General features: G+C 43.7%; 2 protein-coding genes and 1 long non-coding RNA gene across 7 annotated transcripts in view; 2 read left to right on the forward strand and 1 right to left on the reverse strand.

The window, feature by feature from the left end:
- HMBOX1 (homeobox containing 1) overlaps positions 1 to 116 on the forward strand; it is a 78,052-nt gene extending 77,936 nt beyond the window's left edge. For all 3 annotated transcript variants that reach the window (XM_075201192.1, XM_075201193.1, XM_075201194.1), the window contains exon 10: positions 1 to 116. This exon is cut by the window's left edge and continues 1,588 nt beyond it. The gene's annotated coding sequence lies outside the window, so the exon portion shown is untranslated.
- A 28,388-nt stretch (positions 117 to 28,504) lies between these two features.
- Positions 28,505 to 159,477, reverse strand: KIF13B (kinesin family member 13B). 3 transcript variants are annotated; one of them, XM_075201196.1, is made up of 40 exons: positions 159,354 to 159,477; positions 132,869 to 132,962; positions 109,185 to 109,197; positions 108,191 to 108,251; positions 106,877 to 106,969; positions 106,117 to 106,297; positions 104,994 to 105,081; positions 104,572 to 104,706; positions 99,506 to 99,618; positions 98,469 to 98,580; positions 97,905 to 98,117; positions 96,480 to 96,590; positions 95,674 to 95,808; positions 92,262 to 92,392; positions 90,855 to 90,941; positions 87,380 to 87,567; positions 83,709 to 83,922; positions 82,874 to 83,036; positions 81,589 to 81,735; positions 80,417 to 80,566; positions 79,047 to 79,172; positions 76,310 to 76,483; positions 74,342 to 74,499; positions 74,073 to 74,205; positions 71,300 to 71,446; positions 71,146 to 71,175; positions 68,718 to 68,817; positions 66,803 to 66,929; positions 64,662 to 64,717; positions 64,386 to 64,510; positions 61,581 to 61,757; positions 60,328 to 60,420; positions 57,848 to 58,000; positions 52,668 to 52,745; positions 50,701 to 50,754; positions 47,871 to 47,988; positions 47,242 to 47,375; positions 40,035 to 40,097; positions 30,132 to 31,146; positions 28,505 to 29,598 (listed from the first exon to the last, which is right to left on the reverse strand). In XM_075201196.1, the coding sequence occupies exons 1-40, from the start codon at positions 159,406 to 159,408 to the stop codon at positions 29,309 to 29,311; spliced, it is 5,835 nt and encodes a 1,944-aa protein (XP_075057297.1). In that variant the 5' UTR covers positions 159,409 to 159,477; the 3' UTR covers positions 28,505 to 29,308. The 3 variants fall into 3 exon arrangements, with proteins under 3 accessions (XP_075057297.1, XP_075057298.1, XP_075057299.1); XM_075201197.1 differs by lacking the exons at positions 28,505 to 29,598; positions 30,132 to 31,146; positions 40,035 to 40,097; ... (2 more) ...; positions 50,701 to 50,754; positions 52,668 to 52,745 and adding an exon at positions 54,665 to 56,810; XM_075201198.1 differs by lacking the exons at positions 28,505 to 29,598; positions 30,132 to 31,146; positions 40,035 to 40,097; ... (2 more) ...; positions 50,701 to 50,754; positions 52,668 to 52,745 and adding an exon at positions 56,525 to 56,794.
- Positions 159,478 to 159,529: 52 nt separating this feature from the next.
- LOC142142603 (uncharacterized) lies at positions 159,530 to 238,814 on the forward strand. The gene is made up of 5 exons (XR_012689236.1): positions 159,530 to 159,606; positions 199,228 to 199,280; positions 210,949 to 211,024; positions 237,352 to 237,511; positions 238,758 to 238,814. It is a non-coding gene; the product is annotated as an uncharacterized LOC142142603 (long non-coding RNA).
- Positions 238,815 to 248,126: the final 9,312 nt, after the last annotated feature.

The raw sequence follows: 248,126 nt of genomic DNA on the forward strand, positions 1-248,126 counted from the left end.
TCTCCCAATGTGTCTTTCTATGTGTCATTACTTTATAAAGGTTTGTCATGTGAACTTGTAAAACGTTATATATTACAGAGCGTTTTAGGGCATAAAACTGTGATTACTTACTCTGACACGGACTCTCTTTATTAGGAATGTGAACTCTAGCCTTGATAACACCTGCGGAGTAATGTGTGTGTGTAGTCGGGCCCTTTATATTAGGGCCACATTGTTCATGATCACATATAAGGGCAAAATGTCACGATTCCATATTTGAATTTATTTTGCCCAGACTGGTGGCATATAGAAAGGGTTTTACTGAAGTCTTCCTCTTAGCTGCCCACCTAGGACCAAATAACGCCAAGCAATATGATTTCCCTGTCTCTGGGAAGCTGACGGGTCTCTGCGACGCAACAAGATTCTCTTACACTTCCACCAAGTGCCCCCTAAGCTGGATCATTTCAGGGGTGGTTTTGTACGTTATACGTAAAGTCCAGTCCATAGCTGCATATTGACGCGTCTACCTGATCTATACTAATGATAATAAGGATAAGGAGAGCGTCATCACACCGACAATTCACCGTGTCAGAATTCGGCGTTACATATACACAAGTCCTGATCTCCAGTTCTGTTCGCTTAGTTCCTTGGTTCTAAGGAATCCTTGGCTTGTCAAAGGACTGTAATTTCTGGATGTATAATCGTACAGCCCGCGAGGAGTTTTCTAGAACTCTTTCTAGATAACAGTTGTCTGTGTTTGGTAAGTCAAATGGAAAATATAGTGTTTTTCTGCCAAATGTTTCAGCCAGGCGATACTTTCTATGACTATGTAATGAAACCAGCATCCAAGGGTACACTGATAGAGGGCCGTGGTTGGCCATGTTTCTGGAGATTGTTGCTTACTAAGCGTGAAAAGATTAAAAGATAAAAACGACTTACCACTTTTGCCAATCAGATGGCATCATCCAGTCATATACTTATTAGGTGATCTCTCAACCAATATTCTGGTTCCAGATATTCATTGGCAGTCATGGGAGTGTCTCTTAAGATGTTTGCATCTTTATATTTAGATCAGGTTTTGTTTTTACCACCTCAGAGAGCATTTGCTGTTGGCGACCAAATTACAAATGTCCAATTTCTAACAGGAAGCCGCGGTAAAGAGTAGAGATAGCCAGAGACACCAAGTTACCACAATTATTACTGTAACCTTTGGTGTGAATAAAGGATTTTCATGCACTTTTTGACCTGTGCAAAAAAAATAATAATGACATTTTAATGTCTAAAGGAAAGCCCTATTCAGGTCACGTTGGCTGAGGTGTGCCCGGCCAAAGAGGGCTGCGTAGGGTGGGTTATGAACAGATGGCATGACTCGTATCTAATCCTGGGCATATCTCTTGAGCCAGGTATGCTGCCCGATCCTCTGGCCAATCAAAGGCTGAGCACGGTCTTTAAACCCCCCTCTCCCCAATAGGTAAACCATCTGATCCAACCTATTGATTAACACATTCATATTTTGAAATGTCAAACCCATATTTTATTTTGTGGTGCCCCCCTCGCCCCCCCCCCCCCCCCCAATCTGTTATGTTTTTCGTAAGAGAATATAATTAGATTTTTAAGTGTAATACACAATTTACAAAGCTCATGCCTGAATTATATTACCTGTATTACGTTCTAGCCGAATATTTCTATGCATATGACTTCAGAAAGCAAAATCTGTCTTTTCACTTTTATTATTTTTATTTTTTTATTTTTATTTTTTTTTGTGTTTAGTAAGAACTATCCATTCATTTTTTAGCAATATTAAAATATAAAATCCATTTTAATAATTAAAAAAAACAAAACCATGCGCTCTTAAATATTATTGCAACGGAAGATCACACCTGATTGTGACAATAAGAAATTGTTATTAACAGCCACATGTTATTTACTGTTTAATGAAATGTCTAATTATGTAGCAGCATTAAGGACGATCGATTACAGATACTGTGTTCTCTTTATTCAGTATCACTGCAAAACCATTGGGACAATTTTCAAACCAAGTTAAGAAATATTTATTTAAATTTCCTCCTTTTTAAAGCTAAAAAAAATATAATTGTGTACAGTAAATAGACTTTTATTATTTGTTGCTGTAAATATATGTACACCTGCCGTGGCTTTTGCAAATATATTTTCAATAGCGAACAGATATTTAATTTTATATATTTAAATATATACATGTGTATATAGATCTTGTTTTTGTTTTCTTTGTGTTGTGCTTTTTTGTGGACGTTTATACCAAGTTGGACTGGTAAATTTGGTTTGTAGTATATAGAGTTTTCATCACAAGTCTTTGTTTGTTTTTTTTGTTTGTTTGTTTGTTTTATGCCATAATGTTTTAAACAATATTAAAATACAAGTAGTTGCATGAAATTGCGATCTACGTATCGTCTACTCAGTTTGAAATCTTTGTGACAAATCACGGGTCAAACAATGACTTAAGATTTTTATTTTCTAAGATTATCTACAAAAATATATAGTATTTCCTTGATATGTGTTATAGAAACATTACAGCAATATACTATAAAACCAGGAAAGGTATTCTATATCTAAAGCTGATTTAAATGTAGTTTCATATTAGAAATGTTCAGAAGTTTGTGATTGCAGAAATTGTTTTGTAACTTTTCATGTCCAACTTTGACCTCTGCAATTGTGTCCCACGTCAACTGATCTCTAATATGTAACGTGTCACTGATCAGAAGCAGCCAATAGGATCTCGTTAGAATACATTCTGATTAATATTGGTGTAAACTGCAAGTTCTAAATGAACATATTTTTTTTTTCTAGTGAAATAATAGAATATGTTGATATTTAATTGTCCAACACATAAAAATTAATCTTGCCGATGTATTTTAACACATTTATTTGTAGAACATTGCTGCAATATCGTCCATTACACTTTGCACAGAGATATGGTACCTGCCACATTACATAGAGTAGACTGTTTAAACTCTACGGACCTGATTCACCAAGGTACGTATCTGTTCAGAACCGGGCCATACGCCAGTAATCGCTGCCCTGTCTGTCTCATGTTCTTGCAACAAGGACACTTACTACAGCCTACGATTTCGGGGAGTGAACTGGGCGGGAAGGGGCATTTTCCCGTAGTCAATGTACAGTAAGGGGTGAGCCAAACTCGGCACACGCAGCCAATTCAGATTCAAGCTCTGAGCCCCTCAAAGTTATTTGTTTTTCTGCCATATCTCCTGCTCCAGCTACAGGGCTAGTCGAAGTCCTTATCAGTAGTGAAGACAGCCTCGTATGCATGCTATAACATGTGTTTGCCAACAGGAGCAACTGTAAAAATGTATTTTATGTTCAGTAGACATAAAGATCATCCTTATAAATGTATTTCATGGGGGGGGGGGGAGACTTCTTCTTTTTTTCTTTTTCTTTTTTCTTCTTTCTTATTTTTTTTTACTTTAATCATTATTGCCTATATTATTAACTGGTGACATTGTAAAAAATTTTTCCTGCTCGTTCATTTGTGAATTTACAATTCACATTGAACTGAGCAGACCTAGCCTCGGATACATCAGCGCACGTATCTTCAGATCCATTCCTTGTTGAATTCAGGAGTGCGCAGAGCCAATGTACGTGCGCTGTAAAACAAACGCAGGTTGCGTTCAGTGTCCGTGTCTTGGTGAATCGGGCCCCTCAAGTGATCAGCTAATACAGTGACTGAATAGGCTTACCAGCTGGATTAGTAAACACACCAAACTTCTGCTCATCCTTTAAGTCAAACCTGACTTCCTGACCTCTCCCGCTGCAGTGTAGTATTAATGGTTCTTGATCGTTTGCTTTCTCCAATTTAAAACAAAAGTGAAGGGGGAGTGTCAGAACTATTTCACAGGTAACGATCAATCGGATGTTCTCTTTCATGTTCTATATTGATGGCTCTCGGCAATGGTCAGAAATGCCCCCGATGCATTGTTGCATATTTTAGTATTTTGTAGTTCAGTCTCTTCCATCCTAGGGGTCGCTCCTTCAGTTTATTGCTGCATTGCTTGCGCAGGTAGATAACCTGCATAGCGGTAGGTCAGGTAAGATTGGTTTTTTGTATTTACGTATTATGGAAAAATTTCAGCAGTAACTGTCCATTATTGCATGCAATGAATTATGAATGAATCCTACTGGGCAAATACCACTAAATTCCAATCAGATTTTTATTTCATTTTTTTACATGACAGTTTGGTATTTTGGGAAAAATATACTAAATCCACCTAGTCCTAGATCTTATTTTTGTTATTTTCCTTAGAAGTCCCTGGTACAAGCAGAATGGGACTATACTGTAGGCAATGATTACACTTCTATATCTACAGTCTGGCCCTGTGGGCTGTTTGCAGGGAGTTTACCAGTCTTCATGTGCTGGGTAATAAGCTTGGACATTCCTGTAGTATTCTGGGAGTATGTGTGGGCTCTGTAAGACCTCTGACAGAACAGGGATTAGTTACAGTATGAAACGGTCTGTCTTTTTTTACGTTTATTGCACTGTTAACCAAGGTGTATTACTTCTCTCCTTCTACAGAAGGCGCTGATATATCCCAGTCCCCCTGTTGTCATAGTAGCTTTGATGCAGTGTTGTAGGTGATTGGGAAGGGAAAGTTTGGTTTGGGCTGTGAGAGATAATTGTATCTCTACTAAAGATCATCACAAATTAGCAAAGGTGTGACTGTGGCATGCTCTGTTTACATGCAGGTGCAGATGTTTTGGGAGTAATCACAGTCCTCTTGCAAATAATTAGGAGAAACGTTCCCTTTAAACAGCAGCAGTGTGTGGATCACCTTTGCTACAGAGAGTCCGGGGGGGGGGGGTGGAAGCACCCATACACACAGGGGAGAATTCAATTCTATGTGAAGTTCTGGTGTAGCCTCCTGCCGTGAGACTCTGCAATGTCGCGCCTGAAAGCTGAAACTTGAGGTGCGAGCAACAGTAAACGGAGATGCCTCTACCGTAATAACCGGAAGTGTGCACAGGAACCCTTGGCACAAGGTTCTGCCAGAACATCTTGGTTAATTGAATTCCCCACCTCCCTTCCATAGAAAATGAGAAATTAACCTGCAGGTCTGTCTGATCCTATATGTTTGTCCATTTTTATTTTCTTGGTTTTTTTAGAGTTGGGATTTGGAAATTTTGGTGTTTTGGAATTTAACTAGATACTCTGTAAATGGCAGTTTAAATGGTTGAACGTGAAAGGGTCCTTACTGTACTATTAATGGGGCGGAACGTGTGTTTTCAGATGTGCATTTGTAGAGGGGCAATAGAAGATAAGTGGCAGAGATTTTATGCAGCTATAGAAACAATCTATGTGTTATTTGCTCGCGGACTGATTCATGGACAGAACTTTGAGCCTCTCCCTTTTATTTCTGATAAATGATGGAATATATTCCCCCGAACAATCAATGTGGTGAGACACAGACATTTCTTTATCAGGTTTATGATGATTAATGTCAATGTGATTTAAGCTCCTATTAACCAGCTCTCAGACTGCTTTGATTGATGTTATATTGTGAATGTTTTTACCTTGGGCAGTAAATTACTGATCCGATCTGTGGCTCTCGTGCACAATGATTTGGGGATCTTCAAGCTTCTATCTTCCGTCGTTAACTGACACTTAAGCCCATTTTAAATTCTGCTTTTATATGTGTGAAGGTCTTGTGTATACAGCATAGATACATTTCCACAGAGGAAGTGTTTCCTCTTTTACCTGGCAACAGGTAATGAACTTTATCTTGTATCTTGCAGTGCTCACTTTATGTAATCATTTGCATCAACTTTGATGAAAATGCCCCCTCACACTGAGACCAAGACCCCATAAAGATGATTGGGTCTTGGGGATATATTTACTAAACTGCGGGTTTGAAAAAGTGGAGATGTTGCCTATAGCAGCCAATCGGATTCTAGATTTACTACATGCTACAAAATAACAGCTAGAATCTGATTGGTTGTATAGGCAACATCTCCACTTTTTCAAACCCGCTTTTTAGTAAATATACTCCTTGGTGTGTTTATTGGGAGTCAAGAAACTAGTTTTCAAAAGGATAAGGCTGCAAATGGTTTTCTGATAAATTCTGACACAGTTCTCCTTTGTAAGAGGGGCTGGGAAAGGCTAGTCCTTACCAGGTGGGTTTGGTTTTTTTCTCCCCCATATTCGGGTGTCCTGATTGGACAGTATCACTGAGGTGGCAGTGAGACCTCGTCATAGATTCAGTGGAAGGAAGGTTTCTTTTAAAATAAATAAAACTAAGGGGTGGGCAAGCCACATAAATGTTATTTCTGTTGCACCCAAAGAAACAGTAATAATACAGTGACTGTTTCTTTTCTGCATATTTATCTCCCCAACACACAATGTTCTTGTTCTGTCCTCTAGATATCATGTTATATAATTGACGCAAATGAAACGGAGTTCATCCATTGTTCTCCCCTTCATCCATTGTTCTCCCCTTCATCCATTGTTCTCCCCTTCATCCATTGTTCTCCCCTTCATCCATTGTTCTCCCCTTCATCCATTGTTCTCCCCTCCTAGGGATCAGACCTGTGCAATCGTTCTGTTACGGTAACTTCAGTGTTACATTGGATCGGAGGCGCATTTCAGCAGTTTTTCGGCCATAATACACTTCTCTATTTATTGGCCAACGCCGTTTTCTGCAGATTCTTTCCCTCACATCATTGTTCGTATAGTATCAGCGCTAGAGTTGGTTGTAGTGAAACTTGGTCTGACGTAGGCAACCTCTTGCTCTCCACCTTCTTGGGAACTACAAGTCCCAGCACGCCCTGCCAGCCCAGCCTGCTCTCTTCCACAAACTTTCATGTAGATGTTTTAGCTCTTCAAAGCAAGTGCCTATAATTTAGAATATGCTTCCCGCCCAGTCCATGATATTCCTCCGCACCCGTTGTGTTCCATCGCGGCTGCGCCAAATACGTTTTATGTCGGGTCTCGCTGGATGGTATGATGGGCTTGCTGTACATTACATATATTACTTGGCCTTGAGGTTATAGATTTTCTGTTTACATAGGATTGCCACTGGATTGACGGACAATTGCTGATAAATGGACATTGTGGAGCATCTGTCGTCTACGGACACTCTTGGTAGCCATATTGTGGGCGGAACCAAAATTCCTGAGCTTATCAATTCGCTACGAACCAGTGACATGACTGAGCCGCTGACTAACGATCATGGAGGGTTAGTAAACACTGGTTCCTGGTGATTTGATGGGCAGCATTTCATATCGGTATGGGTGCCTCCAACAAAATGGCGTCTGTCCTCTGTGTTGGGGACAGGTACCCTTCAGCAGGGATATGGAGATCAGTATAGGCTTTCCCACATGTTCATAATGCTTGTTGTGGTCATTATTGTCATTAATGGTTCTAGGATCTAATAATGGCCTTATAATTATGCCATCAAAGGATATTCCATTTACACAACTTCCTGTTACAGAAAGCAATATATGACGCATACACTTTTATACGCTCAGTCTTCAGAGTCCACAGAAATGTAGTAAACCGTTACATGTGGATGTAACAGAAGGCATTTCTAAGCAGAGTTTATCATGTACTGTGATCTGTTGTTTTGACTTCTCTCCACCACATGGACAGTCGATATTTGAAATATTATTTTCCTTAAGAATTTTTCTGACCAGTCTTATTTGGCCTCAGTACCATCCTGACTCCTTGTCCAGATACATGAAAATCTGGTTGATGCGAAGGGCCGGTGTAGATGGAGCAGTTTTCTGTGGACCATAAATGCTGACTCTGATCTTACAGAGAAGCTCTGTTGGCTCCAGATTGTTAGGTGAATTGGGGAATGAAGGTTCTGCCAAGAATTGCCCATTATAGCATTGTACAATTGTTTCATCAAAACCTTTCTATTATAGTTTTCCCCGTAGATCATGCAGTCAGCCTTTGTGATTAGTCAACAGGGTATTTATGGAACATCGTGGGCTGTTTGGGACATTTTGGAGACTTGATAGAAATATCATTAGTTTAGATATCCACTGCTGTTGAGAGCCAAGGACTTTGAGAACATAATGTAACCTGTAAATTTTTGAATAGGTTCAATGCCTTTTGGTGTACCTGCTTCATGTTCCGCGTCTCCCCCTTCCCTCCCTCATATACCATAAACATTCAGTAACGTAGATTCCTGATAGTATAGTAACCCTTCCCAGACCCCACCACAAAACCGCTCCTTCTGCAAACTGGATGCTGCTTAACGATGCAAAACACTTGTTTAAAAGCTAAACTACAAAAAGAAAAGAAAACTGAATGAAAAAGCTAAAGCTGAATTTATAAACCTTGTTGCATATGAGCCAAAAGTGCAAAACGCTCTATTACGAACTATCCTGCCACTCATATAAATATATATATAAATATATTAAGATCACAACTGTTCTACGAAATTGTGTATTTGTATTTTTGTGTACGTACAATTTTCTGCTAAGCAGAAGGAGGATGTAGTATAGGATGAGCGTTGGGGGAAATAAAAGGCTTGTATTTTGTGTTTTTTATTTTACTTTTTATTTTTTTTAAATCTTTGTCACTCGTTTTCACTAACCCCATTGGTGCCAAACGGGGCTCTGTAAGACCTCTGACAGCAAAGGGATTAGTTACAATATGAAACTGCCTGTCTTGTCTTACGTGTATTACACTGTTTTTCCAATGTGCAGTACTTCTCTCCTTCTACAGATGGTGCTGATACACCCCCATTCCCCCTGTTGTCATTGTTGAACTTGAGAGTCTTGATTAGTAGAGATACTGTTGTTCGAAATACCTGATTTAGACATGGCGAGGGTTCTTGCATAGTATTGGAGCTCGTTGTGTATCCTAATACAGCACACCTTGAGTCCAAGGTCTTGTTTGAAGACCACATGTGCTGGTCAACACACATCAGTCTCACTGTGCCGTTTAAATCCGGTAGATTAAAATGAATACAGAACTTAATGTGAATACTAGATGGTTCTGGTTATTTGTCTTGCACATTTTATGGGGGTTTCACCACTTTAATTGGAATATGTGCATTTTTTCCATCTGATCAACAAAATTTGGTATCTAGGTCCACATTCTTTACAATCAGTTCAACCCTCCCCTTCCAGATATTATACTAATGCAGTTAAACCCAGTTATGCTGCTGTTGGATTAAATTAGCCTAAAAGGCCTGTCCATATATCCTAATTTACAGAATGAAACTTGCATAAGAAAGGCATGAGAAACTTTTGGTTACCCCTGGTTTAGGGGAGAGGTACTGCACTGCCCTAGGGTAGGGGCTGTTAATTATAACAATGTGTAATTGTAGAAAATAAATCCTTGTTTCTCTACGTGGATGTATAGAAGAAACAAGCGCCTCTTGTATTAAAGAAAAAAATAGTTAAAAAGAGTCCTGTATCATTGTATCTCCTATTCTGGATTAGTGCCTTTTGGACAGTAGACTGTTCTGTAATTAAAATGTAGTATACTGCTTTTTTGTACAGTTTTGTTTCAAGAATTTTTTTTTTTTAAGTTGTGTTTATTTTAGTATTGTACTATTAGGAAATTAAAAACAAAACCTGTAACTGAACCTTCGCTCGTGTTTGTGTGTTCATTTGGTGTGTAACATTAATGGCTCATGCTTGTATTGAATGTGCAGCTATGAGGAATTAGATGAGATGGGGGGGGGGGGGGGGGGAATCTGGGTTAGTTCTGCCTTGGGGAAGTTAGCATGCATCGTTTTAATAAATTCTATCCGACCATTAAAATAGATTAGATACAGGACATATGCAAGTTTTATCAGCCATCTACTTATTATTAACATAGAATTTGGCCTTTGGCTACAATGGTGACTGCTCCAACACCACATGACCAGAAGTCCTGCCGGTTATCACTGGAACACGTGTCTCATTGAGAAGCTCCTTTGTCTTTGTGGCAGATAGACAGGAACAATCTTCTTATAAGGATGTCTCCCATCACTACTCCTTGGTGTATTTGTGAAGATAGATGTCTGCTTAATAAGCTGGAGAGTACTAGTGTGCAGGGCCATCTTAACAACATTATGGGCCCCTGGGCAAAGCAGTGCACCGGGGCCCCTAGATATAGATATATAGATGTATACAGATACAGATATAGATATATAAAGATAGATAGATGTACTTGCTCAGTGACCCTTGTAGGTTTTTTTTGCAGGTTTTTTTTCTTTTGCAGGATTATTTATTCTCATTAAGAGCCGTGCCTATGGGGCCCCCTTGCCCGTGGGGGTCCCTGGGCAGGCTGCCCATCGTGCCCAATGGAAAAGATGGCCCTGCTAGTGTGTTAGAAGTACCATCAGCGATGTCGATGGAGCTAGAAGTCAGTCTCTGCCTATAAATATCTAGAATACTTTATTGTCAGGTGGACCTGGGGAATGAATAATCAAACAGGTTCCCAATGACTAACAAGACAGGTCTATCCCTGCTTTCTTCACTCGGCCACCCGTTACGGGAAGTCACATTGGGGTCTCTGAGATCTTCAGTGGGGAGAGGGCTACAGTGCACCAAGAATACTGATGGTGGTCATGGTTCCACTGACCTGTAATTATAGGACCTGTACTGAGCTGTTTGGTTTTTGAGTAATGATGAATTGTATTGCACTATAATGATCTTCCTGGGGGTCTACATTTTCTGAAAGCTGGAAAGTTTGCTCCTTACATTAGCGACAGACATACACCATATCCGATTCCTGTGTTGTGTAATGCTGGTAAAGAGGTATTCCAAGGCCTGTAATGTTCATCACACCTGGCTGTAGAGCTCAATTCCGCTAATCTTTACCCGTACCACTTTGATCACTATTTCCAGACACGTTGAGCACCACAGGTCCTATAATTGAAAAGCATTTGGTGCATATAAGTGACTTGCAAGGTAACTCGCACTGAATTTCCCCCCTTAGAGGGTATTATATGACTGTAGTAACCGTTCATAAGGATCCTGCAGACCCCAATCTAGGTTACAGGATGGGGACATCGCATAACGATCTAGCCTACCAGCAAACCCTGTTTCACCTTGTGGATGTGTCCACTTGCTCTTCGTCACCTGCGGAGGTGAAACTAATGACCGTGATCAGTGAAGCACTATGAAAACATAAATAATGACCTCAACCAGCAGCAGGAATAGGGGGTTTTAAGTAAACCAAAATGGAACCATTCTGAAAAGTACCCTGGAGCCTGGACATTCGGCACCGGTAGGAAGGTTGCAGGCAGCACCTTTATTGGTCCATTAGAATCTAGAGATGGACAATGGCCTACAATCCAATGGCCATCAACCCTGATTAGCAGAGCTGTCTGTCGGCCATCGGGCTAGGGTTGTGAACCACGGGGCTGTCCACAAGGACTACGTTCGCCTTGTGTCCTTTTATGTTTCCTTCCATGGTCCAAAAACATACTGGTGACCTGATTAGATTCTAAGTAGCCTGTCTGCCCATAATAACAAACATGATTTCTAGCTCCACTGGGGCAATGCTGATCGCTGATTGGAGTGCTGGAATATGTTGTCAATATACAATAATAGAGCAATTTGGAGTGGATAAGTTCCCTTGATAGGCAGGGCTCTCCATCATGATGATTTTGGCCTCTTGGTACTCAGAATTTCCCATTCTATCGTTGTCGATTCATACATACAGGTGAGTCGTTTTACTTTTTTCATTTAGCGCCTTAGAACGTGACCTATACTTGGTCTGTTGCAATACGAAAAATCCTAATGTATTACATGGCTTCTGTTGCCCCAATAGCATTGATTAAGGTTTAAACATTGCTGAGCTCTCTTGTATGGAGCAAAAGGGTTACACAGGCTTTATTAAATATCCTCCATTATTTGAGCGTGGATGCAGGAAAGGTTTTGTTGATCAGACATAGAAGGTATTAGACATCACTCTGAGGCTGACCTTAGTTACATTAGTTATCTGCAATGCAGAGAAAGGCTGATCTGTTATCAGGACTTCCTTCCACGCAGCCTCTCGTCAATACCCATGACATAAGAGTTTATTTTTGAAAGCGGCAGGGAACAAAGGCTGCCCCCCCCCCTTGGCCGTGCTGCCTGGAATATGAAATAGTCTCCTCCAAATATCGGATTTGAAAGTCTTTTATGAATCGTGTCTCTGCTGAGGGCATAAGAGCTTTGTCTAACTCCTGTGTTATTTTAAAGCTTTTTACAAAATTAAATACGATTACTGATCACTGCAGTCATTGTACTAATTCAATGTCGTGCACAACACTCTGCCACAAATTGATTGAAACAGAATTTCACACTAATTAAGAGAGTCATGCCCCCCAAAATTGTTAATGGCAGTTTGCTTTATTTTTTTTCTTTTGTTTTATGGTGGAAATAGATCCTGTATTAAAGCCGTTTCTAACCTATTTACTTGTGAGCTGTGAAGTGAGTTTGAATAGATGATTTCCCTGCGGTCCCACATATATTTCCTATTTACTATAATTGTAAATGTAGCTATATAAGTTTCCTCAGAAAGAAAAAAGTAACTCAGATGTTGGTGTCGCACTCAAACCATTTCATACAAAAACATTTCTATTGAGCATAAATTATTGAAACGGAAGAAATAATTAATTTTTTTTAACAGCATCTTATATGGCAGAAGAATTCCTTGTCGGAAATAATAAAACATAACTACACTGAACTAATAGCTAACGAGCTCTGGCAATAGCTATAATAAGGCCTGTAATGTGCATACAATATTAGCTTCCCCCGAGGGCTGCAAAATTCATCAATGTAGCAGAGTGCAAGTGTGAGATGGAGAAACACGCTTCAGCTCGTACTACATACATGATAACGATGGCTCCCTCAATTACATATGAAGGGTGAGCTCCCCACGTCGGTCACGTTGGCAGGATTTGTACGCTTTTCAAAAATTTAAATTTTTATTTTAAAGTAAAAATGTCGAGACTTGGCAACATGTTTGACGTAGGGGACGCCAAGAGGAAACAGATAAAAAAGTGCCACTGATTCCTCCTGTATCCAACATTCACATATCCTGGTTTAATTGTTGCCATACGGGTGGGCTATCCCACGACGGGTGACCTACAATATGACGCTGCTATTTTCAATCATTCGAAGAAGCTTCTCGTTCACCATCATGTCCAGACTGATCATGTTTTATTGGGGGATGTGGTTTACACCAACTGGGCCTACATGAATGTTCCTTCTGCCAAATATATTTATGCCTCTGACCCTATTGTCTGTCCCCTGACAAAGACCCAATCAGAGTTATACGTATTTTATATAAAACGTGGAGCCAATTGCACACACATCAGGCCTGATACAACTCTGTGCGCAAATTGCAGTAGATGGAAAAGAGCATAAAACACGAGCGTAATTCTGCCCGTAATCAAATCACAGAACACGCAGCGGTATACACACCTGTATATGTGCAAGATAAAGTCCAATCAGAACGCATGTAAAAAAAAAAAAGTTTTATAAAATGAATTAACATCGAATACTATAATCATTAATAAAAGTTTGTTTTGTTTTCTTCCATTGTATACATAAATCAGGGAGGAGTTAATGTGTACTGTATGTACACAATGTGCCTATATAATCATTCTTCGGGGGGCTAACATGATGGTGCGATGATGATGATGGTGAGGACCAGGGTCAGGCCTTCAAGGCCAAGACTTTTTCTGACTGGTCAGTGCAAACAGAGTCTCTCTTTTCTATCCAGTGAGTCAAAAGAAATGCGTCCGTATGTAAATTAAGTAATTAAAGAAAAGACTTGATGAGTGCAGTAGCTGACGCTGAGAACTCATAAAGTAAAGGTTATAAACCTGCTGAGAACAGATCAGAGCATGTTTTAGATATAAGGTTCCTGCTCTGCCCCCTGAGTTTTATCCAACCAAGTTTTATCTGGATTTTGGGACAACCCAAATAGTTGAATCAACCAAAAGCTGTTGTAAAAATTCAGTTCCTGAAATGAGACATTAGTAAATGCTGTGAGACATCTGGGGACAGACTGTGTAACATCTCAAAATCTACAACTGTTTCCAGACCCCATGGCTTCAGCCGTTGCTAAACTGAGGAATTTCAGGCCCCTGACTGGGATTTTGCCAAAGGCAAATATGTAATACAGATGTTTATTCCCTTATGTTTTGTTGTTCAGATACAATAATAAAGATTTTACCATTTACACATTATTACTGGGGCCTAACTGTACTCTCAATCTCAACCCAAAGTCTCCTGATTCAGCGGGTCCTCGGCCAACCCTACAGCGGCCGACCTGCGAATGGACGTTGGAGACCAGCACCGAGAAACATCTACCTTCATCCAATAGGAGAGCAGGTTTGGCCATCCTGAGGCTCTGCAGGTGTTGTGAAACTACAAGCCCCAGCATACTTTGCCAGCAGATTATCAGCCTACAGGTGGCAATGCATGGTGGGAGTTGTAGTTTCACAACATCTGGAGACACAGACTTACAGATGGTGGAACAGGACTGTCCCTGCTTCACCAGAAGGTTATTAGGCTTTGTTCATATGATTTAGTTATTCACAATATACCTAAATGTACAAGACCCCATTTACAGTTGTAATAGTTTTACTTCTCTATTAAACAGAAATTACTCTTGTTCAAATACTGATCATTGATTTGTTCTGTTTATAGTTTTTTGTTTTATCGAATAGCCTTTAAGACAATTTTTCGTCCCACCTCAGATCCTCATACTACTATTAAAAGGGATTTTATTTGTATGGCTGATAGTGTCCTATCAATATAAAATGAGAAGGGTGAAGCGTTCTTATGAGAATTAAAGGAGTGTTTATGGATCATCTGCTACTCTCATCACAAAGGATCTGTAGCCAAGAAAACCACCTTACGAAATCATCAGCTGAAGGTTGTGCGTGGCTTCTAGTCAACCGAAAAGACTTCTGGAATCCCCCCCCCCCCCCCCCCCCCCCCAAAAAAAATGTGGGGTCTTAAGTATTTGACATTTGTGTGGAAAGGGGAAAAACCCAGGACATCCCATAATAATTTGCAAGCTGATAAACCACAGGGTGGGATTATCTATATAAATATACTGAATCTCTCGCATTTGTCGCAGTATAAAATAAAAAAAGGCTACCCAATGTTCCACCATTAAGGTACTTGCTTCTTTTTCTTCAGCTGCTCTTATGCATCTTTCTAAGTGAAGTTTATCCCCTCAAGCTGCCTCTAACAACCTGTTTATGGACATCTATACCACTTATTCTACATATATGTGGCCAAGATCACTGCTACACTAAATCTCCCCCCTTGGCATGCCACAAAATCCTATAGCGCACTTGTGTTGCGATTTTAGTATACGGAAAGTATCCTTTCCGATTCAAAATATCATCTCAACCTTAGTCGTTACCCTTCAGAATTAGATTAACCTTAAGCTCCCATTCCAGGAGGAATTAAAAAGTGAGATAATAAAGGTTATTGAAGAGAGAGAAATAAAGTTCTATAGAAAATATGAATCTTACACCGACTAAGCTTTTACGTGTTTGATGGTTGAAGATATTTGAAATCTCCGACTGTCTTGCTCAGAACCTTGTTAAGTTTATTTAGGTATTGTTTTTAATTATGCATTAATTGTATTAGTTTCAGGGCTTCCATTCATAATCATTAAAACTTTCCTTAAGCCTGACGGCCGCTATCTATACTGAATGGGACTTTGCTTGAATATTCTACATGTGTGGTTTGTGTCTTAGTCCTCGTGGACTCTTCTGTACCGTTTTTTTTGTTAAAATGTGGTCTATGATTGCAGAATTGGACCCAGAATGTGTTCTATAGAAGGGTATCAAGTGACTTTCATTTAGTCTTCAATAAACTTTGGAAAGGTCACATGGAAAGGACACTATGGCCAGACAGTGCCTACAACACTAACATTCTATTTAGAATCTTGGAAAGTGGTTGATACTTTGGACTGATTGCAGCCTCTAGCGCTGTCATGTAGATCGTCCAGACACTCTTATAAGCTTTCTAACATACCTCACCGCTCAAAACTATAATGGAGTTTTTACAATTACAGCCTTGCTATAACTAACTTCAAAAGACTTGAAATCTCATAATTTCTTGGGTCTCAGCAGCCTAAAACATAAGATTTGGAGAATTATTGGCCTCATATTTAAACTGTTTAAGCCTATATTGAAAGCTAGGCCAATTCCACCTAATATGATCCAAATTACTACATATAGATGTCAAGATATTGGCTCCGAGTCTTGCTTCCTGTGGTAATAAGATCCTTTGATTAAATATTATTATTATTATTATCGTTAATTTGTAATGTGCCACAGTGCTCCGCAACGTCACACAATAGGGAAAACAGTACGTACATACATAAAACAAGCTCATACAAACCAGACAACAAACGCAGACATGAAAACAAAGGGTACGGAGGACCCTCCTCATTAGAGAGCTTACATTCTAAGTGGAAGAGGGCACAGCTGAAACAAGAGGAAGGAGTGTGGCTTACAGTGCAGATTGAGACAGTGTGAGGGTGCATTAGTGTGAGTAGTATCATCAGAGATAAGGTAAGCTTTAAAAAAAGATATTGTTTTTTAAAGAATGTCTAAAGATTTGAAGGCTGTGGGAAAGTCTGATTGAGCGTGGTAGGGAATAAGTGGGGAGCAGCAGAAGAGAAGTCTTGTAGGTGGGAGTTAGAGGTGGTTACCAGAGACCAGACAAGGCGCTGGTCAGAGGTAGATCTAAGAGGGTGGGAGGGAGAGTATTTTGATATGAGATTTGAGATGTATGAAGGGGTAGTGTTGTTGAGGGATTTGTAGGTAAGGGTGATTAATTTGAATTTGTTTCTGGGGGACACAGGGAGCCAGTGTAGGGATTTGCAAATTGGTACAGCAGATGTGGAGCGGTGAGAGAGGAAGATCAGGAAGAATTTAGGATGGATGAAAATGTGGATATATCAGTGTCAGCAATACCAGATAGGAGGAGGTTGCAATAGTCGAGACGGGAGTTGATGAGAATGGATGCAATTTGGTAGCATTTTGAGTAAGAGGAGGACGTATTCTGGCAATGTTTTTAAGGTGGCGTCAACAGGAGTGGGAGAAAGTCTGTATGTGAGGAATAAAACAGAAAGTCAGGTATCAACTGTGACACCAAGGCAGCGGGCTTGGGGGACTGAGGAAATTGTGGTGTTAATAACAGTAGGGGAGATTTGCAGGCAGGTGGTGATTTTGGCAGGAGGGAAGATAATAAGCTCTGTTTTGGACATGTTGAGCTTAGGTAGCTTCATCCCTTCCCAGCAACCTTTAGACAACGTTCGCAGACTTGTGAACTTACTTGACGGAAACAGATCTCCCATTCGTACTCGCAATAAACACAGAGGAGGCATCTGATAGCAGGATGCACCGGACTATGTGGTATTTTTGAACCATTTTGGAATATCTGGACCCTTTGTCAACACATCTACTCTGATGCTTCTCTAGTTTACCTTAAATTTCCTATTTCTTGCATGAATCCAATTTCTGTCACGAGAGGCAGAAGGCAAATTTTCTGTTTTGAATCCTAGTTGTCAACACACCTGATAGCAACCCAAAATTACCGGACTCCACCCAGAAGATAATTGGGCCTGCGTGTTCCATGTGGCTTTGTTTTCCCTCATGAATCTGCTTTCTGCTATCCCACGTCTCTACTGACCCAATGTACTTCAGTGCCAGGATTGAAGGTGAACTCAGCAAGACGTTGAGCATATATGTTCCTATATACAGGAAATAATTCAACTCCATTTTAGACTTCAATGAGGTAATTAGGTACCTCATGTGCTGGTTCTGATTAGATTATTGCACCTGTTTAGATAACTATTTATGGGATATAAGGATTATTCCCAGCTTTCAAGCTTGTGTTTGAGAATCTTAAACAATCACAGGCTAAGGCTAGGTACACACCTACAGTGTTTTCAGCCGATTATATGGTAAATTGGATGATAAACAATTGACCCGATGTCACAGTAGTGTGTACCCTGGAACAATGAACGATTATTGTTCTAAAGCAAATGAAATAGTCTACAGAGATTTGAAAATCTTGTTCAGCAATGGAACAAAGTTGTTCCAATTCTGCAGTGTGTATGTTCTCCTAATCAGGATCTCCATAGAGTTTAGAGTCACCATCTTTTCAGCCGATGGTTATGACAGATGAAGAGCACAGATCTGAAATCTTGTAAAACCTGTTTAGTGTACACGGGTGGGTATGCTGATCGGTCAGATGGTGAATGAGCACTCTCCATGCTCGTCTTCAAGTTGGATGACCACAGAATACAGACCTCTATCCCACCTATTCCAGTTTCTCCATACTAGCAGTGGTAACTGAACCAAGCTGGTCTACATTCAATACTTGACCCCCCCCCCCCCAAATCAATTCTACATTAGCAAATAAGATTTGAATTGTTCTATGAGAATGAAACAATGGTCGGAAGGTTCCACTCAAGACTTCTAAACACAGTTATATCTCAGTTGAGGGGACCCTCTCCTAAACAGTTACAATTCATGTACTTAGTCTCTGCTAGACTATACCACCTCTTCCTGTTTAAAAATGGTCACAATGTTTAGAGGCTGGGTACAGCTTGGGAGGGAGGTGGCTCTTTTCCTTTGTTCTGCACATTGTCCATTTATGATTAATTATATACTTAACACACTAGTGTCATTTTACCAACATACTATTAATAAAGTTATTTGAAAATGTAAAAAAAATAAAAATCACCCATTAAGATTATAAGAAAACATATTAAAACAATCTGCAACAGGTCATGTGATGTGTTGTATAAGTTATAGTTATGGCTGGTTTATCATATCAGAGATTTACAACATGTTCAGGCCTGGGAACGTTCTTCTTTTAATGTCCAAATACATAGGTTATATGCAAGGAGGCCAATGATACTTCTATCTCGCTCAGTTAGCGCAGAGTCCACCTTGCAGTGTATATTGCCCAGCTCATATTCTCATATATATATATATATATATATATATATATATATATATATATATAATTGTTCCCCCCTTAGTGTTAATATATTGTACAAACTCTGTTCATAAGACCTTTCAGTCCCCTGATCTTGTGTTTCATGTTATTTGTTTCATGTTTGATAGTTACCATGCTCTATCTTCATACCAATAAAGAATTAAATTTTTCTTTTTTGTCAACAAATAACATACATATCATGCATTATATGCCATTGACAACATTAATTGACAACAAAGAAAACGGATTTTCTGTAAGAAACTACGTAAGTTACTATAGTAAGAGAAAGTATTTTAAGGGAAACACAAGGGTAGAAGAGGTTAGGGGGGGATGGTAGGGAGATGTGGAAGTATTACTATATTCTGAATATTAAAATAATGATGTGGAAGGGAATAAAGTGATAATCACGGTTGCAAAGAGTTTGTGGATAATGTGTATATCTGGGAGGGAGGGGCGTAATTGGGAGTTACAGCAATAAGAAGTCAAACGGTTGTTAACGGAGATTCAGCTCCGTAGTCGTCCAGAGAGACCACGTGTTTTGGAAATTTATTGGAGTATCGTTAAGAATAGCTGAAATAATTTCCATACGGTAAACTGACCAAATTTTGTTGATAGTGGCAGTGTGTGTGGCGGGGGTTGGTGGGGGTCCATCACAACTATTAAACATTTAGCTGCATTTAAGATGTTTGACAAGCTTTGTGTACGTTGGGTGGTGTCTGGGAAGAACAGAATATAGCGGAGAGCCAGGCATTTTCATCTAAGTAATAGATTCAATAAGGGAATGAATTTGTTGCCGATAGGGTTGTATTTTTGGACAACTCCACCAAATGTGCAGTAGGGTACCGCGTCTTTCACATCCTGTCCAACGTTAATCCATAGAAAATATAGTATGTAGAGTGGAGGGGACTAAATATCATCTATAGTAAAGTTTGAAAGAATTTTCCTTTATTCTAACTAAAATTGATGATTTAGCTAAATTAGATCTAATCTTTGACCATTCTTTAGGAGTCGGGGTTTCCCCTGCGTCCCGCTCTCAGTCCATTCAATGGGGATCTTTATCGGATAGATTGCAGTTGTTAATCAGTTGGTACAGAGTAGATATTAGGCTCCTTGTAGTGAGGGAATTACGACACAGTTTCTAGAGGTGAGTATTGGTCCGATGGGAGAGGTGTCTGTAAGGAACGGTAAAAATGTCTGATTTGGAGATATTGATAGAATATTTTGTGTGACAAGTCTAATCGTGCTTGGAGGTCTGAAAAAGTAGGGAAAAATGTTATGGGGGATACATACAAAAAGTATGTGAAGTCCAAGGGTGAAACATTTTCTGGTCCAGACCTGGTGCAAAGTTTTTATTGTTCCACAGCGGAACTAATAACGGTTATTTGGATGGTAATTTATATGTCTGGGTTACTCGATCCCATATAGAAATGGAAAATCGTGCTGTAGGGATTTGAGCTAAGCGTCTGGTCCTGTGCTGGGTTGGGATCCAGAGCAGTGAATACGGAGAGTATAGCTGCAGCATATCTGATGCAATAAGGGTCCAAACTCCGCGATGGAGGGGTGAGTGCCAAAGAATGCGTTGGGACATGTATTACAATACTATCAAGCAACGCACGTTTGGGAGGCCTAGACCTCCGGCAGTTTGATGTTTACAAAGACTTTGCATTCGTAACCTAGGTCCAAGGCCAGCCCAAATAAATTTGGAAAGCGTTTGTTGCAAGTGCTTAAGTACGTGTGAGGAAACTGGGATTGGAAGAGGTTGTCACACGTAAAGTAATCTGGGTAAGATATTTATTTTAACAGAGGCCATGCGGCCAATCCAGGAGATATGAAGCTTACACCATTGCATTAAATCCGATCTGATTGTGCTGATGAGTCTGGGGAAGTTGGCCGAAAAAAAAGGTGGGGATAATTATTTGTTAGGTAAACCCCGAGATACTTATAATTTCTGTTGGCAACAAAAAAAGATTAATTAGATTGTGAGATATTTGACGGTCTGTTAAGGAAAATTAGGGGCTAGTATTTCAGATTAATCTGCGTTTATTTTATAGTTTGATAGATTATTATTATTATCAATTATTTGTTAGGCGCCACAAGGTTTCCGCAGCGCCGCACATAGTACAAACAGTAGACTATACAGGGTATAACAGTACAGAACAATAAACAAAAGTACCAATACTTAAGAAACTCCAGGCAGGCAGATGCAATAGACACGGAGCAGAAGAACAGGTATGGAGACAGGAGGGGAGGGGGGCCCTGCTCAAGCGAGCTTACATCCTAAGGGCGGGTTAAACAGACCAGGCACAAGAGGAGCCAGTTGAGGGAATGGGAGAGAGGGGAGAATGAGTGGAGGAGATGGGGGTTAAGTGGATGGTTGGTAGGCTTTGAGAAAGAGGTGAGTTTTGAGTGCACGTTTGAAGGAGCACAGAGTAGGAGAGAGGCGGATGGAGCGAGGGAGGTCATTCCAGTGAAGGGGGGCTGCACGGGAAAAGTCCTGGATTCTGGAATGGGAAGAGGTGAACAGAGTGGAGGAGAGGCGGTGGTCGTTGGCCGAGCGCAGGGAGCGGGCAGCAGTGTGAATGGAGAGGCGGTTAGAGATATAAGGGGCAGTAGAGTGGGAGAGCCCCTTGTAAGTGGTGGTGAGGAGTTTGAAAAGAATTCTGTAGGGGAAGGGGAGCCAGTGTAGGGCAAGGTAGAGAGGGGAGGCAGAGGAGGAGCGGCGTGAGAGGTAGATGAGTCTTGCGGCCGCATTGAGTATAGGGCGGAGGGGGGAGAGACGAGAGTGGGGGAGGCCGGTGAGGAGGAGGTTGCAGTAATCCAGGCGGGAGATGATGAGTGCGTGTATGATGGTTTTGGTGGCATCCTGAGAGAGATTATGTAGGATTATGATACAGGGGTGAGATCCCTCTACAAAAGGTCCATTCTCACGAGGGTGCACTGCATGTAAGACCAAGCAACTCTATCATATCTATTTTCTTAGGTCTATTTCTTCAGGATATCTGGCAGAGGGACCGATCTGTCATTTCGTCACAATGATAACACAGCAAATATAAAGTTGTTTAAAAATGTTTTATTTAATAATTAGACATTGATGAACATTGTACAGTAGTTTTAGTACAATACAATAAAATATATATATTTTATTTAATTCCTCGAATTTAATAGATGTCTCTTTGGAATTTAGCTCTTTTGTAAAATTGAACAGTTCATTGTCCTGAAAACTCTCCACATACAAGGGACACAACCTCTGCCCCGAACACACATGATCATGTCAATGGCTAAAAATTCCCATTTTTTTTTTTTTTTTTTTGCAAGAATTGGTTAGAGTCTAAAGATCTAGGCCAACTCTACTTAAGCATCCTGTGCTCGAACTACAAATCCCAGCATGCCGGAGGGTTGGCCGAAGACTTGTAGTTGCACACAGGGTGCTTGCTAGTGCTACAAAGAGACTGAACACATAAAGAAAGACACCTAGAAAGTGAGAAAGTAATAAAAAATAATAATCACAGTGCTAATTACTTAATAGTGGTTTTCGTTACTACCTTATTGCTAATCAAAACCAGGGACAGGGGGGGTTGGTATCTCTAGGCGGAGATTTTTCCATGCAGAAGTGATTCCCATTAAGCCAAGAAAGAGGCTATTTCAGAAAGAATTAGACACCATTATTATATCATTACTTTTATGTGGCAGCTGTGATATAAAAAAAACAACAATTTTAATCAAATCCCAGTAAAAATACCAGTTATTTAATTTCCGTAATAATAAATGTACAAGAAAAAAAACAAACAAACAAGCAAAAGGGAGTCCCATTGTTGAAATTTAAAATAATTGAGTAACCGGATCTAGTTTACCAAACCGTGAGCATAAAAGATTTACTAGAACAGCCTAAAAATATTTAGCAAAATGAAGGCACGCTGATTATTACTGCAGAAGAGCCGATGGTTGGATAAAGGCAACTGTGAATGTGTTCAACGTTTGTTTACTTAACTGTAAAACTCTAAAAAAAGGTTTTTCTCCAAATGCAAGAAAATTCAGTTTGTCGCCCCCCAGCCCCTTCTAACTACATGATAACGAATTAGAACTAAATTATATCCTTTATTCAATGCCTGCACTCAACGCTGGTGTCACACGGACATTTTCCTGGCTTCAGAAGCGCTCAGTCCTAATTTTCATAGTGTTTTTACTTACGCATGTAGTGAGCGCAGGAAACACTCTGTGCAAACGGTCTGCCGAAATATATTGTATTTAAACATTAGAGAATTAGTATTGAGCGCTGTGGACATTTGTCCAAAACGCTGCTGTATTTTGAAAACCGCTCGTGTGGCAAAATCTCCATTTTACTTACAGAAATTAATGCTTTTCAACTCGGAGTGTTTACAATCAGCGCATTCAAACGTGGAGTGAAAATCGCCAGTGTGACACCACCCTGCGTCACTCCCTTGAGGCGTGACAGTGGGGCCGCAGGCTCTAACTACAGATAATAAAAAAATATATATGTACAGAATCTCTAAAACTGCAGCAGTGCAAGCAAGACAAATACACAAAGATTTCAAATACGACATGATGAGATGTTTAGGGCTGATTTATTACATATGGCTGATTAATGTCAAGTAAAGTGCATTAAAATATGTACAAAAATTTAAAGGACATTCCCATCCATATAGTACTTGTCTAGTTATCGGCTTCCCTGCCCCCTCCCCCCCCCTAACAATCAGAACTGTGGAAGTCTCATACCAGGGATCCCATAATTCTGGAGTCCTCACCTCAACAGTGCCACTCTCAGATTTCCCTCCATGCCCACAATGTACCAGAAGACTAACAGAGCAGTGTGTTTGTGTTCGTGTCCGTGTAGGAGACTAACAGAGCAGTGTGTTCGTGTCCATATAGGTAGACTAACAGAGCAGTCCATGTCCGTGTAGGAGACTAACAGAGCAGTCCGTGTTCGTGTCCGTGTAGGAGACTAACAGAGCAGTCCGTGCTCGTGTCCGTGTAGGAGACTAACAGAGCAGTCCGTGCTCGTGTCCGTGTAGGAGACTAATAGAGCAGTCCGTGTCCATGTAGGTAGACTAATAGAGCAGTCCGTGTCCATGTAGGTAGACTAATAGAGCAGTCCGTGTCCATGTAGGTAGACTAATAGAGCAGTCCGTGTCCATGTAGGTAGACTAATAGAGCAGTCCGTGTCCATGTAGGTAGACTAATAGAGCAGTCCGTGTCCATGTAGGAGACTAAAAGAGCAGTCCGTGTTTATGTCCGTGTAGGAGACTAACAGAGCAGTCCGTGTAGGAGACTAACAGAGCAGTCCGTGTAGGAGACTAACAGAGCAGTCCGTGTAGGAGACTAACAGAGCAGTCCGTGTAGGAGACTAACAGAGCAGTCCGTGTAGGAGACTAACAGAGCAGTCCGTGTAGGAGACTAACAGAGCAGTCCGTGTAGGAGACTAATAGAGCAGTCCGTGTAGGAGACTAACAGAGCAGTCCGTGTAGGAGACTAACAGAGCAGTCCGTGTAGGAGACTAACAGAGCAGTCCGTGTAGGAGACTAACAGAGCAGTCCGTGTTCGTGTCCGTGTAGGAGACTAACAAAGCAGTCCGTGTAGGGGACTAAAAGAGCAGTCCGTGTTCGTGTCCGTGTAGGAGACTAACAGAGCAGTCCATGTCCGTGTAGGAGACTAAGAGCACAGTCAGCGTCTTTTTTTTTTTCTCCCACAGAAGAAGACACGTTGGGGCAGAGGTTGAGCACTCAACTAAACTGCAGGGTGGCTCAGGCACGGGACCGCCACAGTTCTGGTAGTTGTGCAGGGGGTGTTGGGTTAGTAACTAGACATTTGTGAGTAGAAATATCCTTTACAGAATCAGATTCCCCTCTCAGCCAGGGCTCCTGTACAGGAAGGCAGTTGTGGTCTGCAGACACTTGGCAGAATAACACTGATATAATATATCGCACAGTACACAGGTTGGGCAAGGATCTGTTTTGAAAAAAGATCTCAGGTCCTTGGGTTGGGGGACACTAACTAGTATGAGGGCTGCAGCTGCTAGTTCATATCTCACGTGACGTCCTGGGACAGATTCATCCATGAAGTGAGGATCTCAGGCAAACACAATGATACCTCTGCCACACTTCTCCCCTTGATGAGTGGGAAGAGAGGGGACGAGGGGAGGGAGAGAGGGGAGAGAGGGGAGGGAGAGAGGGGAGAGAGGGGAGAGTGGGGAGGGAGAGAGGGGAGAGTGGGGACGAGAGTGGGGACGAGAGAGGGGAGGGAGAGAGGGGAGAGAGGGGAGAGAGGGAAGAGAGGGGAGAGAGGGAAGAGAGGGGAGAGAGGGGAGAGAGGGGAGAGTGGGGAGGGAGAGAGGGGAGAGAGGGGAGAGTGGGGAGGGAGAGAGGGGAGAGTGGGGACGAGAGAGGGGAGAGAGGGGAGGGAGAGAGGGGAGAGAGGGGAGAGAGGGGAGAGAGGGAAGAGAGGGAAGAGAGGGGAGAGAGGGGAGAGAGGGGAGAGAGGGGAGAGAGGGGAGAGAGGGGAGGGAGAGAAGGGAGAGTGGGGACGAGAGAGGGGAGAGAGGAGAGGGGAGAGAGGGGAGAGAGGGAAGAGAGGGGAGAGAGGGGAGAGAGGGGAGAGAGGGGAGAGAGGGGAGAGAGGGGAGAGAGGGGAGAGAGGGGAGAGAGGGGAGAGAGGGGAGAGAGGGGAGAGAGGGGAGAGAGGGGAGAGAGGGGAGAGAGGGGAGAGAGGGGAGAGAGGGGAGAGAGGGGACGAGAGAGGGGACGAGAGAGGGGAGAGAGGGGAGAGAGGGGACGAGAGAGGGGACGAGAGAGGGGAGTCTGTCTAACTTTACTGCCACTTCTCCACCCACCGTGTCAGTTGCCCTCTGACCCCAATTACGGAGAGGGTGTCTTCACCGTGGGCAACAAGTACAATTCGCAGAAAGAATTTTTAATCCATGGAGCAGATTTTGTCATCATCAAACAGTTAAATAAAGGTTATATAATAATAGTGTACAAAACATTCTCAGTAATTCAGAATTATGAGAACTGTAACATTTTCCTATTAGTTACAAGAGATCTGGTAAAAAGTTTGACTAATAAAATGAACGTCGAATGGCAGAATCCCCATAAATGCAGCCAACCGGCCCCTCAGCCTTAGACCTCTGCCGTGATTTGTATGTATGAAAGTTTAGTGTAGCATGAAGTCACAATGGACCGATCTCTGTACAGATAAAAACCTGCATCCTTATAATACAGCTCTAAGCCCCTCCAGTGTCACCAACCACATCTTACATCCTTATCCCAGCATCAATATTTGTGCTGCATTATCATACAAATGTGTTACATGAAGTAGAGAGAGAGCTAAATAGAAAAGATCACAGCTGGTTAAACCACCTAGAAAGGTCGCTGGTAAAAGCACTTGGCTACTTATCAGGTAATCTGGTTTGTTGCACCTCCCAAAAATATAAAAACTGTATTATTAAAAGCCTTTCCCTATTACAGTTCACCGGTCATCTATCTACACGTAGTGGAGGGAGTCACTTTGTGGCCTAAACCAATATTCGGAAGTATCTATACACTAGGAACTCCTCGTGATCCAACAGGCTGAATAGGACTTTAGTCCACGGAACGGCTGCTAATACTTTGTGTAAGCCATTGGTCCTGTACTAGTCAAGCTGTAAACCGCACCATGCACTATACAACTGATGCGTGGACAGCACCTGTAGCAGGTCAAAGGACATTGCAATGTAATGCCCGAGACACAAAGATCCACACGTGATATATTCCAATACCGGTCAACAATCAACTGCACATGGTGCAATAATATCTAGTGTCATAGGTGTAAGTACCACACATATAGAAAAGAGGCAGCTTTATGCAGGATAAATATATAAACACATGTTACCTGCAGATTTACGTGCTGGCGATATAAGTGCAATATTATGGCAGCGTGATAATCACTGCAGTGTTTGGATGCTAATTACAGTACAAGGTCTGTGAAGTGTTGTACACCTGTCATCTAGTATAACCAACCATCACTGCTTTCAACTATAATTCTTTAATTGTTATTTGATTTAACACTTTTTTTTATTACTTTTAGAAAATCACAGGATATTTTTTTTCCTTAACCCAGCTCAATTTTGTGGGCCCCGTCTTATTTTTTGTGCTAGGGCCCCTTAATTTCTAACCCAGGCCTCGGCCATAGTGTTTGGAAGCCGTAAGCAATCCAGAGTATCTGTGAACCATTGTTTGTGCAAACAAGGAATAAGGAGAGCAGGAAAAATAGGCTGCGACCTTGGCACAGATGCAGCAAGAACATATTTTTGGGGAAAGGGAAGGACTGTACACTAAAGTGCCCCCCGTCACCTATTCATAATGGAAGAAGCGTGTGGATTCACTGACAACCAATACCTCTGGTTTCACTAATGCCTGGTGATTGGCTTAGTTTATATGCACTGGCTGGCACTGTCAGTAAGGCACTGAAGACGGACAAGTACAAGAAACGCAGGTAACATCTACACCACAGGCTGGTCGTACATAGTGCAGAGAAGCAGCCAAGGAACGCATATTGTCTCATTGGAATGTTACCTATAAACAGGTCCTGTGAATTGTCTTGTGCTTTGGTTTAATCCGGAAGACCCCCAAAAATGCACCAAACCGTCAGTGGGTGTACGTTGGGTGTCGTCAGACTAATGTTTGTGTAGTGTGCGGTTGTAGGTCAGCGGACAGATTTTCCTAACTATCAACAGGACAAAGACAACTTTGTATGCAGTCACTGCACCTAGAATTATCATGAGCTGCAGAATTGCAGGTGACCATATTTCCAAATACTTTTCAGATGTTTGTCGTAAGAGCACCAAATGGTAATCTGTTGTATCGATATCGAAGCAGATATATTACTACTAGAAATGTGCCCACTGCTTACCAGTCTTTGTGCGATTGTAAACGATCAAGGAAGGGCTTTCGGCTTAGTATACATGGGTGTTGATATGCAGTAAATGAAATTTATCAATGATAGTCCACCAAAATAAAAGAATACAATGGACCTGTACAGCCACGTACTTTCTAACAAGCGTTCGCTTTGCACTTTGTATCAATGTTTACAAGAGTTCAATGTGAAGATTGTAAATCGCAGTCCCATCCCCAATAAAGATAAAACAATGTTCTTTACCCATTACCGACTCCCAGCACACATAAATAACATAAATACAAAAACCTCCACCATCAATAAGCTGAAACATACAAGTGTCAGGAAATGCAGCTAATTCTTCCATAATGCAGAGACACAGCTGTAAGATTAACTGCTGAAATAATTTTTATCATAAAAAACAGTGTATATTATGTTTTTATTACTCCATACACTGTGTTACAACTAAAAAAAATTTAAAAAAATTGGCAAGTTTTTCAGTCACTTTGGTGTTAGAAGTGGGATGAATTTGCTGCTGCAAAAAATGTAATTGATGCATAAATCTAATTTAAATACCAATTAATAACAGGGATAATAAATTCTGTATTTTTCACAAAAATAAGAGTCTATGCCTATGAACCTATAGATAAACAATAGTGAATATTGACCAGACTAATTACTTATTATTATTGGCAAGACTTAAATGTTTTATGTTTTTTTCCATTACTACTTTCCTTATCATTGCATATTACAGTTTCCAAAATATAGTTGTGTATATAACAGGTTTTGTTTATACATACATATCTACATATATGTTCCTGGTCACGTCTGCTATACAAACACTGGTCCCAGTCCAACTTTTCCCTTTAGCATGACTGCTGGCATATTCTGTCTGATCACTAAGATGTGATAATGACATGAACCGTGAGTAGCAAACCACAATTTTGGTCTAATTGAGAGATCAGGCATTTAGAAAATAGAACAGGATGATCTTTACCCTAAAAACATAGGACATAGGTATAAAACATATTTACACATACACACATATATACATGTAGATACGCGTACGTTTAGTTGTTTGTCAGAAGAACGGTCCCGATTCTTGTTATGTTTCGCTAGTTTGTTAGTAATCACGGATAAGAGTGCATATTGGTTACACATCCACACCTCTTAGAAAGAGCCATGACACCATAATTTAAATATCCACAGCTCTAGCCAGGGACCATCTCTGAATAATCCCAAAACCCTCATGCCTGCTTCACGAGACCCATCATGGGATCACAGCTGAGCCTCTCTACTCAGTGTGGAGATCATAGCTACTCCACCCAGGCCTGACGCATGGTCTACAACCATACCTGAAAGCAACATTATGGAATTAGTTAAATAGAAGACTCTGTCATGAGTGGTCATCAGAGATGACTACCTGGTGGAAACTCTTCTTTAGGCTAAATTGTAGGCTGAAATATTAGTAGGCTCTAGGCTAATTGGCCCAGGATTTCCTGTTCTCTGCCTTTTTCTGGGCTTCCCCCTTTATGCTTGCGGCTCTGTCTGGTTTTACCAGGGCAGTCAAAGCAGCAAGATTTCCGGCAGAACCGGTCAGGCTACCGGTCTTACGATTCTCTGTAGCAGCTCCTCCCTGCAAACGCAAGCCAGTGCTTCTTCTTCGGGCCGTACCGGTGGCTTTCTTGACTCTACTGGGCCTCACCAAGACACCGTAGCCCGGGTTACATTTAAAGTACTGCTTGCCGCCAACCGAGCCATCATTTTTACCTGTGATTAAGAAAGAAAAAGTTAACTGGCTCCGAATTCTAAAACTGTAGGTTTTTTTATGTACAATTTTTACACAACATCTTGAAGATGATGGATATGAACTATTATAGGGTATATTGACATTTTCGGAGGCATCAGTAATAAGTCTACATTAGTGGATTTCAATAATCATTTATCTGAGAAACAAGAGCTAATCAAAGTAAATGCAGAGGTCATTATGCTTGGTTCTCAGGATGGGTATAGTCACTTCCGGACCTGTAATCGTATATGAACTTATTTGCCATCCAGATCTCCAAAGGAATAGTTTAATTTATAAGTGACACCCATTATTCACTTCTCAGACACAAACAAACCAGCATAAGCTCATAATTCAAGGTACTTTTTATGCTCTTATGTTATATTGGGTATTTTCAGGTAACAGGTGATTATTAATGTATCTGGAAGTCATACATCTTACATACATTATTCTAAAACCTTAAGCTGCGTACGTCACATGTAGACGTCTTTTGAATAAAGTATCAATAGTTTCTTACCAGCGGGCAGGTCAAGTTCCACACCAACCCACGTTCCTTCTTGGAAGTCTGCTGGGCCAACATATCTCACAATACCATTCTTATTAGTTCCAACAGTTACATATTCCCCGTCCTTCAACCATTCGGGAACCTCCTGAGATTCTTCTGAGTCAGATGCTTCTTCTGCTCGGTCTTCTCCAATGTCCACTTGGTCATCCAATCCTTCTCTACTTCCTTTTAACTTTACTCCTGTCCCCACCTTCTCCACGCTTGATATATCTCCAAGATCGTCTCCGAGCATGCGTGTGAAGGATTTCAGCTCAGACGTCCTTACCTTACGTATTTTGAAAGGTGAAACTACAACTTTGGTCTGCTGAAGTTGGTCAGTCATAAGCAGTGGTTTGGGACCTAGTGCAGATGAATCCTTGTGGTCCTCCTGGTTTTCGGAAGATGGCAAGCTAGCTGTGGTAAGCTTTACTGGTGAAGGTACACTTTTTAAGAGGGTAGTAGTCAATTGGCCTTCAACATTTGCCAAAACAGAAACGTTCTCAGGCTTTCCAATATGATCTACAGATGACATTTCTAGACTTGGCTTGGTATGATGTTCCTTATGATTTAGATCTTTATCAGGAATCTCTTTTTGCAGCTCATTCATAAAATCAATTTTATTTGTGTGAGGACGCTGGTCAGATAGGGTTTCCAGCTTGACTTTGTGGTCTTTATCTGAGGACTGTTGGGAAGAGGGGACTGTAGTTGGACCGATGTCCGTAGCTGTTGGGCTTGGAGTTTGAACTGTAGGCACCTCATTACCTGTAATTAATACCTCTGACAGTGTGGCTGTGGAGACACTGTGGGAGAAGTATCCACTTGATGCTTCACTGAGTGGACTTGGAGGTCCCTCCTGGGGTTCCTGTGCTGGAGACTCACAGGATTTTGCCTGGGAAGGTACTGCTGGTGATTTCTCAGTTTTCTTCTCTTGGGTAGGCGAACGAGCAATCACTGGTTGCTGGACCACTGTCCCTTCCTTGTGGATAACCTAGGGGTTCATAGAAAAAAAAAAAATATGGTTCATTTCAGCTAGTTGACCATGTCAAATTTAGCCAAACACAATGTGACAAAGTATAAACGTATCGCACAAGGACATTCTACCGACTAGTTGGACAGCACCAATGACCATAACAGGAGTGGCAACCGGTGGCACCACCAAGCTGCCTAAAAAAAAATCTGGCAGTGCAAAGCATGAGGTACTAATGGAAGGCTGGACAGGGACATCAGCAAAATGAAAACGTCCCCAACTCTACTGCTTACTCTGCCCCCGCCAAGGAACAACACTTTCATATCACAGTGGGTTATTTAATTGTAGCAATAAGCCATCATCCCTTGCGAGCAGTAGGTACTACAGCATTTACAGTACATATAGTCGTGGCCAAAAATATTGACACCCTCACACTTTTCTCAAATAACTCACAATTTCCTCTAAACATAAAGTTAACAACAGTGTTTGATTTCCACAATTCTTTCTTAGTTAGTATTATAGAACATTTGTTTTTTTATTCTGAATGTAATACTGTAAATCCTACTAAATCATAAAATGAAACAAGACGGCATTGACAAAATTATCGACACCCCAGATTTAGTATTTGGTAGCATAGCCTTTCGTTAAAATTACTGCAATCACTTCCTTCCTATAGCCATGGATGAGCTCCCTGCACCTCTCTACTGGTAGTTTGGTCCACTCTTCTTGTGCAAACTGCTCCCGTTCTCCCAGGTGTGAAGGTTCCGTCTCCCAACTGTTCTCAGAACTCTCTATAGATATTATATGGAATATAAATCTGGACTCATTGCTTCCACTTCAGTACTGTCCAGTGTCTTGTCTTGAACCATGTCTCTGTGCTCTGAAGTGTGTTTGGAGTCACTGTCCTGCTAGAAGACCCATGACCTTCGACAGAGACCCAGATTTCTGACACTGGGTTCAACACTGCACCCCAAAAACACCTGGAAATCTCCAGATTTCATGATTCCATGAGGGCCAGGTGCAGCCCCAAAACATCACTGAACCCCCTCCATGGTTGATTGTAGGGAAGGTGTTAGTTTCTTTTAAAGCTTCATTTTGTCTTCTGTAAACACAGGGATGATGTGATTTACCATAAATCTCTAACTTGGTCCCAGAAAGAACTTTGAACTGTTTTGGCAGACTCCAGTCAGGCTTTCTTATTCTCTCTTACTGGGGGGGTCCTCCAACCATAAAACCCCCTTTCATAGAGTTGGCGACGGAAGGTATAAGTTGAAACTGTCCTACCTTGCGTCTGAAGGTCGGCTTGAATCTGTTTGGCAGTTGACAGAGGAGCTTTCTCCACCAATCCTGCGCTGCAATCTTCAATCAAGTCCTCTCTTGCAGCTACATCCGGAAATGTCGGGTACAGGGATGTCGGATACACTTCCAGGAGCTTTAAACTTCCTGATAATATTATATCTGGCGGAAACAAGTACATCCAGGTCTCTGGAGACTGATTTGCTCAGTGAGATTGTTCATGTTTGGTTCCAATCATCATCCAGACCTCCTCCAACCATTCTCTGGGATTCTATCTTCTCTCCGTACTCATTGCAACACACACAGTGGCACAACAGGAGAATGAATCCTTTTCTTCATTCATGCTCATTTAATGAGTGATTATATTGCAGGCACCTGGTACTCACCACAGGTGAGTTCCGTGTCAAAGTGAAGGGGAATCAGCTGCTTGAAATCTAATTAGGTCTAACAATGTCTAAAAGGTGCCAATAATTTTGTCGGGCCCATTTAAGGATATCCGTGTGGAATAAGATAACACATGTGGATACAAATTTTTTTTAATTAATTTTATCAATTTTCCAGAAGGAAGAGTGCATTATTAGTACTAAACAGGAACAGAGTGGCAATGTTTGTGGCCACTACCGTATACTTTATTCAGCACTAAACCGAAGGACAGTTTCATATCACCTCTTGGATAAGGACAAACTCTGCACAAGGAATATTTTTTTTTTCTCTCCCAATATTTACTTGAAAGCTGATTTATGTGACAGTTCTGGTCCTTTTGCTGTTCAGACTGTAGGATTTATGGGTGCTAGAGAGCTATAGTGATCTATATGTCTCTAACAGTTCTTTGGCTGCACTTAAGGCATGGATAAATCACACATTTTCAACTGGCTGCCAAAGATTTATTTTTCCCTTCCAAATTTTCTTCCCCCCCCTCCCCCCCCCTCCCCCCCCCCCCCTCCATTTTCCCGGGGCCTGTCAATTTACAGGTGAAGAATTTAAAGACAGCTTCTGAGATTAAACAGACCATTTCTCAGATCTATTTCCCAAAGGCAACATGTACTAAACTTGGGTAATCAATACTGTCTGTCAGCATATAGAATTATGAGGGAAGAATACGAGAAGTTTTTGACACGACCTGGAAATTCAATTGCTAGTAACCTAAAACTTCATTGAAGATCAGGGGCTTCCATCTTATAATACAAATACAACAGTAACTGCAGGTAAAAAACCGAGCAGGGCCACACAAATGTTTCTGGCTACACACTGGTTGAACTACAATTCCCAGGATGCTTTGGTAATACATATTAGGAGTGATAGTACATATAGGACTAACTATAAGACACTTGTCACATACATTACATTGTACTGCACCTAAAGAACTTGCCATCAGCCATTTCTTATAGTTTTAACGGCTGTTCTATTTAATTTTCAGATAAGGTTATATTGTCTCCATTGATGAATATTTATAGAGTGTTAGCTCTATGGTACAGTGTTTGTCCCCCATCTCTCAGAAATACGTTGGAGATAGCTCTTTTGATCCCTTATTTGTACAGTGAGATTTTGGAAATACTCCACCACTAACACAGGTTGTAATGGCTAAGCGGTCAATAAGAAGTGTGAGCTCCAGTGTACAAGGTGACGATGGCATAGGAAGTCAATGTGGTTAGAGGGTGGAACTCACTATAGGACTGGAGAGAACACAGCGGGACATATCAGGGACCGCAGGCTTCTAATACATGGAGCGGTTACATATATTTAATAAGTGATAATTACAGACTGAGATGGAAAACAGACTAGGAGAACCGCTGATAAATATGGTTAGAGATCCGAATATCACTTCTCTAACTATGTGTTATTGTGTTACCACTCAACAGAGAAAACAACATCAACCTTAATCATAGAGTAATATATCCTGCACATACTAAATCATACTCCCGAGAGTAACACAGTAATATATCCTACACATCCTGAATCATACACCTGAGAGTAACACAGTAATATATCCTGCACATCCCAAATCATACCCCCTAAGAGTAACACAGTAATATATCCTGCACATCCCAAATCATACTCCCGAGAGTAACACAGTAATATATCCTACACATTCCAAATCATACCCCCTGAGAGTAACACAGTAATATATCCTGCACATCCCAAATCATACTCCCGAGAGTAACACAGTAATATATCCTGCACATACTAAATCATACTCCCGAGAGTAACACAGTAATATATCCTGCACATTCCAAATCATACTCCCGAGAGTAACACAGTAATATATCCTGCACATCCCGAATCATACCCCTGAGAGTAACACAGTAATATATCCTACACATCCTGAATCATACCCCTGAGAGTAACACAGTAATATATCCTGCACATCCTGAATCATACTCCCGAGAGTAACACAGTAATATATCCTACACATCCTGAATCATACACCTGAGAGTAACACAGTAATATATCCTACACATCCCGAATCATACCCCTAAGAGCAAAACAGTAATATATCCTACACATCCCGAATTATACCCCTAGGAGTAACACACTAATATATCCTACACATCCTGAATCATACCCCTGAGAGTAACACAGTAATATATTCCTACACTTCCAGAATACACCACCTGAGAGTAACACAGTAATATATCCTGCACATCCCAAATCATACACCTGAGAGTAACACAGTAATATATCCCTGCACATTCCAAATCATACTCCCGAGAGTAACACAGTAATATATCCTGCACATCCTAAATCATACTCCCGAGAGTAACACAGTAATATATCCTACACATCCCAAATCATACACCTGGGAGTAACACAGTAATATATCCTACACATCCCGAATCATACACCTGAGAGTAACACAGTAATATATCCTGCACATCCCAAATCATACACCTGGGAGTAACACAGTAATATATCCTGCACATTCCAAATCATAAACCTGAGAGTAACACAGTAGTATATCCTACACATCCTGAATCATACACCTGAGAGTAACACAGTAATATATCCTACACTTACAGAATCATACACCTGAGAGTAACACAGTAATATATCCTACACTTCCCGAATCGAAAACACCTGAGAGTAACACAGTATTATATCCTACACTTCCCGAATCACACACCTGAGAGTAACACAGTATTATATCCTACACTTCCCGAATCATACACCTGAGAGTAACACAGTAATATATCCTGCACATCCCAAATCATACACCCGAGAGCAACACAGTAATATATCCTACACTTCCCGAATCACACACCTGAGAGTAACACAGTAATATATCCTACACATTCCAAATCATACACCTGAGAGTAACACAGTAATATATCCTGCACATCCTAAATCATACTCCCGAGAGTAACACAGTAATATATCCCTGCACATTCCAAATCATACTCCCGAGAGTAACACAGTAATATATCCTACACATCCTGAATCATACCCCTGAGAGTAACACAGTAATATATCCTGCACATCCTGAATCATACTCCCGAGAGTAACACAGTAATATATCCTACACATCCTGAATCATACACCTGAGAGTAACACAGTAATATATCCTACACATCCCGAATCATACCCCTGAGAGTAACACAGTAATATATCCTACACATCCTGAATCATACCCCTGAGAGTAACACAGTAATATATCCCTGCACATACCAAATCATACACCTGAGAGTAACACAGTAATATATCCTGCACATCCCAAATCATACACCTGAGAGTAACACAGTAATATATCCCTGCACATTCCAAATCATACTCCCGAGAGTAACACAGTAATATATCCTGCACATCCTAAATCATACTCCCGAGAGTAACACAGTAATATATCCCTGCACATTCCAAATCATACTCCCGAGAGTAACACAGTAATATATCCTGCACATCCTAAATCATACTCCCGAGAGTAACACAGTAATATATCCCTGCACATTCCAAATCATACTCCCGAGAGTAACACAGTAATATATCCTACACTTCCAGAATCATACCCCTAAGAGCAAAACAGTAATATATCCTACACATCCCGAATTATACCCCTAGGAGTAACACACTAATATATCCTACACATCCTGAATCATACCCGAGAGTAACACAGAAATATATTCCTACACTTCCAGAATACACCACCTGAGAGTAACACAGTAATATATCCTGCACATCCCAAATCATACACCTGAGAGTAACACAGTAATATATCCCTGCACATTCCAAATCATACTCCCGAGAGTAACACAGTAATATATCCTGCACATCCTAAATCATACTCCCGAGAGTAACACAGTAATATATCCCTGCACATTCCAAATCATACTCCCGAGAGTAACACAGTAATATATCCTACACATCCCAAATCATACACCTGGGAGTAACACAGTAATATATCCTACACATCCCGAATCATACACCTGAGAGTAACACAGTAATATATCCTGCACATCCCAAATCATACACCTGGGAGTAACACAGTAATATATCCTGCACATTCCAAATCATAAACCTGAGAGTAACACAGTAGTATATCCTACACATCCTGAATCATACACCTGAGAGTAACACAGTAATTTATCCTACACTTACAGAATCATACACCTGAGAGTAACACAGTAATATATCCTACACTTCCCGAATCACACACCTGAGAGTAACACAGTATTATATCCTACACTTCCCGAATCATACACCTGAGAGTAACACAGTAATATATCCTGCACATCCCAAATCATACACCCGAGAGCAACACAGTAATATATCCTACACTTCCCGAATCACACACCTGAGAGTAACACAGTAATATATCCTGCACATTCCAAATCATACACCTGAGAGTAACACAGTAATATATCCCTGCACATTCCAAATCATACTCCCGAGAGTAACACAGATATATATCCTACACTTCCAGAATCATACCCCTAAGAGCAAAACAGTAATATATCCTACACATCCCGAATTATACCCCTAGGAGTAACACACTAATATATCCTACACATCCTGAATCATACCCCTGAGAGTAACACAGTAATATATTCCTACACTTCCAGAATACACCACCTGAGAGTAACACAGTAATATATCCTACACATCCTGAATCATACACCTGAGAGTTACACAGTAATATATCCTACACTTTCAGAATCATACCCGAGAGTAACACAGTAATATATCCCTACACATCCCAAATCATACCCCTGAAAGTAACGGTAATATATCCTACACATCCTGAATCATACACCTGAGAGTAACACAGTAATATATCCTACACATCCCGAATCATACCCCTGAGAGTAACACAGTAATATATCCTACACATCCTGAATCATACCCCTGAGAGTAACACAGTAATATATCCCTGCACATACCAAATCATACACCTGAGAGTAACACAGTAATATATCCTGCACATCCCAAATCATACACCTGAGAGTAACACAGTAATATATCCCTGCACATTCCAAATCATACTCCCGAGAGTAACACAGTAATATATCCTGCATATCCTAAATCATACTCCCGAGAGTAACACAGTAATATATCCCTGCACATTCCAAATCATACCCCTGAGTGTAACACAATAATATATCCTACACTTCCCGAATCATATCCCCGAGAGTAATACAGTAATATATCCTACACATCCGGAATCATACCCCTGAGAGTAACACAGTAATATATCCTACACATCCTGAATCATACACCTGAGAGTAACACAGTAATATATCCTACACTTCCAGAATCATACACCTGAGAGTAACACAGTAATATATCCTACACATCCTGAATCATACCCCTGAGAGTAACACATTAATATATCCTACACATCCTGAATCATACACCTGAGAGTAACACAGTAATATATCCTACACATCCTGAATCATACCCCTGAGAGTAACACAGTAATATATCCTACACTTCCTGAATCATACACCTGAGAGTAACACAGTAATATATCCTACACATCCGGAATCATACCCCTGAGAGTAACACAGTAATATATCCTACACTTCCTGAATTATACGCCTGAGAGTAACACAGTAATATATCCTGCACTTCCAGAATCATACGCCTGAGAGTAACAAAGTAATATATCCTACACATCCTGAATCATACACCTGAGAGTAACACAGTAATATATCCTGCACATCCCAAATCATACACCTGGGAGTAACACAGTAATATATCCTGCACATTCCAAATCATAAACCTGAGAGTAACACAGTAATATATCCTACACATCCTGAATCATACACCTGAGAGTAACACAGTAATATATCCTACACTTCCCGAATCACACACCTGAGAGTAACACAGTAATATATCCTACACTTCCCGAATCACACACCTGAGAGTAACACAGTAATATATCCTACACATCCTGAATCATACACCTGAGAGTTACACAGTAATATATCCTACACTTCCAGAATCATACACCTGAGAGTTACACAGTAATATATCCTACACATCCGGAATCATACACCTGAGAGTTACACAGTAATATATCCTACACTTCCAGAATCATACACCTGAGAGTTACACAGTAATATATCCTACACATACCAAATCATACTCCCGAGAGTAACACAGTAATATATCCTGCACATCCTAAATCATACACCTGAGAGTAACATAGTAATATATCCTACACTTCCCGAATCACACACCTGAGAGTAACACAGTAATATATCCTACACATCCTGAATCATACACCTGAGAGTTACACAGTAATATATCCTACACATCCTGAGTCATACACCTGAGAGTTACACAGTAATATATCCTACACTTCCAGAATCATACACCCGAGAGTAACACAGTAATATATCCTACACTTCCTGAATCATACACCTGAGAGTTACACAGTAATATATCCTACACTTCCCGAATCATACACCTGAGAGCTACACAGTAATATATCCTACACATCCTGAATCATACACCTGAGAGTAACACAGTAATATATCCTACACTTCCAGAATCATACCAGAGAGTAACACAGTAATATATCCTACACTTCCCGAATCATACACCTGAGAGTTACACAGTAATATATCCTACACTTCCAGAATCATACGCCTGAGAGTAACACAGTAATATATCCTACACATACCAAATCATACTCCTGAGAGTTACACAGTAATATATCCTACACTTCCAGAATCATACGCCTGAGAGTAACACAGTAATATATCCTACACATACCAAATCATACTCCTGAGAGTTACACAGTAATATATCCTACACTTCCAGAATCATACGCCTGAGAGTAACACAGTAATATATCCTACACTTCCAGAATCATACGCCTGAGAGTAACACAGTAATATATCCTACACATCCTGAATCATACACCTGAGAGTTACACAGTAATATATCCTACACTTCCTGAATCATACCCGAGAGTAACACAGTAATATATCCTACACTTCCCGAATCATACACCTGAGTGTAACACAGTAATATATCCTACACATCCTGAATCATATTCCTGAGAGTAACACAGTAATATATCCTACACATCCTGAATCATACCCCTAAGAGTAACACAGTAATATATCCTACACTTCCAGAATCATACGCCCATGTGATAGAAGCTGCTCACTTACCGGTTTAGGCCTGAACGCAGCGTCATCAATACTAGCAGACTGGACTATAATCCGAGGGACAGACTGGGAGACATAATAAAAAGAAGATTATTTTTCATTTTTGTTACATCATCACCATAATAGTAATAATAATAATTATAACATGTATGAAGCTGCAATGTTACAGCTCTTGATTTATCTAAAACTGGCAGAACTCAGAATGAACCTATACTGTGTCATGTGACAGGAAGTCATGGGGGGGGGGGGGGACTACATCTCCCAGCATGCCGTGCCAGTGTGCTTAGCTGCAGCTCAAAGCCATGAGTCCTACATGCCGCCTATTTCTTTCTACTGCGTTATTCTACATAAGTGCTTTCACGCAGCACATACGTGTGATATGAGGTTTATATGATAAAGGACGGAGAATATACATAATCGTTTATCTAAAAGGCACCTTCTAAAATATTGCAGCAAAATTAACACTATACATATAAACTATATAACATGAAATTTAGTCTTCACTTAATTGTGCAACTGAATGAAGACTAATTGCACAATTACTCCTTAATTAACTTAATCCGCTCTGTCTGACGGGGAAGGGAAGGTTAACATGTACAAAGAATGACGTTTATATAAACTAGTATCATATAGAAAGTCAATGCAAGCGATGGATAAATATAGAAGCCAGAAGTAGCAGAATATTTGTGTGTCTATATTAAGTCCCCAGCATGTAAGAGACACAACATACAGGAGGATCAGGGAACGGGAGCATCTGCTCGTATTATACAGGAGCTGTGATCATTACACAGTGGCGGAACAGAACACCGCGGCGCGCTCAGGCCAGACCGCCATCTATCTCACGCCTGTAGACATAATGCTCCGACAAGCAGATCTTTACGGGTCCCTCCTGGATTGCAGCCATCAGAAAGCTGAGAAGACCAAGGTCTATTTCCACCTGATCGCCCCATAAATAAGGTTAAGGACGTCTATTATCGGGGCTGTCATAGGGAACGGAGGGACGGATGAGAGGTGTTATCTTAAAGAGTTTAACCGCTTCTGTGCTGGGAAAGAGGGACGCAGCAAGGACAGGGCTAGTCTGCAGCTGCCATATGGGGGACACGTCAGAGTAATTATTACACTAACCAAATATGCTGCAGGCGTGTAAACAGGAATACAACCTACAATATTCAGACCTCAGGGACGCGGATGTTAACCTATATTTTTTTTCCTCTGTTTTTGTACCAAACTGTGTCAGGTGTCCGGAGAATATTTGGGATATGTGGAGGGAAAAAAAAAAAGCAAAAATGCACAAACAGAATTTGTTTATTTAAAATAAACCATCCAAAAAAGACAAAGAAGCAGCAGAAGCCTCTCTCTAAAAAAGAAACACAAGCACACAAAAAAAAATATTCAGCAAGAAGACCCCCAAAACAATTTCTAAAAATGTCAACATGCCCGAGGCCATAACAAGGTCATTTGTAGTTGACGCTCTTTGAAAAAGGGAACAATTCTATCAATGAAGAATAGAATTCAGTAGGTGCTCCATGCGCGTTACCATATCCAGGAAAAAGTCCATCCCACCAGTCACTGACTTGGATCAATAAATAAACTGCCTTGTTAGAAGTGATATATGCTGCAGTGGATTACTTATTTTAACTTTGTAAGGTTTATGGGATACATATAAAACAAGTGAGAACAAAGGAAATAAGTTTCTTTTAATATATTTTTCACTTTGTTACTAATATAGCAGCAAATATTTACATCCGTATAAAATACCCCTTTATCACATGAATGAATACCAGCTTTTTTTTTTGCATAGTTTTCAGCCGAATCCGGGCGTTTTTCGGAGGACACCAGGCTATAGTCGTGTCACGGAGAGGCGGGAATAGTATCAATCGTTATCACTTGGTTTTGGGGAACTGTGATTGTCCAGGGAAAAATGACGTCACTATAGTCGCAGAAATAGCAGAAAACAGGATGTAAAACTGATGGAAACGCAGAACTTTCAGTGCCGGGAAGAGGTGACATTAGGGGTTAATCCATCACATAACGAAAAACCTGTCAGTTTAATATATGTCAGTGAGGCAGGACACCAGCAGCTCAGGATGGATGACAATAATGTCATTTACTGCCACCCATCATTAGTTACTCAGTGCACAAATCATATCTTTGTCAAAACACGAAATAACCTTAATATGGAAGAAAAGTGCAAAAGACAGCAATCTGCCTGTGCTAACTGCACTAAATCACGGAGCGGAACCAGCCAGGAGCCTCGGAGTCCCCCAGCAAGTGCGACCCCCCCGGATTATTAACCTCTCACTGGCACTGTGTCACACAACATGTACATTAAATGCAGGATGATGGGAGATGTAGTCTTAACCACACAACGAGAACCACCGGCTCCATCCTTCTGACATGACCCCGCTAATGGATCTACTACAGTTTACTGGATAAACCAATACTTTAGCTGCAGGTCTCCCCTGTCCTCGGAGATCTCCCAGTAGACAGCCTGCGGCAGACTCCCGCAAGGTGTGATCCCAGGGAGTAAAGGTTGAGAAGTTCTGCAGCCAATCAGACAAGTTCTACCAACGCTCAGTGGTATCAGTAGAACCTGCGGCTCTCCAGTTGTTGTGAAACTACAAGCCCCAGCATGCTTTGCCAGTAGATATGCTGGGACTTGTAGTTTCACAGCACCTGGTTGACCAATCCTGCAGTAGAACCATCACAGCTCGGGTACCTGATGCTTAATGCAATATATTGTATCATTTAATGTCGACTCTTGTCTTTGCAATGTATAACATTGCTGCCACTCAGTTTTACTTGGACTTTTTGATTTATCTTTTAAAAACATTTAACAAAACGGTAAGACACAAATTAATCTGCAAAGAGAACACATATCTGCATTTCTTTCTACCAATGGGAGCTGCCAGTTTACTTTCCCTAATACGAGGACGGAATGATCATTGGTACTTCCGACAGAATTACATTACATCCCGGGTTGCAGAGTCGTCATAAAAATTCAGACTCGATATAACTTGATGATGGTTTATTGACGGATATATTTCAGAGATGAGAAGTACCTTGGTTTTATTCGGCAAGTGAAAAGAATAATAAAAATAATAACAATTACTTAAGTCTCATCTGGAATGTACACTTATCCGCCTTCAAACCGGAGCCCTATTCCCTGTTTTCTACATGTAAGATCACATAACCCTTAGATCAACAACATCATTTCTTACAGAAACAAGTATTGACGTCATTACCACATACAGTCCTCTAACTCCTGAAGGTCTGGCTATTAAGACCTTTTCCACATATACCACCCTATTATCTTGTGCTCAAACCAACTAATGTTTTAGCATTATTGTTCATAAAAGACACTATAAGAGATTAAACCTCTGAATTCTAAACAATGTCACATTTTCCTTTGCAGGAAACGTTGTCTGTGTGGATTCCGTAATCAGCTCACATCCTGCCTGAGAGATCATCTCTCATGTCTTCATCGTACCTGTCATTTCACAATTAAACACACACACTGATAGATATATATATATATATATATATATATATATATATATATATATATATATATATATATATAAATGAGAGGAGAGCAGGGAGGCAGCAGAGACATAGATCTAGCATCTCACCTTCCAAAGCAATCATCTCTAATTAGGGGCCAGATTTTATTAAAAGCGAACACTTTGGAGCCCGTGACCCCTGACAAGAGCGCACATTACACTTTAAGTAGACACAAGGCCGACATTATGGAAATGTTATAATTACTAAATGTGCTTACACTGCACCGAGCTGCAGCTTGCCCCGGGGGCCAATGACATTAACAGCTAAAGTAATGAAGACAGAAGAGATTTTTTAAGGCCGCCCGGTGTCCTGATCTTTCGCTCCAGATTTGTATTTAAAATTACAAGTAAGGATTTCTCCGAAACCGCTTCCCCTGCTCCATTTAGCAGGCACAAAGGAAAGGAACATCTTAAAAAGGTTTCAGCTCTCTGATCCCAACACGACATGCGGCAGCGAGGTTAGGGATACAGGTCATGTCCCCCCTCCCTCTAAGCCCGTCCAAGTTGTCCCACATCACAAAGACAACCTAGTTTTCTAATAGACGGTAAATGGAACAGTCTATTTCTGGAGGTGACGGATTTATAACAGTTCAGATTTAACACTGACATTATTGTTCTTCTCTAGTTAAACCTCCCAGATAAAGATTTTGGACCCAAAAATATTTACACAAACTAAATATAAATGATTAAAAGCCAAATCAGGTAGACCTCCGGCGTGGAGCATTTACAGTCTGTTCTGTAGCGGACGGTCGTGTCTTGTGCCTCAGTATAACCACTTAAATCTTTAAGTTGCTTAGATCACTGCTCCGCTACTGTGCTGTCAGAAATGGCTTTAATAGCACGAGGAATGGCCGATTTCAGGATCTCTGATCCGGATCCATAAATGTATTGTACAGATCTCTTTAGAGACGAAGAGCTTCCCATGCGAGACCCTAAAACACCATCATGTGGCCTGCCAGCGGTCTACTGCATGCAGTACATAATATATGGGGTAGCACGGTGGCTTATTGGTTAGCACTTCTGCCTCACAGTACTGGGGTCATGAGTTCAATTCCCAACCATGGCCTTATCTGTGTGGAGTTTGTATGTTCTCCCTGTGTTTGCGTGGGTTTCCTCCAGGTGCTCCGGTTTCCTCCCACACTCTAAAAACATACTGGTAGGTTAATTGGCTGCTAACAAAATTTATCCTAGTCTGTCTGTGTGTATGTTAGGAAATTTAGACTGTACGCCCCAATGGGGCAGGGACTGATGTGAGTGAGTTCTCTGTACAGCGCTGCGGAATTAGTGGCGCTAAATAAATAAATGGTGAAGATGACATGTTTCAAAGAAAAAATTGTACATTTGTAAATGTAATACCAGCATTGGTTAATTGTAAGCTTTTGAAGAAGTGCAGAATAGTTTTAAAAAACATGGTCCATTGCTTCACAAATCAGCTGAGTGGCAAATAAATAAATGGTGATGATGATGATGATATGTCGTTTTCTCCAACAGAATACTACGGCTTCTCAATCTTCGGATGGTGCTGGGGTATCTGAGCTTGGGTCAAGCAGGAACTTAATCTACGGATATGAACTGGATGCCTCAAAAAGTGGAAATAGTAGAGAGAGCAGAACGCTGGTGCAATAAGTTTAGCAACAACTAAAAACTTGACAGATAGTCACGTTGGTTAAGCTGGGTGCTCATCTATGCAATTATCCTGCAGAGCACACGATTTACAATGGTTTGGTCAGATATAGGTATAGTGTGCACGCTCCCACAACCATGTTTAATCAAACTAAAAACACACACATATCCAACTGCTAAAAATCACAAATCGACGATGGAACGATGTTGGGGAAAAATGAAAGTGTGTACACACTCACAGCCAGCAGCGTAGGCAGACATCTGTAGTGTGCACACACTCACAGCCAGCAGCGTAGGCAGACATCTGTAGTGTGTACACACTCACAGCCAGCAGCGTAGGCAGACATCTGTAGTGTGTACACACTCACAGCCAGCAGCGTAGGCAGACATCCGTAGTGTGTACACACTCACAGCCAGCAGCGTAGGCAGACATCTGTAGTGTGTACACACTCACAGCCAGCAGCGTAGGCAGACATCTGTAGTGTGCACACACTCACAGCCAGCAGCGTAGGCAGACATCTGTAGTGTGTACACACTCACAGCCAGCAGCGTAGGCAGACATCTGTAGTGTGTACACACTCACAGCCAGCAGCGTAGGCAGACATCTGTAGTGTGTACAGAGTCATGATCTTATCAGCAGATGGTTATGAGAGATGAAGATCACAGATCTGAAGGTATATTGTGTAGGTGTGTACACATGAATCGGCTGCTCATCGGGACTCAATCATTTGTGAACATTTTACAAAAACCGCATCTGTAGTAATTTTTCTATAGTGTGTACCCAGCTTCAGTGATGGTGCTGTGAGGACTACTCTCAAAACCGTCTCACCCCCCCGCCAACAGCCTAACCTAGAGCTACATTCTAATAGGTGGTCCATTAGCGACTGTCGTATCTACAATCCTCTGTACTGCGGTCAGTGTGCGTCACTATTCCCCTGTTCCGGAGCGTTCAGTGCATCGGACGTGAACAGATGGATCGGTCCCCGGCATTTGCACAACGGTCTAATACACCGTAGATCACAGGACAACCTGTACGTCACGTTCCCATCATCTAAGCTGATATTACAGTATACAAACACTTCTTCTACTCCTACAAAAAATATATAGAAAAAAAAAGTGTATTCCCAACTGAAAAGAAAATAGAAATAAAAAAATTGAAAATAACAAAAAAACATACACGTAAATATATTTATATATAAAACACGCCTTAGCAGGAAAAGAAAGGATATAAAAATAGATTTTGTTTTGATTTTTTAAACTGCAGCGTCATTGCATTAAAACGGACGCAACAAATAAATAGGAACAGTTTTAAAAATGCGGAGACCATATATATATATATATATATATATATATATATATATATATATATATATATATATATATATATATTAATGTGGAGACGTTTAATTAACCACATTTCATCTACCAGTTATATTATACCTCGCTGCTGTTACTTCACCCTCCATATCTGACATTATACAGAAAGTGAACGTGAGATTTTCCGCTGTGAACCCCCCCACACAGCCCAGCAGACTGCGCACAACGTCTAGCGGACAGACATCACCATCGCTGTCCGCATGCAGAACATCTCCACTATTTCACTTACAAGAGAACGGAATAAGAGATTGCTATCAGCTCTGGGAAGATGTAACGAGGAGGCCGACCGCTGTACATCCCCCATTTGGCAGGAAACCAGCTGGCTGGAAGTCATGTTCATAAATTCGATTTGCTTTAAAGGATGCAAACATAATTCAGAGAGGAACATTGGCGTCTCTGCTATCAAACAGTGTCAAGAATACAAAGTACAAGGGGCAACTGCCCTCTGCAATACCAGGGGCACGACATTCTCATAGACCAAGCTGTGGTTCTCCAGTTGTTGCAAAACCGATAACCAGCTGGCAAGGCATGCTGGGACTTGTAGTTTCACAACACCTGGAGATCTGCAGGTTGGCCAGGCCTGTTCTAGACACTCGGGGGCTAATACGGAGACAATATTGGCTGGCCCCCACCCCAGGTCCGCTTACCTGCGGTACGAGCGGGCTGCCCGTCTGTCTGCTCTTCTCGTCGCGCTGAGGAAACAGAGATTTAAGGAGTTTGGGCATTTGAGGCACTAAGGATTTCACAGGGCTTATGTAGGACGACACGGAGTTATCGTGACCTGCCAAAATAAACAGCAACACGTGAATGTCATTGTACATGCAGAGTGATACAATTAACTCATCCCTTAATTGCACAAATTAATAAAAGGTCTATAAAAATACAACAACTTTTGTTGGACAATATCTAAAAAAAAAAAAAAGGCGTCACGGACAAATAATACAAACCGTTTAATGCCCAAAATAATTCCCACCGAACGTTCTACAAAAACACGTTTTGTCGCTTGAGATCATCCAGCGCCCGTGTAAGTCTTGGCGCTGTACAGCGTTACTTCCGCTCTTATTACCGTAACACAAATAACAACCGTGCCTCCGAGGCCACAGCTAAATGACAGCCAGCACCTAGCTACAGTAAGCGTCACATTTTAAAGTATAAAGAGGAAGTGTGCGACTTTCTTACCAGGTTACGTTTTTCCACAGTGTGTTTTTGTTTAAGAGTTACCCTAACAAGCTTACATTTGGTAATGTACATTGTACCGGCGTTATCTCGCACTTGCCTGGGTCCTGAGATTGGCTGTACGGTGAACCGGCGGGTACAGCGGGTCGGGGAGAGGTCCCGCTGCGGCTGGAGTGTGGGGAAGATTCCGATACGTCCTGCTGGCTTTCCCATCGGCCCTGTGACAGAGGCAGGTGTTTAATGTTAGGAGATCATTAAGAGATACAGGAGGGTAGATTTATCAAACCTTCCTATAGCAACCAATCAGGTTCTAGCTATCAATTATGTGGTACGTTCTAGAAAATGAGAGCTAGAACTTGATTGGTTGCTATGTCGCAACTGCAAGGCATTGAGGGCAGACTGAAGACCCCTCACCAGTACACCCTGATATAGTGGGGACCACCGTACCACGCAGAAGCTACCCAAAGTAGCTTAATACTGGAATAAAACTCCTGATAACTTGGTATTGCGTGTAAAGGAGTAAAACATATCTACGCCAGATGTAAAGCCCGTCCTATGCTTTGTTTAAATGAATTTCTGGAAGACGTCAGGCAGCAGATGAGGCAATTCTTAACATTCCTTATATCATTCTGTCTCGTTTTAACGGCAGAAGCAGCGAAGTCTTTTTCTACCATTTATTATTCACTTAAAACAGCTCCGATCACCTTGGGGAGAGAACCTGCGACGAGTGCACGGATCAGCTGCGCCAAACACATATAATTGCTCCCGGCGACAGCACAAATTGCCAGTTTTAAAAAAACAAAGAGGATGCGAGTGCCACCGAAAGCCGGTCTCTACCCCTCTTGTTAAAGGACAGAACGGTTCGCTGTCATAATAAAAATTTATGCAGTAAATTCCATTTACAAAAACCCCCCTTGGGATCAGAAATCTGCGTTCTCCTGAGCAGAGTGTTCCTAACACTCGTAGATGAGATGTGCTGGTAATGAGTTGGGGGGAGGAGGGGGGGAGGCAGCGAAATATTGGGACACAGAACATTAATTGTGAAGAAAACAGAGGATGTAACTATATCCTGCCGTGTATTTTTAGGTTCTGTGTCATTACCGCTGATACCCTATTGTGCGGAGCTCGAGTTTATTCCTCGTTTACTCTGGAAAATAAAACTGGGTATTTGTAAGAAAACTGGTGCACAGGACAAAGGTGGTGTAACCATAGCAACTGGCTGGACACTTCCTTTAGTTACACTACTGGAAATTTGACGGAATGAGATTGGTTGCCAGGGGTTACAGCGCAGTTTCTGGGCACTAGTTTTCGCAAACGACTGAAACCCGCAGGAATGAACATTCTAAAGAGCGAATAGATACGGACGGAGTTTATCAGAACTGAAGATGTCTAAATTAATGCTTTGGTCGCAAGGAAGACATTTTTATTCTGCAGCCAGCGGGGCGATTTTTGCACATATAAAAGTCATGTTTAATACACTGTGAGGGGTAAAGTGAAATAGGTGCCCCCCCCCCCCAAGGGGCTGCACAGTGAAAGGAGGGAGAGCGCTGTGTACTGTCGTATGTCACGTAATCTCTCCAAGGACGGGAGCAGCCTGCTGGGGGGGTCGTAGGTGAAGGCTCTGGAGGAGGGGAGGGGGGGGGGGGGGGGGGGGGGGACGCGCCGGAGGCTGGAGGCCACCTGTTGTCCACCGCTAGCCTACTGGATTATAACTGACCACTCTATAGCAACATTTGGAGGGCTCCTGGCAATCCAGGCTGTCCAGGACCCCACTCTTTGAGCGTGTCTAACACCCCTGTTTTGGCTCAACTGCGCACACTGGGATTGGATAGTGTGTACAGGCAGGGGTAGAACTGGTGAAGTTGCAGGGTGCCTACTCCGCCTCACCTCCCGGTCTATTGCCCCAGCCCCCGTGAACATATAAAAAGTTAATATAGATGCAGACAACACAGACAGACCCATGACAAGAGCAGGGACAGAGAAGAAAGAACGGGACTTTTTTGTTATGTTACAGAAATCTTCCAATGGAGCTTTGTGGCTTCATGTGGGATCATTTGGTACCAGATTTGGGGAAAAATAAATAAATAATAATTTTTAAAAATAAAAAAAAATGTAAAGAATATTTAAAAAAAAACCAAAAAAAAACCAGAGACTGGAGATTAAACCATCAAAAGAAAAAAACAAAAACTTACAGATACACCTAAAGGGGGGCTCACTTTAATTCTAGGTCTATTTCTTTTTCATATCATCTGCAACTGGGGACATTTTGCACCAATGATAAGAGGTGATGTAAGGCACTGCGCCATCTAGTGTCTTAAAGGAGGAAAAACAGCTCAACTGGTAACAACACTGAGAGGCAATATTACCGCCATAAGTAAATGAAATAAAAACTCACTGGGCCTTATATACATAATGTTTTAATTACACGTGCAAATGCCGCCATGTTGCCCGAAAACACATGCACTTGTCAGAAACCTAGGTGCAATCTAGACGCCCGTAGTAAGGATGTTACACATTCTGCTCTTTGTAAACGCTTCCTGACGTCACCTCTTCCCGGCACTAACACTTGCGCTATTCAGGCAACACGAGGAGAACAGACCTCTCTGTGGGTGCACAGGCAGCAGCGTTATTGATAGCTTCTGCTCCAGGAGCATTGCTGCAGATATTATTTGAATGATCGACTACCTGTCCCCTGCTCTGAAGTGATAAATTATTTCATACAGAGAGAACTTCCACCTTGGCTGCACCCGTATGAATAATAAACCAGCAGAAAGAGTCTGGAAAGTTTTGAAGCACTTCTTAAATATTGATGCTGAACTCTGCTCCGGTTGTGCAGACAACAGGATAAAGGTATTATTCAGTAGGGGACGTAAGACACAGACACACAGGACAGAGGGAGGACGTACGGATAAAGGTCACTATACCCGTACCCTGTTATTAGCCAGGTTGTGTTGTCCTCCTAGGTCCTGTCGGCTTCCTGACAGCTGTAAATTAAAAAAAAAAAAAAAAAATCTCAATGTCAATCACATTTATTTTAGTGAAATTGCAACCTAGATACATTTCTTACTATGCCCCAAGGCGGAGTGTGATGTCTGACACCAATAATGGATATAAATGGCAGGTGTATTATCATATTAAAATAACAAAAGATTCAAGACTTTTCATATATTTTTCCTGACAAAAGTTGTTTGCATGACGTAGAGTAGGGAAGATACCTATCATCATCATCATTAAATGATATAGCGCCACTGATTCCGCAGCGCTGTACAGAGAACTCATTCACATCAGTCCCTGCATCATTGGAGCTTACAGTATAAATTTCCTAACACACACACACACACACACACACACACTCACACTCACACACACTCACAGACAGACTAGGGTCAGTTTGATAGCAGCCAATTAACCTACTAGTATGTTTTTGGAGTGTGGGGGGAAACCGGAGCACCCGGAGGAAAGCCACGCAAACACGGGGAGAACATACAAACTCCACACAGATAAGGCCATGGTCAGGAATTGAACTCATGACCCCAGCGCTGTGAGGCAGAAGTGCTAACCACTGAGCCACCGTGCTGCCCGTACCTATTATTTTGTTCTTAGGTTCACAGATCGTTGGATTATCAGTCTATCACTAGGCGGTAGCTCACTTCAGCGCAGCGACCTATCAACGTTTATTTCTAATGGGCCAACATTCTCTCATGTACTATCCTGTCAGACTGTGCCCTCCAATAGAAGGACAGAGGGTGAGCAATGCACAATGAAGCAACCAGAAGTTGTGGGATGCTCATTGCAATACAGAAACAGCAACAAGAATGAAAACTGTTTAATTATTTGAAAAGAAAATTAAAAATTCTTCCTTTTTAAAAATCTAGGGATACCGGCGCATATTAAGGTGTACAAAACCTCCAACGCGGGATATTCAAACAAATAGCGCAGACCAAAAAATTCAGATTGCACTGCAGACCAATCAGGTGGGCTTCGGGGGTCTTCCTGTCTGGCCCCCGTCACAGGAAACAGATTGACTGCTTGATACAATACAGCCGTTTCTATGTTCAGGGGAACCCTGTTATTTACCAGCTTGAGGGAGGGGGGACCCCAGGGCTTCCACCCAGCTCGGAATCCCCTCTAATTAGAGAGGATAACTCTACAATGGAGACTACAATGTATGGCGTTATCCGGCTACATGGGCGCCATGTTTTGCCCAATCTAAATACTGCTTTTGAACAGAAGAAGTCACAATTAAGAATGGTGATGGGAGAAGTACAGGTTAGGGCTGTGTTCCTGGCTCAGTGCCCGGGCATCTTGCTCTCCAGGGGAACACCATGAGTTCCTCAATGTTCAGAGGAGAACCCAAGGCCAAAGTGAGCCTAAAACAGGCCAAACAATATCACAATGATTCTAAACACTTTAACAAACCGATAATCACTAAAAAGGAAATAAAAAATAACAGAGTTTGATAATGGTCGACTGAAAGTATTAATTAAAAAAAAAAAGCCAATAGCAACGCCAAGGGGGGGGGGGGACTTGTCCATATATACAGTTCGGAGGTGGAGTGGACCCCAAGTCGTTGTCAGAGACTGATACACAGCTACAAGAGACCCGTCAGCTCCTGGACTCCTTCTCCACAACACGACATTATATTCCTGTTCAGTTTTGCAGAGCGCACATTATTATTACAATAGGACATATTCATCTATTGATTGCATTGAAATGAAGATCAGATTTACATAAAAAAAAAAAACCAGATGTACTTACTTTAATCACTGTACATTGCAATGTGAAAGACCTGAACATATATAACAGAGATTTGGCGTCAGGTAACGCACATTAGACCCAAGTTAGGAAGTCCCAGGGAATGTGCGATAAGATTCTCTGCACTGTGGGTGGTACTTACTCTGTGGACATTGGGGGAACTTAAACTCTTCCTGCTCAGCTTCCCCTTCCCAGATAAGTGTTCCTTCACCGCCACCTCCTGTAAGGGGAAAAACAAGGGTTACCTACCGCTCAATATAGTCCGAGTATATAACTGCTTAAATGTTTCATTCAATTGCTGACGTAAGAATTCAAAATACCCTAATGAAAGAAAAATAATAAGTACTTCTCCAATCCAACAATAAAGTGCTCAGAGTAGTGTTAGAGATTAAATATTCTGATACTCTTATGAAGGTACTGGGGCGTGTGCCCGTGTGGGTGAGGAGCGGAGGGTGGGGACGACCATCAGAGGGGTCCTGCACAATACCCACTTGGAGAGTGCAAGTTGTTTTTTGTGCTTTAAACAGCTGTGGAGTCCACTTTGGGCACAACGATGGTTTTCCTGTCAGAACAAGCCTGGTTCTGGATGTGTATTGTTAGAATTGTATCTATAGATTTCATGTGCATTCTATACTCAATCAACCACAAGACTCATACGCTATTATATAAGTCACTTAGACTATGCTTAGATGTGGAGAGTGGAGAGCGTCCCCACTTATTTGGAGAGTAGTGATCCCATGATCCCCTGTGATCGCACAGGTAAAACACACCTGGATATGAGGATCTCATACAAGCAACTTGCTTAGTAGTTTTTTAATTAAGGAATAATGTATCCAATTACTGTAAGAGACAAACTATATTAGAAGTCACCTTGGTCTTTCGGGAGCTGCATTAAAAGCAATTCTGCTGCATATAGGGTCATGAAACTTCTCATTTGCGTCTTATATACGTCAACTTTATAGCCCTCTTGGCGTTCAAATCTTGTTTGCGGCTGTTTTTACGCAGCGGGAGTGCATCATTTTGTCCCTACGGTTTCCCACATTGGCACTGGTCGTGAGCAGCAGATTCCTTCCCCTGCAGTGGCAGGCGTTTATTTTTAAACTGCTGGTTGTGTTAAAGCCCCATCTGCGGAGATTCGCATTTGGATGAATGAGAAAATCAAAGGGGAGGGGCTTTGACAACTCCAACACTAGTTTTGGTTTGTTTGTTTCTTTTTTAAAAAAGACCACATGAGACTTTAAGACAATTTTCTGCTTGGGGCCATAGTTCAGACCAATCCAAATAGCATAAGTGAGAATTTCTCGCCTAACTTATCACACCTAAGTCCACCCAAAACTAAAGGGTTTCATTTTGGATTCAATAAGGCACATTTAAGGGGGTGGACCTTCTTTAGTAGTGAGCACCAGAGCATTGAAAGGTAAAGCCTCAATTTATACTATCATTGTGTCTCTGTCTGAAGCTTCCAGACGCCCTTTATAACGAAAAAGTGGTCTTTCACCAATTTAATAAAAGATTTTACACGATTTTACACAAGTGGTACATGTAATGATAGATTGTCCAAAATGAAAACATTATCCTTGTGACGTGTAAGGCGGACAAATAAACACAATACTACAAATATAAATATATTGCCTGCATGCACGTGTTTGCAATTCATAAAGACCTTAACTGAATGAGGACACACACGGTATTTCTTGTGTGTGTGTTTCTATGCTCAAATTAAGAGGTTAACTATAAAGATTGTGCAACAGACACTGAATGATAAAGACAAATACATCCGATTACTGAAAATCTTGGGCTATTTAAACTGATCTTCTCTTTACATATCTGATCTTGTTTTGAAGAGTTGATTTACTATTTCACATTGTAGGGTACGTGCACAAGCTCTGTACAGTCCATCCACATAAATGGACCATACATCTGTATTTCCATTAAAATTCAGGTCATACAGTGATTGCCACTTAGTTTCCCGGCCCCCGGGCTGCGTGACAAGAGTCACTGTGACCCCGGCAGACGTCCAGCTCCGAGCCTGGATATATAACGCTACTTCCTGACATAGGTCAAACACGAGGAAATGTTCTCTACGTGGAAATATAAAGTAATACGCTGTATATTCACAGCAGTTCCGGAGATGAAAGCAGGTCCGGAAGTCAGATCGACAAAACCGTATTGTATGTCCCTTTATACCCCACACCATATAAATGTTTAACAACGCTAAATACAATTTACTACAACTTAACAGCGACTTTCTTAGTAGGGGTGAGGAATTCATTTTATTGTGGGTATATTTTCTGAACAATCAATAAAGTCCTGCAGGATACGCTGACACAGGACAAAGGACGCAGAGAAGATTCAAGATATAAAACATTCCGCACATATAACAAATGTAGCAGCAATCAAAGACACGGTACACACACGTGTTTCACACGTGCTGGTTTCATCTTCAAAGTTAACAAGCCTTAAACGCCTGTCATTTATTCACACGTATAGGATAGGAAAAGTCTGGACACAGAACAGGGCGGGATCAATGGATTTGCACCTTTTCTTGAAATTATAGGACGTTCTGCGCAAGATAAGGCACACAGGGCGGCTGGTGGTTAATGAGGAGAAAAGTAATATGTAGTGAAAATAATTTTGATCAACTTAAAATGTGATATGTAATAAATCCAAATATGGCCAAGGTATGTGTATATTTTATATAAAGGTGATTTTTAAAAAATTAAAACTGGAGAAATGCCATTTGCACTTCTATGACGCCCAGTAACAGCTCTGTATGCAGTAATTGTAGCACCTAAGAAAATCAACCATTATGTATGACATGCATGACAGCACCACCAAACAGTACCTGCCATTGCTGGGACACCACCATAAAGAGTTGTATAGCAACATGGCACACATTATACAATGCAATGGTCACGGAACCCAAACTAACCAATCAGAAGAGAGCTTTCAGTCGGTCTAGACCTAGCCTAATGAAAACCATTGTCTGATTGGTTATCAGAGTTAGCAGCATATTTGTGAGGTTACAAAATAAACATAATACTGTGGGATTCATACACCACAAGTGGCTCCAAAATGAGCAGCAAATACAGTAAGATATTGGTGCATATCGAGTATTATAAAACACCATATTCTTCACTATAAGAAAATTCCTTGCATAAGACCTAATCTTTTTTGTTGCAAAGCAGGAAAAAAAAAATAACGTAATCTCCACTTCGTGCCCCGTTTCCATCCTTAATAAAAGCCTGTCCCGGTCCCTATTTAAGTTGCGGAAATCCCTAGTATTTAAGTAATCATCACAGGACCAGATGCTCTCTTATAGCTCACATAAAAGTCAATAGAGCTGGGTGTTAGGCGGCTATACGTGGGTTATTTCACAAGCAGATTAGCGTCAGTGTGCCTGGGTTCATACAAACAGTGGGCAGGGGGAAATGGAGCCAACAGGCGCACCCATTGCCACCCTTGTGAAATGTACATAAACACAATATACAGCTTAAACACAATATAAAGCTTATACAATATACAGCTTATACACATAAACACAATAACACAAGGACAGCCCTGCGTTAAACACTACTGGAATATTTTTTTTTCATGGAAAATACTTTCAATAAAATGTCTACGGAGACTCTACAGTACAACTGCGGAAGACAATCTCTGTGACTCTGCTGGTTGGTGACTGCACGCCTACTAAAACTGACCAACGTCAGCCTCGATGGCTCCATGCGATTCGACAACTCCGGAACTCTGTCCCGTTCTCGAACCTTAAGACTTCACAAACCCTTAATAGATTTTGAAATGAAGGACAATTCATGCTCCGGTTAAGAGCACGTTACTTTAGAAAAGTCCAGTTTTTGTGGATGAATGCTAGTTCCTTCTATCGCTAATCTCCAGGTAGATCGCTTGTTCACGGCTCCTTTTTCCTCTTCGGAAATAATCTCAGGAAGACAGTTTACCGTCATAAATCCAATGTCCACTATATAACTCAGATCTCTTAATTGTTGGCCGAAAAAAGGTCAACTCTTCTAGACCAATATGCGTCATATTCTTCAATGCCGTGAAGAGGACTACTGTATTGTGGCACCTGGAAGGTGCTTTCTGGCAGTATCTTCATATCATCCCAGCTCTCCTGCAACAATACCGATGGGGAGGAGGCTCTTCTCTGTTCCCATTTAGCACTTTGTCTCTGCTTAGGATGATACTGTGTCTTCTCTTCCAAAGACTTGGTCTTGACTTCACCAAAGCGGCATGGATTTCGATATCCTCTGCCTATAGGGCAGAAAGCCTGCATGAGAAGGGGGGGTGATAGACGTTAACGTCTCCTGGTGCCCTGCTTCAGGTTTAGAGCAAATATTAATTCACATAAGACAATGTTCCAACACTAAGCGGAAATAAAAGAACAATTCTCGGACACCACGTTAACACTGAGACTGTGTCTGATATCTGATCTGTTCTCAACACCGTTGCGGGATACTCTCCAGTCCCAGATCATTGCTCCACGGACATTTTGGATATTATAGAAAAATATATGAATTTGCTGTTTCAGGAATCGGATGCGAAATATTGTGTTCCATTAAAATAGACATTTATTCTGTATTCCAACATGATTAGTGTGTGTAGTGCAGGGGTTCTCAACCTATGGGTTGTACGCCAAACAATGATAAAACGCCAGACAGCTTCTTCTACAACTGAACATCTCACGTTGACCCATAGAACCTGGAGATATTTTGATACATTATGCGCTATTGATCACCACTAAGTGGCCGGACCTCAAACTAGAGAACACCGATGTTACGTGACTGCGGAATCAACCAATATAGAAACCCTGTACCACCAGAGTCAATGACAAGGAGCCGCTCGGATTCTCCATATGTACTCTCCATATGTACATCGGATTGTCTATCTCACATGGACACTTCTACCAAACGATACCTAAATAATAAAACAGCTACAGTAACACAAGGACAAGTTGCTGCAATCAAAAAGAATTAGACCACCTAGCGAAACGTAAGACACTTTTACACGGATCTTCTAAGTAATGGCAGACTCCGTAAATGGCAACCTCTTTCATGTAGACGGGTACCAACCCCTGTCCCAGGGGCATGACCAAGGCATGATGTAGGAGTGATTGGGTGGAGAAGGACATTGCTCATGGATTTGGGATGTGGTTTATGGCAAATCGGAGATGCGGCTAAGCGTGCGCAGGTTTTGTTTTTAAATTGGAATGTCAGCAGGTATAAAATTAGATTACAGAAGATTCTTCCAACTCAAACCTCAAGCCAATAAAACAAGTGCTACACCAAGAAAGTGTGTAATACAAACCTGACGCAGACGGTCCAAGGTGAGGATGTTCTCTACAGCTAGGACGCTGCGCAGGTACTTCTCAATGTAAGCTTCCGAATCGGCTGAGCCGGTGTCTTCCAAGTTCGCTGCCATCCGCGCTAGTGCTTCGCGGTCTTCTGCTCCTTGGGAGTCCTGCAAATGGGAAAGAAACAAAGTTACGGAGAAATTTTAGCTAAAGGCTTCAAAACGCACACAATCATATTTTAAATATGATAACGTTGCAAGACTGCAAGTCATTTCCATTTTCAATATTTGTTTTATACAGATAGATAAGGGGGTATATTTACTAAACTGCGGGTTTGAAAAAGTGGAGATGTTGCCTATAGCAACCAATCAGATTCTAGCTGTCATTTTGTAGAATGTACTAAATAAATGATAACTAGAATCTCATTGGTTGCTATAGGCAACATCTCCACTTTTTCAAACATGCAGTTTAGTGAATATACGCCCAGAAATAAATTACACCTTAGACCACCGATTTTCTGGAAATTGACAAGCTACCATGGCAGCATGATGGTGCAGTAATGTTATTCATGGTTGGATGTGATGTGTTCTAGGATTACTAAACCCCACGATTAGTATTATCATATGTGAACCAGAAAGGTAAAAAAAAAAAACCATTGTTTAATGTCAATTTTTTAACTTAGCTGCAGTGGAATATCAGGTTAAGTATGACCTCCTGCACTCCATTACAAGCAGCTGAAACGCCTCCCACAGCTTAAGGAGCGAGTGCCCTGTTGGGATCTGATGTAGGTTAAAAAGCTGAGAATGCAGTCATCTGAGTTACAGTAACATCACTGGCCCAGCCCCTGGGTATGATTCAACTAATCTACACATTAAACAACAAGTCTACAAATCTGTCAGCCACTCTGTGTCTGCTCTGTTCAATAATCACCTCCCTACTGCAGAGGGGTGAAAGAGAGATTATGGTATATACACTGCTGTTATGTCATGTGTATTACTCAGCTCAATTATACAGTATTTCATGCATATTCATTTGATATAGTGGTTTTTACACACTCTTTCACTAGTAGTCAGTGTGTAAATGCCTAATATTGTCACTTGTGGAAAATAATTAGACTACAGGGAGGGCCTTACGTTGCTTTGCCAAGGGACAAAATATTAACCTCCTGAAAATGAAGCTACTGTGATTGCAGACAGAAACAGGTGTGCGGTCCCAAATTTGCAGGCAAGACATCGCTTGGTGCGTTGCCATATAGTACATTTTGTTAGCTGGGGCTGTATCGGAAAGACAAATATTTCCTGCAAAGTTCCAGTCTCCCAAATATTGACAGCTACAGTAACCTGGATTTTAAGATATGATCAAAGATTCACTTTAAATTGAAAGGAGAGAAATTAAACATCTGAAATGAGCCATAAAGCAAAAGATCGCTCAAGAAATACTTCTGAAACTGAACTTTTCAGTACGGTATCTGCATAAATGTGGCGACTCCAGAGCCAGTACATGGAAATTCACAAGAAAGGATCTGCAGGACATATCGATCGAAGGAATCAATGCAAATTTGTATTCTGTACGGTAACTTTCAGGCAGAAATCATCAAAGAGTCTTTGTCGCTGAAATGACAGCATAACCTTTGAGAAGTAACGTTGTCTGAAAGGACGGGAGAGGGACTGACAGCAGAGCCTCAGACGGCGACAGATAAGGATTTGTGCATTATTTTACGGCCGCACCTGGGAAAGATTTCACTCCGAAACAGAGAATTAAGTTTTAATAATTCTTATTGGGGACTCCAAATTCAACCAACAACTGACCCAGGAAATTGATGACTAAACAGTGATTTTAAAAGGATAGGACCCCTTTTACTGGACCCCACCTAAGTCAAACATACCTCCCACATATAACCCCCTCCCCTTTCTGGACCAGAGAGCTGACTATCAGATGCGTACTTTTTTCTATAAAGCCAACAATCAAATCTGTTTATAAACAGCTACGGACGTCCGAGCCACAGTGTATTCTGGTTCCTGACTTCATGTAATGTGGGGTATTCTGGGAGATTTCGTATGCTGGAGGCATATTTGATTAAAGGGGGATCCTCTAAAGTGGGAGTTAACTTTTAAATACTGACTCGACCACAGAAAATGTTTATTCGTAACAGTCTAGTTTTTAGCTTAATGACAATTTATCTTATTTACATTTAATTTGTCTGTTTATTTATTTACCAAATTGATGCAAATCTAGAGTGAAATGTCATTATAGAACACTTTATTACTTGGAAAAAAAAGTATTTAACACCTTTAAAGCCAACCATCTAATGGCTTCCCAATGAAAAAACACTTTTGCTCTTACTGTAAAGAACCCTGACGTTACAAAACTGCCTTTCCTCTAAACACACGGATGTACTTGTGTCACTAGTTAGAGCAGCCAACGACAAGCTCAGAACGGAGCCACTTTTCATATTTACAGTTATATAACAGCATTATCAGAGAAGGTCTCTTACTTCAGGAATATTGGAAACTATCTCCACTGTAACACCACAGCTCGCAATGCTGTTACGGTGAGACATCCGCCGTAGAAAATTCTGAGCAAATCCCTAGAAGGAAAAAGAACAGAAGAAGATTTATAATACTCCCTGACAGAAAAAAACCCTAAAAACACTAAATCAGAGGAACAATATCATTGTTTCAGCCGACACTAATGGAATAAATGTGGGTCGTGTTCATTGCAGAATATAGAAAGCACAAGTGGGTGTAATGGAAATAATTCTAAAAGTTTTATTTTTGCTTTGTTAACAAAAACACTTGGTTTGGAGAGACTGGTAAACACATAGAGACTGTAGCAGGAATATATCAGTATTGTAATGTACTGAAACAGCCATCGCAGCACTGTCACCTGCTTAAATTATAGTCGCATCTGTCGCTGCATTGTCACACACAGTAAGTATTTCACTGAAAGGTGCGTATCACACATATCTGCAACATTTATTATGTATAATGCATGAAACTCAGTCTTCCCTCTAAACTGAACAATTTGGAAAACCGAGAATTAAACAAAGTGGAAGTGTTCCACCCTGGGACTCCCACCGATATATCAGAGGGTCTCATTCCTGAACAGGATTTGGGGTGAAAGGAATTTCAAAGAGCGCAGAGTTCCGTCCTGCAGAACGCAGAACTGACGTGGTTTCAGGATGATGATCCGCTGGTGGACCTCATTTAGAAAGTAGATACCCCCCTTGTGGACTGCTATAATCATGGAGTGGGCATTCACTATAATCCTTTGAAAATTCAGAGAACAACACTGAAGAAACGCTGTTCACAGCAACCCTGCATAATAGATATTCACTAAAACTTTTATTTTTTTTTAAATTTGCATAATGCTCAGTTCAGAAAAAAGAAGAGTTCTGCATTATTAAAATATATATACTCCAAGACATTAAAAAATAAGTTTGCCTTCAGCATGGAAACATGTCCATAGTAACTGTAGCTGAATATTAACAGATTAACCAGCCTGTGTCCTGTGAGATCCAGAAAACATGCAGCGTTAACATGGACCGGAAACCAATGAATACTAAATATATTAACTTAAACATTAAACATGGTTTACCCAGTTTCTCTCAGTAGGAACCAAGTCCATCCCTCACTTAGTGCTGTATAAATGCCACGACACCGCACTATGTAAATAACACAATACCAAGAAAAATGTCCCATAGCGGGGGGCAGCGAGGACCCCCAGAGAGCACCCTCCCATCCTCACCTGGCGGCTGTAGACATTCACACATATCCGCTTGCGGAGAACCAGCTGCATCTCGGCCGGGTGACTGAGCTGTACGGTCACTCTGACGATAAGGAAGACCCGCTCGTCTATGGAAGACCCTTTACTGAGCTGGGGGCAGTTGTGGACTGTACAATCCCATGAGGCCCCAGCTTTCACCTGAAAGAGACAACACCAAGGCTGAGATGACTAATAACTGTATTATAATGTCGTATAAAGGGCCGACTGGAGTCGACGTAATTAACAACCGCCTATCTTTTTATTTCACCCTTGCTTCTGCCTAACAAAAATATTAAGGGATGAACGTATGAAAGTATTCTTGCTATAGGGTCTTAATCTGGTTTCTGTGAGGACGTCTTATTTGCAGAGTACATTCCTTGTAGATGCCACAGCTTTTTACTTACCCGGAATCCTTGTATCTCCCCCAGGAGCCTTCCTGTCAGTCTTATGGACAGTACAGAAGATTTGGGGAGTGGCCTAATAGTTTGGTGACATCACAGTGGGCGTGGTCATGCCAGAAAACAAGCTTCTATCCGGCGTTTACATTCCTCGGTGTTAGGTGCAATTAAAATATAACAAACTGGTTTTTTTGTGGGTTACAGTCCATATAACGTGACCAGGAAACATTGGGTCAAGGAATAAAATCACCAACTCCAACTATGCCGCAGTGTCTGGTAGATTGGTTCACCAATATTAAATTACACCCACATAAAGAAGAATGAAGGAGGTAGAGCGTGATCACATAGGAAGACTTGAGCATTATAATGGATATCTTTGTGTCTGTATTGTTACCAGTGTGTAATAACCAAGGAATGTGTCGCTGCAGGGCTGATAACAGCCACAACACAGGTTAGCAGTATCTGGCACAAGGTCAACCCAATAGCTTCATGAAACGTGGGTTCCAAATGGATTTTTGAAACAGATTGTTTGGTTCTATGGTGGCTACAAGTACTAACCTGCTTATTTCACTTTCTCTAACCTCATACAGCTGAAACACATAAACCAACACTGTGCCACACATGTATAACTACGAAACAAAACACGAACGGCCATAAGAATCCTTCCCACAGCTACGACAGCAGGGTCCGTCCTTCTCTTTACACCGCTAAGATGCTTAGTCTGTCCAGTCTGTCTCACTTGCATACTGCATTCACTGGCATTAGTGGGAGAAATAGTGTCAGGAGAGGATGGAGGTCAGGGTGCTGCAACGTTCTAAAAAGATCCAACTCTCAACCAAGCTCGAATAATCGTAGTAGTTATTATTACTCACATGGTATAAACCGACACGGAGTGAAAATAAGGTTTAGAAGAGGCCTGTCCAACCTGCGGCCCTCCAGGCGTTGTGAAACTACAAGTCCCATGCTTTGCCAGTACACAACCAGTTGATAGCTGGAAGGGCATGCTGGGACTTGTCGTTTCATAAACATCTGGAGGGCCGCAGGTTGGACAGGCCTGGTTTAGAAATGACCCTGTGATTGGGACTCTGTATCTTGGCTCCTGAATCAGGGTCGAGCAATACCCCAGACAAACCATAAGAGGAGATAATGTATCACTGGATGTGTAAGGGCCTGCCCCTTGTGTTTAAGGAGGGACAGATATACGTTTCATATAATGGAAATGTGGATAATAAAAATGGCCATATTACCATAAACTTCATTAATCGATCGTATTGCCCCTCGTCATTTCAATTAAAGACATGAGTGAGGGGGTGGGGCTAACTACAGAATTAGCAAGTGGGTGGGGCTTGGCACTGGTGATTTGAGCGCTGTGTGCAACAGGAGGGAGCGGGTGTGGCACCACAAAGGGGTGGGGCTAAGTGGATAGAGTTCCTGCTTTCCAGAATGAATTGGAGAAGAGAGCAGCAGAGAGTAATTACATGCATGGAGATTGCAGACTGGAGTGCACTTGGGTGAGTAATGGTCATTTAAGTATTTACACTGTAAGTTCAGTGTCTGTGTACACCTCTGTATTAGTGATGTCTGTTTAATAAGGTTGGAGCATTTACTTTGAAGTCAGGAAGTTACTCCTTTGCAGACCAGGTGCTGTCTGGATGGTTAACCCATGAGGCAATATGTCCCATTGTGCCAATATAATACAAGTACAAGTTACTCCTTTGCAGGGCAGGTGCTGTCTGGATGATTAACCAATGAGGCAATATGCCCCATTGTGCCAATATAATACAAGTACAAGTTACTCCTTTGCAGGGCAGGTGCTGTCTAGCTGGATAAACCCATGAGGCAATTTGCCCCACTGTGCTAAAATAATGCAACTGGCTACATTTCAGAAAGATTTATATAGATATAATGGTACAGAACATAAAACAAGGGTATCAGGTCTCTGCAAGGAGTCAGCTTAATTTTACCCCTGTAGCCCTGTCCAGTGACAGAGGTGGACGAGAAAACTCTGAAGAGAATGCTCAAGAATCAGCAGTGATATTTACCGGGAGGAACTGCAGTGTTATTTCTCCACCAATCACCTCCATGGATTCCTCATTACATGAAGGCCAGCCAAGAGCCTCTCCAGCAGTGAGAGAACACTGAATGTAAAGTAACGAGGTTGGAATGTACAGGGGAAAATTGCACAAAAAAAGGCCAGAAGCTCCGTAAAGCTACAGATCATTTCTGAAAGTGGGGAGAGCTGTACTGATCGTAGGGTTAGTGCTGGCACCAGAAAATCAGCCGAACTATGTGTTTAACAGATTTGTATTTACAAATCTATTAACTGTTAGTGCATGAGATGTTTTCAGTTTGGCACACTAGTAAATGTCCTTTAAGGAACAATACAAACCTCTGTCTCGTGATGTTTAACTATCTGCAGATCAAAGAACTCGTCCTCCGCTTCACCGGTAAGCGTAGCGTCCCACCCGGCTGCCTCCGGCTCATCCAGATTATCCTGCGAGCTGAAATCATCCGCTGCAACAAACACCAGCAATTACTGAGTGAGCACCGCCTGCCCACCAACAAGCAGGTCCTAATATGACCTCTGCCCATCCACAACGGACAAGGCCAGTTCTTGTATAATATGCAGGAGATCTAGTTCAAAGAACCTTAAAAAGTCACATACCATTAAGATCCAGGAAAATAACTGGGATATGAGTTTCCATTCCTGGAACGGGGGTCCTGAAACAGTAAGACAAGCTGGTGAGTGCTGGATGTACAGCTGAATGGTGCAGACTAGAAGTATCATCTGATAATATGGTGCAGGATTAATGTAACCATAGAAACCAATCACGCTACATGTGTCAAGTGCATGCTACAATAATAGAAGACAAAATCTGATTGGCTGCTGTGAGTTGTATTAAATGAGCCTTGAAGTGATCTTTTAACTACATGGATCAAGGATTCCTTTATAACCTCTGTACCTATTCTTAGTATATAGGACGTCCACAAAACAATAAATATCAGCTGCTGCATAAAACTTTCCATATTCAAAGTACCCGTCCCATCAAGAAATAGTTTCCAATTTGAAACAACATAAACTAACCAGCACCCCCCAAAAATTACAAATATTAGTGTGTGCCAAGCATGCGCATTTAACGTGACACTTCTTTGCATTTCCAAGTCGGGGAGGGCGCAGGGGTGAGAGTGCACAAGAACGTGGAGGGCACAGGGGTGCGGGCGCGCGAGTTCGTGGAGGGTGCAGGGGTGCGGGCACGCGAGTTCGTGGAGGGTGCAGGGGTGCGGGCGTGGCAGTACATGGAGGTGCGGGCGTGCCAGTACATGGAGGACGCAGGGATAAGGGCGCGCATGTAACTGGAGGGCGCAGGGGAGAGGGCGCTCAAGTCTGGCGAGGGTCGCAGGGGTGCGGGTGCGCGAGTACGTGGGCGCAGGGGTGCTGGCGCACAAGTCTGGCGAGGGCGCAGGGGTGCTGGCGCACAAGTCTGGCGAGGGCGCAGGGGTGCTGGTGCACAAGTCTGGCGAGGGTGCTGGCGCACAAGTCAGGGGAGGGCGCACAAGTTCTTAAAATTGTACAATGCCATTTGGAATCTTTGTTGGGGTAGGCTTGCCCTAAAAAAACACCTTTACAGATCTATCTATAAAACTGTATGTATCCCAAATAATCCATTTCTAACGGCACATTACGTGGACAGAATACAAAGAGTTAACCTACACCGTCCAGGAGAGTACTTTGTGTACATTTAAACCCCATTCTTAGCACCGATACACCCCACAGCGGGTGCGGCAGGATGCACAAGAACGTCCGCTCTGCGCTCCCCCATCTATCATACGCTCCCCTGTCCACGCGCTAAGGGCCGGCTGGCGAGGAGACGCCGATGCTGCTTCAACATCTCTCCCCCTTGTAATTATTATGTGCTGCTAATTGATTTGGGATGTCAGCAACGGACTGGTTTATTACCACTAAATTGTGCGTAACATTACTCACCTCCTCTGTCCTTTCATGTATAATTAATGTGGAGGTTTCGCTGTGGTTTTAATTTGCTGTTTCTTAATGCCTGGAAAATTGCACACAGGCGCTTGCGGACTAGAAGGAAGCGTTTAATGCTAAAGGCACCTCAGCCAGGCAACAATTTTATCACTCGCTTCCTTTCAAGTGAGCGGCCTGGATAATTAACACAGGAGGGCCCTAAGTGCCTGGATACTTAAACCTGATTTATGTCCTGCACAAGGTCAGAATTACTTCGATCAAGAGCAAAATATTTCAGGACAGCCCCTGTAACCCGGTAAGATTAGCGACACAGACTAAGCGGTGATTACATAGCCGCTGTTACTGCTCTGTATCGTACCCAGAATCTCGTGGTCAAAACACATTGTTTGCTTTTATTGTTTTTATGGGGTCTGTTCCACAAACACGTTACAGGCAAAAGAAAAAAGTTAAATTATCAAAAGCGGCCCAACAGTGAAAGGGGGAGACAGCTTGTTATGGCTTTACCAGGAAGTAACTGCTGACAATGTTTCATTCCGAAATAAAGAGATCTACAAAACATATGTTGTTTTAAGAATATTTTGCGTATAATATAATAATAAATATCGCAGGTATTAGAGATATTGCAGTGGAGAAGTGGATATCGGAAGAGATTTTATAATGCTGTTTATACAACCCCTCTCACCACCGTTATCTGCACATGCCTATAACAATGCACCCATTATATGTTATCCTTCCTATAACGAGACCCTGGATAGGACACTAGTTTTGCCCGGTGATATAAGCTGGCACCTCATATAGACTAGTATCAGACAACTCACCAATTAGCCGGAGATCCAGGAATCCCGCTTCCTGCAGAGGGTAAGAGGACGGAGTTCCTCTCTTCCGTTAGCGTCAGTCTCATCTCCAGAAGCTGCGCCTCACGGTCCGTATCGTCCTCCGTCTTATCTGCGGGGCAGAGTCATGTCTATAGTTCCAGCTTTTACTCAGGGTTACATTACGGGGGAGAGTAGGGGGGGCAGGTTATGTGAGATAAAAGTTGGCTACAAGGCAAATGGTTTCAGCTTCAGAATGAAAGTGCAGACTTGTTTATTCAAGGAGCTTTTTACATTACACTACTTGTGACGTAACGACTTGTGGAATATCGTTAAATAAATAATGGTGGTAACATGAGTTTTGTTACACGGACTGGAGCCATAAAGAGATGAATAGAATGGGAAGCCGATGATTGGGGAAGGTTTACACTTTATAACTTACACCAGGCAACAACCAGGTCTTATAATCGTAAAACATGCATTCAGTGGCTAGATAGATTTGTCTAATATGTTTAACCACATGATCATATCTGACAATAGTCCCAATTTTGGGGAAGAATAGAGACATATTAGGCCTCACCCCAAACCTCTTTAAACCTGCCCATTTGGGGAAGATGGCCTATGCTTTTCTGGCAGGAAACTGAAAATTAGTACTGTTGGAAGCTATACATGGAACGGTTTATCTATGCAGATGAGGGATTATCTGGTTACAATGTAACAAACAATGAATGAACATTCCAAAGTAACAGTCACTTCATGCCTCATTCAAACTCCAACTTTGCTGCACCGCAGCTTATTTACTACAGGGGGCGCTCAATTAACATCCAAATTTTAGGATTGTGTGCTATAAAAGTGAAGAAACACTGACCACAGCCTGGTATCTAACACATGGAGACAGCCATTGTGTGGGTGGAACCAATATTAACGAGAAACAGTGACACAACCAAGACACGATCAACTGATGAAAATGCAGCCAAGTGCCTCATGCCTCACAGCTTCTTAGAGAGGTGATGAGCTGCATTTTCATGAATATTGGTTCACGATGGCTGCTCAGCGTGTGCACCATTCTATTTTTTTGTATATTAGTCATTTATAATGTCTACATCAAGCACATGAGATCAATAAGGGCTGCATTTAAACACATGTGAGGACTCGGGGGTGAAGGGGGACAGATGGGGGGTGAAATTCAAATTTGGGTTCAAGCCCCAAAATGGCTTCATACAATACCATGTATAGGCGCTGTGAATACATTAAATGAATCCATATAGAAAGCGACAGTATTAATGTCTACATCTGGGTCATACCGCAGCCCTGTATCAACGTCCCATCTGCTTTTTTAGAACAATAACTACATATTTTTTCACCCCAGATTTGATGACCATCTGCAGAACCCCCCTTTATTTGAGCAGCTGACAATAAAGACATAAATAAAAAAATAAATAAAAGCAATAACTGTCCAACGTACCAATTCTACCATCTGGAGCACAAAGGGAAAAAAGTGACAGGGGAGGGATGATATTAAAGGATGATGAACAGTCACAGGGTTCAGGATCTGTGTAAGAAAGGCGCCCTCTGGTGGCGGAGGGAGCCGTAACTTTCCTCCCCAGTACAGACCCTGCCCACCAAACCAGCGAGATAGGAGGAATTGTACTTGTTACAGCTAACGCTAGATACACTATGTGAGATTGTATCTAACAACTCTATCTGTTGTAATTGGGGGGGGGGGGGGGGGGGGGAAATCGCAATTCCACGGGCCTTCTACATTATACACTGTTACAATAATTATGAAACACAGCGTGCATGTTATCAGTTGCCTCTAATAATGCACTGAATATAAGTAGCAGAATAGTCGTCACAGCCCAGCCGGTCATGTCTGTCACACACAGACAGCTGGTCACAGAACGCTGCGTCACGTCCTCACCTTGCTTGCTGACAAGTTTCTGCAGCTGTTGGTCTAGGTACTCCTGGCGCTTGGTCAGAGCGTTCAGCCACTTCCTTTTCAGTCTGTCCAAATCTCTGTCCTGGGAGACAAGAAGACACACGTCCGACACATTACAAAGACAACACAAGTCCTTTCTTTATCGTTTAAGAATGTTCTGTGTAGATTTAACAGTAATTGTCCCATGATGTGGAGCTAGCGCTGAATTTCCCCGCACACCAATCTGTACTGAAACATGGAACGACCAGTCACGTGCCAGCTAAAAACTACTTTTTCACACGTTGATAAGTTTTTCCAGCACCCCTCAGACTTTCACAGTGAGCGGCTTTATTGCTGGGTGGTTACCAATTATTTTACCCCTCCAGCCCCCTCCAGCTCACATCAGACCTCCCATGAACTGAGACCAGCAGAGATTACGGAGGTCCGTATCCTCAATAATTACCATTCTGGTGAACAGACGAGGAACGCTACTTGCCAACATAAAAGACGGTAATTATCTAAATATTGGGTGCAGGCGGTGCTAAGTGATTGTATTAATATATAGACATTTATAGAACGAAATAAATAGAATTAATAGATTATCTTATTGGCCGAATGATAACCCTGATAAGTCCTCTTTAGAGAAGAGTTGCACTCAAACATTAAACTTCAATTCCAAGAAGAGTTCTCTAAGTTCTGATAAAAGTTCTATCACCTGGGGGGGGCGATGTTCTTCTGATCCAACAGGACCCACTAAAGGCTCGAATGTTCCAGAGCTGCTCTTCTGCCGAAGGCGATGACCCTCACCAGTGAGCTCACCATCAGTGTGAAACGCGTTGGGTTTATTAGCAGACAGAAGAGTAGGGCTGGACTACTGAAGTCCTTCTGAAGGTCCCAATGGATCAGAGGATCACCAGAGAAAGACCTCCAAGTCCGATAATGGTCCAAACAAGTTGGATAGGATCATTACTGGATATGTTCCAACCATAACAGCAGATGGCACCTATCAGTCTATGTGCCGACGGCCAGACCAGTCCATGCGTGGTTGGCTATAGTGATCACCACCCAAGACTGATACTTCTGTGGGCAGCTCGGTGGCTTAGTGGTTAGTACTTGGCTGCTATCAAATTGACCCTAGTCTGTGTGTGTGTGTGTGTGTGTGTGTGTGTGTGTATGTTAGGGAATTTAGACTGTAAGCTCCAATGGGGCAGGGACTGATGTGAGTTCTCTGTACAACGCTGCGGAATTAGTGGCGCTATATAAATAAATGATGATGATGATGATCCTTCGGTTTGAGTGGAATTGTCCTTTAATGATAGTGGCAGACAAAGCAGGTCATCAATAGTAGTTATTTAAGGAAGAGAGACACACACTGTAATCACACATCACAATCTTGTATGACAATACAGAATAACTATACGACAGTCCCAAATATATATATTTAGATTTCTTTAATGAACAGACAAGCCTAATAGACTGTCTTAATAACGGATGCACTCAGCAATCCAAATAAAGAGGAATTTATTAAGAGTGCGCTAAATCTGCAGCATGGAGCGAGCACTCTAAGGACTACTTCTGGCATCATTGTGGCCTCTTAATGCGGAAGTCAGTGGTTATCTTCTGACCGCAAATCATTTTGATTGCGTAATTATCGTCATCGCAACTGATATTAGTGTGTGTGTAACGAGCATTACCCCTGTGACCAGGTGAAGCTCCCGTCACCCGCTCACTAAAGGAAATGCCGGTTTAACCTTTGCTTATACTTCCAGTTTTTAAAATGATGCTGGATTGAAAGGATGGCGCTGCTTCAATGGTTACACCTGACAAATAAACCATTTATCCCCAATGTATTTCTGGCAAGAGAACTACAGGTGGCATAGTACGACCTTCAAGACTCTCCTGTCACGGTAACTAATACCATCATGGCGCTCAATAAATCCAGCACTGTCATTGACGAGCCAGATAAGACGTTATGGTGCATTAACGATATATAAAGCAGAAGTCCTTGGAGGCTGAGACCACATGGGAGACAAGGAGCAATGAACGCCATAAAACATTGGTTCTGTAGGGCAAAGACTCTTGGTGGCATTAGACCAAGCTTGTCAGGGTCTTCGCAAAGTCACTGACAATTACTAAATTACCGCTTCACAAATCTACCACCTGCAAGATCAGCACCTGCGCTACCTGAAATAATATGTGCTGCTCTGACCATTTTGATGATCTGATTGGCTACCGAGTGTTCTATGCCCTCCCCCTTCAAAAACGGGAACGCACAAAAGACCGGACAAGAAGACAAAAAGTTGCCGCTACCCTGGTAAAATTCACCTTCAACAGTTGAATAATATGTCAGAAATGCACTATTCCAGATAGAGGAACGTAAAGACATAAAAATGTAATACAGATACCTAGAAAAATCTTTTTTTTTTGTTACCTGGTAGCTGTCAACATCTTCTCCAATGTCCTGAAATAGAGAGGATACAGGTAAGGGACGTGTGGCCCAAGTTATTAGATATTTAAAATGGAGAGTACAGAACGAATGATGTGTTAGTAGTTTTAGAACATAGAGGTTATGGGGTTGACCTCACCTGATGGCCGTCATGAGCTTTGCCTGATTTTACATGTACTATATTCACACACCCGATAGACACAGACACTATGGAGTCTTCAATAAGAGGCAGCGTCCCGGAATCCTGCACCGACTTCACTTCCACCTGAAGACGCCGAGACTGACCCTACGCACAGAAGAAAACAACAATAAATTATTTTATTTTTTTTAAAAAAATAAATAAATCAGTAAATCTATTTGTTATTTCAATTGGTTAACAAGGGATTGGTCACCAATGGGAACAAATAACTGCTTGCATAAATTTATTTTGATTTTCATGGCAATGAAACATCTGGTCCGAGCCCAAGTATGGGGAAGGCATCACCTTGACAACCGCATTTCCTTGATCGATTGCCCACCAGGAAGACGTGTGTGTGTGTTGGTTCATCATTAGGCACACATAAATATAAACTATATTTAAATGTCAGAATTTTAGATAATCCATTGCTCCTTGTGTCCAAAGTTACCCCCCAAAGCCAGCCATTAATATATATATATGCCGTGTTGGAAGCTAATTCTCTTTGCAAGAGGAGAGGTCTGTCCTCATGACTAACCAGGCGAGACATGAACTGCACATGAGCAGAAAATCCTGACCCATTGGCCCAGTCAAATCTAGTCCTGATTGTTTGGCTCCGTGCAGTCTACCCCTCTCCCAGATTACATCATCTGATTGGATTGGCCCAGTAATTCAAATGCTTATTTTTATCTATGGCAGGGGCAGAACCTGCTTTTGTGTTTATATAAAGAGCACATGTTGCTGTATCTGTGTGTGTATCAACTCTCAGAGATGTTTATTGGTCATTATAAGAGCCGCTATTAAGCAATAAACACTACTCTCCTACAAACAAGAGCTACCACTTTAATCGGCACCCAGGTTGTCCTGCGTTAAACCCTGCTACCTGCTGTCCTAATTCAGATTAAGCCGTCAGGAGGAACCAGCCGTAGTCACCAGCACAAGGAAGCGGTTCCAGGTTTCGATGAAGAATCCTGGTGGTGGCAGCAACTACTCTCCTACAACGGAGTGCCTGGTGGCCAAGGAACACCAATAAGAGTAGTCAGTGACGGCAGGTTACTGACGGTAAGAGGAACACCACTATGAATCAGTGGATCCACTTTCCAAGCAGATAGGGTGGCAGAGTATTTGCATTTCTGTAACTGATATAACTGGTGGCAGCAAGAGAAGAATGTTGTCTAGATTTGCGAGTATTAATAATGAAAGGGTCAGTCTCTGGACTTCCCCAGAGAACCTCCCTGTTATTTGGATCTAGAAGTCAGCTCCAAACGCTGGAGAGAGACTCTGCCCATAGCGCGTTAACACGGCACTGCAGAAGCTGCCAAGAAATGAGCAACACGACTTTCAGATTTCGGTTACGAGGATGGGGATTCACTATTCAGATGCGTAAATAGCCAGGTAGTTTTAAACCAGAAAATGTCATCCCTCCCCCACTCAAGTATCACTTAATGTTGAAGGTTTTCTTTGGGTCTATGCCAGATTTGGTAGATTTACTGACCCAATGGTTACTGAGCAATTATTGATGTGGAAGCCTGTACATGACGGAATTTAAGATACAGAACACTGTATTGTGCAGCTGAGTGCAGTTATTGTTTTCTGTTATCAGCCATCTCAGACAAACAGCTTACAGTGTCCTTCACCAGCATTCCAGACAGGACATCTTCTATGTATCACGGTCAAGAGCGAATGCTTGCACTTGGGTTAAAAGTGCAATTTACACTGGTATCACATTACATTTAGGGCTATAGTTATCATATTGTTGGTTCGATATCTAAGCTGTTACATGACTAGTTTCCTAATTTCCCCGATATATCCTTTATTACCATGCGGATCTGCCAAAGTAGAAGCAAGCTATGTATAAAGATGTACAGAACGCCTTCCCGCAGCGAGGAGGCTAATGTGAATTACTGGGTAATTAGCTGTAAACTTTAGGGAAAAATTAACAAAATAGCAGAGACAGTAATTGCAGCAACGAGGTGAGGGAAATTGGTTATTACGGAGCTTGGGAGCAATTAGACTCAGCGCAGACATTTCCTGGCAAGCCCTGAGAGACCCGTTCGCTGAAGAGTTTTAATCCTCTGCTCAAACAACAAACAAAAGGTAAATGCTTACTTAATTTACCTCAATTAATGCCACTACAAAGCAATTTATTACTCCAGTACCCCAGACAAGGGGGGAGACTGCAGGGTTTTACATGCTAGGGGGGGGTTGCTAGCAAATTGCCACCAGCCCTGCATGAGACACAAACAACCTACAGGATACAAAATGCAGAGATAGAGATACATTTCCACAGTCTAGAAAAGTGGTGCTATGTAAAAGTTCTGGTCTGATATGAGAAGGCAGGGAATACTCTTACACAAATCATTATACTCGGTAAATAATACATTCATTATATATCATATAACTACTATATGTACTTCTGTAGTAAGAAATGTCTATAGCCAAAGAATCTTACTCCCTGCATGGAAAGGGCTGCGGAGAGACCAAAGGGGGCCACCGAGAGATCCCAGGGGGCCACCGAGAGAACCGAGAGGGGTGCAGAAAAAGAAAGAGGGGGGGGGGGGCATGACAGACAGAGACAAAGAAACAATCAAAATCTCCCGAATTGTAGCCAGGACGGTCATAACAATCTCTGCCAATAGTTACTGCCCCGCGTAATATAAGGTAATAAATTACTTGTACAGGAGCGTGTAATGATATCTAGACACGTTTACGGGGGACCTTGCTAATGTGCTCTTACCTGTCTCAGCTGGAAGATTCCTCCTGTTTGAAGGTCTTTTGCGGGAATGACTTCCACAGGGCAATAATCTCCATTTTCATTCAGTTCCAAGATCTGCACCCACAGCTCCACCTTCCGGGTGACCTCGCTCCACCTGAGGGGCACATGAACTGGCTTTACTGCAACATCTCCATTACCGTCACTTACTTATACAGCTGTCTGAACATGGTGACTGCTCTTCAATGAAGGCCCACACACAGGGGCAGGTGTGTGGTCTGTTCCCAGCTCACCTGTCTCGCAGACTGCGTGTCTTTGCTTGTATTATCCCCAGATCCCACAGGGCGGGATTTTTACGGGGGTCGTTTAGCTTGTGCCCGTAAACCTCAATGGCCAACGCCCCTTCAGCCAGATAATCCAGGAAGTCTTCTGTGATGTTCACGGCAAACTCCTAACCAGCAAAACACGCACTGGGTTATTAATGGCGGAACTAAAGAACTCAACTGACGGCGACATTCTGAACATTGAACAAACTAAAACGTATGTGGTGCAAAGTGTCTGTTCTGTAGTCAAACTCCGGAACACAGCAGACTATTGTGAATGTGGAGTAATCCCAGATTTAAAGTGGAAGATCCTAGCATAAATTGCTAATAAGGTGCTAATTCTCTGTATGAGTCCTACAACGTACCATTGATCCCCATCTTCCATTGATGAGAGCTAATCAACTATAAACAACAGGGTACAAGCTGTATATATGTCTCAACATATCAAGTGATTCTGGATGCATAGCTGGCCTACAGGGAATGGTTTGCAGGTCTCTACCCAAAATCCGTAAAACAAGGATTAAATCCCTCCATTTGGGGATTTTTGAGGCAACGCTGTGTTAAGAGATATACAAGCACATTGGGACCGATACACAGCTGTTGGCAAAATGGGATTAAGTTAATACCAAAACAAAGCACAAAAAAACAGCATATTTCCCCATATACAAAGCCGCACACATCTCGAGATGCAAATGTATTTGAAAACCGTTTTAAGCTTTGTGATACAACCGCATTCAACACCAGATCATTTTTAATGTTAATGAAACAACTGCCCCCCCCCCCCCCCCACCAGCACACGCGCCCCCCCAAAATAACTTTATTCACCCTCATCCGATACAAACAAAAGGTAAAACCACAGATTAACAATGCCCGACATTCAAAACAAAAAATGCAAAACTGCCCCTACGTCAGTCAGCACTAACATCAGACCCCACAGAGGGTTTGCAAATCAGCAATAAGCATTGGGTTTTATATATATCTAATAACAAGACTGCAACAGATATGGACAGACTCAGGAACAAAAATGCAACAACTACCTAAAAAAATTCAAAGTTGCTCGCAAGAGGAAAAATGTTGCCATATAAAGGTCACTTTACAGAATACTTAACATAACACAGGATAGTAAGAGAAAGAAATAACACAGGGCAATAATAGGGATTTAAAACAATAATAGAGGGAAATAACAGAGAATAACAACACATAATAGTCGAAAAATAACACTGGGTCATAACAGAAAATAATACAGGGAAATAAAATAAAGTAATAACACAATATAGTAATAGAGAGTAAAGCAATAATGATAGAGGGAAATAACAGATAACACTGGGTAATAACTGAGTAATAACAGACAGTAATACAGCATGATAAACAGAAAGTAGTAACAGATACAAAGGAATGACATTTATGAAATTGTTCCATATGTAACTGTATAAAAGGCGTTGTTACCCACAGCAACTAATCATATTTGCTATTATCTTCAGAACTCTAATGAAGTAAATACACTAGAACCTGGATTGGTTCTTATAGTCAACACCTTCCGCTCCCGTCATAAATGACCCCCATTGTGTTTTGAAGTTTTAAGACCAAACAAAATGGAGATTCCTGACACACAGAGCTTACAAAGTGTAATAAATATTTAAGAGAATTGGATTTATCCCCCAGCTGGGAACAAGTCACCGTTTCCCTCTGTATGGACCAGCTATTCTCATGAATATTGGTTCCACCCATAAAATGGGCACCTACAATGCGTGGAGGCAAACAGGGAGCTCCGAAAGGGCAAGGATCCCAGAGACTTTAGGGGAAATAAAATTGAAGAGTATCAGCAGTCCATAATACAAATATTCTTCCAAACTGAAGGTTACTGCATTAAACCATGGGATCCCCATCTCCTACAGCACGTCCCGTCTACCACCATGACTGGGCTATGGGGGTACTCACTTTACAATGATCGAAGACAACCATACACTGGGGCTCCTTGCTGACCGGGGACGAAGTATTGGGGTCTACTTCGGGAGCCACAGTGACGGGCTCCGGCTCGTCGTAGAAAGTGTAGTGGCAAAAAACGAAATTGGTGAGATGTTGCGGCAAACCTGTGGCCTGAAGGACCTTAACCTGAAAAACAGGGAAATAGGCGAAGATAATATATGGCATATATGATAATGGACTCAATAATGTAAACTATATGTACACAAAAAATAAAAATAGTCACGTAAATGCTTAAAAATGAATGGAGTGGGAACTAATTGCCCGGCCTGGTTCTGGACATTGATAGGTCCTTAAACTCAAGTATACATCATGCTGGCTTCTCCCGCAGTTAGCAGAAGGTTACAATGGGTTGGGGAAAGTTATCCCCATGTTGTGCCACTTGTTATATTGTGCTGTGTATTGGAACTCATTTAAACCTGGGTGTTATTAGGAAAAGTAAGACTGATATTTCCTGACAAAATGTGAGAACTGACTGGCGCTCAATACTGAATTCTGCAACTAGTCACGTAGATAATCGTTCCTTCTTGATGGATTGATAAGAGATAATTGGAAAGTACAGAGTTATTTTTTTTTTTTTTTCTTATCATTTAGATATGTACTTTAATTAGTTGTCATCTACACAGAATTGAGGCCAATTGGTGGGCTAAACCAAAATTCATTATAATGCGGAAGACTCTCAGTGATGTCACTGGTTCCTAAAATGTTGGTAGGTTGCATTCAATGTCATCACTGGCTTTTGTGAATAGAAACGCTGCGTTCTGAAGGATATGGCTGACAGCGTGTAGGCGATGGGCAGCTTTCAGTTTTTATTCCAGTCTATGAAATGCAACCGAACCTCTGAAGCACAGGGTGTGTACGCATGCAAAATATTTTTAAACCTCTAATTACTTAACCCTGGACAAAGATAATTCAAAGTTGCCCTGACAAATGGGTCAGACTTATTTTAGACAAACGATAATGATATTCAACCACAAAAGGGTCGCGAACGCACATAATAGCCAGCTGATTTAAAAGTAATGCTTGTCTATAGGTCTCGCCCAGGTCCTGACCTTACTGGAAGAGAGGAAAGATTCTCAGCATCAGCGAGAATAACATCGTGCTCATCACACAGGGACAGCAATCCCGGATCATACAGGGCGAGGAGTGTCACAGCTTAATGGACGGGCAGATTGATCCTGGCGCCTCCATCGTCAAGTCATTGAGTAACCTTGCACTAATATACGATTATAAATCCTCACTTACTATCTAAACAGAAATTCAGTCTATAGATACCAACTAGCTTTAAAGGATTTGCAACATTAAAAAAAAATAAAAAAACAATTTGTTTCGCCAAGATAATACCGGTTCTATAAAACTATTCTCTTTTTAGCCAATTATGGATTTAAATGTATTATGTTATTTAGCTGATATGAGCAGTTCCTAATTGACCGGAAAGGAAGGAAGTCTCAAACCCCTGAGGCTAGCAGACTAAAGAGACGGGAGTGAGCCATTACAGATCTTCAGCACCTCACTAGCACGATAAATTTGCACAGTGTCAAACGCAAATTGTTCACAAACATTGTGGGAGCCTGTTATCTGCAGACTTTGTGTAGCCAGTGGTGGCAAGGGATCCAAGGATTTAGATTTCCGGGAACCAGGAGAAAGACTCGGTTGAAAGATCACAAAGACTTGAAGACAAGACGGGATAGGGCTCATCGGTCCCGCTAGACTGCTAAACATCAGAAGCCACACAGAAGGAAGAGAAGCAAGTCATAGTCTCCCTTCTTATGGTCTGTTTGATTTGGGTCACAGCACCTTTCTGCAATTAACCTTCAGTTTGCACACGTCAATGTGTCCCCAGTTTTTAAGTGGATGGGGATAGAAAAACCTGCATCCAATCAGATCAGAATGTTCACAGCAACAAAAAGTATTTCAGAAGAGAGTATGTTGATCTTGTGGTGGACAGTGACCTGGTCACTTGTGTGAGGACAGAGCTGCATGTGACAGGGGCAGTGACATGATGTGAGGAAGGGAATGGAGGTAGCAGGAAGCCACAGACTGAGAGTTATATAGTGGAAGGAGCAGGGTCCCCCAGCAGCACAGAGTATATCAGGAGATGAGTGATGTGTTAGTGAGGACAGGGCTGTATGTGACAGGGGCAGTGACATGATGTGAGGAGGGGAATGGAGGCAGCAGGAAGCCACAGACTGAGAGTTATATAGTGGAAGGAGCAGGGTCCCCAGCAGCACAGAGTATATCAGGAGATGAGCGATGTGTTAGTGAGGACAGGGCTACATGTGACAGGGGCAGTGACATGATGTGAGGAGGGGAATGGAGGCAGTAGGAAGTCACAGACTGAGAGTTATATAATGGAAAAAGCAGGGTCTTCCAGCAGCACAGAGTAGTGATGTAAGATTGCTGTCTAACTATTGCATACATCCAACGTGTCTTAAAAATAATGTATTTGGAATGTCTGACAGGGGAGGTTGAATGGGGGTACAGTACAAATGGAGCAATCGGTCAATTAAAGCAGTAACTCAACAACACTCATGACTACGGAAACCAATCCCTGTCCTCATATGCCGTGTGGGAGAATCACCCATGAAACGGGCTTAGTATGAGGGACGCAGAAGTGAGTAGTTACAGCATATAAGCCACAGTTATGGTGAGGCAGCCTCCAGCCTGTGTGACAATCCTGGCACATACTCACCATGCAGACCAGCTTCTGCTCTTGTGTTTTGCTGTCTACAGAGACATCACTGTCCTCCCCTCCAGCGATCCTCTCTCCGATGTCTCCACTCACCCGCACAACCTCTACATGCAGGCGACCTGCAATCTGGTGGGAGGAGAAAGGACAGGACAATAAACATACATGACACTATTTCCCAGCATCCAGCAGAACTTGCTATGGAACCGATAACTACACCCACAGATCATATACAAATACAATGTTACGTGGACGTGAGGCTCCTGCAGTCATCTACATATGACCCGACGTCAGCACACAAAGCTAAATCACGTCACTCACTATAAACCAGCTAACGTTGGGCACATGACGTCTTCAGATCCAGATACCAGTAGACACAGAGAGAGGGTGTATCTAACCAAACCCAAAACATAGTGACGGACTTCCACGGCAGTTTGGGAGTTGGGCTGTGCCATATAGCCTAGCGAAACACGCTCCACGTACATTTTGTTACTTGTATCAGCAGGTACTTGGCAAACTATCGTACCAGTAGTTTTACCGCATCTTGAGAACAGTTTGAGGTGTGTCAACAGCAGGACCAATCAGAAGCCACAATGTCCATTATTGTGGCTTCTCATTGGCCCTCCTGCTCACACCCCCTTCAAAGTGTCACACACACAAGTGGGGCCATCTGTCAACTTCAACAAGACTAATGGCTGCGAGACCAACAATGTAGCCGAGGAAGAAATGGATGGACAGAGCAGTTGGGGCTCCGGGGAGGGAGCTGAACTACATAACGCTTCAGGTGGTATCGCAGCTTTAAATCCTATAACAATACATATCACAAGAACGTTTCATGAAATTGTTAAAATGTCACCTTTGAGAGACGTCAGTGGAAGTCTCTGCTATGCAGTATTGTTAGAGCTCTGATCGGTCCATATGAATATATACATTTTAGTTTACATCTTGGATAATGCCCAGAAAATCCTAATTGACGACCCTCTAGGCAACAAGACCGTTCTATGAATCAGCGTTTCAGTTTTTAGATGGTGGAGGAAATATTTCTCGGATATTAAAATTAAACTGACTCTCAAATCCGTTTGCCCGGAATCTTAAGGTGGTCGAAGGACGTCCACCTCCATACAACCATAGATCCATTTGTCCGGCATTAAAACAAAACTTGGTATGGAAGACAAGCAATTTAATTTTCTGCTGATCAAAAAGTGTAATAAAAATAAAAATATATATATATATATTTATATTACTTGTCACAGATAAGAATGTGCTTTACATGATCTCAACACTTTTTTAAAACTTTCCCTCTATGCCGTCACATGAAGTCGGCAGCTCCTGCTGAATATCCTAAGAATACAGGAGATACACAGTACACAAACCTCTCCCTTCTGATTGATGATGGGCACAGCGTACTGCAGCTTCACATCGTGGAACAGCGACTCCAGGAATACGTTCGCTACCCCAATGAGGGAGTGATTCTCTTGCTCGTCATAAAAAGGATCCGCGCGTCGGAAATACGCCCGACTCGCCTGCGGAGAAAAGGGAGAATGAGCCATTTTACACAGGTTACAATATTACCGTATTATCATCCAGCTGTCATTTTATATATTTATTAGGTCAAATGATTTGTTTTGTGAGTCAAACAGAATTCAGACATAACCCAACATATGTCACTGGATAACGGCAGCAGTCATTACTGGCCTATGTACCAGAACGGTCTTATAATTCTCAGTCACTGACTGTAAAACAGATTAAACACACACATGCAAGGTCATATTACAAAGAAAGAATACCCGATGTATATCACAATGCAATGACCAATCAGAGCAGATTGTCATCATCCATACATACATGGCCTTAACTGTGTGGAGTTTGTATGTTCTCCCCGTGTTTGCGTGGTTTTGCTCCGGTTTCCTCCCACACTTCAAAAACATACTGGTAGGTAAATTCGCTACTATTAAATTGACCCTGGTCTCTGTGTGTGTGTGTGTGTGTGTGTGTGTGTGTGTGTGTGTATTAGGGAATTGACCCTGGTCTCTGTGTGTGTGTGTGTGTGTGTGTGTGTGTGTGTGTGTGTGTGTGTGTGTGTGTGTGTGTGTGTGTGTGTATTAGGGAATTTAGACTGTAAGCTCCAATGGAGCAGGGACTGATGTGAGTGAGTTCTCTGTACAGCGCTGCGGAATTAGTGGCGCTATATAAATAAATGGTGATGATGATGACGATAGAATGCAGATTAATAGGGTTTGCTGTGTGAAACTGTACATCTTTCCCCCTTCTCCCAAGACTACATTCCCTTCCTTTGTGTACTTTACATCAGCACAACACTTTTATAATTTACTTCGGTTTTTATTTCTTGCATATTTCTTTAAGTTATGTTATTATCTTGAAATGCAAAGACCTTGAAGAGGCCTCAGAAACTTGGGCCACCTAGCCCTCTTCTGTGCTGGCCCACATGAGTGTGCGGGAGTGTAATAATTTAATGATGAGGACCATGAGGGAGAACATTATTGCATCCAATATGGATGTATCCAGGGAATAGCCCCGTACGTACAGGATTGTCCTCGTCACACGCTTTCCACTCTTGGTAGAGGTCTCGCATGTCCACCAGTCGGTTCTCCAGCTTCTCCAGCGACCAGATCTGTTTCCCTTTTCCTTTCCTCCTCACCTGGATGGCCGGCTCACTGAGCACCTCGTCACGCTGTGGGGACAAATTATAATGAACAATCAGGGGGTCTGTCAAAGTGAAGGTATAAAACATGGCGTTCACAGAGCAATGCTTACTAAGCAGCCGCCTACAGACCCCGGAGAAACCACTTTATGACGAGAAGCCGCATCCCATCCGGAGGAACTGTGACATCACGGACATATAAAGTCCATTGGTGATGTCACAGGCCCGTGAATAATGGCGGCAGTGAGAAAACGGCTCCCTGCTGTGAGTACGTCCCATTCATTACAAATATCAAACGTAGTGACCACCTCATCACAAAGCACTGACTGACAAATGATTCTGTTACATTCGCTTTCGGTCAAAGCATTAAAGGATTGTAACCTAAATAACAATTTGCATAACAGTAGCTAGTACAGTATGTGCTACGTATGGTATTATGTGTTTCTTCTTTGCAGACACTTTTTATCTGCTCTCTGTCATCTACCTGGTCCTTTCCAGATCTGCTGATGCCACAAAGTCGTTCCACGCCCCCCAGCACGGTTACACGCATACCTTACAGTAGGCCACGCCCCACAGCGCTGTCACACGCATACCTTACAGTAGGCCACGCCCCACAGCGCTGTCACACGCATACTTTACAGTAGGCCACGCCCCACAGCGCTGTCTCACGCATACCTTACAGTAGGCCACGCCCCACAGCGCTGTCACACGCATACCTTACAGTAGGCCACGCCCCCCAGCACGGTTACACGCATACCTTACAGTAGACCACACCCCCCAGCGCGGTTACACGCATACCTTACAGTAGGCCACGCCCCACAGCGCTGTCACACGCATACCTTACAGTAGGCCACGCCCCCAAGCTGCTTTATTGCAAGCAGCACACTGCAATAAAGACTTACAGGAGAGCTCTGGGAGAATATCGAGATGGAAGGGAGGAAAACAATGGCACCTCTACTGAATAATGAGATCTGTAAGCAGACTTACCAGCACCACCATAAAAATCAGGAAATCTATACGAAGAACATTTTTATATATTTATCATTCGATTTTACATTTGACAAGTGTGATATACAGACTTACATGCAGCCGTGTTTATAATTGACCCCAGGGTCTCCGTTACAGTATTGGCCCGGCAGATCCGTGTGGGCCGTACGTGTAGACTCACCTTCCTGTTGGCGTTCAGGCTGGAGGCTGGTATCTGCAAGGTCACTTTGTATTCCGTCTTCTTGTCCATCTCATCCACAATGAAGTTAGCCTCCTGGACGTACAGATTGGCCTTAGCGATCTGCTCCCGGAGCTTAATCAGACTGTGATGCAGCATCTGCTCCCTGGGAGACGGAGGTGACAGAAAGGAGAACAAGGGCGTTAAATAATCACTGATGGGTTTTCTTTTCTGGTTAATGGAGAACGTTGATGTATTTGTGGACAAAAAACAGATAAATGTTTATATTTTTAACTGATTTTTCAAACACTGGATATTGTTTTAAAGGAGAACTCAAGATTGCGACAGAATTTTAACATAACCCTTTCATCCACCGAAAATTAATTTCCTTGGGGTGACCTCCTGGACTCTCAGTCTTTAATATTAAATATAAGCAAGGTCGTGCCGGCTTCATAATGCCTCTCTCTACATTTATTCAACTGTGATCATTTTCTTAATGTATATGACTATAGGTTAATATTAATAACAAAATCAGTAACAAAACAGAGCTGAAGAGGCAACAATACTCCATGAAATTGACGATATTTAGAGCTGTACTAAAACCTAATAAAATAGAGTTGTACAGAAGCCCCTCGTTGGCTCATCAAGCAGAAAACCATATAGGTCCCCCGTTTTCCTCCACGATATGCCGGTTCTGTAATAATAAATACCCTGGCTACACTTCCACCTATCAATTAAGAACAAAAACCTCCTATTTATCTTCCACCTCTTAATTACTAATTAATTTAGCACATAAGCCTAACAGGTGGGGGGGGGGGGGGGGGGGGGGGGGGGTCACCTCTCTTCTGTCCACTGTCTGATGCGCTGCTGGGCATTAGGAGACCCAAAGGAGAACCTGTCCATGCTGCGGTAATGCTGCTGCTTCTCCGGGGACAGCCTCCTGCGCAGCTGCTCCAACTCGTGTTCGTACATCAGCCGCTGGCGCTCAAGCGCTGTGCGCTTCTCCTCCTCGTGCTGCTGCTCCAGGCTCTGCAGGATGGACTGCATAGGGTCTGCGGGGGCCACAGGAGAGGTCAGGTTATACACTCGCCTGGCCGACCAGCTACATGTCATAGTAAACTGAATACAAGGTCAGGACCAAGCAGACAGTAAGGAGTGGCAGTGTCATAGGTAATAAAATGCAAAGTAATGTAATGTCGGCTGTACAAGCAACATGTATATGTAGGAAATATACAAAACAGTTTTTAGCAACAATGCCGTCAGGATGATTTAAATGCAAGGGTTGTAACGTCGTTACAGAGAGTATGGACAGCGGTCACACAACTAGCCCTTTTCAAAATGAAACCATGACAATCACTACAAAGACCGTACGGTGGTCCAAGAGCCTCGATAGCCAGCTGGCACCCCTCCGGTACAGCCTCTGGGGCCTGGTATTGTTACTATAACCAGCAACAGCGGAGAAGTATTTTTGTCAAGAGCGCCAGCAATGTATCCCCTCTTTATGTCCCTCTGCCGAATGAGAGCGATCAGGGTGATCTACGGGGGGGAGGGTGGAGCGGATGTGACGCTGATGGAGACAGTACGGCCCCCAGTGGTGATTAGTGCCCACATCATTTGGCACGGAGTTAATGAGCCTGATTCATTAAGGAAAGGAAAGCAAAAGAAAAAAGGAGTAACTTTGTATCTTGGCAAAACCATGTTGCATTGGAGGGGGAGGTAAATTTAAAACGTGGGACAGAGTTATAGTTGGGGTAGGACGTGTCCTAGATCAACTTTAAATTTCAGTGTAAAAAATAAAGCTATCAAGTATTTTTGTGCTACATGAAAAAACAGACAGTAATTTCCTTACATGCAAAATAATTTTGCACCCGTTGCATGTAACATGGTTTGTCCAGGAGCAAATTTACTCCTTTTTTGCTTTCCTTTCCTTACTGAATCAGGCCCTATACACACAACAGGATTCTAATTGGCCATGAGCAGTCACCACTATAAAGCCAGATGTACAACCCACATGTTGTATCTAATGTCAGGGACCCCTCAACGCCGTTTGGGCAGCGATACCTGTGTAAAAGGACCCGGCCAAATAGGCAACAGAAGGAGCTGGCAACAACAATTTGTGAGTAGTAACCTACCACCGGCATCGTCAGCCCTCACTACTACTACCACCGCCGGCACCATCAGCCCTCACTACTACCACCACCGCTGGTACCATCAGCCCTCACTACTACTACCAACACCACCGGCACCGACAGCCCTCACTACTACTACCACTGCCGGCACCATCAGCCCTCACTACTACTACCAACACCACCGGCACCGACAGCCCTCACTACTACTACCACCGCCGGCACCATCAGCCCTCACTACTACTACCACCACCACCGGCACCGACAGCCCTCACTACTACTACCACCGCCGGCACCGTCAGCCCTCACTACTACTACCACTGCCGGCACAGTCAGCCCTCACTACTACTACCACCGCCGGCATCGTCAGCCCTCACTACTACCACCACCGCCGGCACCGTCAGCCCTCACTACTACCACCACCGCCGGCACCGTCAGCCCTCACTACTACCACCACCGCCGGCACCGTCAGCCCTCACTACTACCACCACCGCTGGCACCGTCAGCCCTCACTACTACCACCACCGCTGGTACCGTCAGCCCTCACTACTACCACCACCACTGGTACCATCAGCCCTCACTACTACCACCACCGCCGGCACAGTCAGCCCTCACTACTACCACCACCGCTGGTACCATCAGCCCTCACTACTACCACCACCGCTGGTACCATCAGCCCTCACTACTACCACCACCGCTGGTACCATCAGCCCTCACTACTACTACCACCACCACTGGTACCATCAGCCCTCACTACTACCACCACCGCCGGCACCATCAGTCCTCACTATTACCACCACCGCTGGCACATTCAGCCCTCACTACTACTACCACTGCCGGCACCGTCAGCCCTCACTACTACTACCACTGCCGGCACCGTCAGCCCTCACTACTACTACCACTGCCGGCACAGTCAGCCCTCACTACTACTACCACCGCCGGCATCGTCAGCCCTTACTACTACCACCACCGCCGGCACCGTCAGCCCTCACTACTACCACCACCGCCGGCACCGTCAGCCCTCACTACTACTACCACCGCCGGCACCATCAGCCCTCACTACTACTACCACCGCCGGCACCATCAGCCCTCACTACTACTACCACCACCACTGGTACCATCAGCCCTCACTACTACCACCACCGCCGGCACCATCAGTCCTCACTATTACCACCACCGCTGGCACATTCAGCCCTCACTACTACCACCACTGCCGGCACCGTCAGCCCTCACTCCTACTACCACTGCCGGCACAGTCAGCCCTCACTACTACTACCACCGCCGGCATCGTCAGCCCTCACTACTACCACCACCGCCGGCACCGTCAGCCCTCACTACTACCACCACCGCCGGCACCGTCAGCCCTCACTACTACTACCACCGCCGGCACCGTCAGCCCTCACTACTACCACCACCGCCGGCACCGTCAGCCCTCACTACTACCACCACCGCTGGTACCATCAGCCCTCACTACTACCACCACCACTGGTACCATCAGCCCTCACTACTACCACCACCGCCGGCACATTCAGCCCTCACTACTACTACCACTGCCGGCACAGTCAGCCCTCACTACTACTACCACCGCCGGCATCGTCAGCCCTCACTACTACCACCACCGCCGGCACAGTCAGCCCTCACTACTACCACCACCGCCGCACCGTCAGCCCTCACTACTACCACCACCGCCGGCACCGTCAGCCCTCACTACTACCACCACCGCCGGCACAGTCAGCCCTCACTACTACCACCACCGCTGGTACCATCAGCCCTCACTACTACCACCACCGCCGGCACCATCAGTCCTCACTATTACCACCACCGCCGGCACAGTCAGCCCTCACTACTACCACCACCGCTGGTACCGTCAGCCCTCACTACTACCACCACCACTGGTACCATCAGCCCTCACTACTACCACCACCGCCGGCACAGTCAGCCCTCACTACTACCACCACCGCTGGTACCATCAGCCCTCACTACTACCACCACCGCTGGTACCATCAGCCCTCACTACTACTACCCACCACCACTGGTACCATCAGCCCTCACTACTACCACCACCGCCGGCACCATCAGTCCTCACTATTACCACCACCGCTGGCACATTCAGCCCTCACTACTACTACCCACCGCCGGCACCGTCAGCCCTCACTACTACTACCACCGCCGGCACCGTCAGCCCTCACTACTACCACCACCGCTGGCGCCATCAGCCACTATGGTACTGCAGTATCAGAAAGGGCATTGCCGACACGGTGCAGGAACAATGCACAGTTATAGCATCAGATACAAATCAGTAAGTCGATGTGGATAAAAGCTACACACAGCAGCAGATCTATGTAAGGACGGTCCGGCCTTACCCTCGTCAGTCACTTCTTACCGTTATTCCCCAGAGCCTTCATCATCACCTCCATCTGAGCGTACTCGTAGTTGAAGTTGATTTCGCTGGACACCTCACTGGACGTATCTCCATCAGCGTCCAGCTGCTCGAAGCTGCTGCTGTTCCTCATTGTGACGCCTCGTTCCTCCTCCTCCCGCTCGCTCTTCTTCCTCTTTGGTAAACTTATCCTGCAGGAGAGAGGGGGAGCGTGGTGTAATAAGTGTGTTATATGTGCTCGCTCTCTCCATACATTTACATAGATTTCCATACGCTGCTCCTATATGGAAAAGTGTCCTTTACACCGCTGTAATATACAGGGTTCTCTGTACAACAGTTACTGTATCAGAGCGTTATAGCGCACACATAGTAGTATCTTATACAATAATGTTATAACATATCTTCAATAACAATCTTACACATCGAACATATAGAAGATACAATATCTGGGTACAGATATATTAATCTCCACTACTGTGTCTCATAAATGTGTAGAAGTACCGTGTTCGTATGTATCCCAGATGCCAACACAATACCTCATCCCACATGGTGCTAATACACCACCTATCACCCCACACCGTGCTACTGCACCCCCGTCACCCAACACCGTGCTACTGCACCCCCGTCACCCCCACACCGTGCTACTGCACCCCCCGTCACCCCACACCGTGCTACTGCACCCCCCGTCACCCCACACCGTGCTACTGCACCCCCCGTCACCCCACACCGTGCTACTGCACCCCCCGTCACCCCACACCGTGCTACTGCCCCCCCCCCCCCCGTCACCCCACACCGTGCTACTGCACCCCCTGTCATCCCAAAGGGTGCTACAGCACCCGCTATCACCCCATACAGTACTACACCCCCTATCATCCCATACAGCACTACACCCCCTATCACCCCATACAGCACTACACCCCCTATCACCCCATACAGCACTACACCCCCTATCACCCCATACAGCACTACACCCCCTATCACCCCATACAGTACTACACCCCCTATCATCCCATACAGTACTACATCCCCTATCACCTAATACAGTACTACACCCCCCATCACCCCACACAGTACTACACCCCCATCACCCCACACAGTACTACACCCCCCATCACCCCACACAGTACTACACCCCCCATCACCCCACACAGTACTACACCCCCCCATCACCCCATACAGTACTACACCCCCCATCACCCCATACAGTACTTCACCCCGTCATCCCACAGGGTGCTACTACACCCCCCGTTATCCCACAGGGTGCTACTGCACCCCCTGTCACCCCACACCGTGCTACTACAAAACCCATCATCCCACACCGTGCTACTGCACCCCCGTCATCTCACACCGTGCTACTGCACCCCCGTCATCCCACACCGTGCTACTGCACACCCTATCATCCCACACCGTGCTACTGCACCCCCGTCATCCCACACCGTGCTGCTGCACCCCCGGTCATCCCACACCGTGCTACTGCACCCCCGTCATCCCACACCGTGCTACTGCACCCCCGTCATCCCACACCGTGCTACTGCACCCCCGTCACCCCACACCGTGCTACTGCACCCCCCGTCACCCCACATCGTGTTATTGCACCCCCTGTCATCCCACACCGTGCTACTGCACCCCCTATCACCTCATACAGTACTACACCCCCTATCATCCCATAGAGTACTAACCCCCCCTATCATCCCATAGAGTGCTACACCCCCTATCACCTCATACAGTACTACACCTCCTATCACCCCATACAGTACTACAGCTCCTATCACCCCACACAGTACTACACCCCCTATCACCCCACACAGTACTACACCCCCTATCACCTCATACAGTACTACACCTCCTATCACCCCATACAGTACTACACACCCTATCACCCCACACAGTACTACACCCCCTATCACCCCATACAGTACTACACCTCCTATCACCCCATACAGTACTACACCCCCTATCACCCCATACAGTACTACACCTCCTATCAACCCATACAGTACTACACCCCCTATAACCCCATACAGTACTACACCCTCTATCACCCCATACAGTACTACACCCCCTATCACCCCATACAGTACTACACCCCCTATCATCCCATATAGTACTACACACCCTATCACCCCATACAGTACTACACCTCCTATCACCCCATACAGTACTACAGCTCCTATCACCCCACACAGTACTACACCCCCTATCACCCCACACAGTACTACACCCCCTATCACCTCATACAGTACTACACCTCCTATCACCCCATACAGTACTACACACCCTATCACCCCACACAGTACTACACCCCCTATCACCCCATACAGTACTACACCTCCTATCACCCCATACAGTACTACACCCCCTATCACCCCATACAGTACTACACCTCCTATCAACCCATACAGTACTACACCCCCTATAACCCCATACAGTACTACACCCTCTATCACCCCATACAGTACTACACCCCCTATCACCCCATACAGTACTACACCCCCTATCATCCCATACAGTACTACACACCCTATCACCCCATACAGTACTACACACCCTATCACCCCATACAGTACTACACACCCTATCACCCCATACAGTACTACACACCCTATCACCCCATACAGTACTACACCTCCTATCACCCCATACAGTACTACACCCCCTATCACCCCATACAGTACTACACCTCCTATCACCCCATACAGTACTACACCCCCTATCACCCCACACAGTACTACACCACCTATCACCCCACACAGTACTACACCCCCTATCACCCCATACAGTACTACACCTGTATAGCTCTCTTGCAATTTTGGAGTTGGACGGAGGACTCGTTGGCTGGCAGAAAATGGGAGCACAAGATCAAGATCCATCCAACTCCAAAATTGCAAGAGAGCCATACACATTGTAAGGTTTATTTGAACACGTTATTTATCCGTATGTACTACAATGTCTGCTCCTAGTATGATTAAGAACAATTTATTCATATTTTTGTTTTTTTCTTCTCCTTTTTCATTTCGGATATGTCACATTGATTCAATGTATTCTGTTTTCCATACTGATATCATCTCATTTATATTTATTTTATTTGATCTCATTTGAATTCTATATCATTTGTTTATATCCACAAACTTTACTACCTATTTATATATAGACTGATTGTCCATTGCGCTTATTTGAAATATCCCCCCGTTATTAGACAATCCACCTGTGCGCTTCTCATCCAACTCGTCTGTTTATCATATCCATATCCGTGTGGATGAAGGAAGCTGCACAGTAACTACACCCAGGGAGCGCTCACTGTTACTTTTATAACAATCACTGTTATTACACTTATTTGTAGACACTTTCTTCAGTGTCTTTATGGTTGGTTGGTTGTGCTCCAAAGACGTCTTCAGTAAAGAGCGTCACGGAGCTTCTCATTGGTTGTACAGGACAGAGCACGATGGGAGCTGTAGTGTCACAGATGGCGAATTAATACCTGAAAAAGTGATTGTTTCCCCAGAGGATCCGGTCCCCGTGCTGAAGCTGCGTAGGACTGGTGAGCGCGGAGCCATTTACTAACGTCCTGCCGGACAAAACACAAGATACAGTTATACAGAGCAGCATAATGTCCTGGAGAGAACGTGGTCTGTGATCAGTGGCAGCACCAAGCACTGAGCCTTGTTTACAAGTATTACTAAAGTGTAGACATCTTCCGGAACACTGGGGATTGTTTACGGAATTCTGAGCACAGTGACTAAAATACGCTAAATTACATTTACAAATGTAATCTACAAACATGACAATAGGATAAGAAAATAAAAAAGGTGAAAAAAATAAATAATTTTTTTTTTTTTTTAAACTTTTAGAACTATATTTTCGATTGTCATTAAGAATGACTGGGAGCGTGAAACGGAGACAGAACATAAATCTGTAATACAAAGAGGAGGTGATAACACATTATAGCCTTATTACAACCTATGTCGGTGTGCTCTATAGAAGGCAGATTAGAAGACAACAGAAGCACACAGAGGAAGGAGAGAACGTACAGTGTACATTACACATCACAGGTGAGGAGACACGCGCGGACTTGTCACGGATCTGCACGCCTGACTATCGCCAGGCATGTAGAGAATGTATCTACGCTGGGAGCTCACAGAACACGCATTATCATGTAACAAGGTCACACGGCACATACATAACTGGGATTTCAGACCTCAGTGTTATTCAATAACCTACTGGCAGCCTCTTGGGAACGACGGACTGATTGAACTGTGAAAGTCAGCAGTCACAGAAGGTATTTACTAAACTGTTATAAAACACAACCATCACAAGGCACTGAAATACAGAACAAACATAAACTGATTTGGCAATTTCGGGTTAGTTTACGGCTACAAACCGTACACTAGGCACAAAGCAAGTTCCCTCCTAACTTTCATGTTCCCCCAAATTAAACAAAAAGTGTCCCTATCACCCAGTTAGTAACGGACATCCTGCTTACCTCCTGACAGAAGACAATGATTCCACCTGTTCACAGCAGTCTGATCACTGCAGCACTAATGACAGCATTTAGCAAACTGCTGGCAGGTAATGAGGGTCAACACAAATTCTCAAATCACTAAATCTCCTGTCTCACCTCTCTGCAAGTGTTCCCTGAGAGCCCCCTAGTGGTCAGAACTGTCATTTCCACACTGCATGCATGCTAGATCACCATCTAGTGGCCGTAGTGCAGAACTACAACTACAGTATAAAAAAATAACTTCAAATAAATAATGCAATACTATGCAGAAACACAATGCAGATTTATGTACATCTGTAATGATTTGCTGTGGTGCAGCGTGATGCTGGAAATAATTAACCAAACTCATTGCTGACAGGACTAATCTATTTAGGTTCGTCTCCATACCTGGTGTTCTTCATTGGTGTCAGTATCACTTGTCCTTCTGCAGAGATATCTACGACGCAGTGCTCGGGGAGGATGCCCATCCCGCAAAGCTGGATGTCCTGCGAGTCGTCGGACCCTATCAGCGTGTGATCCTGTAGGCGAGACAGGGACAGTGCATTATAAAAGCATCTGCTATTTTCATACCAAATACTATTTTCCAGCCTCTGCATTTTTTCCGCCCACTTTTAAAAGTTCTCACACATGAAAAGCAACAATTCTTTTTCAATTTCTGATTGTTAGCACAATGTTTGTCCTTGGGATATTTGAGCCTAGTTGAACTGAGGGGGGAGACTTTATAATCACAGAAAATACAAGACTTTTTATTTAGCAAATAACTCGTTATAAAACAGCTAGGTGGGCTCAGAGAATGACGGTGTTCTTACTGCTTGGCGGTTTTCCGGGAACCCCCCCAATCACCCGCAGTCCTTATATCTGTCAGATAAGACTGGAACAGCTTTTTGAGCCGAGTTGTATCAGACTTTCCCAGGAGGGTTTGATTACTAAGCAGACGTAAAACAAGACCCTCATCCCGTACGTAAAACAAGACCCTCATTCCCGTGTCCCTGACACAGCACAAGGCTGCTGCAGATCAGGAACCAGCACACACAACAAGAACACTTTCCGCTTACGCTACAAGAATACGGCTGCGAGACACGGGTGAGAGAAACGACAACCTTTGCAGATCACAAAGTGACTTTCAGAAAACAAAAACAAAACAAACTGTCTCATCTTGATCTAAACTGCAACTTTCTTCCAGAAAGAGAGATGAAATCAAAGCAATGAAATAACAATTTAAGGAAATGTCAAATTAAATATAAAACTGATTTGACGCAAATTCACAAAACCACAATTATTTTTATGATAAAATTTGTAGCAAAAACTATGCAAGAAAAGATAATTTTCTGTGATTTGGCAGAGGATTTCATATCTTAGGGCTTTGAAAGATCTTTAATCCGGACTGAAACGATCATTCTTGAATTTGGCAGAATAAGTATGTATTATTATTATCCTTTATTTGTTAGGCACCACAAGATTTCCACAGCGACACAAACAATACAAACAGTAGACTATACAGGGAGAAACATTGCTGAACAATAAACATAAAATACCAACACTTCAGAAACTCCAGGAAGGGTAATGCAGTAAATACGGAGCAGAAGAACAGGTATGGAGACAGGAGGAAAAAGGGCCCTGCTCATACGAGCTTACAGCCTAAGGGAGGGTAAACAAAAATTAGGCACAAAGGGAGCCAGTGACCCAAGGGGGAGAGAAAAGAGGGGCCGGGGGGGAGAGAGGAGAGAGGGGGAACGAACGGAGGAGATGAGGGGTTAAGTGGAAGGTTGGTAGGCTTTGAGGAACAGGTGAGTTTTAAGTGCACGTTTGAAGGAGCACAGATTAGGAGAGAGATGGATGGAGCGTGGGGGGTCATTCCAGTGAAGCGGGACAGTACATGAGAAGTCTTGGATTCTGGAGTGGGAAGAGGTGATCAGAGTGGAGGAGAGGCGGCGATCATTGGCTGAGCGCAGGGAGCGGGCAGTAGTGTGAATGGAGAGGAGGTTAGAGATATACGGGGCAGTAGACTGGGAGAGAGCCTTGTAAGTGGTGGTAAAGAGTTTGAAAAGGTTTCTGTAAGGGATAGGGAGCCAGTGCAAAGCAAGGCAGAGAGGGGAGGAGGAGGAGGAGCAACAAGAAAGGAGGAGGAGTCTTGCAGCTGCATTGAGTATAGAGGAGGTTGCAATAATCGAGGCGGGAGATGATGAGTGCGTGGGTGATAGTTTTGGTGGCATCCTGAGAGAGGAAAGGCCGGATGCGGGCAATGTTACGTAGTTGGAAGCGACAGACTTGGGCGAGGGATTGAATGTGGGGGGTAAAAGAGAGCAGAATCGAGGGTGACACCCAGGCATCGGAGTTGGGTGACAGAGGAGATGGTGTTGTTAACAGTGATAGAGAGGTCATGGTAGGAGGGGAGTCTAGGGGGGGGAAAGATAATGAGATCAGCTTTAGAGATGTTAATTTTGAGAAAGCGCAAGGACATCCGGGAGGAGATGGCAGAGAGGAGGTCGGATACCCAAGTGAAGAGGGTGGAGGAAAGATCAGGAGAAGAGATGTAGAGAAAATTATATTAATAATAATAATAATAATAATTATAATAAAAATTATAATAATAATAAACAAAAAAAAAAAAAAAGATTCCTTTTGGCTACTTTTGTGAATATCGCTCCTCGCCCCTACTAGCAGAACAGCCGAAGATAATTACCCAGGAGACACTAGCTTCTCCTTCAGCATAATATTCATATTATATGTATAGATACTCCACTGATACTATATACAATAATCTGCAAATGTCTGTGTCCTGTCCTGGACATATATATCTACAAATCACAATGTCCTGAAAACCCAATTAAATACAGGAAAGGCACTGCAACGGTTTTTCTATTTTAAACCACGTTTCTGGTGTAGAGCAGAGGATTCTGGGAACCTTTAACCCCCCCCCCCCCCCCCTCCCCTCATTCTTGCCTATGATCAGCTGAAGTTCTAATTCATCCTGTAACGGGAGGCAGCGGTCCTGTGCGTAAAGTCTCCTACAGTTCTGCTACCAGAAACATTTAACACTAATCTATATACTGAAAAACGTGTGTTCAGATTAGGAGCCTGCAATATTCTGGTAGAGATAGTAATGAGACGGATCACTCTGCAGAACCAATCTCCATGCGATCACCTACAAAGCCCTCAGCCTCTCCTCCTCCCTCCTACATCTCTGACATCAACTCACTTCACTCTCCCTCCCACGATCTCAGCTCTGCCAGTATCCAGCACCTCAGCCCCCACTGATAACCACATCCCACTCCTGTTTCTGAGACTTCTCCTGCGTGTCCCCTCACACCCCCATGTTCAGACTCTCCTCCAGCCTCCAAACATTTAAAACGCTCAATACCCACCGGTTCATCAAAGTGTCTCACCTAACTCCTCTCTCGCAGCCCAACCCCCGGTCATCCCCTCTCGTATAAGCCACTCCTCACTAGATTGTTAGCTCTCTGATCCATATAATGCCTTTTGTTCTGTACACTTGTTTGTTACATACTTTACCAATTTTACCCTGTGTACATTATTATGTGTCGGTTCATGCGAATCTTGCATTACCGTAATTATTCTTAGACTTTCTGTATCTCTGCCTATTGGTCCCCTGCAGTTACACTACGCTGTATTTCCCACTGTACCACGATGCAGTTATATACATAAACACTATAAGTAAATAACAACAGAACTAGGACACAGATGAAGTGTTATATTTGTTTTATATAACACAGAGCAGGCAGGACGAGGGTGCAGTCGGAGTCACACACTTAAGCCGTGATTTCCGCCACTGTCTCACCTTAAGATAGTAAACCAGGAGCTCATTCAGGGCGGGGTCGGCATTTAAATTGACTAAAAAGCACTTATTGTCTCCGACTTTAATCCCAGAAGACTGGAGTGAAATCCCCAGACTCTCCAGCTGCTTCTGCCGCTCCTGGAAGGGGAAAAGAAATACAATATAAGTATACTCCTACATGGAACATGGTAAATGGACACGTGTGTGTGTGTGTGTGTGTGTGTGTGTGTGTGTGTATTTAGACTGTAAGCTCTATGGGGCAGGGACTGATGTGAGCGAGTTCTCTGTACAGCGCTGCGGAAATAGTGGCGCTATTCAAATAAATAAATAAATGATGATGATGAAATATAGAAACTGCTACTATGATAGGCCGATTTGCGGCATAGGAGTCATCACATGTCATAACCAGTAGGTGGCGCTGTGGGACCACTGTGGAATTCAGTGTACAGTCATGGGTGTAGGAACGGGTCATCAGGTTCCAGATTGGATTTTAGGATAGGTCAGTTTATAGAAGTAAATGGTTTAGGGCCTGCTGCCAGGATCTATTTGTCCATTAAGAAAAATTTTGAAAATGAGTCACATGACAAGTGAGAGAGACGACTTACTGGATGGGGACAAACGGACGACTGGGTGAGAATAATAGATGCTTCTGCAAGTAAGCATTATACAATGATATTTCCTACGGAATTCTATTGTGAAACGCTGTGTTCTAGAACCACAGGGATAACCCAGCTGTAAGACGAGTCAAATATTGTACAGATACAGGGTTTAGGATAATGGACACGTCTGAGGGGTGTCTGGGCTACAACCTGAGCGATCTCCTCCGTTTTCCGCAGCTTCTCCTCCCACGTTACGGTCATTTCTTGGATGAGTTTCTCGGATTCCTGTAACCGATCCTTCAGTTCTGGAGCTTTCATGGACTGGTCAGAAAAAACAAATACAATATTATATATAATATATAGGACAGTGACGTTATACGACCACTAAGCAGGAACTGGAGATGCTGATCAGAGGTCAAAGGGACAGAGACACATTTGTGTGTCTTGAATTTATTGGTATTTTGGAAAACTCATGAAAACAAGAGAAAGACGTGAGATGAGGATTATACCCACAAGCAGCAATGTTCACCTGTTCGCTCCAGACATTACATTCTCCATCTCACTGCCAAGGACCATGTAACCTGCGGACTTCATTTCTCACTATTTCCTAATGTTTATACAGTCTCCTGTAACTCATCCTGAAGGTCCTATCAAGTCCCACAAAGATGTTAAGATGTTGGGCCTGAGTAATTAAGGAGAGCAAAGCAAAAAAAAAAAAAAGGAGTAACTTTACACCTGGGAAAAACCATGTTGCATTGGAGGGGGAGGTAAATTTAAAATGTGATGACAGATTTATAGTTGGGGTAGGGCATGTCCTAGATCAACTTTAAATTACAGTGTAAAAATAAAGCTATCAAGTATTTGTGTGCTAGATGAAAAACAGCCATTATTTATCTTATGTGCAAAATAATAAACTAATTTGCACCCCTCGCATTGTAACATGGTTTTGTCCAGGAGCAAACTTACTCCTTTTTTTGGCTTACTTTCCTTAAGGGTGAATAGGGAAGTATTTCTTGACAAGGTTGGATATGTAGGAGGGGGAGGCATTAAAGAGGTCTTTATAGTTAAGGGAGAGCACATAGATTCAAAATGGCCGACAGGAAGCCATTTCCCCTCAGTGCTGAAGCGTTGACGACCAGCTGCACAGTTGTGTCCTAGGCTATTAGAGTTTACCCTTTATAAATGCTTATCTCAAAAATGAAGCTTAAAATGATTACCTTGAACCAAACATATATATTTTAGAAATTAAAATATATATATATATATATTTACTTATCCCACACACATCAACCTGCACCCAAACAATCGGATTAGTGGTATCTGGTCATAAATCTAGTCCTAACAGGAAGCCTTGACATAAATATCTTTTTATACATGACTTATATCTGCAAATTAATTTGAAAATCCATGTTCTAGATCATGATTAGGGCTCATGCACACGAGCGCCATTCCGCTCTGTACAAGGATAATTAATAGAGTAAAATGGCGGACAGTTCCAGCGAACATATAATCATCAGCAATGGCAACAATGCAGATTTCAGGGGACTTTTTGTGACAGGAAGTGTAAGAACACAGTGTTGTCCTCTCCGTGTCCCCTTAACCATTGCTGTTTAGCCCTGTGGGAAGACGCCTCACCTCAGCTTGTGTCAGCTGATCCCTCAGCTTCTCCACCTCCTCGCGCAGCTCCCGGATGATGCGAGCGTTAGGATCCTCGTTCACTACAGCGTGGTTGACGATGTTTTTGGCCCGGTCGGCGTACCGTAGCGTGGAAAGCGTCTCATCGTAGTTATCGGCCGAAGGGCTGACCGTGGCCACCATGGCGGTTTTACTGTTCCCGCCCAAACTGTCCTAAAATGATAAAAGTCTGTGAGGACGGCTGACCAAAACTATGAAACACAAGACCAAGGGAACCCTTTCTACTGATACAATTGTAGTAAGTATACTGCTCCTTGTATGAGGCTGGAAGTCAACACGTTTAATTAAATCCATTTCCTCCGTAGGGTGGTGGCAGCCATTTTGTGGCCTACACCAAAATTCAGGAGAATGTGGCCTAAAATTTCACTAAGAACCGGTTACATCGCTGAGACATGAGGTAAAAAATATCCCTATTGGATGTTCCGAAGACACCATGGTAATTTATGTGGGAACGAGACGTATAATATCAGGGTAGGAGAGCAAACGTGACAATCGCACACTTACCTTCAGCAGCCACGTCAACACAGAGTCCCGATACGGAACAAACTTATTTTTATTCTTCCCGGCTCCTTGGTCTGCCAGAGCGGAGATGACCAAGCCCAGGGTAGTGAGGGACCTGAATGGAAGCAACCACATTGTCAGACAACCATGTTTTAGTCATGATCATGAATGATGATGCGTGTAATAGTAGGATTATACCTTCTTCTGTCAGGGACCCCCGATACCTGTAATGGTCCAGCCCCCGCTCTCCCGTTACCATGTACAATGATGACCCACCTTGGTGAACTTTCCATTAACGAGAATGGGAAATCCATAAGGTAGGGGCTTCAGAAACCCCATTGTTGATTACGACCCTCCCAGGGCCAGGGAGGGGATCATTACAGGCACCAGAGTCTGTTTATTGAGGTAGGATAATATCCTGATTTTGTATCTCATCTTACTTAATTACACCAAAAGTGACATGTATATTTTTTGTCGGAGTTGCCTTTTAATGCCAAAAGTAAATATTTCATTATGTACAAGTGATTCAAAATAATTTATGGCAATAGCTGCGTCTGAGACATTATAAAATAATCCATCTTTAAAGAGGGCAAAAATAAAAAACATGAACGCATTATGGCGTGAACTCTCTATATTGTAACTCCGGTCGTACCCCCAGTACACCGGGGATTATTAGCCTGATTCATCATTGGACGCAGGTCCTGTTGTGCGCCGTATCTCGTGTGAAAGTGCTCTGCGCATGCGCCAGAATGGGGTGTGAAGAGGCGGACGGATGTGGGCCATGTATAGTAAGGGCAACGCTTACGCAATTGCGAATCAAGCTCTGCCCAACTCTAAGGTACGCGTGTTTATTTCCACAGAGCGTACTTACACCCAGATATCTGAAGATCAACTTGGGAGTTGAATACGGGAGGACGTGCGTACAAGTTATGCGCATAACTTTTATAAACGCACGTTGTGTTCACATTGCGCTGGAGGATGACTCAGGCTCTGTGTACATACGGAGCACACACAGACAGACAGCTGGGCCGGTGACTCACTTGTTAATATTGCTCCCTTCTTTCAGCCGCTCGCCGGCTGCACCCGTCTTTGTGGCTCTCTCGCTGCCGGCTAAGTCCACCAGGCTCAGTTTACTCACTTTCTCACCTGAGGTCTGGAAAAAACACACAAAACAAAAAGGACAATAAAAGTCACTGGAAAAACTGATTGACAGTTCAACACCGTCATCAATTATGTACAACTTATCTATACAGCAGCCATTATTCACAGTCTACTTTCCAGGAAATGTTCAGCAAATTATACCCGATTAACTTCAGCACAGAACTTAACTTCTCCGCATACTTATTATTAATTATTAAGATAGTTTATTGTAAGCAAAGTAAGAATCGATCAGCTGTAGTAAGCAACTGCCCCACACCAACCTGTGACCAAGCTATGATCAACAATTTAAATGGTTGCATGGCTTTACTAATCAATATACACATCGGTCAGGCAAAGGCAAAATACAATTTAAACAGCCAATGTTTCCCTTTAATACTTTTGGAAAGATCTGCGGCTCCTCAGCGGTGCGACATGAGAAGAGGATTATGGGAGAAGTGTTGTCTGTTTTTAAGCTCAGTAATTAAGCGCTGGAGGAAATGGTTTGTGTATTTATATGTAGATTTTTTAATTGAACTATTTTTTTACCATATAATCATCTATACCATGTCAAAACACATTACTACATTTATATTTGTACCAAAAACATACATAAATATAATTAGTGATTTATTTTTTTTTATGTGTATTTTATTTAATTTTTTTTTCCACAAGAAAATCAACTTACACAAGTTAGGCATTAGTGATAAACATAAGTTTAACTTTTTTTCCACATTATTACACGATTTCAAATACTTTTCAGAAGTTTTTTATTTTTAACACACCCCAAAGAGGTGCGAGATAAAACAGCATATTTCCTGTTTTACCCGCCGCGTTAAAAAACAATTGAATAGCTTTTGATGTGGCGGCCTCTCGCACACCCTATACTTTCAATAGACCTTCTACTGGAGCGCGAGAGGACCGGTTCATGAAAAAAAACTGAGCGTTATAAATGGAATTGAATCGTGGGTAAAGTTAACCCGCTCGAAAATGATAAAGAACAGCGTTAAAATGACTTAACGCGGTCAAAAAAACCACAAAACTCGCTGACAATTGAATATCCCCCAACGAGGCTGGAATCAGACAGGAAAACAACACTGACACTCAGAGCACAGGGTTAGGTCACAATCTCCTACTGATGACATAATTAACAGCACTTATACTTGTGAACGATTCCTGTGCTTGTTATTTTTTTTTGCACTGATTGCAATATAAGACAATATATCCATCATTAAACGGACACATTCATACAACAGACCAGAGAGAAGGAGGAAGCGGTGATTAGTGAGCGGATGGGAAGCAGTAAAGGAAGCGGCAATACTAACATTTGTGCCATTTAACAATTAACCGGTGTCCAGGGCATAAAATCCCAATGTCTCTCCCTCGGGTGGGGAGGCCATGCTGGGACTTGTGATTCCACGGATAAACCTCTATTTTAGAGGGAAACTATCGTCAATATCAGACTTGGAATAAGTTGTGCCAAGTGAAATAATAATCAAGTCTGCACTTTAGTGAATTGATAAAAGCTGCTAGAAACTTATTATATTTACGGTTTAGTTCTAATTTTTCTCCTCTGTTGTTCAAGTCCCTAAAGCTTTATGTGTAATCTTCTTCACAGACAGCAACAGTGACACCTGCTGGTCAGCTAAGATAATAAAATAAACCGCATCTCCTTTTTCCCCCCTCTAATGAATGAACTGCCAGCCGTCACACAACACCATAGTGTTTCATCTCACTAGTGTATTCCTTTATAAAATAAAATCAATCTCCCCCAATGGTGTGATAGGAGCCACATATTATTACTCGAGACCAATGTTGGGATTGGCCGCCGCTGAGCCTAGCCCCTCACACTTCAAAGTTGCCTACTTGAGAGATCCGAGCTGAAATAATCTGTGCTGCTGTTAATCGACCTCAACCCAACCGGAGCGAGAGCCGACAGCGGCCCTGAATAACGCAGAGAGTCTCTTTGGACTGCAGGCTGCTGCTGGAGGTCTGACGAGCTGTTGACATCTGCAATGTACACACAGCACAGATTGACTGTGTCCTGGAGATGTGATGACAGCACCAGGGAGCAGTGATCGTCTCTCTCATAACGGTGCCTGTTTACAGCCAGAAATAAATGAGAGACGATGGCAGCTATGTAAACAGCTGGCCCTGGCCTCTCTGGGTACAAGGTCAGTGCTGGAAGCAATTTATAAAGTTCTGAAGGACACACCGTATCTATGGAACAGACACCGTATCTATGGAACATAAAATGAAGATTTATTCCTTTAAAACAGAAAAGTATATCTACTACGGAACCTGAGAACACAAATTCCAATAACTTTGTGGCATAAAAAGCGGAAGTTCAAACATCAAACCCGTTCTCTCTTATAATTTAGTGCCTCTTTCCCACTTTAGTCTGCGCCTATTGATGTGATCGCCAATAACATAGCTTGATGGACGCCAAACAATGTAACGTGTGTGGGCACCGTTAAATATATTACAGTCGCTCAGTGATAGTTTATAAGTATGTGACAGATAATGAGACACTTTGCAGCATTATGTTTACTAGACTTAAGAGGGTTTTTAACGTTTGTTTTTTTTTATATATGTTATAATAATAATAATAATAATAATAATAATAATAATAAAGTTATTTCTCTGTTAAGAAGAAATTTCCACAAGAGATTGAAGAATACTTAATTGACCAAAACCAAGCAATTAACTATTGAAACAATCCTCCCCGTTATATTATTACTATGTACTGTGTTTATAGTATAAAAGTTTCAGTGTCATGTGACGCTTTTTAGAAGGGCAGGAACGATTCAACCTGTGATTGGTCGCATTGAAGGGTCTGTGTGATTAAAGCTGGAATTCCCTTTGGCTTTAGGTAATATTAACCATTCTAAGGGGTAGATTTATCAAACCTTCAGAAAAGGAAAAGTGGAGGTGTTGCCCATAGCAACCAGATTATAAATATTATTTATCTACTACATTCTAGAATGTGACAGTTAGAATCTGATTGGTTGCTATGGGCAACACCTCCACTTTTCTTTCCAGAAGACGTGATAAATCTAACCCGTATATGATAGAAACAGGGTCCTGTGTTGTGTAATAAACACCAGCACCATCTGCTCTAAGCAAACAGATTCTATTATTCAGTCACCCCTCACCCCATAGATCTGCTGGGGGCTATGAGCATTTATACACAATATATTGATAAAGGACAACTGGTAAACACGCCATTCTGCAAGATAGATGCTGGGGGAGGCATCGGGGAGACTCTGCACCAACTTTATGGGCTCTCATTAATCAGCTGGGTAACAAAGGGCAGACCGTGGCCCCGTAATGTGTGACCAGGGGGGAGGATCCCAATAAAACTGATCTTGGCATTGGAGAAAGAGGTAGGACATTGGCAGTGGGGGATTTATAGGCGGGGGGGGGCAGAGGTCATTCTCTCCAGATGCACAGGAGGCAGATGACTGTCAGCTGCTCGTCTGCAGAGCGAGGAACCAGGAATATCCGTATAGGGACAGAGAACGTCCCTATAGTCTTCACCAGCCTCGTATGACCGTGTTCTGCTCCTAAGTAACGGACTGTAAATAAACAATGATACTGACGAAAAATCTCTTCATTCACAAGTGACCCGTCGCTTCCAGTAGTGGGACTGAGTGCAGTGGTTAATGCCCCATTATTCCCCATTACATTCTGACCAAAGGATTTACTGGATCCCCCCCCCCCATCTCCCTGCCCCCCACTGCACTTTGCTCACCGTACAAACTTTGTACACATATGTAACGCGATACATATCACCCACATAACAGGGTTACACGTGATCTGGGTGTAGACGGAGGCGACTGTCTGGTTTAACAACAAGAAAACCTGTAAAACTTAGAACACATAACAGGAAGGAAGTGTCAGAGGTGTCTACACATAACTTCACTTTATTACAGGTTATAATAACCTTAATTAGACACAAGTAACTGGAAGCAGCAGAGCACAACCAGCTAATATATTACCACTGACACTGTTCTGTGGCACAGAATTATTTTATTTCTAAAGACTTATCAGGTTGGTTGTATCATTATCAGTTATTTATAAAGCGCCACTAATTCCGCAGGGCAGTACAGAGAACTCACTCACATCAGTCCCTGCCCCATTGGAGCGTACAGTCTAAATTCACTAACACACAGAAACCGGAGCACCCGGAGGAAACCCACGCAAACACAGGGAGAACATACAAACTTCACACAGATAAGGCCATGGTCGGGAATTGAACTCATGAACCCAGTGCTGTGAGGCAGAAGTGCTAACCACTAGGCCACTGTGTCATTTGTTGGTGAGTTGGACACCACAGCCGTCCTGCATCAGTGTGACAGGAGCAAGAAATCACCACTCTGTTCCTTCACCACACATCCTCACTGTGCTGCTGGGGACCCTGCTCCTTCTGCTATATAACTCTCAGCCTGTGGCTTCCTGCTGCCTCCATTCCTCTCCACACATCATGTGACTGCTCCTGTCACATGCAGCCCTGTCCTTACTTACACATCACTCGTCTCCTGATATACTATGTGCTGCTGGGGACCCTGCTCCTTCCACTATATAACTCTCAGTCTCTGGCTTCCTGCTGCCTCCATTCCCCTCCTCACATCATGTCACTGCCCCTGTCACATGCAGCCCTGTCCTCACTAACACATCACTCGTCTCCTGATATACTCTGTGCTGCTGTGAGACCCTGCTCCTTCCACTATATAACGCTCAGTCTGTGGCTTCATTCCCCTCCTCACAAGTGCACAGGTCACTGCCTCCCACTATGAGCATTGTGACTATCTAATTGTCTAATAATCTGCAGACACAACAGATGAGCAGAGCATCTAATACCTGGTCAAAAGCACCGTATCCGAGTTGGTCACATGACTATGGACAGCATAAGGTGAAACCACAGGAGCAGAATGATTATGGATGGGGGAGGGTCAGGGACACTCACCCCAGACTGTATATCGCACAGAGTGTGCGTGAGGATGATGTTGAAGACGGCGTGTGACCGGCTGCTCTCTTCGTTCATGTTGGTCGCTGCCACCGTGCGAGATTTGTTGCCTTCTGACATCAGAGATTCGATATCCTGCGGAGAGAAATAGATAATAAAATAACACCCATCACTATACAGCGATATGTAGTCTGGTCAACATCAAATCACAGCTCAACTGAAACCTCTTAGTACTTATGGTGAAACTGCCGTCTATTCCGAGGGGAAACCTGTGGAACCACAAGTAACAGCAGGTCTTTCACACCTTACACGGAAGAGAGTGTCCAGATTCTTCCACCATTTATTTCTAACACAAGATCAGTAAGAGATCAGGAACCCATAAAGGAATATTCTATACAGTGTATCTGCTCCAGACATATCACCTTGTAACTGGAGACAGCCAGCTTGGAGAGACCATCCACGTACGGCCCCAAAACCTTGTGCTCCCGAACTTTCAGGGACTGTCTGCTTCTGGGTAGGAGAAAAAAAGGTTCTATGTTACCAACAAAAGACAACGACCTTTACACTGAAACACTAATTTGCTTTACTGCTGCAAAATATGTTATTCGGCTTATAGGGCAGCACGGTGGCTCAGTGGTTAGAACTTCTGCCTCACAGCACTGGGGTCATGAGTTCAATTCCCAACCATGGCCTTATCTGTGTGGAGTTTCAATGTTCTCCCCGTGTTTGCATGTGTTTCCTCCGGGTGCTCCGGTTTCCTCCTACACTCCAAAAACAATCTAGTAGGCTAATTGGCTGCTATTAAAAAAAATTGACCCTAGTCTCTCTCTTTCTCTGTGTGTGTTAGGGAATTTAGACTGTACGCCCCAATGGGGCAGGGACTGATGTGAGTGAGTTCTCTGTACAGCGCTGCGGAATTAGTAGCGCTATATAAATAGCTGATGATGATGATGATTTGGCCATTCATTTCTTGTTTCTGCAGGATATTAAATAATACGACTGCACTATAAAAAGTTTTATAAAGTTGGTGTGGTCTCTTTTTATAAAATCTGACACCAGCAACCGCCTAGTGCTTAACATCGGACTTTTAGGGGTTTATAGCAAAACATGATTGAAATAATATTTCTTATTGAAATATTAAAAAAATATTTCGTTTTTTTCCCCTGCAATAAACTTAAAACGTTCATTTCTCACTATTCATATTTAAGGTAACACCATCCGTTAGTGCCCAAAGAAAATAAAATGTAAAAAAAGTCACATGACTTATCTGCGTGAGGAGGACAGATCACTTTAAACCCTAACATTCAGGGTACGTGCCCTAAGAGAGAAGAGCTACAGCTAACCATATAATCCGGGGTAAGGGGCTTCTGTGGGCGATAGGTCATGATACACCCGAGATGTACTTAGAAAGGTGGACGGAACACTCAATTTAGAATTCTACGGCCAAACTGTTACTAATGACTAATTACTATGACAGATGGTGTTGTGTATTCATGTTGATTTGCAATTACGTCCGAAACACAATGGAAGTAAATGGAGATTCACCCTTTAGGGTCCAGGAGGTCCCGGACTTTTTCGTTGTATATTTCCATATAGGAGACTTCCACTTTGAAGCTCAGCTCGTCCGTCTCCGCTTTCTGCGTTCTGTCGAAGAGCGTGCTGCACAGTCTGGGGATAAGTCCCGGCTGGTCTGCTGTGCCCATCATGGTATAAGACTTACCGGAGCCTGCAAGAGAGAGATCGGGGGCAGGGAACATAAATGGGTTGGTGAAACTTGGCACAGATTTATAACGCAAGGGGTTCTTAATGATTCTAGGATGGAGCGAACCTCACTGATACAATGAACAAGATTAGAGACACACTTAGCGCTCATCTCCATCATACAGTAAGTCTTGTTACAGGAGTTTACTCTTCTGAGATGGCGTTTACGATAAATGCCATTGAGTCAAAGCTTAACCCACTGAGTATTCAGAAAGACAGTTTTCCTATTGGCTGTGAAGACAACACAGGGTGTCTTGTGGCCAATAGGAAAAATGCTCTGTCTGTGACCAAATAACCTTATCCTGTCTACATGCAGAATGGTACAGTCCCCAGATATGTTTAAAGATTTCTCTTCAGGTTTTAACCAAGTGGTGAGATACAAGACAACCGTTATAAACAGAGACGATACTGGAACACTGGAAAACTTCAGAGTTATTTCCAAGTCATAAAAACAAAGAGCAGATGACAATAGACAATGGTGATATCACCATAATACACCGTAGGCTTCTCAAACGAACTAAGATTTTATTTTCATTAAACTTACCGGTCTGACCGTAGGCAAAGATGCAGGCGTTGTACCCCTCAAAGGCATTTTGGAGAATGTTCTCACCAAGGCACTGAAAAACAATATCTTGTCCTAGGGGAAAAATATAAAATAAAATAAAACATTGCACATTATATTCCAATATATATGTGAGTGATACATACCTCATTATGGGCATACAATCTTTATTCTATATATACACTCACACTAATTATTATGGATGGAGGAGAGCTGCTGTTTTTGTGCAAGAAGAAGTTAAATATAATCCACAGACACTTTTGGAAAAGTCCCTCTAATGCCAAAATAATTGTGTAAAATTTTGTCCAACCAATTTTCATAAAAAGCCCCCATTTCTATATACGGTAGGTCATTCCTCAGTATTGTGGCCCTTTAAGAGTCAAGGATAGGACGAAACACGGGGAGAACTGAGCTCCATAGAGGAGGAAATAGTTGGGTTGCAATGCATCATCCCACCATGAGGTCAGTGGTACAAAGAGCATGGGCCATGGGCTACTGAGCTTGCAAGGACTGGGATATGGTCAGTTGAATCATCTATGTCCTCAGCAAACAGACAAGTACACATGTGGCACCAAACTAAAGAACTCTACACCCTCATGGGCTTATTTCCACCAGTGAAGAGGTTCAGGCTGTTCTGCAATGTCGTGGGGTGTGTTTTCCCAGCATGAATGGGGACTGTCATGGAGTTAGAAAGTAAGGTCAACGTTAAGGAAGACTTAGTGGAAGTCTACACCCCAGATTGCAGGATTTCTATCCTGACGGGGGGAGGGGGGGTCTTCCAGGATGCCAATGTCCTATGCACAGAGAGCCTGTGGCTGCCCAGTGGTTTGATGAACAGGGCAACAATGTTATCCATATGTCAAGATCTCCTAAGTGACCAGAACTGAACCAAATCCAGCAAACATGGGATATTCAGGACAGATGCCCGAGTTCTCCACCTCCATCAACCAGGCATCAGTTGAGTGACTTTCTTCTGGAAGAACGGTATTGGAACCCTCCTGTGTAATTCCAGACGTTGGTAGACACCACAACGCCTACAGACCACACGTGGTGGCCCAACACCCTAGTAAGTGACTTCACAATGGCGTTTCCCTCTCTGCACATGTAGCTTGTACATCACAGCAATAAGGGGCCGTGCTCTTTATATCATATACAATGTTTGGGGCTTTCAAATAATTGTCAGTCCAGAATGAGCTCGCCCTGAGCAACAAGCCTAGTTTGTGCCATCGTCTTACTAACCGTGTCTACTCCTATCAGCTGGTAATACAAAGCATAAGCAGCGAGCAGTGACATTACCTGCAAACTTCTCTTTAACAGCTTCATCCATTGACCAGAAGCAGTGATCGTACGCGAAGACCTAGACAGGAAGGAGAGTAGTGTTAGGGACATACAGTGCCATTAGTACTAAATGCAGCATGGTGGCTCAGTGGTTAGCACAAATCGTTATTTTCCCACCCAACCAGCCCCAACATCTAATAGCATACACATTTAATAAATACCCCACATTACATTAATAGCATCCACATAACATTAATACCCCCATATTCCCGATATGCACAGTAACAGTACTGGTGCCAATATTATGTTTAACGGATGCCTTTACCGGTTTTTAAAGGGCTATCCACCTTCTTGTAGCTTATCTGCACCCTTCACTAATCATATTGCTTACTCTTGTTGGCTTCCACCTGTGCTCTTCACCATGTATTTATTTCACCAGGCACTGCCTGTGAATATGAAATTACTCTGCACTGGGCACAGTTATACCCATAGAGTGGCATTGTGCCCTCTGTATTCTCTACGCTAGGATGGCACCGGACTGCTCTCTAAACGCAGGTATACCCAAGGTAGAGGGCACGACCCAGCTGTATTGTATCAAAGAGCACCAGGAATAAGCAATTCTCATGATATAAATACATGGATAAATACACCACCAGGGAAGCTTACAAAGCAAAGTCGTCTGAAGGTGGATAACTCTAATTCAAAGCAAACAAGTTTTGCTTCTTTCCAACAGGAATGTTTCGATCACATCCTGCTCAGATCGCCTCACTGTCAGCTGTTACTGTACAGCAGTATTCAGCGGGGAGCACAGGCTGGGACAGGGCTTCCAGCCAGTGTTTTAAGAGTCTGCGAGAGACCAAAATCTTTCTGGTATTATGTAAGAAGCCTGGGCCCATCATCACAGCATAGCCAGCATTCCTGCAGCTGGCTGAGGCCTCCGACACGTGACGGACAACAGCTGCCGTACACTGCACAATATTTACACAGCATCGGACATGTGTATGTGACTTACTTTTGGTTGGCTCCTGAGAGATGCATGGGAATCCAATAGGAAAAAAAAAAAAAGAAACAGAAAGAGACATTAGTGAATATTCCCAGGCTTAACACACATACAGAACTTATAGGTAACCATGTGCCAGTGAAAATCTACATATTGTCAGGAATACATAAATATGCATGAAATCAGTGGTTGTGCCTCTGAAACACCTCCAGAGACCTGTAAACTAAACTTTGCAGTAAAGCCCCAGCTGCTGACATTTGATAACATGACGTTGGGATACGGGAGAATTATGTACAAGAAAGAAAAAAAAAACAAGAAAAAAAAACCTATGTTGATTTTTTACGCACTTGAGAATTTGTTATGAAAACCAAAACAGAGAAACAATCTATTCAAATCTACCCACAGAGAGTTTCCATTTAGCTTGAATTATATTTAAAACAACCTCTCAAAGACGTTGTTGCTGGCTTTATAAAGAAGTACTGATTTAACGTCAGAGAGATTTGGGTACAGCATCTGGCCCTTCACACAATACACAAACATATATATATATATATATATATATATATACACACATATATATATATATACACATATATATACATACACATATATACATACACATATATATACATACACATATATATACATACACATATATATATACACATATACATACACATATATATATATATACATACAAATATACACATATATACATACATACATATATACATACATATATACATACATACATATATACACATATATATATATATATATATATATATATATATATATATATATATATATATATATATATATATATATATATATATGTATATATACACACACACACACACACACACACAAGTTAACCCATGCATGATACTCATGCATTCTAGTCAAATCAAGCCACTTAAGGTGTTAAAAAGGTTCTTGTCATGCATTTGGGCCTAGCCCAGGCCCCCTCAGGGGAAGAGCGTTACTTCCCGACGCAAGCGCCCTTTTTTAACGTGGTTTTGTCCACATGTCACCAGGGCCGGATTAAGGGAATGGAGGCCCCTGGGCTAAGGGGCCCTCCATTCCCCGCGAGGCCCCCAATGTGAGCCGTCCGCCGCGAGGACCCCCCCAAGCACTTACCTGTCAGTGCAGTCCTCCGTCCCGGCGCGCTGTAAGCTCCTTACTGAGGAGATCTCGCGAGAGTTCATGAACTCTCGCAAGATATCCTCAGTAAGCAGACTACAGCGCGCCGGGACGGAGGACTGCACTGACAGTACTCAGCAGCATTGATCGGGCCGGGGGCGCCCCCGCCCCCGACCGATCAATAATGCTGCTGAGGAGTTTGAAGGGCCCCCTGGATGCCCGAGGCCCCTGGGCTATAGCCCAGTTAGACCTCGGGTTAATCCGGCCCTGCATGTCACCACCTCATCATTTTTCTCCATCACCTCATCCTTCATCTTCATCGCCACATCCTTCATCAAGCTACTTAGGGTGTTAAAAACTCCCCACTGTCACCCCCGGCAACCACCAACCACTCCCAACTGTCACTTCTCCTTCAACAAATATATAGGTCAGTGTATAACTCTGCCCAGCAGGTGTTACCTCACGAAAATGAGTTTGAGCCCTACCAAATTTCAGCCCTTTTTGAAATTTTTTTTCCCACACACACTAAGAATTTAGTAGGTCAGTGTATAACTCTGCCCAGCAGGTGGCGCTGCAACTTGTTTTTTTTTTTTTTTACACACACACACACACACACACACACACACACACACACACACACACACACACACACACACACACACACACAGACAGATGCCACTAGGCATTTATATATTAGCTATATATGAGTCACAGTGTAACAAGGAAGCTGTATTATTGTCAGGGCATGATTAATTAGAGCTGGATGCAATTAATGTCCTTGGTACACAATTCTGCACATCTAGGACGTAGTGATTGCCTGCGACACAGTTATACTTACACTTCAATTACTCGCTTTTCACTTGTGACCGCCAAGTGAAAACATTTCCATTAATTGTTCTATAATTACAGAGGAAATTCAAAAAGAAACGCACTCTTCCTATGGGAGATGTATATGAAAATTAACCCTCTGTGTGCAGCACACCCTTCATGTTTCCGGAGAATCTGGATTTTGTAGACATAAACCCCCAGCATTAATTATCCACCAGTAATTTTTTAGTGGATTTAGCAGACATATACGTAGCAGAGGGCTGGAAAAAGCCCTGGTCCTGGATTGTCACAACAGCTAAAAATCTGGTGCTAATGGCCACAATTTTTGGGGTAATTACTAAATATTATGTTGTGTGCACCTCTTCTCTGGCTCCTTAACAGCAGATAGTAGATTTTATAGATAACAACCGGCCATAGATTTTACTCCCATCTGCACATAGTTATTTTGCTAGGTGATTACAGAACTCAAACAGCTATAGGCATGTCCGGTGGCCAGATATCTAGCAAAATGCCTCTAGTTCATTCACATTTGGCACTTCTAGTGATGTAGAGACACAACCTTGCTAAACCTGTATAAATACCACAAAACTCTCAGATCTACCAAGTGATAAGGTAAATGGGTTACTTCCTATATACAGAGTATTGCTGTATCGTGATTTGCATGATAATTTGCAACAAAATGTCGAGTTACTTCCCCATTTTAATGATTATTATATTCTTAGGAAAAAAAATATTCATTTAATAAAATGATGAGTGATCAAAACCTGTAAGATATCTACTATATAAATGCCTAGTGGCGTGTGTGAAAAAAAAACAACCAAGCTGCAGCGCCACCTGCTGGGCAGAGTTATACACTGACCTATATATTTCTTGAAGGAGAGGTGACAGTTGGGAGTGGTTGGTGGTTGCCGGGGGTGACAGTGGGGAGTTTTTAACACCTTAAGTAGCTTGATGAAGGATGTGGCGATGAAGATGAAGGATGAGGTGATGGAGAAAAATGATGAGGTGGTGACATGTGGACAAAACCTCGTTAAAAAAGGGCGCTTGCGTCGGGAAGTAACGCTCTTCCCCTGAGGAGGCCTGGGCTATGGCCCAAATGCATGACAAGAACCTTTTTAACACCTTAAGTAGCTTCATTTGACTAGAATGCATGAGTATCATGCACGGGTTAACTTGTGTTTGTATATATACGTGTGTGTGTGTGTGTGTGTGTATAATTATATATATATATATATATATATATATATATATATATATATATATATATATATATATATATATATATATATATATATATATATATAAATAAAACAGCAGATATAATAAATAATGGCGCTCAAACACAAAATAAGTGGGTATAAAACAATATAGTCCAATAGAGATAAATGGAAATAAATACTTGTTTCATAAAAGGAGGCAGTCTCCCTCCCAAATACCGGATGGTACTCCGATCAATAGATGATCAATATATACAAAAGTAGGAGGAATAGTGGCGCCAAATAGAGCAATATTTGCTGATTTAAATCACCCAGACAGTCAATAAATACTTTAGTATGACGGAAATGCAGACTTAAATATGTGTCTAGCTGGTAAGATCAATATCGTCCAGTTTCCAATAGATTCCAACCATATACGGAAACCAAGACAGAGAAAAGCAAAAGAAAGAATGTCAAAGGCACCCGTGAAGTGTAATAAAAAGTAATAGGTGGCAGCGTAACAAACAGGTACAAATAAACAGCTTATCTGTATATGGAATGCCTGAACGTGGCCTCCAATCAGCCTAGTAGGTCAGGAGCAGATGTATAGAGAGCTTGCATGGATATAACTGGATCACCGGTCAGAGCACAGCACAGTCACAGCTCCCAAACTCCACTCAGCCGATGTATTATGAGAGGAAAGAGCCATATAGTGTAGTATTTATATACAAATAATTTATTCAGCTTATATCATAAAAAATGCACACTCACAATGTATAAAAAGTTTAAAAGCTTATCTGAAATCCTGGGATATAGGGAATACTGCTTAACAGTGTAGATCCCTGGATATATCATGAGGTAAACACCAATGGGCTCCACACAGAAGTTCTCAAAGGGATCACTCTCAAAGATCAGGAAGACAGTATAGCCTCAAATGTACCAGGAGTAGGTGATAGTGAACAACCTGTACGCGTTTCGTCACATAGACTTCTACAGGAGGATTATTATTTCTATATATATATATATATATATATATATATATATATATATATATATATATATATATATATATATATATATATATATACATATATACACACACACACATATACATATATATACACACACACACGTGTAGGATAGAAACTAGTGAACTAGTGTGTGTATGTATGTATGTATGTATGTATATATATATATATATATATATATATATATATATATATATATATATATATATACATACACACACACACACGTTAACCTGTGCATGATACTCATGCATTCTAGTCAAATGAAGCTACTTAAGGTGTTAAAAAGGTTCTTGTCATGCATTTGGGCCTAGCCCAGGCCTCCTCAGGTAAAGAGCATTACTTCCCGACGCAAGCGCCCTTTTTTAACGTGGTTTTGTCCACATGTCACCACCTCATCATTTTTCTCCATCACCTCATGCTTCATCTTCATCGCAACTGTCACTTCTCCTTCAAGAAATATATATATTTATTTTTTTTAAATCTTTATAAACACTTTTAACAATTAACAAATTAAATTAACAAATTAAAAAAATCTCAGTATACCAAATTTCAGCCCTCTCTGAATTTTTTTTCCCCACACACACTAAGAATTTAGTAGGTCAGTGTATAACTCTGCCCAGCAGGTGGCGCTGCAGCTTGGTTTTATTTTTTCCACACACAGACAGACTAACACACGCCACTAGACATATACATACATATATATATATATATATATATATATATATATACACACACATACATACATACATACATACATACACATATACATACACACACACTAGTTCACTAGTTTCTATCCTACACATCAGATTAGACGGCCCAAGTCCCTCCCTCTAGCTGCTGCGGAGTTATAAGACGAGACATTATTACTATATAGTCCCACAGTGGGGAAGAGTGAAACCTCTGCAGGATAAGCAATGATGCATTAAACTGAAACTGACTTCATGCCGGAGGGATTGAATTAATGCCCTCATGAATAATTCATGGACATCATCACTGCTACAATATCACTGGGTGCTGTGTCATGATCTCCTACTCAGCGCAGATTATCTATGCCCTGATCAAGGCAAAAATAAGTCTACATTAATATCTGCTGGTAACATGGTAAGTTTCATGCCTTGAGTTTCATGCACCTGAAAAGTCGGAACCTTGAATTGACATTATTGCTTCCACAAACAGCTAAATTGGAGAAAGAACCCGAAATAATATAACAGACGGTTAAAACAAGGCTCTGAAAACCTTAAAATGAGCAAGTTGTATCACCCATACCTCCGCTGTCAATACCATGTTGCATTCTTACCTGTGCAAGAGGTGGAAAGCTAAACACAAGACTGGGTACAATGGCAATGTCAGTGTGATCCCATTATTGCCAGGTGTCCCAAGTAGAACTATCAACCTACATACAATCTCTTACTAAAATAAACAGCATGTTAGGGCGGTATCAATATATTAGGCGGTAACAGAACAGAGACAGAAGGGACACTGCAATAGAGTAGCCTAAGCATTAAACCTAAGGGCAATCAAATATCAATCTCACTAAACAGGACAATAATAAAATATAGTGCCCAAACGGTGCAACAATAGCACATGTAATAGTGTGATCATCATCGCGGCTCTGGGTTATATTTAAACGGGCGCGATCTGGGTGGAGTCTGTAAGTTCAACCCTTGCCCACATGAAAGCTGCAAGTTTCTCAAACCCTCCAAAAACCACCAGGCAAGTTAAATTGGCTTCTGATTAAATTGTTGTGCGGGCATTCGTCTGTGGTGGGGGAATGAAATTGGAAGCTGCTGCTGGAGTAGGGGGACTAATGTTAAAGGATCAACATTCTCCGATTGTACACAAGGTAAATAACTAAAGAAGTTTCTCTCCTATTATTCAAGGCTGTATAATCTTTCTAGACACATTCCTCAACAGGTCCCTGCAAATGAATACTTCTTTCTATTTGGAGGAAATTAATTTTCCCACTCTTTCAGATGCCGATAAAAATTTGATGGTAGCACCTTTTACATCGGGAGAATCGACACCATCTGAAAAAAGCCCAGGCCCAGATGGATTCACGATTTCCCATTTTAAAGCATTTAAGGACAGACTGGTTCTCCTGATGGCACGTGCTTTTAATGACATTTCAGATGCCTCCCACTTCTGGAATCAGGCTCTGAATGCACACATTACCATTATACGTAAAGAGGGTCAGGACACATCCCAATGTCCTAATTATAGACCTATTTCTCTACTTAATGTAATTGTGAAGCTATATGCGAAACTTGATCCACTCAGATCAGGTTGGATTTGTCCCTGGTCATGAGACGAGGGACAACACAACAAGGTCATTGATGTGATACATATTGCTTCACGGTCAACTCCTCTATGTTGCTGTCCATGGAAAAGGCCTTCGATGGACTAAATCGGAGGTTTATGTAAAGTCTATTGGAACACTTGGGTCCAACAGGGCACCATAGGGTCCACGCACTCTATAAACACCCCACTGCACGCATAAAAATCAACGGTGCCAGTTAGACCCAGTAGAAATTACCAATGGGAGTAGACAAGGGTGCCCACCCTCACCACACACCTTTGTCCTCTGCATGGAAACGTTAGGCAGATCCATCAGGGACCATCCTAACATCTCAGGTATCGGAGCAGGTAATAATGATACCAAACTTGCTCTTTTTGCGGATGACCTTCTAGCTGTGGTCACCAACAGAGTAGTTTCCAGCCCGGTTGACAAATTTCAAAATGAATTACTCAAAGTCTGTGGCACTTAATGTCTCTTCTCGACAAATCTTAAATACTTGGGCGTGATTATCAATAAATATATTTCACAGCTTCCTCCTCAGTTTGGGAAAAAAATTGTTCTAATCTTAGATAGTGGCGAAACAAAAAGGTTTTCCCTGGATAGGGAGCACCAATATCATAAAAATGTACCAGCCCTACCCATTCATATCCCGCAATGTTTACATACATACACCGCTTCATAAGAAACGTTGTGTGGGGTCGGAAGAAACCTTATTTTCCACATGATATATTACACAGGCGCAAACTCCATTTCTCCACTTATTATATTGCTATTATGCTTGGCAGGATCTTGGAGTAGATTGAGAGAGGACAAACAGTGGGCGGCAACACAGAGAATAGTTTACTCTAATCTCCCATTGAAATAGTTCCCTTGCTACACAGACTGCCAATCATTTATCACCCAACCATCAGCCCGACCCTCACGCGATGGGGTCAATTACAGACACAAAAATATATTTCATCTCTGGATGCCACTGTTAGTCAACCCTGCCTTCCCTCCAGGGCTACCTGCCTTGAGACAGTGGTCTCAGCAGGGAACGACAGCTGGTGAGCTCTTCAGGAGTGTCTTCATTCAGCACAATTGCCTAACTCAGAAATCTGGCACTATCTCCAGATAAAGCATTTTCTGACTTCAGCAGGTATTCTCAGGGAGAGAGGTAGAGTACTCACAATGTTCGATTTGACGTAGTTATCACCCACTTGTCCTTCTCACTTACTGTCCATAATATATATATATATATATATATATATATATATATATATATATATATATATATAATTTGCTTATAGAGAATCTTTTTAGCTCACTTCCAAAATTCACAGGGTATTTGGAGAGGGATCTACGTGGTTTGGTTGGTGTAAATAACTGGCCTAATGTTTTTCGAGTGACTCAGGCATGTTCAGTTAGTACAATGGTATTCGAGATGGAGTATAAAGTCCTTCCAGATGCTATCACTGCCCTAGCCATCCTAATAGAATATACCAAGGGGTACCTAATATTGGCTGAAGATTCAGCAGGGCCGTGGGAACACCTCTCCACGTTTGGTGGGATAGCCCCCAAATCTGTCCTTTCTGGAATGGGGTGATCTCTATCACATTCCAGAATCTTACTAAATGTGCAGCAAAAGCGGTGATCCTGGAAAGCTGGAGATCTCCTTCCCCTCAAACGTGAAAATAATGGTTTGCAAGGAGTATGGATTATCTAACTTTATCCTCTGCTGACAAATGGGCAGCATGGTGGCTTAGTGGTTAGCACTTCTGCCTCACAGCACTGGGGTCATGAGTTTGATTCCTGACCATGGCCTTATCTGTGTGGAGTTTGTATGTTCTTCCCGTGTTTGCGTGGGTTTCTTCTGGGTGCTCCGGTTTCCTCCCACACTCCAAAAACATACTAGTAGGTTAATTGGCTGGTATTAAATTGTTCTTAGTCTCTCTTGGTGTGTGTGTATGTTAGATTGGAGATTACGGTCTAAATTCCCTGACAGGGACTGATGTGAATGAGTTCTCTGTACAGCGCTGCGGAATCAGTGGTAGATGATGAAATAAACAGATGATGATGACAAATGTAAAGTCTACTGCGCTACTTGGGGCAGATGGTTGGAACTCACTGATACCCCTCAATAAAAACTTTCTCATCCTAAAGACGCAACTCCTATTCCCAACCCTTTATGTCTTCCCTTGGCTGATTTCGATAGACCCTGGACCCCTACATAAACCTCCTCTCCTCCTTTAACACCAACTTTTCCCTCCTCCTTTCTTCCCCTCCTTTTCTTCTTGTTGTTTCATGTATGTTCCCCTTTGCCAACATTATGTACGAGTTCATTACTCCACGGTTTATACGAACCTCTTTACTTGTTTTACGATTGCTACTTACATTGTTTGGAATTCAAGGATAGCCTGTGTTATTGACCTAGTACTTAATAACAATGTCACGTGTTTTGTTTTATTGAACTACCATTATGTGGATTGTTGACAAAGTGTTTTATGTTTTTATTGTGTTATTTATTGTACTATGCTGCTTGTTGATATTGTACGGCAATGGTTTCTATAATTTCCTATAAAGAAATATTATACAAAAGAAATAAAGGAGTTATTTTTCACCTCTAGTACACAATATACACAGCTCTTTCGCTTACAAGATCAACACAAATGTATATATAGCATACACATCTGGACACTTAAACAATAAACAAAACAGCAACAACAACAAAAAATTCTGGACAAAAACCCCCACACTGGATTAATCATTTTAATAACTCTGGTATTTTAAAAGTCAGTATTTTGTGAATGTCTATTTCGATTCCAGAAGTCAAAACAGATTGCGGCACAAACACGTGGGAGATTAACACAGTTTGACTTCCAGATAAGCCACGTTCATTGTGCATTAACACATGGCTAAAATTAATCCGACAGCACAAGCTGGAGAAGTTGGCGAGCCAGGCGCCCACTGCCCTCGCCGACGTCTATCCTTTGTGGGGTCACTCCTGGGCAGATGTGAACTCAGCCTGGTCACACAGACATCTGTGTATGATAAACCTCAGACTCGGACATTAAGCTCTCCGACTGCAAAAATCTCATTTATTTAGAGAACTGAATGCAAAAGAAATACCGATAATAGGTTCGTCAAGTATTATTGATACTATTATTAATACAGGTGTTTGCGGATTCTATGGAATATATTCCATTTAAAGTGTAATCATCACCTACATACAATGGAGGCTGAAATGTATTTCCTAAATTTCACCAGTTCCTAGATAACAGATAGGCTCCACTGACATGACTTTTGGTCTGGTCCATAAAGTCGCTGCCTTTGGTGTTCGTACAGGAACGGTGCACTTTAAAGGACACTCGGTGGTCATAGACCAAGGTTTGTGATTGATCGGGAAAGATCCAATCCAGTGCCAGGGGTGGACGAGATTATGTGAATTAAATCTGGGTACACACCTATGCAATTATTGTGCAGATCACAGGATTCACAACCGTTTGGTCAGATACTGCAAGAGTGTGTATGTTCCCACGATCATGGGGTAAATGTATCAAGCTGAGAGTTTTCCGGCGGGTTTGAAAAGTGGAGATGTTGCCTATAGCAACCAATCAGTTTCTAGCTGTCATTTTGTAGAATGTACTAAATAAATGATAACTAGAATCTGATTGGTTTTACAAACCCGTCGGAAAACTCTCAGCTTGATACATTTACCCCCATGTTTTATACTAAACACTTCACATGTATTGATAATCAAGATTAACGATGGAACGATGTCGGGCAAATGTGAAAGTGTGTTAGCTCTCATGACCAGCAACATAGGCAGATATTTGTAGTGTGTGAGTCACCATCTTCTCAGCAGATGGTTGAGAGATGAAGACCACAGGTAAAGGTAAATCGTGTAACGTGTATACAAATTGTATTACTGCTGGTATTACAACCCCATTAGACTCCACAGAATGTATCCCTCTTTCTCGCCCTACCGTTTGGCGGGGCTGTGCCACAGGGGTACAATTTGGTGGACTTGTCCAACAATCACCTCCATCTGGGACTCAGTCCATAGTTTCTTAAACACTCTATATGAAGCTGTCGTGCCGAAAGATCCATGGGTATTCCTTCTGTGTTACCCTCCCCGAGACTTGGACAAATTCTCCAAAAAATTAACTGCCCACATCCTGATAGCTGCCAAATCACTCATAGCCCGCAACTGGAAAAACACCTCACTCCCGTCTCTTTCGGCCCTCAAAAAGCAGATTGGGCACATGGCTGCCATGGAGGAGATTACGTACATGATAGAGGCCATGTCTTCAACCAAGTATGGGCCCCCATGGCTGAGTGCGGAACACGCTTTTCTCCTAAACCTACCACTTCCTCTAGCCTGACCCATGTGCGAGGACCATAGCCTCTCCTGACATACACCCCTCCCGGTGCTCTTGGCTCTTTATACCCTGATTGTTCTCTGAATATTCTCACTCTTTAGCTTTGTGGTCCTCACCCCCTCTACCCCCCCTCCCCCCCTCACAATCCCTCTTGATCCCTACTCTTAATACCCCTCTCTAAACCATAAAAACTGGTCACTTTTTGTCTAATGTTTCCCTAGAATACAATATATCATAATTGCTGTTTTGGTTTCACTATGTATGTAACACAGTATTATCGTTCTGCTTTCTGTATTTTCTTTTCTGACCATTGAAAATAAAAAATTATTTAAAAAAAACCAGAAATCTAGACACAGCTTAAATCACACAGGAGACTTGGTAAGTTTTACTGTGCTGGGATCCCAGTACCCATCTTGCTATGTCACTAGGGGTATATTGCGTTTTATTAAAGACATCTCCTCTCCACTCAACACTGGTTCCGCTCATATCTGCTGCATCATATTTGTCTGTATCTGGGGTTTGAGGAGATGGACAATGTCCAGCACATGTTATGTATGCTGGGAGACATCTTAATATTGTCTATGTATAGACATATCAGTGTCTCACACAAGGTAAGAATGTGTGGGAGGGGTTGTGTGTGTGTTGTTTAACCAATCAGAGGCCGTAATTATGGAGACCGCAGCTTCGGATTGGTTCTCCCATTCATTTCGCCCTCCGTAACCATTTTTAAACTGCGAAACTGAAATGTAAAGTGCTGAACTTATCATTAGCTATTTATATAGCGCCACTAATTCCGCAACTCTGTACAGAGAACACACATCAGTCCCTGCCCCATTGGGGCTTACACTCTAAATTTCCTAACACACACACACAGAGACTAAGGTCAACTTGATAGCAGCCAATTAACCTACTAATATGTTTTTGGAGTGTGGGAGGAAACTGAAGCACCCGGAGGAAACCCAGGCAAACACGGGGAGAAAATACAAACTCCACACAGATAAGGCCATGGTTGGGAATCATACTCATGACCTCAATGCTGTGAGGCAGAACTACTAACCACTAGACCACTGTGCTGCCCAAACTTAGGTGATAACGCAGATTTTTATTTTTATTAATTTTCTTAATGCAATGGAGATGACACAAACTACACTTTGATTACAAATGAAAACATGCAGTTAATGTTTTGCCAAGGTTTGTTTCTGGTTTTGTTTGGAATAATAGAAAACACCACATGAAAGGGTTGGAGATCACAGAAGGTACAACACAGTCTCTTAAAGGGAATCTAGCAATCACAATCAGAGAAGCTGGGGGACTAAACGTCTTTCATCTCATTACAAATTCAAGGACTGCAAATGTATAATTAGGGTCATTATCTCTGACACAAACATGCTCTGGTTGAAGTGTCAGCAGACTCTTCCATAGATTCATTTACACATTTCCATCATTCTGAAAGGCTTTCATAGACATGTGAACAAGTGAGGGTGCAAATGTTCTATATGATCGTTACATTACCCGTTGTGTGACTGTCCTGATCTAACCTCAGTGTGCAGCCATTCACACGGCGACCACCATACTGAATGAATGGCTTTACTATACTCTCCCAGGATACCCCAAACCCCCCTGTAGAGCTGGCCCTCCCAGCCTAATGTACCACAGCAGAGAGACAAGAGGATGACTGCTGAGAAAACCCTGGCAGACAGCGGAGCCTCAGTGTAAGGGTCTTTCCACTGTATAATAACGCAATATGTTCAATTCTGCAATCAGCCCCCTCCACTGTGTCAAACTTCATCACTTAGTTTTATGTCGGCAAATAATGAGATTACATAATATCCATTTATAGATAAACGTTTGTCCCACTAAAGTCACGGACTTGAATTTTACATATCAGCATAAACATCTGTTAAACAACAAAGTGATACATGAAAGTGTTCCCCCTCAACATTCCACTTAATTTATTTTACTAATAATGAAAATATAAATACCAAATATTGCGGATATCATCATTTATTTATATAGCGCCACTAATTCCCCAGCGCTGTACAGAGAACTCACTCACAACAGTCCCTGCCCCAATTAACCTACCAGTATGTTTTTGGAGTGTGAAGGGAAACCGAAGCACCCGGAGGAAACCCACGCAAACACGGGGAGAACATACAAACTCCTCACAGATAAGGCCATGGTTGGGAATTGAACCCAGTGCTGCGAGGCAGAAGTGCTAAACACTGAGCCACCGTGCTGGAAAGAATGATGGACGCTGGCTAAACTCTCAACACGTATGAATGTGGGTAAAGAGGTCACATACCAGGAACACACGAGCGGTCGGCAGAATCCTAGTACACAGAGTTTTATCAGGTTTGGATTTACTATAGAAATATATGGACTAACGTGAGAACAGCTTCCCCAAACATGGCAAGATTTTTTTCCGTTTTAGAGGAAGATGTTATGTAGACAGATCCCTATCCAGCATCCGCAAGTGGAGACACCATAATCACCATCATGTCACTTATATGGACGAAGGTCGGACACGCTACATTAGCTGTCTTTCTGCACTGTGCGTCTTCTACACTTGTGTGGTTACAAGCATGAAACTAGTGCACAGGAAAATACGCTGTGATGCATAGTAACAGATCACATACTATGTGCCCTGTTCCTAGTAGGAAATGCCAGTTACAGCACCTGTTTCCCTGTTCGACAGTTTACTTTCCATGGTCACCAAAACAATCATCAACGAATGGATAACAGTCTCAAAAAACAGAACGAAAACAATCACACCACCAACAAAAAGCTACATTTCCAGAAAAGTTAATTTATAATAAATTGGATCATTTAAAAATATTTGAGGTTTTTTTTCCCTTTAATGCCAATGAAATATAAAATAAATTATTAACCAAACAAATCTGCATTCCGTTCTAAGGAGTAAATGACAGCACTCAATGACATAATGAAAATCCTATTTGGACGAGAGGACGCCAAAAAGCCGAGCGGAGAGATGGATCTGCTGCCAAGAGCGGAGAGTAAACATTACATCACTGGATGGAGGATGTGAGGATAGAGGGACAGAGAACAGCAACAGGGAGACCCCGGCCGGAGCAGGCGCGGGGAGGCCGAAGCAGCAGGCGCGGGGAGGCCGAAGGAGCAGGCGCGGGGAGGCCGAAGGAGCAGGCGCGGGGATGCTGTAGAGGCTGGCACAAGAACTGATCACTTGATGTGTTGTGAAAGGTCTGCAACAAAAAGCAAGTGTCAGGAAACTGGCATAACCTGACAGACCACATTCACACACCTGCTAGATCCTACATATTGCCTGCAAGCAGCGAGAGGCTGGGCTCTAGAACACATTTCCTTGTATGTAAAGCTGTCATATCCTCTAATGAGACATTATGAGACGTTTCATGGGATTGTCAATAAGCAGACACCAAGCACAAGACATAATCTGCCTATGTGGGGACAAGTGTCCAGAAAAAAAATTTGTACCCAAGAGACCGAAACGTAACTGCTTTAGAATCCTGCACCGATGGCGCTCCCGGCAGGAAGTGCGTCAGTCAAGATTTAGCAAAATCTGTTTAAATTTCGTACAAACATTTCGTACACACATCCTCATCTCAGCAGCAGTTCCCCAGAAAAAGGAAATCATATATTCATTTTCATGTGTAGGTTCAACGGCTAATAATCCCAAGTCTAGATTGGACTCTTGTACGTCTATCATATTTGTGAATATTACAATTCGTACACAGGGCCATCTTTTCCATTGGGCACGATGGGCAGGTGCCCGGGGGCCCCACGGACAAGGGGGCCCCATAGGCACAGCTCTTAATCAGAATAAATAATCCTGGAAAAAAAAAAACTGCAAAAAAAACCTTCAAGGGTCACTGAGCAAGTACATCTATCCATCTTTATATCTCTATCTATCTATCTATCTATCTCTCTATATATATATATATATATATATATATATATATATATATATATATATATATATATATATATATATATATATATATATATATATATATATATATATATGGGCCCCGGTGCACTGCTTTGCCCAGGGGCCCATAATGTTGTTAAGATGGCCCTGTTCGTACACCGTGACAATACAGAAGATGTACATTTGTTGCTCAGCTGAAACAATCACAGAGAACCATTCCTTCAGAAGGATTGCAGGCAAGAAGTGTGATGTGATTAGGAAAAAAAGCTTCACCACAATCACTGCGTCTAAAAGATCTTTATTGCAGAACAGCTCGAAACTTTTTCTCAAAAGACATAAGCGGAATTTTCAAGACCATTCTGCAAAACATTCACCTCCTTCATTTGTCTGCACGTTTCGCTCGTGGAATGTGGCTTTTAGTGTTGTCGGTGCTACCCCACAGCAGAAACAATCGAGTGTCATCATCCTGGCTATATTAAGAGACTATAAAATCCGCAAAATGTTAATTTACAAGCACCATGGGAAACGGCGCTGGGCGGAATGGTGAAACAAAAGTGAAACTTAAATGAATCTGTCGTCGGAACTTTGCACTTCTGCCAAACTCCCTTGTTCCGTCCCAGAACTATTAGTTCCATCTTTGTTCATCTCTAAACAGTATCCGCACTGTACAGTAGACGATAGAACGACGGACTCTGTAGATATAAATATACAGGACAAGTTAAGTAGCCTGAGGTCAGGCCAGGCAAATTATTCGTAGTGGGAATTCAAATCCTGCCACAAAGGTCGAACCACGCAACGGTAATCCCGACAACAGGGGGAAAGCTGTGCCAGCTACTGAGAGTAACTTCATAAGTAAGAGACACAGGTATGAAGCTGGGTTTGAGAAAATGCAATTTAAAGTCACAAGTAAAATGGGAGTTTTTTCTATAAATGTTTAGTAAAATTTACCTAAATATTATTTTGGGGATGCCCCACACAGGACAAGTACAAAGCTTTCCAGAAGCAGGCAATACAGCCAGTTACCATGCTGCCCGTATCATTTCTATACTACATGTAACTGACCGGAGTAGAGAATCGCAGGAACAGGACAACTGCCCAGGGACAAGCGCTACGGGGAATATTTGGTCGCCTTCCTGTTTTGACTGTATGAGTTTTCTAAAGGCAAAATATTTTCATTTGCTGCCGTTATCTGATCTTATTCTCTCCTGGCTTATGCTGCAGGGGGTAATGGGGGGTTAAGGAGAACAGAATAACATTGCCATCACCTTCACGGAACGGTTTACAGCGCAGCGGTCATAAAACTATAGTTATGTAAACACACGGTTACCTGTCCTGGAATCGGGATGCAACTTTTTCACTTGAGCAAACAATGGCATTTCCATACAATGTCAATATGCAAAAGAAGGTTTACAATCTGATTGGTTTAAATCTGGTGATTGTAACAGGAGGGGAAAAAAAAGCCAATGATCGTAAATAGAGGATTACTGGTTGAAACTTATTTGCATAACTATTTGCAATTCTTAAGTGTTGGTAATGTATGTATAAACTCCTGTAAATAATATTGGCATAAATAGGGAGTTCTGAGGTCATGACTTTAATGTTCATTACAATAACAGGTGTACTATTAAGGAATAACGGACCCCCGACAGTTAATTATTAAGTATAGTAGTTAAAGGCCCGTCAAAATGACAGAAAACAATAAGAGAAAGATCACGTTGGAACCTTTCTTAGGAACGGTTAAATTCTGCACATCCTTTATCCTACACCTGGCAGCATTGACTGAATAGTTTGTCAGATGACCACTCAGCCGCAAAATGCTTAGCGTGGCAAAATTCACATATACTGTTCATGATATCACAGGTATGAACATTAATATTTGTTTCATCAAAGGTACCAACATCCAGAATGTTGTGACACCTCGTTCACTGACTTTGCAGGCGTTGGCGTGATATTATCTCTGTCCTGTTCGCTCTTCGATTGGTTTCTCTGTGACGGGCAGTTTCATCATCATCATCATCATCACTATTTATTTATATAGCGCCACTGATTCCGCAGCGCTGTACAGAGAACTCAATCACATCGGTCCCTGCCTCATTGGAGCTTACAGTCTAAATTCCCTAACATACACACAGACAGTCAGACACTAGGGTCAATTTTGATAGCAGCCAATTAACCTACCAGTATGTTTTTGGAGTGTGGGAGGAAACCGGAGCACCCGGAGGAAACCAACGCAAGCACAGGGAGAACATACAAACTCCATACAGATAAGGCCATGGTCGGGAATTGAACTCATGACCCCAGCACTGTGAGGCAGAAGTGCTAACCACTTAGCCACCATATCAATTTAACATTAAGTGCAAATAAAACGAATGGATAGAAAATGGAGTCAATTTGGAATAGCAAATGTCGTTCTAAATGGTAACTGCCACCAAAAAAAAAAAAAATATACCCAACAAAATAAAGCCGAGAAAATCTAATCAGTAGGAACAGTAATGTGCACAAAAGAGTCATTAGCATTTTGCCAAATTTGTTTGTGTGTTTATTTATACAGGTGCGGAGCAGCGTTACCTATATATATTCTATATATGTGAACTGAAATGTAATAAGGTGTTAATGGCTCCCCCTTGTACAAGACACTGCTTATATCCAGAATATAAAACAGATGAGGAATGGCCGTGGGCAGGTTTTACAGGAGCTGAGAATATAGAACACCAGCAGCACATGTTATATATGTGCTTATTACACAGCACACTGGAGGTGGAGGGGTTAAGCGGGGTAGGAAACTAGGGGGGGCCCAGCTGTGCGGGGCTCTGGTTGCCGGGGAGGAGCCTCAGGCTGCACAGCTGGTTACACATTCCAAGCCCAGGGGGCAGTGAGCTGCTGAGCGCTCGCCAACCCAAACATGTCAGCTGAGAAATGCAGCGAATCACGCCTGCTATGCCCTGTGTGGAGACAGGACTGCTGCGGCTGTCAGGCACTGCTGAGGGGGGTGATAGGGACATTATTCGGGTCCACAGGTAACTGAAGAGAAGGTGCTGTGAACATGATAGTTGCAGCAACAGCCAAGTGACAGATTCCTATTGGTTGCTAGGGGTTACAGCGCTTCTGCACCAATATTCATAAATGTCACTTACTGGTTTATAAAAGAAGTTCTACTATCAACATTTGCCAATATAACAGTAACGACTTAACTGAACTCATGCTACAGACTTCCTATTAGTAACTCTACTATTGTAGGAGTTGGTTGATAACAGAGGACAACAGCTAACATCAAGGTAGGTATCTGGGTTGCATACGACAAACATCTTTAGATAAAATGTGAACTTCTATAAAACATCCTTGTGAATGTTACAAGAGGCGCAGCAGCGAGCGGACCAGGAAAACCTCCAATTGTTCAAATATGAACGTATGGAAAAAATATTTAGTTATATTGTTACAAATAAAGACAATTAAAGCATTATTGGTCGCTGCTGAACTATAAATCACGATGGTTAAATATAGTGCAACCAATGAACGACCACATACTGCGAACTGACCTTATGCTCCCTTAAGACGTTAAGCCTGTTAAATGTCTCTCAGTCACAATGCATCTTATCATTTGTATAAACCACTCTGCTCTTATCAGTTTCCTATGAAGTTATACTGCATTGATGGCTACAATGAAGTCTGCCCAGTATTGCAAACCGGCTTACACCCCAAAGGATCGGGCTAAACCTAGCATGTGTCACTCTGTGTGCGCTCTCGGAAACATATCATCGCTTCACGTGCCAGGAACGCAGAAAGACGCAATGTAGCCCTGGAAGATACTCTCGTGCTCCCAGGAACCCAGACAGACAAAAGGAGGGCAGATGCCACCTTAATCTGGGTCACATATCATGCCAGTCTGTTGCCAAGCAGTCAGCGTGAAGCCGCGTTCGGACGCACGCTCCGTCTGCTTGCATTAGGAATTGCTCATGTCTCCGGGATGTGCTCTCCGTGCTGTGTGTAAGACATTGCTGTGCGGAGATTATGTACTGATGGGTGTACAATAATCTCATTACACCGATACAGAGACAACAGCGCCCGCTCATTCTGAGGTTTGGGGTAGGTGCAAGGACGACACCCCTTAAGTCAAATCCATAATGTCAAAGTCATCCACCGCTAAACAACTGACTTATCTATTGTTTTTACTTTTATCATCAAGGGGAGAGGACAGAACAATAACTGGAGGGTTCTTACTGAAGCCCTTTTGGGGTCATAAATCGCCTGTTATCTCTCTAGCATTGTTATCTGTCATATCAGCCACAACACCCACAACCTTATTGCCTGTCATAAGCGACATAGGATGGAATCGTTTCCTTCTGTGCGGCATTAAAAGGCAAATATTGTGTTGTAAACTGGGCACACCCTACAGAAAATGACGTCGGATGCGATTTCTGTAACGATTTCCCAAACCACTGAAAGTCCCGATGATCGTACAGATTCATGTGTACACACTGCGTACACTCTACAGATATCCGCTTACACTGCTGGTGGTGAGTGCGTACACACTGCCACATTTGCCCGACATCGTTCCCTCCGTGATCGAGATTTTTAGGACGTGGAGAAAAACAAATCAAACGATGCAGTGTGTTTTGGTACGATAAAACGTGATTGTGGGAGCGTACACACTATATGCAATATCTGACCAAATGGTTGTTTACCGTGTAATTAGCATGATAATTAGACAAAAAAAACCTGCAGTGTGTGCTCAGCTTTATAGTCTCTGTAGTTGGCTATCTTAGACTCTGCAGACTCCAGCTCAATATCATCATCATCATCATTTATTTATATATCGCCACTGATTCCGCAGCGCTGTACAGAGAACTCATTCACATCAGTCCCTGCCCCATTGGGGCTTACAGTCTAAATTCCCTAACACACACACACACACACACACACAGAGACACACAGACTGAGAGAGACTAGGGTCAATTTGTTAGCAGCCAATTAACCTACCAGTTTGCTTTTGGAGTGTGGGAGGAAACCGAAGCACCCGGAGGAAACCCACGCAAACACGGGGAGAACATACAAACTCCTCACAGATAAGGTCATGGTCGGGAATTGAACTCATGACCTCAGTGCTGTAAGGAAGAAGTGCTAACCACTGAGCCACCGCAGATTATTTGTACCGGCAGAACACCGAGATTCCCGTCATTTGTCTCATACAGTTTAGAAACTGAAACACAGCTGCTGATTGGAGAAGAATATCGGTCACAGCATCTGTGCAACACGCTTGATAAATATACCCAAAATGTGTTGTTACATCCCTTCACAGTGGTAGTTCCCAGCCTTTTACATTGCTCGCCACACCACTGCCAAGATAGTCTCCGTCCAGAAAGTAAAGCGAGGTAAAAACTAATTCACTGAAAAGCTACATCTAGGACACGTACAGAGCTCGTTCTCTTCTCCTGTGGTTGGCGTGTGCTTTAGGGAAAAAAATAAAACGCTCAGTGGTTTGTTTCTTTGGAAGCAAATTTAACTGAAGTGAAGCATCTTAGTATATGTAGTGCCTTAATGCCACAAATAAAACGTAACAAAAAAAAAAAAAACCTTCATCCACATGGCCCACTATAGTCATGTGAGACATAAATGTGTACAAATACAAATAGAAGAGAGTATATTAGCCAGCATGACCCTACCCCATGACCTTTCGTGCCTTTGGTTTAATATATTGGACAGTTCAAGCTCTCATAGGCTGGCCAGACATGTACCAAGGCTGCACTGACGGGCAGCACGGTGGCTCAGTAGTTAGCACTTCTGTCTCAGAGCACTGGGTACTCATGAGTTCGATTCCCGACCATGGCCTTATCTGTGTGGAGTTTGTATGTTCTCCCCGTGTTTGCGTGGGTTTCCTCCGGGTGCTCCGGTTTCTTCCCACACTCCAAAAACATACTGGTAGGTTAATTGGCTGCTATTAAATTGCCCTTAGTTTCTCTTGGTCTGTGTGTGTGTGTGAGGGGATTTAGACTGTAAGCTCCAATGGGGCAGGGACTGATGTGAATGAGTTCTCTGTACAGCGCTGCGGAATTAGTGGCGCTATATAAATAAATAATGATGATCTATGGCCTGTTTCTGTGTTTTACATCTGACACACCTGCAAAATATATCAGTTTTTATCTGTTTATCTGTTACAGATCTCCAGCAAGGATATTAAAGTTATAATCTGCAAAAGATTAGAGAAAAATAAAAAAAGAGGGAGCTCCTTGAACTATGATATTGTGGATGATAGGAGTGTGAAGCACAGCCCCAGTAAATCCAGGTTTAAGGGTGAAGACCTGCAGGTTATATACAAGGCTGACTTGCACTTTCCTGAGCGGATATTATAATCTCTATTATTATCACCTTGCAGCGTTATACACGGAGTTTCCAGAACAGACATACAAAAGTCATCAAGAATAAAGTCACCTGACAACACGTTCATCCAGACTATTAACAAGGGGGAGGCCAAGCTTAGCCCAAATGACATTTAATTACAGGTTCTTGGTGAACACACACAGTGATGACATAAGATTAGTCAGTGTGATGAACACAACACACCGATTTATCCAGAAGATGAATGCTGGAGATCTAGCAATATAACACATTATCCACATATAAACCAAGATCATTAACAGGGGCCGAGCCCAGGGCCTGGAAACGCCCCAATGATTAAAGCTTTTGCAATGGAAGAGAAATAAAACATTCTAATATAAAGGCATGTACTGCAAACATAATATTACTAGTGTACAAGCCCCTAGCTAGACTACATGGTAAATATGGGGGATTTTGGCACCTCACTGTAAGGACGTAGAGCAATGCGAGAGGGTCCATAGCACGGCAAACTCATTAATAAAAGGAATGGAAGTGTCCAATTATAGAGTATAGAAAACAAACAAAGTTAACTTGGAGAAAAAAAGGTGCCTAATATATATCAGTATATAAGGATCAATACAAAGTTCTGTCTAATTAACTTGTCATACAGAGGACAGAAGGTGATCAATTGTGAATGGGACAAAGAAGGTTTCACAATCGGCATATGAAGGGTTCTTTACTGTAAGTGTGTTAAGGGTTCTTTACTGTAAGTGTGTTAAGGGTTCTTTACTGTAAGTGTGTTAAGCTGTGAAATTCCTTATCACATGAGTTGGTGGTGGCAAATTCACAAACAGAATTTAAAAAACGGATTACACGTCATTCTTACAGGAAGCTACCATCATTAGAGGCCTTTATAATAGTTATTGACCCAGGGATTTTATCAGATATTTTAGGTTTGTCTTGGGAGTCCCTTTCATCATCATCACTTATTTATATAGCGCCACCAATTCCACAGCGCTGTACAGAGAACTCGCTCACATCTGTCTTTTGGAGCTTACAATCTAAATCCCCTAACATACACACACTGAGAGACACTTAGGGCACTTTTAATAGCAGCCAATTAACCTACCAGTATGTTTTTGGAGTGTGGGAGAAAACTGGAGCACCCGGAGAAAACCCATGCAAACACGGGGAGAACATACAAACTCCACACAGATAAGGCCATGGTCGGGAATTAAACTCATGACCCCAGTGCTGTGAAGCAGAAGTGCTAACCACTGAGCCACTGTGCTGCCTTTCATGGAGAATGCTCACAACAAACATGTTTAGGGATGGAGTTCCTGCCACAGCGGATGATGATGTATACATTGGCAGAGTTTACAGTTCACTACACACCCTGCCGTGCCCAAATACCAGAGGAGAGACCGCTCAGCTACAAACACTGACTGATGCTGGCTTTCCAAGCATTTTATCTGAAGTGTATTGCTATCAGCCCAACGTGTTCCCTACACACAGTGGAGGCAGACATCCTGTGGGCTCAACTAACCTTGATGAAAATGCAGCCTAGCAATTCCCAAGGGACTGGAGGAGTCACATGCTATAATGAGGTCACCAGATCTGAGCGACTGGATAGGCTACCTTCTGATGGATGTTCGTTCAGCTCACAAAATGGCTGCCTCCACTGTTTAATATAACTCATGAGATACAAGAGAAAGATAAATTGTTCTATTTGCAAATCCACTGTATGCAATCATCTAAATTCACATTTATTATTTGTGTTCTAATTAAATAAATAATGAATAGAGATTACAACTTGTACACCTCCATCTCTATGCCCTCCCTAGTTAGGGCAGTAACACAATCAAATACAGCAAGTTAGCAGACACATGTGGATAATCATTAATGGTTTCCTCAACCTCAGGACTGGTGGGGAGAATTCCTAAATATTAACATTCTGCATAGTGAAAGAAAGATAATAATGAAATAAATGTCAGGAACATTAAAATAAAAAGTAAAGGGAAATAAGAGTTTTAGGTGGAAATTCAATTGGCCAATACGGTAACAGATGTTCACTAATTTTCTCCTTGAATCTATATCAGACGTGAGGGAAAATGAGCGGAAACACATCGCAGCACATTGAATTCCCCCCTTAGAAAGAGTTTAGAGAAATAAAGCAGTTAGTTTAGCAGTAGTTTAAGGAGACCCACCGCAGACGGCGGAAGACGCAAAGAGCCACCGCAGACGGCGGAAGATGTAAGGAGACCCATCGTAGACCAATCAGAGACAGTAAAGCATGTAAGGAGACCAATTCAACTTTGGAACATATAAGGAGACAGCGGTCTACAAGAGAGACTACTCGCCTACTCGTGTAGAATCAGTACGGATCAGTCATCAATATTTTACCTATATGCACAATTTGCACTGAACCACTGAGGTATAATGCAAATGTAGCAGCTAAAGGCAGTGTTAGCAAATGAGCCCTCCTGGACTGTTAAATTCCAACGGAGTACATTTATGTGAGAAATGAATCTGCCTTGTGTAGAACGTATCAGACAATATATTAAACATGCAGATCACAATAAGTGCAGGGAGACCACTTACCTGGCATCGCCCTTGGACAGGTTGGTGTTGGAGGGATAAAGGACAATCTGATCTTCTTCTACATCCACCACACATTTTGTATGAAGGTCCAGTTCTGCAAGAAAGCACACGGATTCCACACGTTAAAACTCTCTATGTTTCTGTACAAGCAAAAAACACGAGCACCACTGGGCAATAACCTTAGATTTAGTTTTCTGCACCATGGGAAGTTTCAGGACTGAGGGGGACACTTAGAATAATCCACATCTTGATGTCTGAACCCATGACACACATAGAACAACACATATGTACACTGTATGTGTACACTACATATTAATGTGAATGTGGTCCACTGCTATGACCCCATTTCTTTTGATGGTACTTGGGTTAACCTACAGAACAAAACACAGTAAACTACTTCAGGAGCACCTGTCAGCTACACATGGAGGATGAGGCGGCCATTTTGTGAGCTGAACCCATATTTCTGCGAACGCAGCCCATCAATAAACACAGAACAACTTGTGACATCACTGAGACACTTCATGGACAATATTCCCACTCAGAAAGATCAATATTCACCAGGCGCTGGTTTGTAATGTACGGCTAGGCTGCATTCTCCTGAATGTTGGTTTAGGCCACAAAATGGCTACGTGTTGTGTTATAGGCGACCTTTCATAAACTCTCACTCACCAAATACTGTGTACTGTGGGAGCTACAGCACTGTGAAGGTTAATCATTACTGCAGCATAGCGATCTGTACACAGACATGGCGTGAGGGGAAGTGGTGAGCAGCATTTGTGGGGGCTCAACTCAGCCAGTTCATATACTATCTAAACCTCAGGTGCTTCACCAAGAGCTTGTAGGTTTAAAACACAGCTAATTATTGTTTTAAATCTGCAGTTTACAAAACGTGACAGCGTTCACAATGCTGTGAAGAGAATCAGGATTTATTTTTGCTATTATTTGCATTAATTTGAATGTACAGTACATGGCTGTGTTAATTATGTCTCTTAACTATGTATCTGAACACAGCTGACTGCAGCCGAGACGACCGGCATCATCTTGACATTTCTGGGTCAGGAAGACATTCCCTGCCGGAGCAGTTCTGTCTCTTATTACCCTCGGGCCCTGTTTCTCCTCCAGAATGCAGGAGCGCTCGTTATCAGCGGCTGGCGTTCTATATCTGGAAACGGCGGGGGGCCCCCTACGAAGCGTCCTAGGTGAAGTGGGCGCAATCTGTGACGAGAGAGGCGCCAGACATGAATAAGAGGAGCAGAGCTATTTGTGGCAGGGGGCCGGTATTGATAAAGAGTAAGTGGTACTACTGTGACACGACGTTCGGAGAAACCCCCCAATCCAAAATTAAACTTCACAGACCATGAAAAACAGTGATGTGCAGCAACCTGTCATCCGGGAACAGAAGTTTAAAATAAATTATTTACAAAATACCTGTATTTACACTGCAGGGTCACTTTCCGAACACTGACATTGTGAGTTTTGAGATTCTTTCATCACCACAGACCAGAGGTGGGAAATATGAAATTATTCAGGGGCCCCAGTTGGCCATTGATACCACAAAAGGGGGCTCACAATTTACCCCTCGATCCCACAAGGCGACTTTTGGCTCCCATTTGGCCCTCAATCCCACAAGAGGGGGTGGGGGGGGGGGGGTGGGGGGAGGGTCGCAGTTGACCCTCGATCCCACAAGAGGGGGGGGGTCGCAGTTGACCCTCGATCCCACAAGAGGGGGGGGGGTCGCAGTTGACCCCCGATCCCACAAGAGGGGGGCCTCGCACAAGAGGGGGGGGGGTCGCAGTTGACCCTCAATCCCACAAGAGGGGGGTAGCAGTTGGGCCCGATCCCACAAGTGGGGGGAGCCCTCGCAGTTGTCCCTCGCTCCTTTAAGTGGGGGGAGGGGTCGCAGTTGACCCTCAATCCCACAAGAGGGGGGTAGCAGTTGGCCCCGATCCCACAAGTGGGGGGAGCCCTCGCAGTTGTCCCTCGCTCCCTCAAGTGGGGGGAGGGGCTCGCAGTTGTCCCTCGATCCCACAAGTGGGGGGAGGGGCTCACAGTTGTCCCTCGATCCCACAAGAGGGGGGACCTTGCAGTTGGCCCCCGATCCCACAAGAGGGGGGCCTTGCGGTTGGCTCTTGATCCCACAAGAGGGGGGGCCCTCGCACAAGAGGGGTGGGGGTCGCAGTTGACCCTTGATCCCACAAGAGGGGGGTAGCAGTTGGCCCCGATCCCACAAGTGGGGGGAGCCCTCGCAGTTGTCCCTCGCTCCCTCAAGTGGGGGGGGGGGGGGCTCGCAGTTGTCCCTCGATCCCACAAGTGGGGGAGGCCTCACAGTTGTCCCACAATCCCACAAGTGGGGGGGGGCCTCACAGTTGTCCCTCAATCCCACAAGTGGGGGGGGGGGGCTTTCAGGAGGAAACCACATTAACTTAAATACACAGCCAGTACTGCACAGTGTAAGTATATTATCTGATATCTCTAATCATAAGGAATGTTCTCCTGACCATTCAGATATTACTAAATATAGAACTGCTCATATCGCACTTTTAACATTGCTCAAGGAAGCCCATCGCCCGGGACAGTGGTCTGAATCAGCCTCACTTTTCTCCCACTCCTCTGTGTGAGAGTACAACATGCCTTAGTAAAACACGCGGTACATACTACAATCGCCACACGTGTAATATTTACAGGGTGCTTACACGGAAGAAGAGACACAAGACCAAAGGTCAGCTCTGCTTGAAAAGTGAGAGGAGTTTGGTAAATAACCCTCCACAGTGAGAGGTAGACGGGGCGAGAGCTCCAAGAAGTACTTATCACTGTCCAAGGACCTAGAATGAATCATCTAGTTACTCACTGCTGGGCCGGATGCATTATACGTTACTGCCCCAACTAGACTGCAGATATCCTTCATGGGCAGAATAATTCTGATACTGCACAATGTAGCTCATGGAAACTGTACAGTCAATGACCTGATAAGAACAGACTGCTTTACACAGGTGTAATGTATAATTATATATATATATATATATATATATATATATATATATATATATATATATATATATATATATATATATATACACACATACACATATACATATACACACACACACACACACATATATATACATACAAGTCGCTTTGGTGTCTATGTCATTGTGTCTATTCCAGTTATAACAGACTTCACAAATCAAAAGGAGGACACGTGTGTGTGTGTGTGTGTGTGTGTGTGTGTGTGTGTGTGTGTGTGTGTGTGTGTGTGTGTGTGTGTGTGTGTGTGAACAAAGACACTCGGATACAAAGGTGCCAAAGAAAACACAAATCATAACTTACAAATATAACATTGCAGGGTAGATGTTACCGTACAGGATGTAGGAGACTATTCATAAGGCATCTATAGATCGGATTTAAAAAGACCCAATTTGCAAGGGAAGGATGAGGCGTAATAAAACAAGACACTACGGGCTTCCATCCACACCAATAAGGCAGATAGGAGAACACCCAATACCTGCTGAGAATGAAGATAGGGACACACTGTGTGATCTAGTCGCTCAGTCCCAGCGCCCTGCGGCTGCATCAGTCCTATATGGCTGCACACAAGAGTAGCCAGAACCAGGAAGTGGCCACCGTATCTATTGACTTTTAATAAAAAAACAAAAAAAAAAACACCCGCTGGGCACAAACCTAAACAGGCCTTAGAGAGGACAGCCACCTGCGGCCATATTTCATTTACCAACAGATGGATAATGATCCAATCACATTTGATCTGTTATGGAGCACACGGGTCATTTTGGGACCACACGCTGTGATATCGGACCGACTGCCAGATATTTCCCAGCATTAGACTAGAAATCCTGTGAACCGTGTGATAAATCTACCCTGAGATTGTATCTAGGAGGAAAGAACTTTTGAACACAACACCTAAAGAAGCCTTAAATTGGTTATGGTTACTTAAACCAGAAGCAGCCATGGAAATAACCCCTATGGCAATCTTCCTGCTCATGCACATTATAAGGCATTATAAACCCTGCTCTCCATCAGAGTGCTGATATAAGTAAAGGGTATGTATTGGGGTCACTGCCCGGAACTCATGGGTGCCCCCTACAGTTAGTATGAGGGTCGGCAGTCTGTGGCTCTCACGCACTTGTGGCACTATAAGTCCCAGTACGCTCTGCCAGGCAGGAGGTTGACTACAAGACCCACCATGACCTGGCACATACTGGGACTTGTAGTCCCACAGAAGTTGGCATAGTAAATTAGAGCGGTCCTTCATTATGTACGGCTGCGATTTACAGCACATGGATCTGCAGCGACGCATACTGACGGCTACCGCGCTGGGGTCATAATTAGACCCTCAACCCCTAAGTCACAATGAACACCTGAATTTTTATTGTGACCTGCAACATCAGAAATTGAAAATGCAAAAGAGTAAAGGCGTTACCATATGTTATAACCATGTAAGGCACGAACATATGTAGTTTCTGGTCTGTTGTAGGCAAGAGGTGATTTGACGATAAAGACAATCACAGAGGCCCAGGAGACCAGATTAATCGTCTTCCCCCTCTGCAATATTCTACAGGCAGCATCAGAAGACAGACAGAACCTACAGGACTCTGCTCTGTTATACAGGGGTGTATAGGGTACATCGCTGCTGAATTATCAGGACAAAATAAAAACACAAAAAAAAAAAATAATAACCGATTGACTTTAGGCCAGGAAACGGTATATACAGAAATAGAGACAAATGTTTAACTGAAAGTTATTAGATGGCGGAAAATCCCAGCGCAGAAAGCGGTTTTTTTTTTTTACATAAACGCTGGTGAAATCTACAACCCTCTACTACCCCTAGTGATCGCCATCTCGTTGCCCACAATAACCCTTAACGCATCTGGGGGTAAATGTATCAAGCTGAGAGTTTTCCGGCAGGTTTGAAAAGTGGAGATGTTGCCTGTAGCAACTAATTAGATTCTAGCTGTCATTTTGTAGAATGTACTAAATAAATGATAGCTAGAATCTGATTGGTTTTTCAAACCCACCGGAAAACTTGATACATTTACCCCCTGGTTTCATTTATTTTGCAGTTCATGGAAAACATTGAGAGCGTTTTTGTGCCATTTGTCCGGATGCCACCAATTTTGACCTCTGGTGCTATGCCCCATTTACCTTCTAAATTGCCCATATGCTGCATCATGCAAAATATATCACTTGGGGGCATATTCAATTGACGGCGGGATCGCCGAAAATCCCGCGCTCCAAAAATATTACCGTTAATAAAATATATATTCCTGCACGGACCATCATTACTACGGTTACAGGAACACTCAACGACAACGATTGTAAAGGAAGTAAACTATAGAAAACTTAAAAAGGAAAAAAAGAGAATATATGTCCCCCACTTAATAATTAAATGATTTGATAATTATTGTTAAAAACGTTTCTGCTGAATACTGTTAAAAAAAAAAAGCAAATATTAAACGGTATTTCTTAAATCTGTGATTTTGGCTTGGAAATTTGAACGGACATGTATTAATTCAGTTTGAAAAGATAGAAGTCTGAGCTCTCATCTAACCTCTCTTCCACATTCACTGAAAGAGAACCTGGCAGGCAGCCAAGACTGTTATTTCTCTATATTGTTGTTACAATGTTGCAGTTCTCTGACACCAGTCACAGTTCTCCTGACCACAAGCGCGTGTGGCGAACAGTGGGGAAGGGATCTGCAGAGAAGCTGATCTCTTATTTTAAATCTTGTTTTCAACTATGAAGAAGCAGAAAAATGAATTTTCAAAAATCATATTATTATCAATTGAAGCATATGAATTGGAACACAAGTATTCCAGAGGCAGAAATCTTTGGTTTCACTATATAAAAGCAGTTAAAATGTCAAACGGTATTTTGTTATATATAAGCACTTCCAATGATATCCCTTACGCTCCCACGTTTCCTGCCAGTTTAAGATGTCTGAATCAGGGGGGTACAGTCACACTCCCCCTCTGCTTCAATCACACTGAAGCCAGCCACATATGTAGATTTGCGCAGTAGCCTGGCGGCCAGGTCTGTGGGGGCGCCCAGTCGCCAGGTCTGTGGGGGCGCCCAGTCGCCAGGTCTGTGGGGGCGCCCAGTCGCCAGGTCTGTGGGGGCGCCCAGTCGCCAGGTCTGTGGGGGCGCCCAGTCGCCAGGTCTGTGGGGGCGCCCAATCACCAGGTCAGTCGCCAGGTCTGTGGGTGCGCCCAGTCGCCAGGTCTGATTTTTTGGCAGCTGTACTATAAATACATAGCGAGCTCCAGCACAAAGCATGAGACTAACAAAAAGAAAAATTTGGGATCAATTTGAATACCTAAGAATGTGTTGATTATGTTATCCAAGCACTTTATGCCATGACACCCCTAATTCTAATGTATATATCCTGGGATCTATCTTACACTTTACTCAAAAATACTGTATATTCTCCTAATTAATATCCCAGACATCCAGTGTCATGTGCTGCAGGCAGGAAAACACTTGTATTGAGGGAAATAAGAGCTGGCTCCCAGCCGCGGTCATACCCACCGGGGAGATGAATGCTAATGAACCGTGATCCCTCTGCCAATTACCAAACAGCCTCTGGCCACTTCCTTCCCCGGGTGCATGAAAGCAGAATTTGTTCAGCCGAAAATGATGAAACAGAAGGCCGAGGACGGATAGACCGAGCACCGGGCCCTGGGTTCTGAAGCAGCGGGGCCCCAGAGTACAGACCGAGCACCGGACCCTGGGTTCTGAAGCAGCGGGGCCCCAGAGTACAGACCGAGCACCGGACCCTGGGCTCTGAAGCAGCGGGGCCCCAGAGTACAGACCGAGCACCGGACCCTGGGTTCTGAAGCAGCGGGGCCCCAGAGTACAGACCGAGCACCGGACCCTGGGCTCTGAAGCAGCGGGGCCCCAGAGTACAGACCGAGCACCAGACTCTGGGCTCTGAAGCAGCGGGGCCCCAGAGTACAGACCGAGCACTGGACCCTGGGATCTGAAGCAGCGGGGCCCCTGAGGGCAGACCGAGCACCAGACTCTGGGCTCTGAAGCAGAGGGGCCCCTGAGGGCAGACCGAGCACCAGACTCTGGGTTCTGAAGCAGCGGGGCCCCAGAGTGCAGACCGAGCACCGGACCCTGGGTTCTGAAGCAGCGGGGCCCCAGAGTACAGACCGAGCACCGGACCCTGGGATCTGAAGCAGCGGGGCCCCAGAGTGCAGACCGAGCACCGGACCCTGGGTTCTGAAGCAGCGGGGCCCCAGAGTACAGACCGAGCACCAGACTCTGGGCTCTGAAGCAGCGGGGCCCCAGAGTACAGACCGAGCACCGGACCCTGGGATCTGAAGCAGCGGGGCCCCAGAGTGCAGACCGAGCACCGGACCCTGGGCTCCGAAGCAGCGGGGCCCCAGAGTGCAGACCGAGCACCGGACCCTGGGCTCTGAAGCAGCGGGGCCCCAGAGTGCAGACCGAGCACCGGACCCTGGGCTCTGAAGCAGCGGGGCCCCAGAGTGCAGACCGAGCACCGGACCCTGGGTTCTGAAGCAGCGGGCCCCAGAGTGCAGACCGAGCACCGGACCCTGGGCTCTGAAGCAGCGGGCCCCAGAGTGCAGACCGAGCACCGGACCCTGGGTTCTGAAGCAGCGGGGCCCCAGAGTGCAGACTGAGCACCGGACCCTGGGCTCTGAAGCAGCGGGCCCCAGAGTGCAGACCGAGCACCGGACCCTGGGTTCTGAAGCAGCGGGGCCCCAGAGTGCAGACCGAGCACCGGACCCTGGGCTCTGAAGCAGCGGGGCCCCAGAGTGCAGACCGAGCACCGGACCCTGGGTTCTGAAGCAGCGGGGCCCCAGAGTGCAGACCGCAGCCCCTCCAACCACACTGATGCTAAGAGGAATAGTCATTAAAAAGTGATATTGGAATTAATGATTTACAGACATAGATTCAGCTATAACTAATAGTCTTTAGCTGATAGACACTAAGAGAAAAATATGCCTTTGTAAACTATGTTTATAGTCCGATTTACTTTCATTCACTTTAGTTTGGTATATATGTTAATGGGCAGCAGTCACTCTGCATTATTCCTTTATGTGTTTCTATGTATATAAGTTGGTGCTGCCACACTGACAAGAGAAGAGCGCCCCCAGTGGTCAATGCAAAACCAAAAAAATTAACACATATATAATCTTTGAATAAGACATTTGTCAAGCACGGAAATGTAAAGCTTAAAAAAAAAAAAACATGCCAGTTATTTAAAATAAGTATTTTTACAATACATTGTTCTTAAGAATATACTTTAAAAACAAATGGTGCTTCACTGCCCCTGTCACATGCAGCCCTGTCCTCACTAACACATCACTCATCTCCTGATATACTCTGTGCTGCTGGGGGACCCTGCTCCTTCCACTATATAACTCTCAGTCTGTGGCTTCCTGCTGCCTCCATTCCCCTCCTCACATCATGTCAGCAGCCACACTTTATACTACATGTTTAACTGGGATTTTTCTTCTAAGGGTATCTTGTGGCAAGTGAGGGCAGATCTCCCAATGTTGGGTGAGTAACTCAAATGAATATCAATTATCAGCTCAGCTATATTACAGTTTTCTACCTTTACACATAAAACTTTCTTTGCTGTCCTGCACCAATCGTGAAGACTACCAGTATAAAGAAATCATCACAAAGTCAGCAGGAGTTGCAGTGAGTAAAGCTACACTGCTGCATTAAGCACTTCAGTCACAAAGTGAGGGTGCAATCTACAGCCTCAGCTTCTACAAACGATTGTGGAATAGAACATTCAGTCTGTGTGTGTAAGTAATACATACCAAAGACATGCTGAAACACAGAGCATACCAGTCATTTGTGCCAAATATGGAGATATACAGTTAAAAAAAAAAAAAAAGTTATTGTTGATCAACGTAGTAATGAGATAGCAACAAAGTAACTGTAAGCATAATACACACAGATATATAATGTTGTACTGCTCACTGCTGCAGAACACCAGGTGGTATATTTACTAAACTGTGGGTTTGAAAAGTGGAGATGTTGCCTACAGCAACCAATCAGATTCTTGCTATCATTTTGTAGAATGTACTAAATAAATGATAACTAGAATCTGATTGGTCGCTATAGGCAACATCTCCACTTTTTCAAACCCGCAGTTTAGTAAATATACCCCCAGAACTGCCTGTACGTCCTACTGTGACAGTGGACCGGTCGATTGTTTAACAGAGACGTCTGAGACCCAATCTGACGTGATCTGCCAGCGCTGCCGATTTCTCTGCTGTTTTAGGACTGTTACCTGGGCCTTGACACATTTTATCTATGGGTGATCGTTTGTTTCCAGCACTTCACCCTACACATTATGTTACTTTGCAGATGAATGGAAACACACTGAATTGTACCACAACCCCACGATTCCTTATTTGAGGTTTTGAAGTTACCGCAGTGGTTTTATGCAGACAACACATGAACTACAAGACTGCAAGGAAAAGCCTCTGTAAGCGCTATATAAATAACATGTATGGATGATAATAAGAATTGCTACTTGTCAACAGCTCCGTATTGGTGACATCACTGGGGTGGTATAGGAGTGTGTTTATAATTCTATATCAGACATACAATCCTGGATGACGCTTCAGGTTGATACACATTATATGTTGTGAGAGAGCCGTGTAACAACTTCACTTAAGATAATTTGCTGTCATATTTCTGTAATCTACAGTAATGAACAAACCGTGACAACGCGGGGCGTAGGCGTTATGTTACGCTCACCTAATCGCCGCGGACCCCACTTGATCCACCGATCTAACTAGATGGTATTTGGCAGAGTGCCATAAGGAACTTCAAGAAAAACCGCGGTCTCATTGTCTTCGTATTTCCTTTATCATAGCGACATCTATACTGCGGGCATACAACACACACTGGGGGCCCCATTCATTGATTAGCGTAACTGGCGATACACTGCGCAATGTGCGCACAATTACTCTGCGCCCGTCTAGAGAACGCAACCAGGTCCAATTCATCATAACGTACCCTCCCTACAGCCTATGATTTCAGGGGCGGAACAGGGAGGGGACTGGGCGTATGCACGTAGTCAGTGTACAGTAAGGACGTGCCAAGCTGGAGCGCATGCAGCAGCGTCCGATTCAAGCTTTGGGCATCTCTCAAGTACATGTTTTTCAGCCGTATCATTTGCACCAGTTACAGCTCAGGTCTAAGTGCCGATTACTAGTGATGACTGCTGTGAATGCATGCTACAACATGTGTTTGTAATCTGGAGACACTTTAAAAAATGTATTTTATGTACAGTAGACGTCAATCACATCCTAATAAATGTATGCACTACGCAAAGATGCAAATCTCACAACAAGGGTCCAGCCATTGTCACTTTAAAAGCACCTCTATCATTATATAAAATCCATGCATTGCATCTTTCGCACTATGTATGTATAACACAAATGGTGCTCTACCGTGGTCCTAATTGTCCAACTCCTATGTACAGTTGTTTTATGCTAGATCCTCATAGGGGAAAGCAGCACAAGATTACACAAGTCCTGAGCACACCGTGGCATCATCACCATCAACAGAAAAAGAAATGATTGTTGTATTCTGCACAAGGCACTACGTATAACTAGATGGGATTTTCTCTAAGGCCGCTGACAATCATAGGACTGTGTAATAACAGAAGAATGTCAGGTGCACAGTTTCCTCCTGTGCACTGCTAGCGAGTGCCAAGTACGAGAGCAGAGGGGAATCCTGGCCAAATTCCTAGTAGGTTGGGGCGGCAGGAAATTTTTTAAAGAGAGAGTTTGTGTTTTTCACATATACTTTCAGGTGGTGGCTGAGCACTTAATGCACCCACCTCTGTGTCTGTTGTCCTATGGAGCAGGACCCTCTATCCATCCGCTCACTGTATGTTTGTAAGCATTTGTTCATCAAAGGCTGCAATCACCCAAGACTCTGTAAGGGTTGGGAAGGTGGGGCTGCTAAAATCCCAATTACTTCTTGCAGTAAACCCTCTGAACAAACATTGATTTACAGCGTGCTGTCAGCCGTCACTTCATTAAGGGAACTTGAGCCGAAATAAGAGACACAAGTTGCAGATTCTAACAGCTGTGAATCTACATCCCCTTCACCCCCTCCATGGCAGTGACAGCTCTCAGATCTGCTTCACAGAATGGCAGGTCTTATGCCCAAATGTGCCAGGCTCTCCTCTATTACAGTACAGTACCGGGGGGCCGGGCTCTCCTCTCTATTAGAGAACAAGGCAGGGGTGGTCGGCTCCTCTCTATTAGAGAACAAGGCAGGGGTGCCGGGCTCCTCTCTATTAGAGAACAAGGCAGGGGTGCCGGGCTCCTCTCTATTAGAGAACAAGGCAGGGGTGGTGGGCTCCCCTCTATTACAGAACAAGGCAGGGGTGCCGGGCTCCCCTCTATTAGAGAACAAGGCAGGGGTGCCGGGCTCCCCTCTATTAGAGAACAAGGCAGGGGTGCCGGGCTCCCCTCTATTAGAGAACAAGGCAGGGGTGCCGGGCTCCTCTCTATTAGAGAACAAGGCAGGGGTGCCGGGCTCCTCTCTATTAGAGAACAAGGCAGGGGTGCCGGGCTCCTCTCTATTAGAGAACAAGGCAGGGGTGCCGGGCTCCTCTCTATTAGAGAACAAGGCAGGGGTGCCGGGCTCCTCTCTATTAGAGAACAAGGCAGGGGTGCCGGGCTCCTCTCTATTAGAGAACAAGGCAGGGGTGCCGGGCTCCTCTCTATTAGAGAACAAGGCAGGGGTGCCGGGCTCCTCTCTATTAGAGAACAAGGCAGGGGTGCCGGGCTCCTCTCTATTAGAGAACAAGGCAGGGGTGCCGGGCTCCTCTCTATTAGAGAACAAGGCAGGGGTGCCGGGCTCCTCTCTATTAGAGAACAAGGCAGGGGTGCCGGGCTCCTCTCTATTAGAGAACAAGGCAGGGGTGCCGGGCTCCTCTCTATTAGAGAACAAGGCAGGGGTGCCTGGCTCCTCTCTATTAGAGAACAAGGCAGGGGTGCCGGGCTCCTCTCTATTAGAGAACAAGGCAGGGGTGCCGGGCTCCTCTCTATTAGAGAACAAGGCAGGGGTGGTGGGCTCCCCTCTATTAGAGAACAAGGCAGGGGTGGTGGGCTCCTCTCTATTAGAGAACAAAGCAGAGGTGGTGGGCTCCCCTCTATTAGAGAACAAGGCAGGGGTGCCGGGCTCCTCTCTATATAGAGAACAAAGCAGGGGTGCCGGGCTCCTCTCTATATAGAGAACAAGGCAGGGGTGCCGGGCTCCTCTCTATATAGAGAACAAGGCAGGGGTGGTGGGCTCCTCTCTATTAGAGAACAAAGCAGAGGTGGTGGGCTCCCCTCTATTAGAGAACAAGGCAGGGGTGCCGGGCTCCTCTCTATATAGAGAACAAAGCAGGGGTGCCGGGCTCCTCTCTATATAGAGAACAAGGCAGGGGTGCCAGGCTCCTCTCTATTAAAGAACAAGGCAGAGGTGCCGGGCTCCTCTCTATCAGAGAACAAGGCAGGGGTGCCGGGCTCCTCTCTATCAGAGAACAAGGCAGGGGTGCCGGGCTCCTCTCTATTAGAGAACAGGGCAGGGCGCATGTGCCAGGCTTCCATCTATTGCAATGACGGCTGGGTTCCCCACACTCATCAGTAACATGACACAGAAAACTTTAAAAAAAAAGACACTGCCCACAAAAAGAGTCTTGGCGAAAATATAGTGCAAGAGTATTATCTCCCCCCAGACCGATCAAGAGATAAAGAATAAGGGGTGATGGAGAGAAAGCAAATAATAGAACTGTACTACGTGCATGCATATTTACTAGTAGTACCATCATATAAAGTAAGTAAAATTCCTATAACACGAACAATTTTAAAAAGTTCATCCCATAAAATTACTTCTAGACAAATACAAATTAAAAATTAAATAAAACAGCGTTAGAGACCCTTTAAAATGACAGAAGGAATAACGGTGGTACAGTTTTATTCCAATCTAGAGAACAGGAGACTTTTATAGTATTAAACGCACTGTCTGGCAGCCGAGTCTTAACATCAGACAGAGAACATACAATCTAGCAGGAGACAGCTGCCTGGGTGCTAGAAGAACTGGGGGCACAGAGGCAGGACGGACCCCCACGTCCCTCTATCTCCTGCCCCCCAGGATTTATATATAGTTATTACTATATACACTCAGTGTACATGTGATAAAGACTAGATAGAAGACCTGCTCTCTATATAAGAAGCAGTCGTACTCCAGTTACCTTGGGTATCATAAACGCCATTAGCATCAAAGCCTCACAGTCATATAAGATCCCTAATCCAGGCTTGTTAATATTTTGTGGTCACGGCTGTGGTCTCACCTCTATCTCACATCCAGCTAGCGGTGGAACAGTAGTCTCAGAATCACTCAGCATGAATTTCCAAATACACAGACATATATATATATATATATATATATATATATATATATATATATATATATATATATATATATATATATATATTTATATTATAGTAGATGAGGGGTGGGGGATCGTTATAGGGGAACTTCACATAGGCAAACTGAGGGGGGTTTCCTAGTGCCTGGAAACCCCCCTCCAAGCTTGGGGCACTGTATAATTGAGGTGTCTGGACCCCGCCCCCGCTTCACACGGCTCTGCTTGAAAAGGGAGAGCTGTGTGCACCTAACAGTAGTGCACGCAGCATTGCCCATGTATATTATGGGCATAGGGAGAGATGGAGAGCAGCCAAGAACTCTCTAAAATTATAGCCACGCCCCCATGCATGCTGGTCACGCCCACTGGCAGCGTGGTGTGGAAACGCCCCTCTGCAAATCCTGTGTTTGCCCCTGCTCCAGCTTCAGAGTAAAAGGTCTTCCAACCAGATCTGTTATTTTTTGATATACAATCCAGCTCTGCTGTGTATTTACACTAGTTTCCAATGCACATATTTCAGCCTCTAACCAAAAACAATGAAGAGATACAAATCTTTCTGAAAGATAAAGTTACCTGAAACTGGAGGTCACCTATAAATAAGTGTTTTCTTTGCTCCTTGTGCATATAACATCGTATCTCTCCTTTGAGATCTCAGCTTACATACGACATAAGCTTATACTGCAGGATATAAAGTTCATAAGCGTTTTTTTTGAAAGGATTAGTATCAGGCTGAGGGGTAGGTATAGCCAACATTCTAAAGAGGAACATTGTAGATGTTGCCCGTGGAAACCAATCCATCCAGTTCCATATTCTAGAATGTAGTAGAAAATGATAGCTAGAATATGATTGGTTGTTACTGCCAAGAGCATCTTTCCTTTTTAGAAGGTTTGATAAATCAACCCCTTAGTGTGGAAACTGTAGTAAGACACCAGTCACAACTGTATTAGTATAGTATCTTTTTGATGTTTTTTTTCTTCTGTAATTAATGTCAGATGTCACATTAGCTAAAGGTCATAAACTTCTATTGATGCCATTTAGTCCCAAACCAAACAGGCAACTTTCATCAAAGTAAACTTAGATCTTTCATGTAGTCCTGAACTCCACCTCAACGTGTTCTCTTCAAAATGTAAAAGTGGCCGATCAAGAAAAAGGAATTATGGTGGAAGAGAAAGCAAATAATGGAACTGTACTAGGCGCATACATATTTACTAGTAGTACCATCATCATAGAAAGTAAGGTCTAGTTCAGTAAAAATAATTATAGCTGTCTATTACAGATAGTGATTGATCTGTAGCAAAAAAAAAACAAAAAAACAGACACAATATGGAGCTAAATAAAACATCAGATTCCAAAGGAACAGCACCCCCTAGTGGACAGATTATTATGAAAGACTGAAGACACATTGCTTGCATAGACACGGGAGGATATTTGTTGAAATGATCAAGAGGAGATCTATAAAACGTGGCATGTGCAAAATAATGCTTCAAAATAGAAGTGTCTTACTCCTTTCAGATGGAATTTTACAAAACGTCATATCCTCAATGTTATCATAAGAGGATTTGGAGATACGTCTTATCACTATTCCTGTTGTCTCCTGGTAGAAAGAAAGTTGCTTCTACACTTGTGAAAAAGTCAGATTCTCTACAGACGAGCCGTCTGCATCACATTAACGTACCCCCCCCCCCCCTCCAGAGACATCTGCGGAAGCATCGTCCGTTCTGTTGCTACACTCCAAATCTACTACTTATGCACAAAGTACTGCAAAATGATACGTTACAGGAAGAAGGCCCCTACCGTCCACACACACTGCAATCAGTAATGTTCAACTACAACCAGATGTACACCAGCAAAGACACAGCATCCACCCCTAAGGTAATGTCACACTAGCGTTTAATCACTAAAGCGCTCATACCAATAACCGGAGAGTCGGAAGAAACGTTTGTGTTCCAAGGTCTAAGTCTCCATTCATTACTATGAATCAGTAGTGACTTTGCTATTAAAAACGCTTGTGTGACAATACTCAGTTTGATCCCTCGTCTGTCAGTTCAACGGTATTGGACAGATGTATTTGTGACACTGTACCAAGTGCCCCCCCATTACCCCTCTGATCTGTCTGTTTGGTATCTGATTCTGGAGATGGGGAAGTTAATGTGCCTCCTATCTATTATATCCACAGGCTTCTCATTCTCATAGGCAAACCGAGTGTGTGGGGGGGGGGGTTCGCCAGTGCCTGGAAACCCCCATCCAAGCCTGGGGCACTGTATAGTTCTGGTGGCACGGCTCTGCTTGAAAAGGGAGAGCTGTGTGCACCTAACAGTAGTGCACGCAGCATTGTCCATATATATTATGGGGATAGGAAGAGTTGGAGAGCAGCCAAGCACTGTCTAAAATTATACCCACTTCCCCATGCATACTGGTCACGCCCACTGGCGGCGTGGTGAGGAAACCCCCTCTACAAATCCTGCATTTGCCCCTGATTTTGGGTCCCTGGTTAGCATTGTCCTGTGCATCCACCTGTCTACGTGTTGTCCTGAGCTATGTTATTTTATGTACAGAATTTCAGTTTTATACGCTTTGTTAGTTTATCCACTGACAGCTATTTATGTTTCACATCTATGTACTAGAACAACTGCTATTATGTCAGCCCTTTCATTAATACGTGTTTATATCCTATGGTTAACCATTTACCTATCCTACTTTTCCTAAGTATAACTAGTATATTAATACAGTGATTAGATTAGCAACTGCTTGTTGGCATAACATATGCCAGAATTTTTTTCTTTGTTTGTTTCTGCAACAAAAATCTTCCAATAAAAAACACGATTCACAAAAAATAAAGTTTGATCAGTCACCTAGATGCACTGGAGACGGCCTCTTGTACGCTCACAAATGTTCTGCTTATCAATTCATTAGTGGTATTCTCACAATCATCATCACCAACGTTTATTTATATAGCGCCAGCAAATTCCATAACGTTTTAAAAACAATACTGGGTAATACAAACAGAGAGGTAAGACGGCCCTCAGCGCAAGCTTACAATCTATAGGACAATGGGAGTCTGATACATGAGGGAAAGTGCTATATATTGTATATTAGTCCAGCCAGATTGCAAGGTAAAAAGTGACTAGTGGGCTATATGATCAGTCACACAGCAATGTTGGTCAGGGGCTGAGAGGGTGGTTTTCTTGTGTGAACTGTGTAGAGGGTGGTAATAGGGTAACCTAGGAAGGGTAAGAGTGTGGTTGAGGAATATTATAAGCTTGCCTGAAGAGGTGGGTTTTAGGAGAACGCTTGAAAGTTTGTAGACCAGAGGAAAGTCTTATTATGCGCGGGAGGGAATTCCACAAAGTGGGAGCAGCCCGAAAAACATCCTATAACCGGGAATGGGAGCAAGTAATGAGAGCGGATAAGAGATCTTGTGTAGAACAGAGGTTTCAAGTTGGGAGATATTTGAGACAAGTGAGGAGATGAATGTAGGTGCAATTTTGTTGATGGCCTTGTATGTTAGTAGAAGTATTTTATATTGGATTCTGTAAGGGAATTGCAATAGTCCATGCGGGAGATGATGAGTGCATGAATTAGAGTTTTTACAGTGTCTTGTGTGAGATATGTGCGTATTCTGGAAATGTCTTTTAGATGTTTGTAACATGACTAGATATATAGTTGAAGGATAGTTGTAAGTCGAGGATCACAACTAAGCAGTGAGCTTGCGGGGTGGGATTTATGGTCATGTTGTCAACAGAAACAGAAATGTCAGGTAGGTAACTTCTGTATGACCTGCGCACAACCAGCCTGGATCACGGAAGTAAATTCTCTCAGAGAACCTGCAACAAAAATACTAAGTAAATAATTATAAGGAATGTTCTGAAGCTCAGTGCCGTTAAGTTCCTCTCCGGGCTGGAGATTACGTTGCATATATCTCATCTATTTCCTGGCTGATCTACTTGTTTTCTTGTCTGAACCAAGTCCAACATGTGCCCCCCCCCCCCCTCAGAGTTATGTCATATGGGTGTTTTGCGAGCAACCAGATTCCGTCATTTCTCTTGTACTTTAGGAAATTGTACAGTGCTCAGCTAATTGTTGGCACTTTATAAATACTGGAAAGTAGTTAGCAAGTAGAAAAATATATTCTTTGTAAAGAGACATTGATAGTAGTAGAAGTTCATCACTTGTCTCTAATGCTGATAAACACACCCCAGTTGTTTTTAAGTTTATGCCAAACCTTTTTGAATTCCCAAGTCACCTGCATGTGCAGGTCCAGTCTCCATAAGAACCTCACACAGCATTCAGCCTCACCGGATAACATCTCTTTCTATATTCAGCTAAGGGGTTCTGCAGCAGCCGCTCTGATGTATCACCAGTACAAGCCTTGCAAGCTGGCCACAGGGGTGCAGATTGTGTCAAACGTTTTCATAACTTTTGACAAACTTGGCCGACCACTGTGAGCACCCCCCATACTGACAGATATAAAGCCACCCAAATGGATCTGAATGGATCTCTCAGGATGAAAACGGTGTTGGCGGATGAGATCCGGGAGGCGAGTGAAGACTGGATGAATAAGGTTGAAAAGCTTCAGGCTTAAACACCTGCGGCTTAAATATTTCAGGAATAAGACTGAAATTAAAAATACTAAGATAAATTAAAAAAAATAACTACATAAATAAAATTGAATAGACAGAACTAAAACTTGAAGTATCATCCCTAGGACTGCAGCAGAATGCCCCAGTGGCCTAATTATCACGGATGACAGCAGAATACTTAGTGTTTGAATGCAGCAACAACCACACATTGAGTACCCATGTTTCATACAGCAAGAACAACTCACATGGGAGATATTTATGGAAATCAGTTTGAAAATAAACCCCGGGCATTGATACACAGATGAGCAGCACCAGACAGAAGGAAAAGGTCACCAGTGCGGCTAAGAGGAATTAATTCTCCGGGCCTGGTTCATGGATGTCCCCGGCTTATACCAATAGCAATAGTCCGCTGTACTAACCAGCGCACGCACACAAAGAAAATGTACACACAGGCCCTGGGGATCCGGTGCCAGAATAAATACAAATAAGCCATTTCCAGGGGGTGGGTACAGAGCTCAGAAGCTACTTTCATGTTCAGTGATACGTAATCAGGGTTTAGGGCAATGGAAGGCTGACACTAACATACTGTATCACTACCTGGGCTTGTAGTAAGTCATCTCTGGTCACAATAACAAGTATGATGCTGTACAGGAGGTAGGCAGGCAGTGTTATACACTAATATCAGGCGATATGTGAGGAAAGCAGGCAGTGTTATACACTAATATCAGGAGATATGTGAGGAAAGCAGGCAGTGTTATACACTAATATCAGGGGATATGTGAGGAAAGCAGGCAGCGTTATATACTAATATCAGGGGAAATGTGAGGAAAGCAGGCAGTGTTATACACTAATATCAGGGGATATGTGAGGAAAGCAGGCAGTGTTATACACTAATATCAGGAGATATGTGAGGAAAGCAGGCAGTGTTATACACTAATATCAGGGGATATGTGAGGAAAGCAGGCAGCGTTATATACTAATATCAGGGGAAATGTGAGGAAAGCAGGCAGTGTTATACACTAATATCAGGCGATATGTGAGGAAAGCAGGCAGTGTTATACACTAATATCAGGCGATATGTGAGGAAAGCAGGCAGCGTTATATACTAATATCAGGGGATATGTGAGGAAAGCAGGCAGCGTTATATACTAATATCAGGGGAAATGTGAGGAAAGCAGGCAGTGTTATACACTAATATCAGGCGATATGTGAGGAAAGCAGGCAGTGTTATACACTAATATCAGGCGATATGTGAGGAAAGCAGGCAGCGTTATATACTAATATCAGGGGATATGTGAGGAAAGCAGGCAGCGTTATACAGTAATATCAGGTGATATGTGAGGAAAGCAGGCAGTGTTATACACTAATGGCAGGCGATATGTGAGGAAAGCAGGCAGCGTTATACACTAATATCAGGGGATATGTGAGGAAAGCAGGCAGTGTTATACACTAATAACAGGAGATATGTGAGGAAAGCAGGCAGTGTTATACAGTAATATCAGGTGATATGTGAGGAAAGCAGGCAGCGTTATACACTATCAGGCGATATGTGAGGAAAGCAGGCAGCGTTATACACTAATATCAGGCGATATGTGAGGAAAGCAGGCAGTGTTATACACTAATATCAGGGGATATGTGAGGAAAGCAGGCAGTGTTATACACTAATATCAGGTGATATGTGAGGAAAGCAGGCAGCGTTATACACTAATATCAGGGGATATGTGAGGAAAGCAGGCAGTGTTATACACTAATGGCAGGCGATATGTGAGGAAAGCAGGCAGTGTTATACACTAATATCAGGTGATATGTGAGGAAAGCAGGCAGTGTTATACACTAATATCAGGCGATATGTGAGGAAAGCAGGCAGTGTTATACACTAATGGCAGGGGATATGTGAGGAAAGCAGGCAGTGTTATATACTAATATCAGGCGATATGTGAGGAAAGCAGGCAGTGTTATACACTAATATCAGGGGATATGTGAGGAAAGCAGGCAGTGTTATACACTAATATCAGGGGATATGTGAGGAAAGCAGGCAGTGTTATACACTAATATCAGGCGATATGTGAGGAAAGCAGGCAGTGTTATACACTAATATCAGGGGATATGTGAGGAAAGCAGGCAGTGTTATACACTAATATCTGGCGATATGTGAGGAAAGCAGGCAGTGTTATACACTAATATCAGGTGATATGTGAGGAAAGCAGGCAGCGTTATACACTAATATCAGGTGATATGTGAGGAAAGCAGGCAGCGTTATACACTAATATCAGGTGATATGTGAGGAAAGCAGGCAGTGTTATATACTAATATCAGGCGATATGTGCGGAAAGCAGGCAGTGTTATACACTAATATCAGGTGATATGTGAGGAAAGCAGGCAGTGTTATACACTAATATCAGGTGATATGTGCGGAAAGCAGGCAGTGTTATATACTAATATCAGGCGATATGTGCGGAAAGCAGGCAGTGTTATACACTAATATCAGGTGATATGTGAGGAAAGCAGGCAGTGTTATACACTAATATCACGCAGTAATATCCACTTTGTGTCATTATCCCTGATATATACACGGTTTCCATAGCAGGACCAGAAAGACACAGATTTTCAGGAGAAAACATTATGGCTTCACAAACAGTAGATCTTTTCAGGAGTATCAATCATAAAAACAGTCATTGTGATAGAAGCAGCCTGTGCTATGGATTACTCCACATATAATTGGATATCCAGAAAGTCTTCCCATTCATAGAGAATCAATAGGAAAAGCAGTAAAGCAGAAAACATTTAAAACATGTTCGTTAGGAAATTTGCAAAAACTAATCAATGTAGCAAATGGTGATGACAGAAATAACACATTTGCATTCCGGGAACAAAGAATATGTAGAATACCGATACACTAATATTTTTTCTAGAACATTAATTTTCCATCACCAGCATTTAAGCTCCCAACAACTATAAATAAGTCAGGATTCATCACACATCATTGTGTCACACTTTGCAGACACGGAGCTGAATGACAAGCATTGTGAGGCACCGCTGAGATCATGCAGAGTCACCAACTAGAGGACGCTGGTTCTACAAAGTGACGAGGACCTGGGAAAATAATCCAGCAAGTATAACAATTCACAAGAAGAGAATCTCTGCAGTGTCTACCTCTTATCAACACAAACTGTTTTCCCATCACTGATCAAGGACACATTCAATGGTACTTATCACATTTATGAGCTGCAGTAGCTGTATCCAACTGCTAGCTAAAGAGTTACCTTCTAACCCAGAATCAGTAGGAAACAGAGTAGGTTTGTATAGCGCTGTACAGAGAACACACTCCAAAAACAACACTTTATAAGAATATGACATTTTGGATTACCCCAGATGCTATGTAAAAGGACATTATGGGTACTGGGGCAATAGCCAATCCAGTGATCCAGGGGCATTTTTATAGTATCAACGGCTACAAAGATTATGCTAGTGCCTATACTACCTGCAATGAAATGTCAGAAAATGGAGACCAAGTACAGTATGGATCAACGTGATAAAACCCAAGATATGCAAAAAACGCATCTGTGAATGTCAGAAAAAAAAAATTGTGTCAAAGTAGCAGTAACCTAAATACAGTAAGTAAAACCATCTCTGAATTACAACGCAATGGTCTTGGTTGTGGTAGAGCGAAAGCACAAGGACGGGTTGATTCCTTTGCCGCTGTCTGTATAGATGTATTCTAGAACTCTATTTTTGTAAAACACATTTTTATCTCTCCGATACTCTGAGTAGACAAACATCCAGAGATGACATAGTATAACACCTTGTATATATGCAATTATCTGAGAGCTGTCATCACCATTAGCAGACACTGTAGACGCTGCAGAGCAGGATTTCCCCTCAGCAGCGAGTGACATCCCAGAGATACTCCCTGACTCCCTGGGCTTGGATAACCAGCCTGAGCAACCTGCTGTCCCAGGACTACAAACATCAGCATGGACTTCTGGTCCGCTCAGGCTGGTAACTAAAGTCAGACATCAGAGATCCACAAGCAGCATGTAACTAAATCAAACACACGTCACACACACATTAAGGTACACATGTACATTGCACTATAACTGGTGGGAAGTGTGTCAAGGATCAGACATACATAAAAGACATAGCGTCTAAACCAAACATGAAAGGAGAGCGTGCGTGTGTAAGTGCAAACCCCGACACAAACATAGTGCTCTCACTTCACACTAACCGGTCACTCAGCCAGTAGGGGGGGGGAGGTGGTGGAGTGGGGGGGAGGTTAAGCACCTGAGCTGACAGGTAGACAGTCATGTGACAAGAAAAAATTTAAAGGCTTCATGAGTTCAACATGACAGTCTGGCCTGAAAGTGCAGAAAAGATTTCCCCAAATACCTGTTTAACCGGATTTATGTGCTCAGCAGACGGCAAACAGAGAGTGGATTATTTACAATACTGGGGCCAGACTAGACACATTCTCACCTAGTACTCCCCTATGTCTGGGCTTCATACCCAACACTAACTCATGCCAGTCACAGATGTGCAAACTAGTAGCAGCCCCAGCAAGAGAGAGGTTACCCCAGTTACTGACAGCCCCAGCAGGAGAGAGGTTACCCCAGTCACTGACAGCCCCAGCAAGGAGAGAGGTTACCCCAGTCACTGACAGCCCCAGCAGGAGAGAGGTTACCCCAGTCACTGACGGACCCAGCAGGAGAGAGGTTACCCCAGTCACTGAGAGCCCCAGCAGGAGAGAGGTTACCCAAGTCACTGACAGCCCCAGCAGGAGAGAGGTTACCCCAGTCACTGACAGCCCCAGCAGGAGAGAGGTTACCCCAGTCACTGACAGCCCCAGCAGGAGAGAGGTTACCCCAGTCACTGACAGCCCCAGCAGGAGAGAGGTTACCCCAGTCACTGACAGCCCCAGCAGGAGAGAGGTTACCCCAGTCACTGACAGCCCCAGCAAGGAGAGAGGTTACCCCAGTCACTGACAGCCCCAGCAAGAGAGAGGTTACCCCAGTCACTGACGGACCCAGCAGGAGAGAGGTTACCCCAGTCACTGACAGCCCCAGCAAGGAGAGAGGTTACCCCAGTCACTGACAGCCCCAGCAAGAGAGAGGTTACCCCAGTCACTGACAGCCCCAGCAAGAGAGAGGTTACCCCAGTCACTGACAGCCCCAGCAGGAGAGAGGTTACCCCAGTCACTGACAGCCCCAGCAGGAGAGAGGTTACCCCAGTCACTGACAGCCCCAGCAGGAGAGAGGTTACCCCAGTCACTGACAGCCCCAGCAGGAGAGAGGTTACCCCAGTCACTGACAGCCCCAGCAGGAGAGAGGTTACCCCAGTCACTGACAGCCCCAGCAGGAGAGAGGTTACCCCAGTCACTGACAGCCCCAGCAGGAGAGAGGTTACCCCAGTCACTGACAGCCCCAGCAGGAGAGAGGTTACCCCAGTCACTGACAGCCCCAGCAGGAGAGAGGTTACCCCAGTCACTGACAGCCCCAGCAGGAGAGAGGTTACCCCAGTCACTGACGGACCCAGCAGGAGAGAGGTTACCCCAGTCACTGACGGACCCAGCAGGAGAGAGGTTACCCCAGTCACTGACAGCCCCAGCAAGGAGAGAGGTTACCCCAGTCACTGACAGCCCCAGCAGGAGAGAGGTTACCCCAGTCACTGACAGCCCCAGCAGGAGAGAGGTTACCCCAGTCACTGACAGCCCCAGCAGGAGAGAGGTTACCCCAGTCACTGACAGCCCCAGCAGGAGAGAGGTTACCCCAGTTACTGACAGCCCCAGCAGGAGAGAGGTTACCCCAGTCACTGACAGCCCCAGCAGGAGAGAGGTTACCCCAGTCACTGACAGCCCCAGCAGGAGAGAGGTTACCCCAGTCACTGACAGCCCCAGCAAGGAGAGAGCAAGAAGCCAAACACTGCACCAAAGTGATTCTCAGGAGAATGGCTGCCACTGAGCCTGGCTGTCACTCACAGTACCAGGTGTCACTCACAGTCCCAGGTGTCACTCCGCCTGGCTGTCACTCACAGTCCCAGGTGTCACTCCACCTGGCTGCCACTCACAGTTCGAGGAGTGTCAGTCAGCCGGGCTGTCACTCACAGTCCCAGCTGTCACTCAGCCCGACTGTCACTCACAGTCCCAGCTGTCACTCAGCCCGACTGTCACTCACAGTCCCAACTGTCACTCACAGTCCCAGCTGTCACTCAGCCCGACTGTCACTCACAGTCCCAGCTGTCACTCAGCCCGACTGTCACTCACAGTCTCACAGTCCCGGCTGTCACTCAGCCCGACTGTCACTCACAGTCCCGGCTGTCACTCAGCCCGACTGTCACTCACAGTCCCGGCTGTCACTCAGCCCGACTGTCACTCACAGTCCCGGCTGTCGCTCACAGTCCCGGCTGTCGCTCACAGTCCCGGCTGTCGCTCACAGTCCCGGCTGTCGCTCACAGTCCCGGCTGTCGCTCACAGTCCCGGCTGTCGCTCACAGTCCCGGCTGTCACTCACAGTCCCGGCTGTCACTCAGCCCGACTGTCGCTCACAGTCCCAGCCGTCACTCAGCCCGACTGTCGCTCACAGTCCCAGCCGTCACTCAGCCCGACTGTCGCTCACAGTCCCAGCCGTCACTCAGCCCGACTGTCGCTCACAGTCCCAGCCGTCACTCAGCCCGACTGTCGCTCACAGTCCCAGCCGTCACTCAGCCCGACTGTCGCTCACAGTCCCAGCCGTCACTCAGCCCGGCTGTCGCTCACAGTCCCAGCCGTCACTCAGCCCGGCTGTCGCTCACAGTCCCAGCCGTCACTCAGCCCGGCTGTCGCTCACAGTCCCAGCCGTCACTCAGCCCGGCTGTCGCTCACAGTCCCAGCCGTCACTCAGCCCGGCTGTCGCTCACAGTCCCAGCCGTCACTCAGCCCGGCTGTCGCTCACAGTCCCAGCCGTCACTCAGCCCGGCTGTCGCTCACAGTCCCAGCCGTCACTCAGCCCGGCTGTCGCTCACAGTCCCAGCCGTCACTCAGCCCGGCTGTCGCTCACAGTCCCAGCAGTCACTCAGCCCGGCTGTCGCTCACAGTCCCAGCAGTCACTCAGCCCGGCTGTCGCTCACAGTCCCAGCCGTCACTCAGCCCGGCTGTCGCTCACAGTCCCAGCCGTCACTCAGCCCGGCTGTCGCTCACAGTCCCAGCCGTCACTCAGCCCGGCTGTCGCTCACAGTCCCAGCCGTCACTCAGCCCGGCTGTCACTCACAGTCCCAGCCGTCACTCAGCCCGGCTGTCACTCACAGTCCCAGCCGTCACTCAGCCCGGCTGTCACTCACAGTCCCAGCCGTCACTCAGCCCGGCTGTCACTCAGCCCGGCTGTCACACAGCCCGGCTGTCACACAGCCCGGCTGTCACTCACAGTCCCAGCTGTCACTCACAGTCCCAGCTGTCACTCACAGTCCCAGCTGTCACTCACAGTCCCAGCTGTCACTCACAGTCCCAGCCGTCACTCAGCCCGGCTGTCACTCACAGTCCCAGCCGTCACTCAGCCCGGCTGTCACTCACAGTCCCAGCCGTCACTCAGCCCGGCTGTCACTCAGCCCGGCTGTCACACAGCCCGGCTGTCACACAGCCCGGCTGTCACACAGCCCGGCTGTCACTCACAGTCCCAGCTGTCACTCACAGTCCCAGCTGTCACTCACAGTCCCAGCTGTCACTCACAGTCCCAGCTGTCACTCAGCCCGGCTGTCACTCAGCCCGGCTGTCACTCAGCCTGGCTGTCACTCACAGTCCCAGCTGTCACTCAGCCTGGCTGTCACTCACAGTCCAAGGAGTCACTCAGCCTGGTTGTCCCTCACAGTCCTAGGAGTCACTCACAGTCCCAGCTGTCACTCACAGCCCCAGGAGTCACTCAGCCTGGCTGTCACTCACAGTCCCAGGTGTCACTCACAGTCCCAGCTGTCACTCACAGCCCCAGGAGTCACTCAGCCTGGCTGTCACTCACAGTCCCAGGTGTCACTCACAGCCCTAGATGTCACAGTCCAGGCTGTCACTCACAGCCCCAGGAGTCACTCAGCCTGGCTGTCACTCACAGTCCCAGGAGTCACTCAGCCTGGCTGTCACTCACAGTCCAGGCTGTCACTCACAGTCCAGGCTGTCACTCACAGTCCTAGATTACACTCACAGTCCCAGGATTCACAGTCCAGGCTGTCACTCACAGCCCCAGGTGTCACTCACAGTCCCAGGTGTCACAGTCCAGGCTGTCACTCACAGTCCCAGGTGTCACTCACAGTCCTAGATGTCACTCACAATCCCAGCCGTCACTCAGCTTGGCTGTCACTCACAGTCCCAGGTGTCACTCACAGCCCTAGATGTCACTCACAGTCCCAGGTGTCACAGTCCAGGCTGTCACTCACAGTCCCAGGAGTCACTCAGCCTGGCTGTCACTCACAGCCCTAGATGTCACTCAGCCCCAGGTGCCCCCTTCCCCCGGGCTCACCTCTCTTGTTGATCGGCCGGATCCGCACGGCCACCTTCACCTTGGAGTCGCCCATCCTGCGCTCTGGGAGCTCCCAGGACTTTCCCGGACCCAGCCGGCTTCCGTCTCTGTGAGGTGGGCGGAGACCGGGAGGAGGGGCGTGGTGCGCTGCGTCATGACGTCACTTTTATGTTAAAGAGCAAATAGCGATCACATGAAACCGTGAGTGACGGTTACCATGGAGACAGAGCAACTTCCACATCATACGGACAGTGTATGTGGCCATCATGTTACCCATATCTACAGTGTCTATCTACAGTGTATTACACAGAGTACAGCTATATACAGTGTCTGTGTCCATTATATATATATATATATATATATATATATATATATACAGTGTCCATATACAGTGTCTGTGGCCATCATATATATATATATATATATATATATATATATATATATATACATACAGTGTCTGTGTCCATCATATATATATATATATATATATATATACATACATACAGTGTCTGTGTCCATCCTGCCCCCATATATACAGTGTCTATAATATATACTATCCCATATATATATATATATATATATATATATATATATATATATATATACATACAGTGTCTATAATATATACTATCCCATATATATATATATATATATATATATATATATATATATATATATATATACAGTGTATATAATATATACTATCCCTCATATATAAACAGTGTCTATAATATATACTATTCATCATATATATACAGTGTCTATAATATATACTATCCCTCATATATATACAGTGTTTGTCCATCCTGCCCCCATATATACAGTGTCTATAATATATAGTGTCCCTCATATATATACAGTATCTATAATATATACTGTCCCTCATATATATACAGTGTTTGTCCATCCTGCCCCCATATATACAGTGTCTATAATATATAGTGTCCCTCATATATATACAGTGTCTATAATATATACTGTCCCTCATATATATACAGTGTCTATAATATATACTGTCCCTCATATATATACAGTGTCTATATACAGTGTCTGTGACCATCATATATATATATATATATATATATATATATACATACATACACGGTGTCTATGTACAGTGTATACAATATATACTGTCCCTCATATATATATACAGTGTCTATATACAGTGTCTGTGTCCATCCTGCCCCCATATATACAGTGTCTATATACAGTGTCTGTGTCCATCCTGCCCCCATATATACAGTGTCTATATACAGTGTCTGTGTCCATTATATATATATATATATATATATATATATATATATATATATATAGTGTCTGAGTCCATCATGTCCCCATATATACAATGTCTGTGTCCATCATGTCACCCATATATACAGTGTATTACACAGAGTACAGCTATATACAGTGTCTGTGTCCATCATGTCACCCATATATACAGTGTCTGTGTCCATCATGTCACCCATATATACAGTGTCTATATACAGTGTCTGTGTCCATCCTGCCCCCATATATACAGTGTCTATATACAGTGTCTGTGTCCATCATATATATATATATATATATATATATATATATATATATATATATATAGTGTCTGAGTCCATCATGTCCCCATATATACAGTGTCTGTGTCCATCATGTCACCCATATATACAATGTCTGTGTCCATCATGTCACCCATATATACAGTGTATTACACAGAGTACAGCTATATACAGTGTCTGTGTCCATCATGTCACCCATATATACAGTGTCTGTATCCATCATGTCACCCATATAAACAGTGTATTACATATATACTGTCCCTCATATATACACAGTGTATTAAATATATACTATCCCTCATATATACACAGTGTATTACATATATACTACCCCTCATATATACACAGTGTATTACATATATACTATCCCTCATATATACACAGTGTATTACATATATACTATCCCTCATATATACACAGTGTATTACATATATACTACCCCTCATATATACACAGTGTATTACATATATACTATCCCTCATATATACACAGTGTATTACATATATACTATCCCTCATATATACACAGTGTATTACATATATACTGTCCCTCACATATACACAGTGTATTACATATATACTATCCCTCATATATACACAGTGTATTACATATATACTATCCCTCATATATACACAGTGTATTACATATATACTGTCCCTCACATATACACAGTGTATTACATATATACTATCCCTCATATATACACAGTGTATTACATATATACTATCCCTCACATATGCACAGTGTATTACATATATACTATCCCTCATATATACACAGTGTATTACATATATACTATCCCTCATATATACACAGTGTATTACATATATACTATCCCTCATATATACACAGTGTATTACATATATACTATCCCTCACATATACACAGTGTATTACATATATACTATCCCTCAACAGTGTATTACATATATACTGTCCCTCATATATACACAGTGTATTACATATATACTGTCCCTCACATATACACAGTGTATTACATATATACTATCCCTCATATATACACAGTGTATTACATATATACTGTCCCTCACATATACACAGTGTATTACATATATACTATCCCTTACATATACACAGTGTATTACATATATACTGTCCCTCATATATACACAGTGTATTACATATATACTATCCCTCACATATACACAGTGTATTACATATATACTATCCCTTACATATACACAGTGTATTACATATATACTATCCCTCACATATATACAGTGTATTACATATATACTATCCCTCATTAATACACAGTTTATTACATATACACTGGCCCTCATATAGAGTCCCTCATATATACACAGTGTATTACATATATACTGTCCCTCATATATACACAGTGTATTACATATATACTGTCCCTCATATATACACAGTGTATTACATATATACTATCCCTCATATATACACAGTGTATTACATATATACTATCCCTCATATATACACAGTGTATTACATATACACTGTCCCTCATACATACACAGTGTATTACACACAACACACACACGCACACACACACACATATAGTCACAGTGCTCGAAGTGGGGCGATATGTCCTGGTACAGACAGCCAGGGTCAGCAGAACACGGGGTAATCAAGGCAGGGGGGGCATGCCTGAGAAGCGCTCCGCACCACTTGCCTTCCCCGCTTGTCCACCGGCACAGTAAATGCATACCTGGTGCCGGCGGTATTGCCTATATCCTTTCTCCCTGTTCTCTTCTCACTGACTTCATCACGCCCCGACACTATCCGTGAGGAGTGGTGCAGAGAGGAGCCAGAACACTGAAGAAAAGACAGAAAGGGAAAAGAAGAAAACAGAATAAAAGAAGGTCACAGAAAAGTAAGTAAAGAACAGAGGGGGATTCCCCCCCTGTGCCCCCGTCCATCACAGTGTGATAAAAGGGGCACAATGTGATGAAGGGACAAAAGTATTATGGAGTTGGCACAGTATGATGAAGGAGGGGGCACAATGTGATGAAGGGGGGTACAGTGTGATGGAGGAGGGGGCACAGTGTGATGAAGGGGCAAAAGTATGATAGAGTAGGCAGAGTATGATGAAGGAGGGGGCAGAGTGTGATAAAGGGGGGCACGGTGTGATGAAGGAGGGCACAGTGTGATGGAGGGGGGCACAGTGTGATGAAGGGGGACACAGTGTAATGGAGGGGGCACAGAGTGATGGAGGGGCACAGTATGATGAAGGAGGGGGCACAGTGTGATGAAGGAGGGTCAAAAGTGTGAATTCACAAGTGAGAGGGAATGATAGGAGCAGAACAGGGATAGATAGATAGATAGCGAGAGAAGCAGGATGTGAGACATAGGGGAGAGAAGGAAGGGAGGGAGAGAGGGGGACACCTGCAATGAAGATAGGGGTACATAGGAACAGAGAAAGGAAACAGATCAGGGGAAGATAAAGGGTACTATGGAAGATATAAGGGAGACACAAGGGAGAGGTGGAGGGACACAGAGGAAAGGTAATTGGACACAGTAGAGGTGGGGGACACAGGGTGTATAACCTTGCATAATTTAATATGTTTTATATTATACTATATAGTATTAAAATTAATTTCACTCTATTACAACCCCTGAGCCTCCGCGATGCTTAGGTGGCACCCGGACGTACACTTCAAAGTGAAAGTTCCATTCCAGCACTTACAGTGTTACATTATATTTATGATAAATGCTGGTGGTATGTAATTTGCGCAGCAAATAAGTGTCATGTTATAATTCTTATAATACCTATTTTAGACTACTGTTGGAAAATTTGAAACCTGTGATGATCACGCAGAAAAACAAAATAATTTGCAGATCATCTATGAGTTATCTGATGATCAGCAAACGGTCATGTTGTCATCTTTTAATCTAGTCAGCAGTCCTAATATTTATAGTCTGCTTACTAATAGAAATAGCATCCACTGGACATTTCCTGCAGCTAAGCTGTGGTCCTTTCACTAGTCCCCACCCGGGACATCTACATTTCTGCTTTGTTGCAGTGTTTTCAATTTATCATACTTGCCAACTCTCCCGCATTTCGCGTGAGTCTCACGGACTCCTGGGAGAGTGTGGCAATCTCCCGGATTTGCCCACTTCATAGTGAAGTGGGCAGAATTAGGTCCGAAACGCAGCGATTCACTGGGAATCACTGTAAAATGACGCGTTTTGCATCATTGCATCACGGGGCGGGGCCAAAATGACGCGATTTTCGGAGCCCCGACCCCTGCACGCCCAACTGCCCCGGCAGGCTCCCGGATCATACTTGCCATAAGTTGGCAAGTATGAATTTATAGTTTACCGTGCTTAAAGTTTCTTGATTGTTCACTTCGGTGAAATAACGTAGAGGAAGAGGCCAGTCAGCATCCCCACCAGAGGATAAAATAACGTGTTCAGTCTCTAATCCTCCAGGTAGAAGGACTAAAAATGTAGCTGTACCAAGGGTGTTAAGTAGAGAACAGCACCAAAGGAGCAGGAGATGTAGAAATATAGACATTTCCATTACCCGCAAAGAAGCACTGGGATGTGGCAAGCAAACTATTGTATTTTGTTCATTTTATTCACAGTCTGTTACTTAGGTCTTGCTTCCCTGCTTCTTGAGCTGTTGATGCTAGGTATAAAGCAGGTGTTAGCCTTCGCACATACCGGCGTTAACATTCTGCATTCAAGATGTGTTTCAATCTCAAATTAAGTACATGTAAACAGATGTTACAATAAAAATTATTGCACCCAATGGGACAGTACATATTAGCGTATTCCGTGTGTTTAACTTGCATTGTGGCGCAATCCATTTCTTTATGCTTCTCGATCCATTTCAGTGCGTCTGAAGCATGTTAAAACGCAGTTGCAAACGTAGGTTCATCTCAACTGTAGCGCATTGTAAATGCACAATGAGTCTCGCTAGACTCAAACAAGATAATGCATTGCAAACGCTATTGTGTATGTAGCCTTTACCAAGTTTTTTCATTGTATATTTTTCTGCCCCGAATTGCCAGTGGTGCTTCAGAACTTAAGTTGTCAGGATCTATTAGTATTTATATATTATTCCAGGAATATTCACCATGTTTATATTTTAATGTATGTCCCTTTGCAGCATCACTTATTGATGCTATGCATAACTCATTTGTCTGGTTTGAAACTTTTCCAGTCTTTATTATTTTTAAACCTGTAATTTGCAAGTTAATTTGCATTCCTGCAGATTTGACATTGCCCTGCAATTACAGCTTGCAAATAAAATAAGTCTTTGTAGAAAAAAAGCTATTTGTGATGGTAGGCTGCACTCTGCTGGCCAATATATGTGATTGCATCGGAATGGGAGACGTTTAGTACAATAGGTCAAAACTATTCTTTATGCGATCAATACACTTGGATGTATTAATCGATACACAGGGTTATCATCTTGTTAGGATTTGCCCTTACAGTGAAATATGACTGCATAAAGGCACGAGGCTGTTGTCCGAAGTCTGTTATACAAGTCAAGACTTCTAATATCCATTATAGTTTACAGTAAGGGGTGCGTTATTGTGAAAATATTTTTTTCCGATGTTTAGTGGAACGTTTGCTAATAAACCACCAGTAACAATTGTTTTTGTAAATATGAACATATATTAGGTGAATGGAAGGATAATTCCTGATCACTCTTAGCTTGGATGTCACTGGGATATATGGATTGTCCACCTAAATAAAGATATTCACAGCCCACCATGTACTGCGGTGAGGGTGTTGCCTTAATATAGCAATGTGTGCTGCTCCAAAAACACCCTGATGCCTGATAGTGATTCACTTACGCAGGTCTGGAAACTTTACCTGTTCCACGGACATCAGACACCTATGTGTGTGGCCAAATTGGAAACTGATCTTTGGGCCCAGTTGCAGCATCATCACGTGTATCGCCAGATCTAGGCCAGTAGTTAGGTGTTACGATCTGCAGGTGAAAAGGCCTGTGTTATTCCTGATTGGTACCAGCAGACCAGGGGTGCGGAGTCTAATGAGTTCCTCAGTGTTCGCCAAGAACCGCCGCAAGGTGGGATGGACTTTGCTGCCAGGAACTCGCAGGTTGCGCCCCCCTGGACTGTTTCAGGAAGCTACACCGGTCTTAAGGGAGTATAGTCATCCCAGAAGAATAATGCAGAGATAAAGATAACGGAGGAGTCAGATGTATGGATGCACACAGAATAACAGGCTGGCAGGGTACAATGAATCAGACATAGAGGTAGTAACCAGTCAGGATCGGGTACATGGGTAGGCAGACAATGCGTAGTTAGACGAGCCAGATTCGGTACACAGGTGATCCAGCAAAGCATAGTCATACAAGCCAAGTTCAGTACAAAGGTGGTCAGCAAACGGAGACAGACAGGCCAGGAACAGTACACAGGAGAACCAGCAAACAAAGTCAGACAATCCAGCAACAGTACTCACTCACAGGGAGAAGGGCACCCAGAGGATACAGGAGTCAGAAGCTCAGCAAAAAAGTTGCACTGACACTGAGCAAGTGTCAGTGCCGAGGTTATATAGAGAAAAATCAAACAGCCCGTCCCGGCAGCCGAGTCATGTGACCCGCTACCCGGAAGTGCCGATCGCAGCATTGAGATACAGCGCTGGAGCGGGGAACAGGTAAGAGCGTTACATTAGGTGGGAGTCAGTTAACTTTTTGTGTTTGGAGATTAATATTAGGCATACTGCCTACGTTTTGGAACTTCCCTATGGGAAATCCCAGACAGGAGGTCCAAGGGACAAATGTGATAACTTTATTTGCATCATCACGATCTACCCTCATCAGAAGAAAGTGAAGCAGAATTCGGGAGGTTGGCCTACTCTGTTTGTGAATCTCTTGAACATTATCCTTTTTCCCCCTCCAATCTCTTTATATCCCCATACTTACATGGTCTCTTTATGGTGTTGGATTGTCTTCTACTTGTATCTATGTACACTAGTTCTTTAATTGTTAGCTTATGCTTGGTACATGTCGGTCTATGTAAGATATATTTATTTATGTTATATGTAACTCATACCACTTGCTGATATTTGCGCTACTAAGCTAGGAGGCGGGGAGTCTAAACATGCCCCCGGTCTTTGCCAGGGACTCCCGCAAGGGAGTTTGCTGCAAGGGACGTGCAGGTTGCGGCCCTCCAAGTTAGATATCAGCAGAGTGGATGGTGAACATACATGGTCGTGCTGGCAGAGGTCAAACCATACTGGTAAATGTGGTATCAAGGGGGAATGTAATTCGGAGTCAGCAAGGCAAAGGTCAGATACAGCGGGAGCAATTAGGCCGAAGGGAGATTCAGAAGCAGAACCAGGGATAGCCGAGTCAGTCAGAGAGCTGGGAGACAGGCTGGAGTACGGGAGCATAGGAACACCTAGATACTCTGGCGTCTACCTAGAGTCAGAGGCAGGTTTAAATAGAGGTACCCTATCCCTGATTGGTGGCAGTGGAGGAGGCGGTCAAACAGCTGACTGCCGACAGGAAGTAGAGAGAAGAGTCCTGTTGCTAGGAAATGGGGACTCAAGACGGACACACATGCGCACGGCAATCCTGAGAAGAGAGGCTGGCGTCCAGCTGTCTAGCAACCCACCGTGCTGCCGACAGAGGAAGGCGTCTGTCCCTGGCACTGATGATGAGTGCAGGGACGGCGCCTGACAGTACTCCCCCCCACTCTTCCAGAAGGCCTATTTTCCAAGGAGCATCTTTTATGAAAACTGGCCAATAAACGTGGAGTATTAAGATCATTCACCCAGGTCCTTTCTTCAGGGCCGAATCCTTTCCAGTGGACCAAATACTGGGAGCGTCCATGAAGCTTGCGAGTATCCAAAATATGGCTTATTTCATACTCATTACCAGAAGCTGTGGAGATAGGATGAGGAGGAGATGGAAAGTGAGAGTAGTAAGGAGGAATTTAACAAGAGTCAAGGGGGTGGAGAGGGGGGAAAGGGAAGCATAGCCGATAAGGAGAGGCCCCTTTTAAAGCAAAAAGAAATACCTAAGGGAGGCAATAGACTTAAGTGTATGCTTGCAAGTGCAAGAAGCCTGACAGGTAAAATGGGGGAGTTAGAACTAGTAGCAATGAATGAGCAGTATGATATTATAGGTATTACGGAGACCTGGTGGGATGATACACATGACTGGGCAGTCAACTTGGAAGGCTATTCTCTCTTCAGGAGGGACAGGGTAAATAAAAGGGGAGGAGGAGTATGTCTTCATATTAAGCCAGAGTTGAAACCAAGTATTCAGGAAGTTATATACGAGAATATAGGTGATAATATAGAGGCATTGTGGGTGGAAATATCCAGCGGAGGAAAAAGTTCAGAGAAGTTGTTGATAGGGATATGCTATAAACCGCCAGATATTAGTAAGACTGAGGAAGCCCAACTTCTACAGCAAATTGAAAAGGCTACACAACTATGTCAAATTTTAATTATGGGGGATTTTAATTATCCGGACATTGATTGAAGTACTGAGACCTGCGGTACAGCTAGGGGAAATAGGTTTCGGAGCACGCTAAAAGTCCATTACATGTCCCAATTAGTAGAGGAACCAACTAGGAACCAGACTATACTGGACCTAGTAATAACAAATAATGTAGACGTAATATCAAATATTCAAGTAAGGGAACACTTGGGTGGGAAACAGTGATCATAATATGGGGCCTGATTCATTAAGGATCTTAACTTCAGAAACTTCTTATTTCAGTCTCCTGGACAAAACCATGTTAAAATTAGAGATGGTCACTGACCCCCGTGTTTTGGTTTTATATTCGGTTTTGGATCTGGATTACTCATGTGTTTTGGTTTTGGTTTTGCAAAACCGCCCATGCGTGTTTTGGTTTTGGTTGTGTTTGGTTTTGTTTTGCTATTTGTTAAAAAATTACATTTATTGGTGCTAAAATAACATAATTTAGGTATTATTTTGTAGCTACATTATTATTAACCTCAGTAACACTAATTTCCAGTTATTTTTTATTCAATTTTGACCACCTCCTATGTCACAATATGATTTTCATACACTTGAAAAGAAAAATTGCTGCAGTTCTTGCCAGTGATAACAAAAAGGCCATTGTCATGCCTGGGCATAAGACCAAAAATCCACCTCTTAAGTGTGGAATTATTTTTACAGGAATCCTGGCAAGAGTTGTCTATCCATTTGTAGCATTTTTAAAGCCACACTCAGTAGAGGTAGGGACCTTAACCATCTGGGATCCTCATCCATGTTTCGTCATTTTTCAGCGAGTTCTTGGAAAACTGTTGGGAAAATCAGAAACTTAGGTTAAAAAAATAACAACAAGCAGTCCAGCATAATCTACCTCCCTTCTCTCATCTACATCCCAGCACCTGCAATCTTCCCCCACAACACCTTCATCATCAATATCCCCTGAACCAACAATTGGCAGTTAAACAATCCTTTGCAAGAGGAAGCAAGAATGAAACCTGTCACCCAGTCGCAAAGCGGATCACAGACGCCCTGGGTACTATGCTAGTGTTAGATCTGCGTCCAATGTCCACTATTAATACAGTTGGTTTAAGACATTTAATTGAGGTGTTCTGTCCCTGTTAGCAAATGTCATCACTATACCATTTTACTAGAAAAGCTAATTCTCTCCTGTACCGGAAAGTTCATAAAAATTTAATTATTGGGCGACTAAATGGCATTCTACCCACTGTACACTTAACCACAGATATGTGTACATGCGGAACTAGGCAAACTAAAGATTATATGACTGTGAAAGCCCACTGGGTTGGTCATTCGCCTTCCCCAGCATGGACAGCAGCAGCATGTACCCAGGTACGTCACATTTTTGAGAAGTAGGCTACTCTGTGTATCAGCGGCTTCAGTAAGAGGCATACAGCTGACAAACTGTTCCAAAAACTAAGGGATGTCATTGAAAGATGGCTAATCCTGCTTGCACTCTCCTGAGGATATGTCATTTCTGATTACGACCCCAATATTGGTCCAGCATTACAGAGGGGTTGAATTCCATCACATTTCCTGTTTTGCACACACTATCAACTTGGTGTTACAGAACTTTTTAAAAATGACATGCAGGAGATGCTGTTTGTGTCCAGAAACATTTAGGGTCAATATCTGGTTTCTGCAACAGCATGTAGGAGAATGCAGCAGCTGCAAGAAGACTAGCATTTAAGGGGAATATACTTTAGTCCAGCGAAGTAGTTACCTGTGTAACCCCTGGGGATACTGCAGTTGGACTACAGCACCCAGGGGCTAATAATCACAATTGCATCAGTAAAAAAAAGAGATGGCTATAGCTATTTACCAGTCCAGGAAGAAAAACTACATTTCCCACAAGGCTATTGTGGAGAGGGGGCTGATCCTAAGAAGACTGAGAAACCAGGGGGCGGAGAGAGAGAGAGAGGAGCATCCTGGGAGAGACTGAGCTGTGTGACCAGTCCAGATAGGTGACCCTAGGCAGAAGGGTACTGGATTGGTGGTCTGAGCAGAGAGAACAGAGTCTGCAGAGATATCAGAGCTCAGTACAGTCCTGAACAGTACCTGCTGGAAGTCACAGTTTGAAGCTGTAGGAGGAGGTTTGCATGCACCTCTGAAGAAGGACATTTTACAAGTCAGCCATTTTGGAGATAATCAAGTTCAGACCTGTGACACACACTGGTGCAGATAAGTAACTGGTTATTTTTACCTATCTGTTATTATTCAAGTGGGGTTTGGACTATATCTGGCCACAAGGGCTGAAGAGTTAGGGATAGATGGATGGGCAGGTAAAATTGCAACAAGTGTTTGTCTAATCAGCATTTGTGGAACTACAAGTCCCAGAATACAAATAAGAAATGATTTTACAGTTGTTGCTACAGGAGGGTTTGCATACTGTGACTGCTGTACCTCACTGCAAGTGATTTAAAGACATCTAAAAGCTGCAATCTGGACACATGATGCTTCCATGCCATGCTGCATCCATACAGAAGGGCCCTAACTTGCAGTGCACTGCTCCATTTGTGTGGCATGTTTGAATACTGTTGATGTGTGTGTGTTTGGCAGTACATTGTAGAGCTATAAGGAAAATGTATATACATCACCCCGCAAGATATTCCCAGTATCAGGAGCCAGTAAGGTATCTGATATATTTTTGTATAAGGCTGTGACAGTTAATGTTCATATTGTATGCTGGTAATGTTATTGATTTATTGCGAGTTATTGGGTTAACTGGGTGTTCATAGTAAGAAGTGGTGCTCCACTTTCATCCACACTGTCTTATTACTGTATTGTATTGTTTGCACTATTATTTCAAATTATACCAAAGTAGATTTTTCTATAAAATTACAAAGCTGCATTCAGGGTTTCCATTTCAATAAATGTGCCTGGATGGCTTTTGCAGCACACAGTTTGTCACAGAGTGTTAATACTGGGCAGGGGGTTTCCCGAATCTCCCCCTGGTGTATCTTTTGAACACCCCCCAGAAGAGAAAGCAGTGATTCGGGTGGAGGCACTGAAAATCAAGTACCGAGGTGAGAAGCATCTGCATTGTTCAATATATATACACCCTCACAATGCATAATACAGAAGGGGGTGTTACACCTGTGAAGAAAGTGCAGACACGGTTAGCTTGAGTCAAGTGATTGCCTTAATAATACATTTTGAAAAGGTGCTACAGAAAATTATAGTGTGAAATAAAACAAAGTAAATGTGCTAACTATATTTCAATTGTCGATTAAATACTTAATTTTCTTTGCAAGGATCCCAGAATTATCAACATCTTGTTTGGACGTCTTCTCCTTCAGTTTCTCTGGCAACTGCTTGTTGTAAAAAAGATGGCTTTCCCAAGACACCCAGTGGTGATGCAGATGAGTCCGCACAACATTCTGATATTTGCTGTGCTGTAAAAGAATTGTCCAAAAATCGTGACAGCTCTGTCCTAAAATCAAGTAGTCATTCCCTTTGGAAGGCCATTATTGCCAATTACATCATACTACACAGACTTCAATGATGGTGGGATGAATTAATATTGTTTGAGGAAGATTATCACTAAACCCTGCCACCTCTGCTGTTTCGTAGTGAGCTATGGTACAATAAAATGTAACTGCAGATTTAGACCAAGACTGCCAGCCCTAATATTTCTATTTCAGCAATTACAAGTAGCAATGGAGCAATGGAGCTCTTCTCTTTGGGTGTTACCTATATATCGCAGCACAATTTGCCTGCAAAATCTACAGACAAGCCTGCTTGTCTTCCTCTTCATCAATGACTCTTAGCAATTGAGCACTCGTTTTTTGGTGTATATTACACCCAAACAATATTAGTGAAAATTAAGGAAAAAACAGTTTAATCCCCGATAGGCCCTCCACCATCCTTTGCATGTTAATAGTAGGATTGGTTGGAGTTATGGTCAAGGTCACACATTTTTTTGACAAATCCTTCAAACCAGCCCAGATGTCAAACTGTTGTGGTCTGCCACCTGCGTCATCCCTGCTTGTGTTTGGAAAGTGCAAATTGGTGCTAGACCCTAACGTGCCAGAACTGCTGCCACTGGTGCCACACTGCTGCCTCTGGTGCAGGACTTACACAATCAACCGCATCATCATCAGCGCCCTCGTCAGATAACTAAATCTCCCCCACATCCTCTTCTAAAGACAAAGTGTCATCATCACTTGATGTATCCCCGGCTACACTCGGGCTGTTCAGGCACACATCAGCAGAACTGCCGAAAGGGCCCCTCTTTATGGGTACACTAACAGAATGCTCACGATTAGACATACCACTGTTGGATGGACTCTCCACAGGGATTGGTGTCATTTCTCATTCAGAGCAAACATTATCCTCCAATGCCTTACTGTTATCTTGCAGCTCGGCTTTGACGCGTAACAGTAGTTGTGCACCACTTGTAGGCTCGGTAACATTTTTGGATCTGCCACTAATAGAGAAAGGCGAAGGCCTCATTCTCTCTTTGCCACTGCGTGTGTAGAATGGCATGTTGGCAATTATTTTTTTATCGGCACTTAACTTTTCCTCAGTTACACTTCTTTTTCGCTTCAACACAGTAAATTGTTTTTGGGGGTGTGTTTTTTTGAATGATTTCAAAACACTGTGTACTTTGACATCGCCTTGCCCAGATGACGTACTGGGAACACTACCATCAGGACTGGTGACAGAACCTGGTTGCTCATTCTGCTCATATGTGGACTGCTTTGAATCCATTCTGAGCCCAAAGCACTTGTAGTGCTAAAAATTATTTGGCAGATACTGCTGACAAATATGACTTTTGACAGCCAGAAATATTTATGCACAATTATGGGGGACACCCCAAAAGCACTGGGGAGTGCTAAAAATTATTTGGTAGATACTGCTGACAGATAGTAATTTTGACAGCCAGAAATATTTATGCACAATTATGGGGGACACCCCAAAAGCACTGGGGAGTGCTAAAAATTATTTGGTAAGATACTGCTGACAGATAGTAATTTTGACAGCCAGAAATATTTAGGCAAAATAATTGGGGACACCCAAAAAGCACTTTGAGTGCCAAATATTGAAAAAAAACCAACTCCTCTATCCTCCTTTCTTCTCTAGCGATTTTTGTTAGCACAATTGGAATCAGAATATTGTATTCTCTGTCCCTGCTCTAATCAGCCTGTGACTACACCCTGCTCTCTCCCTCTGTCAAATGGCGATGGATTGCTGTGGAGGCGTGTATTTATAATCTTCAAGTATCGCGAGAACCGAGATCCGACGACGTCACGATTACGTTCGGCCTCGATTTGGATTCCGAACGGGCGGGAGAGTACCGAGCCTACTTGGCTCGGTACTCGGATACCCAAAGTTCGGGTGGGTTCGGTACTCGGGGAACCAAGCCCGCCCATCTCTAGTTAAAATGCAAGGGGTGCAAACTAGTTTTCTGTTTTGCACATAAGTTAAATACTGACTGTTTTTTCATGTAGCACACAAATGTCAACTTTAAATTTCAATGTACAAATAAGCTATCAAGTATCTGTGTGCTACATGAAAAAACAGTCAGTATTTAACTTATGTGGAAACAGAAAACTACTTTGCACCCCTTGCATTGTAACATGGTTTTGTCCAGAATAATGAAATAAGAAGTTTCTGAAGTTAAGATCCTTAATGAATCAGGCCCATAGTCTCATTTGAAATTAGTTTAGAGAAGCAATGGTATAAGGGATCAACTAGGACTTTAAACTTTAGAAAGGCACATTTTTATATGCTAAAGGAGTCTATAAAGAGCATAGACTGGGACAAAGTTTTTGAAGGAAAAAATATGCATGAAAAGTGGGCTGTCTTTAAAATGTTGTTAGAAACATACACGTAGATGTTTATTCCTATGGGAAATAAATGTAAAAGAAGTAAGTCTAAACCAATGTGGCTAAATAAAAAGGTAAGGGAAGGAATGCAAAGGAAGAAGCGTGCATTTAAATTGTTTAAGTCTGAAGGGTCTGAGGAGTCCTTCCGTAGGTACAAGGAATGTAATAAAACATGCAAAAAGGAAATTAGATTGGCTAAATTAGAAAATGAAAAGCAAGTTGCAAAAGAAAGTAAGACAAAACCTCAAAAGTTTTTCAAGTATATAAATGACAAAAGGATTAAAAAATATAATATAGGACCCCTAAGAAGTGAGATGGGTGAATTGATAAATGATACTAAGGAAAAAGCAGAGGTATTAAACACTTTCTTTTCTTCATTATTTACTAGAGAGGAATAAATGGTAGAAATAATACATAAAAATGGAAATGAAACCATACCATTAATTAATACTTGGTTGACAGAGGAAGAAATCCAAAGGCGACTGAAGAATATTAAGATAAATAAAGCTCCAGGTCCAGATGGCATACACCCAAGGGTTCTTATGGAGTTAAACTCGGAAATAGCTAGACCGCTATTCTTAATTTTTATAGATTCAATCTCATCAGGCTCAGTACCAAGGGATTGGCGAATAGCAGATGTGGTGCCGTTGTTTAAAAAGGGAACGAGATCACAACCAGGGAATTATAGACCTGTAAGCCTGACATCAATAGTGGGGAAACTACTGGAAGGTATATTAAGGGATAGTATTCAGGATTACTTGGTACGCAATAAGATTATTAGTGGGAATCAGCATGGATTTGTGAGGGATAGGTCATATCAAACTAATCTAATAGTTTCTACGAGGAAGTTAGTGGGAACTTAGACCAGGGCAGCACAGTAGATGTGGTCTATTTAGATTTTGCAAAGGCCTTTGATACAGTGCCACACAAGAGGTTGGTTTATAAAATAAGGGAACTGGGTCTAAGAAACAACATTTGTACTTGGATCAAAAACTGGCTAGAGAATAGGGAACAGAGTGTTGCGATAAATGGAACATTTTCTAACTGGTCAAAAGTTTTAAGTGGAGTACCTCAAGGTTTCGTGCTGGGGCCACTCCTTTTTAATATATTTATTAATGACCTTGGTGATGGTTTAGAGAGTAAAGTTTCTATTTTTGCAGATGACACTAAACTCTGTAAGATAATAAAATCATAGCAAGATGTAGCTTCTCTACAGAGGAACTTAAATAAACTGGAGGATTGGGCGGCCAAATGGAATATGAGGTTTAACTCAGATAAATGTAAGGTTATGCATTTAGGGATCAAAAACAAGAACGCAATCTATAAATTAAATGGAATTAATTTAGGCGATTCTAAAATGGAAAAGGATTTGGGAGTGCTCGTAGACAGTAGACTTAGCAATAGTCAGGGCCGGATTAAGGGAATGGAGGCCCCTGGGCTAAGGGGGCCTCCATTCCCCCGTGAGGGCCCCCCCCGTGATCCGAGCTGACCGCCCCCCCCCCCCCCCCCCCCCCCCCGGCACTTACCTCCTTCCCCTGCGTGCTGTACGCTCTTTACTGAGGAGATCTCGTGAGAGTGAGACTCACGAGACCTCCTCAGTAAGGAGACTACAGCTCGCCCGGGAAGGACAGCAGTGAAAGTGCTGAGCACTTTCAAGGGCCCCCTGGATGCCATAGGCCCCTGGACTGTAGCCCAGTTAGCCTTATGGTTAATCCGGCCCTGGCAATAGTGCTCAATGTCAAGCAGCAGCTGCAAGGGCAAATAAAGTATTGGCATGCATAAAAAGGGGCATAGATGCAAGGGAAGACAGTGTAATTTTGCCACTATAAATCATTGGTAAGACCTCATCTTGAATATGCAGTACAGTTCTGGGCACCACTCTATAAAAAAGATAATTTGGAACTTGAAAGGGTTTAGAGAAGGGCGACAAAATTGATAAAGGGTCATTAAGTATGAGGAAAGGGTAGCCAGTTTAGGCATGTTTACTTTAGAAAAGAGGCATCTAAGAGGAGATATGATTACTATGTACAAATACATTAAGGGTCAATACAGAGAACTTTCATGGGAACTTTTTACCCCAAGGACTATACACAGGACACGTGGTCACCCCCTAAGGTTAGAGGAGAGGAAATTTCACAACCAGCAGAGGAAGGGGTTCTTTACAGTAAGGGCAGTCAAGATATGGAATTCACTGCCAGGGAAGATTGTGATGGCAGATTCAATAGATATGTTTAAGAAAAGGTTAGACACATTTTTTTGCGGAAAAGTGTATCCAGGGATACGACCGTTAATCAAAATGAAGGATAGTAGTGGATATAGGGTAAAAATAGGACTGCAATATTGGGTCTGGGGGGATTTTCACAATTGAAACAGTTTGGTGGTTGGATCAATTTCAAATATAAGTGAGGGATCGCAGGAGATCCAAATAGGTTGAACTTGATGGACTGATGTCTTTTTTCAACCTCATCAACTATGTTACTATGTTACTATGTAAAATTTATTGAGCACTAGTAGTTGCAAAAAGGAGAAAAAAGCGAAGTTTCTGATATAAGGTGCACTAAATCTTCTGATAGATAATATCGATAATTACCATCCTATAAAACATAACTTTTATTAGGTAATAACTTAAAAGCGAAATATACTGAAATATAACAATTAAAATCCCATGGATATAAATAAAAGGCTGGATACACTCAAAATAGTACCTATATAATCCCACTATAAGTTATATGGTACAGAGGTATAATAGTGTGATTAATATGAATAAGTCAGATAGTAAATAAAGAAACATACGCCATAATAAGCAGTTATGTCTCTAATATAATGTCTGTTAAATAACAGGCTATACAGGCTGATAATGTCCAGCTGGCAGATAGAGGTTGGAACAAAATGTCCCAATTACCTCTTATAAATCACAAACGCTGGTATATAATTCCTTCTGACTCAATCCTGCAGATCAACAATCAGTTGAAATGGAAACTACCCTGCAGCATATTCAGTAGCATAACATGTAAAGTGTAGCAGAAACGTTATTTGAAAATTATAGTTGCTAGTATGCTATCCCTTCCAACTCATTCCTGCCATTTGTAATCAGTGGTAGTATAATCTCCCTGCAGCATATTCAATAGCGCTATATGGTGGATAACTCAAAGGCGCTGTCACAGATTGCTGTTATGGGGAGTGTATTGCTAACTGCCTGCTAGGTTTCCCCTCTAACTCTGGGCTTATAGGGGTAGTTAAATAATCAGACTCCTCTTAGTGCAAATATCGAGTGTGGCCAGCTGATACGCCGACGCGCGTTTCGCTGTTGCTTAATCAAGGCAAAAGTTTTATTTACTATCTGACTTATTCATATTAATCACACTATTATACCTCTGTGCCATATAACTTATAGTGGGATTATATAGGTACTATTTTGAGTGTATCCAGCCTTTTATTTATATCCATGGGATTTTAATTGTTATATTTCAGTATATTTCGCTTTTAAGTTATTACCTAATAAAAGCTATGTTTTATAGGATGGTAATTATCGATATTATCTTTCAGAAGATTTAGTGCACCTTATATCAGAAACTTCGCTTTTTTCTCCTTTTTGTTTAGATTATACTTGGAGTTCCAAGGTTGCACCCCAATTACCAATTAAGAGATCCTATTTAGGAGATATTTATAGGGATATATGTATTACAATTGGGTAAAATCTTATAGTCAGTGCGGTGATCCAAACTCTACTCTACACTAGTAGTTGCAGTAAGGAAATATGGAAGCTATTGTGCACTTTAAGAGAGGGAGGGAGTTGAATTCTGTAGGTTACAGGGTTAACCACGTGAAGAACTGGAAAGGCCCAATGAATCATGGGGCCAATTTCATTGAGGGTACCCGTAGTTTAAGGATCTGTGTGGAGAGCCACACCTTGTCCCCAACTATGCAGCACTGGTACCATTTTCTGACGACGGTCTGCTGCGAGTTTATATTGCTGAGAAGATTGTAATAGCTACTCTTTGGTGTTGGTCCAGATTTTGCCAAAGTCACTCATAGCATGAGCAGCAGGGACTGTCCTGTCGGGAAGGAGTAAAAATCGGGAAGAATGGGGTGGGCACCATATACAATAAAGAAGGGGGGGGAACCAGAAGATGCATGGGTATGATTGTTATGAACAAACTCTGGCCAGGGAAGTAGGCTGTTCCAGTCAGATTGGTTGTTATTGGAGAAACAGCGGAGAAATAATTCAAAATCTTGGTTAACCCATTCTGTTTGACCATTAATCTGGGGATGATAACCTGAGGAGAATTTCAATCTCATTCCCAGATCTTTACAGAAGGCCCTCCAGAAACGAGAGATGAATTGTACTCCGTGATCAGATATGATCTCCTGTGGACACCCATGTAGATGAAAATTTCTTTGATGAATACTTCAGCAAGTTTGGGAGCGGAGGGAAGACCTTTCAAAGGAACAAAATGAGCCATTTTTGAGACTCTGTCCACAGTTACCCAGATGGTTTTAAAGCCGTTACTGGGAGGTAGATCCGTAATAGAATCCATGGATACACTTGCCCAGGGATGGTCAGGGACCGGTAAAGGCAAAAGTAACCCAGATGGAGGTTGTCTGGGTACTTTATTCTGGGCACATATAGCACATGCGGTAACAAATTCCTTTACATTTGCGCGAAGAGTGGGCCACCAGTGGCGATGGGACAGCAAGGAGAGAGTCTTCACAAAACCAGTGTGACCAGCAAATTTGGTGGTGTGAGGTCAACGAAGAGCCAAAAGGAACAGCTGACAGGAGGGGTCTTAGATGAAGTTCTGGTGAGAGCAACAATACTAGAAGGCTCAAATATGTGAGGAGGCTCAGAGGTAGGGCTAAGATCAGACTCAACGAATGACCGGGATAAGGCACCAGCCCGGGAATTCAGAGCACTGGAACGGTAAGTCAATTTCAGGTCAATGCGAGCAAAAAATGAGGACCATCTGGCTTGGCGGGGGTTCAAACACCGAGCATCCCAAAGGTAGACGCGACTTTTATGGTTGGTGTAAACAGCAACTGGATGGCGAGCTCCTTCTAAAAGATGAAGCCAATCTTCAAGTGCAGATTTAATGGCTAGCAGTTCTTTGTCACCAATCCCATAATTACATTCAGAGGTGGAGAACTTTATAGAGAAAAAAACCACAGGGATGTAAATCACCTGGAGGAGGTTCTTGCGAAACATCAGCCCCCACTGCGACTGAGGAGGCGTCGACCTCCAGGAAAAAAGGTTTCTCTTGGTTGGGCTGAGACAGTACTAAGGCAGAAACAAAGGCTTCCTTCAAGGTGGCAAATGCAGCAATGGCCTAAGAGGCCAAGTTTTATGGTTGGCTGACCTTCGGGTAAGTGTGGTAATGAGAGCAATTAAGATGGAGAAGTGCTTGATAAATTGCCTGTAGTAATTGGCAAAGCATGGCAGAAAGTTTCTCCGGATCCATTTGGAGACCGGAGCCAGAAACGATATATCCCAAGAATGAGATTTGGGGAACCTCAAAAACGCATTTTTCAAGCTTGCAAAACAACTGATTGGCACGGAGACGGGATAGAACCTCCTTCACATGGAACCGGTGGGAACTAAGGTCAGGAGAGAAAATCAAAATGTCATCCAGATACACTACCACCGTACTGTAGAGCAGGTCACGGAAGATTTCATTAATGAAGGACTGGAACACCGCAGGAGCATTACAAAGCCTGAAGGACATCACTATGTACTCGTAGTGTCCATCACTGGTACTAAAGGCAGTTTTCCACTCATCCACCTCCCAAATTCGGATAAGATTGTAAACTCGTAAATCCAGTTTAGAAAATATTTTTGAGCCGCTAATCCGGTCAAATAGCTCAGAGATGAGAGAGAGGGTATCTGTTTTTAATTGTAATAGTGTTCGATTGAAAATAGTCAATACAAGGACGTAACGTCCCGTACTTTTTTTGTACAAAAAGAAGCCGGCACCTGCAGGAGACGAAGACTTCCTGATGAATCCTTGTTGGAGGTTTTCAGCAATATATTGGGACATAGCTTGATTCTCCGGTAAGGAAAGTGGATAAATCCTACACCTAGGAATAGGTTTATCTGGTAACAGATCAATGGGACAGTCCCAAGGATGATGCGGAGGAAGGGTCTCGAAAGCCGCTTTACAGAAGACATTCTGAAAGGAAGTATATCGGGGTGGGAGCCCCGGTAGGGATGAGGTGATTCTGCAAGGAACAGCAGATCTTCCAGGCTTGACTGTAGAGAGACATCTTTTTTAGAACACTGAGTCTCCCAAGAAATGACCTGGGCCGAATTCCAGTAGACTAAGCAAGGTTACCTATTTTCGAAGTCAGCAAATCGATAAAGTCATTTCAATTAAAGTCTAGCAAACTTGGTTGTCTTTGTCTGAAAAGATGCGTACGGTACGCTACGGCGTACAAGGGCACGCTATGGCGTGAAAGGGCGTACGCATCCACTACACGTGGCAGCAACAGTAATTGGTATTTTACCATACATTCGTACAAACACGCATACTTATAAAATAGTACACATTAATGGTAGTTGCAACACATAGTCAGTTATGTCGAAATATAGTAGTATTTATAGGTTATATCAGAGTTACATGCATATTAGTGAAATACACAGAACGGGTTGAAGGAATAACATCATGAGTGATATCATAATGAACCTTGTTACATATCCTACTGTTTGGTTCACTCACGCGAGGGAATCGCAGAGTGCATACACAAGTTATGAATGATAGGGAATTATGAACTACTTAAGACTAAGGAATCTTGGCGGGAAGAGCAGAGCATACCCCCTGCAGAGATGACCCCCTCCTTTGGATTCCTTAGGATGAACCAGCCAATGATTGACAACCCCTTGGACATTCCTGAGACCTGGACCAATAGATGCAAGCTATACCATCTTCATTGTATTACTGTATTTGATTGTGTAAATAAGCAGCAGCTTGTGATCCAGCATGCAGACATCTTGTCCCCAGACTTCAGGATTGAATGACTGCACTGGATCCAGAGCGCCTGCGATAAGTAACGGCTGTATTTACTATTACTTCGCTTGAGCATATATATATTCTATTATTTGCGAATAAATCTTTGTGCGTTGGAAACACAACCCGAGGTTCGACAATCGTTATTGGTTAGCGACAATACGCACATAACAATTTGGGGGCTCATGAGCTTTGGAGGTTTCGTTGCCGATGATACGCAAGACCAACGGATTTCGGTTCCGCAACAAAGGGTGGAGACGCGTCATAAACGGGTAAGAACGCATGGTGTTCAAAACCTGAATTTTACTCTGTGTTGTGAAACCGAATGTCCGTTTTGCATTATCTAGGGCACGCTAACTAGAACCTAGGGACAAAAGAGAAAACTGTTTCTTTTTTCTGTCATTGTGCGTTTTAACTGTATTGCATTGCTTAGCGTATGTGTATTACCTGCTGTGCGTACGCGAACTTCCGGTAGACTTTCCACGTGGTTAAACAATCGTTTTGATCGTTATTGTACATGTATAGTATAATTACTTGTGAAAGCCTCTGAGATATTATTACTGTTGTTGGGAACTTTTGATTTTCTGCGCAGAAAAGGTGTATAGTGTGTGATGTTGTAACGTAGATACACTGTTCATTATTCATTGTGCTCAGTTGCTGTCTGACGAGGCGGATTGCCCAACTGAAGGACGGTATACAGGGCAGGTATACCGAATGCGAAAACCGAGTTTTCGCAAAGCGCTACCAATAGATCGCAAGGTTTGCTAATAATTAGTATTGTTAGACAGTGCGATCTAACCGCATCTTTAGTGCGAATTGGTGAAGCAGCTAGGAGGAATTATATTGGGAAGGCTGGTTGATTGTATTGACTTTGTTCTCCCAGTTATAATAAACTCAGCAGATTTTGTGGTTGAGCCAGGGTATCGAGGAGCTGATAGTCCTTGGGGCCCACAGTGATATTTCTGTATTAGGGATCCTCGCCGGGTGCGAGAAAAGCGAGTGAACGCGGCTAAAGGAAATACGTTCACCGAGCATTAGAGATCTCTAGCTGTGATTGTAGGAACAGAGTTGGTATATTGTTCAACATGGGTGCTAAGCATACGCTAGAGATGGTCAGTGTACTGCCTAAGGAAGGCCCTATTGGTTCAGCGAGGTTTCTCATGTGTAAGAAATATGGTGCATACGCAACTGTGTATTGTGACACGTGGGTCAAGATGACCAAAGCTTGTGATAGGCCTTTCCCAACAATAGGAAGTTTTAATGCAGAGGTATTAAATACTGTAAAAGATAAAGTATGGTTGATCAAGTCAACGAAAAAGAGAAATAGACATAATGATTGTTTAAAATTGTGGCAAATGGAAGATAACACGTGGCAGAGCAGCGAATGCAAACCAGAAGTAGGCGTGACGAAAAGCGCGCGCAAGGCGGATGTAACCGTTGAGAAGCATGGCGAACTCAGCGCAAGCGCGCCCCCGCCACCTTATGTGGCGGGAGGGGTAAGTACAGCCGTTGTTAAAACTGAAAATAGAAAAATTGCTAAGTTGTATCCTGTTTTAAGCCAGTTTAAATCAAGTGTATCTGAAAATGAAGATGAACCCACTGTGATTTCGGCCATTGCCCATGCCGTTAGTGTACTAGAGGCTCAGCGCAAGTATGAGAAAATGGCTAAAATAGGTGAGAGTAGCGTGATCACTAGGAGTGAAAGCGTTCTAAATCTAGAACCAGCAAATCCTGTAGTGTCCCCTAAAGTCAGTGTACCAGAGGGTGCGTTCCCAGTCCGCACAATATCAGTTCCCAATGGGAAACCGGATAAGGATGATGTAGTTCCTTTAAAAAATGTTACAATGCATTGTCCCTGGACTAGGTCAGAATTACGTTCCATTATGACTGAATTCCCAGATCCTAGAAAAGAGTTGGCTAAGTGTCAGAAATTTGTTAAAGACTTAGGAAATGCCCACGAACCAACCAATAAGGATTGGCGTGTAGTGTTGAGGGCGTGTCTTCCTCCCAATACTAACATACAAAAATTCATTGAAGATTGTTTGTTGGAGGAAGATGACACCTTGACTGATGAGATTAACCAAAAGAATATAGAACAGATTGTCAAACACTTAGCCATCTATTTTCCAGTAGTAGTAAATTGGAGTAAGATTTTCACCATTAAACAAAAGGATAGTGAAACAGCAGCAGATTACTTCACTAGAGCTATAGCAGCGATAACACGGTTTACTGGGATATCCAACATAAGTGAGGACCCACATCACAGAGAGGTAGCTGTAGGGGTACTGATGGATGGCCTTAGAGAAAATTTAAAGACGAGAGTACAAACCACATTACCTAATTGGAGAGGCGTCACGGTAGACTCTCTTAGGGAGTCTGCTGTGGAGCATGACAAAAACCTTTTTAGAAAAAGGGAGGAGAAAAGTGATAGGTTAATGACGGTAAGTATACAGGTTCTAGAAAGGGTGCATACACGACCACCAGCATACAACCCATATAACAAGAAACCTAAAGTGATCAGGTGTTTCAACTGTAACGAGGAAGAACATTACATGAGAGATTATAAAAAGGAAAGACTCAATACACAGAGGGGTGGGTCACATAGATATCCTCCAAGGAGGGATTCACATAGACTAGAAGACTCACATCTACCCGCGCATATTACGGCAGCAAATGCTGCGCGGGAAATCAATAGTCAGCGCTAGGGGTCAGGTCATACCTGTAGTCTACAGCCAGTGAGGTTAACTGAGAGTCAGAGTGAAGAACCAACAATGATAGTTGACATAGCTGGTAGGAAACAAACCTTTCTTGTAGATACAGGGGCGGCCCGATCTGTGATAACCTCTCCTTTCAATCTACAGGTGACCAGTAAAACTATTCCAGCTATGGGGGTGACGGGAAAAGTGTTACATTATCCTCTAACTAAACCCGCTGAAGTTACTATCGGCCCTCTGCATACTAAGCATTAATTTCTCTTAGCTGCAACGGCTCCTACTAACTTGCTAGGGAGAGACTTGTAAAATGGGATGTGTCATATACTGTACTTCAGATGGTGTGTTCCTAGATATACCCGAGAAGGTTGCACATGAGGTACAGGACATATTGGACACCCCTCAAAGGTTAATGTTACACTCTCCTGTTATAGAACAAAGTCCATCTCAAGTAAAGGGGATGTTGCTGGAAATACCAGGTTCCCTATGGACCAGAGATGGACAGGACACTGGACTGATGGCAAACGTAGCCCCTGTCATGGTCAATCTAAAAAGTGGTAGGATAGCTCCAAAAATCCCACAGTATCCATTAAAACCGGAGGTGGAACCAGGGGTATATCCTGTTATTGAGAGGCTGATACAACAAGGGATTTTAATTTGTACAGCCAGTACAGCAAATCCCATTTTCCCTGTGAAGAAGAGTGGGGGGAGGGGCTATAGATTAGTCCAGGACTTAAGGGGAATTAACAAAGTTGTTGAGAGCCAATTCCCCGTAGTGCCGAATCTAGCTGTCATACTCATGCAGATTCCACCGTCTGCCAGTCATTTTACTGTCATTGATCTATGTTCTGCTTTCTTCTCAGTCCCTCTTCACCCTGACTGCCAATACCTTTTTGCATTCTCCTACAGGGGAGTGCAATACACATGGACCAGACTACCCCAGGGGTTCATTGACAGCCCCAGTATTTTCTCCCAAGCATTACATGACTGTTTGCAATCCTTTCAACCCCACAATGGGTCTGTTCTAATTCATAATGTGGACGATTTGTTGTTGTGCTCTGATTCTTTTATGTCATGTTTACATGATACTAAATTGATTGTTGTTGCTTCATCTTTCACAAACAGGGCACAAGGTGGCAAAGGATAAATTACAGCCATGTCAGACTAAGGTCAAATACTTAGGACACTGCCTCACTAAGGGACTAAGACACCTGACAACCGACAGAATTGAGGCCATACAACACATGACTCTGCCGCAGAGCCAGAAGCAGATTCGTACTTTCTTGGGGATGTGTGGATACTGTAGATCCTGGATCCCAGGTTTTTCTATTCTGGCATTACCATTGCAGGAGCTAGTCTCTTCCTCGAAACCAGAACGGGTTGTACACACAGAAGAGTCAGAGCAAGCGTTCTTTAATCTTAAAGATAGTCTGACTAGAGCACCTGCATTGGGAATACCTGATTATGAAAAGCCTTTTGAGCTATTTTGTACAGAAGCTGATGGCTGTGCAGCAGGTGTCCTCACACAGAAACATGGTGACGCTAGCAGACCGGTAGCATACTACAGTGCACAATTAGACAATGTGGCAAGGTCACTCCCAACATGTCTCAGAAGTGTAGCAGCAACGGCCCTTCTAGTAAGTAAGAGCGAGGATGTAGTATTAGGACATAATTCAACCATCTATACACCCCATGCTGTATCAGCTCTGTTAAATTCAGCCCAAACCAGACATGTTTCTTCAGCTAGATTCACAAAGTGGGAACTAGCCCTGATGGCACCCTCAAACATCACCATCAAACGATGTAGCACCTTAAATCCAGCTACATAACTTCCGTATGTGTCTCTAGAGACACAAAGGGTGGGAGGTGAGGAGACCCTGGTTGATGATGAGTTAGGCAAGAATACTGACACGCATGACTGTATGGAACACCTGAATCAGACCTTTACTGCAAGGCCCGACATACGTGACACCCCCTTAGAAAATGTAGATTTTACGTTTTATACAGACGGAAGTTGCCATAGACAGACAGAGACAGGAGAGCTATGTACTGGTTACGCTGTCGTAGACGACCAGGATGTGGTAGAAGCTGAACCCCTTGGTCCACCTCACTCAGCCCAGGTGGCGGAACTGGTAGCACTAAGGAGAGCGTGTGAATTGGCAGAGGGTAAATCAGCCAATATATATACTGACTCTAGGTACGCCTTTGGGGTAGTGCACGATTTTGGGGCCCTTTGGCGTCTTAGAAACTTTACGACAGCAGCAGGTACACCAGTGGCACACTCACAACACATAAAAGGACTTCTGACAGCGATACAGTTACCCAGAACAGTAGCCGTCATAAAGTGCAAAGCCCATACCTTTGAAGAAGACCCAGTGTCATTGGGCAACAACAGGGCAGACGAAGCTGCTAAATGGGCAGCAGGGCAACCTATGACTGTATCGACCGAGACTATGATGGTTTTTCAGACATTAGACATGCAGAAATTAATTGAAATGCAAGATTTGTGTTCCCTGCAGGAAAGGGCGGTCTGGAAGGCGAAGGGATGTGGTCAAGAGTCCTCAGGACTCTGGAGGGATGGACAAGGTAAGCCTGTAGCTCCCCGAACATACTATCCAAGCCTGGCTGAAGCAGCACACGGTCTGACTCACCTGGGTAAAGAAGGTATGTGCAAACTGGTGAGAGCATACTGGTGTGCTCCCGGATTTTCCTCTCAGGCTGGTAAGAAAGCAATGTCATGTCTTACTTGTTTGAGGAAAAATGTTGGGAAAACTATTCCAACTGAGCCATCCCACATCCCTCCTACAGACGGACCTTTTCAGGTAATACAAATTGACTATATCCAATTACCACCGTGCAGGAATCTAAAGTATGTGTTAGTGTGTATTGATGTGTTTTCCGGTTGGGTAGAAGCATATCCGGCAGCCACTAATACTGCTGTGTTCAATGCAAAGAAAATTGTACAAGACTTTGTGTGTAGGTTCGGTATCCCTAGAATCATTGAAAGTGATAGGGGTACCCATTTTACTGGTGATATCTTCCAAAATATGTGTAAACTCATGGGAATCAGTAGCAGACTTCACACCCCTTACCGACCACAAGCCAGTGGTAAGGTGGAGAGAGTAAACGGTACTATAAAGAACAAGCTGGGTAAGATAATGGCTGAAACTGGGTTGGCATGGCCTGAGGCTTTGCCGTTGGTCCTCCATAGCATTCGAACCACTCCTAGACCTCCTCTTAATCTGTCCCCCTTTGAGATACTGTTCGGACGACAACCTCATTTGATCGTGAGTACACAAGACGACTTGAAGTGTAATAATGAAGTGACTGTACAATATCTTATAAGAATGAGTAGACAGCTAAAACAACAACAACAAAAACTAAAAATGCTGTCACCTGGTATGCCAGAGACGAACTGTCATGATGTTGAACCTGGAGACTATGTTATGATCCGCAATTTCTTACGTTCAGGTTGTTTAACAGACCGTTGGGAAGGCCCGTATCAAGTGCTGCTGACCAGTACTACATCACTGAAGGTTGCAGAGAGAGACACTTGGGTCCATTCCACCCACTGCAGGAGAGTCCATAATCCGGAGAAAGTGCAAGATAAAACTAAGACCGACGACATAGAGCTGTCACTTGTGAGCCTGTTTCGGGAGACCTAAAGCCTGCAGTTGAGACACCTGAACCAGAGACGTTGCCTCAGAACTATCTTTCCAGCGATGGAGTGGCGGTTTTTGTTTTTCTTTTGTTCCAGGATTTTCCTTGTTTTTACTCTTTCTAGGACATTCTATTTTTGTGAAGGAGGATGGAGGACGGAGGAGAGTTCTGGGAGTGATACAGATGAAATGGAGGCCGAAGAAAAGTTAATAGGATACTCAGAGCAGCCCATTATCAAACTTGGTCCAGGGGTTATGAAAAGGTCTGCTAGCTCAGGAACTCGGAGGCAGTGTGAGGGGCTATTGTCTGATGAGTATTGTATCTGCAAGTTCTGCGACTCCCTAGTTGAAGAGAGATGCATCCAACGATGCCAGTCCCCCAGTACTCTGAATATAGGCGGGCATCCTTTGGAGGATTATCACTCCCTGGTGGGTAAGGTGCTAAACCAAACCGAGTGTTGGGTGTGCTCTCACGTGCCTCAAGGGCAGCATAATATAGGACTAGTGCCATTCCCTCTAAACATATCTGAAGTACTCGAATCGAGGGGTGGGAGGCCCATAGAAGGGAGGTACAATAACACTAGGTCCCCTAGTCTGACGCTTCGACAATACTCCATAGGCAGATCTTTGCTGTGCCTAAACATATCTCATGCAAAGCGCCTGGAGAATTGGGAGGCTGACCTATCAGATCAGACAATGGCTCGCCACACTCATTTTAGAGGGAGACTCACAAGGTCACTACTAGGCAGGAATGTTGATGGAAGTCACAAATTAGGGCGTATAACCAAACATAAGAAGGTATCCATTGAAAAATTCTCTACAGATAAATGTAAAAATGTCATTAATGCCGACACGTGTCTAGAGCAAATGGAGACACTAGGCATGGGTAGTTTTATCAAAACTCTGTGTGATATAATTCATGGGCATACTGTTCCTTATGTTCTCCCTGATGATGTGTATTTTGTTTGTGGAAGAAAAGCTTATTCCTGGGTGACTCCGAGTTCCAAGGGCTTGTGTTTCTTAGCTAAACTGGTTCCTGAAATCATGACTATTACTCATGAAGAAATGGTTGGTATTCACAAGACTACATCACCACCATACATACACACACAGTATGAACACCGTGGCAAGAGAAATATGATTCCTGGTGAGGAACCCATAGCTACAAAATTGATTAGTGAAACTGCTGGTTTCCAAGTTATGGTTGCTCTAGATCTCACCAGGACCGCTCGGGGAACATTAAACTTTAAATATATCCAAGACCTAGCTAAATTAATAGATAATATCACCGAGATGTATGATGACACTTTCAGGTATACTGGAAGGGAGCTACAAGCAAACAAGAAGGAGTTGGTGCAACATAGACTGCTACTAAATTATCTCACCTCTATTACTGGTGGGTACTGTTAGGGTAATTTTACCTCTCCTTTATCAAGTCCCTTCAGATATCAGTGAGATAAGATGCTGGTTAACCAGGAGATCAGTAATCAAGACACAGACATGCCAATGTCAAGATGTATACTGAACTGTGCTCGTTTATTTCTGGCATACATTTATACATGAAAAAGCTTTTGATCTGGTTATAGAGCAGAAACACATGATTGATATTTTCCTGAGTAAATATAAATCTTCTGACAAAGCTAGTTAGTTCTCTTCATGTCACTTTTATGGGTTCTTATCAACTTTCACTGGAGCCAGTACTCCCAATGTCCTCATCATCCATTATCCCATGTCCTAGGCCTCCATCCGGGGTCTTTGAGATAGTTCAAGGCTGGAGCTGGTGATTACACTGAATGTATTTTTAAGGCAAATACCAAGATTTTTTAACTCCTTCATATATCATTATTACCATTATCGCTGAGAACTTAGAAATGCTTTCACAATCTCCCTCATTTTAATAATATATATAAAAGGTAAAAAAATGTTAAGGCCTGAAATGGTGACATCTAACGCAGCCCAGACTAATTTTGTACAGTCTCTTGTGAGAAAGCAAGGGTCTTTCACCATTCACCCGGGACCGAGTACAGATATCAGCACTTCTGCCCCTGTTTATTCAAAAAGTATCTTTTCTTCATGCCTCTGCTGTAATCTCTGTATATCTTTTCTGAACGTACATGACATATACCAGTTCCATCCTATCAATATGATCAATACCACAGTGATAATGAGTAGTGGGTGTAATGCCCATACATAAACACTATTGTTATGCTGCAACATACATGTTTGAAATACTGCAGTTTGTTGTGGGCAAACAGGTCTTATGTCTGTGTTATCACAAAGATCTAGGTTATGTGTCCAGTGTGACCAGCGTCGTCTTGCAGTGTGATGCGTGCAGCCAGGAGTCTCGGTTCTGGAGTTTCACTGATGTGGAGGTGGTCAGGAAGACCTGATACGGACCCTCCAACCTTGGTTCGAAAGTTCTCCTCACGTGTTTCTTTAAGTACACCCAATCGCCAGGTTTCAGCTTATGCGGCTGTAGGTCTGAATCAGGCTCTGGAAGTGAAGAAAATGCTAGAACATGCAAATAGTTCAAATGATCAGTTAGACTTTTCATATAGCTAGTCAAATCTCCATGTTTATGTTGTAATTGCTGTGGATAATAACACCCTGTTTTTGGTAGTGTTCCAAAAAGTATTTCATAAGGAGACAACTTGCTATTCCTATTTGGCACAGTTCTTACACTAAACAAGGCTATGGGAAGACATTCTGGCCATGGTTTTTTTAATTTTATTATTTCAGCTATGATTTTCTGAATCTTCAGTTTTAATGTCCCATACAACCTTTCTACTCGCCCACTAACCTGTGGTCTGTACGGCACATGAAAAGCTTGCTGTATGCCTAGATCTGTCATTATGTGTTGCATTATTTCCCCAGTGAAGTGTGTACCTCTATCTGATTCAATTACCTCAGGGACACCATACCTGCACACAATCTCACCAATCAGTCTTTACGCAGTTGCTTTTGCTGTTGCTTTGGCTACTGGCCAAGTCTCCGGTCATTTACTGAGAAGATATGTACAGACTAGAACATATTCATATATTCCAGATTTAGGCAGTTGTATATAGTCTATCTGTAGTCTTTGAAAAGGATAAAAGGCTTTTGAAGTTGTACCTTGTGACGTTTTTACCATTTTTCCTGGATTTGAAGTTCCACAGATCCAGCAGGCCTGAACATAGTCTGTAGCAGCTTTATTGAATCCTGGAGCTATCCAATGGTGATGGACCACGCTAGTCATCTGTTCCTTCCCCAGGTGTGGCTGTCCATGAGCTATCTGTAACATGGGAGGCAACAAAACCTGTGGAAGACAAAGTTTATCATTCAGTTTCCACATACCAGCGCAATCTTCTTGTGCTCCTAATCGTTTCCATCTTTCTTTCTCCAATGGTCCTGTTTGCTGTTGAAACTTTTTAATATCAGTGTAGTCAGACATTTCTTTCTGTACTGTGTATACTTCTCTTTCAGGCTTTCTCTTAGCCGCCTTTTTTTTCCTTCTGCATCTGCGCAACGTGTTCCCACTAGAGGTCTTGAAATCTCTGCTCTTCCATATTGGACCAAAGTCCTGTGTCACTCCCCAAGCATACCTGGAATCCGTGTAGATATTGGCAGTGGTTCCTTCTGCATATTCCAATGCCTTGGTGAGTGCTATCAGTTCAGCAGCTTGTGCTGACAGTATCGATGATAGTGGTCCTGAGTCAACTACTTCATTTTCTGTAGTCACCGCGTATCCTGTAAATGGTGATCCGTTATCATAATACCTGGAACCATCTACATAAAGTACATACACAGCATTAGACAAGGGAGAGTCAGTAACATTTGGAAGAGACTGTGCTTCCATATCCAGAAGAGCGAGGCAATCATGTGAAAAAGAAAAATTGTGGTTAATATTTTCACCCAATTCATCGTCATCACCTTCACTATCACAATGTCTTTCTTCTGACGGCTCTTGTTCTTCACTATTATTCCCTCCTTTTGAATCTTGAGATTCATACATTAGGGGTAACAATGGATTTAATACTGTGCACCGTTTGATTTTGACATGTGAAGCACTTAACAATGCTACCTCGTACTTAGTGAGTCTGGCTGCTGAAAGGTGTTTTTACCTGTTGTATCGATTGTACTCTTTGAAATGCAGTGTCCTAAGAAAATTACCTTCTGTGCTGCTTGGAGCTTGGATTTGGACACTCTGCAGTCCTGCTGGGCCAAAAAGGTTAGTAGAGAAACAATTTCTTCTTTACACTGTTGTTCACTATCAGCAGCTATCAATAAGTCATCAACATACTGCAATAGTCAGGTAGTTTCAGGATATTGAGGTAACCAACCTTGTAAGACAGTTGACATTGCTTCAGAGAATTCTGAAGGGCTGGTGGCTCCTCCCTGGGGCAATCTGATCCAGCAGTATTGTGTTCTTTCATGCAGAAAATCCAGCATTTTCTGTGAATCGTTAGTTATTGGTACAGAAAAGAAAGCATTTGCTAGATCTATAACTGTAAACCACATTGATGTAACAGGAATTTGGTTCAGCAAGGTATGTGGGTTTGGGACAATGGGTGTGTTTCACAACCAGTCGTTTATTTATTTCTCTGAGATTGTGAATTAACTTGAATTCGGGAGCTCCTCCCTCTTACTGTTCTCTTTCCTTGACTGGGAATAAAGGTGTGGTAAAAGGGGATTGACATTTCTTTGCTATACCTTTGCCTTGGTATTCTTGTAATTGTTTTGTGATTGCTTTATTCTGTAACAAAGTCAAAGGATATTGTTTAACACATATTGGTAGTGTGTTAGGTTTTAGTATAAGTTGTACCGGAGCAACTTTCAACAGTCCCACATCAGTTTTTTTCCCTTTGACCATATTTTCTCAGGTACATCCTTCAGCCACTATGGTAGTGGTGCCTCATCTTGAGATGTGTTTTCACTTGGTTGTTTCAAAAAAAACCTGTACTGCTGCTTCTACCTGATTAGATATGTTGTCTGGAAATGACTGGTGTATTCCATCCCTTCTGGGGTTTATTTAATGCATGCTCTCATTAACTGTAATATGTCGGCACCCAGTAGATTTACAGGACAAGTGTTTGAAGTGAGAAACTATAGGGACAGGAGTACAGTCTTTGTTTACTTGTATCTTAACTTTCTTACTTTTCCTCAGGTGTATAGGCTGTCCTGTCAACCCTGATGCTTTTACATAATCTGAGGTCACTTATTCTTGTGGCACTTGATCGTGTCTCAATACTGTTTGGCTTGCTTCCGTGTCAATTAGACAGTCCAATTGTTGACCAGTAAGCAGTGTAATTTGCACAGTAGTTCCAGGCAGCTTACCTTCTTCAGAGGTGTTTACAAGAACTGGACAAGGTGTTGACAACAGGGAGCTATATCTTCATCTCTTTGCTGCTGCTGCCATTTCTTGTATTTCCTGCAGTCCTTCTTCATGTGACCTGGTAATTCACATCAAAAACATCTGCCAGTCATGTCCTCACCTTGATTCCTTTGTCTTGCACTTACTGTTTCTGTTCCTTTTGGCTGCTGGCTTACTTGCCATGTTCCTTTTCACTGTACCAGGTGTACAGTTACCTGAGGAGTCTTTTGGGCATTCTTTTCCCTTTTTTTTTCTGCTTCCTGGTCCTCCAGTCCTCCAAGTACCTGTAGCAAAGATTACATTTTCATAGACAATGCCTCAGGTCTGACTGTAAAGAGTTGGCTTCTTACCTCATTCTTTAAACCATTCAAAAACTTTGTTTTCAACATTCTTTGACCATCTGGGGTTTCTGTAGAAAAACCATCATTTTGTCTGGTCGTTAATTTATCCAAATACATCATTACTGAATCATTTCTCTGTGTTATGTCTAGTGCTGCTGGTGCTTTTAATTTTTGTTTATGACACCACCATTGTACTCTGGCTAGAAATTCAAGACCAGTTATACGTATTTCTTTCTTCTACAGGGGGTGCAGGATGAGTAATAGCCCCCCTGTCACCTTCTGGTGCGCTTGCTGTAAACCCCTGCTGTTAATTATTTGAGTCATCACTCCCATTATTAGCACCTTCGGCAGTATTGGCATCAAAGTTTGGGTTAGGCACCCTTTGTATTCTGACTGGATACATATTAGTGTGAGAATGCAATACCTGCTTTTCCAATGTTATTCTCCTTCTCACCCTCTGATTTGTTGTTTCTCTTTAATTGACTGATATTGTGATCCTTCAAACGGCTTATCATCATTGGTATCTTGTAAACATTTTCCTGTAAGAATTATCTGTACAAGGAGGTGCATTAGATTCCACATTGCAAACACTGTCTCTCAGGATAATCATTTATTTCATTATTAGCAGACTGAGAATGGATTTGACTTGGAGTTTGAAACGTGATTGATGGAGTGTTACCTGCGTCCACTGGGGTCACTGAATGAGTTTCTAATTGCGAATGCCCCTTTTGTGCTGCTAACTGTACTATGTGATCTGCCTGTTGAGGTACTGGTGGTGTATCTGGTCTATTATCTGGTTTCTGCGGTGGAGCTCTAGGGTCCACATAAGGCGGTGGCATGTCTAATACACCTGTACCTATGTGTGCATTCTCTCTTTTTTTTTTTTTTTTCCCTCATCTCTAATGATACTGTATACCACATGTTAACCACATCTGCTTGTCCTTTTCTGCTTATCCATGCTTTATTGGTGTTTTGAAACCTTTTCCACTTTTCTGGATCTAGTGTGCCCTCTAATGGGAAACCTGCTCTGTCAAATATTTGTTTTTAAATATTTGTTGTCGATTATTTATTTTTTTAGAAATTTCTTTACTTCTCTGTATTCCTGTACCTTTGTTGGGTTTTATAACCCAACAACCCTGCTAGCCTGTGCACCCTAGTATTCAGAATTGATCAATTTCTGAATATACTGTACTGTTGGGTTGCTTTACCGCATGCACTCTTATAGCAGTTATCTGTATTTTACAGAGAATTGTACCTCAATACCACCGTTCAAAAACCTCTTAATTCCTTCTATTCTGGCTGAAAAATATTTGCATACTATACAAAGAAATATAATCAAAAAACAAATAATAATAACAATTGTGCAAATCTCTGTTGCAGCTGTAACCATTTTTGCTTTCTTATTTCATAATCACCAGAATATCCTTTTACAATTTCATTGCGTAACCCAGGTGGTAATTTCTTTATACTGTACAGACAGATAGGCTTCCCTTCAAATGGTATGTGATTAACTTGCCAATATAGTAACACTTGAGACCAAAAAATACCCTATATTTTGCTGCAATATATATCCTTATTTAAATGCACATTTAGCATACAATAATATTGCTTTGCATCCACAACACATTCAAAAAGAGTTCTATCAATTACAGCTTCCAGTGTAGAACAGTATCATCAGAATGCTTTCTAAGTATAACAGCACATGAACAGTCTGAACAATAACCAAATGAATTATTAAAATACAATTGTGAGTACTTTTGACATATATTAAATTCAACCATATAGTTAGCGCTTTTTATGCTCTCAAACAGATATCTGGGTTCAGGAAATCTCTCTTACCATATACAGATGAACAGCTTTTAGACACACAACAAGAATGCTGGACAGAGAGTAAATCAGTGGAAAAAATCACAGCTGAATTTACTCACCGTACGGGTTTGAGCTGTCCGTGATTCCAGCTGGTGCTGCAAGCATTATTTGTCATCTGTATCGGTTGTCCGAGATCCCGGCTATTGGAGCCCCCACGTAATGTTAGGGTAATTTTACCTCTCCTTTATCAAGTCCCTTCAGATATCAGTGAGATAAGATGCTGGTTAACCAGGAGATCAGTAATCAAGACACAGACATGCCAATGTCAAGATGTATACTGAACTGTCCTCGTTTATTTCTGGCATACATTTATACATGAAAAAGCTTTTGATCTGGTTATAGAGCAGAAACACATGATTGATATTTTCCTGAGTAAATATAAATCTTCTGACAAAGCTAGTTAGTTCTCTTCATGTCACTTTTATGGGTTCTTATCAACTTTCACTGGAGCCAGTACTCCCAATGTCCTCATCATCCATTATCCCATGTCCTAGGCCTCCATCCGGGGTCTTTGAGATAGTTCAAGGCTGGAGCTGGTGATTACACTGAATGTATTTTTAAGGCAAATACCAAGATTTTTTAACTCCTTCATATATCATTATTACCATTATCGCTGAGAACTTAGAAATGCTTTCACAGTACTGTGTGACACTGGCCACCCAGTTCGGTGTCAAATGTTGCACGTACATTACTAATAATACGGATGACCCTAAAGAGGTTATAGACCGGAAGATGGATGAAATTTTGCAGCTGAAATGGGAATTTCGAAAGAGCCATAATTCTTCGTTATATGAGGTCGGGGAAAAGGTGGCGGGTTGGTTCTCGTGGTTGAACCCTGCAAAATGGTTCTCCGGTCTGGGGGAGTGGGTACAGGAAATGATTGCGAGTGTAGGTAAGCTCCTTCTCCTTATACTGGGTGTCATCTTAGCAATTGGTTTAGTTGTCAAATGTGTTCCTACTGTGTTGAAGTGTGGAAAATGGTCTCATAGGAGTAATACTGAGAAAGAGACCGAAAGGGTGGTACCAGATACCGAGATCATGGTCTGTGAAGAAGTATTCTATAATCCTGAACTTGAAACGGTGATTGGGTGATAGTTTATTATACTATCAAAGGGTGGAGCTGTCGAAGTCAGCAAATTGGATAAAGTCATTTCAATTAAAGTCTAGCAAACTTGGTTGTCTTTGTCTAAAAAGATGCGTACGGTACGCTACGGCGTACAAGGGCACGCTACGGCGTGAAAGGGCGTACGCATCCACTACACGTGGCAGCAACAGTAATTGGTCTTTTACCATACATTCGCACAAACACGCATACTTATAAAATAGTACACATTAATGGTAGTTGCAACACATAGTCAGTTATGTCGAAATATAGTAGTATTTATAGGTTATATCAGAGTTACATGCATATTAGTGAAATACACAGAACGGGTTGAATTAATAACATCATGAGTGATATCATAATGAACCTTGTTACATATCCTACTGTTTGGTTCACTCTGCGAGGGAATCGCAGAGTGCATACACAAGTTATGAATGATAGGGAATTATGAACTACTTAAGACTAAGGAATCTTGGCGGGAAGAGCAGAGCATATCCCCTGCAGAGATGACCCCCTCCTTTGGATTCCTTAGGATGAACCAGCCAATGATTGACAACCTCTTGGACATTCCTGAGACCTGGACCAATAGATGCAAGCTATACCATCTTCATTGTATTACTGTATGTGATTGTGTATATAAGCAGCAGCTTGTGATCCAGTGTGCAGACATCTTGTCTCCAGACTTCAGGATTGAATGACTGCACTGGATCCAGAGCGCCTGCGATAAGTAATGGCTGTATTTACTATTACTTCGCTTGAGCATATATATATTCTATTATTTGCGAATAAATCTTTGTGCGTTGGAAACACAACTCGAGGTTCGACAATCGTTATTGGTTAGCGACAATACGCACATAACACTATTCTGTACCAACCAGCTGACGTAGACAAGGGAAGCTAAATGTTAGATGAAGATTACCTCATAATGTAATGATAATTGATCATTAATGATAATTGCCTGTTTTTTACAGAATCCAATATAAAATACTTCTACTAACATACAAGGCCATCAACAAAACTGTACCAACATACATCTCCTCACTTGTCTCAAATTATATACCAGCTTGACTCCTCTGTTCTGCACCAGATCTGTGTCTCACTTCTACTTTCATTACATCCTCCCATTCCTGGTTACAGGACTTTTTTCGGGCTGCACCCACTTTGTGGAATTCCCGTCCTCTCACAATGAAACTTTCCTCTTGTCTTCAAACCTTCAAGTGTTCTCTGAAAACCCACCTCTTCAGGCAAGCTTATAATATTCCTCAACCACCTTCTTAACCTTCTTAGGTTACCCTATTACCACCCTCTACACAGTGCACACAAGACAACAACTTCCTGACCAATATTGCTGTGTGACTGGATCGTACAGCCCACAAAGCTCTTTTTAACTCTGCATTCTGGCTGGACAAATATGCAATATGTAGCACTTAACCTCATGCATCTGACTCCCATTGTCCTATAGAATGAAAGCTTGTGACCAGGGCCCTTTTACCTCTCTGCATGTCTGTATTACCCAGTATTGTTTTATTACTGTGTTTGTTCTCAATTGTAAAACACTACGAAATTTGCAGGTGTAATATAAATAAATGTTAAAGATGATGATGATGATGATGATCTAATGTGCATTATTATCCTATGCCAACCATGCTTTATAAAACATAGTATTGTGACCAGTCAAGAACTAGATTACTGGCAGAAAAACAATAATCTGGCAAGGAAGACAGGAACAGGCCAGCCTTTTATAGTAAGTCAAGTTGAAGAGCTGTAACATGCTGCAACATCAGGAGATCAATGAAACTGAGCTAGAACACAGAGTGAAGGCAAGGAGCTGTCCAGCTTCCAGAATAGCTCAGTCAGCAGAGCAGCAGTTCGCAGAAGCCCTGGGTTCCAATCCTGACATCATCATCACCATTTATTTATATAGCGCTATTGATTCCGCAGTGCTGTACAGAGAACTCATTCACATCAGTCCCTGCCCCATTGGAGCTTACAGTCTAAATTCCCTAACATACACATGCACAGACAGACAGACACACAGACTAGGGTCAATTTGTTGGATTGTGGGAGGAAACCGGAGCACCCGGAGGAAACCCACGCAAACACAGGGAGAACATACAAACCACACAGATAAGGCCATAGTCGGGAATTGAACTCATGACCCCAGTGCTGTGAGGCAGAAGTGCTAACCATTTAGCCACCGTGCTGCCCCTATTGGACTGTGGTCTGGATAAATCCTGTCTGTGCTTTACCTGAGACCATGGACTGTGACTGGAGAAATCCTATCTCTGCTCTACCTAAGACTATGGACTATGACTGGAGGGATTCTGTCTCTGCTCTACCTGAGACCATGTACTGTGACTGGAGGAATTCTGTCTGTGTCCTACCTGTGGCAGGTCAGACAGAGACTCATTGAAAGCTAATTTACATGTAAGTGTTTGGTTTAAAGCACTGTCCTTATTTAGAGCTATAAAGAACAAAATAACAAACATAATGTAATCTTTGTCTTTCTATATCTTAGACCATTGATCATTTGTGATGAGGTTACAGTGGGTTCTACCTCTGCCATTCTTAACCTGGTATCTGTAGTGTAAATTAGATTGTCAGCTCTATTAGTTAAACTATAAGTAAATGTATATAATTGTACACACATGCAGGTTATGTAGATGCAATATTGGCTTATTAATACCCCAACATTTTTTATTGGTCTCTAATTTTCTTTGGAACCAAAACCACAATAATATTGATTTAAACCATTGTTAAAGGAAACGAACCATAAAATAGTTCGTTTTAACTGTACGACAGTAAAGATGCATTTGTAATGTTTAACATCATTTTTATTATTATTACAATACTGAATATGAGATAGATGCAGCAGCTTGTGTTGTTCCATAACATAATCCACTGATTCTCTTTTCTTATCTTAGAGCCGGGCTTTTCTGTGCTTTCCCCCCTGTGTGCTCTTCCTCTGCCGCCCCTGGTGGGGACACTCCGCCTTGGTGGAGTAGACGTGGTAGGAGTGGATGGTGTGCTGGTCATGCTGCTTACAGATGAGGCTACGGTAAGTGTATAAGCAGGTGGACATTATTCTGCAGGTTCCTGCTGTACAGCGTGGCTCTGTGTTTGCTGGGATCGTCCTGTAAATAATAACACACGTATAAGTGTGTAACATTACAGCACAACACATGTATGTGAGCATTCTGATTAGGGCACATGTTGTTTTATTTTGGCAGCAAATGAAAAAACTTTTTGGGTAAAATCATATCTGTACTCACCAGCCTGTCGCTGTGCCGACGGCCTGTCAGTGCCATTTACATTAATGCCCTCTACGATCTCACGTGGCCGGATCTGTCTCCTCCTCATGTGGTGTATTTCTGCAGGGGCCCCTCTCTCCTCGGCCATTTTCTTCCGAATCCGATGATTCATATCTGAGAACTTGGTGTGTGTGTGGGGGGTATGTGTGTGTGTGTGTGGGGGGATTATGAACAAATTCTGCTGTGTTTTCAATAATGAAACACACATTCCAATAATGGAAACATCAATAAAAAGAACAGAAAACCCCGATTTCCAGCCAGTAATCAGCTGAAGACATACTGAGCAGGTGGAGATTTATCTTACAGTGCCGTAACTCTTACATTCCCCTTACTCATTGGCATGGCTTTTATTAATATTTTATCATTGCTAGTGAACGCATGTAAGCGGGTATGGGAATGGAGCCCATTGATCCCGTACCCACTGTTATTTGCACTTGTGGTCAGGAGTGTTTGCGCTGTGGTGCAGTGTTTCTAGCGCTGTCTACGCCACTGACTTGCGGTCACCACAAGTGAACATATTGGGGTGAATGTAACGTTCTCCGTTGACTCTTTGACAACAAGTGCAATCTCTAGTTATCCCCAGCAGGTCAGCTGTGATCTGACATTTACCACAACACCAAAGTCTGGCTGTAAGAGGGAGAGAGGGGCTTCAAGCTAAACAGGTGTTGTGGTAAATTCTGGGGGTGTCCTGGTAACGCTGGAACACATTGGGGTCTTATCTATAATAGTAAAGTTCTATCTCCCAGTTTACAATTGCGCTTAGCCGATACTGGTACCTGAAGAATGTGTACATATCACTTCAGAGTCCGATGCTCCATAAATCTCTTTGCCGAAGCCTACACAACAAAGGAATAAAAAACAGCAAGTATTAAACATATGTCCTGTCATTTCTGTAATTCTGCTGATACAATGTTGGGATACTTTCATTTACCAGACATTAGTTTATTATGTTTAATTAATAATCTGTCTACAAACATTGATCCATGGGCCTCTTTCTATTCTCTTTTTCCATTTATTTACTTTCAACAGGATAATTACCCCCCGATCAGTGATATTAGCGATGATTTACAGGAGGATGTGGAAGATGTGGGGATATGATCTGTCTTAGGGAATGCAGGTCATTGGCTAGCAGTGGTTCCAAACTAATGACAATCCAAGACAGAGCAATACATATACACTATATTGTTGTGCAGTTACCGCGCATTATAGGACTAATCATAAGAATTTATACTCAGTTACTGCTACAGATGCTATAGACAGAGCCAGCTGCCATTAGGCCTAGGGCACCAATGGTTAGGGGTATCTAAACACCATGATTGGTATAATGTCTCTCATCCAGTGATATTAATGTCCCCGCAGCATCTCCACACAGAGCGCCAGCCGCTGACATGGAGGAGAAGCAGCCGTACAGCTTCTGCTCCTCAATGTCATCGATGGCCTGGGAAAGTGGCGCTGGGCTATGATGTCATTGTTCAGCGCCACATTCTCAGACTGAAGGGAGCAGGAGATGTCACCCCCCCCCTCCTCATCTGCTAAGGTAAGAAACAGCAGGAGGTGGGAGGTCCTAGTAACGCTGGACACATTGGGGTCTTATCTATAATATAATAGTTCTATCTCCCATTTTATAATTATATTTAGCTGATATTAGTACCTGGAACTCCGACGCTTTATGGATCTCTTTGTCAGGCTCCTACTACTCTGGAATAAAGAACAGCAGCATTAAACATACGTCCTGTCATTTCTATAATTTTCCTGATACTTTCATTTATCTAAAGTGAAATAAACTGAGATAACACTGCAGAGTCACAGAGGCCTCAGGTGAGGATAATGGTTTATGCAGATTGTTCTATTGTGTGTCAGCTGCCTGAAATAAATGGCATCTGATCGTTACTACTCGTCCTGCAACACAGGAACCTTTATCTCTGGGTGTTATCTCCAGGGGTATTATTCCTCATATCGTGCTCCATGTTATATACATCACCTATAGTACAGTATATAGACTGGAGATTCATTGTATGTTTTTAATACTAGTCAGTCTTTTATATCACTGCCAGCCTTTACTCTGAGGACATTCTCACAGATCTCCTTACCCATCCAGACGTCCGCGCTTATCTTCTACAAAGTCTACAGTCAGGTCCCACCGTCCGTCCGTCCGTCCTTCTGTCCGTCCATCTGTCCATCCGTCCATCCTTCCAACAGTCCATCCGTCCTTCCTTTCGTCCATTCGTCCGTCTGTCCATCCGTCCGCCCGTCCTTCCTTCCGTCCGTCCTTCCATCCGTCCAAGCGTCCATCCGTCCAACAGTCCATCCGTCCTTCCTTCCATCCATCGTCCGTCCTTCCGTCTGTCCCCCCATCCGTCCGCACGTCCCTCTGTCCGTCCGCCCGTCCTTCCGTCCTCCCGACCGTCCGATCGTCCTTCCATCCGTCCTTCCGACCGTCCATCCATGCATCCTTCCGTCCGTCCGTCCTTCCATCCGTCCGTCCGACCGGCCTTCCGATCGTCCATCCATCCGTCCATCAGTCCATCTGTCCGTCCTTCCATCCGTCCATCAGTCCATCTGTCCGTCCTTCCATCCGTCCATCCATCAGTCCATCCCTCCATCTGCCCAACCGTCTGTCCTTTCGTCAGTCCTTCCATCCGTCCTTCCATCCGTCCGTCCTTCCATCCGTCCATCCATCCGTACTTCCGTCTGTCCAACCGTCTGTCCAAGCATCCATCCGTCCGTCTGTCCATCCGTCCATCAGTCCAACCGTCCACCAGTCCATCTGTCCTTCCTTCCGTCCATCCGTCCGTCCTTCCGTCCATCCGTCCTTCCATCCGTCCGTCCAAGCGTCCATCCGTCCGTCCAAGCGTCCATCCGTCCAACAGTCCATCCGTCCTTCCTTCCGTCCGTCCGTCAACCCATCTGCCCGTCCGTCCGTTTGTCCGTCCGCCCGTCCCCCCGTCCGTCCGTCCTTCCATCCGTCCATCCATCAGTCCAACCGTCCATCCGCCAAACCATCCGTCCTTCCGTCAGTCCTTCCATCCGTCCGTCCTTCCATCCATCCGTCCATCCGTCCTTCCGTCCGTCCAACCGTCCATCCGTCCGTCCGTCCATCCTTCCGTCCGTCCTACCGTCCGTCTGTCCTTCCGTCCATCCGTCCGACTTTCCGTCCATCCGTCCAACAGTCCATCCGTCCTTCCATCCGTCCATCCTTCCGTCAGTCCATCCGTCCGTCCGAACGTCCGTCCATCCGTCCGTCCATCAGTCCATCTGTCTGTCCTTCCATCCGTCCATCAGTCCATTTGTCTGTCCTTCCATCCGTCCATCCATCAGTCCATCCATCCGCCCAACCGTCCGTCCTTCCGTCCGTCCTTCCATCCGTCCCTCCATCCGTCTGTCCTTCCATCCGTCCATCCTTCCATCCATCCGTCCGTCCATCTGCCCGTCCGTCCTTCCTTCCGTCTGTCCGTCTGACCGTCCGTCCTTCCGTCCTTCCGCCCATCCGTCCATCTGCCCGTCCGACGTCCGTCCTTCCGTCCGTCCTTCCATCTGTCCGTCCGACCGTCCTTCCGACCGTCCTTCCATCCGTCCATCAGTCCATCTGTCCGTCCTTCCATCCGTCCATCCATCAGTCCATCCCTCCATCCGCCCAACCGTCCGTCCTTTCGTCAGTCCTTCCATCCGTCCGTCCTTCCATCCGTCCATTATTCCGTCCTTCCGTCCGTCCAACCGTCCGTCTGTCCATCAGTCCAACCGTCCACCAGTCCATCTGTCCTTCCTTCCATTCATCCGTCCGTCCGTCCAACAGTCCATCCGTCCTTCCTTCCGTCCAACTGTCCATCCGTCCAACAGTCCATCCGTCCTTCCATCCGTCCTTCCATCCGTCAGTCCATCCGTCCGTCCATCAGTCCATCCTTCCATTCTTCCATTAGTCTATTTGTCCGTCCTTCCATCCGTCCATCGATCAGTCCATCCGCCCAACCGTCCATCCTTCCGTCCGTCCTTCCACCCGTCCCTCCATCCGTCCATCCATCCGTCCGTCCGTCTCCCCGTCCTTCCTTCCTTCCGTCCGTCCGTCTGACCGTCCGTCCGTCCTTCCGCCCATCTGCCCGTCCGACCGTCCGTCCTTCCGTCCATCCTTCCATCCGACCGTCCATCCATCCGTCCATGAGTCCATCTGTCCGTCCTTCCATCCGTCCATCAGTCCATCTGTCCGTCTTTCCATCCGTCCATCCATCAGTCCATCCCTCCATCCGCCCAACCGTCCGTCCTTTCGTCAGTCTTTCCATCCGTCCGTCCTTCCATCCGTCCATCCATCCGTCCTTCCGTCCGTCCAAGCGTCCATCCGTCCGTCTGTCCATCAGTCCAACCGTCTACCAGTCCATCTGTCCTTCCTTCCGTCCATCCATCCGTCCGTCCAAGCGTCCATCCGTCCAACAGTCCATCCGTCTTTCCTTCCGTCCATCTGTCCGTCCGTCCGTCCACCCATCTGCCCGTCCGTCCGCTTGTGCGTCCGTACGTACGTCCGTCTGCCCGTCCGCCCGTCCTTCCATCAGCCTGTCCGACCGTCCGTCCATCCTTCCGTCCGACTTTCCGTCCATCCGTCCTTCCTTCCGTCCATCCTTCCGTCCATCCGCCCGTCCATCAGTCCATCTGTCCGTCCTTCCATCCGTCCATCAGTCCATCTGTCCGTCCTTCCATCTGTCCATCCATTAGTCCATCCGTCCATCCGTCCATCCATCCAATCTTCCGTCCTTCCATCCGTCCGTCCGTCCGACCATCGTTCTGTCCTTCCGACCGTGAATTCCGTCCGTCCATCCGTCCGTCCATCAGTCCATCTGTCTGTCCTTCCATCCGTCCATCAGTCCATTTGTCCGTCCTTCCATCAGTCCATCCGTCCATCCGCCCAACCGTCCGTCCTTCCATCCATCCCTCCATCCGTCCTTCCGTCCGTCCAACCGTCCATCCGTCCATCCTCCCGACCGTCCGTCCTACCGTCCGTCCTACCGTCCGTCCGTCCTTCCGTCTGACCGTCCGTCTGACCGTCCATCCATTCGTCCTTCTTTCCTTCCATCAATGCATCCTTCCGTCCGTCCGTCCTTCCATCCGTCCGTCCGACCGGCCTTCCGATCGTCCATCCATCCGTCCATCAGTCCATCTGTCCGTCCTTCCATTCGTCCATCAGTCCATCTGTCCGTCCTTCCATCCGTTCATCCATCAGTCCATTCCTCCATCTGTCCAACCGTCCATCCTTTCGTCAGTCCTTCTATCCGTCCATCTGTCCATCCGTCCATCAGTCCAACCGTCCACCAGTCCATCTGTCCTTCTTTCCGTCCATCTGTCCGTCCTTCCGTCCATCCATCCGTCCTTCCATCCGTCCGTCCAACCAGCCATCCGACCGTCCAAGCGTCCATCCGTCCAACAGTCCATCCGTCCTTCCTTCCGTCCATCCGTCCGTCCGTCCACCCATCTGCCCATCCGTCCGTTTGTCTGTCCGTCCGCCCGTCCCCCCGTCCGTCCTTCCATCCATCAGTCCAACCATCCGTCCTTCCGTCAGTCCTTCCATCCGTCCGTCCTTCCATCCATCCGTCCTTCCGTCCGTCCAACCGTCCATCCGTTCGTCCGTCCATCCTTCCGTCCGTCCTACCGTCCGTCTGTCGTTCCGTCCTTCCGCCCATCCGCCCATCCGTCCGCCCATCCGTCCTTCCGTCCGACTTTCCGTCCAACAGTCCATCCGTCCTTCCATCCGTCCGTCCATCCGTCCGTCCATCAGTCCATCTGTCTGTCCTTCCATCCGTCCATCAGTCCATTTGTCCGTCCTTCCATCCGTCCATCCATCCGCCCAACCGTCCGTCCTTCCGTCCGTCCTTCCATCCGTCCCTCCATCCGTCTGTCCTTCCATCCGTCCTTCCGTCCGTATGCCCGTCCGTCCTTCCGTCCGTCTGACCATCCGTCCTTCCATCCGTCCGTCCGACCGTTCTTCCGACCGTCCGTCCGACTGTCCGTCCTTTCGTCAGTCCTTCCATCCGTCCATTATTCCGTCCTTCCGTCCGTCCAACCGTCCGTCCAAGCGTCCATCCGTCCATCTGTCCATCAGTCCAACCGTCCACCAGTCCATCTGTCCTTCCTTCCATCCATCCATCCGTCCGTCCTTCCGTCCGTCCGTCTAAGCGTCCATCCGTCCAAAAGTCCATCCGTCTTTCCTTCCGTCCGTCCACCCATCTGCCCGTCCGTCCTCTTGTCCTTCCGTCCGTCCTTCCATCAGCCTGTCCGACCGTCCGTCCGCCCCTCCGTCCTTCCATCCGTCCATCAGTCTATCTGTCCGTCCTTCCATCCATCCATCAGTCCATCCCTCCATCCGCCCAACTGTCCGTCCTTTCGTCAGTCCTTCCATCCGTCCATTATTCCGTCCTTCCGTCCGTCCAACCGTCCGTCCAAGCGTCCATCCGTCCATCTGTCCATCAGTCCAACCGTCCACCAGTCCATCTGTCCTTCCTTCCATCCATCCATCCGTCCGTCCTTCCGTCCGTCCGTCCAAGCGTCCATCCGTCCAACAGTCCATCCGTCTTTCCTTCCGTCCGTCCACCCATCTGCCCGTCCGTCCTCTTGTCCTTCCGTCCGTCCTTCCATCAGCCTGTCCGACCGTCCGTCCGCCCCTCCGTCCTTCCGTCCGACTTTCCGTCCATCCGTCCTTCCTTCCGTCCATCCATCCGCCCGTCCATCAATCCATCTGTCCGTCCTTCCATCCGTCCATCAGTCCATCTGTCCGTCCTTCCATTAGTCCATCCGTCCATCCATCCAATCTTCTGTCCTTCCATCCGTCCGTCCGTCCGACTGTCGTTTCGTCCTTCCGACCGTCCATCCATCCGTCAGTCCATCCGTCCGTCCATCTGTCTGTCCTTCCATCCGTCCATCAGTCCATTTGTCCGTCCTTACATCCGTCCATCCGCCCAACCGTCCGTCCTTCTGTCCGTCCTTCCATCCGTCTGTCCTTCCATCCGTCCATCCTTCCATCCATCCGTCCGTCTGCCCGCCCGTCCTTCCTTCCGTCCGTCCGTCTGACCGTCCGTCCGTCCTTCAGTCCTTCCGCCCATCCAACCGTCTGTCTAAGCGTCCATCCATCCGTTCGTCCGTCCTTCCGTCCGTCCCTCCATCCGTCTGTCCTTCCATCCGTCCATCCTTCCGTCCGTCCGTCTGCCCGTCCGTCCTTCCTTCCGTCCGTCTGACCGTCCGTCCTTCCACCCATCCGTCCATCTACCCGTCCGACCGTTCGTCCTTCCATCTTTCCGACCGTCCTTTCGACCGTCCATCCATCCATCCATCAGTCCATCTGTCCGTCCTTCCATCCGTCCATCAGTCCATCTGTCCGTCCTTCCATCCGTCCATCCATCAGTCCATCCCTCCATCTGCCCAACCGTCCGTCCTTTCGTCAGTCCTTACATCCGTCCGTCCTTCCATCCGTCCATCCATCCGTCCTTTCGTCCGTCCATCCGTCCGTCCATCCGTCCTTCCATCCGTCCGACCTTCCAACCATCCATCCGTCAGTCCAAGTGTCCATCTGTCCGTCCATCCGTCTTACCTTCCATTTCTCCATACATCCTTCCGTCCGTACTTCCATCTGTCCGTCCGTCCGACTGTCCTTCCGTCCTTCCTTCCGACCGTCCATCCATCCGTCCTTCCGTCCGTCCTTCTATCCTTCCGTCCGACCATCCGTCCATCAGTCCATCTGTCCGTCCTTCCATCCGTCCATCAGTCCATCTGTCCGTCCTTCTATCCGTCCATCCATCAGTCCAACCGTCCATCCGCCCAACCATCCGTCCTTCCGTCAGTCCTTCCATCCGTCCTTCCATCCATCCATGCGTCCGTCCAACCGTCCGTCCATCCTTCCTTCCTTCCGTCCGTCCGTCCTACCGTCCGTCTGTCCTTCCGTCCTTCCGCCCATCCGTCCATCCGCCTGTCCGACCGTCCGTCCGCCCATCTGTCCTTCCGACTTTCCATCCATCCGTCCAACAGTCCATCCGTCCCTTCTTTCGTCCATCCGTCCATCCTTCCGTCCGTCCGAACGTCCGTCCATCAGTCCATCTGTCTGTCCTTCCATCCGTCCATCAGTCCGTCCTTCCATCCATCAGTCCATCCGTCCATCTGCCCAACCGTTCGTCCTTCCGTCCGTCCTTCCATCCGTCCATCCATCCGTTTGTCCTTCCATCCGTCCATCCTTCCATCCATCCGTCCGTCCGTCTGCCCGTCCTTCCTTCCTTCTGTCCGTCCATCTGACCGTCCGTCCGTCCTTCCGTCCATCTGTCCATCTGCCCGTCCGACCGTCCATCCTTCCGTCCGTCCATCCTTCCATCCATCCGTCCGTCCTTCCGACCATCCATCCATCCGTCCATCAGTCCGTCCTTCCATCCGTTCATCTGTCCGTCCTTCCATCCGTCCATCCATCAGTCCATCCCTCCATCCGCCCAACGTCCGTCCTTTCTTCAGTCCTTCCATCCGTCCGACCGTCCATCCATCCGTTCATCAGTCCATCTGTCCGTCCTTCCATCCGTCCATCAGTCAATCTGTCCGTCCTTCCATCCGTCCATCCATCAGTCCATCCCTCCATCCACCCAACCGTCCGTCCTTTCGTCCATCCTTCCATCCGTCTGTCCTTCCATCTGTCCATCCATCCGTCCTTCTTTCCGTCCAACCGTCCATCCGTCCGTCTGTCCATCCGTCCATCCGTCCGTCTGTCCATCCGTCCATCAGTCCAACCGTCCACCAGTCCATCTGTCCTTCCTTCCGTCCGTCCTTTCATCCGTCCATCCGTCCGTCCAACCGTCCATCAGTCCGTCCAAGCGTCAATCCGTCCAACAGTCCATCCGTCCTTGCTTCCGTCCATCCGTCCGTCCGCTTGTCCGTCCGTCCGTCCGTCTGTCCGTCCTTCCATCCGTCCATCCATCAGTCCAACCGTCCATCCGCCCAACCATCCGTCCTTCTGTCAGTACTTCCATCCGTCTGTCCTTCCATCCATCCACCCGTCCATCCATCCGTCCTTCCGTCCGTCTAACCGTCCGTCTATCCGTCTGTCCATCCTTCCTTCCGTCCTACCGTCCGTCTGTCCTTCCGCCCATCCATCCATCCGCCCGTCCGACCGTCCGCCCATCCGTCCGACTTTCCGTCCATTCGTCCAACAGTCCATCCGTCCTTCCATCCGTCCATCCTTCCGTCCGAACGTTCGTCCATCCATCCGTCCATCAGTCCATCCATCCGTCCTTCCGTCCGACCGTCCTTCCGTCCATCCGTTCAACCATCCGTCCATCCATCCGTCCATCAGTACATCCGTCCGTCCTTCCATCCGTCCATCCATCAGTCCATCCGTCCATCCGCCCAACCGTCCATTCTTCCATCCGTCCTTCCATCCGTCCCTCCATTCGTCCGTCCGTCCATCCATCCTTCCTTCCGTCCGTCCAGCCGTCCATCCGTCCGTCCTTCCGTCCGTCCTTTTGTCCAACAGTCCATCTGTCCTTCCTTCCGTCCATCCGTCTGTCCGCCCATCCGCCCGTCCACACGTCCGTCCGCCCGTCCACACGTCCGTCCATCTGTCCTTTCTTCCGTCCAACAGTCCATCCGTCCGTCGGCCCTTCCATCCGTTCGTCCGTCCAACCGTCTGTCCGTCCGTCCTTCCATCCAAGCGTCCATCCAAGCGTCCATCCATCCTTCCACCCGTCCATTTGTCCCTCTGTCCTTCCATCCGTCCGTCCAACCGCCCGTCCGCCCGTCCTTCCATCCATCCTTCCGTCCAACAGTCCATCCGCCCATCCATCCGTCCGTCCTTCCTTCCATCCGTCCGCCCATCCTTCCGTCCATCCGCCCGTCCATCCTTCCATACGTCCGTCCGCCCCACCATCCGTCCAACCGTCCATCAGTCCATCTGCCCTTCCTTCCGTCCGTCCGTCCACACGTCCGCGTCCGCATGTCCGTCCTTCCATCCGTCCGTCCGTCCATCTGTCCTTCCTTCCGTCCATCCGTCCAACAGTCCATCCGTCCGTCGGTCCTTCCATCCGTTCGTCCGTCCAACCCGTCTGTCCGTCCGTTTTTCCTTCCGTCCAACCGTCCATCCGTCCATCCAAGCGTCCATCCGTCCATCCAAGCGTCCGTCCGTCCATCCATCCGTCCAAGTGTCCATCCGTCCGTCCATCCGTCCAACCGTTGATCTGTCCAACAGTCCATCCGTCCGTCGGTCCTTCCATCCGTTCGTCCGTCCAACCGTCTGTCCGTCCGTTTTTCCTTCCGTCCAACCGTCCATCCGTCCATCCAAGCGTCCATCCGTCCATCCAAGCGTCCGTCCGTCCATCCATCCGTCCAAGTGTCCATCCGTCCGTCCATCCGTCCAACCGTTGATCTGTCCAACAGTCCATCTGTCCTTCCTTCCGTCCATCCGCCCCTCCGTCCGCACATCCGTTTGTCCGTCTGTCCGTCCTTCCGTCTGTCCTTCCGTCCGTCCTTCCGTCCGTCCATTCGTCCGTCCGTCCGACCGTCCATCCGTTCCACCATCCTGTATGTCTTCAGTTTACCACTAACAAAATCCAATCATTAGATGAGACTGAAGGAAAAAGCCGCTTCCTGAGTGGGAAGATCTGTGCCCCCTAACAAGCCTCGGAGACAGGGATTTAACACTAAGTAAAATATCCTCTTCTCTCCTGCCGCCAGTTGGGGTCACAGACAGAGACATTGGTATGTCCCAACACCACCCAGAATGGGTGAGGAGTAATGCTTACAGAGAAATCAGCCTGGAGGACCTTGTAACCAAACGTAGAGTCTACAGAGGGAGTAATACTGATAAAATAGACTTTAGATAACAGAGACAGACGCCTGGTACAAGTCACTATGTATTAAACCCACAGAAGGACATAATGCCCATGTGGAATAAATAACCCATCCTATAGTGACAGAACTGCCCTACTGCAGTATAAGAGTCATGATCTGGACCTGCAGAGTCTTCTCACTTCTCATGGATGGGAACTGGCTGGGCCTCTGTCAGATCCCACCAGACGAAAACCTAAAGGGAGAAAATTGTGAGGTGAATATTCGCAATACATACGTCCTACCATTCCTCTAATGTTACAGACACAATGTATGGGGGTTCTTCATTCTGATTAATTAATAGTATGTTGGTAGACTTGAGCTTTTCTCTGGTTATTATATCCAGGCTATTATATGTATTATTATCCTTTATATACAGATAAAGCTTTTATAGACTAGTGACTTGATTACTGAGTCTTTAACACTAATAATGAAGGGCTAATACTAGTGTTTATTGTCTCTGGATTACTAACAGTGAATGGACCACTGTGTGACTAAAAGCCCCTAGATATCAAAATTGTTTGGCGAGTGCAGCTTTGTAATTTTGAAACACCCCCAAAAAAACCTAAATATTTTCCATGACAGATTTGTGATGCCCAACGAGAGCAATTTGGAGCCTTGTCTGAGCAAAATATGGATGTGTCTGGCCAACATTTTGGAGGTATGTTTTTGGTTGGTATTAAATGTAACATATGATAATTGTGCAGGAACATATATAGAGCTCTGCTCATAAGAGCTTACAATCTATGCTTGTTGTGAGATGAAATTTAAGGTAAATGGGCTTACTTCGGTCTGTGGACCAAGGGCAATGGGGACCAGGCCCTCAATGAAAATAAAAAATGTAATAAACAAAAACAAAAAATACTTACCTTATGCGGTCACACGTTCAGGTCAGGTCAGGTCGCGATCCGGCTCCCTCCCTGGTCCCCTCCACCGTGCTGCCCTAGCAGTGAATGTCGGGCGTGATGACATCATCATGGCCTACATTTTCATTGAGGAGTGCAGTACGGGGGAGCCACACGCGAGAGCGGAGAACAGCGACTTAGCGAGGATTCAGAGAAAAGAAGAGAAGGGGATCGGACCTGGAGAACAAGGCGATTGAAAGGTAAGTTAAGGGGGATTTGATTTTTTAGTTCAAGGGATGCTGAGTGAGTATATTAAAAAAAAAAGTGATTCTGTATATATAGATTTTCCTACAACTTCTGGAGCTAACATTACCTTCAATTATTCAGTGGATGGTTTTTATCTGGTGAAGTGACTTTGGAAAAGAGGTCTAGTTTGGAAAAGAGGGTTAGTTTGTGACCCTGAAAAATTGTGTTTTTGTTTTCTAGTCTCATTGCTAATTTAAATAAAGACATGTAATTCAGTATGGTGTCCTCTCCTGAACTCAGGAAAGTAGAAATATTTGCAAAATTATTTTATTGCATTCAGTCATGGTAATGATTAGTGTTACATATCCTCTTTTGGTTAATTTGATGTCTTTTAATAAACTTGGTGCTATGGCCCATAGCATATTCCATTTGTGTGTTCTCCTAACTGCTCAACTCTGTGGTAATTAGCAGTGATGACAATGAGCAGACAGGAGCTGTGGATGTGTTGCAGAGAGCATGACAACTTTTGATTATGTAATATCATACTTACCTACTTTCTGTATTCTGCTTCCGGGAGATGGGCGTGACTGGAGGGCGGGAGGGGGCGGGGCGGGGCAGGACATGACAAACCGCGTAATTTTAGCCCCTTCCCCCGAGACGGAAATGACATTTTGTCGCGGGCGGCGGGGCCAAAATGCAGCGATTCTGGCTGAATCGTGTCATTTAGCGGTGGCTGCAGCGGGATGCGGGAGATTTGCCAGCTCTCCCGGGAGCCCGGGAGACTGACCCCAATTTTGGGAGTCTCCCGGACATTCCGGGAGAGTTGGCAGGTATGTGTAATATTATCATTAGCAGGAAGTAGCCACCACAAGTGTCTGAATCTTACCTGCCCTTCTCCAATCTACCAGGGCTATCTCCAGGAGTGACCCACACACATACATAGGTAGGGGCCCCAGTGCACTGCTTTTCCCGGGGGCCCATAATGTTGTTAAGATGGCCCTGGTTATCCACCTGTATAAAACCTCTCACCTCACTTATATCCTGCTGCATCTGCCATTACCTCTCCTCCCAGGCTCACCTCCTCATGTCTTCTGACTGAGTGAGTGAATGAGTGCTGTCATGTCAGCATTGTAATATCAGAGTGCTGTCATGTCAGCATTGTGATGTCATCAGATGACTTACCCACCATACACAGAATACAGGACAGCCTGAGGATTTACCATCTAATGTACACACTGAGCCTGCGCTGTCCTCACTGTATATTCAGTTCCCATCCAGTGGTTACAGATCCAGATGTCTGTCTATACTGCATCTGCTAGGATAAATGAGTATTATATATTAGTATATATTACCAATATATTAGTACTATTGTATTATATAGTACGTCCAGTTTATTCACATTACAGAGTGTCTCCTAAAGATGTTTATATACAGAGTACTTTCCCCTACATAATCTGTATAATGAATATTAGGAAGATGACACTGATTGTTTGTCCATGGCTGGGAACAAATAACGTGATATACACATATTATACAGATATTACTTGAGTAATAATAGTAAATATTTTATACCTGGGCTCTGGATTACAGTTACCCCACTATATAAAACATCTCACCGCAGTTGTATCTTCCTGTATCTGCCATTACATCTCCTCCCTGGCTCACCTCCTCCTGTCTTGTGAGTGAGAGAGAGAGAGTGAGTGAGCGCTGTCATGTCAGCATTGTGATGTCAGAGGTTACAAGCCCTGATGCAGGCTAGCGATACTAGATACAGTAATGACACTGAGAGGACCCAATCACTGATTTATTCTGATAAATGAGTATTGATAATGAAAGAGGTCGCAAGAGCTAGCAATCTAGTGTGAAAAGCACTGAGCACATACTTGCCTACTTTTCATACTTTGCCTACAGGAGATGATAGATTACTCCGTTTACATAATCAAGTGTGTGAGACAAGGTGGAGGATGACGCAAATTTTGTCTTTTATTTGGTGTATAATTCGCATTTCCGTACTATACATGCATCCACATGCAGAACTAGCGGCATCGGACACTGAAGAGTCCTAATGCTAAGAGAAGCAGAACCGGAAAGGAATGGGGAGGACAAGTGTAGGCCGATCACAGTAATGGCGTGTCCACGTAATTGCGGCAGAATCAGAGGTGGGAGCAGCTGGAGATACGCTGTATGTCAGCCGGTGTATATCTTGCGGGTGCTCGAACTCTGGTGCAAAGAGCTTTGCAGTGAAAAATAAAAATAATAATTAAAAAAAAACATTGTGCAGACCTCCCCCCCTCCCACTGGTGTTATATAAGCAACAGTGCTCATAGCTTGGGCTGGTTGCGTGGGAACAACCATCTTGGTTCCCCCCATAAAAGCCACAACCAATAATAGGCGAGTCTAGCAACTAACCAAAGAGAGCGGATTTCTCACAAACTGAACAGAGGGAATCAGGTGTTGCACTATTTTTATTATAATATTAATTTTAAAATGTCGCCAATTTGTCCATGGCCTAACTCGTATACATAATCTTTTCTTAATCTTAGTATATCAAAAAGGGAAAATTGTTAAAACTAGAGATGTGCTCAGACACCCTTCTTTTGGTTGTAAAATCATCATCTTCGTGAGAGTCAGAGGAGAAGATGGTGCAGGGGGATATATCAGAGAGACAGGAGAGAAGATGGTGCAGGGGGATATGTGAGAGAGTCAGGAAGAAGATGGTGCAGTGGGATATGTGAGATAGACAGGGGAGAAGATGGTGCAGGGGGGTATGTGAGAGAGTCAGAGGAGAAGATGATGCAGGGGGATATGTAAGAGGAGAGGAAGAAGATGGTGCAGGGGGATATGTGAGAAAGACAGGGGAGAAGATGGTGCATGAGGATATGTGAGAGGGACAGGGGAGAAGATGGTGCAGGGGGATATGTGAGAGGGACAGGGGAGAAGATGGTGCAGGGGGATATGTGAGATAGTCAGGGGAGAAGATGGTGCAGGGGGATATGTGAGAAAGACATGGGAGAAGATGGTGCAGGGAGATATGTGAGATAGACAGGGGTGAAGATGGTGCAGGGAGATATGTGAGAGAGTCAGGAAGAAGATGGTGCAGGGAAATATGTGAGACAATCAGGAAGATGGTGCAGGGGGATATGTGAAAGGGTCAGGGGATAAGATGGTGCAGGGGGTTATGTGAGAGGGACACTTTAAAAGATGGTACAGGGGGATATGTGAGAGAGACAGGAGAGACGATGGCTCGAGGGAGAGAGGAGAAGATGGTGCAGGGGGATATGTGAGATAGATAGGGGAGAAGATGGTGGAAGTGAGAGGGAGAGGGGAGAAGATGTTGGAGGGGGATATGTGAGAGGGAGAGGGGAGAAGCTGGTGCAGGGGGATATGTGAGAGAGACAGGGGAGAATATGGTGCAGGTGATATGTGAGAGTCAGGGGAGAAGATGGTGCAGAGGGACATGTGAGAGAGTCAGGGGAGAGATGGTGCTGGGGGATATGTGAGAGAGCCAAGGGAGAATATGGTGCAGGGGGATATGTGAGAGGGACGGGGAGAAGAAGGTGCAGTGGGATATGTGAGAAGGACAGGGGAGAAGATGGTGCAGGGGGATGTGTGAGATAGACAGTGGAGAAGATGGTGCAGGGAGATAGGTGAGAGGGTCAGGGGAGAAGAAGTTGCAGGGGGATATTTGAGAGGGACAGGGGAGAAGATGGTGCAAGGGCATAGGTGAGAGGAGCAGGGCAAAATATGATGCAGAGGCATAGGTAAAAGGTAAAGTATGAAGGGAGAGACCGCTTAAGAATGGGAATGTAAGGGATGCAGCCACCATAAACACAAGTAGTAATGAAGGATGGGAATGCACAGAAACAGATTTTTTTGGGGGGGACATGGGGGGTGTAATTTTTCAGCTACAGGCAGGACAAGTGTTTTAAACAAAAATCAAAGCTATCATACTCCATTCACTTATATTTTCCATACCCCAACTTCTAAATTTCCACTTCGACCACTGAGTAGAGGTTGAAAATGTACTACTGCTGCCAGTACTAGACTTGAGTGGGCCCTGACACCTGATGGCTCCCCTCTTTGTTGGTGGGGGGAGCATGTACTTAAAAAAAATTAAAAAAAATAATATTCATGATCGCGGGACTGGCGCCCCACCTCCCTCTTCTCTGCTCCATTCGCACTGAATATCGTGTGTGCCATCATCACATCACGCCAGAGGGGCGATGTGTGTTTAAGAGGCACAGCAGGCGAGATGTGTGGCAAAGAGCCATAGGAAGGGCAATGTGTGCATCTTGTAGCGCTCCACTGGGGTGTTATCGTGGGAAATGTAGATCAGCACAAACTGGAGAGATACAGATGCTGGTAAACTATTTTGGGGGAGTTTTATAGTACACCTGGAAGTCTGAGGACATGTGGGATGTCTTGAGAGCATGTGGTGGTATTTTATTGCACTTGGGGGGTATGTGGGGGCATTTTTGGATGAGTGATGTTTTCATTCTCAAAATGAGGGGGTAATATGCGGCCCCATTTATGGTTGGTTGGATGCATATATTATATACTGCATGACCTGTGCTGTACACTGTGTTTATTTATTGTCCAGCTTTTCATATTTCATGTACCAAACATATTCCAACATTCCAGATAGATAGATAGATAGATAGATAGAATGATCTAACACACACAGAGAGAGTAAGGTCAATTTAATAGCAGCAAATTAACCTCCTAGTATGTTTTTGGAGTGTGGTAGGAAACCGAAGCACCCGGAGGAAACCCACGCAAACACAGGGAGAACATACAAACTCCACACAGATGGTTGGGAATCGATCTCATGAAGTACCCGTCATTGCCCGGGTTTAAATCTTCAAGTTATTAAGTTATCAGTGAGTTGGATGTAACTGTCAACATTTTATTAATAATTAGCAGCTTAGCAGCTTTTCCAACACACCCATGAGGTGGCTGCCCAGTGTTTTTGTTTTTATATTAATTGTCATCCAAATCCATCCAGTGGAAGGCCCAGAACAGACTCCCTAAAACCTGGCCAGGATCCAACTGGACCACCTTGCGTTAGTTTTATCCCAATCGGTACAGGGGTGTCCAAATGCAGGCCCAGAACAGGCTCAGTGGGTCAAAGTTCTTCCCAGCGTACACCAATGGGAAGTCTGAACGGGACCCTAATTCCCTTAAAACTTGGCCATGATCCAACTGAACCACCTCACAATGGTTTCATCTCAATCAGTGCAGGGGTGTCCGAATGCATAACCAGACACCCTGCTTTTCTCCACTTAATATCATCATCATCATCATTTATTTATATAGCGCCAACATATTTCGTAGCGCTTTACAATTGGGGACAAACATAATAAACTAATAAACAAACTGGGTAAAACAGACAAAGAGGTGAGAAGGCCCCTGCTCGCAAGCTTGCAATCTATGGTACAATGGGAGATTGACACCTGAGGTTAAGTCTACATTTTGCATTTTGGCTAAGCCAGACTGCAAAGGTAAAAGTGACTTAAAAGCTAAATGATCCTGTCACACAACAATGTAGGTCAGGGGGTAGTTGTCTTGTGTGAAATTGTGTAACAGGCGGTAACAGGCTAAAGGCGGTGAGGTTAAGAGGGTGGTTGAGGAATATTATAAGCTTGTCTGAATAGGTAGGTTTTCAGAGAACGCTTGAAAGTTTGTAGACCAGAGGAGAGTCTTATTGTGCGAGGGAGAGAATTCCATAGAATGGGTGCAGCCCGAAAAAAGTCCTGTAACCAGGAATGGATGAGGGTGGATGAGAGACGCAGCTCTTGTGCAGAACGGAGTTGCCGAGTTGGAAGATATTTTGAGACAAGAGAGGAGATGTATGTTGGTGCAGCTTTGTTTTTTAATAGTTCAATGTCACTGATACTGGCCTTCACCCAATTGCATTGACGTTAAAACAGTTTGGTTTTAAATTCAAGAAATATATATATAAATTGGGGGGGGGGGGGGGGGGTGCTGTTCAGAGTCAAGCAGCGCCCTGTTTTTTGTCCACTGACTGAAACACTTTGATTTTAATAAAGAATGTTTTTTATGCACTCCTAATTAGTTTACTAACATACAATTACTACTACCAGTAGCCACTAACTGTCAACTCTTCACTTTCTCAAAATCAATTTATCAGCACACATTTCCAGCAGACTGATCTGTAAATCATTCTGCCTCTCTCTTCATTTACCTCCCTTATCCATACTCTTGTTCCTTTTCACTCTCCTTGAATGACTATTCTACAGCAGTTTAACACACTTTCTCACTGTTCTATCCTTGACATTCCGCCTTCTCCTCTCCACCGAAACTGCCCTCATCAAGGTGCAAGATCATCTACCCTTGGCTAAGTTAAAGTGCTACTTCTCACTGCCATTTTCAACACTGTTAAACACCCTCCCCTCCTTGACACCCTTCATCTACTTGTCTTTTATGACACCGTCCTTTCCTAACTTAATTCCTACCTCTCTAACCACTCCTACAACACCTCTTCCTCAGCCACTTGTGCCTCTATTCTTCCTTTATCTGTCAATGTCCCCTAAGGCTCTGTCCTTGGCCCATTGCAGTTCTCCCTTTACACCTTCTCTCTTGGTCAACCTATTATCTGCGTCAGTCTCCAGTATCACCTCTATGCTATGACACTCTAATCTACGTTTCCTTCCCTGACCCCTCTCCTTCACTCCATTCCCGCGTACCCAACTGCCTCCCTGCCACCTTGTGTCGCTGAATGCTACCTCAAGCTCAACATATCAAACTGATTTCCACCACCTATGTCACATCCCCTCCTCCCGTTTCTCTAAAAGTTGATAACGTGACCTTCACTCCTGTTATCCATGCACGCTGCCTAGGGGTCATTATTAGCTTTGCCCTCAATTTAACTCCTCGCATTCAGTTCCTACTACAATCATGTCACCTTCACCTTTGCAACATTGCCAATATTCGCTTTTTTCTCTCACTGGATGTCACCAAGACCATTGTCCACACTCTTGTCATTTCCTCTCTTAATTATTGCCTGAGAGGTGCTGTCGCCCTGCAGCCTGTTCTGAATTATCATCATCATCAGTTATTTATATAGTACCACTAATTCCGCAGCGCTGTACAGAGAACTCATTCACATCAGTCCCTGCCCCATTGGAGCTTACAGTCTAAATTCCCTAACATACACACACACACACACACACACACACACACACACACACACACACACACACACAGAGACTAGGGTCAATTTAGATAGCAGCCAATTAACCTACCAGTATGTTTTTGGAGTGTGGGAGGAAGCCGGAGCACCCGGAGGAAACTCATGCAAACATGGGGAGAACATACAAACTCCACACAGATAAGGCCATGGTTGGGAATCGAACTCATGACCCCAGTGCTGTGAGGAAAAAGTGCTAACCACTGAGCCACTGTGCAGTCCTGAATACAGCATCATATCTAATCTTCCTCTCCTGATTTTCCTCTTCCACTGTCCTCTCTGTAAAACCCTCCATTGGCTCCCCTTTCAATCCTGAATACAATCTAAGCTACTTACCCTGACTTATAAAACCAACTTTAACTCATCTCCTGCCTACATCTCCAGCCTTGTCAAGTATGCAATATCTGAGAGGAGATTCAGGCCCATGTTAGCTATAAGCATCTCTGTTATTAGAGAAACGCTCATGAACATAAATAACTTTGGAGCCTCCACACAGTCATGAGGAACTTCCGTGTGGCAGAAGAGACATCTCATCACCAGGAAACTATCCACTGCGTCAAAGTACGGGAAAGGAGGCCAGGAATCGGCTGTGCTGTTTGACCATGGAGGTTTTGATAAGGAAACCCCACAGTTTCCCTGCCACTGGTGAGCAGTTGGTGAGCATAAGGGGTAAAGGCAAATCTGGACAGTGTTGTCTTGTTAAAATTGCAATTGCTGCGACCCACCTGCTACTGGCCGTAAACAAAATCTAATGAGGAACTAAGGCAGAGGCAGATTTGTGTTGTATATTTCGGAAAAGCCACTAGGTGGCAGAGTCTGTCTAATGAATACAGACTTCACGTTCCACCAGCTCAGACTTTAATATTGAGGTATATTGAGAGCAGCAATATCTTCAGATCTGTTCCCCGTTACAGGCGCCTCATTCTACTGTTGTATATTTCATTGGAGGAATTTTAACCTTAAGTGAATTGTCCCTCATGGTCCCAGCTCTATTCATAAACTATTCATTCTGCAATTGGGGAATTTACGCTACAGCGCAGAATGGCGAAGCAGAAGCCAGAATCGAAAATGGTATCACTGGAACTTCGAGAAACCCCTATTCTGCCACAAAAGTAAAGTCATTATGCCAAATGTTCCACCAGCTTTGCTTTATTTTATAGATTATGAATAGAGCTGAAAGATTGATGGTCATACTGCTGTGTGTGTGTCACAACTATAATGCGTACCTGCTGTTGTTGGCGCAACTCAGAGGAAGGTGCGGAATCTAATGTGCCCCTGGTATTCACCAGTAACCCCCGCAAGGAAGTATGGACTCCGCTGCAGTGACACGCAGGTCGCGGCCCTTCCACGAGTCAACAGCGAGATACAAAGAGGTGTCAAACAGGCCGGGTCGGTAATGTTCTGGTAGTAGAGGTACACAAGGATATCCAGAAGAATGGTGAGGCAAGCCGGGTCGATAACGTTCAGGTAGCGCAGTACAAAGGGAGAATCCAAATAGAGGTGGTCAAACGGTCCGGGTCAAAGGGTCACAGGCAGAACAAGGATGGTCAGGAACAATGCAGAAAAGTGGCAATACACACAATAGCGCTGGAGGCAGGAAGACCTGATACTCTGGCACAGGGGACATGACAGGAAGTGCCTTATAAAGCCCAGGGGACCAATGAGATTCTAATGGGCGGCAGCGCTGTGATTAGCTGCCGCCGAGCTATCCAATAGCGTCCTGTTGCCTAGCAATGGGACGCGCATGCGCAGACGGCCGCGCCTGGAGGCTGGGACTTCCGCGTCTGGTTGCCAGGCAATGACGTAGGCGGCCGTCCCGAGGAAACAGCGGGACGGCGCCTGACAGTGTGTCGTGGTTGGTCTACAATGGGGAACGTCAGTGAATATTATGTGGAACGGTTTTGAAAATGTTGCTTATCTCTACCGTGTACAAGTCATTCTGCCACGCAATGCATAGCACACCATTATATCAATAATTATACTTTGTAGGCTTGTCAGGTCACATGGTATGGAAAAATGTATATCTGTAATGCTAATGTTCCCATTGGAGCATAAGATGTCACATCCACTGGAGCATTGTACTCATGCATTGTACTCATGCTGTTACTCTCATTTGGAAGTCTATTAAAAGCTTTTTGCTCCACTCGTGTGTAAATGTATTGGGGAATTTTACATACCAGCGGAGGGACTTCCATCGCCACAGTGTGTGCACATGCATATGCTGTGTTGCCTGGAGGTTTGGGAGGTACAGGACTGCCTGTCTCCCTTCTGAAGCTCCCGCTTTGCTGTTCTGAGCATCCACGGGAGATCAGAGAAGGGCCCTCTACACAGCATGCCCGGGGCCGGGGCATTCCCAGTGCTACCGTGTGGTACGAAGAAGTGGCATTGCCATGCTGTGTTCCTATAGACTGGCTGGGCTGGGGGAGGGCGGGGGCCATCCCCATAGTGGGCTACCTTGGGCTGGGTGTACTATCCACTGGGATCCACTCCTCTCAGTAAACAAACAAGAAGGACAATGCAGTACTTACTTATGATATTCTGCAATCTCTTGGCTGCTGAGAGTGATGTTAAGCCCCAGGGGTCTGATTCATTAGGGAACGTAAGTGCCGATACTGCTGTATTTTGCGTTAAATTGCACTGTGCATGCCCAGAAACTAATTATACAGCAAAGAACGCAAGTGTATGCAATTCATCTTCAAGCACAAAGGACACTTACGTCAGGCTATGATTTTATGGGGGGAACGGGGAGGGAAAGAGGCGTATACACGTAGTCATTGTACAGTTAGGGCGTGCCAAGCTCAATACGTTCCTTTTGCATGTCTTAATGAATCAGCGCTGGGTGAATAACTGTAACACTTATATTTAGCAAACTGCGGGTTTGAAAAAGTGGAGATGTTGCCTGTAGCAACCAATCAGATTCTAGCTATCATTTTGTAGAATGTGCTAAATAAATGATAACTAGAATCTGATTGGTTGCTATAGATAACATCTCCAAGTTTTCAAACCCCCAGTTTAGTAAATATACCCTTAATTGTGATTTGTTTTATTTAATTGGATGTGAGTGAGAGATTAGTATTCAGTCTGCAAGGTATTACATTATATTATTTTGGCAAGATGGTCAAGAACAATTGATTTAAAGGAGATTAATATTAATGTGGGTTTTTAATGTACAGCTTACTTTATGCCTCTTTATTTAACATACATAATTAAATTTATATTCATTGTACTTTTCTATTTTTATTATTATTGCACCGTGTTATTTTTTCCCACTCTGAAACCAAGCATTTGGAATCCTCCCTCTAGAAGTCTTGCATTTGCCCCCGTAGACGCCCCGCTTCCTATTGATTTGAACCCACCTACTGACAATATGCCCACACCTACCGCATGGGGTCATTTTCAGAATATTTTGCAAGCCCCACCTTAAATTCCCAATCTGCCCATCTCTTTATGCACAGTATGTACACTGGATGTTGTGGTTTACTGTATGATCTATGTTTCCCTTTAAGCAGACTTTACTTCATTGTACTTATTGTGTTCTTTATGTCACTGTCTTGTGTTCTGCTTACACCTACACATCATTACACTGCAGTAATAAATAGAAAGACATATGTTTAATTTCAGTTACTTTTTTAGCATATTCAAGATGACTGCAAACTGTTTATGTCTTATTTTTATCCCCGTATTTTCATTCTGGTGGATAACAGAACGTTACAATTTCTAATGGCAGAAGACGTTATCACAAGAGCAAGGACATAATGTGAAATCAGTGTTATGAAGAAAGTGATCGAATATTTACTTGCATTAAAATATCTCAGCTCGTCTATGTAAAAAGTCGAGCACAGAACTTACACCAACGCATGTGTAAGTGCATAAGTCTCACATTGTCTCACATGAATAATTAAAAGTAGACAAGGAGAGTGTTAGCAAGAACAGGCGTAGGCTGCCTCTAACTTGCCCTCTTATTGGAGTACTCAGGTATCTGGCAGCAGGTAAAGATGATACTCTGGTATGATAGAAGAACAATTCACTTTAATTTTCTGCTTGCCGAACGTATTGCTTTAGGACACTGTGTTTATCTGGTCAAAAAATTGTGGTGTTCTCTTAGTATATAATATAATATAATATTTTAAAATAAAATTCCCGGTGCATCTTTGGTCATGGCTCCCTTTCCCGCTTTGTTGGCTGGAGAGTCACACCATCCCTCGAACAAGTCCCGACTGTGAAGGACTGTTGATAGGTATGTCCTTGTCTCCAGCATTTTCAGGGTTACTTTAGTAGAGGGTGCATGTGATTGGAGTGCCTCAGGCACTCCCCCTAGGGGACATGACAGCCACATCCACCCCAGTGTGTCAGGGTAATGTTTTTGGAAGGTATGCATTGCTGCTGGGAAGGATAATTTAAGCATTATAATGTGAAGAGGTGCTCGGTAGAAGAGGACTACTTACCTGTTCGCCAATGCTGAACAGGCAAGTTCTTGGCACCCACGTCCAACTCCAGCCCTGGGCCAAGTGAATCTGCAAAGTTTGTTTTGGTCCAATCAGAAACCACCATGGTGAGCCAATCCATTACCCCATTCTCTCACCATGACTATATAACTGGCCATTGCGAAAAGGCGACGACGGAGAAGGAGCAGTGAAGCGCTCCTGAAGAGCGAGGAGACACTGGGCGGAAACAGAAGACACCAGCAGTGGGCAGATGTTGTCGGACACCAGGCCTGTGAGCACATTAAACTCTGGGGCTAGGTCCAAGAGCACATATTAGTTCAGGTATTAGATCTGTGGACACAGGTAGATTCAGTCCTTAGGCCTGTGGTGCTCCTTTTTTCTGTATCCTCCCCTATCCTCCTTACAAGCAGGGAGATGATTGGACACCAGGGAGACGTGTTTTGTAGCACCACACCCTGGGCACTGTCTCAGCTAAGTAACGGCAACTAGCGTCTTTTCTATGTACTACCGGTGTCTAGCCAGCTCTTAAGTGGTTAACATGGACATAATAGTGATTCATCAGCGCACATCCATTCTCTTACAGCCGAGTCTCACTCACATCTACTCTGCAGGCGCAATTAGTCACTTGTTTGGGCTCTGACACTTACTTGCTAGTGTTCTCCCAGCCCTGCTCACCCCTCCTCTGTGGAGGTAACATCTCTGGGGCTATAACAAATGCTCGTTGTGCTCTCTTATCGATGTTCTCAAAAAGTGAAAAAATAGTTTTCAATCCTTATCGCATTGATAAGGGTTAAACTATTTCTCAAATCTATGAAGAACGCAACACAGGAACAGTAGTTCCGATAAACTTCTGTTTCTGTGATAAAATAAAATACTTACTCCGCCTCTTCGTAATGTGCTGTCTCCGGATCTCCTCTTTGTCTCTTTCGTTCCTCTTCATACTGCAATTGCGCATGTGCAGTTCGAAGACTTGGGCATGCGCACAAACATCTGCTCTCTCGTTGCAGAGAGAGAGAGAGAGAGAGAGTGGTTAGTGACAGAGAGGGATCATGTGATTCCTCCACACATGCGCTGTCTTCAGAGCAAAGCTGACAGCACTGAAATTTTTAAATGATGATAATGCACGCCAGCTTCGGAACTTGTTAGATTGCAGTAGGGAGCAGTCACCATACTATTGAATGGTGACTGCTCCCAAAATCTAAACAGAATGCAAAGCAGCAGATATCCACGATATCTGCTGCAATGCACCATTCATAAATATGCGGGACACTCCAACTTGCGTTAGAGTTGCATTGGAGTTATGGTAAGTGTCTGAAAGTTTGATAGCACTACTTCTTAAACATGCCCCTCTGTCCCTCCCTCACTGTCCGGTGCACTTTCAGCCTCTCTTGGTAGATCTGGCCCTCTCACCAGTGTCCTCTTGCAGCCTCTTCACTCACCCCTTGGACTATAAAAGTGTCCTCCCTGGGTCGCACCCCAAACAGGGCGTTAACATCATTAAAAAGTTGTCATCACATTTTTAAATTATACTGTATATATATATATATATATATATATATATATATATATATATAGTCAGTTAAAACGAACATCATTCTGACCAGTGTTTCCTACCCCCACCCCTTCCAATGCTACTTGCACCCCCTTGCTAACTTTTTTTCTCCCAATACCTCTATTCCCACTGGAGCCAGACAGTCATAGATTTCCTCATACACTAACAGCATAAAAAATCGTTTGACTGCAGGAGGAAATGCTCTGTAATTGGTCACTCTGTGAGGACCATGTGATTAGATGTGGAAGAAAAGGTAATGAGAGTGAGGAAGTATCCTCTCCTACCTACGCCTGCTGTCTGTCACTGTGATCATTGTGCAATGACCGCCGGAGGAAGTATGTGATTGTGTCACTGGGTGCTTCCTCCTGCAGTCACTCTGTGAGGAGCATGTGATACGACGTGGAAGAAAGGGTAATGAGACTGAGGAAGTATCCTCTCCTACCTACGCCTGCCGTCTGTTACTGATCATCGTGCAATGACTGCTGGAGGAAGTATGTGATTGCATCACTGGGTGCTTCCTCCTGCAGTCAATCTGTGAGGAGCATGTGATAAGACGTGGAAGAAAGGTTAATGAGAGTGAGGAAGTATCCTCTCCTACCTACTCCTGCCGTCCATCACTGATCATCGTGCAATGACCGCTGGAGGAAGTATGTGATTGTGTCACTGGGTGCTTCCTCCTGCAGTCAATCTGTGTGCAGATGGAAACCTTATAGCAGTATCAGGTTTCGAGACAACATTAAGATGTAAAAGGGTATTACAGCACCAATTAAATAGGAGATTTTCAGTTACCTGTTGAAGTTTCAGAGCAATTATTTTGGTATATATTTAAGAGGAAGAGTTTTCTAGCATGTGGAGAAAGATGATGTTTTATGTAAGTTGAAGGTGCTTTAATAGTTAAAACCTTTCAATATGCTGAGTGTTAAGCTAGGTCATTTTACTATAATCAATTTCATCAACATTTATTTATATAACACCAGTAAATTCAAAAGTGCTTTACAATTGGAAACACAGTAATAAAACAATACTGGGTAATACAGACAGAGAGGTAAGAGGGCCCTGCTCGCAATCTTACAATCTATGGGACAATGGGAGTTTAATACATGAGGGTAAGTACTACATATTTCATATTGGTCCAGCAAGAATGCAAAGGTAGAAAGTGCATAGTGGGCTATATGATCCAGTTACACAGCAATGTTGGTCAGATGGTTGTTGTCTTGGGTTAGCTGTGTAGAGGGTGGTAATAGGGTAACCTAGGGAGATTAAGATGCTGGTTGAGGAATATTATAAACTTGTCTGAAGAGGTGGGTTTTCAGAGAACATTTGAAGGTTTGAAGATTAGAGGAAAGTCTTACTGTGCGAGGGAGGGAATTCCACAAAGTGGGTGCAGCCGAAAAAAGTCCTGTAACCGAGAATGGGAGGATGTGATGAGAGTGGAAGAGAGACGCAGATCTTGTGCAGAACGGAGGTATCGAGCTGGGAGATATTTTGAGACAAGTGAGGAAATGTAAGTCGGTGCAATTTTGATGACGGCCTTGTATGTTAGTAGAAGAATTTTATATTGGATTTGTTGAAATACAGGCAACCAATGTAGAAACTGACAGAGTGGCTCAGCAGAGGAAGAACGCATTGCAAAGGATTGCATACACTATGGGAGGGGGGGGGGGGGGGTATGCGCATTTCCGGGTATGATGTTACACAAAATATTGCCGAATTTTGCTCACAAATCTATAAGCGATGTTTCGAGTACTGAACATCCCATGGTGCCTCACTACGCCAGGCTCCAATGGGATGTCGTTACTAATTGAATTCCACTTGTGGTTGCTGCCCAGACATTACATTGGAGCATTGGTGGTCTGGGCACAGTATCTTATCTGTTATTGGAGGTTAATAGGATATGGAAAGCCTGCTTAGATTTGGCATCTGAATAACGTCCATTATTATTTCTAGGAAGTTATGTATGCATAAAAGCAAATGAGATGTATGAGCGTTTGGGTCTACTAATTCTATTCAGTGTTTCTGCTTGTCACAGTTCTTCTTGAACTGTGACAGATTGTTCTTGTTCTTCTCCATTATGCAACCTCAATATGTAGAATATCGGTGTTTTCTTTATCACGATTTGCATCTATTTTCAGAACGTCTCAGAGTACGCTTCACAAATAAATAAATATACACTTGTTTATATGTTTACATTGATTCTTTGTTTTATTTTTATATACAAATGCTAGTTAGTCCTAAGACTAATGTGCCACTAGTGACTAATTAGCACCGTGACTTCATTGGCTGAAGAATTTTGGGACTGTTTAAGCTCCTTATTATAACGCTGTGAATTTTATATTAATAATGTCTGAAATTCATACTTTGTAGAGGTCTTCTACAGCGGTACACTTTGTCCTTTTATGTATAATCAGGGCCCTCTTAAGACCATCTTGGGCCCCCGGGCACAGCAGTGCACCGGGGCCCCTATATATACAAAAAAAAAAAAAATGATTATATATATGGGCCCTGCAGCCCAGGGGGGCCCGTCGGAGGAAGCTCAAAAAAAAACCCTGGAAAAAGAAAAGAAGAAAATACTTACCGTGCTGTCAGCTGGTGATCCGGCTCCCTCCCTGATCTCCTCCTCCGTCGCGCTCCGCAATGGATGTCGGGCGGGCGTGATGACGTCACGCCTGACATGCACTACAAGCGCGACGGAGGAGGAGACCAGGGAGGGAGCCGGATCGCCAGCTGACAGCACGGTAAGTATTTTCTTCTTTTCTTTTTCCAGGTTTTTTTTTTTTGGCTTCCTCCGACGGGCCCCCCTGGGCTGCAGGGCCCCCGGGCACCTGCCCATTGTGCCCTATGGGAAAGACGGCCCTGTGTATAATGTGTTATACAGTATGAAACTGACAGATTATTATGGTTCAGTTTCAATATTAATAAACATTTTTATATATCAGTGCTGTTTTGCAGACGATTTTGCAGATATTTTATTAATGTATTTTTTTTTTTTTAGTATAACAACCTAGCATCACTCATGCAATTTTAGTTCTCGTTTCCTTTTAAATTACTTGGGCCCACAGAATTCCCTTGAGTGGCTGGAGGTGGATTTTTTTCTTATTTCTTATTTTATTTTTATATGTTTGTATTTTAGGTATCTTAAGGTACGTTTTTCGGTATTTACAGAGGACAGGTAGCAGTGTGTCGTCATCACTAACAACTGCACATTCTTTTTCACTTACTGTAATTAGCTCTTTGCTAAAGGTCAAGTCAATTAGGACTAAGGGGTAGATTTACTAAGAATCTTGTTCAGTGGCAGTTTTCAAATGCCACACATCATCACCAGTTTAGTGCTCCAAACCATTTGAGGCTGCACTGTAACATGCCTAGTGATGTGTGGCAGATTGAAAACAGCTAAACCGCCAGTGGTTTGTCTATCAAAACTGCCAGGAAGAAAGACAGGTTTTTCTATACATGCTGATTGAACTATCTTGCCATTCAGAGAATTAGAGGGGGCACTAATTAAGTATTAAAGTAGTAGTATATCTATTTAATAAATAAATCATATTTCCTTCCCTCCAAACAGCCCCAGCAATAAATTAATAGCGTTTACTTTTAATATTACCATTTCTCTCAACCATCCCCTGCATTAAATAATTAATATTCACATTTATTAAATAGTTCTCCTCCCCAAACCCCACATTCAGTTAATAGCCCCAAACCACCCCAGCATTAAATTAAAGGTCCCGTCACTCCATCTTAAATTAATAGGCCCCAGTATTAAATGAAATAGCCCCACCAATAAATTAGATTGCCCCACCATCACACCACAAATAAAATAGCACCCATTAAATAATTAGCCCCATCTAAACTCCACCATTAAATTAATAGCCTATCTCCCAACCATGTACTGTTAAGACTCCGCCCCTCCCCTCAGATCACATATTAACTAAAGACCACCCATTCCCTCACACATCATAGCAGCCCCCATCCTGTCTTTTACCCATTATAACAGCCCCCCACCCCTCCTTTCCCTCACACATTATAGCAGCCCTCCTCCCTTCCTTTTCCTCACACATTATAGCAACCCTCCTCCCTTCCTTTCCCTCACACATTATAGCAGCCCCCACATATTATAGCAGCCCCCGTCCCTACCTTTCCCTCACACATTATAGCAGCCCCCCTCCCTTCCTTTCCCTCACACATTATAGCAGCCCCCACATATTATAGCAGCCCCCGTCCCTACCTTTCCCTCACACATTATAGCAGCCCCCCTCCCTTCCTTTCCCTTACACATTATAACAGCCCCCCTCCCTTTTCCACACATTAGAGCAGCCCCCTCTATTTCCCACAAATTATAGCAGCCCCCCTCCCTTTCCCTCACACATAATAGCAGCTCCCCTCCCTTCCTTTCCCTCACACATTATAGCAGCCCCCACATATTATAGCAGCCCCCGTCCCTACCTTTCCCTCACACATTATAGCAGCCCCCCTCCCTTCCTTTCCCTTACACATTATAGCAGCCCCCCTCCCTTCCATTCCCTTACACATTATAGCAGCCTCCCTCCCTTTTCCACACATTATAGCAACCCTCTCCCTTTCCCTCACACATAATAGCAGCCCCCTCCCTTCCTTTTCCTCACACATTATAGCAGCCCTCCTCCCTTCCTTTCCCTCACACATTATAGCAGCCCCCTCTCTTTCCCACAAATTATAGCAGTCCCCCTCCCTTTCCCTCACACATAATAGCTGTCCCCTCCCTTCCTTTCCCTCACACATTATAGTAGCCCCCTCCCTTTTCCACACATTATAGTAGCCCCCCTCTCTTTTCCTCACACATTATAGCAGACCCATCTCTTTCCTACGAATTATAGCAGCCCCCCTTCCTGTCCTTCACACATTATAACAGCCCCCACCCCTCCTTTCCATCACACATTATAGCAGCCCCCTCCCTTTCCCTCACACATTATAGCAGCCCCCTCCCTTCCTTTCCCTCACACATTATAGCAGCCCCCTTCCTTTCCCTCACATATTATAGCAGCATACCCCCCTTTCCTCACATTATAGCAGCCCCCTTCCTGTCCTTCACACATTATAGCAGCCTCCCCTCATTTCTTTCACACATTATAGCAGCCCCCCTTCTTTTCCCTCACAATTACCTTGTTACTGCAGCGCTGTGCTTGAGACTCTTATCCCTGCCTCTTGCCCCACGCACACATAATAGGACGGCATCTGTCACGTGGTGCTCATTTTACGCAATCTCTGGTTGTTCAGGGATTGGAAGCAGCCACCCTTAGGGGAGGAGGGAACGGATCAATGTCAGGCGCGGTCCCTGTGCTGTGTCCGTCGCACAGGGACAGACGCCTGCTACTACCTCTGAGCGCTCGGTTGCTAGGCAACCGAGTACACTTCCGAGTCGGCGGCCACGTTCCGTTGCTAGGCAACGGAACGCTCTCTAGTAATCCGGCGGTGGTGTTCAGCGTCACCGCCGCCGCTAATTGAGGCGCTATTTTAGGATCACTCTGGCACTAGGAGAGTGCCAGAGTAATAGGTCCCACCTAGCTCCAGCGTTCCTGTGTCCTTGCTCTCTGTGTATTACCCGGCTTGCTGACCATTCTACTGCTGATATTCCTGTGTACCGAACCCGGCTTGCTGACCATTCTACTGCTGATATTCCTGTGTACCGAACCCGGCTTGCTGACCATTCTACTGCTGATATTCCTGTGTACCGAACCCGGCTTGCTGACCATTCTACTGCTGATATTCCTGTGTACCGGACCCGGCTACTTCTGACTTTGGCTTGGATCTTCCTTGTGGCATATCCTGATTCCCTCGTTTTGACCCGGCCTGCCTGACACCGTTTTCATCTCACCGCTTCACTGGTTGCTCCCTCTGAGGACCGCGACCTGCGTGTTCCCGCAGCTAAGACCATACTTCCTTGCGGGGGTTCCTGGTGAAGACCTGGAACACATTAGACTCCGCGCCTCTTTGGTGAGTAGTGTCAAAACCAGTAAGCAATACTCAAGTTGTGACAATCAATAGCTCCGCGGCCACATTAAGGAAGGTGGCTGGTCCCGGAGAAGGAACCAGCCACCAAGAACCATAATGAACCCCCTACTGGCACCCTCATGGAGTACCTAGTCTGGGAGGCCCCCTGACAGAGGGGTACCCGAGGCACATGTCCCCCTAATTCAGCTCTGCTTGCCCCCCTCTGGGGTTCCTACTGCAGACAAACATATGCGGGATCATCAGGGGTGTGGAAGAGGCTGAAGAAGCAACTGATTATAGTAATATGGCAAATCGCTTGCTTGGGAGTGGGGACAGGGGTCCTCAATAGAGTAAATGTTCTATTGATATTGCCAGCACAGTGCTTTATGTGTATATAAATGTAATTGTGCCAATCTGTTTCTAAGATATAATGCCCAATCACATGTACTGATGTATGTCTATTTCTGTGTACAGATTATACAACATGTTTTAGTGTACTTACAACAAGATGTGGCAAATAATGATCTGAAATCTAGGACAGGGAAGGTTTAACCTTGACCACCACATTCATCTGTTGAGATTACTTGCCCAAAACAGCAAGAGGGCTTCCTGTGTAAGGGATGTCTAATGAGGGAAATAATCCCAATCATCACATGTCTATTTAGATGCATACAGATGTTGGAGAGCTGGCAATTACTATAAACTATTGTAAAACCCTATCTCTGTAGACTTGTTTCTTGTGTTCATTGCTACACCATGATGCCGACCATTACAAAGTTTTATCGCTGTGTTGAAAGTTTAAAATCTTACAAGAGGAGGGCTCCTCCGCTGGGCTAGAGGAGAAATGATCTGCACATGAGCAGAAAGTCCATTTGTATTGGCGCAGTCATTTTTAGCCATTTTAGGCCCTTTTCCCAGATTGGCCACTATGCTCACATCACCCCCTAGCATTAAAACCCAGTCAGTGGCGTAACTATGTGAGGGTGGATCGGTAGCACTGATCTATTCACTCCTGAGGATGCCGCTGTGGTCTTCTGAGCATGCATGGGGTCTGACATGCACAATGAAGCTCCATTTGCCCGCCACAGAAGATTAAAGTGCATTGTCGTACCCTCTCCCAAACAAATTTTGCTGTGGGCCACGTGTTACACCCTAGGACCCAGTTGTTCAGGGGTGGAAAATGCTTTTGGCTCTGTATTTGGCACCCACTTTGCAGTTGTTGTCTATGTGCAACATCGCTGCCTTTCGGTGGTGTATAACAGCTCTTATATGACCTACTGAGCAATAAACACTTCTAAGGTCATGCTTTGTTCCTTTTACCAACAAAATAGAGTCAACAATTTAATCCATCTTCCAGCTGACCTGTGATGAGCCCGGCATCTTGAGCCAGTGCTCTGCTCTCTACCCAGAGGTACTGATCCAATGTAAACAGTCAGGGGCAATTAGCCAGAGTAACCAGCAAATTGTGGTCCAGCAGCAACACACACCACCTAGACGCGTAAGCGATTTAAGATACTGGTCCAGGAGCCTGGTGGTGACAGAGATAACCTCCGACAACTAAGGGCGCCACGTTACTTTACGGTTGACCCTCACAGAAGGTATGCGACTAGGGAGCCAAGTGGTGCCAGGGAAGATGGTGGTTACAACAGGTTGCTGGCTGGTACCAAAACCTCATAAACGCTGGCAACTGACAGGGAGACAGAGTAAACTCATCCTATCACAGGGCTGTCAAAAGCAAGCTCAGGCTGCTTCTTGGAGCCCATCCCAGTGTGACTACTTAGACTAATACAAAACCATGGGAGGGCGAAGCCACTTTTCCCTTCCCACCTTCTGACCCCACTCTCTTTGCCGTTGCCACCCTCCCCCTCTTTGAGCCTCTGCCTGTATCTACAAGTCATCATACCAGAGAGCTATAAATATAATCCTGGCCTGGTGGAGGCTTAATACCCACAAGACAAAGCAAAAATCTTTGGAACTGGAGACAGGTGTTTCATAGAAAACACATTACTTTTAATGAGCAGAAGTAAAAGTTCAGAATACTTCTGTGGGAAAAACAATCCATCTGATGACACACAGAACATAAAACACAGCTTTTCACCACCCACCTCAAACCCACACAACTGCAAGTAGGAAGAACCTATGAGAAATACACTAACTGCTGTTTCTAAGAGATAATAAAATATGACTCGTGGTAGCCTGGAGCTCTTGAGTTTGTGTCCATCGTAACCTACTCACCTGGAATGTCCTAGGGATGCCCAGGTTAGGGGGAGACCTCCTGAGAGTATAAACAATTCAACTACAAGGGTTCATATCTGCTTGCAAGGTGGACGAGGATGGAAAGTCCGCACCCAAAGTCCTCCTGGACATGGTGTGGGCAGGGGTGGGTTGATACAACAAATCACACCCCTCTCCCACTTCAACCATACCCTTTTTGAATTTAAAAAATAGGGACTGCTCTGAAAAGATTGGGAATTTGGCAAGCATGGTAAAAGTTCCCATACTTTCACCGAAAACTATATACATTCGATGTATTATTGAGTGAGTTATTTTTCTCTTTTAGTCACCTTCTGTAAAAGGAAGGTGAAATTAATATACTGTGTGTACATGTGCTACCTCATTCCCCAGGACAACAATTATGGGGTAGAGTTATCAAACCTTCTAAAAAAAAAAGTGGAGGTGTTGCCGATAGCAACCAATCAGATTCTAGATCTCATTTATCTAGTACATTCTAGAACATGATAGCTATAATCTGATTGGTTGCTAAGGGCAACAACTCCACTTTTCCTTTTTGGAAGGTTTGATAAAATCCACCACTTTATCTCCAGTTCTGTTACACTAATAAGTGTAGTATAGGCCAATGCAAATGGCCCGTAGATATTATAATTTGATACATTGGTAATTAATTTATAATGGCCATTCCAATATTTTCTCATTGTTAGAGAATTATGCACAAATATCTCGGAAATTCACTTTTCCCAACTGATAGTAACGTCTCTTACTGGTAGAAAAATACACATGGTAGAAGCTAAGAGACATCCACAGGAAGCCCTTAATCTCTTGTTGTTAGGTTGACTCTATCCCTGACAAAGCAACATTAAGGACTCGGAATGTCTCCACCTCAACAGTCATTGTGAATTTCATTAATGCAGTTTTGGTTTCTCTATAATGGGGATTCATTCACTTTTACCTTAAATAATAAATAATTGTGTGACCTCTCCCAGGGCCCTCTTAACAACATTATGGGCCCCCGGGCAAAGCAGTACACTGGGGCCTATATATATATATATATATATCTCACCGGGAATCGCGGTGTTTGGGACTTAATTCTGCCCACTTCACTAGGAAGTGGGCAGAATTATCCAGATGCGGGAGATTGCCACACTCTCCCGGGAGTCCGTGAGACTCTCGCAAAATGCATTCCGGGAGAGTTGGCAAGTATGAGTTATATAGTGGAAGGAGCAGAGTCCCATAGCAGCACAGAGTAGTAATATGAGGCTCTGGTCACAGTGATGCAGGAATATGATGGGGTCAACTGCACCTGATATATATAAAGAAGTTCAAGATTATACTCTGCCTCCAAACCCTGCTGCCTGAGAGCTCTTTGCCTGATTATAAGCACGCAGGTATGATGTTATAATGATAAAATTCACAAAACAAATCTTTCATTGACAACCTAATTATATAAAGATTTTTCCTTCAGTGAATTCTAACCCTTAACTGCTTAATCCCTAAAACGCCATCCCAAATAACTCCCATCCATTATACACATTATCTGCACTGAACCCAAACCACCCCCTTTGCAGATGAGGGTTAGTTGACTTTCCCAATGTGGTGTGCCCCTCTAAGGACATCCAAAGGGCTCCTCACTAATACCTCTGTAATTCGGGTTCCCTCTGGTCCGCTTACATGACTATGGTATATGCCTGTGATAATAGTGATGTTTGCTGGTGTACATTGTATTGTCTGCTCCCCACTAAGTACCGCCCTCCTCCTCCATTTTTTTTTCTGTACCCCTCTCCCTAGCTTAAAACCTTTAATAAAATAATAATGCTAAAAAAAATCCAAAGAGCAAATTAATTAAAAAATAACAAATATCTTAAAAGCATCATATCTAATAGACCAATTTGTTTAGTTGTGAAAACATATATTCGGTGTTCTTTTGGCTCTGTATAAAGTACTGCCACCAGGGGGCGCTGCAGCCTGTGCCATACGGATCATATGTGTCCCGGCAGAGTTGTTGTTGACTGCAGAGCAATGCAGCAGGAGGATATATATGTCTTCATATATATTATATATGCATTCAGTCGGAGCACATGTGAGAGGTTGGAAATCTGATGTATTTTATTTTATTTTTTTTGTAATGTTTGGAAAGAATTTTAAAACGACTTTTTGCCAAACCACAATATATAACAGTCATTAATAATAATAAGTGCTAGAACTTAATATGGGTATTTTTAACTCTCCACAGAACTTACTGCTAATGTAAATAATTTTTTTGTACATTCTGGGAAATTTACAGTCCCCCCTCACACACACGCCATTTAACCCTTCTGGGTTTATTCACAGATTTATTTTTTTTATGTTTTCTTAAAATTCCAGTAAGTTCTGTGTAACTTATCTATTGCGGGGGTGAGAACCGGGAGGTTGCCCTCCTCTCCAGGGAGCCCTCCCAGAAATGTCCGGGAGAGTAGGGAACTATGCGTTAAAGAAAAGCAGCTAATGAATCTCTAGAGACTGAAGCGTCTTTTACATTTCTGTCTCCAGTACTGAAGTCATGTTGTCTTACCTGTCAGTCTTTGATTAAATCTTGATCTCCATGAAAATGGCCACCTCCGTAGGCATCAATACATGGACATAGGACACAATTTCTGAACTGTGTCATCATGCCACAGATGGCGAAGCCAACCAAGTCTTGTACTGGCTCAGCATCAGGGAGAATGCCCGACTCTTCAGGGAGTGAGGGAGATCACCCCTATTTCAGGGAGTCTCCCTGAGAGTTGGCAAGTATGGATTTATGTCAGGCTGTAGATCATGAAGACCCAAAAGTTTGACTTAATTTCTTAGAAGTTTTATCTTAGATCTTTCTCTTCCAGTTAGTCAATAAAGAACGTGACTCATCATCATTACCCCCTATATGTCCCTTGGTGGGCTACAAACCCCTAGATATACCCTAAACAATCCCCGGTGACTGTGCACACAAGTTAATATCATATAAAAACATGCTTTATTAGTTTGGCTCTGGGCTGAAATATGCAGAGGGATTGGTGTCAGGAAAAATTGATGAAATGATAAACATCAAGCATGAAATATGGACAACCATAATATACTAAGTCATATAAAGCCGAATATATATTTCAGTTAACTTGTATGTGGTATCTAGTGTCCTAACTGCAGATTGTATGACCAGCCTGCAGGCACTGTAGTCTATCAATGTATGATATAATGCAGGATACTCGCGCTTTAAATGTATTCAAACTATTAATACTGGTGGGAACAACTTTAATCAGTATAAATTTCTATCACACTGTGGGTAACTCAAGGGCTAAATGTGACGTTCTACAACTCATATAAAAGATGAATCAGATTTGTCATCATTTCCCAAGTCATTAAGACATAGGGCTAGATTTACTAAACTGCGGGGTTGAAAAAGTGGAGATGTTGCCTATAGCAACCAATCACTCCAGCTGTCATTTATTTAGTACATTCTACAAAATGAGGGCTAGAATCTGATTGGTTGCTATAGGCAACATCTCCTTTTTTTCAAACCTGCAGTTTAGTAAATGTACCCTATAGTATTGTTTCAAATATCTATATATGTATATATATATATATATATATATATATATATATATATATGTGTGTGTACATGGGTGGATGGGAGCGCAGCCTAGATGTTCCAATCTGGAATACTGTGTGTAATGTTTGTGTTACATAGTTACACCATACATGCCAACTTTTAAGACTTCTCCCCTGGGTAATCCGGGGGAGAAGTCATGTGACATGGGGTAGGAGGAGGGTGTGGTTATATTGTCGCGTCACCATAGCCCCGCCCCCACTATAAAATAGCTGAAATTCACAGCATTGAATGGAGGGGCGGAGCTTAATGACACAATTGGAGGGGGCCCCGCCCCCTCCATTCAGTGCCGTGAAAATGCGGGAGCTTTGCCTACTGTCACGGACTCCCCGAAATTCGGGAGCCTCCCCGGAACTCCGGGAGAGTAGGGAAGTATGAGTTACACAAACGTCCATTGAGTTTTCCCTATTGTAATTGTGGTCATAGGAAGTTAATCAAATCGCCCAGTCTGACAGTCGCCAATTTAGCCTTACTGGGTGGGAAATAAATTCCTTACTTTTACCCAAAAATATATTCAAATAAATTCCCTTCATCCATCACGCCCATAATGTCCTCTACTAATTATAGCTACAATAATAGTTCTTTATAGGAAATGCATCAGTAACGTCTGACCACATTTATACCGCGATGCTGGTACCCTGGTTACCACCGGCTTTGGTCTGATGAGCCCCTTATTTTCAGACTCAGGACCCTTTTACCTCTTCATGCTGCTTATCAATGTTTAATACATTTTAGAATAACAATGTGTCAGTAAAAATGTTGGTTGTCAGCAAAAATATTTTATAGAATTGTGAGTAAAGAATATTTCGAATGGTTTGTGATTGTGATGGAAACAGCTTCAATCTCTGTGTAATTAACTTTCCTATTTGCAGACCGTCCCTTCTCCGGTATAAAGCAGCGCTCTGGCAGTTCCTAGATCACTTCCGGACAGTCATGGGAAGGTTGATCCGACCCCACAGCCGCAGGTCTAGGAATGTCTTCCCTCCCTCCTCCTGCAGCCATTGGTGCTTCCATGGTCAGTGTCTACAGCAGGTACAAGCAAGATATAACTTATTATTCTTATACAAAAAACACTAGATGCACATCCACCATATACAAGTACAGTAAAGATCCATACATCAGCAATAAACACAGTAAAATACAGTAACATCCCCAGAGTAGTTGGGGAGTAGTTCAGTACCATATATGGGGGTAAAAGTAACATGAAGAGAAAATGATCTCTTGTACAATGGATTTCGTCTCTGCATTAATTCAGCCAAACATCAATGAATTTTGTACTTCCCAGGCATCCATTCTTTTGCTTAGATGGCAGGAAATACATACGGGAGCCATTTTTGTTAAGGGCATTACCACAGCAGTTCTTAAGGGGAGAGAGTCGTGACAAAGGACCGCTAAAAACAAAATCTTAATTTTTCTGACATGAAGTAAGAAGGTAACATACATTGTTCAGTGATAACCCGACTTCTGTCAGAATGTGCGGTATTACCTCACTGTTCCAGTATGGGCAGCTGAAGCTCCTCCCACCTCATTAGGACAGTGTCTGATATAGGTCAAAAGGCGGATAGTACAGTCATCTGAGCTTCTGTGACATCACTGACCCCACCCCTGTGTGTGAATCCACCAATCCACAGAGTGTATTTTTGCAGAGTATGTCTTGCAGCCTGTCAATCACCCTGTGTCTGCTCTGTTGGAGAAGCTCTAATGTATCCAGGTAGTTGTATGATTTAAAACATAACAAGGATAAAATGGCTGTGTATAAAATTCAAACAAATGCGCCTGATTGCTACTAATTCTCATACTCTGCCCTATTGGGTAATAACTGAGGATGGCACTGACCTCCTTTAATGAAGTTATGACCCCAAACCTCGTAAATTGGGATTGTCCTGCAAAATTCGGGATTATTACATGGATCACTATGTATGCTACAGGTCACCCAGCGTACCAGTGCTGCATTTTTATTTAATGGACATTACTTTTAGTGTATATCACTGTGATGGAGCAGCTATTATACTTGCAGTGATGTTTCTGTGTAAGCAGCTGTGTACTGGGTGGGGTCTGCAACCATCTGCAGCCAATCAGATCATTAGAACATTGGCAAACCTAGACCTTCCTGCAGCCAATCACACCATTCAAACTTTAAATAGACTAAACCAAGCTGTGACACCAGATCCTTGTAATCATAGCAAAAAGAGCTTGATTCATTAAGGGACACAAAGTAAACGTAACATACTTTTTTTTATTTGTAAACGCTTGTACACGCACGTCCGTATTCAACAAGGAGGGGATGTGACGATACATCTGGTGAGGAATACAGGTCTAGGTCCGTTCTGCTCAACTACACCAGAGACTGCAGGATATGTCCAATACATATGAGGAATATAAAGTCCCAAAAGAATCGACAGAAGAAAAAAAACTATTCAATTAATGTCACCTGTATAATATAGTCATTAAAGACAAAAAAGTTGCTTTATTTTAATTTTCACATGAAATACATTTATTAGGATGTTATGAATGTTTATTGTATATAAAATACATTTTTACAGTTGCTCCTGATTGCAAACACATGTTCTAGCATCATACACAGCCGTCATCTGTATTACTCAGCACTTACACCAGACCTGTAGCTGGAGCAAGAGATACGCCTGAGAGATGCCCAGAGCTTGAATCGGATGCTGCTGCGTGCACTTGAGCTTGGCATTCTCTGACTGTACATTAACTTTGGACATATGCCCCTCCCCCGCCCCGTTCCGCCTCTGAATACGTAGGTGCGACAGGATGGACCTCCTATGCAACCCTTTCCGTGTTGTTGCTGGGTACCGGCTGGGTTTGTCTTGTCACCGTCCCCTTTCTTTATCTCAAGTGCGCTCCATCTGTCACAGTAGGAGGAGCCTACTGCCACCATTAGGCTTCTACACCGCTTCTGGGTAACTTTCACTGTTGGTGTACCCCCTCACTGGGCACCTGGGCTCGTACCCCTGACCTCTTCCTTCAGATTAGGGATGCTGTGAATGGTTTCCTCTGGCCTATCACACTAGCCCGAGCCGCGGGGTATCGGGCAGAGTCTTGGTACTGGAATACTGGGTCCCAAACTCAGAACAGCCGGATAACGGTTTAGATCAGTCTAATCTGTAGGTCACAGGAATTACAGCACAGGTAAGTAATCGTAAAAGCAGGATCTTGAATCAGTGATATTTTATTAGCTCATGTAGCCCTAATAAGTTAGACACCAGTTCGTGGTACTATCGATCTTTCTAGCAGGTACAGATGGTATGATACTAATACATGGTCAAACAGTGCGCTTTTTATACAGATTTGTACCCTGGCAGGAGCTAGTCTCCTGCCCCTCTAACACCTTTATACATTGCTACTAGCGGTGCCACTACATCTGAGGTTTTCTTTTGAATGTTTACCATCAGGATATAACATTTCTCTAATCTTGCTTTGAACGCAATTTAACTTGCAAAATTCACATTCTTCTGTGATCACTTGCATAGGGAGTCTACCAGCAAGTATAATTACCTCCTCCTGTCTTTCCGGCTCAACAGAAGTTTTGGTCACTCAGCGATGAAAAGGACTAATTAACATATGATTACCTGTCTCCAGACAGTTGCAAAACCCAAACATGACATACTGTCAGAAGTCAATACATTTCCACAAATACAAATATAAAAAGATAAGTACATTTGCAATGATATACAGATGTGCACTGCACTCCTAATTAAAATAAATATCAACAGTAAGTTATTTCTACGTGAGCCAGCCACAGTAAGTTGTTGTAAGTGTGTTTTGCGCTCTAAAATAAATTAAAGTTGCTGCGTTCTGTGACGTATGTTCCGGTTCCGGCTTCTGGCAGAGCAATTGTGCGTAAATCGCCAATTACACTTCTTAACGAATCAGGCCCAAAATGTTTAATAGACCCCTGCTGCCAACTGCAACAAAATATGTGCTTTACTATGAAACAAAGTCGACTTCCTTGGAGACCATGAACTGAACAATCTGAAGAACAGGCAGCATATTTAGTATTGTTATACATTTGTATATACTGGAAACTTTTTCTACAGGTCTTGAAACCAGGGACATATTCAACAATGCAGCATAACAATAAAACAATAAAACAGAGCGAAGCACTTGCAGTAGATAATGAGGACCCTGCTTCGAATAGAAGAGATTTCATAGGAGAATAGTAAGTTTTCATATGAATATAAGTCCTGTCGCTTACTGCAATTAGTTGGCATCAAATATCCACTATTGTAATACAGAGCAGGATGTGAATAGCTATATAAGTTCCCCTTAAATATAAAAATATATATTTTGAAACTCCATGGGGATGATTGGGGGAAATTGAACTATTTATTAAATGTGAATGCTATTAATTTATTGTCAGAGTTAGCTTGGAGAAAAGAGGGCTAGTTAATTAATTGTGGCTGCTGTTGACTTATTTTCTGATCTGGTTGAGGGTAGGGAGGCCTAGTGTGTTTACTTGTTGCTTGGCTTTCCAGGAGGTGAATAGTTCCTATACATTTTCCAACCAGGGCCTCGGCATTTGTATTTCCAGACAAACACCAATTAATCTTAAGACACAAGCAGCAGGTAGTGAAGAGACAGGTAAAGAAGAGGCAGGGCCTGATTAATGCTTCCTGCCGCAATAGGCTGATACACCCGTAGCCCCCCCATTGTTTAAATTTATATACAGCAATAAACGAAAAATCATACTGCATATGCACAACAATTAATTAATGCACATAGGGAGCTATATGTTAATATTGAGCATATCATACAAGGCAGATAACTGGTACTCATTAATTAATATTCAGGATTATTCTCCAGCATTGAAATTTATACAGATTGTGCTCTCTTACTTGTTCTTGCTCTTCTCTCTTGCTTGTTCTGTAGCTTTGTCGTCTTCTAACTGGCTTCTGGAAAGTTGGGATGATTATGACTGGATCACTATTAAATAACTTTTAGTAAAAATGTATTTAAAGCAAATAGCGCAGGGCACTTATTTATGTAATTGCGCGTGCACTTATTTTGATATTGTGTGTGTGTATTGTGAGATAGGAAGTCGTTATCTCTGAGACCAGGGTAGAAAAGTTGTTTTTTCTGTTTAACCTTGCTATAGGGCATGGTTGTCCAACCCGCGGCCCGTGGGCCGTATGTGGCCCAGCGCGACTGTAAATGTGGCCCAGCAGTTGTGGCAAGGGGGCAGCGCTGTTAATGAAAAAAATATCCTGCAAAAAAAAATACTTACCTTGCGGTCACGTCAGCTGGCGCTCCGGCTTCCTCCCTGGTCTCCTCCTCCGTGCGGTGCCCATAGTGAATGTCTGGGGTGACGTCATCACACCCGACATCCATTGCGTAGCGCAGCACAGAGGAGTCACTCGCGTGAACTATCAGCAGCAGTGAAAGATTATCCAGTATCTTATTGTTGTTACTCTGAATTTTGACTTTCTGCACCATGCAATTATGAACTAGCTGTGTTCTCTGTATGTATCTAATATAAATATTAAGAGATGATTGTATTTTTAATATTTTAAACCATTTTAAATGTGCAGTGCTGAGTAGGGTGAAAATATCACACACTGTTACCTTCATCGGAGGCTGCTCCATGAGCCATTTTTCCCGCCACCGTATCTTTAAATCTCTGTAGATTTCTATTAGTCCTCCTGATGCTACCTATATCGGTGACCATTTCAAACTGGTCAATAAAAAAAATGATTTGTTTGTGCAGAAAGAGAGGAAAAAAAAGTTTTTGGCATTTAATTCCCCGAACCCCACTAAGGGGCAGATGCAGGTAAGTTAAATTGTAGCTGGTAATGTGACTACTGCTTTAAACATGATTCTGCAATAGGTTTCCTGACTCTTACTAACTTCATTTCCAAGTAAGTTTAATATGTTAACTATGTTTTCTATGGTTTTTTTGAATGATCAGCTATCGTTAGTGTTAGTGTATTTTATGTGCGGCTCAAACCAACTCGTCGTCTTCCAATGTGGCCCAGGGAAGCTAAAAGGTTGGACACCCCTGCTATAGGGTATGCCTATTTCTGATATATATATATATATGATACAATGAGCCTGTGTTTACAAGGCCTCTTGTGTATTGTGATGTGGGAAACTAGCTTGTTTTTGGTTTTTGCTGTTCTGAGTGAATATGTATTCCGAACGGTCTGATGTAAGGCCCCATGTTAATAAGATCTTTTGATGTGTGAAGGTCCAACATTGACATACTGGGAGATACCAAGTGCCCCGCTGAGGCGGAGGGGGGGGACTTGGATCTCATAGAGCCCTAGGAAGGATTCCGAATGGGCATTGATACAGGAGCACAACGCAGTGTGGCAGCCTGAGCTGATAGAGGCTTCCTATGGGCGTTTGAACCATCAGACAGCGGGGAGTGAGTGAGAGATTCCCCTGCTGTCAGTGGTACGCTCCGGAGCCGGAGATATTCGCGCCTTTTCCTGTCATCACAGTCGGACTTCAGAGGCTCCTCAGAGAGTTCTACTGCTGCTGGCTCCTCCTCACAAGTCCTCCTTGTGTCAGCTAAGTACCCCATAGGGGATATATATTATAAAAAAAAAAAAAAAGAAACCACCATTGCTAGGAGTGTAAAGGAGACCCCCCCCCCCCTGCTGATTGGTACGCTCCAAAGGCGGGAAAATTCAGCTACAGTTACCTCAGAGGATCCTGACTGACATAGTGGAGAATCATCTGCTGCTGCTTCACTTCACTTGCAATTGCACTAAGTACCCCAGTTGTTTGTGATATAAGGCAGCAGAGATTTATATATATATATATATATATATATATATATATATATATATATATATATATATAAAATATAATATATGTTTGTCTATGTGTATATAAACGTGATTACAAAGGACATATAGGGTTATAACTAGACTCTGCACTTAGGTGATTTTATCTTCCACTTTTACATTATTATTACCACAGATATTTAAATTACTGTTTTGAGGCTATTAGCCAGAGTCAGAACTAGTAATTATTTTACTGTAATATTCTCTGTGAATCTGTATTTCTTTAAAAAAAAAAAAAAAGAAATATAATGTCTGATAAGAACAAGAATTATTGTGCAGAGTTTTCTACCTGTTCACAATGTTCTGTCAGATTATCTGTGGGGTACAGAGACCGGGGGCCGTGTGTGCTCAGTGTGACCCTGTCCTCAGCAGTAAGTACCCACTGCAGGGACAAACGCAGGATTTGTAGAGGGTTTCCACACCACGCCGCCAGTGGGTGTGACCAGCATGCATGGGGGCGGGGCTATAATATTAGACAGTGATTGGCTGCTCTCCAACTCTTCCTATCCCCATAATATACATGGGCAATGCTGCGTGCACTACTGTTAGGTGCACGCAACTCTCTCTTTTCAAGCAGAGCCGTGTGAAGCGGGGGCAGGGTCCAGCCACCTCAATTATACAGTGCCCCAAAACTATTTTTTGAGGCTCCTTGTGGTAATAGAGAGAAAACTGTTATATAGATATATATATACCTACAGTTTAGAGTTTTATTATAGAAGGATCTAAAGTTAATGGAGACAGTATTTTACATGAGTGTTCAGTCAATGATTATGAGACATAATTTTATTATTCAGAGTTTAATTTCCATACTGTTTTGAGGCATTAGCCAGGGTCAAAACAAACGTGGTTATATTATCTATTATCTCTGTGCTGTGATCGTTTATGGTCTGTGTGTTTCTTTTTAAATAATAACATATAAAAACTGAGGAGGAGCATGTTATTTTCCTATAGGACTGCTCCCCCTTCACAGATTGGTCTGTTCCTTTAAGCCAATTAACGGAACTGTACAGTAGACAGTTGAAGAAACTCCTGAGCAGTTTCACCTCACAGACACTGATCAGCAGTATATACTGTGTGTGTGTGACTGACAGGCTGCTCTCTTATCAGCGGTATATACTGTGTGTGACTGACAGGCTGCTCTCTATCAGCGGTATATACTGTGTGTGACTGACAGGCTGCTCTCTATCAGCAGTATATACTGTGTGTGACTGACAGGCTGCTCTCTATCAGCAGTATATACTGTGTGTGACTGACAGGCTGCTCTCTATCAGCAGTATATACTGTGTGTGACTGACAGGCTGCTCTCTATCAGCGGTATATACTGTGTGTGACTGACAGGCTGCTCTCTATCAGCAGTATATACTGTGTGTGACTGACAGGCTGCTCTCTATCAGCAGTATATACTGTGTGTGACCGACAGGCTGCCCTCTATTAGCAGTATACTGTGTGTGACTGACATGCTGCTCTCTATCAGCAGTATATACTGTGTGTGACTGACAGGCTGTTCTCTATCAGCAGTATATACTGTGTGTGACTGACAGGCTGCTCTCTATCTGCATTATATACTGTGTGTGACTGACAGGCTGCTCTCTATCAGCAGTATATACTGTGTGTGACTGACAGGCTGCTCTCTATCAGCAGTATATACTGTGTGTGACTGACAGGCTACTCTCTATCAGCAGTATATACTGTGTGTGTGTGACTGACAGGCTGCTCTCTATCAGCAGTATATACTGTGTGTGACTGACAGGCTGCTCTCTATCAGCGGTATATACTGTGTGTGACTGACAGGCTGCTCTCTATCAACAGTATATACTGTGTGTGACTGACCGGCTGCTCTATCAGCAGTATACTGTGTGTGACTGACAGGCTGCTCTCTATCAGCAGTATATACTGTGTGTGACTGACAGGTTGTTCTCTATCAGCAGTATACTCTGTGTGACTGACAGGCTGCTCTCTATCTGCATTATATACTATGTGTGACTGACAGGCTGCTCTCTATCAGCAGTATACTCTGTGTGACTGACAGGCTGCTCTCTATCTGCATTATATACTGTGTGTGACTGACAGGCTGCTCTCTATCAGCAGTATATACTGTGTGTGACTGACAGGCTGCTCTCTATCAGCAGTATATACTGTGTGTGACTGACAGGCTGCTCTCTATCCAGCAGTATACTGTGTGTGACTGACAGGCTGCTCTCTATCAGCAGTATATACTGTGTGTGACTGACAGGTTGTTCTCTATCAGCAGTATACTCTGTGTGACTGACAGGCTGCTCTCTATCTGCATTATATACTGTGTGTGACTGACAGGCTGCTCTCTATCAGCAGTATACTCTGTGTGACTGACAGGCTGCTCTCTATCTGCATTATATACTGTGTGTGACTGACAGGCTGCTCTCTATCAGCAGTATATACTGTGTGTGACTGACAGGCTGCTCTCTATCAGCAGTATATACTGTGTGTGACTGACAGGCTGCTCTCTATCAGCGGTATATACTGTGTGTGACTGACAGGCTGCTGTCTATCAGCGGTATATACTGTGTGAGACTGACAGGCTGCTCTCTATCAGCGGTATATATAAAAATAAATAAATAATAATAATAAAAAAATAAATAAAATACTATTCCGCATGACGGGACCTTCCTCTCCTCGCGACTGCGGAAGTAGGGGGTCACCTACAATTGTTCAAATGGGCGGCGTACACCTAAGATATTTGGAACATGGGGATCATGTCCGGAGTGGCGGAAACACTGGGGGCTTTATTCAAACCTGTTCTTGGTGCCCAAACAGGACGGTTCATTTCGATCATTTCTAAACCTAAAGGGGCTAAACCAACATCTACGAGTAGACAAGTTTCGGATGGGATCAGTCCTTTGTTTTTACAGTAGGAAGCTCCCATGATCAATTCAGGGCTTTCCCCTTTGGCTTTCCACAGTCCAAAGAGTTTTCACAAAGATTATGGCGGTAATGGCAGTACGTTTACGTGCCTTAGAAGAGAACATTATTCTGTATTTGGACTTATCAGGTGCTTTTCTCTATTAGCATCTGACCCTGTCTATTCGAATTCTGGAGCAACACGTTTGGATAATCAGTTATTCCAGATCCCAGTTGATGTCCTCACAGAGGATGAGGTTTCTAGGATTAATAATGGACACCACTTTTCAGAAGATCTTTTTCCAAAACCTTCTCTACAGATCCCTACAACTCTCTGTACGGTTAATCCTGAGTCACCCTGGTCCTTCCATGCGCTTGGGCATGGGGATTCTAAGATTGATGGTATCTATGTTCGAACCCCTCCCATACGGTTGTTTCCAATCTCGCACGCTCCAGTGGAATCTACTTAAACATTGGTCATGTCCCCTTTTTCATCTGGTGACCCAACGAATCAGAGTCTCCAGACTTGTCAACCTCTGAAATGGTGGCTAGTTAAAGAGCTTCTAATGATGGGCCGATCTTTTGTCCTGTGGTCTTGGATTCTGGTGACCACAGATGCCAGTCTGAAGGGCTGGGGAGCTGTTGTTCTCCAGCTTCGTCTCCAGGATCTTTGGAAAGACAGGGAGGCCCTTCGGCCCATAGATGTTCTCGATCTAAGAGCCGTGCTGTAAGCCCTCCAGGGAGCTCAGTCTCTTCTTCAAGGAAAACCAGTCCACCTGCAATCCTTCAATGTAACTGCAGTGGCATATGTAAATTTCCAAGGAAGAACAAGAAGTGCAGAAGCTATGCAGGTAGCGGAACAGGTCTTCTTGTGGGTGGAGAAATTTGTTCCAGCGATTTCGGCAGTGTTTATTCCCGGAGTGAACAACTAGAAGCGGATTATCTCAGCATGCATGCAATCCTTCCGGGAGAATGGGAACTGCATCCTCAGGTGTTTCAGAAGTTAGTTTGGAAATGGGCCTGCCAGATCTGGATCTGATGGCATCCAGACACAATCACTAGGTTCCAAGATTCTGCACAAGAACCAGAGTTTCTCTAGCTGTGGAGGTAATGTCCATGAGGTTGGACTCCTGTTTAGGATATCACTTTCCACCAAATTCCGGTGATTCCTCAGGTCCTAAGACGAGTACTGTTGGAAAGTTCTCTGATCATTCTGATGGCACTGAATTGGCTTGGTTGGCTCTGATTCGCCAACATCTTGCTTCCAGTGGAAGGGTCAGGCTGGGCTTTTCCTCTCAGGCTGGGCTTTTCCTCTCAGGCCCAATCTTTTCAGTCAAGAACCATTTACACCACCCGCACTTGCCTCGGCTGGCTTTAATGGCTTGGCTGTTGAAGCCGACCTCTGACGGTCGAGGAGGTTCTCTTCCAGGGTAGTGGAGACCCTCATAAAGGCTCAGAAGCCGGTATCAGCTAAGATCTATCACAAGGTGTGGAGGATCTATGTACTGTAGGGAAGAAGTGTCATAACCCTACATTTTTCAGATTAGCTGTTTTCTGGTCTTTCTTCAGGATGGGTTAGAGATGGGACTGAGACTGAGTTCTTTGAAGGTTCAGGTCTCTGCGCTTTCTATTTTCTTTCAGCGCCAGTTGGCTTTCCTCCCTGGCGTTTGTACTTTCCTTCAAGGGGTTATTCATGTTCAGCCTCCCAACGTTTCTCTGTTGGCCCTGTGGGATTTGAACTTCGTTATTGAGGTTCTTCAGCGGCCTCCATTCGAACCCCTGAAGTCGGCTGATCTGCGTTTCTTGACGTGGAAGGGGGTGTTTTTGCTGGCCATTGCATCTACTCAACGTGTGTTGGAGCTTGGAGCCTTGTCCCGTAGGTTTTTGCCAGTTCAACATTTTTGCGTCTGTGGACGCCAATTTCAGCCGCAGTGTTTTGCAGGCTAGTAGACCAGAGA

The sequence above is a fragment of the Mixophyes fleayi genome, chromosome 3, assembly GCF_038048845.1.
Source record: "Mixophyes fleayi isolate aMixFle1 chromosome 3, aMixFle1.hap1, whole genome shotgun sequence".
Classification (NCBI taxonomy): domain Eukaryota; kingdom Metazoa; phylum Chordata; class Amphibia; order Anura; family Limnodynastidae; genus Mixophyes; species Mixophyes fleayi.

Excerpts from the sequence above, each read along its gene's own strand:
- KIF13B (XM_075201196.1), bottom strand. The coding sequence starts at position 159,408 with ATGGGCGACTCCAAGGTGAAGGTGGCCGTGCGGATCCGGCCGATCAAC. Across the intron at positions 79,173-80,416 it reads TCATCAATCAGAAGGGAGAG|ATTGCAGGTCGCCTGCATGT; the intron begins GTTTGTGTACTG and ends TCCTCCCACCAG. Across the intron at positions 47,376-47,870 it reads CAGCCAATCTCAGGACCCAG|GTCACGATAACTCCGTGTCG; the intron begins GCAAGTGCGAGA and ends TTATTTTGGCAG.